The sequence below is a fragment of the Syzygium oleosum genome, unplaced genomic scaffold (assembly GCF_021117445.2).
Source record: "Syzygium oleosum isolate NSW1041296 unplaced genomic scaffold, Sole_v2.1 Sole_v2.07, whole genome shotgun sequence".
NCBI lineage: Eukaryota > Viridiplantae > Streptophyta > Magnoliopsida > Myrtales > Myrtaceae > Syzygium > Syzygium oleosum.
Window position 1 is genome coordinate 7,522,897 of NW_026607491.1, and position 221,232 is coordinate 7,744,128.

Sequence of the window (221,232 nt, forward strand, 5' to 3'; positions counted from 1 at the left end):
ATATCGCGAAACAGCGCCAGTCCCAGGAGCAGGCGAGGAGGAAGAAGATGTCGAGAGCTCAGGACGGAATTCTCAAGTACATGTTGAAAATGATGGAGGTCTGTAAGGCTCAGGGCTTTGTGTATGGAATCATCCCAGAAAAGGGAAAGCCAGTCACCGGGGCGTCAGACAATCTCAGAGAATGGTGGAAGGACAAAGTCAGGTTTGATCGAAACGGTCCGGCCGCGATAGCCAAGTACCAAGCGGATCATTCCGTTCCTGGGAAGAACGATGGATGCAACCCCATCGGGCCTACCCCACACACTCTGCAAGAGCTTCAGGACACGACCCTTGGCTCGCTTCTGTCAGCGCTCATGCAGCACTGTGACCCCCCTCAGAGGCGGTTCCCATTGGAGAAAGGCGTTCCTCCGCCATGGTGGCCTACTGGAGACGAAGACTGGTGGCCCCAGCTGGGTCTGCCGAAGGATCAAGGACCGCCGCCCTACAAGAAGCCTCATGATCTTAAGAAGGCATGGAAGGTAGGTGTTCTCACGGCGGTAATCAAGCACATGTCTCCTGATATTGCCAAGATCCGCAAGCTCGTGAGGCAGTCCAAATGCTTGCAAGACAAGATGACGGCCAAGGAAAGCGCTACTTGGCTAGCTATTATAAACCAGGAGGAGTCTTTGGCGCGAGATCTTTACCCCGATTCATGCCTCCCGCTGTCCTCATCTGGAGGGAGCGGGTCTTTGGTCATAAATGACTGTAGTGAGTATGATGTCGAAGGGGCGGAAGACGAGCCCAGCTTCGACGTACATGAGCGCAAGCCTGAGAATCTCAACCCACCGTCCCATCTGGGTCTGGAGAGAATGAGAGAGAGGATTCCGTTTGTCCAGCAATCGCCTTTCCCGATGAAGGGTGACGTTGTCACCAACTTAGATATGGTGCGGAAGAGGAAGCCGTCCAATGATTTGAACATGGTGATGGATCACAAGATTTTCACCTGTGAGTTCCTGCAGTGCCCTTACAGTGAACTGCGACTGGGGTTCCGTGACAGAACCTCAAGGGACAATCACCAGCTGAGTTGCCCTTACAGGAGCAATTCTTCAGAGTTTGGCGGGTCAAACTTTCATGTTAATGAGGTCAAGCCAGTGATTTTCCCTCAAGCTTTTGTCCAGTCCAAGCCCATGGCTTCAACAGTCAATTCAGCATCAGCCCCCTTTGATCTATCGGGGCTTGGAGTTCCTGAAGATGGGCAGAAAGTGATCTCTGATCTTATGTCGATCTACGATACCAGCATCCAAGGCAACAAGAACATGACTCCCGGGAATGATGCGGTCATAGAAGACCAGAGCCGTCCTCAGCCAAAGCTTCAACAACAAAACGAGTTCGCGGGATCATTCTTTCAGCAGCCCAGTGCTGTGCCCAATCATCACATGTTCTCTAGAGAGGACGTTCAGTTCGACCGGTTCAAGGCCATGAATCCTTCGTTCGAGGGCACCAACCACAACCACGACAACCTACAGCTCATGTTCGGGTCTCCCTTCGATTTTTCGTCTTTTGATTTCAAGGAGGAGTTACCGGGCGGAGTTATGGATGCCCTACCGAAGCAGGACGTCACGATATGGTTCCACTAATGGTTCCGATTGCTCAGCTTGTCTCGGGGGTTCGTGGGAGCTGTATATTTCTCTGAAGAGAGAACCATACTTGACCTTGGTCTCTTGTTAGATCAAAGTTAAGTTTCTTGGCCAATGTCGTTGCTAGCTTATGTGTTCTCCGGAACTTTTTAGGTTTAGATTTAGAGAAAGTTTAAGCAGGGCTTTAGATGGGGGAAATAAGATATTAGGCAAGGACCCATGGCTAGCCCTGCTTGCTGAATATATCAATATTATGTCTGAACAAGTGATTATTCTGCTAGACTGTCGTATAAATAAGTGAGGTGCGCTTTTCTTTTTTTCTTCTTCCTTTCCTTGTTTCCTCTCTCTTTTTCTTAATTTATCCTTGTGCGGCCATGGTCATGGTGGAACTGGAATCTTGAAGGTGTTATCTTGTAATTGGACACGTTGGCTTGTCGTTGTTTGAATTGGAACTGATGTCTCTTTCTGCTCCACTGTGATCCCCCCATGTGCAAAATGACCCACAAACCTGATTGGTGGATGCCCGACTGACTAACACGTTTCATCTTTCAATGGGTGGGGGGAGCTGTTCAAAGACGGCTCCTCTGCAATTCGACGGTCCAGCGTTTTGCGTCTTTTTTGTCTTTGTCGGTCACGAGTTGTCCCGAAGACTCTTTCTTGTCCTGGAGGTCTCGTTGATAAGATGGGGCTTATCTTTTCCGTGGGTCCCACTTGAGGGAAAGAAATGCAACCAAAGCAGAAAGGAAGGGAGAGAAAAATTAGGTGGGTCAAAAAGGCATCTTAATTGGATCCCCAAGGGACCTCCTTTCCTTGCATCTTCCTCTTACGAACCCTCTCCTCTTTCCCCGGGTCAGCAGATTTCGTTGCAAGAATTCGTTCCAAAACTTGTACTAAACAGACCTTGCTTTCTGATCCCATTTCTGAAAAATTACAAGGACGGCAACCGGAACAAGAACACAATGTTTCCGGGCCGAAGCCTTGAACAAGAAGACTCCACAAGATGCGAAGAACGAACCGATGCCCGCAAGCCCGCAGCGAGCTCGCGTTTTTCTCCTAAGCATACGATTCGTCGTTCTGGCGGATCACACATCGGGACTCTAAATGGTTGGGGGGGGGGGGGGGGCGGCGGCATCTAGTGCTGTGCTAAATGTCGTGTCCCTGGAGTCTCGTACATTGCACAGAGCATGGGACAAACCTTAGGGCCCGAGCTTACCCGAAATTTTCTAATCTGTCCGGGGTCCACACGCAACGCGACTCGATTCATCTGAACGTGGCTACTGAGCACAGGGCATCCCTCCCCTCCCCCCTCCCCCCCAATCCATGTGGCGAAAAGTGTTCACTTCGATTGGTTAATTCTGTTAAATCCTTCGTTACAGAGCCGGGACGGTGAATCTGCCGATTTCGAGGAGTTTTCATGGTCCTTTGTAATGCGGACAAAGAGATTGCGGTGCATGAACCCAAAAGATCGCGCCAGAAAATGTAAGCGACACGAAAGGTGGCGTCGATGGGAATTAAAGTAGGAAGGAGGGGTCGTTTCGTACGGAAATCAATTAGCGTTTTCTTAATTGTCCGTTGCGTCTTTCTGCCAAGCAAAAAGGTGCGCTCTCTCGAGGACACAGCCCCACACACACCCTCGATTTTTATCTTATTTCATCTCTCTTTTTTTTATTTAAAAAATAAAAGAAAAAGGGGGGGAGGTCAGAAAATAATTACTGCAAAATTAGTTCTTGGTAAAAGCACAGGGGGCACCGCCCAACTTTGGTCCTTTCGAGTGGAGGCGCACCTGGGGAGAGAGCTTCCGTCGATCTTTTGTCGTTTCCCCATGACATTTTTATTCGATTGTTCTATGTGAATCCTCCCTTTCTCTTGCTCTAAGGATCAATAATAGTAGGGTCTCTTTGCTTTTGCCCACTCTTTTTTAGTCTCTCTTTTCCATGAGAGATGGGGGGGGGTGGTGAAAAGGTCTTGGCATTTTGAGGGTAGGTCTAAATCCATGAAAAGTCTGCTTTTATCTCAGTTTCATCCTTTCTAAAAAGTAAAATGACGCGCGAGAAAACGAGCATAATCAAATTATGAGGCACTGTAGACTGTATGTGCATAAAATTTGTACTGCCGATTTAGATTTCTGACCGTGGGGCTAGACGATTTTTGGGGGACTGTTGCCTCACCCGTGATTGTCTCGAACATTGCTCTGAAAACCGGTCCGATTCCCGATTCTGAGTGAAGAAGCACCCGGGGACCGGACCGACTGGATCGGATTTGGAGCCGGTTTCAATGAAACTTAAAAACCCTAATTTTTCTCTTGGTATTTTTTCTCTGTACATGTCAATCTCGCTCGAACACTTCACGACTCTCCCCCCTCCCTCGTGACCTGCCCTCCTCCTCGCTCTCGCTCGTTTCTGATTCGCCTTTGCTCGCTCACCCTCGTTCATCTTTTACATATTATTTCTTGCGTTAACTTTGTGTTGGAGCTAGATGAAATCAAGTTGTGAAATTGAGATTGAAATCACACGAGCCGGAGCTATCGCGTCTCTCGGACTTTTTATCCTTTATCCACGGACTTTATTTCCAAAAAAGGAAAAAAAAAAAAACGCATGCATCGAGCCTTTTTTATTGCGAGAGAATTTTAGTAGTAAGGACCAACTAATGATCGAAGTTATATGTTCTCTCGAAGAAAATAGATTACGTATCGATAAAAAAAATCGATTCAATCGTGCTTGGCATATTGTACGTAGTTATTTCAATTCAAACTATGATAGCATAAAATTGGCTCGGATATATGGCTCTATGATTTGGGAGGAGTCGTTCCTAAATCTGCATAAGCTAATTAATTATAAGAATTTTCGCGATTTGGAAATTTCCATTAATGCGCCCAATTTTTTTTTCTTGTCATACAACTCTTTGACTTCCATGATTATCTCCCAGCTGTAACGCGCTCGATCTAACTTCATCACCAGCTTCCTCCTTTCAACAATTTAAGGCATAACGAGCTTATGATTGATCGGTCACGTAATATCTCGAATAAGATTTTTCTCCAAATTATCTTTCAATCTGATTTTAGCTCGGATCATTAACGATGCACAACATCGCGCATTCGGGACGATAGTGTATAATTATCGGACGAGATCGGTTCGAATTACGTGCACTCTAAATTAAAAGAGCTAGGATTAATGTCAACGTTTCCTTTTGGTCCAACTACGTGGGCATCTTCAACGAGGCGTTGAGTTGTCTTTGGTGCATGCACATCGTGGGGGGATTCCCCAAACCCCGTGTAAAAAAGAACTAGAATCAAGGTCAACGTTTCTCTCTTCCTCTTTCTTCTTGTTTTTCCGCTATACTATTCATTTAGGGTCCTAATTGCCCGCTTAATTTTGGAAATAAAAAAATTTAGATTCTAAAATTTCGATTGCGCATGACACGAGTACACGCCTACGCGTAAAGTTTCTTTAATTGACTGAAAAGTCGGTAATTCACTTTATTCTCGTAAAAAAGGAGGAAAAAGCGAAAGGCGTTACCACGTGAGAGGCTCCACAACGACAGTTCCTATCAATATTCTCGGAGCCAAGTACTCGAGATCCGAACCAGCTTGAACTGGTCGCTCGGCCCGCTCCGGTCGAACCCCGGCGGCTACTTCCGACAGGACATGACTAACATCAACTCTTTGCCCTTCCCTCTCCGTACAATTATCGCCCAACGATGGACAATGCTGGGCCGCAGATGGGCTCGTGTAGCAGCAAGAGCCCATATAAAATGGGCCTAAATGGGCCAAGGCCCAATTCGGCCCATGGAGAGCGCCGTATGGGTTCCCTCAACTCGTGTCGTTCGATTCCGGTCAACGACAACGCGAATTGAATACATTTTGGGACCATCCAAAACGACGCGTAGGGGGTGTCGAGGGGGGCCCCGGGGGGGCATTTACGCTGTCGTTTGTCTCGAAGCGACTTGTCGTTTCTAAGATGTGGACCTGTCGTTCATTACTTTAAATATCAATGTGTCTTTTTCCTTCCAATTTAAAATAAAATGAAAATTATTAGGTCATTGGTATTCAAGATCCTCTTCGTGTTTATCCAATCTATGGTTTATCCAAACACGAACTGGTCCCGTTGTGAATTTCGAGGGCACTAAATTCGGATGCGATCGTCGAGAAATCTTTCGACCCTCATTAAATTTGAGCATGCTGAGTGATTTCCAAGTTCATCCACATTGTGGTAATTCAACTTTAATGGGAGTGGCTCCTCATGGGTTGCGAAGAGTTCGCTCGCACGCGGAGTACACTCGATCACCATCCCGGCGGTCGGAATAGCTCGATGAGGAAATTGGTATCTTTCGAAATCATGGGACAGACTTGGATAAAGACTATTAGCCGTGTTTGGGCGTCTGAATTTTTAGTCAGGATTTGTACTTGATAGAACATAATAGGATGAGATAAGAAATCTAGGGATTTTGCTATATTCTATCAACTGTTTAGTAAATCGCATTAATAAAGATGAATACTTTCGCTTCTTATCATGTCCATTGATTGATGTGAACAGCATATCGATATAAATGAGCGAATAGAAGTGGTAACAATTTCGCGTTATTCACTGCTAAAGAAACCATAAATATACGGACGATGATAACCTCTATTAATCAATTCATAGTTATTGCATGATCTACATCTTAAACAAAAATGGAGCTTGTTATTGCAGAGCCATAAGTTCAACAATGACAAGAGATGTAAACGGGCTATAACAACATTGACATGGTAGATTAGTCAGTGAACGAAAAATTTAGTAAAAAAGAGAAAACACGATTATTCACATTTGCCATTTCGAAAAGTATAGTATTTTGATTCTTTCGTCGCTTTCGTGAAACTTCAACCGGAAACCACAAAGCTACAGAAAAAATGAGGTTCGACTATTTTGCTACCTTTGTGGACTTTTGATGTGGGACTATAGAGCTATGGAGGAGAAAGAACTTTGACTCTCTTGTTATTTTCATGGAGCTTTGACGTGAACAAAAAATTATGGAGGAGTCGTGAAGTTTCAACATGAACTAAAGATACGAAGGAGACGGAGCGAATTAGAAATATTTGTTACAAGTTTGAATTTGTTCATTTGAAATCAAGATTCTTCAATTTCATTTTTATTTACTTATTTTTTAAATTACTTTTCCTCTTCTTTTTATTTCTTTTTATTCCCTTCACCATTCATTAATAAACATTCTATTGTATAACAAACTTTAGTAATATACCTGAAATGCGTAATAAATATAGATAATGAATATATGCATACATATTTTATATTATAGAATAGGAATAAATTTAAATATATAAAAAAATATAAATAAAAAAAATTTGTCCATTTTTTGTTATTTTGATTTTGATTTTTCATATTTGAATTTAAGAAGTTTGTTATTCGAGAAAAATAGTTTTTATGCCGTGGATATAAGAAATCCTTTTCACCTTTGTCCCATCCATCTTCCCTACGAGATATTCTGGAAAGGAAAAATACTTTGAAGATTAACCTATTCCCGTGCAATAGTTAGGAATTCTTGACGTTATCCGGGTTATATCTCTCTTACATCCGAGTATATCATTTCTTGGGCAGGAACCAAACATGGGATATGATAAATTTTATCCTATCTCGACTTTTATCCTGGCTATCAAACGGTAGCCGGGTTTGGTACCGGATTTTATCTACCCATTCACCATTGGACAGGTCTAGGGGAGAGGGAGAGGGAGAGATAGGACTGGCCGTTTGCTATTCGCCTTTGATTGGGCTTGAGCCCGAGATCATTGAGCACGAAAGATGAAAAAGATCCCAAAGTTTCTGAGCCAAGCCCCTTGAAAAGGATGTTCTCCAAACTAAAAAAAGCCTACGAATCGAAGTCCTCTTTTATCTCTTCGCCTTTTGTTCCATTACAGGCCGAACAGGTTTGGAATGCTAATCTAATCTTTGTTTTCTCATGGATGTGCAGAAATCTTGTTGGGTTATATTATGATTGCATGCTAAGTTCGCTTTGGTCTTTGTTTTCCCCTCACCCCTTCAGCTCATGAGATCACCGGGAAATCCCACGTTCGGACAATCCAAGAAATTGGACCGCGTGAATCGCTTCAGTTGCTCTTACGTGCATTTTACGTTACAATCGCGAAGTAGAGAGCGAGTGAAGCCAGCTACACCTTGCAAACCCTTTTAATGACGACGTCGAGGAGCCCACGGCCCACCGGACGCCGCGGCGAGGGTGGTCGGGAGCCGGGCAACCGTCGTCCGGCTAGGGACGTTCTGACCCACTGAGCAGACTAATCCACAAAAGCAATCGCCTTCGTATGTAAATCCCAAGGCTTTGCAGCTTCGAGAAAGCACGTGCCGTTTTTGGGTGAGAGAAATTAGTGGGAAGAAGGAACAGAAGAGACACAAGAGACTTCGGAGAGAGCGAGCGAGGGACGAAACTCAGATTCAAAAAGACTCACAAACTCTGATCTGTCCTTCACGAGCTAATTTCATTATCTTAATGCACGAGGGCTCAGTAGTCAATTGCGAGCAGCAGAACCCTTCATTATATCGAAATCATTGCCATTAATCACTATTATAATCGACCAAATCACATTATTCAAGTCACCTGATGCAGGAGGTACCCGCGTCAAACGCCACGCCCCACTGTCCAACTCCACGAGTTTAAACTAAGCAAAGCTCCAAGCAGATTCCCAAAGCTGAATCTGTCCCCATTGTATCTCCCCCCCCCACCACCATCCCTGTTTCTCCATCTTTCCCTACGAATGGCCAAGAGAATGTCACGCCTTGACCCGGGAAGCGTCTTTTGGAGCTCGTATCAGTTCTGTCCCCACACTACGGACTCGAATTTGCATCGTTAATGTGATTTTTTAGCACGACTGCTCGAGCGGACAGATCGCAATCAGAATCTCGTTCGACGGGTGCTTTTCGAAGCAATCGCACAAGCGATCTAAGTATTGTAGGAGCCAACGACTCAGCTCGTGTTACGTGCAATCAATATGCCGTCTTGTCAGTGGTTCCAGCACAGGCTAGCGATCGAGATAACTACTGCCGTGTCCATCTCGTTCTCTTTTTCCCACTTGTGCTAAAGCGAAAAGAATCATACACACCACCTAACTCTCCGAAACACACTTTAATTCAGTGGTCTCACTTCGCTGTTCTTTCTCTCTCTCGCTCGATCGCTCGCTCGCAGTTCCTCGTTTTTCCACCAAGATTCTATCCAACTACTACTCCCCCAGTCCCACCCCATTTTCCCCTGCACTACCCACTTTTTGTTGCAGACAAAGAAAACATCTTGTTTTGGTTTCTTGCTTGCCCTTCCTCCGCTTCTCTGGCACTACTACTACATCGTACTGGCTCTGTGCTGCGTCAACTGTCGAAAGCTCGAGCTGGTTTCGGGCATCGACCCCTTCCTTTTGCTCCCTTTCCCCAGCCGCCCACTCATTGTCGCCATCATTGCCTCTGCATGTTCGCTTCGTAAAGGTGCCTATCCTACATTTTCCATCGACTCCCTGTTGTTGGAGATGTGGGATTGTGCGCATTTCTCTCTCTTCCGTCTCAAATGATTGTCTGCGGGTACTTTTAGATTTAGAGTTTTGGGAGAAAAGGGGTGATTTTGTATGGTGTGATCTGGGCGTTCTTGAGCTTCAAAGATTTCGGATTTTCGCCAACTTTTTCATGCTGGGTTTTTGGCAGACCTTTTGGCTTTGATTCTTTAAGGTCTTTCGCTTGGCCAGCTCGTGGCTTCTTTCCAAGTATTCTTTTCTTGCTTTTTGTCTGTATCTTCTGTAAATTCTCTCATTTTGCCGGTTGATCTTTCTTTGGTGACGCCTTTTTGCGGCTCCAAGTTCGATCCGTTGCTCAATCAGTTCCCTTTTTTGGGCCACATTTTGAGAATCTCTTGGTTCTCTCTCTCTCTCTCTCTCTCTCTGTCGATCCTCGCCTCCGAGCTGCTGGAATTTTGAGAGCTGGGGCAGAGGAGTGAGGAATGCAGATGATATGTTTGATAATTTGCCTCTTCATAGTTAATGCTCTTGCGCAGTCAGACTTAGAAGCGCTCTTGGAGCTCAAGAAAGGTTTCCAGAGAGACCGCTCAGGGCAAGTTCTTGATTCATGGGATTCCAAGTCCTTGGCCTCTGATGGTTGTCCCCAGAATTGGCACGGTGTGGCGTGTAGTGAAGGTCATGTCACATCACTTGTCCTTGACAGTGTGGGCCTGATTGGCAATTTCAGCTTTGTTGCTGTTACTGGTCTCACCATGCTTCAGAATTTGTCAGTATCTAACAACCAATTGACAGGGATTGTCTCAGAGGTTAGCTCGGGCTTAGATCAATTGAAATACTTAGATTTGCACGGTAATGGATTTTCCGGGGATGTCACGAAGCTGCTCTCTGTTTTGGGTGGCATAGAGTATGTCGATCTGAGCCATAATCAGCTCTCTGGTTCGCTTGACCTGGTGCGTGGTAATTCTAGTTTCGTTTCCTCGATTCGCTATCTGAATGTTAGCTCCAATGCTTTAGTAGGGGAGCTTTTCTCGCATGATGGGATGCCGTATTTCGACAGTTTGGAGGTGTTTGATGCCAGTAATAATAGGTTGGTGGGTAAAATACCCTCCTTCAACTTTGTAGTGTCTCTTCGGATTCTCCGGCTCGGAAACAATCAGTTGTCCAGTTCTTTACCGCAGGCGTTGTTACAGGAGAGCTCTATGATTTTGTCTGAGCTGGATCTCAGCGATAACCAGCTGAAAGGTATCTAGATCCACCAATTTAATGCACCTACTGTTTGATGCGGGTTTCTTTTGCCTTTCTCCAAATTCTCTTGCTCGGTTTCGTTCTGTCATTCAGAACCATTCTATACAGGGGATGATTAGATCTACAATGAAGCTACATTTCTTGCCACATGAAGATGACATGAAGATTCCTGAAAACATAGGAAATCGTTTATCTATTGGATTTTTACCCCCTCATAAAAGTAAAGGAATTACTAGAAGTTTTTGTGTATTAGGCAAATTAGCAAGTCTCTGTGCCTCCTTTGAGACTTAAAAAGAAATTGGAGAAACTGTTATGAATTTCTAATGCTTTCACTGTTTGTTTGGTATGTATTGTACCATAACCAACCTTTCATGATAATTTTGGAAAAGTAACTTTGCTTGGGACGCACTCTGCGTGTTTCCACGGAGTTTGAACTAGGCATGTTATTCTGAAATGACTATTTTTCCAAAAGCGCCGATATGGTTTCTATTATATTGCCATTGCTCTTCCCATGCAATAAGTATCGACAGAAAATCTCTGTTCAGGGGAGAAGTTTTCGATTAACATTACTAACTGGAACGAAGGCAAAGGCTGAATTTGCTTATTGAGATTAGCCAATGTGCTACTTGAATTTGGTTATTTTCTTTCACAATATTTTATGTGCTATACAGATTATAGTTAGCAAAATGAGATTGTCAGGTTTCTTCACAAAATGGAATCTGGTTATAGTACTTATGGTCATTCTGACGTAATTCGATCGTCTTGGCAGGCCCAGTTGGAAGTATTACCTCTGCAACTCTGAAGAAGCTTAATTTATCTTCAAACAGACTATCGGGCGCATTACCCGTCAGTGTAGGGCATTGTGCCACAATAGACTTGAGCAATAATTTGCTCTCAGGCAATGTATCACGAATACAGAGTTGGGGTAACTACGTGGAAGCCATTCAATTGAGTTCCAACTCATTGACAGGAACATTACCTATCCAAACTTCTCAATTTTTGAGACTGACTTCATTCCAGATCTCGCGCAACTTAGTTGAGGGCACTCTTCCCCAAGTGTTAGGCACGTATCCAGAACTGAAAGTAATTGATCTTAGCCTCAATCAGCTTAGTGGATCCCTTCTTCCGAGTTTGTTTAGCTCAACCAAATTGACTGATCTTAACTTATCGGGGAACAACTTCACTGGTTCAATCTCTCTTGTGGAAAATTTGGCTAATTCTTCTGTAGGTTCCACTCAGAACTTCAGCCTTTCAATTATTGATCTGTCAAATAACTCATTAAGTGGCTTTCTCCCTCGGGAAATCGACAGATTCCACAACTTAGTATATCTGGACCTTTCTCGCAACTACTTTGAAGGTGGCCTTCCTGAAGATCTGCCTGATGAACTCCAAGGATTTAATGTTTCTTACAATAATTTTTCAGGCACTGTGCCTGAAAACTTGAGAAGATTTCCTGATTCGGCATTCCATCCAGGAAACTCTTTGCTGGATTTTCCTTACTCACCAAAATCTCCAAAAGGACCTCCAGACAGGATTGAACGACCTCGGGGACATGGTATGAGAACTGCTATTAAGATTGCCCTTATTGCTGGATTGGTTGGGGGTGCTTGGATGATAGCTATTCTATGCTTCATTATCTCGCGCAGCAGAAAACGAAAGGAAGGTGAAGATTTGAAAGGAAATATCGGGAAAAGTGGTCGTTCTCTAGGCAATTCTGCAGCTAATCTTGCATCATCTCCCCAAAAGATATTGGAGCCTCCATCGTCCTCTGTCACTTTAAATCCAGATCAGCTGCCATCTGCTCAGACTGGCTTTGTGCCTCAAACAGAATCGAGTTCATCAGTCGCAAAAGTGACTAAAGATCTTAGCCATCCTGAAAGAAAAGATGAACGGGTTGCTTCTCCTATGTCTCTGTTGTCTTCTTCAAATCCATCGCCTTCTAACGACCATTATCTGCCTGAGAGCCCCAGTGTGCTTAGGGTTGGTTCTCCGGATAAGTTGGATGGCGACTTGCATCTATTTGACGGGTCCTTTATGTTCACAGCAGGAGAACTTTCGCGTGCTCCTGCAGAAGTCATGGGAAGGAGTTGTCATGGAACATCATATAAAGCTACACTCGATTCGGGCCGCGTTTTGGTTGTCAAATGGTTGAGGGAGGGAATAGCAAAAGGAAGGAAAGACTTCGCTAGGGAAGTCAAGAAACTTGGGAGCATCAAACATCCGAATCTAGTTTCTATACAGGGTTACTACTGGGGACCAAGGGAGCATGAAAAGCTGATCATATCTAACTATATTAATGCAGCAAGCTTGGACCTTTATCTTCAAGGTACCCTTTCCCATCTTTGTGCTCGACTTGAGCATAGACCTTTAATATGTGATTCAAACATTACCGTGGTCCTGTTATTATTACATATGTTCTGTGTAAAAGTATTTTAGCTCGTGATTTCTAAAGCTTAAACTGGTAAAAACTGTGGCTTAAAAAAGCAGAAGTTGAAAGTTCATTTTGGATTGATTATTGTATGATTGAGTAAACTGCAACGCTCTTTGCGTGACGCTCTACCCCTATTAAACTTAGGATCTATGTGAGAGATTAGTCAGAAAATCTTCTTGGAGGTCCTAGTGCTGTCTTACTATGTGCACTATCTTCTGCAAGTGAAAGAATTCCAAATGAAGTGTATCTCTAGAAAAAGATCGAAGATGGTCATCAGGAGTCAGACATGTCATCCACTGAAGAGCACCTAACCCATCTTGATAAATGAAGTAAATCTAGAGCACAATGATACTTCACCTGGCTAGGTTTTTGGTCCTGGACAGAGTCATAGTGGATCTGATGAGTAGAATGACTCTGTAAGTTATACAAAGGATTGGTGCTTATGCATCAAATTTTTCTATGTTTGGGCAATATATAATACATCTTTATGTAATTGGAAATCGAAATTGTTCATTGTCATTTCACTCTGGAAATTCCTATTGGCATGGATCAAGATACTACTGAAGATAATATTGGATACAATTGAATGTTACTTAGCATTGATTAAGAACACCTATGAGTCTATGACATGCGTTTCATGCTCTGTGCAACAGAGACGGACCCAAGGAAACAACCGCCCTTGTCTCTAGACACAAGGCTCCGGATCGCTGTTGATGTGGCACGGTGCTTGAACTTCCTCCATAATGAGAAGGCAATACCGCACGGCAACCTGAAGTCAACTAACGTCTTGTTAGAAGCTCCGGATTTCAATGCCCTTGTCACAGACTACAGTCTCCACAGAACAATGACGCCTGGTGGTACCACGGAGCAGGTACTAAATTCCGGCGCCCTTGGTTACCGACCACCTGAATTCGCCAGCTCGAGTAAACCGTGGCCATCGCTGAAGAGCGATGTCTATGCATTCGGGGTCATATTGCTGGAGCTTTTGACCGGAAGAAGTCCAGGGGAAATAGTTTGTGGCGACCCGGGAGTGGTCGACCTGACAGACTGGGTTAGGTTGATGGATGGAAAAGGCCGCAGCAATGAGTGCTACGACAGAAGGATTCTGGAGGCATATGACATGGAGGAGGACTTGCCTATATATCTCTATGACATGTTGCAGGTGGCTCTGAGATGCATCCTTCCAGCATCCGACAGGCCAGACATTAAGACAGTTTTCGAAGATCTTTCTTCTCTACGGCCATGATGGGCTCGCGAAGCTAATCGATAAGTTCAGTCATTTATATATCCTGTACTAACCCTCAGTCTCGTCTAATTTTGGTTCTTCTGCATAAATTCATATTTTGATCCTTGTATTCAATTCTTCACTTGAATAGGGCTAGCATTTTTAGTTCCGCGCTGAGATTTTTTCTTTTGGTATTCTTCGGAGAAATCATCAATAAAGCTGCGTCGAGATGTAAAGGGGAATGATCGCCATTCTTTTCATATTTGTGGGGATAACGACACTAATAGTGCCATAACTTCGTACGGCGCTCACTTGAGTGTCATAATTTTTTTTTTCGCTCACTTGAGTATCACAAATTTGAAAAATTGATCACTTGAGTGCTATCGGCGATTTGCCTTGCCGAAAAATCCGACGTGGATGCTAGTCGTCTTACGTGGCTTCGCCGGAGCTGACGTGGATAATTTTTTTGAATTTATTTATTTATATACTTTTTTTTGCAAACTTTTTTTTCAATGCCGATGAGGGTCACCAGCGACCCTCGCTGGTTGTGAAGGCCTCGCCCAGATTGGGCGAGGGCCGCCTTGCCCTTGGCCGCGAAGGCCCTGGGCGAGGGCCGCCTTGCCCTTGGCCGTGAAGGCCCGTCGCCAGATCTGGGTGGCTGCGGGCAAGGCGGCCTCACCAGATCTGGCGAGAGCCTTCGCCACCTCACCCGTGACCGGCGAGGACGGAATGGCCTCGTCAAGGACTTTCGCGGCTGCGAGTGAGACAGCTTCGCCAGATTTGGTAAGAGCCTTTGCCACCTCACCCGCGGTCGGCGAGGCCACGATTGCCTCGCCTAGGGCTTTCGTGGCCCTGGGCGAGGCAGCCTCGCCAGATTTGGCGAGAGCTTTCACCGCCTCGCTTGCGGCCAGCGAGGTCGCGATGGCCTCGCCAAGGACCTTCGCGGCCATACCGGCCGATGGCGAGGCGGCCCTCGCCCAGTTTGGCCGAGGGTGAGGCCTCCGGCGAGGGTCACCGATGACCCTCGCCAACCTTGAAAAACAAAAGGAAAAATAAGAAAGATAAAGAAAAATTAAAAAGATAAAGAAAAAAATTCAATAAAATAAAATAAAATAACATTAAAAAAATCCACGTCGGATGAAAAATTAATTAAAAAATCTGCGTGTGATGATTTATCGGAAATGACACTCAAATGATCCATTTTACTCCGATGTGGCACTCAAATGAGCAAAAAAAAAGTTATAACACTTAAGGGACCGAGCGCCGTACGAAAATTATGGCACTCCTAGTGTTATTATCACCGTATTTGTGACCGGCGGCTTTTTGCCTCTGAACCAATTGTTGGCAGAAACATCGGATTCGCACCCGAACAGGCCAAGCCATTACTTTTGCGCTGCTTTCCACTGGGCCATGTGTAACTCGCATTTCGTCGAAATGCGAGACGAACAAAATTGGACCTACGATCTACTGTGAATCTTTCTCTGCCGTTCCTCCTTTCTCTTTTCTTTTTGCTGCAGGAAATGTCCCACCATATTTGATCAAGTCAGTGTGCCATCTCGCTCCGGCCACCCACAAAAATTTTGCAGACCGGAGTTTTTGTCTTGGTCCATGTAGTTGACTGTGAATGCACTGTTTCTTTTGAAACCGCAAGCGGTTTGGTTTTTTCTGCATATGATTTTTGGAGGTGTCCATCTGGATTGCCTCGTCTCTTCCTGAAAAGCGGTGCGCCGGACAAGGACGTCCGATGTTTTAAATTAACCTTAACACCCAAAACAAAATACAATCAATCATCTTGTTGGCATAAAACCACCCCCATAAACATCTTCTTTTTCTTTTGCTGTTTTTTGAGAAAATTTCAACAGCACGTGACGTCGCCCGAGACATATTGACCGGCAACCATGAGCAACAACTGTTCCTGTACGTATAACAATATAGGGATAACGACACAAACAGCCCCTGAATTTTGACTCAACGTGCAATTTGATCCCTGAACTTTTAATTTGTTCGATATAGTCCTTGAATTTTAGCCTTTTAATCTGTTCAATGTGATCCCTAGACTTTTAATACATGTTCAATTTAGTCCTTAAACTATATGAAAATGTTCAATGCAGTCCCAGAACTTGAATTAATGGAAGGACTATATTGAACATTTTCAAATAGTTTAAGGACTAAATGGGAAAAGTGCCAAAAAGTCTTCAACCTTTTGCATTTGTGCCAATTTAGTCCTAAACCTTTTTTTGGTGCCAATTCAGTCCTAAACTTTTTGCATTGGTGCCAATTCAGTCCTAAACTTTTTATATTGGTGCCAATTTAGTCCTAAACCTTTTATTTTTGTACCAATTTAATCCTTTCGGCCAATTTTGGCCAGATTTTGCTGGCGTGGATGCTGGCCGGCGGCCGGTCATCGGCGCTGACGTGGACAACTTTAATAATATTTTTAATTTTTTTAATTTTTATTATTTTCTTTTTCTTTTTCCCCTCCTCTCCCTCCTTCCTAAACTTTTTATATTCGTGTCAATTCAGTCCTAAACCTTTTGTTTTTGTACCAATTCAATCCTTTCGGCCAATTTTGGCCGGATTTTGCTGACGTGGATGCCGGCCGGCGGCCGGTCACCGGCGCTGACGTGGACAACTTTAATAATATTTTTAATTTTTTTGAATTTTTATTATTTTCTTTTTCTTTTTCCCCTCCTCTCCCTCCTTCCTCGAGCCGGTCGCCGAGGCTAGAGGCTGGCAAGGTCGACCTCACTAGTGGCTGACGAGGGCGAGCCTCACCGGCGCCAGTCCGGCGACCGGCTGGAGGAAGGAGGGAGGGGAGGGGGAAAAAAAAAGAAAAAAAGAAAAAAATTCAAAAAAATAGTAAAATATTATTAAAGTTGTCAACTTTAGCAAAATTCGACCAAAATTGGTCAAAATGACTAAATTGGCACAAAAACAAAATGTTTAAGACTGAATTGGCACCAAAAAAAGGTTTAGGACTAAATTGGCACCAATGCAAAAGGTTTAGGACTAAATTGAACATGTACTAAAAGTTCAGGGATCATATTGAACAAATTAAAAGTTAATGAACCAAATTGAACATTAGGCTAAAGTTCATGGACTATATTGAACATATTAAAAGTTCGGGGATCAAATTACACGTTGGACTAAAGTTCAGGGACTACTTGTGTCATTTTCCCAACAATGCATGCATGATCAAGTACAAGTTGATTGTCATGTCCAAAGAAGAAGAAACATCAAAACCCTGGTTAAGCAAGAGCTTGTAGATGAAGGCACCGATTTCATATTGGTACGATGCTAGTGTTTTTTCTTCTTGTGGAGGATATTGTAATAGCGGGGAATAAGAAGCTCGAAGAAGCTTCACATGTTGACCGGCCTGACGGGCTCTTTAACCTAACGGCGTGAGACATTTTGCCCCACGTTTTCGTGATGACGGTGACAGTGGGAAAATGAAGACCATCTCTCCCCCCAAGAAAATTCCAACTTGGCCAGTAGAGAAAGAGAGAGAGAGAGAGAGAGAGAGAGGGAGAGAAAGGGAGGTTGATGGCTTGAACAACACTGATCTCTGTCTAAATGACCAAATTGTCCAATGTCAGAGACGACGATGGCATTCGATGTAGCCAGTAGGCAGGGGTCGTTCTGTCAATCGGACCAAGATTTCGCCTGGTTGTGGTTGAGAAAACACGGTTTAAGATAAACCCGCGAAACGAGAACGAAGAGAAAAAATGAAGAGTGACGGCATCAAGAAATGGGAACGAAGGGGGGGGGGGGGGGGAGGGGGAGGGGAGAGGTTTTCTTGTTGACTGGTTCTTGAGAAACAACCACTTGTTTTAATGGGCTGAAGAAAAAAAAAACTTGTTAATTGACACTAGACAGTGATCTGTTCTCCATTCACATTCCCATTACCTAGTCTTATCTCGGCTCTCGCATGCAGCTATAATCTCTCTCTCTCTCTCTCTCTCTCTCTCTCTCTCTCTCTCTCTCTCTCTCTCTCTCTCCATGCTCGAAGAAAAGAAGCAGTGAACACGAGCAGAGCAAACGGAGATCAGCAGATCGAGTTCTAGGTTCGCCGCGAAAAGAAGGCGGTGGCATATCCGAGGGTGTGAATCAGGTGACGTCTTGAATCCGTGTATTGCGATATGATTCGGAGCACATCAGTATCATCATCATCATCTCCTTCTTCTTCTTCTTCTTTACATATCAACTGTGTGCTTCATCTCTGCTTCTTCTTGAATCTTTCCTTATTCATAAGCCAAAGCATGACCGTGCATGCATACAAGTATATGTATTGGCTCCTGTGTCGCGTGCTTCATCATCCAAAGTTTCACCCACAAAGCATGATCCCAAGAAAAAACACACAGAAAGAAAGATCATCAGCATCTCAGCTCATCTGGGTAAAAGCAATAAGCAAATCATGTTGTTTCCCTCGGATGCTAAAAGTTCTTGATCACACGACAGCTATTCAAGCTAAGTTTACCAACTCACTCGGCAAGTATCGCGGTAATCTGCGGTCGAGCATCTCAAACAAGTGGATCATATTTAAACACTCGACGACGGAAATCTTTCGGACATTGGCTATGCTTGCCCCACCCACCACTAAAAAGTAGAATAAAGTTCCTATGAGTATATATTTAGTTGCTCGTTAGCTTTATACAGATGAACTAATTTCATGTTTCGAAACTTTTATTCGAAGAAATAATACATTTTTGCTGCATAGTGGCTTTTGATAAATCGATCTTGTAATTCGATTTTATATTCCACGCAACTTCACACGTAATACGAAAACAAGAACTCCTCTCTTATACGTGAAAACAATTCAATTTCATTCGTAATGGATTTCGGTTCTTTTGTTCGTTTTTTTTTCTTTTTTTTAATTTCAGTTAATTTTCACGCGCGCCGAGTCACTCCGGCGAAGGTCCGACTCAATGGCTGACCGAGTCCACCCTCGTGACTCCCCGCCTGAACTGCCGTCGTCCCCGACGACTGAGAAGCCTCCACGGCAGCTGCGATCGCCAACGAAGCCGACGCTCCCGTCACAAGATAAGCCCGTCCCGCCTCCGCTCACCTTCGTCGTCCAGCTCCCCAAGGACCAAATCTACCGCGTCCCGCCGCCGGAGAACGCCAAGCTCTTCGAGCGCTACACCCGCCGGGGCAAGCGCCGCGGGAGCCCCTGCTGCTGCATCTTCCTCGCCATCGTGGCCCTCGTCCTCCTCGTCGGCGCCGCCGCCGGCCTCTTCTACCTCATCCTGAGGCCAGAGCCACCGAAATACGCCATCGAGGGCGTGGCGATCAGCGGCATCGACCTGAACGCAACCTCCGCGATGTCCCCGGAGATCGGTCTCACCATCCGGGCAGTGAACCCTAACAACAAGATCGGGGTTTATTACGTGGGCGGAAGCTCCGTCAACATGTACTACAATGACGTTAGGTTGGCCGGCGGCACCGTGCCGGCGATGTACCAGTCGCCGAACAGCTACACGATGCTTAACGTGACGCTAGCGGGGAGCGACGTCGTCTTGACGAGCGATTCGCGCCGGGATTTGACGGCGGGGCAGAGCCAGGGAAGCGTGCCGTTGAGGTTGAAGGTGAAGGCGCCGGTGAAGTTCAAGGTCGGCGCCGTCAAGACGTGGAAGATCACCGTTAAGCTGTCGTGCGACGTGACGGTGGACAAGTTGACGGCGTCAGCGAAGGTTGTGCATGAGGATTGCGATTATAGAGTGAATATATTTTAATGAGAGACATAGAAAAACGGGTTAAATATTTGGTAGGCCGTAGAAGTTTGTTGAAGACTGAGTCGGTATATAAAGTTCGGTAAAAAATAATATTAAAAAAAAGGTATTTACTTTATTTATCGGGTGCGTAGGATGAAATTTATGTATACTGAGTTACATCATCGTGTGAAAATAAACGCGTCATTTAGCCAATTGTTTCATTGATATGTCTAGAGACCATGCAACGTATTTTATTTGGCCCGAGACCATATATTATACCGGAAATTGAAAGAGGGTCGTCGACTAATCGTTGAAAATGGAGCATCTATTGCGTCGTAATTTTGGAAATTTGTTTGTTGGAAGATTTCCTTGTTACGAAATTAAATCTTGTCGAGACAATTAATCTAATTGACGAGTTCAGGGACTTACACGGTTTTGATTGTGTTGATACCAAACCCCACACCTCTATTTTGAAAAAAGTTGCCATTGAACTTAGGGCAATGACATTGTGTTGTGTCCGGAGGAAACTATAAGGTTAAGTTGATCGGCAGATGGCAAGCTGCTGCACGGTTTCTAATGGAAAGCATCTGTCTCTCCGTGCGCCGATGCGACTGAAAGTCGACCATCATATCATATCGCCGCAAGCGATCCCACGGGCACTTTGACGATCCTTGTGTGATTCAACAAGAATTGTTGGGATTGGGACACGGAAATAGGACGATTTTTACGTTCCGACATGCGACTTTGATCGCCCCAGAGGAGAAGGGTTAAGCCAAACATCAGACCATCAAATTGTTTCCCCCTCGTGTGTGTGTTAGACCGAGACAAACTGTGCAATTGATGGGAAATTCTAAGTTGACCTGGTTTGATTAGATTAGGAGCAACTCAGACAGAACATCCGACATCATACGGAGTTGTTATGTCGCAAACGACGATGTGCAGTAGCTTTCAGAATCAGTTGGACATCGAGTTCGGAAAGTGGGAATGATTCAACTGAGGTAGGAATGAACTAAAACCGAGGAAAAATCTTGCTTGCATAACTCACCAAGCGACCTTGAAGTAACGACCTGCTCTTTGTTTTGATAGATTCAAAGGGCGAATTTTCGTGAGAGCAGCCTGCTTCACAATGTCGACACTGCCAAGGAAAATAGCAGCTGCAGGTGATTGCGTATGCCGTGAATGAAACAAAGAAGAAGAAGGGACAAGAAAACTTTCTTTAGGCTGTGATGCTTGCTTACCCAAATCTACGCGACGAGGCGAGAACGACCTCGAGAGCTACGTAAAGCTGATTGAAAAGAAAGCCCTGCTTTTTCCAAACAGAGAGCTATTGATCAGCGTGAGACCCTTTTTCGCGCTGTGAATCGATCGATCTTAAACAGACTCGAATATGAAATCCATGACGGGTGCAAGATTTTTCAAAGTCTCTATTTCTTAAAATGGGGTAAATGCAAGTATCCCAAGCAAATTCTGCCATTCTTGGCCAGCCGAAAGAGATCGTGCCCGTTTCAGGAAACGGCCTCCATAGATTTCTCTAGATATAGACTGCTCAAAGAAGAACTGATTCAAGACGCAAGAGCTGTGTGCATGTACACACTGACAGGCACACATGACATATATAATGCAGAAGAAAACAAACACCGACGCATTGTAACCCTTAATTATTGATCAATATTGTACAGAACCGTTCCAGTACAGTGCAACTAGATGCGCTTATATAAGCGACCATTCCTTCACTGGCTAGTGTACCTCTCTACCCCTACATAATCCATACCTACTTCCACAAGCAACTTGGAACTGATATGTACACCCACTTTGGAAAACATGCACATTGACCAAATTCATCTTTGTGCCAAATCATCACAAATGCTCGAGAAAGCTAAAGAATGAAGACTAATATATGGTTTTCTTCATCTCTGATATGGTTCCTCTTCTAGTAAATGTAAAACCCTACTCATTATCCTAAACTGTCTAAAAGATTTTCGGAATGAAATTTTACAATTTCTGAACCTATATACAAAGAATCTGTACCTGAACCTGAACCTGTCATTGGGACTTCAAGTGCTCATAGTTGACTTTTGCATCCCGGATGGCCTTCTCCAGTTCTGCGTACTTTTTCACGGACGACTCTGCATAATTATCCAACTGACAGAGAACGTCCATCAATCTTGATTGGAAACGATCAAAGTGTGAAGTCCATTCCTCCGGAGCTTCGTTGCTCAATAGTTTATCAAGAGCCGGGTCGCACGCATTGTCAGCATTTGAGGATGATGGATGCAGCCATTTTCCAATCTTTTTCTGGCTTTTTTCTTCGCGTGGTAAAAAGCTAGAAACCTCAGCTGCTAAACCCCTGATGGAATCTGTAACTTCCTTGGTATGCAAGGAATCAAGCATCTCCAACCAGACACCGCATGTTACATATATTGGGGGGCCCAAGTCCCTTATTGATGGGGGTTGTGCCCTTCTCTTTCGTTTTGAAGTCTTTTGATGAATTGAGACGCATTTATAAAGCCAGTTGTTTATTGCATGCACGTAGAATTTCTGGGCAGCAATCCACTTCATAAAACTCGAAGAGAGAGAGCCCAGCTCATTTTGGAGATAGACCGTCTTCTGCCACTGTATGGTAATCTTGGCGTTGCAGTTGTTGTATGCCACTGAGATTATGGCAAACTGAAGTCTGTGGCACTCGAACATTAATTCCCACATCCTATTTAACCTGCAAGATAAGGTCCAGAAAAGATATTGAGAAATAGATCCCAAACAGTACGAGCTGAATGCACGGTCTCATGACCAGAAAACTCAGATCTGAATCATTGGTGGGGAGGAAAAAGAATAATAGCAGGAATGAGGGTTGTGGACAGCTTGAGATCAATCTTTTTGAAGGGAGACGGTGTTCCCAAGTTCTTGTGCAAACATGTATCCACGCCCCAAAATTTTGTGACATGCAACCAAGCGACGAGAGAAAAACCAGCAGTCATAAATGGCAAGTAGGCAGAGATGACAAGTTATACCCTTCAATCAACTCTTCGAGTTGTGGTTGCAGCTCTTTGTCCCTTAATTCCTCAATGCTCTTTGAAATCGAATCAATCCTCTGAATCGCAACTCTGATTCTTGAGTGCAAATCTTTGATTTCCGCACGGGTCTTATCAATTCTAGATCTTTGTGCGTCCTTTGATTCAAGTTCTGTTAGAAGTTTGCACATCAAGTCATACTTCCTCCTAATTATCCCGCTCGCCTGACATATTTGGGCAGAAAAAAAAAAGAGTTTACATGTTCGCTCACAATTCGAGGATTGGTCAACGTGTATCATAGCACGTTGTGCATCTTCTTTTCATTTCATCGACATGATAAATTAAAGCCTTTTCGTGCCACTAGCCTCTAACACATCAGATTACTGTCATAGTCGTATTACATCAATTGCACTTCAAAACAATCACCAGTTAATCCCGTAAAAGTTCAACAATACCTTGACTTCATCATAAAGCTTTCTCTCCCATGCATATAGGCGATCCAGTGTAGAAGCATGACTGCCCGAAATCATGCAAAAATCAGAGAGATTATCACCGAGCTCCTCTATTTCATCCTTTGGATTCAGCCTCGGAGGATTCCAAGAAGAAAGGGAACGAGGAGAAGCAGTTCTGTTCCAAGTTAAATACTTTACCGCAGTTTGAGCAGACTCTAAATGACACAAGCAAACATTAGCTAAGAAGTTTGATGTGAAAGTAAAGCAATGAACACATCAGTTTTACACATATTATTGACGAAAAATCTTGCTGCTCTTTCTTGCAAGCTAAAGCATTTCCTTACTCCTCACATACAAGACGATGCCATGAAGAAAAATAATTCACATGCACACATGCTGCATGAGACTTCAGAGAGTTTCATGTAAGATTTGACAGAACTGAACCCAAGTATTTTCAGCAGTGCGTGCTTATTTATCTTTCGTGTAGCTTAGAAAAACACATACAGGGAAAACCACAGCAACTTTAAGCACTTCAGAAAACTTTCGAGCATTTAAAACACTAGAAATTTCGATTCACCCCTAATGTCTGGGGAACTTACAGAGACAACATCAGAAGACAGAGTTTTGCCTTTCATAGTAGTTGTACCAAATTTGAGCATTTTTCATGAATTTGAGAATGTGTCCGTTACATATAGGCACTGTAAGCTAATCTACCAGACATAGGAACTGAATCTGGATATTACAGAAGGAAAGGAAAGATAAAAATATGTGGCCCTCCGCACTTTTGACAGGGACGGATATTTAAGTTTCTAAAAAAAAGAAGTGTCTTTTTGTATAACACAAGCAATGTAAGTTGAGTAACGCAATTTTCTTGACGGTTGTTTCTGAACAGATGATTTGATGGACAAGCCACAACAATCAATATAAGTGAGAGACACAATCCGAATGAGGTTATCCTAAAGTACTATAAAACAAGCATGAAGGAAACATTATGATCACAATGAAGTTATCAACTAGATGGCCACATTTTTCAGAATCAACAAAGATACAACGAATTGATCACATGCACAAGTCTGCAACTCAGTCACACAGATGCCGGGGCTCACCTTGAACTTGCTGATAGTCTTCCCCACAAGAGAAACAAGCTCGAAGATACTTTAGCACAATTGGTACACCTGCCACGTTACTTCTCTGGTTAAAACCCTTGGAAATTGAATGAACAATGGTAGAAAGGACTGATCCAAAAGTATAATGCATAGAAGCTAAACAAGAACTCAAGCATAGAATTCTTCAAATGCTTAATGAAGTTTTATGATTTAAGGAATTTAGACCAATCAGCTTGTAACTAAACTGCACAAACTTCTCATACATAACTTTCGGAATACTTAATGAATCAGTCACGCTAAATAAATATCCAGCAAATAGGGTGTACCAGCACTTCGTAGCAATAAATGCATTCTCAAACCTAGATGTGAAAGCGGCAATGGACAATAAAGACACAATCTTTGATACAAAAAATTCGGGCAGAGAGAGTGAGAGAGAGAGAGGACCTTTCTCCTCTTTCCTTGGGTATGCTAGTTGAATGTTCAGTTTGTTAGCTTCTAGCATCCGTGGAACTTCTTTTCCGAACTCTGAAGCTTTTAGGAAAAGACATTCAATATCTTTGATGCTTGAAATGAAATCCTTTGGATGAAACTTAGCTCCACTAGAATCTTCTTCGAAAGATATTTCCTCTGCTTCAGCTTCCAGATCAGCCACAGGAGATGTCTTCCTCAAGGGTGATAAATCAGGGGAGTAGCCCTTTTCTTCTTTCAAGGAATTCATTCCCGAAGCTCTTGTCGGTGATAAACTAGGCTTACCCTCATCATTCACCCTGTTAGAATTCTCGGATCTGCCAACTGGAGTATCAACGGAACCCACGCTGAACTCATCTTCAGAATCCAGAGATCCTTCAGCGCTAGAAAAAGAATCCTTCTCCTCATCATATTCTGGTTCAGAAACTTCCTTTTCATCCATGAGTTTTCTTACATTATCAGAATTCTCAGATCCTTGCCTCACTCCCTTCCCTTCAAGGAATGAAAACTGATGGTCGATTGGATGGGAGTGACCAAAGTAATCCCACAACGGAGTTCCAGGAGGGACAGCAGGATTCTTCAATGGTGAGGTTTCTGGTTTTTTTGAGGAATGTGGAACATTTTCTGGAGTACAAGATGAAGTCACCGTCTGGGTAGCAGGCGGAGCAAGCGTTTCTTCAATTCTTGTAGAAGAGGAAGCAGGCGATGCAGATGGAGAAAGAGCTCCCTTACCATGGGAACGGTGTGACCCTGGGGGAGGCGAAAATGAAAATTCGAAAATGGACTTCTCAGTTAATGCAGGTGGCCTGGGTGTTGCACTAGTTGAGGTATACAAGGGAGACTCCTTTGGAGCTTCTGTTTCAAAGAACTTTGCGAGAGCTGTCCCTACGTTCCTTAATGACTGCACATATGTGACATGTGCATACACAAGGGAGCCCCAACCATCAACGGCTTGCCTAACGAACTTTTTCCTCTCCCGACAAAGCTGCAGGGCTTTATCTTCTTCCACTTTAGAGCTGGTAAGTCCCATTTTCCACGGCATTCTGCAGCTTCTTTCTAGTGAATTATACGGAAACCCTGAAATTATTCGTTCCAATTTATCAGATAAATCCAAAGTACAAGGAACATCAACTTTAGATCTTGTGAACACCATCAACTGACCTAAAAGTACAGTCATAAAAATAGATAAAAGTGTGGTGGTTAAAGGGTGCTATACTCCTCATTCGGCCAAAATACTAGACTAAGCATATTTGTTTTATATGTCGAAGTATTTGACAGGGATGGAGATTTGAGAATGGATTCTCTCGATACAATTTCATATAGCAGCCAACTGGCAACTCAAGATCTTAGATTGTTTAATAGTGGTCCCAGATAAACCTTTTCACTGACATATACACATATCTCCAGATATGATTAGCTAACAGAACAGCAGATCATCACAAAGAATCGGCATTGTAAAAGACGAGGTTCCGCTTATTTGCTTCTCCAAAATGGTAACGGACAGAAAGAACATCGAAATCGATCGAGATTGCACAAAATTACATGTTTAGTCCATGAGCTCTTCAACGAGTAGGACCAGGCAGCAGGGGAACATAGGTTCTCTGAAAATCGCAATACAATATAAACAGAAGAAATCAAGAACAAACACACAAAGAAAGCAATCAATGCTCGGCTTTCATGTCTGATTTCAAGATATATTTACCTCCATACATACATGCTGGCACTACAAGCAATGAAAAAGAAAATCTGAAGAGAGAGAATTTGCTGATAAGCAATATCCAACAGTTACGAAGTTCTTCTAACAGGGAGGAAACCAAAAGAAATGGTTTTCAAAGCTGATAATCTTTGTTTCCTCCGAACCAACGTCCTCACCTTCACGTGTTTACTTTGCCACTTAGAAATTGTAGCGATCAGTTCAAGCCGTTATGCTCGAACAGAAACGAGGTCAACCCGTCATCATCAAAAACCAAGTGAAAGACGCCGAAATTAGTTTTCGACGATTCCCATTTCTCGCGTTTCCTCGAACTCTAAACAGGGGACACTCCATCAAATCAAATTGACCCGGGAACGAAAAGTCCGACAGTATCGGAAAACAAGCCGAGAGGATTCCAGAAGCATCCGGAGCCAAGGTGGGATCGAATTCAAAACTCCGAGCTCTTCCCAAAGAAGGGAAAGAAAAAAAGAAAGGAACTCTGCGACTTATCAGAGCACAAGAGACTAGCTGGAGCACAAGGAAGCTGCCGGGTATTCAGTAAGAACCTAGCGAAATTCACAACACCAATCGAAGAGCCCCCGATCCTACGGACGAGGACGATCAATCCGGAAAAGCGCATGAGACCGAGCCGAGAAGATGGAAACAGAACAACGCGGTTCGGGCAAACAGAGACGCGCGCTCCAAACAATCACAACAACAACAAGCAACAAGCAACAGCAACAGCCGTGATAATACAGGAAACCGCACGAAAGCATACGATCACAGCACGCGCGTAGGTGGAAGCAGAAGGGTCGATCGAAACAGAAGCTTAAACGTCACCTGCAAGTCGTCGACCGGCGACGGACGCACCGGAGGAGGAGGAGGAGAAGAAGGCGCGCGGTGGAGCGTTGGCTTTGATCAGCTCGCGAACAGAGAGAGAGAGAGAGAGAGACGTGTTCGGGGTTGACGAAGAAAAAGAGAAGGAAGGGAAGAAGGAGGAGAAGGGGAGTTGTGTTGAAGAAACACACGAAGTGTCGTTATCGGAGGGAGTTTCCATGCAAGTGAGTGCGCCTATCTGGAAAAAAAAGTTGGCCAAAAAGTCCTCCACCCCCCTGTTTATTACCACCACTCTGTTTTCCCTAGCAGCAGTTAGTGTGTAGACTCGCGGATTCGCGTGTCCCTGGAAAGAGTGCGCCTTGCCTTCCATTGCTTAGCCGCCAAGTTTTAGGGCGAAAATCGTACGGGAAAATATGGAATTATTTATACCTAACAAGGCCGAATCTCTACCCTAAATAAATCGAATTTAGAGAAAAACAGTTTCTGACACTGCAATTAGCGCCGAAAAATTCGCAAGGGCTAAATGGTACGGTCTCGGGCATAAGTTCGCGAGACTAGGGAAACTATACAATGTAAAAAGCGAAGTTATGAGGTGTCAAAAACACATATTCTTTCGAAAACAGCCGGCGTTGTCACTGAGAGTTTTGTCCAATTCGGATGGTAACTTTTGCTCGTGGAGGCAAAGCCTACGAAATAGGTGTTACACATAAGACTCTGCATCGAGAGCATCCGATTCACAAGTCCGATTCGCAGGAGCAATTTCGAGCCGTAGATATCTCAGTGACGGAGCAGTCTTTCAACCATCATCACACCAGCCGGGAAGATGTTTCTCATCCTCAGCGTCACTTTATTCCGCATCTTGCGAATAGAATAATGCTTGGCTTCCTACTGGAAGCCTCTAGTGACATTATTAAAGCAAGGTCATGGATGACGAGTGCCTTTCATCGTATCAATTATTCGTCAGCTTGGGGTTCCCAAAGAGATACGATGTGCTTATTCTCGAAACACCTGAGGACCTATCCAGAACAGGAGGCATTGAGACACAGCAGGGCATAAATTGACATGCACTCATCCCACGGGCTTCCTCGCAAATTTCATCGTCTACACCTGGGACTGAAGATAAAATCCAAGAGTTTCTTGTGTCTGTGATGGACCCGAGCTTACTCCGGACATGCAAAAAGAAAAAGATGATAATGCGCACTGCATTTTGCCCAATTGAATGAAATGATATAACTCGATCACAGTCCTGACTAGCTACTTGTTGCAGCATAAATACCGAAGTTTGCACCAACCGGAAGGGCAACCAAGCAAAAATGCGCGGCATCCAAAAAGCACCACATAAACTAGGAAAATCTAGCACCAGAAATCTCAAAGCTAATTACAGTATGCTAGCCCTTCTGCCGCTCTACAAAGGGAATGATTCGCTATAAACGGATAACATCATCATCTCAGGCGGGCAGAGCTTCGAGTTGTCCTTCTAAATTCAGAACTATGAGGGGCACCTTGACTTGAAGCTGGTAATAGAGTGTCAGCATTTGTAGCTGCCCTGCTTCGAAGCTTCATTCTCTTTGGACGCGGGACTGGTTGGCTTTGGATTTGCACATCTTGTGCATCCTCTTCCTCTATTTCTTCTGCTTTGGGCAGTACCCATCTCCACTGTCGACCACAACTAGGACAAACTCGCTCAACCTGCAAGATATGATTTAATTCAGCACTGAAAATTATCTGAACCATATAGTGGTATGACGAGGAACCCATCAAGACATACCTTCTTCTGGGAAAATCGCTTATTCAGGCAATATTGATGGATTCGAACGTTACAATCATCATTAGGGCACAATTCCGCCTGTCAGACAGAGATAGAAATCAGATCCTTTAGTAATGTGTTGCAATGTCTTTTGTTTTCAGTAGAAGCATAAATACTTGATGTGCATGTGGCCCGAACTCCCATGTCTGTGATGAGTCGGATAGTTCAGTAAAATAATGCCAATGGTTATTATTGTTAACCTAGTGTACTGCTATGGAACTTCAAAGTGCTTGGCACTTCACAGGTTCGCATTTCACAGTTCAATGCACCATATGTAAACATAAACTTTCCATGCATGTTCCAACACAAACTGCAATAGGTGATGACGGCAAAAGAACTCATTGGCGAGTCACTGCTTTCCCCAAAGCAACAAAGTTGCCAATCACATTAATACAGAAGATCTGGACATGTCAAAACAAACACGAAACATATAAGCATTGTTGACCAACATCATCAAGAAAGAGAAGGAGGAAACCTTGACAGCAGCTTCGTTACATACTTCACATGAAGGGATACCATTACTGCGGAACCAACTTCTGAGGTCAAGGAAAGATCGAACGCCAAGTCCTATCTTACCATCTGGGTACAAACAAAGCCACTTGTCCCGCACAAGTTGCTCAACGGTTTTTTCTTTCTGGGATATAGAAAAATTCCTAAATGCAGCAGGGACACTAAGAGAATTGTCCTGGGACTGCGACACAGCTCCATTCAGCATCTGCAGATAAAACAGAGGCCCTCAGCATGAAATGATGAGACTATCCAGAAGTTTCAAAAATTATCAAATCTTGGATATGCAAAAATTCATTGAGAACTTGGATAGTTTCGCTATTCACTCGTATCTATGCTCTTTAATGGTTGAGAGTGAAATAAACATGTATCAAACATAAAGCAGGACTGAAACCGAGCTTTACTTTTCTCACCAGAACTTCATTGGCAATCCATAAATTATATCTTGACCAGTTTATCAATGCAAAAGTTGTGACGAAATTATCGAAAATTATTATTTTGCAAAACCATGCAAAAAACTGTCATAAGAATGCATGACATACTCTTCTCTTAACAATGGCGGCACAACAATTCATATTAGTCAGTATGTATGCAGAGGCAGAAACTTCAACCTGATTTTCCAGCCGTATATTTAGAGCATCAATATCTGATATGCAGCCTTGAGCAGTTGTGTCTTGCACTATTGCTTCTATCTGAAAACAGTGATTACCAGAAAAAAGCCGAACATCATTGAACATAAGAATCACGTCACGTTAGCATAAGAAAAGTAAACAACATTATGTTTCCCTTTGATAGAAGTGGGCAGCAATTTGAATCATAATAAAGACATGTTCAAACGGCATCCTGGATTAGACAGGCAATGCCACAGAAACACGGATATCCATCTTCTAGACAAGATTACACTATTTTACCACAGGCTCTAACTTATCTCACCATTTCTCCGAGTAAACACCCCATTCATCCGCTACTAATCAGTAATCACCCCGTTCTATAATCCTCAGCAAGTTAATTCTTTTCCGCTGCCAGCTCATCTAAGATGCTCATAATTTATAAAATTGAATCAGATTGTCAGCTTTATGCTTTCGGTGATGAACACCGTCTCTCTCGTTTTCCAATTTTTCCCTTAAACACAATTGAAGTCAGCAATGAGGTTGAAAAGAAATATACGACTATTAGAAGGTACTAAAACGGACAAGAAAACTAGTCTGTCCAAACAATGAGCGGGCACATCCCAACCGGAATATACAGGATCGTTAAAACTAACTGAAAGGGAGCGGACACGTACAATGCACTTGTAGAAAGCGATCTGCGGAACTGAGTATTTGGTCCCGAGCTGCGACTGATCGTCGGCAACGTTATTGACAAATCCATAGAACACCTGGCCGTCGTTTTGGTCCCTGCATCCGCGCAGCTCGCACTGAACGTGCGAGAGCTCCTTATTAATCTTCAGGAGATAATCGTTGAACAGCTGCTGGTGATTCGCTGCACAAAAAAAGAAAGAAAAAAAGGCATCATCAGGACGATCGGAGAACTTCCAATCCATCTCTTCCGAAATTCCAATTTCAGCCACGCCCGCCGTTCCTGACGGCGCTCCGACCAAGGGCTCGACAGAGAACGAAGACAGACACGCGGCACAGAGCCGCCGGAGCCGGAGTTACCTGCGTTCTTGCCGGTGACGCCATGGAAGACGGCGTGGAAGTCCTTCTCGCGGAGAGGGCCGCGCGAGATCAGGGCCTGGACGAGGACCTTGTGCCCGTCGGTTAGCTCCGGCATTGTCTCGGGCGAGGGATCGGGGATGAAACCCTAGGGTCGAGATTTCTTCAGGGCTTCGGGAAGCGAAAATTGCCGGGATCAGAGCATCGACGAGAAGCCGGAACCCTAACGATGGTTGGAATTCAAAGAGAGAGAGAGAGAGAGAGAGAGAGAGAGAGAGAGAGAGATTTTCTCGAGATTGGATGATGGTGGCGAGGACGAAGAGGGGGGTTGTGGCGGGAATGACTTGTATGGGGGTGTTTTTGGGTACGCGAAAGGAGTTTTGTTTTTTTTTTTTTTTTTGCTTTTTAAGTGGTGAAAATCGTGTTTGGTAATTTTCATTATTTGCTTTTTAAGTGGTGAAAATCGTGTTTGGTAATTTTCATTACCTATGAGGAAAAAATCAAGAAAAAACCCGTAAATCATATTTTCTACGTGTTAAGTGAAAACATTGGATTGATACATTTTATATATCGTTCCAAAATTGCATTTAATAATATAAGAAGGAAAAAAAAAAAACTATTAAATCGTATCCACAACTTAAGCCTCAGCTTGGGTTAGGGCTAGGGTTGGGGTTGGGTGAAAGAATCGATAATCGCCGGGACCATCTAGAACCGGATCGAACCGGCCCAGATCAGTGGTTCCCATAAGGACCAGTTCAGTATCCACTTCTAATAATTGGAATCTATGATTATCAATTTAATTTCCGAGTCCAAGTTAGAACCACCCTCCCTGATCGCCCACGTCAAAATAGTTTTTGACCAGCTCACTCTCTATCTCTATCATGGTCTCTCACTCTTTATGTAAAACTCACTCTTTTTCCTTTTCAAACGCGTGCACACGCTCCCTCCCATTCCCTGATCATGGTTTCCTCCCTCCATCTCTCTCTCTCTCTCTCTCTCTCTCTAGACGCGTGTTCGTGTCCCTCCCCTATCGCTTCCCCCTGAGCTAGCGCTATCAGGTTTATCGTCGCGCTTCCTACCATTGCTTGTCTCCGTTTTATTGGGGGACCTGAATTCAAGAAAGTTTTCGATTTGTTTCCGTGGCGGACAGAGTAAGGGATCAACCCGAAAGAGTCAACGAGAGATCTTCTAGTGCGGGATTCGTGTCCTTCAATCAACCCAAGTATCAATAGAGCGAGGCACGAGATAGTAGAACTGGGCAATCCGCGAGCTTCAACTGACATCTTTAGAAAGATTAGCAAAATAACTGATTTCATGGACCCACCCGATCCAGTTCCCGGGTGTATTCATGGAACCATTCAACAGTTCCCGGTTCTTATTTTGTGGAACCATTCCTTAGTAGGCGGTTCCCACTTCAGAGGTACGAACCGCCCACCCTGAAACTGATCACCCCTAACTCCGCGTAGTCCATCTTGCTTATTTTCTTTGCTAAAAAATAACTACCATTTTTTTAGCATATACGTGGTTGTTCGTGCCGTTCACAAATGTAGCAGCGCTCGATCTAATATACAACCGGAAGGGACAATGACACAAATAATTATTGAGCTTTGGCCTAATGTGCAATTTAGTTCTTGAACTTTTAATTTGTTCAGTATAGTCTCTGAACTTTAGTCCAATATGCAATGTCGTCCTTAAACTTCTAACTTGTTCAGTTTGGTCTTTTAAGTTTTGATGCATATTTAATCTAGTCCCTAGATGATATGAAAATTAGGAGTAAGCATGGTTACAGGGTAGAACCTAAAACTTGGGAACCGGACAGATGGGAACTTGACAATTTCAGGTTCTACGGTATGCAGGATAAGTTTCATGTTCCAAAAATTGAAGAACTTGTTTCGACAGATAGGTTCCGGGTTTAAGGTAGGTAGAACCTGGAACCTAAAAATAAGTTTTTGGGTTTTTCTTGATTTATGTCTTCGCGAAATCCTGCTGTTTTCCATGGCGTCTGACAATGAATGTATAATCTAGAACCACTAGTCTGAGTTTCCATTTTATGATCGAAACTTTTACTTTGTTAATATTTCATATTTTTCGTGTGTCTAAATATAAATTGTGATCAGTGGATTGTAGTAGCAAATGGTAGTCATTAAAGGTGATAGTTCACTGCAATCGTTCAATTAATAATATAAGTGGAACCTAGGTAGACCCTTGAGGAACCTGATCCCACGGGTAGATTTCACATGAAACCTGTACGAAGTCTGAAACCGCTCACCCCTAACGAAAATATTCAATATTGTCCTTGAACTTGAATTAATATAATGATAATACTAGACTATATGAGGATAATATCAAATATTTCGTATAGTCCTAACTTGAACACGTACTAAAAATTTAAGGACCACATTGAACAAATTAAAAACTCAGACTCGACATTGCATATTGGGCTAAAATTTATATTAAGCTAAAGTTTAGAGATTATTTGTGTAACTATCCCTAATTGTCCCACTTTTTGGAGCTTTAACTATCATCCCGAACAGCGTAAAATTACATAATCAGCACGCATATCTTAGAACTTCCTATTTCTATATAACTTTCCCATGTTATGTTATACTTAACAATTTTCTTGTCCCGGTAATCATCACATTTCAAATGCGCGCGTGCAGAGCTCGTGCCCCAAGCAGCAAGCACCGATATTGGCAAAAATGAAACTATCGAATATCGTCTACATAATACGTTAAAGCACTCAGTTGACCCCTACCCCTTTGCAAAATAAGAAGAGATCAATTAACAATTGAATTCTATCTACAATCCAATTGCACAACTCATACATTAACTAGCAGCAACTTCGCAGAGCATCAGCAATCGCATAGTCTACAATGAGCTTGTGTTACGGAAAAGAGAGAAGCAGCAACCGAGGAGCAGATTTTACCTTATTCTTCATCTGATTAGTACCGAGGTTTCAATTTTCCTCTTGGCTAAAAGCATAAGATATCAAGAAAATCGAAAAAATATATTGAAAAGAAAACACGAAGAAATGTAGGCAAAGAGGCGCAAGAACAAACTCCCCCCATCGGAGGCAGTTTATCAAGGTCAAGCTTGAACTAGACAGGCAGCTTTGCCAATGTGGAAGTGATTGAACAAAGTCTGATTGATGCCTCAGCAAATTGAAAGGTGAAGATTCAGCCATTAAAGACATTCCCGCGATGTAGATGCATGGAAGACCAAAACAACCTGCCGGCCTTACCAAAAGTTCCACACATATCTACAACATCTTTCACTCGTTGAGAATCAGAAGTCTGTTCAGGACAACTCTAGCTTAAATTCATTGCCGACAGATGTTCTCTCTTTGATTATATGAGAAGAAGAGCAATTTAGAAACACAAGCACGAGGTTCAACTCTTTATAGTATTGGAAAAAAGAATTCTGATAACAATACCAAATAAAACAACTAAAATGGGTTACAGAGTAGCTGCATCTCAGTCACTTGATAATTAAGGTTTTTCCTGTCAACAGCATAGTGCTTTTTTCACGAGGCACCCCCTTCCCGGCCCAAACCCATAAATCTAGGAACGCTAGACCAAAATCTCATGGCATCAGGATGTCGACTGCCTAAGAGTCACCAGGCATGCTCTTAATGATATCCGAATCGCCTGAAAACAATAGATATTAAGACATACATAAGTTTTTAGTAGAAGTGCAAGTAGGCGCTGTCGAACCATTAGCATCAAAAAGTTAACTAGAGAACAGTGGCAGCCCATCTCCATACCTGGGTCAATGATGCTGAGGCAGCATACCCTGAAATATTTTCCACAAGCTGTGCCCAAGTCTACATTGTCTGGTACATGAAAATGGAGACAGTTTTCAATTTTGAATCCTTTCATGGTTTCTAAGAAAAACTGAGTTCAAATGATAGCCTTCAATTCACGAATCAATCATAATTCCCAGCTCAATAAATGCCCCACCAACAAATCTAAATGTAAAGAACACTTTCTGTTTACCTTAACCAACTTATGTAAGTTCATCATCTCAAAATCCTAAATATGATCGACAGCATCAGGTCTAGTGGTTTTCTTCCAAGAATGCTATTTCTAGGAGAAGTCGCTATGTCTAGCATAAAGAAATATATTGTTTTGCCCCAACCAAAGTTGCCAAAATCCATTAACAGGGAAATTGCTCAGCCGTTAATATGGATTCGACTAGAAGAACAAATGGAATTGATTGCATGATTAATGATCAAATGGAAATATATGCATCTAAACATGCAATAAGGCAGCTATAGCATCAAACCAAATGATTAAAGCCCAAAGACTAGCTTGATCTTGTTTGACTGGACGTAATCCCCAAAAGGGAGAAAAGGAAACAGCTTAGAACATTCCAATACTTGATAAGGGGAACAAAATGGCAGACCAATCTACATTCCAATAAGCTTTCTCACACAGGCCCAGGTACAGGCTAACTTAAGCTAGCATGCCAATCCAATCGGAGAAAAAGTGAACAGCAGAGATCATCCAACAAACAGCAGATCCTCCGGGGTCGACGAACTTACTCCCATTGTAGTGGTGAACTCCAACCTTCGCCAACATCGCGTAATACTCGATCTCGGACTTGCGAAGAGGAGGGCAGTTGTTCGCAATGATGACCAGCTTACCTGGTAAAAATTCGACAGCAAGAATTGAATCAATTCGATATCAAACAAGTTCGATGACGCTAAAGCGGGAGCATTAGCCCGTCCCAGTTCACATCTAAGCCGAGATCGAACCATATCGCTTCTCTACCGCAATGCTACTGACAGAACAACTAGCGACGAGAGAAAATCGGGCAAAAGAGAACGCACCTTTGGAGTTCCTCAGGGTCTTGAGGACCGTCTTGTACCCCAGGGTGTACTTCCCGCTCTTCATGACGAGCGCGAGCCTGTTGTTGATGCTCTCATGCGTCTTCTTCTGCAAGGCGAAAATGGGCAAAAACGTCGATTCCATCAAAACTTCGTCATACGTCTAAAAGAAAACGAGAAGAACGAAGGGCGAACACGACGAGGAATGGTTCGGGGAGAGAGAGAGATTACGGTCTTCTTCGAGGCCACCATTGTTGCTCCTTCCTTGCTGGTCGCTGCCTGAAGCTGTGCAGAGACGGAGGGAGCGGCGAAGGGAGAGAGACGACAGCAAAACCCTAGAGGACGACGGAGAGGAGATCATTTTATACGGAGAAGTGATGGGCTTGGGGTTTTGGGCCGGGCCGTGCTTCGAGTGGGCTATATAAAAGTTTGTTTGCAATTAAGGGGCTTGAGTTTGTGGCGATTCCCAAATCCGGCCCTCGATCGAGCTGAAATTTGCAGTTTCCTTCCGGTTTTTTCTAATTTGGTCCCTCGAAGGCCCTATAGATGGTCACCCATTTTGGTGACTTCCTCAATTAGGTTGCTCCACCTTTCATTTCGATCACTCATTGATGCACTTTAATCGAAACCGGGTCGATCGCTTGGCGAACACTAACGTGGTGCTCGCCGTCAGTTACCGAACTCGCTCACTGTCTTCCGTAAACTACCTCCGGTATGGATGAATTTCTAATGAATCCTTTCCGAGGAAGAGATTCTATTTTTTCTTATCAATGGATTGGTCATCATATGTTTTTTTTCATGGAAATGCGATTTCTTTCTTCTTTTGAATGTAGTGTTACGTACTGAATTGATTTCAAAATCGCGTTTGAGCTAACTTGATTATTGGTTCTCGTGTGCCAAATCACCTAGAGAAGAAGATAGACTGTACAAGCCAATGCCCTTTGACCTAGAGGTGAGCAAGACGGATGGACAGAATCGGGAATCGCCTGGAAAAAAAACCCTAGCTGTTACTTTTGCCGGTTTGGTTTGGTTCCTAAGAGTGCTAGTCCAATTCCCAGTTCCAAGAGGGAATTGGACTGACCAAACCGGATCAACTGTACATGTGTATTTTCAAATTTTTTTAATTTCTTCAAAAAAATTAAGTAAATTAAAGTGAAACCCTAAGTGAGCTTTAGTCCTCCTCCCCTGAAACTTTTCAAAAGTTACATCGTCTTCGGTAGTAACACAAACAAATTTAACTCGTCTAGGAGCTATTCTCCACTAGAATAATTACTACAAAATCACAAAACTTTTGGATTGATTTCAAATAGGGAAAAAGGTATGTATCTAGTCGCAATAAACAGGAAGAACTTAATGTGAACACAAATTGTAACAGCTATTATAAATTATGTCCAATAAATGACCGGCTTCGTTGGACCGAAAACCGATCACCTCTATTTTGACAAAAAAGGAAATTGAAATTTCAACTTTTATCGCTTCTAAAGATCTCAAATGGTGACTATCTAAATTCATGACAAACCGTCCATATTTTTTGCACCTAAATCAAGATAAAAAGGTGATCCGTTTGGTTGAATCAAGAAAAGGACTCGAGACAAGCTCGTCGCCCGGTTAAAATAAGCAAACCAACTAATCATTGCATTCAGATCATGTAAGCAACTATATGCTAGTCGGCTCTCACATTTGTGTACAAATGGCAACACGGCTAAGTCGCTCGCGTTCAAATCCCTCTTCAAGAAAATTGCTGGATAGTTACAGGATGAGAGGTTGAACTCGACTCGAAACTCGACTTTTTTTTTTTTTTAACTAATCAAATTCGAAACTCTCCACCTAAAGCTAAGATCTTTCATATTCCCAAGGATCGTTCGCCAAGCTGTCTGTTTTTGGACAATCAAATCCTCGGATTGAGTCGCACATGTTAACAAAATCTCTCTCAATCGAAGACACTTCCTTATGAAGAGGTAATTAAAGGGAGAGAGAGAAAGGAGCGTGTCCGAGCGCGAGGCTACGCTCAAGCAAACATTGCCGAGAGACCAATCGAACCCAAAAGCGCCCCCAAAAACCGAACCGTGTCTCCGCACATCGTCTCCCACATCTCTCTCTGTCTCTCTCTGACACACGAACGCTCCCATCAATCCTCATCCGCTGCTTCTTCTTCTTCTTCTTCTAGGGCTTTCCACACAAACCAAAGCCCCGATCCATCATCATCCATGGCCGACGTCATGAACCCGCCGGTCGAATCCCTCGACGGCCCTCCCGAGGCCAAGGAGAAATCCTCCGACGATCCCGCCGAGTCCCCGTCGCCTCCCCCGCCGCCGCCGCCGCCGCCCCCGCCGCCCCCGCTCTCGCATCTGCAGCCACAGCCACAGCCGCAGCCGCAGCCGCAGCCGCAGCAGCAGCAGCAGCCTCCTCCTCCTCCTCCTCCTGCTGCCAGGAAGCGCGACAGGGATTCGCGCGAGAGGGAGCTGGACCGGCCCCCGAATCGCCGCGGCGGAGGCGATTACTACGATCGGAACCAGTCGTCCCCTCCCCCGCCTCCGCTCAGGGAGCGGGACAGGGGGTACAAGCGGAGAGGGAGCCCGAGCCCGCCTCCGCCTTACAGGGAGCGGAGGCGGTCCCCGTTGCCGCCGTACAAGCGGTCGAGGAGAGAGGACGGCGGCTATGAGGGTCGGAGGGGGAGCCCTAGAGGTGGATTTGGACCCGGTGATAGAAGGTGCGTGCGTTCGTGCTTGTTTCGTTACGTACACTGGAACGATTAGGAGTGATTTCTCAGTGTCTGTTTTTGAATAGCTATTTCGCCACTTGAACGAGATATGAAGTCTCTGGGATGCTAGACCCTCAATTGATTGGTTTGGTTCTTTCGCGGAGAAAGGTTTGATTTTTGGGGTCATCACGGTTTGAGGAACTGTGTTTAAGGAGGAAATCGTCCTAGAGATATTGAGACCGGTATACAAAATTGCTGTGCAAATTTTTACTGTTTCATACTTATCAGGTCTCTGAATACGGTCCACTCACTCAAATCTCACTCGCATTTGCCACATCAGATTGTAAATCATTTTTGCATACACGTTGTGGTATCCTAGCATTGCTCGTCTCTACACATTGGAAATGTAGTGGAGTACAAATAAGACGCGAAAGGAATATTTGCTCCAGGCCTCTCTGCTTTTATCTCTTTGTTCTCTTCTATTTTTGGGGAGGATTCGGGTGAGGGAACCATGAAAATATATGGCGATGGCGGACTCATTTATGTCTAGATGCGTTGTGTGTTATCAATTTCGTCCTTTTGTGGTATCAGCTTTTAGTACCAAAGAGGCATATCAGTGCAAACCTGGTGATTTTGTGTTCAAGAATCTGTACATTATTGGCATTGAAAGAGTTCTTTCATTTTATCGAGAGAGAGAGAGAGAGAGAGAGAGAGAGAGAGAGAGAGAGAGAGAGAGAGAGAGCTGAACATAGGAAGAACCTGTTAATTTTCTTGTCACGAAACAATATAACCTGCACAATAGGCTAGTCTCCCCTAACCGGTAGTATACTAGGAATTATGTTGGTACAGACATTTTCACTGAAGTGCATGTCCTGGTCCATCACTTACATCTATTCTCTCCATTCATCAGTCATGTTCATTCCTTTTGGATTGGTCAGTGCGATCAAGTATGTTATTTCTATAGTGAGTCTGTTTATTCTCTTGAATCTGACATGTTATAGGTTTGGCTATGATTATGGATATGATCGTGAGATGGGGGGCAGGTATGGTGATGAGAGGCTTCATGGTAGGTACATGGGTCGAGTTGGAGGCTACCTGGGCGGTCCACTTGGTAAGTCTTAGCTAATTAAATTTATTGGTTTCCTCTATCTGCATTATTTACGAGAAGAAGATTCTTTTGGTGATGCATCTGTAAATTTGGTTAGTGGTTTGCATTGTACAGTTTCTCGTGTTTAATTTCTTGAACATTTTATGGAAATGGCTAAGCTTCATATGATAAAGATGGATCTTTCCTTTTAGCTTCTGTTGAATTTGTCTACCTTATATGTTGAGTATGTCAGGCTTTCTTGATTTTTGCAGACTGGGAAACTGGCCGTGGTGGCTACGGTGATGCCTCTGTTACAGGAACTGCCCCAAGGTAGCTTGTTATCTTGTTAAGCGATCGTTTGAATTGAAATTTGGTTCTTACATGTCATCTTGTTGGATTCAACTAGATTCTCTAGGCTATTCAATTAAGTTTTACTTTCTCTCTAAGGAAGAGAGCCCGATGATCCCCATTATATGTATTCATATTTGTTCAATCAAGGAATAATATAGGACAAGGAGCTGGATCATTACATATAAGAATGCAAACATTTCTCTATCTTACTTGAATGCTAGATTTGAAGCATTTTGTGCATTGAGAGTCAAATTTACTGATAGATGTTCAAAGGATAGATGCAGTGTACCTCTCAAAGCCTAATACAAATATAAACACTAGAAATGGTTCGATTCATCTGAAGCAGAAGTTTGATGTATGTTCCCTGATTTCATGCAGAGAAGGAATGATGTCGTACAAGCAATTCATTCAGGAACTTGAAGATGATATATTACCGGCAGAGGCTGAGCGAAGGTATGTAATATGAAGTACTTTCACTGCTCAAGGTTTACCCTTTTCTGAGCTTATTACATCTAATGGGAAGGGTCAAGTGATGTGATCCCCATCTGTCGACTTTGTAGATATCAGGAATACAAGTCAGAGTACATTTCTACTCAGAAACGAGCGTATTTCGATGCTCATAAAGATGAAGAATGGTATATCTTGTACTTTACTTTGACAATGTTCCTTTTTGGGGGCATTCACCACTTTAATTGAACAAGCCACTGATTACAGGTTGAAAGACAAATATCATCCAACAAACTTAGTTGCGGTCATAGAAAGGTATGCTCTGGTGAAGTCTTATACTGTATGTGTATCTATGTGCTTCTTGACACTGTTCATGTTCAAGTTCAAGTTCAAGGCAGGTGTATGAGATGCTGATACCTGGCCTCCACTGGCATACTGTAAATATCATGTTACCATTTATCTACGTCCTTTTCACTTCATACTTCAGAGCGTCTACAATGCAAGATACAAACTGAAAAAAATCTAATGATGCCAAATTTGAAGAATTATTGGACAATTTATACAAATGTATACGCTCTGTACAACTTGAGAATTAGAGATAGATAGGATGAAGAAGTCGAGAACTCATCAACATATTTTGGCAGCTTGGGAATTAGACATAGCTATGACGAAAGCTTCAAGTAAATACAGAAGAAATAAACATGGTTATTAGAGAACTTTCAAAATTTAATAATGTCTCCCTCTGCTATTTTGAACTTGTAAGTGGTAATATATAGCAAAAAATCAAGAAATTAAACGTTATGCATTCCTCAATAAGAATTTTCCAGAATGCAAATTTTGGAATGGCATTTCAAGAAATTGGACAAATTTTAACAGGAAATTGGAGTTGCAATGGTTGCAATGGTGTAGAGAAACAAAAGAAAAATAAGGTCTGAAAGGCCTTTGAAAAAGCTGATGGTTTTTAAAATGTGATTTGGCATGTCCGAATCAACTTAGAAAAAGCAAGATGAATTAGGATCCACCAAAAATTATATCCATCTTATAAAGATAAAGCTAAATACTTCTCGGAGTGTCCCATTTACAGGCAATGGAGGTGGAAAAGGAGACTTAATATATGGAGAATGAGATCATGCATTTTGAAGAAAAACGACATAAATAAAATTGATTAGAAATTGTTTTCTATCTTAAGGAAGAGCCTAAATATGTATGGAAAGAAAAATCTCAGAGCTAAAGAAGATGCTGCCTTTCTTACTTCAGCTTGACATAAGGCTGAAATGAGGAGGTTTTAGACTACCTGAGAAATATATTCTGTTACTCACCTTGAATACATACCTATGTGATGCACATCTACATTAGCTTTAGAAGTTTCTCTTCAAATAGTAAATCTGAAGGCAATGGTAAGAAGCACTAGTTCATCTCTTTTCTTTAATTTATATTTGAGGGCAGTATCAAGAAAGTTGAACCTTTCAGAAGTTGGAACAGTGATGGCCAAAAAAAAAAAAAGAGAAAGAATTTCTGGAATTCTCTGCGTAGAAGTGGCTTGCCAAGATGGCCCAATTTTTGAAGACTGGACTGTGATGGAAGTATTTAGAGAAGTGATTTCGTTGACTCGTATCAATCGTGTTGACTTTTCAGTCAATAACTCTTCAGCTGGCACTCCGCCACCGGATCTTTTCCTTATTAAGCTTGCCTGTTTTGAGAATACAGAATCTCGCCTTGAAAACAATGATGCGTACTTGGAAAAGATCTGAAGAGTTGTTGATTGAAAAGTTGACATTGGATTGATTATATCCTCAGCAGAAGACCATCGGATGAAGATAAAGGCCATGTATGGGAGGGAAGTAAATGGGGAGGGGATGAAAACTTTTAAATTCCCCATTCCGTACAAAAATTTTGACAATTTACTTCATTTTCCTGAGCGACTGCCTATTTCCCCCCTCCCCCTCCTTTCCAAACGAAGCCAGAGAGATACCTGTCGCCAAAATTGACAAAAAATAATTTAATTGTAAATCATTTAGGACAAGTGGATGTTGGTCCAGTTGAGAAGAGCTAAAATATGAGAGAAAATGAGCTTACACATCACAGTATATATTGGCTAAATTGGCTGAAACACAGAAAGGAAATTGCGGAATTTTTTTTATTCCTCCTTCCCTTTTCTTGTTATTAGTTTTGACCTTTGTTTTATCAATACACTTAATGTTCCCCTCTTTGTATATATTTGATTGTGATTCGCATAGAAATAATATGTTGTCGGACGAATTTCAAACAAATCCAGAGCAAAAGTATGGGTTTAAAAACTAGTTGGTGTTGGATTAATGAGTTGTTTATCTGAGAGGTTATGGTCTGTCTCATCCTTGATCAGCCATTTATAGGGATAATGTGTTGCCAATGACTCATCAGGTAGCCATTTATTTGACATTATTTTTCGTATTCTGCTTTCAGGAGGAATGAACTTGCACGTCGGGTTGCAAAGGACTTTTTGCTTGATTTGCAGAGTGGGACATTGGACTTGTAAAATCTCACTTCTTCATTTTTTCATTCCTGAAATTTTGCCTTTTAGTTCCTTGGCGATATTGGACAATGACTGGTGTGCTATTATGCAGAGGTCCTGGCACTAATGCCTCTTCCACAAGTAAATCAGGTCAGGCAAGTGATGCAAACTCTGACGATGAACCGGATACAAGCGGTAAAAGACGACGACCTGGAAGAGGACAAACTAAAGAGGCTGATCTGTCAGCTGCTCCTAAGGCTCATCCCGTCAGTTCTGAGCCCAGAAGAGTGCAAGTTGATGTTGAACAAGCGCAGGCTCTTGTGCGCAAACTTGACTCTGAAAAAGGTATTGAGGAAAACATCTTAGGTGGAGCTGACAATGATAAAATAAACAGAGAGAAATCTCATGGCGGTTCTAGTGGCCCAGTTATTATAATACGAGGTTTAACCTCTGTCAAGGGGCTGGAAGGCATAGATTTGCTGGATACTCTTCTTACTTATCTTTGGCGTATTCATGGCTTGGATTACTATGGGATGACCGAGACAAGCGAGGCTAAGGGTCTCCGTCATGTTAGAGCAGAAGGAAAGGGTTCTGAATTGGGAAATAATGGAGCTGATTGGGAAAATAAGCTTGACTCACGCTGGCAAGAGAGGTTAAGGGGCCAAGATCCATTGGAAGTGATGACTGCTAAAGAGAAGATAGATGCAGCTGCTGTTGAAGTTTTAGATCCTTATGTCCGGAAGATAAGGGATGAAAAGTATGGGTGGAAATATGGGTGTGGAGCCAAGGGATGCACGAAACTTTTTCATGCTGCTGAATTTGTGCATAAGCACCTTAAACTCAAACATCCTGAGCTTGTGATGGAGCTCACATCGAAACTTCGTGAAGAGCTCTATTTCCAGAACTACATGAAGTAAGTGTAGTTAGATAATGAGGGGGTTTTACTTTATTTTGTGTTTCCGTAATATTATTGACAACCACATTATGGTTTGCACTCTGCAGTGATACCGATGCCCCTGGTGGAACTCCTGTCATGCAGCAAAACCTTATGGTAGGATTAAACCAGCTATTGGAAGGCTCCATATTAGTTTTATATATGATTGTTTCTCCCTTTCTCACACATATCGAATAGATGCATGTAGAACTGCATATGGGTAGATGTACAATTAATGCTGAAGTATTTCTGTAGTTATCATTATAAGCTTTTTTTCATGTTATTCTAAATATATACTAGCTGGCGGTGTAAAGTGATTTTCCAAGCAAGGAAATAAGGGAGCAGGAAATGAGAATTTGTGGTTTAGGGATTTGAAGGAGCTCCTGTAGAGTGACGTAATGAGAAAAATTGGACAAATTAGGTCCTTAATTTTTCCTTTGGAGATCGGCAATAGGGTGCTTGGGTTGCACTCTGACTCAATTTCTATACATTAAAGAACCCTAACTTCCACCTTAATTGTTTTTTTTTTTCATTTTTCTTTTAAAAATATGGAATCTAGGAGGCATGTTTATAGTTCTTAGCGATAGGACAAATATAGATGATGGGCCAACTTAGGCTCCTCTTGTTTGAAGGAAACTTGTTTGGTAATGGAGAGGGCTGGCAAGAACACGAGGCACATCAAAAACACCTCTTAATTGAAACTAATTCAAGACATCTGATGAAGATACGTGAAGATCGAGATTTAATTGTCTTTTCAAGTGACTATTTTTTTATTAAGGAAAAGAAGTCATTCACATGTAAAATGCTTATAGCATTTAGAAAAGAAGCATCTTTTGGGTCGAATATGAGACGTGCACAATGAAGAATGGATGTATTGATATATCTGTGCCATTTTGCCATTTTTGCTTGCTAATAGCTAAGCAAATTGGATGAGCATGTCAATGTTTGCTTGCAGTCATTGCTTTGGTATGAGTTACTTTGGGTAATATTTAAAAGATCAATGATTGTTGAGTAGGCTGCATCTAAAACATATTCGTGGATTCAAGAATTATCTATCCATTGGACATTGATAATTGGGAAACTTGGTCAGAGCAAAATGCTAACTGCACTTTTATGAATAGTTATTGACGTCATTTGCAATTGCTGTTGCCATTGCTATTGCCATAAACTGCTGAATTTTCATTGTGCAGAGAGACAGGCCACAGAGACGCAGGCTGGGTTTAGAAAATCGATTGAGAGATGATCGTGGCATTCGTAGAGAGCGTGACAACCGAGCCAATGGTGGTGAGAGATTTGATAGATCTGAAAATCCACAGTCAGCTGATAAAGATGGTGCGGATGGAGGGGATGGAGATGACCCCATGTATGATTCTTTTGGTGGACAAGGCATTCATGTTGCTCCTTTTGCCTCGGATATTCCTCCTCCACCAGTATTGATGCCTGTTCCTGGTGCTGGGTAGGTTGATCTTTCTGGGATTGATGCCTTGGTCTGTTGTGAAACTATGCTGTTTTAAAGCTTTTTTTTTTGGTCTCTATATCTCATAATTTCTATGTGACTGTAATTGCAGTCCTTTGGGGCCTTTTGTTCCCGCCCCTCCTGAAGTTGCAATGCAGATGTTCCGAGAGCAGGGTGCGCCTCCTCCTTTTGAAGGCGCGGGGAGAAATGGTCGACCTGGGCCGCAGTTAAGTGGTCCTGCCCCAATTATTGCATCTTTTCCAGGCTTTCGGCAGGATCCTCGACGGCTAAGAAGGTAATTTAGATGTCCACAGACATAATATTCTGTCATGTTCTTATTTAGTTCATCATGATGCTTAATGCAACTTGTTTGCTGTTGAGCTTATTGTTTCAGTTGTTCATTGGTCTGGGTATATGATGTCCTGCCTTGTTCGAATTTTGTGGTCAAAATTTGCTGTAAGGCCTGAAAATCTATCCAGCAAATATGTGAGACAATAAATTGCAAGCTTATCTATCGACTTAACGGTGTATCTGTTGAACTAATACGCCACCGGTTTGTAATTCATCACATCAAAATAGTAAAGATAAATCGTATCACACTACTTCATCAAACTTCAAGTCTTGATCCACAAGACGCCTAAATATAGGATATTGATTGACCATTGGTATCTCGAGTGGATAACTGTGCCATGAGATATGTGTGAGACTTCTATGTGCTTGGCCTGACTTATTTTCAATGTGTTTGCAGTTATCAAGACTTAGATGCACCAGAGGACGAAGTGACAGTCATAGACTATAGGAGTTTGTAGGCGACAGCACCGGCAGAGTGGTGAAGTCATAGAACAAGCCGTCTCATTAGGATTCAAGCTTTCTCCGAATGGTTTTCCCGGGTTCGCAATAATCCGATCTCATTATGACAGTCTTGTGTAAAAGGATAAGTGGGCAGGAACATTTTGCTGAATGATTGGATTTCTGCTGCGTTCAATTGCATGTATTCTAGAAATCTGAGATGTTTTTTTTTTTTTAATCGCTGTCCAGCTCCATTTAATTGAAAGAAGAAAAGGTTGATTATGGTTGTGAACTTTAAGGTTGGGAGGTCGAATGGTCATTGTCCTTTTAATTCTGACTAAGCATAAAATGCCATCTGAATACTTCATTTATTAATTTTAATCCAAGAATCAGAAGTTTTATGTACATTTTTGTTTGACGCTTTGGGTTGAATTAGTTGAATCCTCCTTTTCCGAGGCAGTAGCTTCGTGTCGATGGTCCGAACTCGATACCTCTACCTCGGGGCGAAGTTGAGCTGATTTGAAACTGACGCGATGTCGAGCTTGAGGCTGTCCCGAACGACATGCTAGCTGCTTGTAACTTGATTCGAACTCAATTGAATGTTAAATTTTTCGTTCTGTGTTCAACTTGTATAGGAAATCGAGTTATAAATGTACTTAAGCCTCGGCTCGAGCCGGGGTATATTTCCCCTCATTTGTATGTAGGTGGGTGCCACGTGAGATTGTAAAATGTTCTTGTCATTTTCTATTACTGTCAATTACTTTGGAAAAATTTGCGATCTCTTTGGTTAGGCCGGCAAAGATTTGCTCTATATACTCCCGTAGTGTAGGCCAAGTTCCAGAAATTGCACCTGAGATTTTGCTCGTAAAACAAAAATATCCCGATTTTTCAAACAATCCAAAAAAACCGACGATATTTTTCTACGGATAAAAATACCCGTCGTGTGAATTTGCTTGAATTCAAACTCCACGACGCGAAGCATGAAGCAGATGAGTTCAAACCACGATGGGCCGGAAGACCACCTCCACGCCGATTCCATGCCCCACCATTTTTCCATTTTCACCACATTCATTCTGCCATCTTCCTTTTCCATGCCACGCCATCACCTTTCCCCCTCCATCACACCACCATCCGCCACTTTCCCTCCCTTTTCCCCTTCTTGCCACGCTGACTTCTCCCCTTGCCACCCGTCCAGCCGTCACGCCAACACCGCCACACGCCACTCACCCTTGCATGCAGAAGGGGGGACAAACAACCTTCATTTTTCCTTCCAATTTCCCGACCAAACTCTCCTCCTTTTCCTCTCTTCTTCGATCATTCCGCCATCAACGCTGCTGCTTGTTCTGCACCTCGCTGCAGAATGCTTCCGATTCATGAGCCGAAAGGAGTGACCCACCCGGAGTCGGAACGCCCCAAAACAGAATCGCGCCAAGTTGACACTTAAGGCAAGTGAAGTTCTACCACCCTATACTATTCGATAACCACTTGTATGTTGAATTGGGATCACGGCGGGTGTAGTGAGTGCTAGTATGGTGGCTTGAGCCGTGAACGGGCAGTAAGGTCTGTTGGGAGTGAGCCGCGACTGAAAAAGAGGGGGACGGCAAGTTCGGTTGGTAATTAATCCGGGAGTGCGAATTAATTCGGTGTGAATGTGGAAGATGCGGTTCAAGGAGCCGTGGACGAAGTTTGGATTGAGTTGGCGGTGAGTGATTCTGAACGTGAGTGAAATGCAGAGAATGGTTGTGAAGTTCTTTGGGCGAACGGGAGAGGTCGCAGCCACGGTGGGGATAGACAGGTAGTTCGGTATTAGGGTTCGGGTCATGGACGGTTCAATGAGGCCGTGCGTTCCCAAACCGTGAGTGAGAAACGGGTAGGAATATCGTGCAAGTGTGAGTGAGATCGACTACTAGTAACGTGCGAGGTGCGAGGTGAAGATGCAAGTTATTTGCTCTGCATGATGTAGCCACGGTAAAGAGGAGCCGTGCATTTGGTGGCCGACGGAACAGTGAGTTTGACAAGTGGGTTGACGATTCATGAATGATTCAAGGAGGGTAGTAGCTAGGTTCTGCAAGTGAATGCTTGTTAATGCAAATTGTAATTGTAAAGTCTAAATGGTATGTTCAGTATATCGGTTTCTTGTCGGTTCTTATTGTGGCATTGGATAATATGTCGTTAGAGTTGTAGTCATAATACCGTGAGCTTGAATAATATTAATTGTTGTGTTCGTAGTCTGGGTAATGAATGAAAGATTACTTGTGCTAGTGATTGCTTGATTGAGATAATGGAAATGCCATCGCTCAGTAAACCGATGATACCCCGAGGAGCCTATAGGGAATGGCGGGATGCCCAGGGATCGTGTGAACTGGATGCCTAGGATGAGAATACCCTAGATGCCTCGGGAGTGTGATCAGGATGTCGTGGTCAATGGACCACGAAGCTTGCGCGGGCCAATGAAAGTACCAGCGTACACCGCAGCAAACCGAATAGCGCACCGGACCTTGCTAGACGAGAGATAGTTCCTCCTTGCGTGATTGGCAAGCGCACTGGACATTTGTCTTGGATTTGAGAATTAAAGCACTAATAAGATGACTCGTGTGTGTTCTTACATCTGGAATGATCACCTGTTGCCATTGACTTCTAGTCTTTAGATTTTATAATTCATGGTAGAGAGAGTTCTTCTGATATGTGATAGTATGTGATAGTATGGTCTTAATGCTGACTTATTACATATCTGCATGATCCAGTTCGAGTTGCTTGATGATATGTTCGTATAGTATAATGTGATAGATATTTCATTGCTGGGCTATTGCTCACTCTTGTGATTATTACAATTTTTATAGATTAATAAGTATGAGTAGTCCTTACCAAAAAAAAAAAAAAGTATGAGTAGTCCTCCACCTGCCACCCCCGTTACTCTCTTCAGTGCTCTGATGAATTCGTGGGTTGTCTTACGTCATTCACCGACCCCGACTTCCCCTTGATCCATGTGGTTCGATATGACGACGCTCGCCGGCCGCTCGCGAGGGAGAAATTTTGTTTCGTTATCAAACGAATTTCTATTTCGAAAACAGAAATTTTGTATTATTATCAAACGCGTATTTTGGCTCAGAAACTCGTTCATGGAATAGAAATGTAAAAATCAATTTCTGGCCAAAGATTGATTTCTAGAACAGAATGATTATTATTCGCGCTCGAATTATTTCTAGCTATACAAGCAATAAAATGTTTTTCAAATTCAATTGAGGTAGTGTATCTTTGATCTTCGCTTCCGCACCTACACAACACTTTTAAAGACGGGGCCACGATAACTGTTTTCAGGTAGAGCAAAACCTAAGCAGTAAGCAGCAGAGAGGTGGAAGAAGGAGAAGGAGAAGGAGAAGAAGGAAGCGTAGAGATGAAGAAGATAGCGTTGCTGCTGATGGGATGCGGCGGCGTCGGCCGGCACCTCCTCCGCCACATCGTCTCCTGCCGATCGCTTCACACCAATCAGGTCCTCGTTCTCACCTTCCTTCGCACCTGCTCTCCGAGCTGTTTGGAAATGGCGCTCCATCTTGCGCAATCTTTCGTAGCGTGGACTAGCGCCGCCTTCTGTGATTCAACGAGGTTCCGAGTCATCGCGATGCTTAAGCTTTGCACGTTTCGGTCTCTGGGTATTCCGCATTTTTCACCCGATTTCGACTGGTGAACATCTCGTGAATGTCGGGTTTTCCCGTGAAATTGTTTTGAAAATGTGAGCTTTCGTCCGAGTGGCGGATCGGAGGCGGGTCTGTTTGAGCTGTGCAATCTGAAGATGACCTTTCTGTGAGCATGTGATTTGTAATCCCGACTTTTGTGATTTGTACGAAGCTATTGGAATGAAGCGCATTTGATTTTGTCCGGAATAGTTACGGAACCTATTGGGTTGCATTTTATTTGGTTTTGGCGCTTCGAATGTAATTATCCTTATGCCCAGGGTTACGCCAATGGCAGCGTGCTATGCTGTCTGTGTAACAGTCGATTTGCTCTTTTAATTGTTGTTGAGAGGAGTCAACTTCTGGCTCATTGGAAGAAGTGGGATGGATTGGCTTGCAGGGAGTGCATCTACGGGTGGTGGGTGTGTGCGACAGTAAGTCGCTTGTTGTTGCGCCTGATGCGCACGCGTCGGAGTTGGATGATAAGTTCTTGCTGGAAGTTTGCAGGGTAAAGGGGGATGGTACTTCATTGTCGAAGCTCAGCGGCTTCGGTAATTTGATTTTTCTCCTTTTTCCGACTGATGGTGATGGGGCAGAATTCAATGCTCATGCTTATCTTATTCTCATGTCTTTATCTGATGTAGGTGCATGTCGAGTATTCGCAAATTCTGAATTGACCGCGAAAGTTTTCGACATTGCGTCTCATCTCGGTAAATCAACAGGTTCGTGAGCTGCAGCAACCGTACCTTCTGTTTTTTTTTTTTTTTGCATTACTTTTTCTTGAATTGGTGAAACAGGCTACTTTAGACTATGCATGTGTTCTGAACTTGGACCATTGATTCACATGAGATTTTTTTTGACTTCATAACGTGTGGAACAACTAAGTCACGTATATATACCAACAGGTTTGGCAGTTGTTGATTGCTCTGCTAGTTCGGAGACCACAGAGATCTTAAGTCGTGTGATTGATCTTGGATGTTGCATTGTCCTGGCAAATAAAAAGCCTCTTACTTCAACAATGGTGAGAAACTCTTTCATGTCCAATCTCTCATCATTGTCTACAAAAGATGTGAGGCTAAGAAAAAAACATGTGCATTACCTACTGTTAGTTATTCCTCAAGTAATGCTTTCTGGTCCTTATACTTCCCGTTTTGACTGCTTGCTCTGGGTCAACTGTCAGAAAATATTTTTGTTTTCTGCTATGCAGGAGTATTACGACAAACTTGTATCACAACCACGTCGGATTCGGCATGAATCAACTGTAAGTTAAGTTTTTCCCTGGATACCTACGAGCTCCTAGCAAACTAATACCGTAGACTGTCATCTGTATTTTTGTTCAGGTTGCGTTGGCTCAAGCTGAATACATCAATCCTTTTTATTTTTTGCTCCCTATTCGTATGGTTTGTGCCTTATGTAGCTGAGAGTCTGACAGTCTTGTTTATTTTGCTGACATTCTGCTACGAAAGTGCATTTCTCTGTTTCTTTTGAGCTTAAAACCCAAAGCTTTATCATCTTCTAATTAGGAAAATAATTTGTGCATGTCTCAATTTTGCAATACAATGCCGATATAATCGAAAAGTAAAGCTTCTCAACCTATTCCTAGGAACAGTGTGTGAACTTATTAAATCAGCGAAGCATCATTTGATATGGATTTGTCATTTTCTTTACTGGCCACTTCAGATTGATTGGAGGACCTCGTCTTATAGATGTGCAAGGATTTGATTTTTTCCCTTCATGTTTATTACTCTTGGCTTGACAATGCTCACTGCAGAAGGTTCATGCTTTATTCATATTTCCACCAGATGCTCTGCTTTTATTTTCACGTTCTGACCTAGATTAAACAATTTTTGCTCAGCATGCAAATTTCATAGCTTGTTGATTCTGCTTTTCAGTTGGTTATTTTCAGTGGTATCGGTTCTGTTCTGGATCTTTTGCTTCTTTGTCCTGACTTATGTATCGCTGATACAGTGCTACTAATTTACTTCACAAGGTGTAAATGTAATGAGACGTGGGCTGGATGTTATCATGTAGGTAGGGGCGGGCCTTCCCATCATAGCATCATTGAACCGCATACTGTCATCTGGAGATCCTGTGCATCGTTTAGTCGGGAGTTTGAGTGGTATCGAACACTTCAGGCATCAATTCTGCAGACACCTTTGAATATATCTTTCTGCTTCCTGTAAATATCAGCTTTGTATCTCCTAATATACATGGATGTTGCAATATAATTTGCCAGGCACATTAGGATATGTTATGAGTGAGGTCGAAGATGGAAAGCCATTGAGTCAAGTGGTGAAAACTGCAAAAAGTTTGGGTTACACTGAGCCAGGTTTTTCCTTACGTGAACCTTTCGGTTGTATTCTAGAACATTGCAGCGATCATTACATGAATGCTAAGAGATATTATCTTATGAACTTTATTTCTAATTGCAGATCCACGTGATGACCTCGGGGGCATGGATGTTGCCAGAAAGGTGTTACTTATTGATGCATTTCATGACTGTCCATTGAGCAAAATTATGATTTTCTTCTGTAGATATTATTGAAACTAAAAACAATGCGGTTGTTCTGTCCACCCCTTTCAATGGCGCGATGGCAATTTTATTGTAGAAGATGACTTAAATTTACATTATTTAGCATTTGTTGCGAAAATGTACATTTTAGACAGGAAAATATAGGTATTAACTTCAAGTTTGCTCATATTGCTGGATGGCCCTTCATTGTGGGCTCTTGATTTGCATCAATAGGAAAAAGTTGGTATTTTAGGTTTTTTTTTTTGCAGTTTTATGGGTGATACTCACTTAACATTTAACAAAGTGTGTAATTGTAAACCAACTGAGGTGGCTGCAACCCTTGGTAGTGAAATAATATTAACTGAAAAGAGGAGAGGAGTGTGATGCTGCAGTATCTAATTAAGATTTTTTTTAATGTTGGAACAGGCGTTAATATTAGCTCGACTGCTTGGAAGGCGAATCATGATGGACAGCATAAAGGTTTGTGCTCAGAGTTGTCTTCGCTCTCTTTTCTCAATGGCGTGTTAACTCATTTCGGCAGTCTATTGTTCAGTAAACATCTTGTACATAGCACCACACCCGATTCATATTTTTTGTCTTCTGCTGAGGGATGCCTACCTCTGTAGGTGGAGAGCTTGTACCCAGATGAGATGGAACCTGCTGCGATGTCTGTCGATGAATTTCTTAGCAAAGGGCTTCCTTTACTTGACAAAAGTATCTGCGAAAGAGTTGCGAAGGCTTCTATAAGCGGGAATGTGCTCCGTTATGTCTGCGTGATAGAAGGAACAAGGTATATTTACTGAATTACTTTAAGAGTCGCTAATGTGGAATATATTAGCAGATTGGTGATGCAAGCCTGGTTCTGTTTTTTTGGGAATTTTGAAACAGTTGACAAGCAGAAAAAGAGGGGCTTTCTTGTTTATCATGGCCTTCTATTTTTACCTTTGGATATGTTTATGTGAGAAGTGACCAAAGCTGATTTACTTTAGGCAAATAGAAAATGGGGATACGTAGTTGGGAAACTTTGTATACCTAAGTTGGATGTTGCTATAATCTTTAGACTTAAGTGCTTCTGTTTGCAGCTTGGTATTTATTAGGCACTCCTTGGAATCTGAGGATTATATTTTTCCTTTTGAGAGACCCAGGGTTCCTGCATGGTACACTGCCTTTGATCTTTACAGATGACATGTTCAATGCATGGACTGCTCAGCATCTGTGAAGAACCTTAATTGTACTTTGCAAAGTTCTATTTCTGACTAAAGCAAAAAAAGTAATATTGTGGGTGGAGCAAATATGATGTGAGAAACAAATTAGGAGTTCTGACTACTCATCTGCTTCTTCTCGGGAGTTATCTGAATTAGTCCCCCTTTTGTGTGGTCAAGTTCTTGGAGGGTATCTTCTTTCTAAACTAGTCAAATACCTTGCATATTTAGAATGAAATGTTGGTAACTTGGTACTTTTTTGTATTTTCAAGTTCATGCAGTCTTTCTATTGAATAACCAGTTCCTTTGGTAGGTGTGAAGTTGGAATTCAAGAGCTCCCAAGAGATTCTCCCTTGGGGAGGTTGAGAGGAAGTGATAACGTGGTAAGCTAAGCTCACTTTCAATGTTTTGTCTTCTTCTCTTAGTCTCTCTTTTGGCCTGGTGGAAGTTTTTTTCTTTTTTTGTATAAATAATGAAGGATTTCATCAAAAAGAAAACTCTGGTAGATTGGAAATTTACATACAGCATAGAGAAAGAAAAGTAAATAAAAATAAAACAATGCTAAGATTACACATAACTGGAGCGAGATGACTAAAGACGAAGGAAGAGTGTAAAGAGGTAGCAAGAGAAGCTTCAGTTCCCTCAAACAATCTATGGTGGAAGATTTACTTCATCACACAAAACAAAAGTACTTGTTGGGGAACTAGAAATAGTTATTGAAGCATTCTATGGAGTATTAGTAATGTAAGGACATAAGTATAGCGTTTAACAGGATTTGCAATTTGGCTTATTAGATGGTTTCCTAGGTCACAACTCACAAGGCTGGTTAGTTTTTTTTGGAGAAACAAAGTTGTAGTACTCTTGCTCGAATCTACAGCATGAGCTCCAATGAGAATTTTGCCCTAGCAGTATCTAATGATGAGTGTATTGAAACTTGTCAACGTTTCTGACAATGGAGCTTGTTGCATACTTATGGGAAAGAAAGAGGAAAAAAGCTCATGGTTTAAGTTCATCATATGGCGCTTTAGTGTGGAAATTTCCCTTTTTAGGAAAATAGAGCGAGTTTGTGGTTTTATGCTACAATAGAATTTAATATGCAACCCCCTTTATTTCCTTCACCGCGTAAATATCTGTTCAAGTGAACAAAATTTGTTATCGCTTGCTTTGATTCACCCTCTAGCACAATATTAATTGCAGGTGTATGTTAAGAACCATTTCTGCCAACATTAAAAATCTCCTTTTACTGTATATCTTGTCAAACTTCCATGACTGAATTCATCATTAATCATGTTGCTACTGATCATATCACCTGCGCCATCTGATCTGTAACAACCTCATGATGGTGCCATTTCAGCTGGAGGTGTACACCCGGTGCTATAATAAACAGCCTTTGGTCATTCAAGGTGCTGGAGCTGGAAATGATACAACCGCAGCCGGTGTCCTCGCTGATATTCTGGATATTCAGGATTTATTTCCTTGATAGGCAGTCTCTTCTATTTGGAAAAAGTAAATTGATTTTGAGGTGGGAAGTCCATGAACAAAAGCAGATCATTTGACCCAAATAAGCAGATGGAAGAGGCTGATAAGAGTGGGCCTTCTTTTTGCTTGATAGCGTCCTCAAAGTGGCCGAAGTATTCTGAACAGTTAGCATATAATTGTGCTTATAACATTAGGCTTGATAACCTAATTCTCTTCACGTCTACTCTCTATGATGGTGTGCTTCTGATATGAGGAAAGCGAATCATACAGGGAAGAATGTCACTGAACTGCTTAACTTGGATAAGTGAAAAGTTTATGTGGCATCCCTGGACTTCACTCTGAAGTCTGAACTGTTTTTTTTTGTATGAGTGGTCGGATAATAATGGATGTTGTTAATTGAACTAAATGTTCTACTTTGGCCTAGCTGTAGAATTTGCTACTTAATACCTGGTATTCGATGGTCGATTCTTCATATTGTTGAATTATAGGAAAGAGATCTGTTACATGCATTGAAATTAAGACATTGTCTCTTCTCAAGACGGCTGAACTGAAATCTAAAACCAGAATCCTGCACCAATTATTACCCCGCAAATGTGAAGCAAAAAGTCGACATCAAGTTTCGCCAGTCACCTGGGAACCAACAGCAGGAAAAGGAATTGCAAAAGGCAGCTTCGCTATCAAGAGCAAACGAAGAGCTCGACTCTTCAAAACTCAGCTATTTCCGTTTGATCGAAATAACAGCCGGTGGGACTTCCCTCTGGCAGAAGCGCCAACTTGACCGGACCTCTCGCCCCTTCCTCCACGGTCATCGTCCCCGTGTGCCAGTTTATGTCTGTGTTGACGTAGCCGGGATGAACACAATTTATGCACATGTGAGGGTACTTCTTGGCGAGAACTCGGGTGTAAGCATTCAAAGTGGCCTTCGAGACGCTGTACGCCGGAAGCATGATCGACCACCCATTGGCCTCGAGAGAATCCTCTCTCACATCGTGCAAGAATCTTTTTATGACCGCGTTGATCTTCTCCTCGGTCAGGGTGTCCAGGTCGTCCAGTTCGTTCCTCGTTTTCTCGCTCGGGATTCTCTGCACGGAGTGATTTTTCCATCAGACAGTTTCTCCAAAGGCGGTCGAAACTTCTAAGTTAGAAACAGAAGAGGAGGGAGTTTGAGAAAGATGCTTGCTTTACCTTGAGCTCGCTCCTGAGGGAAGAGACATTGACTATCCTTGCACCCGAAGTTGAGAGCTGTAGGAGTGGGAGGAGTGCCTCAGTCACTCTCTTGCAACCATAGTAATTTGTGTTCAAGCAGTGTTGTGCACTCTCGTAGGTGTGCTTTATCGCTCCCTGAACCAAATTGGCCACTTTGCCTGAGAGCTGCAAATCATTCAGACAAATTAGCCATATTCAATTGACTCCTGATAAGTGATAACCAATCCATGTTTATGTTGTAGCATCCCAAGGGTCCTCTACTTGAGAATATTTGGCATACAGTAGGACACCGATCTTGATACGAGACCGTGTCGCTACTGCTCATGTAGAAATACAACCTTTTCGAATGACGGGTCGAGAAGGTCGATACGTCATCTGAATGGGAAATTTTTTTGGACATCTAATCATTCTTTCATTTACAGTACTTTAGAAATGCTAGGAGTCATTTTCCTCATTAGGAAGCTTTTTCTCTTTTCCGGCTCCTTGGCAGGAGCATCGCCCGCATGAAGCCATTGTAACTGAGGGAAGCTAGTGAGTGTATCTGCTTGTTTTCGCTTCAGTTTAGGGTTGAACACCAGCTATGAGAAACTGTGTGAATTGAGGTCACTTACCCAAGAGGCAGGGTCTATGTTCAATGCCCTCAGCCCATCTTCATCAACTATGACTCCTGATGCTCCTGCATTGTTCACCTGCCCAAGCAATTACGTGAGCCTAAGTTGAGAAGCTGCTTCTACACGGACTTCCCTTTTGTCATTTACTCAACAATGCATGGCATTCCAACCAAAAAAAAAAAAAATCAAGTGACTCAAAAGGTCCGTTTTTCACTTTACAAGTGGATTTTTTTCTTGTAAGATGATGTTCAGATATCGAACTCAATTCATCACTACACGCAAATTGTCTTGTTCATATGCATCGAGACTCCGCTAACATCCAGAATTATCTTGTATAAAATGCATTATGATTCGAACATCAAATCGACTGTCTTTGAATCAAATGCTTCTCGTCAAGCTAATGAGTCCCGACAGTAGACAACTTTGTTCCTAGTAACTCTCCGACTGAACGATGAATGCACGTATTCACCATCCCTGGCTAACATTTTGGCCGGGGACGAGCTTGGGGTCATTTCGAATAAAGTTGTCCAATGTAGGGGTTCATTTTAAAAAAAAACTAAGTCCGGGGGTATTTGAGAAATTCACCCTTGAAAAAAATTGGAATTTTCCTTTTTTTTTTTTTTATAACTCTCACCAGAATATCAAGCCGTCCGAACTGGTCTCCGATGAAGTCCGCCAGCGCGTCGACGCTCCTCTGGTCCAGCACGTCGAGCTGGTGGAACACCACGTTCGTCAGCCCGTGCTCGCGGCGGAGCTTCTCCGCCGCCGCCGCCCCTCTCCCCTCGTCCCTCGCCGTCAGGACCACCGTCACCCCGCGCGACGCCAGCTGCCTCACCGTCTCCAGCCCTATCCCCTTGTTGGCTCCCGTCACCACCGCGCACCTGCCAGGGACGTGCAAATGCTTCGTTCGAGCGAAGGTTGCAGAGAAAAATGGTGATTCGGCCCGCTAGAGTGTAGCGAGAGAGGACAGGAATCTCAGTTCCGATGCACAGGAAGTTTCTACACCGTCACAGTAGCGATCCTCGACGATCGTCGCCGATCTTCTTCTCGGTTCGAAGCATGCATGATCAGGTCCGGTCAGAAATCGGTCTCGGATTCGTAAAACGAAATTCGAGTCGCGACCGACGCTCTTGTAGATGAGCTAATCGCGACTTGGAGCTTCGAAGCAGCGCGGATGCTGCGTTCGAGGATGCTTTCGATGCCAAATGCAGTGTCGAACAATCACGGCATGCAAATGAGAACCGGTTGGCTATGGAGGGCTCACCTCTGCGCCGCTTGCTCTCCGTCGGTCGCCATGTCTGCGGTGGTGGGATGGATCGTCGCCGAGCCTTCTTGGCCTGAGCTGAAGAATGAGGAATTTCAGCAAGAGGTCAGTGTGATCTACTCCGCGATCCCGCCATGCGAATTTACCTCTATATCCTTCGCCCCCCTTTTTTTTTTTGTCTATTTGAATTTCATCATGGTTCTTCATGGGAAAGTAGTGATTGATTTTGTCTTCTTCCTTTTTGCCGCATTTACATCATGCATCCACCAAGAGGTGAGATGATGGGCCTTTCGAGTATTGTAATATATCTTTGCCGATGCATGTTTTGCATTTTTTTCCGACAACCAGCTCGGTTTCCAGCCTATCTATGAATTTTCTATGGACAAGGGTGTTCACGTGTTGATTTGTTTACTGCAAACGTCAGTGAGCATCTTAGGAATACTAAAGAACTTGGCATCATCACATGTATCCTGGGGATGTTTTGCTTGCTCTGGTCTTTGGAGCTGCATAACCCATCTTATTCAGAGTTGTCAACAAAAAGCCCAAGCTTAGAAACCCTCCCTGTTCGAGGGTTGAATCGGGTTTTCGAGGTTTTTTTTTTTATATAGTTTGTTCATCTTAAGAGTAGGGGATGCAAAGTGTAGATACAAAAAGGTGGGGATGGTTTATGTTACTCTATCCTACTTATTTTCTCATCCTTCCAGCTGACCCTGACTAAGCATTCACTTGTGGATTCTGCTGTAAGTGCTATAGCATTTGGAAAACAGAGGGCACCTCCTAGCTCTAATATTCCTACGGGTTGAGGAAGTTGCAAATGTTGCGCAAATTCATCAAAACTCCTATGATTTGTGTGTTTCTTGCAGAGTACATAATATGTATCAAGCATTGTAACGTGACAACTCTTCATGAGTGAAAATGAAAATGGAAGATATGGTAAAGCGACTTGCATGATCTAAAGTTTGATGTAACCATATCACCACATGGCTCTAGCCTCATGAGGATAACCTAGGCCTTGGTACTAGCCTGTGTAGGTAGAAAAATTCAAGAAGCACGAAAAAAATTTACTCTGCTGTTAGTCAGGGCAGAAATTTCTTGATACTAATCAGAAGAAGGCACTTACCGTTGTAGGATGCTAACTGCCACAAAGATGTGAAAAAGAGAGATTTACTCTGATCAATAATATTGAAGCAGAGTGATTAATTGTGCGATAACACTATGAGGCAAGGACTTGGTTGTCCGAGGGGTTTCAGTAATTGCAGGTTTTGATTGTTGAGTTAAACTGTCTACTGTCTTTATTGTCTACTTCTCTTGGAATTATCGGAAAGCTCATGGTAGATTCCAAAATGATACGGATATACCTCCATGCCAGCTGAGTCAACGTAAGTATATGCTCAGTTCAAGCTTAGGGCATGGGCCTGTCCTTTTTTTGGATACACAGATTAATGCCTGTTTCTGGCAACTCTATAGAATTAATACTAGATGGTGTTCTCTGTTAGTTTATAGTTATAGACATGGACAACTCAGACCACCAAACTTATAAGACTATAATTTCTTCACTAATCTCTTCATTAAATGCAGAGTTGTTTATGTCTGAGTTGATACATGATTGGAATCTGGCTGCAAATGTCCTTCAAGATCTTATGTAGACATCCATCAAAAAACATCAAAGGAATTGAACAGGAACAAGAGAACTGCGCTCTTTAACAAGTACTAGCCAATTGCCATCCCCCTCCCTCTACCCCCAACAAAAAGAAAAAGAAAAAGAAAGATAACTACTCTTTTTATAGAAGAGGCATGCAAATAGTAAAAAAAAATAGATTCAGTTCTCCCTATGAAGATGACTCAACATGAACCTGGAAGAATCACGACCAAGATTCAGATTTGCTGTCAATTTCAATGGGGATTTATATTATTGATGGATTATATTTTTGCTTGTAGATTTTTTTTTTCACCAGATATTTAAGATTTTCTTCCAGTGTTCCTCTTACTTTATCTCGACCAGAAACGGAACAAATATACATATATACATGTATATAACTTATCAACACGAAAATAGTATATACATGAATATATAAAACAGGGCATTACTTCTATCATTATGTATACTGATTGATTTGTTCAAAACAGATAGTTGTGCTAAGTAATTTTATGTTTTGCTTATTAAGGGTGCGTAACAGATACAGATTGCAACTTCTTTGGTATTTAGGGTGCGAATGGTAACCATTCTACTCCAGAAATCAAATTCTTGCCAGAAATTGATTTCTGGAGGAGAAATCTGTTTGGTAAAACATGACTAATTCTGCTTCAGAAATTGATTTCTGGAACAGAAATCTGTTTTGATTTGTTGATTTTTTTTGCACCTAAAAAAATTTAAATTTTACTTAAAGTGGGTGGCCACAGGTATTATAAGCCATTCTGTAAAGTTTTGAAATTTTTGATTTTTTTAATTTTTTTTTGACACCTAAAAAAATTTAAATTTCACTTAAAGTGGGTGGCCACAGGTATTCTAAGCCATTTTGTGAAGTTTTTAATTTTTAATTTTTTTGGGCACCTCAAAAAATTTAAATTTTACTCAAAGTGGGTGGCTACAGGTATTCTAAGCCATTTTGTAAAGTTTTAAAATTATTTATTTATTTTTTATTTTTTTTGGGCACCTAAAAAAATTTAAATTTCACTCAAAGTGGGTGGCCACAGGTATTTTAAGCCATTTTGTGAAGTTTTGAAAATTTTTATTTTATTATTTTTTTTATTTTTTTTGGGCACCTCAAAAAAATTAAATTTCACTCAAAGTAGGTGGCCACAGGTATTTTAAGCCATTCTGTGAAGTTTTGAAATTTTTGATTTTTTTTGGGCACCTCAAAAAATTTAAATTTCACTCAAAGTGGATGGCCACATGTGTTTTAAGCTATTCCGTGAAGTTTTGAAATTTTTTTTTTTTTATTTTTTTAAAAAAAATTCACAGATTTTCATATTTTCCCGAAATCTGACTTTTTTTTATTTTCTGGAAATTTTTATGAATTTTTCTAGAAATTGTCAATTTTTATGCTTTTTCTGAAAAAAAAATTATGAGAAAATAGGGAGAATGCATTTCGGAATCAAGAAGTTAAAAAAAGTAGCTTCTCTTTTTCTTGCCAAAAACTCATTCCGGAATCAAAAATGCATTCCGGAATCAAGAATGCATTCTGGAATCAAGTATTTTTAACAAATGCATTTTTATTCCAGAATGCAAAAATCGCTCCAGAATGCATTCCGGAAATTTTTTAACAAACGTCATTCTATTTCGGAATGCATTCCGGAACAGAATTTTTATTCCGGAATGCATTCCATGCGCACCCTTAACCTCTGTTCACCAGAATACAACAAAACTCTCAAATCTCGCCTCAACTGACTTCCTGAGAAGATGCAGATAGTGAAAGGACCTGGATCTTCCTCCTCGGAGCTACAATCTCCAGTGTAGAGATGGGTGCTTCTGGATGAAATGAAAGCTGTTGACTACTGGCCTCCTGTCATTGGAACCATCAAGCTCTTATCAAGCTTAAGGTCATAAACTGTATACCAAAACTGGAGAAACTCTTTTTTGGGTGTGAAGATTTTGATACCTATGAGATTAATCAAGCATAGTGCCATATGCCTTACATGTAGATTCTGGTCTGCTTTAAAAATTTATATCAAGGGTTGGGTGAGTACTTTTTGTTTTATAAATAAGCATGGGACTCGTGCAGGCATGTGCACATTTCAAATATCTTTTATTATATTTGTAAAAGCTGTTGCTCTGTTCCTCTAGTTTTGTTTACCGAACCCCAGATGAGTGGGATTGAGAGATATGATCAGAAGGCCATCCGGATCACCATGTCCTTGCTGGGGCTGTCAGTATCTGAGTCCTAAAGAGAGAATTTATGGCCGTTCAAAGAAACCTATCAACAGAGAAAATTGCCGAGTCCTGTGAAATGCTTGCTCTGCTTGTGCTAGGATTTTAGAATGCTTTTGAGGTAAAATTCAGGGCTTTGATGAAGCAAGTTACAAATACAGAGCCACGTGCTGCTGTAGGCTGTAGCTATTGTGGTACTTTTTTTTTGGGGTCAAATCTACTGTGGTACTTCACTTGCGTCGTGTGTATGCATAATAAGTGCCCTGACCACTCATTAATAAGGCCCCGTAATATTCAATTTTTAGGAAAGGTTTATTTTATCAATCAAAACATTGGTTCTAGACATTGAAACTATGATTGAGGGTAGAGTGGTCACGGAATTGCCATGTTAGCAAACTTGATTAACACTCAATTCTTTCACAGAAAGCAGACAGAAACTTTTGGGCAGGTGCATAAGGAAGACCGAAGGAGCCATGTTTCCTGTGACAGCGATGGACGAACCTCAAAAGTTTATAAAGTCGCAAAACCTTTCTTGTGCAATATAAATGCTCATTTCGTGATGCCACCAGTTTGCTTGTGCAATTAAAGATTGCCAGGCTGTTGTCTATTGCTAACACTTCAACCGTGTGTATAGACAATCGAGTGTTGGTGTTTGAAGACTGGTGGGTGCGGACCAATTCCTGAATCCGTGGCTTCTGTTCATTTGGAGGATGAGCTAAAGAAATCATGGTATGATTTACTTATATTAATTGTTATATCTTTTAGCAATTTAATGACATCAGAAACCAAAACGAAAGTTAATATAAGAAAGGAACAAACTGCTTTGAGGTTTAACATGGCATGTGACTATGTGATTGTGAGCTAGCTCAGCTGACAAGTATTAAAATAGTACCGTTGATAAATGCTGATGGTTGGCGTCCTTAACTTTTCCCTAGACCTCCAAGCAAAATGCAAGATGTTGGCCACAACTTCAAAAGGGTTTTCTAAGATTCTCACACATTTCTCCATCATAACATCTTGTTTTCTATGCTATCTAACCACTCCTCTTTAACTCCTTCATAAAAGCTTCTTTGAACTTTTGGCACCGCTACCTTCACCACCACCACCTCCTCTTCCCCCTAGCATGACCGCTGCTCGGTTCGTCGCGTTCGTTGTCGCGGCCTCGCTCCTCGCGGCGTCTTGCGAGGTCTCCGGCCAGGCCCCCTCCCCGGGGCCGTCGGCCGACTGCCTCTCCACCCTGCTCAACATGTCGGACTGCTTGACGTATGTGGAGAAGGGGAGCAACGTCACCGTGCCGGACAAGGCGTGCTGCCCCGAGCTGGCGGGGATGGTGGAGAACAGCCCCGTCTGCCTCTGCGAGCTGATCGGACAGAGCAACAGTTTCGGGATCGACCTCGACATGAACCGAGCCCTCAAGCTCCCCTCGGCCTGCGACGTGGTCACTCCGCCTTTGAGCTTGTGTGCAGGTTCTTGTTGCTGCTTAACACACTCCCTTCGAGCCTCTTCTCTTTCAAGCGTTTGATTTGTGATATTTCAATGCACAATCCACCCTCTCCTAGGCAGCATGACTTCTTCACTAGTTCTTGAAATGATCCGATGATATAAATGCAAAAAAAAAACTGAAATAATAAAAAAATTATCGTAATTATTATTTATAGCTCAAGCTTTAGAAAAAAATTAAGAAAACCCATTATGAGAAATCATGAAAGTTGTCGGTTCCTAAGAAAATTTCTAATCACGAAATACGTAGGTCACGTGATCTAAAGATGCTTCTCGACTAATCACGTGATCTCCTGTGGGTTTATGATATAAATTTTTATATCCTCTGCGTAAGGTCGTTTCGTGTTTCGGAATGTGAAATTAAGTATTGTCGGAATCTCTAATCTCGTCCTCTAATTGCCTCTTTTTTTCCCTTTCTTTTCCTTTTTTTAAATTTTTTAAATTTTTGGATAAGCAAACTCTTGTGTAATTAGATTTGCTACGGATGATTTGGTCGTTGATCCTTTTTCATCTTTTGACATATCGTAGCCGTTGGCGTCCCAATTTCTAGTCAAGGACCTGCCGCACCAGGTAACATCTCCATCCCTAATTAATGTAATATTATTCATTAATTCTTTTTTACCATATAAAAGCACACATTAAAACAACGCTCGACGTGTTTTGCTTGTCTTCCCAATATTTTGCTGCGACCATCAAGAAATTTTCTGATTTCGGGCCCCGCAAATAAGACATTATGAGCACATTTGGTTAAGATAATGACCGTTTCATTTTAATTTGCTATGTGTTTAGCTATTTCATTTGTATTGGTAGTTATTGCACATCTACCGTCATGTCATACCAAATCCGTGCATGTTATATAACGCCTATTGCGACTGACGAAAAACCCTTTTGCTTTACCGAATCAAATCAAAGCGGTTTCGGAAGAACGGGCAGAAGTTAAATTTACTAAGAGACTGACTAATTGCAGGAACCCCATCAACTAAAAAGGACAGCGGAGCTTCTACCCCGCACGGTGATCTGTCGACGTTCGTCTTGGCTTTCAGTTTGAAAATAGTCGTCCTGTCGATACTCTCTTGATTTCATACCATTCAAATTTTCAATCGGTCTCTGTAATTTCTCCGTCGTCAAAACAATTACTATCTCCGACGTGAAATAAGGTCATTCGGTTCGCATTTACATTATTATTTTCTCCCTCCAAATGAATATTGCTCGATGTAGAAATAAATGTAGATCTCTTGTTGATCTGAACAGCCTTGAAATATACCTAAAGTATTCACTCGACTAGCTTCGCTACCTTTCTTGCGAATTGCACATTCCAAAAGTCGAAAAAATTGAGAGATGACATTAGCGGTTAATTCGATACCCCATATGCTAATTATCTCAATCCATCATCCCCGCGATTAATTATCATTTGCTGTGAAAATCACTCTCTAGCCAATCACATAATTCAAATAATAATATTAAAAATGAATTTACCATTTTTCGCGAAAAAAATAATCCTTCCATAGCGATTAATTTGATTTGCATGCGAGATGAAGTCAAATTGAGATCCTATTTTTTCTCCCACCAAATCTCTTCCGTACGCTCGTTGTTCTCGTTTCCGTTTTATTCCTCGTTAACATTTTCTTCACCGATCGCTCGCACTCAAACCGCGGAATTCAAATGGATCATCAGAGCACCGCCGCCGCCGCCGCGACCTCCTCCCCCGCGGCCTCGCCGACGGAGCCAGCCTCCAAAGCCCGAGCCGCCATTCTCGCCCTCTCCTCCATCGTCACCACCGTCCCCCCGTTCCTATCCTCCTCCGAGAGCCCCGCCCTCGCCCTCCTCCACGACCCCGACGTGGCGTCCCAGGTCTCCTCCCTCCTCCGCCGCCCCGACTCCGGCTCCGGCGACGACAACCTCTGCCGCTGGCTCTACGACACCTTCCACTCCGGCGACCCCGACCTCCAGCTCGTCGTCCTCCGCCACGTCCCCACCGTCGCCGGCGTCTACCTCTCGCGCGCCTCCCAGCGCAAGCCCCACGCCGGCTTCGAGTGCGTGCTCCTCGCCCTGTACGCGCACGTGACCACCGCCCGCGGTGGCCAGTCGGTGACCGTCACGATCCCGGACGTCTCCCACCCGAGCGTGTACCACGAGACGCGCGACAGCTCCGCCAAGAGCATCGCGACGGACCTGAACCTCGCCGTCGTGTCCCCGAGCCTCGAGCCGCACGGCACCGTCCGGTCGTCCCGGCGCTCGCGGATCGTCGGCATCGCGCTTGAGCTCTACCACAGCCGGATCGCGCAGATGCCGGTCGGCTCGAAGATCGATTTCTGCGAGTTCTGCGTCGTCTGGTCCGGCCTGACCGGAGATCCGTGCGAGGACGACGCCGAAGAGATCGGCGACGCGAACCGGTCGCGGATCGAAGGCCAAGGGACCGGATCGGGGCGGATCACGATGCCGTGGGAGCTCCTGCAACCGGCGCTGAGGATACTGGGGCACTGCATGCTGGGGCCGGCGCCGGCGAAGGAGAAGGAGCGGCTCGAGGCGGCGGCGGCGGCGGCTTGCCGGAGCCTGTACGCGAGGTCGCTGCACGACATCGATCCGATGGCGATACTGGCGACGGGGAGTCTCCTGAGGTTGAGGAAGATCGGGTTGGATTCGGGGCAGGAGGTGGTGGATCACACGGAAATTCCCCATCAAAACGTCATCGTTCTTTCCTCTTCGTTTGGTAATTTGTGCTCGTTGGGGAATGACAAGAAGTAAATAAAAAAAAAATCAATTCTTAGAGCAAAAAAAACAAAAAAAAAAAAAATCCACCTTTCATTTGATTCTTGAACGCTACTCTCTTTTCTAATTCATTTGCACGAGAATCGTGCATTGAACATTAAATTTCGAACCGGAAAAAGTATAGATGCTACATATTCATATTCAAAAGGGCCACGCCCGCCGGTTCTATGAGTGAAGTTTTCGCCGGTTTCGATGGGTAATTTAGCCGAGTTAAAAGTGATTTGGGGTGCGAATGAGCTCAATTCGTGCATATTCAATATCGAAGGATCATTGGGCGTTTGGTAAATTAGAACGAAAGGATTATCTACTCTAAACATTATAGAATTGAATTTATCCATACCTTGTGCGAGTTGGAGAGCTTTTATATCCCGCCCTAAGATGCCCATTCTCCTAGAGTTCCGAAGTGATCCTCATTCTCACTGGAGCCTTCTTAAGTTGAAAGAGGCAAGAATCTTTATTATTGGGAAAATTCAAAATAAAAATCCGAAGTGCCCTCATTTTCTCAAATAAGGACTTGAAGTGGAATTTGTGTCAAATAAGAACATGAAGTGCTATCTTTTTCTCAAATAAGGGCCTGAAGTGGTTATAAATTTATAATAATTTCAAATAAATACCTCATCCCACCGGCTCACCGACCGGTCAAATTTTCCCACCGATTAAGGACATTTTCGTCCAAACATAATTTTAATATAAATTTTAATATAAATTAAATTAAAATTTTTAAAAAAGTTTTTATTTTAAAGAAAAAAACACAAGGGAGGATTGGCAGCCCTCCCTTTCCTGTGGCCGCCGCCCCATCGCTGGTCAGGCGGCGGCCATGGCTGATGGGGTCGGTGCTTCAGTGAGGGCCAGTGACCCTCGTCGACCAGAATTTTTTTTTTCTGGTGATGGGGTAGCCGCCACAAGACCTGTTTAGTTCGGCTTTTGAAATGCTACTTGGGGGAATACAAATACCTTTAAGTTAAAGCTCCTTGGGGAAATGCAAGTGGCGTTTGGTAAAAAATCACTTGTAAAATTACTTTGGGCTAAGCAGTGTTTGGTAAATTTTTTTTTGCAAAAGGGCTTTGGGAATTATCTTTTTTATTTTAAAAAAAAAACCTACTTTACCCTTCGCCGGAGTCGGCTTTCCGGCGAAGGCCGATGGCCGCCGGCGAGCTAGATCTGGCGCCGGCGGCCATTGCCCAAGGTCAGGCGACCGCCGACGAGCCAGATCTGCCGCCGGTGGCCGTCGCCCGAGGCCAAGCAACCCTCGGCGAGGGTCGCATGACCTAGGCACCGCCAGCCTGGGCGGTCGTGCGACCTCAGGCGGCCGTCGCCTGGGTCGTGCGACCCCGCCGGCCCGATCTGTGCCGGCCGCCCTCGCCAACGGCCTCACGAAGAAGATGAACAGTAACAAGATGGGCAAAATCGGAATAAGCCAAAATAAGTGATGGTAGTTTGGAAACAAAAAATTTGGCTTCAGCATTTGTGGAATGCCGAAAGTCTAAAGCTGGGCCGGACCAGCTTTAGGCTTTCAGCATTCCAAATGCTAGCATTTAGCCAATGCTAGGCCAAATGCTGAATCAAACGAGGCCACAGTGGGCCGGTGGCCAAAGGCAGGGGAGGGCTAGCCCTCTCCCAGCCCTCCCCTTGTTTTTTTTTTTTTTTTTTGAGGTTTTTTTTATGGAAAAAAAAACACAAAAGGAAAGAAAGAAAGAAAAAAAAGAAAAAAGTTAAAAGATGAAAATGCCCTCGACTTCAATAAGGTTAGGCCCTTTTTTGAGACTGAGATAGCCACTTCAAACCCTTATTTGAAATTTTCCCTTTATTTTTTGGGTAGTGCGAAGGGGGAGCAGAATCACATCTGGCAATGGTTCTTCGGAACGATCACAGATTCTTGTCTCCCTCGCTTCCACTCCAGTTGACCTCTCTTCTTTCCATCCCCCGTGATAAGGTAGAGAGCAAAACCAACCTGGCAAACCATTGATACTATGCCCTTATTTATTAGAAAAGCGTGTACTTCTTGCAAGGCTTGCTGAGCTTCTTCATGTGAGAAGTAGGGGTGTGCAACCGGACCGAGTTTACTCGGAAACCAGACAGGCCCACCTGAAAAATAGGTTCGAGAACCGGTTCTCGTTTAAATTGGTCCGGGAACTGGTTCCATTTTTTGGGAACCGGTTAGAACCGGTCCGATTTCTGGTTCTAAGTGAAAACCCACCCGGATCGATTTTAAAACCGGTTTTCTATGGAGGTCCACTTGTAATTTTATATAGCCAGAATTCAAAGCATTATATCAGGAAGGATGAGGGAGGTGATCATTATTTGTGGATAGTCTAACTCAAGGGCTTGTAAGCATTATAGGGAGCAATTTCCTTTTTCTTAAAATATTTGTTCTATAACGAAGAAACTACATATCCAATTGGAATCTATGCTGTTTTATCACGTCTATTAAATTATTGGGACTAAGATAATCTGCTTTTGTATGAATACTTAAGATTGTTTGCACAATCAAACTTATAACCTTTGATTTGAGTTATAAGTTTTCCTATTTACTCCCTGGAAAGAATGAAACCAAAAAAAGGAACAAAAAAAAAAACAAGTTCTCAGGTAGACCCTGGAACCGAGCCGAAAAAACACAGTAGGTTTCAAAACAGGATTCAGGGAAAACAGGGTAGGTTTCAGGTTCAAAAAACTAGGAATCAGTTATAATAGGGTCGGTTTTAGGTTTCAGGTTTGGAACCGACCCATCCTGAAACCGATCACCCTTAGTGATAAGCATAGCAAAAGTAGTCCATCGAATGATCGCTGAAGGAGCACATCGTTCACCCGGAATTAGTTCTCACACATGCGCCGTGCACACATGCAACCGTCTTTTAGCCAATATTGTAACGCTCATTTTCTATATTAACGCCTTAAATTCATGAGAATCGTCGTGTATGAAAGAATTAGTTAATAACTCGTATAATATCAATAGTATCCCTCAATATTGAACATATATCAATCATATTGAGCAAATTAAAAGTTTAGGGGCCACATTAAATATTAGACTGAAGTTTATGAATTAAATTGAACAAATCAATAAATTTTAGGGACGAGGAGTCATTTGCATCATGATCTCAAATTTTTTTTTGTTCCCCTGCGACGAGCACCACGGGACCGACGTCTCGTTCCCGCATTCTCCAGCGTCCGATCCCCCCCAAACCATCAACGGTGGATAAGACACCTCCTGCAACCCACCCCTTGGACCGTAAAATCTCTCTCTCTCTCTCTCTGTAGAGTTTCAACGAGCCATTCCTTCCGTTTCTCCTTCTGAAACTCCTGAAACCCTAATTCATTTCCAAGTTCCGATCGCAGGGATCGTCCATTAATTATAGAGAGGTACCGCTTCTGATCAACCTCCGTCTCAACCATTAGCTCCTGATGATTTCCCTTTTGTTATGATCTTGAAGTTCAATTCATCAGTGCATTTACTTGTTCGACACTCGTTTCGTAGACCCTTTTGCAGTGGTATCTTCGTTCTTGTTCCGTCTTGGTTTGATTTTTTTCGTTGTTTTAGCTACTGGGTTTGACCTTTCTTGGGCGATCGTGTCATTTTTCTAGGGTTTGTTAGATCGGGTTTTATGGGTTCTAACAATTTGGATCGTATGATGAATCTTTCGGTATTTGTGTTTGCAGGGCGTTAAGGGTTGCTGTTTCTGTTTCTGGTTCTTGATTTTTGGGGATTTGAATTCGTCCCTTGAACTCACTTGTAGGGGTTAGAGAATTGTTTTATGGCATTTGAATGCCAAGAGGGTAGTCACATTTCTGAGAGTTCGTCGGAATTTGTTGTCGATTCTTTGGAAGAGCGCATTGATTCGAAGGAGCAGTTGGGTAATTCGGCGGAGAACTATAGTGCGGAGCACTTGGAAAGTAAAGTGTTCGACTCGGAAACAGCTGTAGAGAAAGCTGGGAAATCGGAATGCGTGTTGGAATTTAAATCCAAGAAAGGAAATACTAGCTCGTGCGATAGAAAAGAGGTGCCGTCTCATGGGGTCGTGTCGTGTTTTCCTCGGTCGTTCGCCGACCTTCCTCCGGCTTTAGTGTCTGAAATCCTCAACTGTCTTGACCCGAAAGAGTTGGGCATTGTTTCCTGCGTGTCTACGCTTTTCCAGAGGCTCGCCTCCGAGCATCATGCTTGGAAGGAATTTTACTGTGAGCGCTGGGGCCTACCAGTTGCCCTGGCATCGTTGGGCTCGGGATGTTCCGATGAAAAGTCATGGAGGGAGCTATTTGTGGAGAGGGATTTTAGGAGTAGGACATTCATGGGACGTTATAACATTGAGGTTTTGTATGGTCACACCGAAGCTGTACGGACAGTTTTCCTTTTGGCTTCTGCAAAGCTTTTATTCACAGCAGGTTATGATACAACGGTTAAAATGTGGGACTTGGAAGAAGGGTTGTCTATATCGTCGTCTAGGCCTCTTGGTTGTACGATGAGAGCAGTCGCTGCTGATACGAAACTGTTGGTTGCCGGGGGCACTGATGGCTTTATTCATGGTTGGAGGGCTATTGAGGGAATTCCACACTTGTTTGACCTGAGGGGTCATCAGAGTCAAAACAGTGAATTTCGGCTTTGGGAGCATGTAGGAGCTGTTACGTCCCTTGCTTTGGATCTTTCAAAGATTTATAGTGGTTCATGGGACATGACCGTGCTCATATGGGATCGTGCTTCGCTGAAATGCTCAAGGGTCCTGAGGCATAGTGATTGGATCTGGGGACTTGTCCCCCATGATACCACCGTCGCCACATCATCAGGTTCAGATGTTTATATTTGGGACATAAACAGTGGGACTTTGATGACTGTCATTCAGAATGCGCACATTGGTAATGCTTATTCGTTGGCTAGAAGCCATACAGGAGATTTCCTTTTCACTGGTGGGGAAGATGGAGCCATACACATGTTTGAGATCGGTCACCTCATGGAACATGATTTCACCCATGTTGCTTCTTGGATTCCTCATTCAGGGCCTGTATATGCACTTGCATTTGAGTTTCCCTGGCTTGTTTCAGCTTCTGCTGATGGACAGCTTGCACTGATTGATGTGAGAAAGTTGCTGAGAACTAAGAAAAGTACTTCTGGAAAGAAGATTTTGAAGACTGGTAGTATCGACCGGACCGAAGTAGAGCCACCTCAGAGGATGCTCCACGGGTTTTCTAGCGATCTGTTCTCAGTGGACATTGGTGCAGATCGCATTGTGTGCGGCGGAGAGGAAGGAGTTGTTAGAATTTGGAACTTCTCGCAAGCTCTGGAAATCGAACGGAGGGCCCGTACTCTTAGAGGAATCCGACTGGAAAACAGGATGCGGCGGCGTAAGCTTCAAATAGAGATGAACAGGAAGGGTGGTCGGACCGATCAATGTTCCGTCGCAGCCAACGGTGACAGGAATGGCGTGTGGCATAGCAAACGAGGGATGAGCGGCAAGCTGAAGGCATGATGAAGGACTGACGGCCCCTTCAGCTTAATTGTTTGCTTAATAGTCTGACGATTTGCCTCATAAGCTTTGAGTTTCCGTGAAAGCGGATTCTGTACAATTACTTCCATTAGTTATAGCAATCAATACTTCATCTTTGACGTCAGTTTCCCGATTCTGATTCCCTTATATTCTCTTGCCGGCACGTCGGCCTGCGATTCCCAGATCATTGTCTGATTGAAAATGGTGATTATATGTGATCTTCTTATGTGTTGGGTCTACTTGAGTTGGAGACACTGATGCTCTGTGTAGTTGAAAGTGAGTTTAAGTGGATTTATCTGTTGACGTATTATCCACGTCGATTGACAACCGATCCTAAATGCTCTTTATATTGATGTGGTCTCTTTCCACCTATCAGTTTAAGCTTTTGGTTTGGACTTTTTAACATTATCTCGTGCACGGCGAAGGTCGGCAACACGGATCTATCTCGACTTGGAGTTGAAGCCATTCTTCAAGCATTAGTCGCAAGTGAGATGAGCCTGAGTACTTATGTGGGACGAATTTATTACTTGTCAAATACCAAAATAAGGAATTTTTTTTTAATTTTTCATTGCTGTCTCTCTCGCATTACGTGTAACTAATGCATTGAATATAGAAATATTCTTTATTAAGTACGGTTAACAAGGACCCGTTAAAAAAACATTATGCCGATCGGTCGACTTTTATGCACACATGTGCTCTTGGTAAATATTTTCTTTCTTATAATGAAAATGTTCTTTTGGTGGGTAAATATTGAATTTGAAAAGACGGTTTATAAATTAGTATTTAATAAGTGTAGCAGGGGCACTTATTAATTAAGTTCTTTGTATAATATTCCCAATTTCTTGAATTGCGATTTGAGCAAAATACAAATCAAAATTCGGCTGAACGACACGACACTGTACGCGCATCCAGTGGTTTTTAAACTTGTACGTAAATAAACTTATCGATATTTGAATATTATATACGATTTTCGGAATTTGGTATAAAAAAATCTAAAAATGCTTCCTCAGGGTGATGTGAAAACCAAAAAAATTGGAAAAAGGTAAAAAAAAACCACTCGAAAAATTACTTTTTTGGGGTGGACCGTCTCAGTATTTGAAAATTAAAAGTTTCAAGAAAAGATAAAGATGAAAATTGAAGTATATTATGAAAGCTGAGCTACAACGCCAGCATGGACCATTTCCCGCGCGTCCCCATGAAGAATTCTCTCGTCTCCCCTCCCAGTTCTCCCGGCAACTCCCGGGATCCCTTCCTTCGCCTCTTCCCTTCCGCCGATCGTCGAGGAAGCAAGATGGAGCCGACCGTCTGTAACGAAGGCCTCGACGAGCCACCGAGGAGACGCAGCCGACGCCGCTCACTTCGCGCGGCGGAGAACCACCCTGAACGCGGCGAGGACGAGCCGTGGGCTCCAAGTCGAGTGATGCTGATCCTGTTCCTCGCTGTCTCGGCGGGCATGATTGGCCCGTCGAACGGATTGTCGGGGCCTCCGCCGTCGCCTTCGTCGGCGGCGACCCTGTTCGGTTCCGGAAACGGGTCGTACGTATCCGCGTTCTACGTGCTGGGCGACTCTTCGGTGGACTGCGGCGACAATTCGCTGTTCTACCCGTTTCTCCACGGGGATCTGTCTCTTCATCCGTGCAACGACGAGTCTGATAAGACCCTTGTCCCGCATTTTCTGGGTACCGCGTCGATTCTTGTGCCTCTCTCTCTCTTTCTTGCGGTTCTTGAATTTTTGCTCTCTTTCTTGGGATGCTTGTGTTGATTAGAGACTTCCTTTCTTGGTCCAATGGTGGAGATCGTTTTGTTTGTGGTCTCATCGCTCATCGCTTATGAAATTCTTGTTTGTAACGTTAAGTTTCTCTCCGTGTGCTGAGTTTTATGGGAGACGGAGCAATTTTCCTGCATTTATTCTGAAGATTGACCCCGGTATCAGTTCTACATAAGTAAATGTTCTAGAGCAGTCTTGGGGAATTCTTTTTCGGGTAGGAGATATACATTGCCCTGGTGAGTTTATGGTTGCTTATGTTTAGTCAGTTTAAGCTCGTGATTGGCGTGATGTTCTCGCCGATGCGCGAGATCTGAGATAGCTCTTAACTTTTATGAACTGTTAGGTTTTAGGCTCCCCTCTTTATCGGTTGGAGAAAACAATCTGCGACGTGGTTGATAAGCTAAACTACTAGTGGAACCGGAAGTTACTTGCCTAAACTTGTTTCGTAATCTATGTTCGTAATTGCATCTGATCTTTGGTAGCAAAAGCAGGCTGATTTGAGGTTCTTTTGGCCCGTCTGTTTGTCCTCTCTGCATTGCCAGTTTATAAGCAATCGAGGGTGCATAAAAAGCTCTGTTCGGGTTTCAACTTTTGATTTCCACACGGCTTGCTCTCAGTGAAAGAACTAATTCGTTACTTTGGCCAAGCTCTCATTGAAATATCGAGCATGACAGCAAAGTTTGGTGTTGCAGCTGAAAAAATGGGCATACAGAATACTCCGCCGTTCTATGCTCAGAATGGCTCAATTGCTAGTTTGTTGAGGGGCCTGAACTTTGGGTCAGCAGAGGCAACAATTCTGAACTTCGGTGGCCGGAAATTCCAGTCTCTAAACCAGCAGCTGCGCCAAGTACTGGAGACATTTCAGTTGGTACAGCTTCACCTAGCCGAGGAAAGTGCTCGTGAGTTCATGAAATCGTCTATAACTTACCTATCTTTTGGAAAGGATGATTACATTGAATTTTTCCTTCGCAACTCCTCTGGCATAACCCACAAATTTACTGGCCAAGAATTTGCTCATGTCCTGGTTGATCAAATGATCGATGCGGTAACGAGTCTGTATAATGCGAATGCCAGAAAGATCATATGCATGGGGATTTTGCCCTTGGGGTGCACTCCACGTATAAGATGGGAACGGGTGAATTCAACATCAAGTGGAGGCAAGAGAGATATATGCGCGGAAGAGGTCAATGAGCTTATTTTGGAGTACAATTCTATGCTTGAGGAGCGCATTTTTGACCTCAAAGCAGAACTACCTGATGCTAAGATAGTCTTCTGTGACATGTACCACGCCATTCTGGCGGTCATCACTAGCCCAGAGCGACATGGTATGGTACTTTTCAATCATTTCCTGCTTTCAACAAATTTCATGTGTTGCCAATATGGACCTCGGATATTTGAGAAGTAATGTGAGAACCAAGTTCAGTTGGTTGAAGCACTGCTGTAAAAACCATAATTCCTATAAAGGAAGTAAAAATGACAAATTGTTGTCAGACTGTCTTCTTCTGTTAAATGAAGTGAAGCTTTATTGGGTGAGAAGTTCATAAAATTCTCACAGTAAGGGAAGATATTGACATGTTCGCACCGGAGAATGAGGATACGGTTGCCTCAGAGACAATGGATTGAATAGGGTGCTGTACTCATGCTTTAGCAAAAAAGGAAAACATTTCTCATGCAAGTTAGTTTATTGACATTCACAGACACTAATCTCAATGTCAGGATAAACATACTGAAAAAAATACTTCAGCTTCGTCATTGCTTGCTGTTGACATAAAAGTACGATATTAAAAAGCAACGCCTGGACTTTTCTAAAATCAACAAACCAACCGATTTTTCGGTTTTCATGTTTTTTTTTTCATCTAGTTGATTACCGATTTGCTGTTTGGAAAAAACCGAAATGTAGTCTGATTCAAGTTTTATGACGTTGATAGAACAAAATAAAAGCATCTATACATCGTTGCCTAATTCCTTCTTGTGATGCAGGGTTTGAAGACGTAAAAACGGCATGTTGCAGGCTGGGTCAGGAGGGTATGCTTATAGGGTGCCTTTCGACTGAGATGGCTTGCAAAGCAGAATCAGCTCATGTTTGGTGGGATCTCTACAATCCAACACAGGCTGTCAATCGCTTGCTTGCCGAATCAGCCTGGTCTGGGCAAGAGTTGATGGGTATATGCCGCCCAGTCAATATCCAGAATTTGGTGTCGACCTCAGCCTCCCACTCAAATGCTGCTATGATGCAGTAACACCGTTCCCGACTTGGGTTAGTCTTAGCCAACTGGGCATGTTCTTTTCTCTGTCTGCTATGGATAAGCTGCAGAAAGGTGGCAATTTAGGTACTCTCCCATTTCTTTAAGCCGGCTACAGTTTTAAAAAATCACCTGTCAAAATATGAGGAAACAAGTGTTGCAGGGCTAGAAGATGTTTCATCCTTACTCAACCGAATCAGCCGAACGGTGCTCAGGATTCCTTCATTTTTCATGGGAGTCAATGTATGCTGCATCTCTATAAGGATAGCGGGATCCAAATGCCGGCATTAAGCCCCACAGAATGCATAACAATTTCGTACATGTTAACAGCTTCTTAATTGAACAGCAAAAGCAGTCGCCGTCTGTAATCATCCTAAGAGAGAGCGTGAGAGAGTCTTGAGAGATTTACGTTTCTGCAGTTCCTTGTAACGACACTTCCAACTCATGTTTTTGTATCTCCCACATGAAACAGAAGATTATTACACCTGAGACGAGGACATTTCCTTGTATGTTCCTTCTAGGTGACTACCCTTGTTCTGTCTCAAGTCCCTGCCTGTCAGGAGTTATAAATTTGCGATTGCGGAAGCATCTGGTCGAAGAAAAGTAACACGGAATCGTATAAGTCAGCATCCCTTTTCTAGGTAGTTCAAGATCATCCTTCTTGAAGGTGAAGGAGAGATGAGTCAAAAAACACTCCCTCTTTAGCTCCTGCGCATTCATTGCTCTATGCTGGAGTGAGTTGGGACTTTGGTCATGACAGAATTCGACATTGAGATGAGGCTCCACACATATTTGACAAACCATCAGACCTCGGAAAGCAACGAGTAGACCCCCGAATGTGTCGGTCCGCCGTCGTCTTATGTAAATCCATGAACATCAGAATAGTAGCAATGCGGGCGGTGACGAGCTCGGTGACTGAATTGAAGCGGCCGCGACTGTGGTGGACAAGCTGATGAGGAAGTTGGACAGGATCGAAATATGAAGAAACACAACCATGAGTCAACAATTGGTACTACTTGGAAGTAAAAATTCTGTGCAATTACTTAAAAAAAGGGGGACTAATTTGGAAATTTGGCGAGTTGATTAATCTCTATGTTAGTAAGTTATTAAAAAAAAGAAAAAAAATAAAAAAGCCACAAAAAAATCTCAAACTACGTCCACTATGATACATGTACCATGAACTTTTTTTATAACATTAAAAACCTCACAATATGTCCATTATGACACATTTATCATAACTTTTTTTTTGTGGTATAAAAAACCCTAAATCTTACCTATGCGACATATTTACCCTCCTCCGTTAATGTTCTGCCGGATGATTTTTTCAGTCAAAACAAAATAGTTTTTATTTCATTTAAGCCACGTGGACGCCATTTTAATACCGTTTGCTTTCCGGCGTCCATATGAGCATATTTTTAACAGTGTTCACTAATAGAATCTTAATGAAAGGTAAATTTGTTACACGGCATAAGTTTGAGAATTTCGGTATCACAGAAAAAAAAAGTTTAGAGTAATTTCGTCGTAACAAACATGGTTTGGAGGTTTTTTTTTTATTATGATTTTTCCCCAAAAAAAACATTCTCTTTTTTCTGGTTTTTTTTTAAAAGAAAAGGAGAAGAGGAGACTCCAATCGTACAGTTATTTTAATTGCACCCCCTCCCTCCAATTTAGCGAAAATTACCAAATTGGCCCCCACTCCACTCCATCCGGTCTAGAAGCAACCACAGTGCCAAAAGAACTCCACTCAAAAACCCTAGTTCCCTCTCTCTCTCTCTCTCTCTCTCTTCTTCTCCTTCTCTCTCTTCCCCTGCAAGCTCCGATCCGCGACAATGGCAGCCATGCTGGTGAGTTCCGCTCTGCTCCCTCGCGTTTCGCTCGACGGCGCTCGCCCCTCACCAATTTTCTTCTTCTGTGTTTTTGTGGAAATGCGGGTGGGAACAGCAACCTCAGATCATACTGCTCAAGGAAGGCACGGACACGTCGCAGGGCAAGGCCCAGCTGGTGAGCAACATCAACGCCTGCACGGTGGTTGCCGACGTCGTCCGCACCACCCTCGGCCCCCGCGGCATGGACAAGCTGATCCACGACGACAAGGGGAGCGTCACCATCTCCAACGACGGGGCCACCATCATGAAGCTCCTCGACATCATCCACCCCGCCGCCAAGATCCTCGTCGACATCGCCAAGTCCCAGGACTCCGAGGTGCCGATTCGTTCTGTTTTCGGATCCTTTTTTTTTTTCGGTTTGGAGATGAAAGTGTTCGTCCGTCTTTGTCTGCCGCTGTGCTTCATTATCCTCGCTCGTAAAGTCTGAGCGACCGGTCACTTCGGCCCCCTTGTACAGGGCATGATGTGTTCATGCTTCATTTCTTCGTTCGTTTTGGAACATTAGCTTGTGTGCGTTTTTGGTAACTTTCGAGTTATCTGCAATTTGATGGTGGATTCTTAAGTTTCTAGACTGGAATGAGGATGCTCTTAGTTATGTGTAGCTCATAATCCATGCCGCAGGCATTTCTGAATCTATCGGTAGTCGCCTTGTGAGTGATTACTGCTGTTTTTGAAATTCAAATTGTTCCAAAGTGTCTTGATATCTTGCAGGATTGGCTACTCACATAGTCGAGTGCACGGGGCATGTCATAGAGCTTGTATTATTGAGAGTGGCTGTAGAATCAAACGGTCCCAAAGGGAATGTTGGGGGTTATGCTTAATGCAAGATCCTTAGTATCACATGGCTATCACGCTTCAATTTTTTTTATTTTAATTAATGGATTTGCAGAGAATGGAGGGGTGCTGTTGAGTTGTCGCCTTATTTCTTCTTGTCATGACACTGTTTTTGCATTAAGATACATCCTCACTTGCTGCTTGCACAGGTTGGTGACGGAACGACTACAGTGGTTCTACTTGCGGGAGAATTTTTGAAAGAGGCTAAACCTTTCATTGAAGATGGGGTCCATCCTCAGAATTTGATTCGTAGTTATCGGACAGCATGCTCTCTTGTATGTGCGCTGAACTAATTTCCTGTTCTTCACATGATTGTGATGTCCTTCCATTTCTTACGGTGAAATTAATGAATCATAGGCAATTGAGAAGATCAAAGAACTAGCCATTAGCATAGAAGGGAAAAGTCTAGAGGAGAAGAAGAGCTTATTGGCTAAATGCGCTGCTACAACACTTTCTTCAAAACTCATTGGCGGAGAGAAGGAGTTTTTCGCTTCAATGGTCGTCGATGCTGTTATTGCAATTGGAGTTGGTGACAGACTGAGTATGATTGGAATCAAGAAGGTAGTTTGCATTTTCCTAGAAGCTTACCATGCATAATGAAAGAGAATTTGGTGTCTATTGATGTTCCCCTTTTAGACTAAGAAGAAGTACTTGCTCCCCTTCATCTCATGTCCTCTCCTCATCGTTTCCCATCTTCTGCCTACTCTGACGTACTGTCCTAGTCAATTTCTGGAATATGGCTCGTGTATTGTGCTGATGGTTAATATGTGAAAAGCAGGTTATAGCTTCCTGTTGAAAAGTGTTAGCATGAATTTCATTTCCTCTCACTTTCTTATGTTAATAAGTTATCCTGATTTTGGCTTATCTAAAACAAATGTTATACTGGTTTTGCCATTTTTCTCCCCAATGTTCACACCTTTTTTGCTGATGAAGAAGAGATTTTTATTTCCAGTTGTTTGATTTGACATTTCTCTTTGCTATGTTCCATGAGGATCTATGGGAAGCAACTTCATTTTGACCTGCCTTAATATGTTGTTTGACTTCTGGAAGATCTTCTCAATGCACTTTTGAGTCATGTTCAACAAAGTTTTACACAAGCTTGATTTGTTAGTTAGTTGGGACTGGTTACACAGAATGATGTGAACCTAAAATCGTTATTGTCCGCCTTTCCAGGTGCCAGGTGGTAGCATGAGAGATTCGTTCCTTGTTGACGGTGTTGCTTTTAAGAAGACATTTTCCTATGCAGGTTTCGAACAACAGCCAAAGAAGTTTCTGAAACCTAAATTACTTTTGTTGAACATTGAGCTGGAACTGAAATCTGAAAAGGAAAATGCTGAGATCAGGTGAGATCTTCTCTAGATTAAATTAGTCTCATGCCAAATAAACTTTTTCTTACATTTGGCACCATTCACTCTTTGCAGACTTTCCGATCCCTCGCAATATCAATCAATAGTTGATGCTGAATGGAATATTATATATGACAAACTGGATAAATGTGTTCAGAGTGGAGCAAAAGTTGTTCTTTCACGGTTAGCCATTGGCGATTTAGCTACACAGGTGCCTGCTAACTTGGCCTTAACAAAGCTATGCGATCTTTTAATAAATGTATTTTCTTGTGCACATTAGTTTTAATGTTGCTCATTGAAATCCAACAGTTTTGTTATCATACTGAGTTGTAGTTTCCATTCCAAAATGGTTATGGGGATTTTCTGCTTGTACTTTGAGAATATCATCTGTACATTCATATGTTGGTAATTTTTTGCTTATGTTCTCTCTTTTACCCTTGTTGAGCAGTATTTCGCCGACCGGGATATTTTTTGTGCTGGTCGTGTGACTGAGGAAGATCTACAAAGGGTTGCTGCTGCAACTGGTGGAACTGTACAGACATCTGTTAACAATGTGATCGATGAGGTATATGCCTTTCAGTGCTACTTCTATTTTGCATATCTATGTTGTTAGTTGAGTTCTGATGTGATTTTGTAAGGTATATGAATCCTCTTTTGTGGTTTGAGTTGATGACTAGATTTTCTTGTTCTAACCAAACTGATCTGGAGTATTTTATTCTTTTAGGTTCTCGGTACTTGTGAAATTTTTGAGGAAAGGCAAGTTGGAAATGAAAGGTTTAACATATTCAGTGGGTGCCCATTAGGTCTGACAGCAACTATCGTTCTTCGTGGTGGAGCGGATCAGGTCTGCTCTTGACCACAATATGCAGTGTCAAATAGCTTTACAAATATGGTAGATGACATTTACATAGATCTTTGGGTTTTTGCTTTGATGTCAGTTCATTGAAGAGGCTGAAAGGAGTCTACATGATGCAATCATGATTGTTAGAAGAGCTTTGAAGAACTCCACTGTTGTTGCTGGTGGTGGTGCTATAGATGTATGACCATATTCAGTGTTTCTCCTATTTAATGGTGGTCTTGCTCTTGATGATTTGATGTGTCATTCCTCCTTGTGTAGATGGAGATAAGTCGATACTTGAGGCAGCATGCACGCACAATCGCAGGGAAATCGCAGCTTTTTATCAATTCATATGCCAAGGCACTCGAGGTAAAATTGCATATATCTTGTGTTGCTCATGCTGAGATGCTTTTATGATTCATTATTTGTGTTTAAATTTTCACATGACAATGTATTCATCACCTTTTCATCGTAGAAAAAATGTGATGTTTTGAATATTCAATAGTTTTATTGAGACAATTCGCGCATGATTTATTAACTTAAGCTGTTAGGACCTTGTTCAACAAAATACTAAGCCTGTAAATATGAATTTTTGGAGCTGATTGTGGTCTTTACTAATGAAGAAATGGATAAGAAAAAAATATTTTCAGCACAATACGTGATGGTCAAAAGAGTAGATGCTAATGTTCTGGTGAAAAAATAAAGTAAATTGTTATGTTGTTGTTGGAATTAGGTGTGTGCATATACTTCCTTACTTTTGTATGTGAGAATGCATGGGTAGTTTTTCGCATGTGGTTCTTTGTTATTGTCTGAACTAATTTATCAGAGGATTTTCCAGCAAGCTAAAATGCCTGAGAGATGTTTGGATCTTATATTTCTTGAATTGATAGTCTCTAGTTTGTCATATGCTGATTTTACACTGTTGGTCAATTACTGGATGTGCTAAGAACCAGAATATCCCAATACTAAGCCAGTAAGAAATGTATAGTTGAATTTGGATTATGTTAGAGTGCAAATTTGTTCATTCTACTGACTTGAAAAGTAACTGGAACGGATTTGGTATGGTCTTACATTTCATTGCCATTGATAGATAATTAGTGCTATAAGGCATGAAGAAATTGGCATCTGTCTATGAAACTCAAAGGGCAATAGGTAATATAGAGTAAGATGTGCATTTAAAAGAAACTGGTAGCATTTTGGTTTTCTATATTTGAATGACGGCTGCAACTGTTTGATGGAACATTTGGGACCCGCTTGGTATGGCTTTAAGCCCCAGATTAGCACCTTTTGAAAAATTATGAAGATGACTCAACTATCCGTGTGTGTGTGTGTGTACCAAATAACAAAAGCAGAAGTTGTCCTAGATGCCACCTTGGTTGTGACGATCGTCCACATTTTACAGGTTATTCCTCGGCAACTCTGTGACAATGCTGGCTTTGATGCAACTGACGTGTTGAACAAATTGAGACAGAAGCATGCACTCCCATCTGGTTAGCTTCTTCTAAATATGGGTTTATATATTTCTTTTTTTGCACTTAGGTGATACTTATGTTTATCCATCAGTCTTGTAATTTACTAGAGGTACCATGCTTTCATTCCTTGAGGATATGATTATCTGGCAAAAATTATTGCAGAGGTTAAGTGAGATTTAATTCGTTACTTGCACTCATAATATTGTTCCAACAGGAGAAGGTGCACCTTATGGAGTGGATATTAACACTGGTGGAATTGCTGATTCTTTTGCCAACTTTGTCTGGGAGCCATCTGTCGTGAAGGTGCCTAGGAAAAATTAATTTTTGCAATGAGAATATGACTTGATTGCTGGATTCGACACATTTGACATTCATGATCAATGTTTACTGTGTGTATGGCAGATTAATGCGATAAATGCGGCTACTGAGGCTGCTTGCCTCGTACTAAGTGTGGATGAGACAGTAAAGAACCCTAAGGTAATGGAACTGTTCCCTTGTCTTGGTTCTTTTCCTTGCCAACAAAGTTGATTTTATGTATTCTTAGAGTTGGAGATTCATTGCATATAATTTTTTGCAGATCTCTCGATTTGGTTAGAATATTTTAAACTCTCTAAAAATTTAAGATGTTGAGGATTTAGCATAGGACCAGCATCTTGATTTGTTAATTTCTTGTGAGGTTTAATGAGGTTCGCTTCAAAAGTCTTCGGGTTGTAGTAATTCTTATGTTCAAATTGCCTTCTGCAAATATATTTGGGCTTTAGTAACTAGTTAGTTGCCACGTGGATTCTGCTCTCCAGGGACAATAAAAGCTTTGGAACTCCCACTGTTTTGGCAAACTGATTAACTTGTGGATTTGGGAGGTGATTTTTTTTCATGTCGTGCGTGATGTTGTTATTAAGGTAATAGATGACATACTCCCAGTACATCGTTGGGGGTATTCAGTTTTTAGAAATCTCTGAGTTACTGTATGCAGTCAGAGTATGTCTAGAATCTATAGGTATTATAGGTATCAACGTTTTGCAGTTCTCTCAATATGTCAACGTGAAGTTTGAACTGTATGTACGTGTGTGACTGAATAAAGTTTTGCGATATAAGTCCTGTCGTTTGCCATGGTCATGTCTCCTGACACGTCGATTTACGATGGATTAGTTTAGTGTTGGATACTCATGTCTATTGAACATCTGTCTTGAACTCTTTCAATTGGAATTTTGGCAAATGCTTACCAAGCTCACAGAGATCACCTTATTATGCTTTCGTGGCTTATGCAGACTGAATGTAGATAATATCTCTCTTTTGCTGATGGATTGAGCAATTTATGATCATGTTGACTCTCACATTTTGTTTGACATACATTATTTGGATTTTTGGATAAGGTAAGTGATAAAAGAGGAATGGTTTATTTATTTTTTCTCCTTATATCCTGCTGCAGTCTGAGAGTGCCCAAGGAGATGCTGCTGCTGGTGCCATGGGTGGCAGAGGGCGTGGAGGAGCTGCTTTCCGTGGGCGTGGACGTGGAATGAGAAGGCGATGAGCTGAGCTGCTGCTGCCCAGAACCATGGAAACAATTCTGTAGCGGTTTGGTTCTCTTTATCATCGTGCCGGTGTTCATCGCCGAGTCCTTTTCGGGGTCGTGATTTGCAACCAGCACGAGCCTGCTTAAATCTTACAGAGTGAGATGGCTTTAGATGCGATGGTCAATTTATTAATCAAATTTTTGTGTAAGATGGTGATCCTCTTCCTCTGATGATTTCTGGTTGGCAATTGAAGATATTTCATGTGGGATGAAAGATACTATTTGTGATATGAAATTTTGTCTGGGCGACCTTTTAGTTCCCTGATGCTACGGACCATGCTTACGTAACAATGCATAATACGCTTATATATTAAGTGTATTTCATCACTTAAATAGTACTCTGAAAGTGAAGACATTGTTGAAAGACCAGAGCAAAAAGCTATTTTGGTAGTAGACAAAGATGGTCATCTCATCATAGGAGTTTCATCGTTTGCCTTCTAATTATTTTGTGGGGACATAAAAAAAAAACTCTCTTTTCCATGACTCGTACGAAGAGGAACGTACGATTGTGCAGATGCATCTCGACTGCTACGGCAAAAGCCGCATATATTCTCAGGTGATGGTGGGAAAGAGCCCACGGCACTTTCAGGCGGCCGATTCGGCACTACACTCAGTTCTCAGGCTCTGGCTTCTCTTCCGGTTCTTCGGCTTCCGTAGAAGCTTCCGTGGATTGCACTTTCGAGACTAGGAACCTCGCCAGACGTGTATCCCCTATAAGAGAAAATGATATTCATGGTATGGTCAGCACAATGGCTATTCAGAGCAAGCTCTATCTATCGTAGCATTCGTGCAGTTTGTCATTTGACATTCTCGACCACGAGAAACCGGAAATCGGTGAAGAAAAATAGGAAGTAGGAAACCAAAATAGACAAACGTATATATGTTGAGAGTGAGGACAGATACCGAATATAATGCAACTTCCGGGCGATACAGCGGTCGCAACTCCAGGTCTCAATTTCCTGTTGTCGATGAACGTCCCGTTGGTGCTATCCAAGTCGGTGACCAAAAGGCTCCCTTCTTTCTTCTGGATGCGAGCATGAAGACCGGAAACTGCTCAAGTCAAGGACAAAAGGCAACATTCAGCTTTCCAGGCATGAACAGGATGGTTTTTCTAAAAGAGAATGCGACTCAATGACTCGGATGATTTAAGGACATGACTACAGATTTGCCTCTGAGGCCACCGGGAGGAAGTTGGTGACGTCTGGGATTCAATCCCGGCGACAAACAAGCAGAGTAAATATGATGCGGAGAGAACTTTATTTGAATAAATCAGGCGCGATAATTGTCCATAAATGGTGGTCATGAGCGCACGAGACGGAGAATTCCCTCTTGAGAGCAACTGGACGTTCTAATCACAGCAACATCGACGGCAGTATGTCTAAAAGAGAACACCTCGCCAAAGCTTCGAAAAAGCTTTAATGTGATTAGAAAGCGGCATCATCCTAAATTCCTAGTGACTTTTGTTGCCTACATGCCTTAACGTAGACGGTCTTGCCAGCCCCATAATCCATTCAGCACTTCTTCAGTAGTCTGATGAATTGAATTCACGGCGAAATTCTCATCAGATATTATTGCAAGACTTCTCCCCTATGGTGCAATTCTATCAAGTAAATTCCTGCTTGCTGTATAACACATGAGAGTTAGCACTCCAAACGCCGTGAACTCGAGCAGGGGACAGCAAAGTGGATTCTGCCCAACATGTATCCGTCATGACGAACTTCAGTAAGAACCGGCCAAAAATTTGCTTGCCCGGGCGCAGATAGTTGCAGCTTCCGCAGGAATGGAGCATTTGCCGATAGGACTAGTAATTAAAGCAAATTCTCAGGTTGGGAGATATGTACCTGTAGCAACTGGAATCACCATATCTGCTTTTTCTGGTAGACGACCGACAGTGACCACATTCTAGAAGTATCAAATACAATTTAGTCACCTTCATTGTACATTGTTTGTAGCGTCGGATGATTGCGCAGGATAGATAGAAAGTACTTACAGAAGCAATTTCAAAAGCACCTGGCATATCAACCTTGACGCCTGTGTGTCTTGTATCTCCATCACCTAACAGAACAAAGTAGAGAAAATAGTGAGACTGTCATCCTTAAAGTAAAAAAACCAGAAATTAGAAGATTCATCTGCATAGAACACAAGAAGTTAGCAAGAGCAACCATAAATAGAACAATTTCCCTCCCGAGGAGTTCTCACAAACACTGAGAATTCCAGAAAGTTGGCATCAAAGGCTACGAAAGAAAAAGGGTCAAATTAGGCAAAAATGACGTATGAGAATGTTCTAAACCTCTTCAAATTTTTGGTTCTTAGAGTTGTAAAATGTATATTTCTAAAAGTGAACTGGACAGTAGTACAAGAAGTCCTCATTTGTACTATGTTTTGCACATGGAAGCACCTCGGCCCTTATTCATCAGAAGCAAATTTCCTTGTCCCCCATCCTCCTCTCCTTGCAATCCTCTTTAAACACGATTTGATAATGTCATTAGCCTTCTCAAGTTTACTCCCAATTGAACGTGATTGCTGTAGTTTGGATAAGTAACAAATTTTAGTGGACTAAAATGATGTTGCAGCCACCTTCAGGTAATTGCGCGCGTGGTGTAGAATCCTTAGCTACGGGGAAATACAAGCAGTGTTCATCAGAGCAAAAAGAAGGAAAGGAAAGTGGGATAGGCCAGTATCCTTGTTTGCATTCTCTAAATTCCAGCCTAATTGATGATCAGAATGGTCTTGTTCTAACCAGATGAAGTGCTCCGGTGAATACTGAAGCACCAAAATTTGCTAAATATTCTGGCGATCAATCTTGAAAAGCCTTGGTGGCACTGAAACTTGCCAAAATTCTACCTACATCATCTTCCTCAGAAAAATCAAGAAACCCACTTTCTGAGGAGATAAGCAGATCAGTCCTAGCAAAAGGGGGGGAAAATGAATCATGAAAAAGATTATGCTTAGGCAGGAAAGTGAAGAATGAAAAGACCCAAAGAACTTAAATGGGCACTGACCAACAGGTTGAAGAAGCCATCTTTCAGCAACAGCATCAGCTGAAGAAGGCCCTTCAGCTTCAGAAGAAGCACGTACGGGCCCAAGAATTATCTGCTGGTGCTTGGCTCTTATCTTAGCTCCTCGAAGCTGTTTCGAGTAGCTACTCGAGCAATTCAGGAGCGGTGAAGTGTGAGCAGGGATTGAAGCTTTCGAGGGCAAGACCACCAGAGGCTTTGGAAGGAGCCGGGCATGGGAAAGAGACAGTGAAGTCATTTCCATTTCTGAAAAAGATCACAAAACAAATATCAGTCGAGATGGGAAGCTAGTTTTCTTCAAATGGATTGGTGAAGGATGGGCAAAAGGGAAGGACATGGATGCTGTTTTTGTGAGCACATGTGATTGGATTATGTGGCAACCATTTAATGTTCTATGGACCCAGGTTTTGATGTGGATAACATCATAACAAGACAGTTAGCCCTCTGTTGGGTCATTGCTTGTGGGATTTTCACAAGTCTCCCTCCCTTTTTTTATTAAGTGAATTGAAAGTCTTGAAATTTATCATGAAAGAGCAGTTGAGTCTCAAAACTTCAAAACGTGCAATTAAATTCTAAAACTTACCAAGAAAATACAATTGAGTCCTAAAACTTTCAAAAAGTGCAATTAAATCCTTAAACTTGTCAAGTTTGTTCAATCGAGTCCATTCGTTGATTGCACTTTTTGAAAATTTAAGAACTCGATTGCATTTTCGTGACAAGTTTTAGGAATCAATTGCACTTTCGTGACAAGTTTTAGGACTTGATTGTACTCTTTGAAAATTCTAGGACTCAAGTTTTAGGACTTGATTTTCATGATAAGTTTTAGGACTCCTAGTATACTTATCTTTTTTTTTATTTTTTATGAATTGGACCATCTTATGGGTGCTTCATGAGATTTCTCCGTTGCAAAGACAATCGCAAAAGAAAATGTCACCATCATTATTGTAAGGTGTTTGCTCAACTTCTCGTGACTAAATATTTTCAAACTAAGAAACTTTGTGGTCGCTTTACAATTGTAAGCATGCGTTATGAGACGTTCATGCAGTAATTCCAAACAATTTTTTTTTTATATCTTTCAAGAAAATTTAGCCACGATCCTTTGGTTTAATAAGTAGAAATAACAATGGTATGGGATCGAGACGAAACAAAGATGCCGCTCGATTGGGCGCCACATGTCAGTGATTGGACGACTATAGGGGACATGACGATGACGGGCGACAGGCATTTTGAGGTAAGGCAATGTAAGAGCGGCTTTGACGGGCGGCAACGAAAGGCAACGGCAATGTTGGGTTGAATACAATGGCACAGAGGTGGAAGTGGAGATAGAATGACTTGTGTTTTAGCAAAACGGCAACGTGTCTAAACATGTACATGTACCAACTATTGTATAAGATACAACAAATTCCATCCTTATCCTACTTTACATAAAAATCCGGGTGGCTAAACGTAGCCTAAAAAAGTATATTAATAAATCACCCATCTATACTCCAACCCAAAAACAAAAATCATCCATCTATAGAAGAGAAAAAAAGAAGTCAATATTCTCCTTCCACTCCTCCTTTAAGGCCACCTCGAACAACGAGTCCTCGACCAGACAGAGAGCAAGTCAAGATTCTCCTTCCACTCCTCCTTTAAGGCCACCTCGAACAACGAGTCCTCGACCAGACAGGACACATTCATTCATTGCACGTATAAGAAAAAAGGGTTCGGAGCGAAAAGAGGCTCCACTTTCCAGCTTCCCCACACCTGGAGGCTGGAATAGGTATGCCCCCACATTTCCCGTTCCTCTGCCACCAACATATTAAATAACTCGTGCGCGTGTGCTTGTGCAGAGAGAGAGAGAGAGAGAGAGAGAGAGGAAGAGACAGGGAGGATGGAGTGCACGTGTGAGGAGATGATGGAGGAGGTAAGGGAAGAGCTGCAGGGGCTCGAGAGGCGGCACCCATACCGTTTAGGGCATCTCAAGGCGGAGCTCGAGTCCTTCATCAACTGCGTGGAGTCCCAGCACTTGCTGCTTCACTGCAACAATCGCATGCCCTACCCACCATTCTCTTCCTCTTTCTCGGTCAGCACTCAAGGTTGGGTCTGCTTTGCTTTCCAATGGAACATGGTGCATGCTTTGCTTGCACCTTGTGTGCGTGTACTCTGTGTGCGTGTGTTTCAAGATGAAGCTCCAGACCACTACTATATAAGTCTGATTGGCTATTGATTGGTACGAGCAGAATCAACCTGCGGGACGAGCAAGAAGAGAGGGGCGCAAGAGATGGAGGGTACCAGAGCCGGCCCGTCGCCGAAACGGAGTGTCTTGAAGGGTACCAGAGCCGGCCCGCCGCCGGAGCGGAGTGTCTTTAAGGGTACCAGAGCTGGCCCGTCGCCTAAGCGGAGTAGGATCGACGTTGTTCTCGACAGAGCCAAAGCCTGCCTGCAGAAGATCCAAGAATTCAAGGCCAGCTTTCGCTGATGCTGCTACCTTCCCCAAGAAGGAATTTGAGAATGAATGCACTTAATGCTCTTTTTCATTTCCATTTCCATGTAGATAGTCATTCATCTACTGCCGACTTTAATACTGGCAAACTCGAACAGGATACACAGCAAAGACAGGATAATATTATTTTATTATCAAAATGCCATTTACATATCCTGTGCTGTATCATATCCCTTTGGACCTGAGCATATTTTTGAAAGGTTATATTTTGATTATTGTCTGGACCTCGAAGTCACCGGGATATAAGACACTTTCAAAGGGTATTCCCTTTTCCTGGAAAAGACAAATACGACGTTGAAATAAGGAACACATCCGTGAAGCTTGCCATCTCTGTAACGGACAAATTGCGGAGGCCCTCGTAGAAACATCGACTCCCTTCCTTTGGCGATGTTACTTCTTAATCGAATACCAAGGATTCAAGGAAAGCCCTTGGTCAAAATGCCGTCCCTATATAAACGGGCAAGTCGTGAAAGCCCTCCTAGAAACATCAATTCTCTTTCTTTGGTGAGGTTACCTCTAAACCGAATAACAAGGATCTAAGGGAAAACCCTAGTCAAAATACCATACACTAACCCTATGTCGTATCACATCCCTCATTAAATGTTGATAAAAGAGAAGGATCATCTCCGAATATGCAATAGTTTCTCATTTCAAGCTTGTATTTACATGACTCAAACTTCTCCACAGACTGCTATATTTTTCCTTTCCGAACAACAGTCAACAGTTCAGACACCAGCAAGAATTAGTCTACCGTTTTGAAATGAACAATATCTTTCAGCACTAAAACTGAATCATCATAATATACATGACAAACATTTGATCAATTGTTAATGTTTTTCTCCTACAGTTGCATTTTTTTTTTACCATTTGCACATCAACCTCTATTTACAGGAAGGAGATGGCATAGGATCAGTTCCTTTGCCTGACCCTCCTCCCGTTGCTGTCGCCGCCATCAGAGAGCTGTGCCCACACGCTGCGAGTTTTTCCACCATCAGGGCTGAAGTCCTTTTCGCAAACCGCCACTGCTTTAAGAAGCTCGGACTGCAGAGAAACGTTGTTCTCTTTAAGACACTCGAAGCCGTCTGATCGCATGACAGCTGCAGTAAGAGAGCCAGGGTGAATGTAGAAAACCCAAAACAATAGAAAATCACTCAGATATCCCACAGAACGAGGCAAAAACATCACATAACAGCATCATAGCCAGGACATGAATTAAATTTTTTCCTGGTGCCAAACTGAGGCAAAAATGAAGCCTTCCACTCATCTTCTCTTCCATCCCTGTGGTAGGATGAATTTTGTTTCTCAAACCCTTTAAGAATGATTACCAAACTAAAGCAGCAGGGAAATCCTACACAGACTAGAGGATTGTGTAAGCACAATCCCCTAACTTAAAGCCAGAACTTAAGGTGGGTTATGTCCTGCCACTACTGCGACACAAGAAAATTCAAAGGGACAGTTTCTTCTCTTCAAAGGTTTTTTTTTCCTCTTGTCAAGCATCATGTAAAATTGTTGTTCATATGAAAAACTATGTCGCCTTCAATAGCAACAAGTCCCCAAAAAATCCAACTAAAAACATGGCTTACCCAAAAAGAAATACAGAAGCAAACCCAGAAGCCCCAAACACCTGTTCCATTTATAAGTTTCTCAGATCTTCACAGAATCTCTCATCACAGAGAACAGATGTCACTCTGTAGGATCAACTAAGAAATAAGCAAGCAAACAATCAATGATTCAAATTAAAAGTGATAGTGCTACCAGACAACTTCCCATCCAAAGATGGTTCAAATTAGCCTTCCAGAATTTTCTTGAAAAGAGAATGCAGGGTAGAAACATTGTTCCTGACAAGAAGAAAAAAAGAATTATGTACCTGCAAGATTTTCAGCTGCAAACTTCAGGCAAACAGCTTTTAGTTCCTTCACTTGGTAATGATCAGCCAAGGCCAAAATTTCACAAACAGAGGTGACAGATATATCCTTGCAGAGGTGAGACCCACACACTATTCTCAGTCTATCCAAACCATATCTGTCTGCCACCGCTAACAATTTCACTAACAAAGTTTCAGACGTAGACAACGCATGACCTGAGCAAGATGTCACTGCCTTTTCATCTTCTGGCAGATTATCTGTGTAAATGAAATAAAGCAAAGCCTGTCCAGCACAAAATGAAACCTAGGTCATGAATCATGATAAATGCAGCTTTGAAGCTTAGAGAAAACAATGAAGGGCATATCTCCAATAGCGCCTTCTTCAAACAAAGTAAACAACAAACACTTATACCTTGAAGACTGCAGGTTCTAAATCATCAACAACTATCTCTCGCTTATTTTCGCCTGCTCCATCGAAAAGTTCAGATCGGAATACAGAGGATCGAGCAGCCAACACCAACTTGTGAGCATGGAACTTCTCACCCGACACATCAAAAGTAATATCTGAGCCTTCCATGTTTTCAAGTAGCATGCCAAAATGAGCTCCAATATCAGACTTTGGGACTTTGATTGCATTTAAAATCGGACGGTCTATGGATGAAACCACGACTCCTACAGTGCAGTTTATCTTCAAGCAGTCATCCTTCAGATAATCCGATGTTTCAAGAAGAGCTCGTCTGTAAAATCGCTTGTATCCCCTATGAAAAATCGCAAGCAAACAAGCAATTCATTCTCTTGCAGCTCGGAATTAATCAGACAGACAACACTATACAAAATAAAATAGAGGGCAAGAGGTCTCAATGTTCACTTCTCCACCACCTCAACCGTTCTTCAGAAGAACAAGAAAGAGAAAGAGGACATCGACAGACTTTTCTCACGGTCGAAACTTCAATTCGGTTGGTATACTCGATCTCGAGATAGCACTCAGTCTAATTGATCAATCATTAGTCGTGTTGAATCAATGGGATACAGATTCCACCACATTCCATCACACATTCGATTCTACGTTCATCCAAAGGCACAATTACAGCATTCCAATCAACAACAATCAGCAAGAAAACGACCACCTAAGCGACAAAAGACTACGAATTTAAACCATAACTATAACCACACCAAACACACACACAAAAAGAAAAAAAAATCAAAGATTCTACGAATTAAAGAAGAACGAAGGGAAAAAGAACTCACCACATGCTGCCTCTGTACTTGAGAGTGTAGGGGCCGCTCGCCAGAGACCGATCGAAATGGCTGTGCACCTTGTGCTTGCCCTTCCCGCTCTGATCCACGAGCGTGAGCTCGAACAGCGCCCTCACGTCGGCGCCGTCGCTCGCCAGCGAGATGAACACCGAGACGTAGGCCGAGTTGTCCTCCGGGTTCTTGCCGTCCGGGTAGAAGTAGATGGCCCACTGGTATCCCCCGACGGTGAAGCTGTCGCTGGCGACGTGCTTGCCGACGCCCATCCCCTTGGCCAGCGAGTAGCCCTTGATCTCGAAGCGGTGCGACCCGTTCACCGTCTCGGTCACCGACCGCGACGCCGTGGGGGGCGGCGCGATCATCGTCGGGGCCTCCCCCTCTAGCGCCATCGCCTGCAGGCGAAGCCGCAGCCCATGCGACTGGAGGGCTCGATTTCGCGGAAGAGAAAGACGAAGGCCGTGAAGATTTCGAATTGCGGAGGGGGGCGGGGGAAATTGGGGGATTAGGGCTCGAAATTTTTGGGGGGGGGGGGGGGCTCTTCGGGTCGGCGATTTCGGTTTCTGATTTTCGGTTGTTCCGCGACGAGACGTTGCGCGGAAAGGTTTTTCTGAGGCTGAGGATGACGACGACGACGGTGGACGCCGACGGAGGCGTGGCGGGGGGCGGGAGAATGATGATGAGGTCACGTGACTGGCACGTGCGGCGTTCTGGAAGGTTCGAGCTTCGGGAGGTGGTTTTAGGGAATTCGCGCCTTGGAATGAACCGAAATTCGCTCCAGTGGTTTTTCTTTTCTTTTTTTCTTTTATTTTGTTGTTGCAATATCCAATAAATACGAATTAGAGCTTTTTTTTTTGCTTAATTTTTTGAATAGCGGAAGGAGTGAATTTCCGTCTTATTTTTGCATGAGCTTAGTTCGGCTGAAATTATAGTAAAATTCGCACTGGCTGGCTATATGAATTTTCGTGCGGAATTATTAGAAATAAAGCTCAAATTAAAATAGAAGCGGAACTTCAAGATTTGAAACTCCCGACAATGTGACAAAACACAATGGTTAATTGATTTGTAACGCTGAGGAAGGCTTAAATCAAGATGTCTTAGTACAAGTCTCGAATAGAGGGGAAAAAAAGGGGGCGAATCGACGCCGATCGGATATAAACTTCATGATAAATATATCTCGGACTTGCTATTCACATGAACCACCAGATCCGATGATTAAGAACGCATATCCAGTAAAGGGTAATTGCGGATCTATCATCTTGAAGCGATCAATTGAAGTGGGTAGGACATGTCAAAATTCTGAATTCCTATTCGAAATGAAAATGAAAAACAGAAGGAGAGAGACAGAGATTACCTCAAAAGCTGAGAACTTCCGGTGTGAGCTCTTCCCTGGAAATGGTAAAAGGAAGATGCGACAGACTATTTGTAGGGCCAATTCTTTTTTTTATTATTGTTTACTTTCTTTTTTCTGCAATTAGTGTGCCAAAGAATTTAGGAAACCACCCAGAAAAAGGCAAAAAGAAAATCTCCAGAAATCCAGTATTCTCTTCACTTCATTAAATATGGATAATGGTCAATGGTCAATGGTCATTTTTGGAAAAGGAATTGCTGAGAATTGTGAAGCAAATTCTGCATTTAAAGACCATGTTACGACTGGCTATGTGTTCCTTTTAGGGTCCCATTCGATGTCTTAATACCATAAATTCATGAATAACATTGTTTAGGAAATTCGTGATTGACTATACGAGCAGTTAAGATTTCTCGACCCACTAACAAAAGATCATGTCCGGATGGAGGATCTCCGTCTTGTCGAAGGAAAATCATTTACGCCATAAGATTGCTTTCTTGACATTTCAAAGAATTTCGATTATTGATATATTTTTAGGGAAGAATTTTAAAATTAATCTCTCTTGAAGGAACGATGATTGAGATGATGGAAGCATCGGCAAATGTGAGCGGCGGAAATAGAGGTAGACATGATCGACACCCTTTGTCTTGTAGAAGATCCTCTCTTGTGGATGGTGATCCTCTCTTGTGGATGGTGATCCTCTTCCTCACTCGATGCTCTCGATGGTATCTCAATCAGGGGTTTACGGAACGGATCATCCAAATCGGGAACTGTCCGAACTAGACTGAACAGGCCGATTGGATCCGATTTCCGATTCCTAAAAGTGGAACTGGTGTCCAAGCGATTTGATTCCTGGTTCCAAAGGAAAATTGGACCAGACCGGATTGACTACATAAAAATTAGTAAAATATGAACAAACTATAAGTGAACTTCATTAACATAAATTTCTAACAAAAAAAACTTCATTGACAAAATTTAGTAAATTATAAACTAAATCTAAAGTGAACTTCATCGACCTAAATTTATTGACAAAAATTAGCAAAATGTGAACTAAACCCCAAGTGACCGGTTCCATTGGATTGGACCGGAACCGGACTGGGACTAATCGTTCCCGTCTTCGTTATGGTTCCTAGTTTCACCTTGGATTGATCCGGTTTGGGAATTGATTACCCTAATCTCAATCACTTCTCCAACATCAATGCATGTAAATAACTAAACACCGGCTAATTCTAATTTATCGATATATATATATTTTTATAAAAGTACCACGTAGCCAGAAAAGATTCGCCTCTCGTGGAACTCGACGCGACAGAAAATAACCGGGGCTCGGAAGGCGACACGAGAAGAGAGTAAAACGTAATGCACGCGGTCTAGACCTTATTCGAGGCTAAATTGGTCACTTTCGATCTACTCTCGGCTTCTAAGAAAGAAAATATGTCGACTTCACGTTCTTATTTGAATTTTTTTTTTTATTGTATAGATAATGTAGATGCTCTATCTTTTTATCCTTATAAAGAAGCCAAATTAGGATCAGAATCCTCGGTCACCTTTACGCACGCCCACTTGGCTTCCGGCTCATCAGGAAAACCCAAAAAAAAAAGAGAAAAAATGGCGGAAAACGCCGACGGCGTCGCCGGAGCCGCCAAGCCGGCCATGATATCGCCTGAGGAAGCTCTTCGGACAGTCCTCGGTGCCGCGCGGCGGCTGCCGCCGGTCACCGTGCCTCTCCACGACGCTCTCGGCAAGGTCCTCGCCGAGGACATCCGAGCTCCGGATCCTCTGCCTCCCTATCCGGCTTCGGTCAAGGTCTGAGCTCGAGTTTCGAAAGTGTGCGCGTGCGTGCGTGCGTGCTCCGTGGTGCGAACGAAATGATGCTTTTCGCTGGTGGTTTCGCGGATGTACGTGTTGGATGATCGAACGTTCGAGATGCTCGTCTTTGTTCGGCGGCTAGCGTACTTATCGTATGCGTTGTTAATAGTCGCTGTAGCTTTTGATGTTCGGATTGTTGTTTTGCTGGGAATAGGTAGTGCTCTTTAGAACTTTCAAAGCAATTGATGCTAATGTAGCAATTCGTTGGGCCGTCTGTGGTATTCTTTCTGCTAGGTCTCTGCAATCGGTTGCGTCGTGACTTGGATTTTAAGCGGGCTATGTCGCATGAATGCCTTCGTGTGGAAATGTTTTTATCATCTTGAGGATGAACAGCAGTGGGACTTTGAGGCAGTGTCTTGGAACAATCATTATTGAACTGCAATAGAAAGCTCGGGTGTAGAGTAAAGTCGTAATAGGATAGCAACTTCGGTTCCTTGCTTCTGGAGGTTCTGTGACTCTCATTCAACCAGTATTCAGTAGGTCCCCTTCAATCTTCAGTCTGGAGATTGTAATTAGCTCTTGCAATAACGATAAACAGAGCCATTTTTCCTCTAATTGGGATTAGTTGCATGGATACTTCTCTTTTGTTGCGCCCCTTAGGTATGATGTCGTCTGCTAGGTTTTCTCAAAGACTCTCATCATATATTGTGGAAATAGGATCCTGCCCTCTGCGTGCCTTTGTTTTGTAAAGAACGTCAAAGAGTAGCTATATACTTTTCGTTGAGTGAATTCGATTGCTTGCAGGATGGTTATGCCGTAGTTGCTTCAGATGGGCCTGGTGAGTATCCTGTAATTACTGAATCAAGAGCTGGAAATGATGGAGTTGGAGTTACCGTGACTCAAGGAACTGTTGCTTATGTAACAACTGGAGGTGAGTTGTTCATCTTCAACTTGCTATCGTCTATCTAATTATAGGTGTGATTTGGAGAATTTTTCTTTGGAACTCTTTCATTTGATGGTGTGAGGGATCTTAATTTTTGGCCTTTTGCTGCGATAAGATTTAAATCACATGAATATTTTAGTTTATGAAATCCGATAAACATCCCTTTATCCCAGGATCAAGAATCTGACAAAGCTTAGCCCGATTTAGTTTGTACAGCTTATTCAAGATTCTTTTTGCTGAATTTCCATTTTCAAGTCAATTACCTTTCTTTCAGGACCTATACCAGATGGAGCTGATGCAGTTGTTCAAGTTGAGGACACTGAATTAGTGAAAGGTTCCCTGACTGACCAAAAGCGAGTGAAAATATTGGTACAAACTAGCAAAGGTGTTGAGATTCGTCCAGTGGTATGATCTTTAATTTTGACATCTAGTGAAGGCATAATCTTGAATCTTTTGTTTCTTGGTTATCGAATTTCTTTTCTAAAGAATAAGCTTGAAATGTCGAAATTTTTTTTCTAAATGCCATCTCTAGGGATATGATATCGAGAGAGATTCCGTAGTACTTACAGCTGGAGAAAGGATAGGTCCTTCGGAAGTTGGTCTACTTGCTACAGTTGGAGTTACCAATGTTAAAGTACATCATACTCTCTCTCTCTCTCTCTCTCTCTCTCTCTCTCTCTCACACACACACACACACATACACACACACCCTGCGCGCTCGCACATTTATCTACTTGTGCATATTCAAAAAGTAATGGGAAGACCCAAGGTGCCATGAAATAATGGCTTCAAGCAGATTTGCTAGAGTTGGCTCGCCAGTTTCTATGATTTCACGGAGATAGGCGTGTTATCTCTGATAAATACTCGTGTTAATATTTAATGTCTCCATGTAGGTTTATCCTTACCCAACAGTTGCCGTCCTTTCTACTGGAGATGAACTTGTGGATTCGAGGACTAAGTGTCTGAATCAGGGCCAGGTATGACTTTCTGTGCTGTGGCTGATGGCTTCAGAGAATTGAATAGATGTTGTGCTTCCTACATTGGATGTTTAGATTAATCTGTACAAAGGATTGTTGAGAGGTCACTCCCTCGTCCTTGTACTGACATGTGTTTTACGCTGGATACTCTAGTCCTTTTCTCTACCATTCAATCATGTTTGTTCTATCAGTTTATTTGTGGTTTAGTTGTTCATGAGATGCACTCTTAGTGATCAAGATGCTTTTAGCTAAACAGATTCGCGATTCCAATCGAGCAACGTTATTAGCTGCTGCTATGCAACAGCAGTGCAAAGTTCTTGATCTTGGCATTGCTCGAGATGATGAAGAAGAAATTGAAAGGATCATCCAAAGTGCCTTCTCTTCTGGGATTGATATTTTGCTGACTTCTGGCGGTGTTTCCATGGGAGACAAAGACTTTGTCAAGCCTTTGCTGGAAAAGCGGGGCAAAGTATTTTTCAGTAAGGTAACTATCGGCCATGCACAAGTTTTCAGCTAAATTCCTGGGAAATTTGACTCTCCACATTACTTGCATGCATTTTAGTATTTCTAGCAAACATCGGTTTAGACTAATTTATTGAGTTTCTGCAATTCCTTTGATGGAAAGTAAATTTTTTTTTATAGCTATGTCAGTCACTTTCTTAATTGATGACAAACGAAAATAAACCTTCTATCTGGTGTTGATTACATTTTCAGGTTTGCATGAAACCTGGGAAACCGCTAACATTTGCAGAAATTACTGCAAATACTGCTGAAAGTAGGACATCAAATAGAATTCTTGCATTTGGACTACCTGGAAATCCAGTTAGCTGTATAGTCTGTTTTAATCTCTTTGTAGTTCCAGCAATACGATATCTTGCTGGATGGGCTAACCCGGATCTTCTGAGGTAGCTATTTTATAAAATTACTTGCATTTAAAAATTGGTGCACAAAAGCCTTAAATAAAATTTTCTTAATTGGTGTATTCTTCACAGAGTACAAGCACGTCTTAAGCAGTCCATAAAGACAGATCCAGTCCGGATCGAGTATCATCGTGCCATCATCAGTTGGTTGGCGAATGATGGATCCGGCACTCCTGGGTTAGTCTTTTTGCAGTCTTTATTTCCTTTTGATGAGCTCTAGTTGTTTCAAACCAAACCACGAGGGCCTAATTTCTTTGAATTGGCTGATGAAAGCCTTTCCAATATGTGTGGAAATGATTGGTAGGCAACTTACTTGTGGTTTTCAGTTTTGTCGCCGAGAGTACTGGCCATCAAGTGAGCAGCCGCCTTCTCAGCATGAAGTCTGCAAATGCATTGTTAGTGCTTCCTGCAACAGGCTCTGCCATACCTGCTGGAACCTTAGTCCCAGCTATTGCAATATCCAATTTGAGTGTTAGCAGTCCTAGCAAGAGTTCCTTATTGCCAGATTCAGTTTCTGTGGTGCAAGTAACTTCATCTCACGATACTGTTGCTAATGGACATCAAGAGGCTGCATACAGGGTTGCAATTTTGACTGTGAGTGACACTGTTGCATCAAGAGCTGGGCCTGATCGGAGGTATCATTTCAATGATTTCACTTGTTGGGGTAGAATGTTGCCTTACTGCAGCTTTTACTGCTTACCCATTGCTGAACATGCTGGGAAATGTCTTTGTTATCCTTCTGGAAGTTGTTCCTCTTTTCACAGGTTTTTATCAAATATTTTGTTTTAATCGGTAATTATAATGATTATAATTCGTCAAAAAATTCAGTAACTTGTTAGCAAATCCTCACCATACTTAAAAAATTTAAAGTTGGAATTCCGCTTTTAGGGAGTCACTTTTCTTTATTCCCTGTCGATTAATTGCGATGGATGGAGAATAGGCTTGTACATCTGTGTGTGGTGAATTAATCTGGCGTGGTAGGTCTGACACAACTTGTTACTGTTACATGGCGTTGACATATGGCTGAAATCTCTGACATGCATCTTGATACACCTCTTTAAATCATTATTTTAAAGAGGTCACTTTGCTGATGCCAGAGTAAAATGGCAGAATTGATATTGCTTCCTACCAAAGTATGACTTGGAAGTACTATACGCTTTGCAACAATTTTTTGCACCTCATTAAGGGAACTTTTCGTGCAGATTAAGGGCATAGAGTCCTATCATCAATTCTGGTGTTTTTCTTCTACTTTCTTACTATTTCAAACAGAGGTTGATAATTTTGACCTTTTTGTGTATTTTGGATTTTATTCCAATGGAGCTGTTGCTGCTTTCAAATTCTTTTACTTTGTCTTTGGTATATGCATTTATACCTTCATTTCTGTGTCTTAAGTGATGGAGGATTTGATATTTATGTTTGTCAATCGAAAGTTAGCTCCTAGTTTTGCTATTGCCACTTTCAAATTCTATTAAACATTCAGAGCTTCTAGACATAAATAAGTTGTTCAAAGAATAGAATACGATTTGCTGACACACATAATCTAGAACTAATTCAAACTTGCAGTGGTCCAAGGGCTGTTACAGTCGTTAATTCTTCGTCAGAAAGGTTAGGAGGGGCTAGAGTAGCTGCAACTGCCATGGTCCCAGATGAAGTGGCGAAAATTAAGGATATTCTGCAGAGATGGGCTGATGTCGATAAGATGGATCTGATTCTCACTCTTGGTGAGTTCACCTTGTTTCTAACCTTGAAATTACCTTCGCGTTGTTCTCACGAATTTTTGCCACTGTTGTTTGTTCTTTAAGGTGGCACTGGCTTCACTCCTAGGGATGTAACTCCTGAAGCAACAAAGGAGTTGATAGAAAAAGAAACCCCGGGTTTACTCTATGTAATGATGCAGGAAAGTTTGAAGGTAATTCCTTGCTTCTGTCTACATGCCTTGATGAGTGGCAGTTTTGTGCAGGACATCAACATGAAGTTGTCTGTCAGGGATTTAAGGGATAGTTGCAGTTGACATTTACTCCTTTTTGGCCGAGAGTTGATGTCCTACTTAGATGAATACATTTTTTTTTTGTTTATTTCACCATTTTTGTTTAGGAGATGCCTTATTCTTATTGTGTAATCACTTTATTGATTTATTTCACTATATTAATATCACGAGTAGGAAACTTAATGTACCGTATGAAGTTCACCGTCAGATCTCTGTCTGGGCGAAAGGAAGTCGATGACCAATAGGAAGGGACTCATACTAGCCTTGAGCAACTGCTGTTTAATTTAGGAGCTATCAGTAACATACATGCTTATGCTTGTGTTATTATTGGAAATATTCTGTGTCAAAATTACCTTTTTCTGTACTGAGGTGATGTCAATCTACTTAGCTTAATTTACTGAACTAGCTTGTCCTTAATTTGCTTAGGTGACACCTTTTGCCATGCTCTCCCGTGCTGCTGCTGGAATAAGAGGCTCTTCATTGGTAATGCTACAAATAGTTCCCTCCATAACTGATGACACTGTGCAACGAAATAAAATCCTAGTGGCATTACATTTATATCTGGGAAGTCGTTTGTTTGTCTACACAGTTAAAAGTTAAAACCTCTGTTACAAACCTTTACACAAACCTACTGTAAATTGATTAGAATAGCAAATTGCTCCCGCTTGGTGTTGAGCTCTAAATTGTGGGAAATTGGCAAACCAGCATTTTGACAGTTTTTGAAGCCTTAAAACTCTGACTGACTCTGGTTTTTGCACTTTTTTAAATAGCTGTGCTTCCAAAGATGAAAAGAGCAGTTTTCTGGATACAGATACAGATTTTTCTTGAAGTGTTCTATTATTTTTTTTTTTTGAACAGTAAGTGTTCTATTATTTAATTTGTTGGAAAGTTACCCTTTTTAAATTAGTTGAAGCCAAGTTGTGTTGATTTATTAGCTGTCTGAAATTGCTGCATCGGTAACTTTTCGTTTCAAGCAGTATGAATTTCCTTTAAAACATAGCAACATATATTTCACCTGATTTTTTAGTCCTAAGGATGAGCCGCAAAAAAATTTCCAATTCACCGCTATATTTTAGTTATATTAAATTAGGGATGCCCCGATTATATGTGATATAGCTCGTCTTATGTATCTCTGTTTCCATATGATATTAGTGAAAGCATTCTGATATTGTCAAACATGCAAGGGATTAGAAATACGAAGATGCTCTACTTCCTTGATTGCTGCTCATTGCAAATTGTGATGCCAAAAATGCACAGATCATTAACATGCCCGGCAATCCAAATGCTGTCGCTGAATGCATGGAGGCTTTGTTGCCCGCCCTCAAGCACGCGTTGAAGCAAATAAAGGGAGACAAGAGAGAGAAGCATCCTCGCCATGTCCCTCATGCTCAAGCGGCACCCGCGGACACTTGGGAACGTAGTTATAAGTCGGCCTCGGGCGGCGAAACGGAACGCGGCTGTTCGTGTTGACGATATTCGAGGGGAAGTGTCATTCTTGTAAATTATTACCAGTATCTGTCTCGTGTCTACTGAGAGGCAAATGGTAGCTACCTTGAGAATTGTCATGCTTATGGCCTCTGTAGCGAACAATTTCTATGATACTAGGATGGTCAGTGGTCAGGTTCTCAGTAATAAGTCGTCTAATGAACACTTGCTTATACACTGTTATATACTTCGAATAAGAGGAACAAAATCATGCGGTTGAATTGACATTGGGGTGGTGATTTGAAGTCTTTCTTGAATAAGGAGTTGAGTCCAGTCATCATATCTGATTGTGTTGCGTCACTGTGTCTTGAGACGTGCCAATTTTAGCATGCTGTCTGTCCTACTAACCCGATCAGTAAATTTTTCCTATGAAAAAGCAAGTTTAATATATATCGTAGTAGAAAGGACTTTCACATTAGTTGGTTATATATTCTTTGACAAAAAGTAAGTTTTCTCATGTCGATTATTAGCGATTTTGTCACCCGTTTAGTAACTTTTCAGAGGTAAAAGTAATTTCTTGACGGAAAAAAAGGGAAAGTAATTCTAAAACTGCTAGAAGTTGGTAGCACAATTAAACGTGGATGATTGCAAATCTGCCTTTCCCATTGACCAGAAACTTTCTTTATTAGAAAAGTGAGTTTTCTCCTATCGCAGATATGTACTTTTGTCACGGTTTCTTGTGACTCTTTTAAGTTAAAAGTAACTTTAAAACTGTCAAAAGTTGGTAATATCGAAAAGTGATTAGTGTCTTTTTTACCAACTTTTTAATGCTAAAAGTGACTTCAAACTATCATAAGTTGATAAATTTAATCGTAGTAATATTGAATCCGCACGAATGGACACATCCTACTTGAAGGTGTTGAATTAGATGATGAGGAAGTTTGCTCATTTTTTTAGATTCAAGCTTTGTTGAGAGCACTCGATAAGTGAAATTATGAATGTATCGAGTTTGGAAAAGTACATCCGTAAGATTGTGAAGGGTGCACGAAAGTCGATCTCAACACCGGCGAACTGCTATAAAAGAAAATTGTCCTAGGTTTTTGGATTAGGTAAGAGAGAGGCCTCATTTCAGATGATGCTGAATCATCTCCCGGCAGTAGCTCCTCAACATCATTGACCGACCCGAGCAGATTTTACTTGAATTCCCGCTGATCTTTGGAGTAATAATTCGCATCATCATATAACTTCTGTCAATTTTTGGATGGTTGCACTATCAAAACTCAAGGCAATTCTCACTGATTGATAGATACGTTATGTTTCGAGTGCATTGTAATGCACCTTTGTCCGATTGAGTGGCCTAACAGCGTTCCACTACCATTTCCCAATCGATGATCAATTTCCTTTTTTAATGACAATTGCAAATGCCATCATCACCAACCTCCGCCGCGCCCACCCGCTGTCCCCGACCGCCATTGTCGTCGCCTCTCCGGTCTCTTCTCGCCCCTCTCTCCCTCTCTCTCTCTCTATCTCAACACCACCCACCACCACCTAAGCACCGCCGCAGAGAGCACCACCCCCGTCTGCCACCTAAAGGCATACTCACCACGTCAAAATTCATTTCGTGGAAAGATACGGTTTTTTTCCGAATATCAAGAGTCAAGATCCATGTGTTTTCAGAAGATAAATCTATCATTGCCGTACTTGTATATATAAAATTTTGCTCCGGTGGAAATATATATGTGTCGTGTTATGATCACGTCAATTTTCAAGCGGGACTCGCACGGGCCCAATTCTCATCTTAAGCATGTCACATGTGTCAAGATCCGAGGATTCGCAGAGCCTTACTTTCCCCTCAAATGGTTTAGAAGTACATATACCTCTCTAAACAATATTTATGAGGCCACAAAAAGCAAGAAATCACCAAAACCCAAAAACAAACAACTAAATTAATTAATGTTTCCAAAAATGATAAATAATACAACTGGTCCCTGAATTTTGGCTTAATATGACTTTAAATTTATTCAGTAGGGTTTTTAAACTTTAACCCAATGTGCAAAGTTGTCTCCGAACTTTTAATTTATTCAATGCAATCCTTAGTCTTTTTGGTACATGTTCAATTTAGTTCCCAAATCGTATTATTCAATGTTATCTTTGAATTTGAATTAATAATAGAAGTAACAACATTGAATATTTTTATATAATTCAGAGATTAAATTGAATATGTACAAAAAAAATTCAGGAACTATATTGCACGTTAATCCAAAAGTCAGGAGTTATTAGCGTCATTATCAAAAAAAAAAAAAAAAAATCACCAGAGAGAAAGAAATCCAACCAGTCAACCACCACGGGCAAGAGTCGGATCCGAGCGAGAGAGGGGAGAAGACGTGCGGGGCTCGCGGTTTTATAAATAGATGGGCCAGGTCCCTCTCCACTCGCGCGCGTCCGTTCCGTCTCCTCTCCGCCTCGTCTCAGTCGACTCTCTCCATCTCCATTTCCGCCGCTCTCCCGCCGGCACTCCCCACCGCCGCAGCCTCTCCGTCCTCCGCTTCGCTCCCCGTCCGGCCCCCGTCAGGTACGCCCACGCACTTCGCTTCTCGCTCGTCCCCGGCCCCGCGCCGGCGACGGAGCCGCCGCCTGTGATTTGCTCGCTCTCTGATTGATCTGACCGGCGAGGGAGAGAGGCGAGAGGAGCGGGTCGGAACGAGTTTGTTCTCGACGCGTTTGGCCTCCGATATAGGCTTTTTAATGGGGTCCGAAGTCGCGGTGCTCGATTGACTGTTTTTTTTTCCTTCCTTTTTTTGGGGCTTTTGAGGGTTTGATGGATGAAGAGTAGCTGAAGCCTGAAGTGGTTTGATCGTTGCATTTGTGCTGGGTTCGAATGCTCCGGATGGATGAGTCTAGCCGTGGGGTCTGTGCTGGAGGTTTCGTTTCGCAAGTTTTGGTTTCTTTTGGTCGCTTTTTTTTTTTTTTTGGGAGATAGTTGTGAGCTCGTCGACGTGTTCCCAAATGAGAGGATTGAAATGGAAGTCAGGTCGACGGTCTGCTGATTCGTATTTTTAATCTCCCTCTCCGGCGCGGGACTCCCGAGTCAAGGTGTTCGCCGTAATTTCGCTGTGACTTGGCTGGCATTTTCAGTTTTGTAATTATGTAGAATAACCTCGAGTCTGTTCTTTCGTTCTATGCTGGGGGGGGATGTCGGGTTGATATGCAAGTTGATGGGAGGATAGATAGATAAATCACAGTTATACTAACATGTATGATTATGTGACGTCTCTGTATTGGGGAAGTATATCTAAGTGGTTGATTGTAGCATGGTGCATCCACCTTTTCGATTATGTTTCTTCATGGAAATGGTATCTGACGGAATGTTACGAAACAGAGCTATGGCGTCGCACATTGTTGGCTATCCTCGCATGGGGCCCAAGAGAGAGCTCAAGTTTGCGCTGGAATCTTTCTGGGATAAGAAGAGCAGTGCTGAGGAGTTGCAGAAGGTGGCAGCTGACCTGAGGGCATCGATCTGGAAGCAGATGGCTACTGCAGGAATCAAATACATTCCCAGCAATACTTTCTCTTACTATGATCAGGTGTTAGATACCACAGCTATGCTGGGTGCTGTTCCTCCCAGATATGGCTGGAATGGGGGTGAGATTGGATTTGACACCTACTTCTCCATGGCTAGGGGTAATGCCTCTGTCCCAGCTATGGAAATGACCAAGTGGTTTGACACCAACTAGTGAGTTCTCTGCTCATGTTGTGACCGTACTGCCAGTATATCCATATTCTCATGTTGCTGTGCCTGTGGAGTGGTTATAATGTTCTTGTTTTGTTATTTACAGCCACTATATCGTCCCTGAGCTAGGACCAGATGTTAAGTTCTCTTATGCATCTCATAAGGCAGTCGATGAGTTCAAGGAGGCCAAAGCTGTAAGTATACTAAATCAGCTTATCACTTTGCTGTTGTGCTCTCTTTCTCAGTTTCTCCTTGGTTTCCTGAAGCTCTTAAATTTCTCTCTGATGCAGCTTGGAGTTGATACGGTTCCAGTCCTTGTCGGCCCTGTGTCCTACTTGTTGCTTTCCAAACCTGCTAAGGGTGTTGAGAAATCCTTTTCTCTTCTCTCCCTTATTGGAAAGATTCTTCCAATCTACAAGTAGGGGGCTGAGCCTTTCTGAAATAGTTGCCTGACCTGTGGTTCATTGATAGCGAATTTTCTCAGGTCGCGTCAACTAATTTTGTCTATGCAGGGAGGTTGTTACTGAACTGAAGGCAGCGGGTGCCACCTGGATACAGTTTGATGAGCCAACTCTTGTGATGGATCTCGATTCTCACCAATTGCAAGCCTTTACTATTGCCTACTCAGAGCTAGAGTCATCCTTGTCTGGCCTGAGTATTCTTATTGAGACATACTTTGCTGAGGTGCCTGCAGAGGCGTACAAGACACTCACCTCTTTGAAAGGCATTTCAGGCTTTGGATTTGACCTAGTTCGTGGAACAAAGACCCTCGATTTGGTTAAAGGTGGATTTCCTTCTGGCAAATATCTTTTTGCTGGAGTAGTAGATGGAAGAAACATTTGGGCTAATGATCTGGATTCATCTCTCAAAACCCTGCAAGCCCTTGAAGGTGTCGTTGGAAAAGGTATGCATATATCATAGCACAGTTATAGAATTTTGCTTGAACTTGAAATCTATTTGCAAAGTGACTAACGCTTTGTATATAACCTTTGTCAGATAAGGTTGTTGTTTCAACATCCTGTTCTCTTCTTCACACTGCTGTGGACCTAGTAAATGAAACTAAATTGGATAAAGAGATCAAGTCATGGCTCGCATTTGCTGCACAAAAAGTTGTTGAAGTAAATGCCTTGGCCCAGGCATTATTTGGACTGAAGGATGAGGTAATGGCAGATGCTGAGTTTGTTTATGAGCATTTTATTTTCTTTCCAAATTGATTAAAAAAAAGGAAGGACATATACAATGTTATGTGTTTATGTGTGACTGTTTGATTGTATTTGCCTGCAATATAGGAATCAAATTTATTTCAGTTGTTATGTGATAAACTTTAAACATTCCTTCATTCCAAGCAACAAACTTTGCTGCTTGTGCTCTGGGCCCGTTTGGCTCAACTTTGGGAAGGGGCTTTGGGGGAATGCAAATACCTTCAGGTGAAAGCCTCTTGGGGAAATGCAAATGGCGTTTGTTAAAAAATTCTTTGTGAAGCTACTTTGGTCCAAGTAGTGTTTGGCTAATTTTTTTTTTGCAAAGGGCTTTGGGACCCTTTTTTATTAAAAAAAAAAAAGTTACCCTTCGCCGGAGCCGTCGAAGGGCTACGGCCGCCGGCAAGCCAGATCTAGCGCCGGCGGCCATCACCCGAGGTCGGACAACTGCCGGCGAGCCAGATCTGGCGTCGGCGGCCGTCGCCCGAGGTCAGGCGACCACTGGTGAGGGTCGCGCGACCCAGGCGGCCGTTGCCGGGGGTCGCTTGACCTCAGGCGATGAGGCCGGAGGTCGGCGACCCAGGCAACGGCCGCCTGGGGTCACGCGATCCAGGCCGACTGCGCTTGGGCGGTCGTGCGACCTTAGGCAGCCGTCGCTTGGGTCGGGTGACCTTGCCGGCCCCTCGCCGGCCCTTTGCTGTCGAGATTCGGTGTCGTCGGCTGCCCTTGCCGGCCACGCTTTCGTGAAGAAGATGAACAGTAACAAGAGGGCAAAACCGGAATATTAAAGTTTGAGTGAGGGTAGTTTGGGAAGGGAAAAAATAGTTTCAGCATTTGTGGAATGCCGAAAGCCCAAAGCTTGTCTGGACCAGCTTTGGGCTTTCGGCATTCCAAATGCTAGCATTTGGCTTTCGGAGTCCGGAAAGTTGAACCAAACGGGGCCTCTGTCCCTTTGTTTCATGATATTTAGTCTTTTGGTTTGGATAAGTTGGGCACATTATTATAAGCTCACTTTCTTTGTTGTTTTCTGAGCATCTCCAGACTGTTTTCTCTACTAATGCTGCGGCCCAAGGTTCGAGAAAGTACTCCCCAAGGGTGACAAATGAGGCTGTCCAAAAGGCTGTGAGTAATTTAACCCAACTATTACCGTCTGAGATTCTGAAAGCCCAGTGTGACAGTTCCCATTGATTCATGGAAATGTATTTCTTAGGCTGCTGCTTTAAAGGGCTCTGATCACCGCCGGGCCACAAATGTCAGTGCCAGGCTAGATGCTCAGCAGAAGAAACTGAACCTTCCAATTCTTCCCACCACCACCATCGGATCATTCCCTCAGACAATGGAGCTTAGAAAAGTACGCAGGGAATACAAGGCCAAAAAGTAAGCAATATTCTTTGGTGCCAGCTATGGTTCAGAGTGATTTTCACTTTCAGTCCTCAATTTGTCTGATTCATAAGCTGTACTTCTCTGGGAATGTTAGGATTTCTGAGGATGATTATGTCAAGGCCATCAAGGAGGAGATTAGCAAAGTTGTCAAGCTTCAGGAAGAGCTTGACATTGATGTTTTGGTACATGGAGAGCCTGAGGTGAGGTTTCGTATAATCTGGATATTCGAAGCCCATTTATGTATGAAGTACTTTTTTTTGAAAGAAGGCTTACAAGTTTCCTTGATGTTCTTTCTTGGATCTTGCTGATGCAGAGGAATGATATGGTTGAGTACTTTGGTGAGCAATTGTCTGGTTTTGCCTTCACTGTCAATGGGTGGGTACAATCTTATGGGTCACGATGTGTTAAACCACCCATTATCTATGGTGATGTCAGCCGCCCCAAGGCTATGACAGTCTTTTGGTCTTCAATGGCTCAAAGCATGACAAAACGTCCTATGAAGGGAATGCTCACTGGTCCTGTTACCATTCTGAACTGGTCTTTTGTAAGAAATGACCAACAAAGGTAAACAAAAGGAAGAGGACAGGAGAGAAGAGAAAAGAAAGGAAGCAAAATTTTTTTCAACCTGCTAATTAGTGGGCTTCTCTTGTTTCCTTTGTTGCTCAAAGATACCTGGCTCTTGCAGATCTGAAACCTGCTATCAAATTGCTCTGGCTATTAAGGATGAGGTTGAGGATCTTGAGAAAGCTGGTGTCACTGTTATTCAAATCGACGAGGCTGCTTTAAGAGAGGGTTTGCCTCTTAGGAAGTCTGAGCAGGCCTTCTATCTTGACTGGGCTGTTCACTCATTCAGGATAACTAATTGTGGTGTTAAAGATACTACCCAGGTTACTTTTCCATTCCTTTCTTGATAACCGATGATAGATCCCAAAAGGTCAATTTTAATAATCCCACTCATTCTTCCTTTCTTGTGATGAATGAGAGCTTAGGAATTAATTTCTAGTTCTTTTTTATTTGATGACTGAATTTGCCACTGCTTGGAAAAAGTTTGAAATCCATTGTAGATTTAGGAATAACTGCTGAACCGATTAGTAGATTTCTTTACAATCGAGAGCACTTTTATTGTCTGAGTGAAGAGTGTTATTATCTTGCTATCTTCTTATTAGTTATTCACTGCATGAACTAGCAGTAAGGATTTATGGAGGGAATCAAGCTTTTAGTTCCCGTCTTATGCTTTAATGGAAAAAATAGCGAGGACGGCATCCCTTTTGTTCTGAACAGCTAATCTGATATGTTTTGCAGATCCATACTCACATGTGCTATTCAAATTTCAATGACATCATCCACTCAATAATCAACATGGATGCTGATGTGATCACCATTGAGAATTCCAGATCAGATGAGAAGCTGCTCTCAGTTTTCCGTGAAGGAGTGAAATATGGCGCTGGCATTGGTCCTGGTGTCTATGACATTCATTCGCCCAGAATCCCATCCACAGAAGAAATTGCTGATAGAATTAACAAGATGCTCGCGGTCCTTGAGAGCAACATTCTTTGGGTCAACCCTGATTGTGGCCTCAAAACCCGCAAATACCCTGAAGTTAATCCTGCTCTGAGCAACATGGTTGCTGCCGCCAAGCTCCTCCGCGCCCAGCTTGCCAGTGCTAAGTGAGTTTACTAGGTAATTATCAGATGTTACTGTTCCTTGTGATGTGAAGTTTCAGTCGAAAGCTCAAATAAGTGGCCCCCCTCCCTTCCTTTTTTAGTGAGATGAATGTTCCACATTTTGGTCTTGTTTTTTCATGTCACGCAAGTTGATTATGTATACATAGTTCTTGGATGTGTACTGGTTACTCGAGCGGGTTTCTCTCCATTTCTCTATTCTCAGTGGTTTTATCGTTTTTTCTCGCACCCACCCCCTTTAAAGGAAAAAAATAATAATAAAGGGAATTTATCATATGTCAAGAGCTGAAGTTTTCCTATGGAATCATGAACTTGTTCATTTGTACCAAATTCTCTCGTTTCATGGGAAATTTGGTCAGTTGGGATGAAAAATAGAAAGAATCAGTTAAGAATTTATTATATGTAGAAATTACATTATTCACTTGTCACACTTAGTATTACATTTCATGCTGTATGAAGTGTGGAGCAACAAATTGTTTTTGCAAGCTTAAAGTTCTGGGTCAGATTTGGTTGTTCCAAGAGACCTGAGTGCATATTTCACATACAGGCCAAGCACCACAATTAGTAGAGCTGCCACCAGGGTGTTCAGCAAATATCTTGGCTTCTTCAGCTTCGCGATGGAACCCCCAGCATTTTCCATCTTCTTGCCTATGTCTGCAGTATCGCCACGCTTTTGATCCTTTTCAGTTGCTTTCTTTTCAGCCAAATCTTCTCTCTTCTTCTGCTGTAAAGCCTGTTCCGGTCTAATTTTCGCTTCATCTGCTTTCTTGCTCTCTTCTTTGACTTCCTTGGGTTTTTCCTCATCCTCTGTCGATTTCTTCGGTTTCTTCTCCTCCTCCGTTGGTTTTGCTGGCGCTTTTTCTGGTGCTTTTTCTGCTTTCGGTGGCTCCTTGGTATCCTGTTTTTGACCGGTTTTTGGGGGTTCTGCCGTAGGCGTGGGCTCAGGAGGCTTAGTAGGTTGGACTGCTGGTTTTGCCTCTTTACGGGGTTCGGCTGGAACGATAATCTTCGGAAATTTGACATGAAGAATGCCGTTGTCAAATTTTGCGCCAATCTTGTTTGAATCGTAATTGGATGAAATAGGCAATTCTTTGCGGAATCGGCTCCATTTGTTACCGCTAACTAGACGCTCTCCCATGACCCTCAAATTGCCGGCCGTTGAGATTTGAACCCTCAGTTGCTCCTTTTTGAAACCTGTTCGAGTCACCATCAGATTAGCGGGCAACTTGTGCCCAATTCATTCCATTTAAGCTGATTTTTGACTGATAAGACTATTTGCTAGCATAACGCCGACTTCCAATTAAAGGAGATAGCTAACCACTTTCAAAGATGCTAGCTAACCACTTTCAAAGAAACGATGACTAAATGCCCCGACCCGAATCTCGAATCACCTGGCAGATGGATGAGGAGCGTGTCGGAAGTGTCTTCGAGCGCCCAGTTTGTGGTTGGGTCGAAGTCTTCGTACTCGCGGCCCGCCGTTCTTGCGTCCATCCTCGGCCTTCTTGTGTTCTCCTGTGCGTGTATCGCTCCGAATTAGAGAAGATCTTGTTGTCTCGTGAGGAGGGAAAGAAGGATTGGAATTGGCGAGTTTTATAACCCAACAAGCCACAGATTGGAGGATTGCTTCCGTTGGGATTTGGTTATTCTTTGGTTTTCCCCTTGAATGATGATAGTTCGGTGTTTTAAGCCTTTTTGGTTGGCTGTCCAAGGGCTGCACGTATGCTTTGTTCATCTCCATGAATGAAGAAAAGCTAATATTCTTTGCCTCCTCTTTTTGGGCTCTTCAGGTAAATTACTGAGAACGAGATTCCCCTTCGAGAATTCCTACGTTTGCTGTGGTACCCAGGTTGGTCGTGGGCCATTTCGATCATGACTTCAATAATCATAGTTTCAGAGCAATTATTTTTCGTTTAGTACTATTAATTCTTTTGGTGTTTTCCGTCGTATCTTGTTGACGGTGCGAATCGGCTGCTCGTATAAATTCTCGCTAATGAAACAAGCCCGATTCTGACAGTGTAAAAGCTTTGCAAATGCCTTTTTTGTTTCAACATCGTGAGTATGTTTCACGGGGTAATCATAGGTTAGGATCGAGATGAATAGCTTCGTCGCGAAGCACGCGCAAAAACACTGTTCAATTCTCATTCGTCTATGATATGAATAGAAATAAGGCAAGCTCACTTAAACTGCCAAGGAATTTGGCTTTATTTTTCCTAATTATGTGTGATTATGTCGGTAAACTATAGGAAACGAAATATGGTAGGACTAAATGATGTGAGAAAAAAAATCGTGTTATTGATCAACATAACAATAATCACTAAAATGTTAGATTTTCGCACTAAATATCTCGTATGTTTCCGTAATTCCAATTGCCTAAATTGATTTATTGATGAGGATGGTGAGAACCACGGAAAGCATCGATTTATCTATTTATTGAATCAATCGGTTGATAGGATCCTTTTTATAATAATCTTTGGTCCGCTTTTAGTTCTTCTTTTATCGTTAGTCCTCTGTCTTCGTAACTTTTTTCGTATTCGCCATGACGTTATGAATTGGAATAGAACAGAATGAGCAAATAGAATGATCTAAAATAGAAAGAAATTTTTGATCTCTTTATTTTGACTCAATTATAAAGAATTTACAACAGACATAAAATAATTTACTAAACATCGTGCTAAAATCATACTTACAATAAAATAAAATTATGCTAACGACAATATAAATAAAAAGTTATAGTTATATTTTTAAAAAAATATATTATCTTGATTAAATATTAACAGTTACATGTTTGATTAAATATTCCTTGCTCGTGATTAATTAATATAAATCACGAAAATCCATATTTTATTATTCTAATTTAAAAATTAAAATTAATATTTTACCAATCGTTATGCATATTAATTAATAACAGATTTCTTTTATATTTTATTTAGAGGAAAAATTATTATGGGAAAGGAATCAGGATTTCCCCCTAGGAGGGGAATGAGGATTCCTATTGGAATGCCATTCCACTTAAAAAAAACAAAAAACCCAAGAAAACAAGGAAGGGGCTTTTTAGCTTAGCTATCTAAAAGCTTTAAGTAATCTCAATCATTTAAGAATTGCTAAACAACCTAATTTCTCAATATTTATCAAGTAAATTGACAAGAACATGTTGAAAGAGAAGCGATTGATATATGAATCTCACTTTTTAAATATCCCATATGAGTTGTCAAATCACCGATATTTAAATAAAAAGAAAATTCAGGAATATATCGAATAAATTAAAAATTCAGGATCGTATTACAAAGAGTTCTTGACATTTCTCTGTGTCATTTTCTTTAGAAGATTGCTCAATCTAGACTCTTAAGAGTAGGAACTGGTTTGAACACGTCATATGCTCAAAAAAAAAAGAAAAAAAAAAGAAAAGAAGAAGAAGGGTTCAATCAAAATAAAATTATAAATTTATAATTTACGTATTGAATTACCTCACTTGCCATCTTTATTCAATTCACTGACGGATGACACAATCACGCCATACTTTTTTTTGGTCAAACAATGATGCCGTATTCAAATGCATTCTTATATTATTATGTTTTAAATGATTTCGTATTACCATTTTCAAATATTTATCTCTTTCGACTTCTCTCACTAACTTTAATTTTGAAAAAAGAAATTCATAAATCAGATACGATCATGAGTTTTAATTTCTTAGCTTAGTATTCCACAATTGGTCAACTACATAAGTTAAATTGGTATTTATCCAGGTTAATTTTCGAATAAGTTATGTCAATTAAATGTATATTACTTAGAGTGAAATTTATTAAACTCCCCAAAATTTTAAGAAAGAAAATGAAAATTAGTTTATCTATTATCCACTCGCAATAAGCTTATAAGTACAGGCGAGAAGTACGTAGACTTTAATTCATCAGGAACATGAAAATAGTGAATAAGGAGATATGGTCTCAAGTTTTAATTTAACCGTCGTAAAGATCGAAAGAAAATGTCATTTGAAGAATTCGAAGTCGAATATGAAAATCCACCTAATCTTGAATTTATAAATAAGCTAATAGCATTCAAACTCTTCTTCTTTTCTTTTTCTCTCATACATCTATTTTAACTAAATAAAGAACTTCAACCCCAAACCGTGGACCATGTCCCTAATTTATAATAATTGATCGGTTAGATTGATCATTCAACATATTTATAACATATCTTCTACATGATTATAGCTCACTATATAACTGCTCCATCATCAACAAGCCTTTTTTTTTTTTTTAAAATTCTTCCATTGACTTGGGAAATTGACTACTTGAGAACTAATTCATTGACCTATCACCTGATAAAGATTTCAAGATGACACTGCCCGAACCAGCTCCATTGTTGACTTTGTCAATTAAGACTTGAATTTTCAACCTTGATCACTTCAGCTTATATAGATAAGATAAGATAACAATGAATTCCTCAGTTGCCTTCTTTTATTGACATGACATTTTTTTTTGCAAAAAGCCCGGACCAACTTTTCCAGCTATTATAATGGGTTTGTATCACAAAATATTTCCAACTGGTATATTCCAGTCAGATTTACCCAAAACAAATTTTTTGTATCACAAAAAATTCCAAACTATTACCCCATGCCAAATATATCATAAACTAATTTTTGATACTAAGAGGTATGACTGGTATACTCCGACCACTGTTGAAGCTACTAAGAGGTATGACTGGTATACTCCGACCACTATTACGCCCTTGGATACTAAGAGGTATGACTGGTATGCTCCGACCACTGTTGAAGATCTTCGATGCCTGTTGGAAACTGATGGGACCAGCGATGCTTCCCTCGTAAAACTAGTCAGTGGAAACACGGGGATGGGTTACTATAAGGAAGTCAAGCGATGGGAGAAGTACATTGATCTCAGGAATATTCCTGAGCTCGCCTTTGTCAAAACGGATGAAACAGGAATTGAATTTGGGACAACTGTGACAATTTCTAAAGCTATTGAAGCATTGAGGAAACTCAGCAAATGTATGTCATCCACAGAAGGTGGAATGATATTCAGAAAAGCTGCTGATCACATGGAGAAGATCGCTTCAGGCTTTATCAGGAACACAGCAAGTCTGGGAGGAAACATAGTGATGGCTCAGAGATTTCATTTCCCTTCAGATATTGCTACTGTACTTCTTGCTGTAGATTCACAGGTGACTGTAATGTCCGGACCCAAGCAAGAAAGGCTCACATAGGAGGAATTTTTGGAAAGGTCTTCGTTGGATTCCGAAAGTGTACTTTTACGTATTAAAATCCCGACTTGGCACTTGAGAAGAAGTACGGCTTCTGAAGCCACGAAAAGACTACTTTTTGAAACATATCGAGCTGCACCACGTCCTCTTGGGAACGCATTGCCCTATTTAAATGCAGCTTTCTTGGCTGAAGTTACTGTTAGTTAGGCTCTTCATGAAATTATGATAAACAATTGTCAGTTAGCTTTCGGTGCTTATGGAACTCAAGATGCTATACGAGCAAGACAGGTCGAGGGAACTTTAACTGGAAAAGTGCTGAGCCTGAGCGTCTTAAGAGAGGCAATTGAAGTAGTTAACGCTACTATTGTGGCAGACTATGGAACAAGGGATCCTACTTACAGTTCAAGCTTGGCTGTCGGCTTTGTTTTTAAGTTCCTTAGCCCACTTGTTGAGTCTAGGGCTAAAACAGACAATAATAGTTTAAATGGTTACAGGAGTGCGATTTCGGCTGGGGAACCCAATCTAACTCGGGACTGTGGGGAGTTTCAAGATAGCCAAATCTCTTCCTTGCTATCATTAGCAAGTCAGGTTGTCGAACTGAATAAAGAGTACTATCCTATTGGAGAGCAAATTAAAAAATCCGAAGCAGCCATTCAGGCTTCTGGGTCGCTCTCTCTCTCTATGGTCCCGTTTGGTTCAGCTTTGGAAAGGGGCTTTCGGCCTCAAAAACCCATTCCCAAAATGCTGAACCGTTTGGTTCAGCTTTTGGCCTAGCATTTGGAATGCCGAAAGCCCAAAGCTGATCCGGACCAGCTTTGGGCTTTCGGCATTCCACAAATACTGATCTTAAAATTTTTGTCCCCAAATTATCCTCACTTATTTTGGCTTATTCCGGTTTTGCCCCCCTTGGTACTATTCATCTTCTTTGTGAGGCGGCCGGCGAAGGAGGCTGGCGAGGGCGGCCGACACCGGATTGGGCCGGCGAGGTCGCATGACCCAGGCGACAGCCGCCTGAGGTCGTGCGACCGCTTAGGCGCCGCCGGCCTGGGTCGCGCGACTCAAGTGGCCGGCGTCGCGCGACCCAGACGACGACAGCCTGGGTCGTGCGACCCTTGCCGAGGGTCGCCTGGCCTCGGGCGACGATCCCCGACGCTAGATCTAGCTCGCCGGCGGCCGTAGGCCTTCGCTGGCTCTGGCAAAGGGTAGGGTAGGGTAGGGTAGGTCTTTTTTTTTTTAATAAAAAAGATAATTCCCAAAGCCCTTTTATAAATTTTTTTTTACCAAACACTACTTAGGTTAAAGTAGTTTTACAAATGATTTCTTACCAAACGCCACTTGCATTTCTTTAAGGAACTTTAACCTAAAGGTATTTGCATTCCCCCAAGTAGCATTTGGAAAGTTGAACCAAACGGGCCCTCTATATATATATTGGAAGTTTAAACAGCAATAATTACTAATGAGACCTTTTGCACCCTTAATTATCAGGTGGAGTTGACTAATTTAGTTATCATATTCAGTTACCAATTGGTCAATCTGTTGCAGCTGTGTAGCACCGGATATCTTTTGGTTAATCATAACACTGATTATTTGATCAACTAGCACTGGCTGGAAAGATTTCTAATATTTCTTGCAAATTACAATTGGAAGAATTATCTAATCTCTTCTTTGTCAGAGTTATTGCTGCAATGTCCTGTTAAATGATAAGCACAATCTCCTATGTAGGTGAAGCTGTGTATGTTGATGACATTCCTTCACCAGCAAATTGCCTGTATGGGGCATTTATATACAGCACCAGGCCTCTTGCATGGGTAAATGGTATCAGAACACCATCTAGTGTACCATCTACTTCTATCTTCTCAATCATTTCCTTTCAAGACATTCCAGATGGTGGACAGAATGTAGGATCAAAAACCATATTTGGTTTGGAACCTCTGTTTGCTGACGAGCTCGCTCACTGTGCCGGTCAGCCTATTGCCTTTGTGGTAATCCAGTTACATATCTAGCAATCACCTCCTTGCTTTTATCGGATATAATGGAATATGGAGTCTTGCATCAGATATAATGGAATATAGAGTCAACTTAACTTAAATTTGTTGCCATTGCTCTCTAGGTAGCCGACACACACAAACATGCTGATATGGCTGTGGACTCTGCAGTGGTTGACTATGATGTGGATAATTTAGAATCACCTATATTGTCTATAGAAGAGGCTGTTGAGAGATCTAGTTTCTTCGAGGTGCCTTCTTTCCTTTACCCCAGTGAAGTTGGGGATTTATCAAAGGGCATGGCTGAAGCTGATAACAAAATTCTTTCTGCAAAGGTACTTCAGTTCAGATATTTATTAATTGTCTTCTTCACCCGCTCCATTGTCGCTAATAGCAAGATTTTGCTTACTGTGGACTCATTTTCCGAAACAAGGTCAATTAATTGCTATATACGCGGATTGAACTGGGATCGCACTACTACTTTTACTTGGAGAACCAGACTGCACTTGCTGTACCGGATGAAGATAACTACATGGTCATCTATAGTTCGATTCAGGGCCCTGAATCTGCACACAACACAATTGCGGCGTGTCTTGGCATTCTTGGACATAATGTTTGTGTTATTACAAGAAGGGTTGGAGGAGGGTTTGGTGGAAAAGCTATAAGGGCCATGGCGGTGAGTGTATAATATGATCATCTCTAATGGTTCTTCTGAGCGGTAACATCTAAGGTTGTTGTTTTATAGTAAAAAAGGAACAGAATCATTAATATAATTATAAACAACACCGAAACAAAGGTAATTTTACATAATTGATGAGGGTCCTGGATTCAAGAGACTTCCCATACTTTTCTACCATAATTTGGAGGATGTTTTTCTCATTTTTCTTTTCCCAAGTCAAGTTAATCTATCTTCTCTTGACAATACTTCCAGCTTTCACTGATGGATGTAGTTAATTTCAAACTAAATAATCATTGCAGTCCTACAACTTGCCTTCAGCAACTAAATCTCTATGGTCAAATTCTATCAATAAATGAGGTTACATTACAAGTCCTTTTCTTTTCTTAATTTTACCTAAATTAAATAATTCTGTGGATTTATTTAATTGTAGCAGTGGAAAAATTCAGTTTACCATTGAGGTTAGAGGACAAGAGATATACATCTACAGCATAGTTTGTTCTGCAAAATATTTTTGCTGATATTGGCATTGCTGTTGGATTTTCTGGGGATCAACACACAATAAGGACTAATTTGAGTTCTGCCAAAATATCTTGCTGATTGGCATTGTTGTAATGTTTGGGTCTTCTGGTGATCAACACACAATAGGGACTAATTTCAGTTCTGCATGTTGGACATTTGTGTAGCATAATTACCTTCATTCGCTCGGTATTTCTTTTTCACTTTTCAGTACTGAAAAAGGAATCAGTATCCAAATTTATCATCGCAACCTGAAACTATGATTTGAATATAAAACATCTCTATGATGCTGATGTTTTATTGTTTGCTTCAGTATCTACTTACATTTCTTTTCTATGTTGGGTTAAAAAAGGGTGCAACTTTTAGCTTTCACTGATCGCTTTTGTAGTGCCACTTCTCTTGTCAAAAAGAAGTTTAAGAAGGGATATGCATATATGTGCAAATTTGCTAGTTGATTTCCTCCTCAATCTCCGCTGGACTATATCTTAGTATGCATTATCTACATTGGGTTACACGTTGTTAGCTCTAGGTATTCTTAGCACTGTAAGGCTTATATCTGATTTATTGTTGATGGATTTATAATGTGTTTAGGTCGCTACGGCATGTGCAGTTGCAGCTCATAAACTGCGACGCCCAGTAAGGACTTATCTCAATTGCAAGACGGATATGATTATGGCAGGAGGACGGCATCCCTTGAAAATAACTTACAGTGTTGGATTCAAGTCCAATGGCAAGATTACAGCCTTACAACTTGACACATTAATAAACGGAGGATAATCCGCTGATATAAGTCCAGTGATGCCATTGAATATGGTTGGTGCTCTAAAAAAGTAACACGACTGGGGTGCGCTATCATTTGACATAAAGGTATGCAAAACAAACCACGCATACAACCACCGCCCGCAGCGTCTGCGTTGGTTCGCGCTCTCTGCCCCTCACGAAGGGTGGGGAGTTCGAATCCCAGCGTAGTTGTTAGGGATTCTTAAGTGTGGCGCCGTGGTGGTGGGTCCTGCGCTAGCGTCACCCCAGGTTTACGTCGCCGGCCGTCGGCTGTACGGCGGTTCCCGAGCCATCAAAAAAAAAAAAAAAACAAACCATACAAGTAAGTCAGTGTTAGAATATTTAAAATATAAATCACAACTTCATCTAACAGCTTAAGTTTTTAGAACAGTTGGCAATAGTCCCACTAAATCTCACATGATATCAGAGTTGGAGATTCTGAGTTCAAATCTTTCCAGGCCCTATTTGCCTCCCCAATTAAATATTTCCAAGCCTAATACTAGGCAAAAAGATCATACTAAGCGTGAGGGGGAGTGTTATAATATTTAAAATATAAACCATATTTTCATCTAACAGCTTAAGTTTTTATAACAATTGGCAGTGGTCCACCAAATCTCACAGTCAGCAATGAGGGCTCCATGAGAGGTTCAAGGTTCATTTATTGCCGAAGCTGTGTTTGAACATGTAGCATCTGGCCTTTCCATGAATATGGATTCTGTAAGAAAAATTAATCTCCACACGCATAGCAGCCTTAGCTTGTTTTATAAGCATGCTGCAGGAGAACCCCAAGAATACACGGTACCTTCAATCTGGACTAAGCTGGCCTTGTCTTCTAATTTAGACCGAAGGATTGAGATGGCAAAAGAGTTCAACAGATGTAGCTTATGGAAGAAAAGGGGCATTTCCCGAGTTCCTATACTGCATGAAGTGTCATTGGTGAAAACCCCTGGTAAGGTGAGCATTTTGAATGATGGATCTATTGTTGTCGAAGTTGGTGGTATTTAGCTTGGCCAAGGGCCGTGGACAAAGGTAAAACAAATGGTAGCATTTGGTCTCAGTTCAGTCCGATGTGATGGAACTACAGAGCTTTTGGACAAAATACGGGCCATTCAAGCTGATACGTTGAGCCTTATTCAAGGGGGTTTTACGGTTGGGAGCACCACGTCTGAAGCAAGTTGTCAAGCTGTTACAGTTTGTTGTGATATTTTGGTTCAAAGACTCTCCACTTAAGAATAGTTTACAGGAACAAATGGGATCTGTTACATGGGAGGTGCTGGTTGGTCAGGTAACTCTATTTGCCAAGAGTTACTCTTTTGCCTCTAATCACTTAGCAGCCCAAATCCATGTACTCGCTTTTACATTCAAGTATGTGTCGATCTCCGACCAAAAAACAAAAGTATGTGTCGATAGATGTCCATTAGATGATGCTGAGTCAATCTCTCTGTTTTATGTGGTTGCTGGCGGGCGTACATGCAATTGATTAACTTATCAGCAAGTACGTATTAGACTCCTGAGTTGGACTCCATGCAATATTTGAACTATGGTGCTGCTGTGAGTGAGGCAAGTTTTCCTCTGACACACAGTATTCGCTTTTAAATTTAATGGATCATATCTTGATGTAAAACCACCTTACCTGGGCAGTGTTCCCTGTAAAGCTGTTAGATACAGTAAGTAGTGGTTCAGAATGAAACATGCTACCCTATTTGCTTGACTGTAGATTTTTCAATGTCGTCTGAATGTGACTGAAATTTTGGCGCCTCAGGTTGAGGTAGATCTTTTGACAGGAGAAACCAGAATCCTCCGGGTAGATATCATCTATGGCCGTGGAAAGAGCCTCAATCCTGCTATTGATCTTGGACAGGTTATGCTGACAGCTTAACCCCGACTGTGCACCTGGCTTTATGTTATCTTGGCTATTGGGGAATTCATTCTATCTGCTGAGATTATGAACTGCAAAATAGGGCAACATCATAGATGAGAGGAACTGAAAGGGAAGTCTAAGAAAAAAGGACAGACCTTTCTGTATTAGCCTTCGGAACATGAACTGCTATGTTGGCATAAAAGCACTTCATTAATATTTAAACCTAGCGTTAACGACTACTGTCATCATGAAAAGGTGCTTGATGCCATTTACCTGTGATTGAAGCATCTTCTATCTGCTTCTGGCTTTAAGTCTATTTCAAATATAATTAACTTGAAATGTGTTCCTCTTATCTAAATTAATAAGGCGCGATTTTTTGATATCAGTCCCTTCAACTAAAATAATATGAAAACTAAGGAATCGGCTAAAACATATTCTAAAGAAAAGGTCACAAGGATCGTTTTAATTCGAATTAACTCTTTTTGCTGACTTCTTTTTGAATCCATTATTGCAGATACAAGGTGCATTTGTTCAGGGACTTGGGTTTTTATGCTAGAGGAGTACCTGACAAATTCAGAAGGTCTGGTTGTGGCAGACGGCACATGGACATACAAAATCCCAACTTTAGACACTATACCAAAAGAATTTAATGTTGAGATCCTTAACAGCGGACATCACCAGAAACGAGTTCTCTCTTCCAAAGGTATAATTGCTTTTCTTCATCTGGCGAGATATTATGCAAAATATCGACGAGTGGTAGTGACTGTTGTCGAAAATTTCTTAAACAGTGGTGATCCGTCGTATAGGACTAGTTGGAATTTGGACTTAGACATCAAAAGGTACTGTTGGTCCTCAACAGAAACTTAGAAATTGAAGGCAGGGCAATGATCCTTCACCAGCTTAGTAGGAGGACATGCACATCAATTTGGCTCTGCATTTTTTTTCCTTTCGTTCTTTTTTGGCATGACACAGGATTGTTGCATTACACTAACCCAGCGAACCTAAATTCTCATGCAGCTTCCGGTGAGCCACCCCTACTTCTAGCCGTGTCAGTTCACCGTGCAGCAAGAGCGGCTATAAAAGAAGCCAGAAAACAGCTCCTTTCTTGGAGCGGTCATGACGAGTCTAATCCGATATTCCAGCTGGCTGTCCCCGCAACAATGCCGGTTGTGAAGGGGCTTTGTGGGCTAAATAGTGTGGAGAGTTACTTGGACTGGAGATTAGGGAAGGAGCGGAAAGTATGAGACCAACCTGACCATCTCCTTCCCTACCACATGTACCAAAAGAAGATAAGTATATTCAGTATACAGTAGATCTCTGAGATAGTACATGGTTTCTTGTAAAGGATGTAATGTAACTTTCTTCTGCCAAAGTGTCTTGTTAGGATTCAGCGCACAAACGCAACGAAATAGTGACTAAATGCGAGAAAGAGAAACCAAGGCACAAGATTTATCCTGAATCATCCTAGAGCTACATCTAGCAAAGTATTCTACTATAATTAGCATCTCTCACATCTCTATTTCAGCGCTTAATCGGAAAGTGAATGCATTACTTTCCCACTTCAACATCGTTGCTGAACAAACTTCCTTGTATCTTGCAAACCCCGTGACCAATTCATTTCACCTAAATCCTAAACTTGTCATTGACTGTCGGGTTAATTATCAGGGATTGTCTAGTTAACATTCCTAATCTTGAAACTAGTAGATAACTCGATCCGGGGAAGGCATGTGACGAAGGAAAAAAACGGCAACATCGTCCGAGAATGCACTTTGAAAAGCTGTGAATCCGAGTTCTTTAATCTGGCAATGGAAAGTGAACAATTTATTAACTAGGGCACGGTTTTAGTAGCCAAAATCATTCTCTAATAGCAAAATTACTAGGACTAATATCATAACGAAAGGCTCTCTTTATGAGCGATATATACTTTCTGCCACTAAATTACTCTTAACGTGACTTTTGTTATAGCCAAGAAACCATGGATAATTATAAATTAGATAAAAGAAGAAAAAATATATTTCGTGATCTTTTTATCTCAAAATCGATTAGTCGGTGTAATAAAATCAAAGACGACTTTTTATAGTTAACGTTCGAATGGATTTTATATTAATTGGAGTTTATTCCACAAAAGAAAGTACATGGCGAGAATGAACACATTATGAGTAAAAACAATCTTACCTATAGTTCTTCTAGTACATATATAAAGCGGAATAAAACAAAATTCTCATGCTGTTTAATAAAAAAAAAATACAGTAACATATTTACCCTAATTTTTTTTTTTGTGATGCCTGAACTTCCAAATTTGTACTCGTGTGATACACTTACCCTCCATTAAAATTCTGTCAATGAGCATCTTAAAAAATCTCTGCTGGACGACGGAAGGCAACCGGTGTTGGCATAGTGCCACTTTGCTTAAGTAAAATAAAAATGACGTCGTTTTGGTTATAATATCATGTAACGTAGTCTTGACGGATGGTAAATGTATCACACAAGTACAAGTTGGCATTTTTTGATGTCACAAACAAAAGTTTATGATAAATGTGTCGTAATGAGCATAATTTGGGGGTTTTTTTTTTATGGTTATTCCCCATATCCATGGATCCGATGGGGGTTTTTATGGGAGTATATAGCTAGATGTGATATAAATCTAAATATATGAGGGATAAATGAAGAGTATTGGAATGTGAAGGTTGTAATGGCTTTTGAGACTAATGTCAATTGAGTCACGAATTTTTTTAATTTTGTGAATATAGTCTTAAATCTTTACGAGAAATTTCAAAGTAGTTCTCCCAATCCATTGCTGCCGAAAATCACTGACGTGGCATTTAGTCATCGCTAGCCATTCTACATGGCAGAATGACGTGGACAACTTGAGGATCATCGTGTCAGTGATTTTCAGCAACAATTGGGCGAAATGACTACATTGAAATAATTCGCTCAAAGATTTGTGACCGAATTGACATCCATATAATAAGTTTTGAACTAAATCGGTAATGTTTCATTTCGAGAATCATGAATCTTCTCTCAAACTTTTTAGTTTTGTTGGAAAAAATTAAACTTTTATTTGAAAAGGAAAAAACTCATAAATTGCATTTTATCTTTAAAAAATAAGTCAAAAAACTGATATTAGGACAGACTTTCTCCTCCGATGCACATGTAATACATGTTCATGAATAAACATGCACATTAAATGCACTCAAAGTCAGCTTTAATATAATATATTTAGCTATAATGACATGATGCAAAATTTAAATAGAAATCTGAATAATTTCCTCTCTTTATTTTGCCAACTCAAACGATTAAGTGGAACGGAGTTATAAATTGCATAACGTGGCATGATTTAACATGTTATAGCCCTCATTCACTGACCAAGAGTTGGGTTGTAATAATATTAGAAGCATTGGCTATGGTTGAAGAAAATAAATCAGAAGTAGAAAGAGCAGGTGAGGATCACGTGACTCACGTGACCAGTGTTCATGAAAGGGAGATGGGTTCGACCTTAATCTGTGGAACTTCTGCAATAAAGAATGACTAGCTAATAGCTATTACCAACATGAATAATGCTAAGATCATCGCCAGATTTGGCATTTGCAGAGCTAGACTTTGAGGGCTCAGTTGACTTAGGATCCATGGACAACTCGGCTCATCGGTAGGGGAGGTGGAAAAGAATAACCAAAACGGGTTTCAAGTTGGTCTCGGAATAAGTTGCAATAAGCTTTTCTTAGTCCTGCGGAAGTGCATAAGAAACGGCCAGAAGGTGGAAGATGCTGGGATATGAGTGCGGCTACTGCAGTTTGAAGCATACTTCAGTCAGTGCATTCTTATCGTGCGTAGAGCTTACCATAAGGAGGAGAAGTGATCAGAAACATGATGTGCCTTGACAAGTAGCAAAAGATTTAATGATCATATCAGTTCCTAGCGGTAAGATTCGTAATGGGTATTGTTATAATTATTCCTAGGAAAATTGGGACATGTTTTTTTTTGGAGGGGGTCAAAGTTTGGGACATGTGAGAGAGTGAGAGAGAAGCAAACGAGAAGCCCGGGACTTCTCTATTTAAACCCTCACCTCGTGGCTTCTAGTTCACAGTGTAGAGAAAGTTCTCCCAGCTAGTAAGTTCAACACGCAATCACGTGCTTCCCATTTCATGCCTTTGTCTCTTACCTCTTATTTTGATCCACATACTTTCGCCACTTGAAATCTGGAAATGGACGCCAGTTAAACTAAGCTTGATCGTGTTCCAAAAACCTATATTAATCCAGACACTAAGCATAAGAAAACTTCTTGAATTTGTACACGCATTTTAATGAACGCAAAGTGATCACTATGAAATTTGTTGGAAGAGGGGAAAAGACCAGTCTATTTACCTTGATGAGACGTGATTGCGATCATGACCACGATCCGCCAAAAATAGAGCAAGAGAGGGTGGCGTCGAGCGAGAGGGATGGGACTTAGGCGATATGACTTAGGTGAGATTTACCTTGGTGAGAGGGTGGCGTCAGGGCGAGAGGGCGGCATCGAGGTGAGAGGGCGTGATTGAGAGTGAGCGTCGTGAGCATCAAGCGAGGCTGTGAGAGGCGTGAGAGTGAGCGACCGAGCATCATGATTGTAAGTGTGGCCGATAGATTTGCGATGCTCAATCTATCTGTTAGGGTTTGTGTCTTGTGAGCGAGAGGCCGCATTAGGGTTTGTAAACAATTTTTAGGTTTGTAAATATAAATAAATAAAAAGAACAAAAATATTTGGTCCAAGTAGTTTGGATGGGTAATTGCCCAAAACCGATTCGGTTCGGTTCGGTTCGGTTCGGTTTAGGGAGTTTTTGATTTGGGCGGTTCCTTTTGATCATTCATATCACATATACCCCTAAATCAATATTTGTGTCACAAAAAATCTAAAATCTAACCATTGGTTATCCATGCCACATTTACTTGCAAATTAATTTTCTTATTACAAAAAATCATGATTTTTTGGGCAAATATGCCACGGGCATGCCAATTTGTAGTAAATGTGGCACGGGTGTATTGGTTTGAGATTTTCTGTAACACGAAAATTAGTTTGGATAAATATGGTATGCGTGTACTATTTCGGGAATTTTTCTGATGCGAAAATGAGTTTGGGGTAAATGTAAGAGAAAAAATTATAAAAAATAAAAAATTATGTTCATTGTGACACATTTACTCTAAAATTTCTTTTGCGACATAAAATATATTTACTATAATACATTTACCTTAAACTTTCTCTTCTAACATCAAAAACTCTAAACTTGTACCCACGTGACACATTTATCATCCATAAAGATTCAGTCAGATGATTTTTTTTAACTAAAATGACATTGTTTTTGTTTCACTTTAAGTAGCGTAGGCTCTATTGTCAATATAGTTTGTTTTCCGCCATCCATGAACGTAGATTTTTAACGGTAAATGTATTCAACGTATATAAGTTCGGGATTTTTGATGTTACAAATTTTTTTTTAGGATAAATACGTTAGAATAGGCATAATTTAGATTTTTTGAAGACTTATTCGCTAAACGTGGTATAATCGTACGTGTTTCAGATTTTTTTTTTTTTTGACATTAGCTGTACTACGATTGCACTTTTTATGCCATTCGACGGTTGAGATTATCCCACTAATAAAGTAACTTTTCTTTGTTGACTAGTATCATCCGAAGATTTGACGGTCGATGGTGCATCAAGGTATTATGTTGTGCTGCAGAGCAGTGCCGCAGGAAATTGCCGTCTGGCCTGCCACGTGTCTTCGCAGCCTTTCTTGGTTCGCTGTCATTTTTCAATGTTCCGCTCGCTCACTCAAACTCATGCGCACGTCCTCCGAAAGAAAGTCAAAGAAGAGGAGACAACTTCAGCTTTGCGACCGATCTGCAGCACCTTTTGCAAGTTTCCCTTCTTATCAACGCGGGTTAAAGATAGGAAGGATTCCTAGGACGGCGCGTCATCTTTTTTGGCAGCTTCTGTGGCGGCTCGGGGTCCTGCCTTGATGAAGATAAACAAAGTCAACAAGAAACGGTGAGCACTGAAGCTTGTGGTTGCAGAGTCCGCAGTGGCCCCCCTCGCGAGATGGAGGGGAGAGAGGCCGAGCCCGCCGACGGGGTTCTCGTGTTCGCTGTCAACGGGGAGAGGTTCGAGGTCTCGGGCATCGACCCCTCCACCACTCTGCTCGAGTTCCTCCGCACTCGGACTCGGTTCAAGAGCGTCAAGCTCGGTTGCGGTGAAGGTGAGCCTCCGATTCGAGTGTCTATGCTTTCGTTTGTTCAGTGAGCTAGAGCTCGTTCGCGTGTTGGTGGGTTTTTAGTTATATTGGGAGGGCTCGTTGTTTTGCTGGTTCGGTCTGTGTTCTGAGATTGAAGTGGTTAGTGGAGACAATATGTGTTGTGTGTTCGGGTGCTTCCTCTCTAGTCTCTACTTTTGTTGCTTATTGAATTTCTCCGGATGTCATTTGGTTCCGGAGGCAAAATTTATATTGGAGCTCACAGCATCGGAGTCTTTACATGTTCTTTTTCTTTATTTTGGTATGTGGTATTGTTATGAAGAGTATTGCATCACCAAGTATGATGGACACGAGCTTTTACAATTTTGGGTTTTGCAGGTGGCTGTGGTGCTTGTGTTGTCCTCTTGTCCAGATATGATCCTGTGCTTGACCGAGTTGAGGACATCACTGCAAGTTCATGTCTCACCCTGCTATGTAGTGTAAATAGATGCTCTATTACAACTACTGAAGGGCTTGGGAACAGCAAAGACGGGTTCCACCCGATCCACCAAAGGTTCTCCGGCTTCCACGCCTCTCAGTGTGGCTTCTGCACCCCTGGGATGTGTATGTCGCTCTACGGTGCGCTGGTCAATGCCGAGAAGACGGACAGGCCTGAGCCTTCTCCAGGATTCTCCAAACTGTCCGTCTTTGAGTCTGAGAAGGCTATCGCAGGAAATCTTTGCCGCTGTACCGGGTATCGGCCTATAGCTGATGCTTGCAAAAGTTTTGCGGCTGATGTCGATTTGGAAGATTTGGGACTCAATTCTTTTTGGAGAAAGGGGGATAGTGAGGAGTTCAAGATGAGTAGGTTACCTCCGTATTGCCGCAAAGATGAGAAATGCACGTTTCCCAAGTTTCTGAAGAAAGAAATAAAGTCTTCTGCGGTCTTGGATGCTAAGAGGTATGACTGGTATACTCCGACCACTGTTGAAGATCTTCGATGCCTGTTGGAAACTGATGGCACCAGCGATGCTTCCCTTGTAAAACTAGTCAGTGGAAACACGGGGATGGGTTACTATAAGGAAGTCAAGCGATGGGAGAAGTACATTGATCTCAGGAATATTCCTGAGCTCGCCATTGTCAAAATAGATGAAACAGGAATTGAATTTGGGACAACTGTGACAATTTCTAAGGCTATTGAAGCATTGAGGGAACACAGCAAGTGTATGCCATCCACAGAGGGTGGAATGATATTCAGAAAAACTGCTGATCACATGGAGAAAATCGCTTCAGGCTTTATCAGGAACACAGCTAGTCTGGGAGGAAATTTAGTGATGGCGCAGAGATTTCATTTCCCTTCAGATATTGCTACTGTACTTCTCGCTGTAGATTCACAGGTGACTGTAATGTCCGGACCCAAGCAAGAAAGGCTTACATTGGAGGACTTTTTAGAAAGGTCTCCGTTGGATTCCAAAAGTGTACTTTTAAGTATTAAAATCCCAACTTGGCACTTGAGAAAAAGTAAGGCTTCTGAAGCCATGAAAAGACTACTTTTTGAAACATATCGAGCTGCACCGCGACCTCTTGGGAATGCATTGCCCTATTTAAATGCAGCTTTCTTGGCTGAAGTTACTGTTAGTGAGGCTCTTCATGAAATTTTCATAAACAATTGTCAGTTAGCTTTTGGTGCTTATGGGACTCAACACGCTATACGAGCAAGAAAGGTCGAGGAAACTTTAACTGGAAAAGTGCTGAGCCTGAGTGTATTAAGAGAGGCAATTGAAGTAGTTAAAGCTACTATTGTGGCAGACTATGGAACAAGGGATCCTGCTTACAGGTCAAGCTTGGCTGTTGGCTTTGTTTTTAAGTTCCTTAGCCCCCTTGTTGAGTCTAGGGCTAAAACAGTCAATAATGGTTTACATGGTTACAAGAGTGCGATTTCGGCTGGGGAACCCAATCTAACTCAGGAACACGGGGAGTTTCCACATAGCCAAATCTCTTCCTTGCTATCATCAGCAAGTCAGGTTGTCGAACTGAATAAAGATTACTATCCTGTTGGAGAGCCAATTAAAAAATCCGAAGCAGCCATTCAGGCTTCTGGTTCGTTCTTTCTCTCTCTCTCTCTCACTATATTGGAAGTTTAAACAGCAATAATTACCAACGAGAGCTTTTGCACCCTTAATTATCAGGTGGAGTTGACTCATTTAGTTTTTATATTCAGTTGCCAATTAATCAATCTTTTTCAGCAGTGTAGCACCGGATATCTTTTGGTTAATCATACCACTGATTATTTGATCAACTAGCACTGTCTGGAAAGATTTCTAATATTTCTTACAAATGGAAGAATTATCTAATCTCTTCATTCTCAGAATTATTGCTGCAATCTTCCTGTTAAAAGATAAGCACAATCTCCTATGTAGGTGAAGCTGTGTATGTTGATGATATTCCTTCACCAGCAAATTGCCTATACGGGGCATTCATATACAGCACCAGGCCTCTTGCACGGATAAAGGGTATCAGAATACCATCTAGTGTACCATCTAATTCTGTCTACTCAATCATTTCCTTTCAAGACATTCCAGATGGTGGACAGAATGTAGGATCAAGTACCATATTTGGTTTCGAACCTTTGTTTGCTGACGAGCTCGCTCACTGTGCCGGTCAGCCTATTGCCTTAGTGGTAAACCAGTTACTTATCTTGCAATCACCTCCTTGCTTTCATCAGATATAATGGAATGTGGATTCAACTAAACTTATATTTGTTGCGATTGCTCTGCAGGTAGCCGACACACAGAAACATGCTGATATGGCTGCAGACTCTGCAGTGGTTGACTATGATGTGGATAGTTTAGAAACACCCATTTTATCGTTAGAAGAGGCTGTTGAGAGATCTAGTTTCTTTGAGGTGCCTTCTTTCCTTTACCCCAGTGAAGTTGCGGATTTATCAAAGGGAATGGCTGAAGCGGATAACAAAATTCTTTCTGCAAAGGTACTTCAGTTCAGATATTTAGCCATTGTCTTCTTCACTTGTTCCATCGTTGCTATTAGCAAGATTTTCTTACAGGGGACTCATTTTTTGAAACTAGGTCAATTAATTGCTATATATGCAGATTGAACTGGGATCACAGTACTACTTTTACATGGAGAACCAGACTGCACTAGCTGTACCGGATGAAGATAACTGCATGGTCGTCTATAGTTCGAGTCAGTGCCCTGAATATGCACACAACACAATTGCAAGGTGTCTTGGCATTCTTGGACATAATGTTCGTGTTATTACGAGAAGGGTTGGAGGAGGGTTTGGTGGAAAAGCTATAAGGGCCATGCCGGTGAGTGTATAATATAATCATCTCTATTTGGTACTTCTGCATGGTAACATGTAAGGTTTATGTTTTATAGTAAAAGAGGAACAGAATCATTGCATAATTGAAGAGGGTCCTGGATTCAAGAGACTTCGCATACTTTTCTACCATAATTTGGAGGATGTTGTTCTCTTTTTTCTTCTCCCAAGTCAAGTTAATCTGTCTTCTCTTGACAATGCTCCCAGCTTTCACTTATGGGTGTAGATAATTTCAAACTAAATAACCATTGCAGTCCTAAAACTTGCCTTTAGCGATCAATTCTCTTTGGTAGAACTCTATCAATAAATGAGGTTACATTACAAGTCCTTATCTGTACTTATTTTACCTAAATTAAATAATGCCGTGGATTTATTTATTTGCAGTAGTAAAAAAATTCAGTTTACCATCGAGGTTAGAGGACAAGAGATATACATCTATGGCATGGTTTTTCTGCAAAATATTTTGTCGATATTGGCATTGCTGTTGGATTTTCTGGGGATTGACACACAAAGGACTAATTTCATTTCTGCTAAAATATCTTGCTGATTTTGGCATTGCTGTAATCTTTGGGTCTTCTGGTGATCAACACACAACGCGTACTAATTTTAGTTCTACGTGTTGGACATTTGTGTAGCATAAGTACCTTCATTTGTTTGATATTTCTTTTTCACTTTTCAGCACTAAAAAAGGAATCAGTATCCAAATTTATCATTGCAACCTGAAACTATGATTTGAGTTAGAAACATCTCTATGATGCTGATGTTTTGTTGTTTGCTTCTACAGTATCTGCTTACATTTCTTTTCCATGTCGAGTTAAAAAAAGTCCTACTTTTAGCTTTCACTGATCGCTTTTGTAGTACCACTTCTTTTATCCAAAAGAAGTTCAAGCAGGGATATACATATATGTGCAAATTTGCTAGTTGATTTCCTCCTAAATCTCTGCTGGACTATATCTTACTCTACATTAGCTACATTTGGTTACATGTTGTTAGCTCTAGGTATGGGGTCTTAGCACTGTAAGGCTTATATTTGATTTATTGTTGATGGATCTATGATGTTTTTAGGTCGCTACCGCATGTGCACTTGCAGCTCATAAACTGCGGCGCCCGGTAAGGACTTATCTCAACCGCAAAACAGATATGATTATGGCAGGAGGACGGCATCCCATGAAAATAACTTACAGTGTTGGATTCAAGTCCAATGGCAAGATTACAGCCTTACGACTTGACATATTACTAAATGGAGGATTATCTACTGATATAAGTGTAGTGATGCCACTGCATATGGTTGATGCTATTAAAAAGTACGACTGGGGTGCTCTATCATTTGATATAAAGGTATGCAAAACAAACCATACAAGTAAGTCAGCAATGAGGGCTCCAGGAGAGGTTCAAGGGACATTTATTGCCGAAGCCGTGATTGAGCATGTAGCATCTACCCTTTCCATGAATGTAGATTCTGTGAGAAACATTAATCTCCACACTCATAGCAGCCTTAGCTTGTTTTATAAGCATGCTGCGGGAGAACCCCAAGAATACACATTACATTCAATCTGGACTAAGCTGGCCTTGTCTTCTAATCTAGACCAAAGGATTGAGATGGTAAAAGAGTTCAACAGAAGTAGCTTATGGAAGAAAAGGGGCATTTCCCGAGTACCTATAGTGCATGAAGTGGCATTGAGAGCAACCCCTGGTAAGGTGAGCATTTTAAATGATGGATCTATTGTTGTTGAAGTTGGTGGAATTGAGATTGGCCAAGGGCTGTGGACAAAGGTAAAACAGATGGTAGCATTTGCGCTTAGTTCAGTCCAATGTGATGGAACTACAGAGCTCTCGGAAAAAATACGAGTCATTCAAGCTGATACGTTGAGCCTTATTCAAGGCGGTTTTACAGCTGGAAGCACCACGTCTGAAGCAAGCTGTCAAGCTGTTAGAATTTGTTGTGATATTTTGGCTCAAAGACTCTCGCCACTTAAAAATAGTTTACAGGAACAAATGGGATCTGTTACATGGGAGGTTTTGGTTGGTCAGGTAACTCTATTTGCTAATAGTTACTCTTTTACCTCTAATCACTTAGCAGCCCAAATCTGTGTACTCCCTTTTACATTCAAGTATTGTCAATCAACATGTCCATTTTATGGTGCTGAGTCAACCTCTCTGTTTTATGTGGTTACTTGCAGGCGTACAACCAATCTATTAACTTATCAGCAAGTACGTATTATGCTCCTGAGATGGACTCCATGCAATATCTGAACTACGGTGCTGCTGTGAGCGAGGCAAGTTGTCTGCTGACACGCAGTATTTTCTGTTCAATTTAATGGATCATATCTTGATGTAAAACCACCTTACCTGGGCAGTGTTTCTTGTAAAGCCGTTAGACATAATATGTAGTGTTTCAGAATGAAGCATACTACCCTATTTGCTTGACTGTAGATTTTCAATGTCGTCTGAATGTGACTGAAATTTTGGCGCCTCAGGTTGAGGTAGATCTTCTGACAGGAGAAACCAGAATCCTTCGGGTAGATATCATCTATGACTGTGGAAAGAGCCTCAATCCTGCTATTGATCTTGGACAGGTTATGCTAACAGCTTAAACCTGATAGTGCATCTGGCTTTATGTTATCTTGGCTATTGGGAAATTCATTCTACCTGCTGAGATTATGAACTGCAAAGTAGGACATCATAGATGAGAGGAACTGAAAGGGGAGTCTAAGAAAAAAGGACAGACTTAGTCTTTGGAACATGAATTGCTATATTGGCATAAAAGCACTTCATTAATATTTAAACCTATTGTTAACGCTTATTGTCATCATGAAGAGGTGCTTGATGCCATTGACCTGTGATTAAAGCATCTTCTATCTGCTTCAGGCTTTAAATCTATTTCAAATAGAATTAACATGACATGTGTTCGTCTTTATCTTAATTAATAAGGTGCAATTTTTTGATATCAGTCCCTTCAACTCAAATAATAAAAAAACCAAGGACATCAGCTAAAACATATTCTGAAGAAAAGGTCACAAGGATTGTTTTAATTCGAATTAACTCTTTTTGCTGACTCTTTTTTTGAATTCATTATTGCAGATAGAAGGTGCATTTGTTCAGGGACTTGGGTTTTTTATGCTTGAGGAGTACCTGACAAATTCAGAAGGTCTGGTGGTGGCAGACGGCACATGGACATACAAAATCCCAACTTTAGACACTATACCAAAAGAATTTAATGTTGAGATCCTTAATAGCGGGCATCACCAGAAACGAGTTCTCTCTTCCAAAGGTATAATTGCTTTTCTTCATCTAGCAAGAAGTATGCAAAATATCGACGAGTGGTAGTGACTGTGTCGAAAGTTTCGTAAACGGTGGCGATCTGTCCGCTGAGTATAGGACCGTTATCTAGTTGGACTTAGGCATGAAAAGGTACTGTTGGTCCGCAACAGAAACTTACAAAATGAAGGCAGGGCAATGATCCTTCACCAGCTTAGTTGTTGGACATGTAAATCAATTTGTTGGATTATTGCATTAGACTAACCCAGCCGAACTTGAATTCTCATGCAGCTTCCGGTGAGCCACCCTTACTTCTGGCCGTGTCGATTCACTGTGCGGCAAGAGCGGCTATAAAAGAAGCCAGAGAACAGCTCCTTTCTTGGAGCGGTCATGACGAGTCTAATCCGATATTCCAGCTGGGTGTCCCCGCAACAATGCCGGTTGTAAAGGGGCTTTGTGGGCTAAATGGTGTGGAGAGTTACTTGGACTGGAGATTGGGGAAGGAGCAGAAAGTATGAGACCAACCTGACCATCTCCTTCCCTACCACATGTACCAAAAGAAGACAGAGTATACTCGTTACACAGCATATCTCTGAGACAGTAGATGGTTTCTTCTGAAGGGTGCAACTAACTTTCATCTCCTGAAGCGATTCTTGAAGAATCCTTCACAGGGAGGATGCTCAATAGTAAGTCGCCACGTGATGGAACTCCTTTGAATATACGACGGAAGAAGAAAGTCTGGTTTCGATTCGCTGCTGCAGGAGTCGGGTAGTTGTCGAGAGATCGCACTTTGCGCATGGAAAAGTCGCCACTGTGTATACGTCTGCCGGGCGACTTTCGTTCTTCAACGGGGCATTGACCTTTCTCATTGTATTATTCGCTTCACTAGTCTCCATAGATGCAAGGAGAATGCGAGGATAAGTTTTCCAATGAAATTGATACTTTTCTTTTTGCTCAACAAAACACGTTGCACAAACATTTTGCGGTGGTTAATCGAATTGATAAGGCGATTGAGCTTTCGCGTTTCAAGAAACATAGAATTTTATGAGAGCAAAATTTCGGTGATTGTCGCCCATATATCTTTTCCGGGCGATCTTTCTTATTTTTGTTTTCTGCACGACTTTTTGCAAGGAATCTCTTGGTAAACACGAAATTGGTTCGACCAAAAAAAAAAAAACACGAAATTGGTAAATAATAGGAGGAATCAAGCTATAAAATCACGTCTCCCGTTATATGTCTTATTGCAAGGAGCTTGAGAGGCCAAAATTTGGGGAGACGATGTCTCATCGTTCAGATATCTTTTTTGGGCAATTTTTTTTTTCTTTTTCAAATGAGATTCTATCCCTTTTTAGTTTTTTAATCTAATTTGAATAAGATTTGGAGAAAAAAAAAAGTCAAATAGGAGAGAGAAAATAATTAAAAAATGCCACATCGATATTTTCCGTTTGTTAAATTGACGTGTTAACGGAAGTACTTGATTGAATCAATTTGACAATATTTAAGACTTGATTGCACTTTTTGAAAGTTTTAGGACTCAATTGCACTTTTATAACAAGTTTTAAGACTTCTATAGTGCATCGCACTTCTTGAAAATTTTATGACTCGATTACACTTTTGCGACAAGTTTTAAGGCTTCTAATGTATTTGTTCCAAAAATCTAATGGTAGAACTAAATTTTGATAATTATTCAATCAGTCTTAAACCTATTGATACGAATGTTAATTCAATCATAAACTTCTAATTGTGTGAAGGTAGTCTTGAACCCTTTTATGAAATTCCAAAGCAGTCATTCCAATCAATTGCCGTCGAAAATCGTTGACGTGGCATCCAGTCATCTCCAGCTGTCCTACATAACACAATGATGTGGACAACTCGTGGATTGCCACGTCAGCAATTTCCGGTGGCAATTGGCCGAATGGCCTAGATTAGAATTTTGCTCAAAGATTTAGGCTACATTGGTAGAATTAAAAAAGTTTAAGAATAAATTGACATCCTTACAATGGGTTTAGAGCTAAATTGGTAATGTTTCCTATCGAGAATCAAAGGATCTTTTCTTAAACATTTTAGTTTTGTTGGAAAAGTTTAAACTTTTATTTGAAAAAGGAAAAGACTCATAAATTGCGTTGGTATTTGTCTTTAAAATATAATTAAAAAAACTGATATTAGGACAAACTTTCTCCTCCGATGCATAACAATACATATGTTGTAGTATAGATTTGGATATCTATATAAAAATTAAGGATTCAAAGGTTTTTTTAATTAAATTTATCTAGGTAGAAAAGAGATATTCTCCTCCTATGCGCATGTAATACATGTTCATTAAAAAAACATGCACATTAAATGCACTCAAAGTCAGCTTTAATATAATATATTAAATTGGATTAGACTACATATTACGAGACACCATTATTAACAATTTTTTTTAAGAATATAAGACTGCGCATGGCAACCATTCTGTACCAAGGAACAGATTCTGGTCAGAAATGATTCTTTTTTATTTTGTGCCCGGGAACAATTTCTAAACATTTGAAGGCGTTTGGTAACTGCCAAAAATTTCTATTCTTAGAATAGAAAAAGAACAGAAATGTGTTTGGTAACTACACAAAATTTCTTTTTATTAATAATATTTTAATAATATTTTGAATTTTTTAATATTTTTTTCCTTGGCCATGGCCAGCGAGGGCGTCACTGCCCTCGCCGCCGGCCTCGCCGGTCGCGACGGTGAGGTCGGCCTCGCCATGGTTGGGCGAGGCTTGACCTCGCCCAGATTTGGCAAGGCCGACCTCGCCGTCGCCACCCCCCCCGCGACGGCAAGGTCGGCCTCGCCTTGGCCGGGCGAGGCTCGACCTCACCTTGGCCGGGCGAGGCTCGACCTCGCCCAGATCTGGCGAGGCCAACCTTGCCGTCGTCGTCCCTGGCGACGGCGAGGTCGACCTCGCCAGATCACGGTGAGGTCGAGCCTTGCCCGGCCAAGGCAAGGCCGACCTCACCGTCGCCACCCCCCGTGACGGCGAGGTCGGCCCCGCCATGGCCGGGCGAGGCTCGACCTCGCCCAGATCTGGTGAGGCCGACCTCACCCAGATCTGGCAAGGCCGACCTCACCCAGATCTGGCAAGGCCGACCTCACCGTCGTCGGGGGCGGCGAGGGCCGACCTGGCCGTCGCCGGGGGCGGCGAGGGCCACCCTCACCGGCCCTGGTTGGTCGTCGGTGGACGGTCGCCAGTGGCCGATGACCGGCGGCGGGCCAGCAGTGGGCCGAGAAGAAGATGAAGAACAAATAAAAAAGAAAGATGAAAATCAAGAAAAATCAGTTCCGAAAAAATTGTTCCAGATTCAAGAAGCTACTTTTTTTTGCTTCTTGATTCTGTTGCAAAACTGATTCTGGGATCAATTTTATGCAAAATTGTGCCCGGGCACAAAAATTTTAACAAACGGATTTTTGTTCCCATACTGATTCTGGGAACAAAAGAACAGAAATTTTCACTATTTGGCGCATTGCCAAATGGGCCCTAAAAATGTATAATACGCGGAGCCACTTTTCATCCGCTAATTATAATACAAGAAAAGCTACAATTGCACTATATGCACATGCATAATTACAAAACGTGCATGTGGTGATGATATGATACAATTTTATGCTATGAGAGCATCAGAACGGGCCCTTGTGAAGAGAAACAATGTCTCTTTTCTTAATGTGTTCGTAAGTGATGAATAGCAGAAAAATTAGAAGTTGTTAAAGAGACTAAGCTCACATACGTCTTTTTTTTAGTTTTTTTTTGGGTCGAAAAACTCTTTAAGTACTTTCTTCGTGCGTTGCAAATTGATTATTGCATGGCGGATTGTAATGCATCGAATGTGGATCACATATTCAAAAATCTCGTGACATGGGGACTTGGTGCGCTTAGTAAATGTGCACATGCATAGCGCTTACCAAGATGGAAGACACAAGCATATGCTAACAAGTCCTTACGGATCTGGTTCACAAGATAAAAGAATTGAAACTCGACTATGCTATAGTGGCATGATGCAAATTTCACACAGAAACCTGAATAATTTCCTTTCTTTATTTTGCCAACTTAAACGATTTAGTGGACGGAGTCATATGCACTCGGAAGCCCAATTATAAATTGCATAACGTGGCACGATTTAACATGTTGTAGCCCTCGTCTTTTGGCCAAGAGTTGCGTAATAATAATAGAAGCATTGACTATGGTTGAAGAAAATAAATCAGAAGTAGAAAGAGCATGTGAAGATCACGTGAATCTGTGGAACTTCTGCAACAAAGAATGACTAGCTATTACCGACAAAGAATAATGCCAGATCATCGCGAGATTTGGTGTTTGCAGACTCAGATTTTGCTGTCTCAGTTGACTTAGGATCCATGTGCAACTCGCCTCATCGGTACGGTAGGTGAGGGAAAGAATAACCAAAATGGGTTCCAAGTTGGCCTCATAATAAGTTTCAGCAGGCTTTTCTCGTCTTAGATTATTGCGGAAGCAAAGGCCGGCCAGAAGGATAGATGCTGGAGATTAGTGCGAGTATTGCTGTTTATAGCATGCTCTAGCGGTCAACTCTTAACGGGTGTAGAGCTTACAAATGAGGCGGAGTGATTAGAAAACTGATGTCCCTTGACCAGTAGCAAAAGTTAATGTTCTCTGTTCCCGACGGTAAGATTCGTTAGGGGTGTTGTTATTATATTCGTGGTGATTTTGGACATGTGAGAGAGCGAGGGAGAACCAAAGCAGAAGCCCAGGACTTCTCTATTTAAACCCTCAACCTTGTGGCTTCTAGTTCACAGTGTAGAGAAAGTTCACCTAGCTAGTAAGTTCAATACGCATTCACTTGCTTCACATTTCATGCCTCAGTCTCATGCCTCTTGTTTTGATCAACGTACTTTCACCACTTCACATATTTGACACTCTTCTCTCACTTTGAACGAGATTATTTCCACGCAGCGTGCATCTCAGATCATTCGCATCAGTTGTGATGATGCCTGTTTGCTCTCTCATCTTTAATGGGTCCGATAGAGAATTGTCATGCTTAACGTAGCTTTTGTGCATTCTTTTTTCTGGAATTTTCACTAGTATTGTCCCGAATTATCAGGCTAAAAGGCGATATGGTTGGCGAGATTTTGAGACGCCGCGTACCCTTTGAAGCATTGCTGCTTTTGCTATGCTTCTGGGCTGCCTCAGTCACCGGATCGGAGTACATGAAGTACAAAGATCCGAAACAGCCGGTCAATGTGAGGATCAAGGATTTGATGAAGAGGATGACGCTAGCTGAAAAGATCGGCCAGATGACTCAGATTGAGCGGACTGTTGCATCAGCTGATGTTATAAAGAACTACCTCATAGGTAAAAGTATCAGTTTTTTCTTGATCGACATTATGAAAGCTTGGGGAATGTGATGAAAACCTCTCTCGTGGCCAGTTGTTTTGTCAATGAGGCTAGGCCACATAGTGAAGTCTAGTCTTCTATTTTTCGTGCTCATTTCAAGTCTATTAGTGGAAGTTATAGCTATTCCTTATCAGCACTGAATGTGATTGGTTCAAGCAGGGAGTGTCTTGAGCGGTGGCGGAAGCGTACCGGCCACAAACGCCTCGGTCGAGACTTGGGTGGACATGGTGAACGAGTTCCAGAGGGGAGCTCTCTCAACCCGTCTCGGCATTCCGATGATTTACGGGATCGATGCTGTTCATGGCCACAACAATGTCTATAAGGCAACTGTATTCCCTCACAACGTCGGCCTTGGTGTGACCAGGTATCCACCCTTATTCCTAGCCGTGTTGTCCTAATTCTTTACGCATTCCATTATCATTTCCATAGTCTTTAACAGGAGCAAAAAAGGTGTAACTTTGTATTTGCTCCGAATAATTCACTAAGGTAGTTTAATTCCTCAGGGACCCTCAACTTGCGAAGAAGATAGGAGCCGCGACGGCTCTAGAGGTCAGAGCCACTGGAATTCCCTACGTTTTCGCTCCCTGTATAGCAGTAAGAGAAATGATGGGCACTCATTTGTAATCTCTTTTCTTGGAAGTACCTTGCCGTATGATCATTTAATATTCCTTAAAACGTGCGAGTGCCAATTTTTCTTTCTCTGTATCACTGACAATCTCTCAAGTTGATTTCCCTTTATTGTATTTTTACAGGTATGCCGAGATCCTAGATGGGGTCGGTGCTATGAAAGCTATAGCGAGGATCCTGCGATTGTCAAGGCGATGACTGAGATAATACCTGGTCTACAAGGAGATATTCCTCCCGGCTCTCGAAAGGGCGTCCCTTTCGTGGCTGGAAAGTACGTGACTTAACCGAGTCTACGCATATTGAAATTACATTTCCAATGTTCAGGAAATGGTCGTATGACTGCATAGAAGTACTCTTTCTTTGCTGTTTCAAATCGACATGATATATGGTTCAAGCATAAGCTCTTTGCAATAGTTTTGTTGCATGAGTGATCTTTTCTGTGAGAATACGAGGTATCGTAACACTGAAGTCGTAAACAGCAAGAAAAACCTTGTGCAGCAAACCACATTCCAAGTTAGCTGATAAGTAAATTTTTTCTTTGAAGGCAAAATGTCGCATCGTGTGCTAAGCACTATGTTGGAGATGGCGGCACGACCAAGGGAATTAACGAGAATAACACGGTGATTGACTTCCACGGGCTCCTTAGCATCCATATGCAGGGCTATTTCAGCGCCGTGATCAAGGGCGTCTCCACAATAATGATCTCTTACAGCAGTTGGAATGGGGTAAAGATGCACTCCAACCATGATCTAATCACGGGTTTCCTCAAGAACAAGCTCAGATTCAGGGTAAGCATCAAACACAAGTATACAGCCCAGAGAAATCTCTTTTTTGCGTGAACATTTTGTCCTTATAGCCGTGGAACTTCTTATGTTTTAGGAAAATGCTTGAGAAGCAAGTAACATATTACTTTGTATGGCTCCAGGGGTTCGTCATCTCCGATTGGCAGGGTATCGATAGGATGACCCCCGTACCAGGCAGCAACTATACGTACTCAGTGCAAACAGGAATTCTAGCTGGAATTGACATGGTAACGATCCATTTGCTCCATGATGACTGCAAATTGTTTCACAAGTTAGTGAATATATGTTCTTCCGAAGAAACCTTGAGTATCACTCCTGAATAGTATCTTCTGACAATGCCATAGATCATGGTTCCCTACAACTACACCGATTTCATTGGCAACATCACAATGCTCGTGAACAAAAATTTCATCCCCATGAGCCGTATCGATGACGCTGTGAAGAGGATCTTGCGGGTGAAATTCACCATGGGCCTGTTTGAGAACCCGATCGCCGATCTAAGCCTGTCCCATCAACTCGGTAGCCAGGTGCGGCACCCAGAGCGCAGAGTCCGAAATTCCACTAATGAACTACCAATAGATTAACCGAACTAACCATTTAATATGTTGACAGGAGCATCGGGAGTTGGCGCGCGAGGCTGTGAGGAAGTCGCTCGTGCTGTTAAAGAACGGCAAGCCTGGTTATGAACCGGTGCTTCCGCTCCCGAAGAAGGCACAAAAGATACTAGTGGCCGGGACTCATGCTCATAACTTGGGATATCAATGTGGAGGTTGGACCATCACTTGGCAAGGCACTAGTGGCAATAACAATTCAGTAGGTAAAGTGTTGAACAACTTGAACTCGACTATTTTTCACTTGGTTTAAGTTATCATTGAGGTTGATTACAGAGGTGTAGAGAGAGTAGTCGGTGTTAGAAAGGAACTTACTGCTTAGCATAACTTGCACGTAATAATTACTCACAGGAACTACAATCCTGGATGCTGTGAGAAAGACTGTCGATCAGAGCACCGAAGTTGTGTACCAAGAGGAACCAGATGTGGGATTCGTTGAGTCGCGCAAATTCTCCTATGCGATTGTCGTTGTCGGTGAGCATTCTTATGCCGAATCGTATGGCGACAGCATGAACATGACGATACCCGAGCCCGGCCCAAGCACTATCAAAAATGTGTGCGGATCTGTCAAGTGCGTCGTCGTAATCATATCAGGCCGGCCAGTCGTGATCGAGCAGTACGTGGCCCAAATGGATGCGCTTGTCGCAGCTTGGCTTCCGGGGACCGAAGGCTTGGGCATAACCGATGTGCTTTTTGGTGATTACGGATTCACCGGCAAGCTCGCACGCACTTGGTTCAGGACGGTCGACCAGCTGCCGATGAATGTGGGCGATCCGCATTATGACCCGTTATATCCATTCGGGTTCGGTCTAACGACAATCCCGGCGAATGATTCCTGAATTCTGGTTTCCCTCTCAGGGTGAAAAACAACGATCTTGTACTCTTCGAACGAAAATAAAGGAAACAAATTCAGATGCTGCAGCAAAGGTCACTATCATCGTCGCAGCAATTTTGCTTCTACATCACGATTTTTCGCCAGCTGAACTTCATTAATCGACTGTGGAACAATTGATGAAATGCAGTCACTCTTAAGACTATTCATGAATTTCAATCTCACTGTTTCTGTAAGAAGTCTTCTTATAAATGTTCAGGGCGAGGCTTAATCAGCGACGGAATGAAAGAAAAGGTTGGAAGTGGATAAGAACCAAAACCAAATGTTAGGTGGATAGCTAAAGGATTAAGGATTAATTATGAAAGAAAAATTTTAAATATTAATGAAATTTTCACGTGTGGTGAATATTTTTGTTTGCCCTTTTTTTTTGTGACAACCACCTAACCATGAGCTTATAAGCAATGCTGACAATTCAGGGCACGACTTATTTGCACAGAACGAATATGACATGAGGTAAAATACAAATTACAAAAAGAAAACCCGAATATGATGTGACAGGATATGCCTCGTGCCTCGCAACTCTATCGTCGATCAATCCGGAGAGTGGGTCGCAATATGTTGATAAAAAAAAACAAGCTAAGAATACCGTTGACTGCTATACTAAAGAGGAGTATATATATATCTACCTAAAACTACTTTAACACGATAGAGTAAGGTACGTTATTAAACGTGAAAAGGGAAAATTTCTCGGTCGTAAATTTCGCACGAAAATTTAGGACTGAATCGACATCCGTACAATAGATTTAAGGCTGATTGGACAATTTCTACAATATGAAAATGACCTTTATTTGACTTCTCACGATATTACCTTCTCTAACCACCGTATTTTACATTTTAAAATCGTCAAGTTTGCATAGTGTTTTAGACAATTTGTAAAGTTATCTATTGAAGAGTTTATCAGGCATTTATTCCGCAATGGGTTTACCAGCATGTGGTTTAGGTGCATAATTCATGCTTTATTTTTACTCACGTAAGACGATGTTCCTTAATCCTTATAATGAAAAATAAATTATAATTCCGACTGAAACTATTTTATTCAATGTTTTTGCGGAATAAGTCTCGGGCAATATTTTATTTTCTTTGTTCAATAAAGTAAGAGATTCTTGGCTCGGACAATAATTTGCAAGAAATAATCGACAGAAGGCATGTCTCCAAATTAATTTTCAATTCGGGGGACTTGTTTCATCCACAAAAGGTGAGATCAAATATAATTCTTCATGTATAGTTGTCGAGAATCATTCATACATTCAACCGTCCCAGCAATTATTAAATTACAATGTCCGATCTAGAAAATCTGGGAAGGAATAACGGGAAAAGAAAATGTCGGGGACCCTTTTATTCAGTACGCCGGACTAGTGCGGCACTGACTTGCACAGATCGTCGAAGCACATGAATCTCATGAACGGCTCACTTAATAAACGGCTCATTCGAGTTGGACTCCGGGCCCGAGGCACTTACTAATTTCCCAAGGGTTTTGGTGTTGTAGACGGATGCGCAAGTAACTAGTGAGAGCATTTCGTTAGAAATTACGTATGCTCGAAACATGCTCGAGTTTCACATGCATGGGAAAAGTTCACGTTCCACCCCAAAGAGACTTCGAAATAGACTTGACAATTCGCGCTTTCCGTCCGTTCACAAAGTTGTCATTCTTCTTTCTACGGTGTAAAGTTTCAAATTATAAAATTCTAAGGGCCCGTTTGGCAACTTGTCAAGTAGTGAAAATTTATATTCTTTTATTTCTAGAATCAATTTAGGAACAGATATCCGTTTGTTAAATTTTTTGTACCCGGGCACAAATTTGTAAAAAATTGTTCCCAGAATCAGTTTTGGAACAAAATCAAGAAGCAAAAAAAAATAACTTCTTGATTCTTGAACAATTTTTCCATTTCTGATTCTTCTTGGTTTTCTTTTTTTTCTTGGTTTTGTTGTTCTTCTTTTTCCCGGCCTGCCGCTGGCCACCAGCCACAGGCCAGGGCCGATGAGGGCAGCCCGCGGCCGCGACAGCGAGACCTTGCCCAGCCATGGCGAGGTCGACCTCACCATCGCCAGCCATGGCCAAGGAATGGAAGGAAACAAAAAAGAAAAAAAAAGGAAAAAAAGAGAAATAAATATTAAAAAATTCAAAATATTATTAATAAAAAGAAATTTTGTGTAGTTACCAAATGCATTTATGTTCTTTTTCTCTTCTAAGAATAGAAAGTTTAGGCAATTACCAGACGCCTTTAAATGCTTATAAATTGTTCCCGGGCACGAAATTAAAAAGAATCATTTCTGAGCAGAATCAGTTCTCGGACACAGAATCGTTGCCATGCGCACCCTAACTCTAACATCATTTGGCGGCAAATCGATCATGTATACAACTTTTAATAAACCTAGTACCAATTCCGTATAACATTTGTTAACGAGTATTCTCAAAATACTTGTTAAACAGCAGAAACTAAAAAAAAATCTTCGGTTCTAATTGTTCACGTATTTTCGATATTACTATTAAAAGTGATCACTCTTTGAAATGTCCCGCTCGTTTTCAATTTAACCACATTTACTGTATGACGGGATAAAAAAAAGTCAAAAAATAAACCTCCACCGCCCTTTTAAACCTATCCATGTGCGGAATTACTGTTCCTCAAAAGCAATGTCATATTTCCACTACCCTTTTGGTTTTCAACTCGCGGTAAAAAAAAAAAACACTTTATTAAAACGCGTAATTTTTTTTCGAGTTTTCTTTTCGGTTGGAATGGGAACCGTACCGAATTCGGCTGCACCGAAGGGGCCCCCACTGCTTTCGTGGGTCGGACGGAGCAGGGCGAATTCGATTGGACCGGCGGAAGACAGAGATGTTTTGTCGGCAACGGTAACATTTGAGGCCGCTCTCCTGCTGCTTTTTCCCAGGGCATCGCTTTGCGTGCCCTGCCTCGGTCAGCAGATAAAACGTCTCTTGCCTCCCTCATCCTCTTGTTTGATTAGTCACAAACGTATCAATTTACATTTTTTTAATAATTAAAATATTAATTTGAAGTAAATTTATCATAAGTGTATTATCGGTTTGAGATTTTTTATGATCAAAAAATTAATTAGGGGTAAAATTATCACAAGTGTATAAATTTAGAGTTTTTATGGTATTAACCCTAGTAATTATTGGATAAAGAATTGCAATATTTAACAGGAAAAATGGAGAATTGCAAGATGTTCATTGCTTCGAGGATGACAATATTTAAAGGTATAACACGTCTTGGGATGCGCGATTCGCACACTGATTGTGTTTTTTTTTTTGGATAATCGTGATCTAAACTATTGTGAGTACTTTGTTGGCAAAAGCCACCAACATTTAAAAATTGTCTCAAACGCTATGCAATAAATGCAAAATATGATGATTCGAGTAGGTAATACAAGGAGAAGTTAAATATTAGAAAGATTGTTCAATCAATCTTAGATCTATAGTATGAATGCCAATCTAGCATTAAACTTTTCAATTTTGTAAATTAAGTCCTAATCTTTTGTGCGAAATTTACGACTAATTGGGTAATTTTCCATTTTCACATTTTATAATATACCTTACTCTATCATCTTAAGTTTTTTCAAGGTAAATATGTCATGGTAAGTATATTTTGGTGTTTTTGATGTCACAAAAAAATAGTTCAAGATAAATGTGTCACAGTAAGTATAATCTGGGGTTTTTTGTGACCTTTTTCCCGAAGAGAAATCATAAAAAAAGAAAGAAAAAAAAGAAGCTTGTTTTCTAATAAGACAATTCGAAATGTTGTACGGGAACAATTCACAGCATTAAGACAAGACAACGAATGTAAATGGATCGACTTGAATTGGATTCCCATCCCACCGATGTGTAGGGCTTATTTCTGGATTTCAAATCGCAAGACATGCTCGAGGTCTCATGTAGATCGGTTAAGAATTTGATTTATGGGTATCCCGAAATTCTGACCAGACTGACCATCTTACTAAAAAACCTAATGTATTCTTAAATAGATAATAGACTATCCAGTCAGCTGTATTTTGTTTTATATTGATATACATGCTTATTCAACATATTATTCAGTAAAAAATTAATTAGTTCAATCTTAAGTTGTCCTATTCTTATTCAAGACGAGTTCGAGACTTCAATTTGAAAGCCCTTATCTTGGATGGTGGGTGGGTTCGGGTTGTATTTGGAACGAATTGGATTCAAATCCGGAATACGGCCGTCCTTCTCAAACCGGTCCGGCTGCTATCCTTACACATGTCTAACCTACATAACTCATCTAAAAGAAAGACAAAATCGCCCATATGCAAAATTTAGACCATCGTAAGGTACATGATTTAGCGATTTTCCCATGCATACCTTTCGCGTGAAGATTTATCCTGTCCACTCCATTCCCCTTAAAAAAAAAATGTGAGATCTTGCATTGCAAATTCTAATCATGATTGATTCTCCGACATAAGCAGCAATTAAAGGCTAAATCCCGCTTCAACGTTAGCCGCGTCCTTTGACTCTTTCTCTCTCTCTCTCTCTCTCTCTCTCTCTCTCTCTCTCTCCAACGGATAGAGATTTCAGACAGGAGGCCCCAGGCTGGTGGAGCATTTGCAGGCCGAGGAAGTTTCACATCCAGAATTTAAAAAAAGTGAAAAATGAAAGCACAGTTGATTGATATCAAAACCACTTTGGAGCATGCGGAAAATGATTGAATAATGCACAGGCCTCCCCCCTTATAAGAAGTGGCGCTTTTAATCTCCCTTTCTTGACATCCCCAAGCCATCTCTCTCCGCCATCAAGGGACGTCTCTGTCACTCCACCACGCTAAACTCAAGACAGAGAGAGGGTGGGAGACAGACGGAGAGTAGAGGGGGAGAAGAATCCCGAACCCAAGTGGAAGAAAGGTCTTTCTTTCTTGGCTGTCTCTTGCATTACCTTGAGTATGTCAATCTTCATGCATCTCTGCTTCGTTTCTCCCCGTCTACATTCCGCCTTGTTATTGTTAGTAATGGGATGCATTTTCTTTTTGTTGCTTCCAGCTACGACCCAGAAGGCCGATTGGGGTGATGAACGTCATGGGGAGGTTCTTAGTAGTACCCATCACCGTGTTCCTCCTGATATGCTGCCGGGCGGCTGCTACGGAGGCCAAGTACGTGAAGTACAGGGACGCGAGACAGCCGGTGAGTGTTCGGATCAAGGACTTGATGAGCAAGATGACACTGGCCGAGAAGATTGGCCAAATGACCCAGATCGAGCGCAGTGTTGCCACGCCCGATGTCATGAAGAAGTACTTCATTGGTAATGTGAATCGATCAGCTTGCTTTGCTTTGATCTTTTTTAGCTCCGTGTGCCCTTCGGAAAAAGTCTGCAACTTTTGAGCTCATTGAGCTTGAAAGGTTGATATTTGTTGGTGTTGATCGAGCTAGCTAAGGAATGAACACAACATGTGGTATAAAGTCATTACGAGAACTCGATCTACTAGGCTGAAACAATCAGGCAATCACTGTTTGAGAAAAGAAACAGGGACTGGTTATGTGGAAAAGTGTGGACTAGGACTTGATGTTTTTGTACGGTGATTGATTGAATCTGTCTTGCCGCAATGGGAGAGGATTATGGGTATGTAATATTTTGTGGTTTTGATGTATTTGCAGGGAGTGTGTTGAGTGGTGGAGGGAGTGTGCCGGCGCCAAAGGCCTCGCCAGAGACCTGGGTGAATGCGGTGAACGAGATCCAAAAGGGTTCTCTTTCCACCCGACTTGGGATCCCGATGATTTACGGGATCGACGCGGTTCACGGTCACAACAATGTCTACAATGCCACCATTTTCCCGCACAATGTCGGCCTCGGTGTCACCAGGCAAGATTCTCTTGACTAGTCTTAATTCGGATAAAAAGAGTGTTAATGTAATTTTTCATTCGGATTTGAACTTCTCATGTGTGATCGAGAAGCTTCATTAGTTTAGAGTGAAAAAGAATCTCATTCTTGATCCTGTCATATTGTTTTCCAGAGACCCTGTGCTACTCAAGAAGATTGGGGATGCTACGGCACTTGAAGTTAGAGCAACCGGTATTCCTTATGCTTTCGCGCCGTGCATTGCGGTAAAGTCGACAACCTTTCGAATACGAGAGAGATTCTTCTGAAGAAAAGTCTTCATTGAGGTCAAGCTGAAAGTTCTGTCGGATGCGTGACCGCTTAATCTTTTTCGCAGGTATGCCGAGATCCGAGATGGGGCCGGTGCTATGAAAGCTACAGCGAGGATCACCGGATTGTCCAGATGATGACCGAGATCATACCCGGTTTACAAGGAGACCTTCCTGCCAATTCCCCAAAGGGTGTTCCATTTGTCGCCGGAAAGTAAGAGCCTTCACGGTTAACTGATGACACTTACTTTTCCCATTCTGTTTCATTTACTTTTTGCTAGGTTGTCATGAGCTTATCCATGATATGAATTCATATCATTTTGTTGGTGCTGTTCACGTTTGTCTTATGCATATCCATGATATGAATCCACATCATTTTGTTAGTGCTGGTTCACGTTTGTCTTAGCATACATGATTGGCTCATTGATTGATGTTGACCGGATACATGTAGTATTTCAAGCCTTCGTGCGATGTCCATAACTCATCCGCAGACCAAATTGGTGACGAATATAAGCCCCATTGACATGACGACTCTTGTTTATCCCATGCGCGCACTTGCTTGCTCTTGTGAGTTAATCATGCCGTTGCGGTCGATAATTTGGCACTCCAGAAAAAGGCTTAATAGAGATCAGGTCGTGTAATTTATTATGTTTAGTGTTAAATAATCATGTTTAAAGCCTGCTTTTAGTGCTGATGCTCAGATCAGGATAAATTTTTTCATGGTCATACGTGGGAAGCACTTCAGGGTGGACCATGTTGTTCTCTAGATACAGAGCACAGCACGTTGAGTACATGAAAGTAAACAGCTATGAATTCCATCTTTATCCTGGTCAAGAGTGCTATGATTTCATGGGTTGACTTGTTGATCTCCGATCTTGACTGTCCTAAAAGTTTCTCATCGTCATTTTCGTGGTTCTGTGCTTATTAGTATGTTTATTTTTGCTCAGGAACAAGGTCGCGGCCTGTGCCAAGCACTTTGTGGGAGACGGGGGAACGACAAACGGCATAAATGAGAACAACACTGTCATTGATTACAATGGTTTGCTCAGTATTCACATGCCTGCGTACTTGGATGCCATTAAGAAGGGTGTCGCCACGGTCATGGTGTCGTATTCGAGTTGGAATGGCAAGAAGATGCACGCAAACCGTGATCTTGTCACTGGGTTCCTGAAAAACAAGCTAAAATTCAAGGTAAGGGAACGAAAAGTAGCCAGAGAATCGGATGTAATAAGTTTCTACTCATGGTGTATTTTGTTATTTGCTAATGAACAAACAGAGCTGAGAATATGAATTTTTCAGGGTTTCGTCATATCAGATTGGGAGGGCATTGACAGGATAACATCTCCTCCTCATGCTAACTACTCGTACTCTGTTCAAGCTGGAGTTGGTGCAGGAATCGATATGGTGAGTTCAACAAGGAATGTCTCTCAGACTATGGATTTTGATTATATTCTTGATTGGTTTGGCTCGAGAAGATAAAATATGTATCCGATCTTCACTGCTTTTTTTCTCGCAGGTCATGGTGCCCTACAACTTCGCTGAGTTCCTCGATGACCTGACTTATCAGGTGAAGAACAATGTAATCCCGATGAGTCGGATTGACGATGCCGTGAGGAGGATCTTGAGGGTTAAATTTGTCATGGGACTTTTTGATAACCCGCTGGCCGATAACAGCTTGGCCAACCAAGTAGGGAGCCCGGTATGTGGTTACGGATCAATCAGCTTAAATGAGCAACACGATCGATCATTCTAATTCCTAGAAAAAGTCTCTCTGGCTAAAATTAAAATCACAATGTCGAACAGGAACACAGAGAATTGGCAAGGGAAGCTGTGAGGAAATCACTGGTGCTTCTAAAGAACGGTAAATCTATGAGCAAGCCATTGATTCCGCTTCCTAAGAAAGCGCAGAAGATACTTATTGTGGGAAGTCATGCCGACAACTTGGGCTATCAATGTGGAGGTTGGACAATTGCATGGCAAGGCCTTAATGGCAACGAGCTCACAGTCGGTATGGTCTGAGCATTTCACGTTTGTCAACTTGAATGAAAAATATTTCGATAAAACTGATGGCAATTTGTCTACTTGTTGCCAGGTACCACAATCCTCAATGCAGTGAAGAGCACAGTCCATCCGGATACCCAAGTGGTCTACAACGAGAACCCCGATGCAAACTTTGTGAAGTCCAACAACTTTGCATATGCCATTGTCATCGTAGGCGAGCCATCTTATGCGGAGACATTTGGCGACAGCTTGAACTTGACCATCTCTGAGCCGGGGCCAAGCACTATCAGCAACGTGTGTGGGTCAGTCAAGTGCGTGGTGGTTGTCATCTCAGGCCGCCCCGTCGTCATTGAGCCCTATGTCTCAAAGATAGATGCCCTGGTGGCTGCTTGGCTTCCAGGGACTGAAGGCCAGGGAGTCGCTGATCTCCTGTTTGGCGACTACGGTTTCACCGGCAAGCTTGCAAGGACATGGTTCAGGAGTGTCGATCAGCTTCCGATGAACATCGGGGACCCGCATTACAACCCGCTCTATCCGTTGGGGTTTGGCCTGACGACGAAAGGCACCAAGGAGAGCAATCCTACATATTCTTGAACCGCTTTATCCGTTTGGGTTTGGCCTGACGACGAAAGGCACCAAGGAGAGCAATCCTACATATTCTTGAAAAGATTGATGTATTTGTATAATTTATCTTCTTATCATCAGGGAGGAGATTGAAATTGTATCTTAATTATTTTTCGATGATATCTTTGATTATTCAATGGTGAGATCAAAATGGGTGTTCAATGTAAACCTTTCTTGAATTGTTTGCAGCAATCGTGACGGTATTCTTGGATCTCTGCAACTACATTTACAGTTGATTTAAGTCAATCGAGCAAAAAACAGAGCAACTACTCTCGTGACTTGCTAAATCTGTTAGGTTACGTGACAAGATTCACGTAAGTGTACATCGAAACGGCAACGTATTCGGTGCGTATGATCTCAAGCTTTAACCTATCCCGTTATTGCCCCAACGTGGAATGCTTCAATTTGTCCCCATACATATCATGGTAGGAAATCAGGTGTCGGGTAATTTTCTTTATCAACAGTTTTCCGACATTTACTAATTCTTTCATAAATCTTTTTTTTTTTCATAATTTTATTAACACGAACAAAACGGATGATCGAATTGTACCATCTTAATCTCTCCACTTTTCGCTAAGTTTGTTAAATCCAATTCGACCTATCTTTAATTTGTTGCCTTATACTAGGAAAGGTATTGAATCAGAACAACTGGTGAAAGAAATCTGAGACATTAATTTACAGTTATTCAAGTCTTAAACAAGGTGCTTATCTTTATCCATCCAAGAGCATAGATGGATATGAAATCTGCTGTTTCCTAATCACAGCGCTCGAGATCATCAGCCAACTACATATCCAGATTAGGATTGCTGCCGGAAGACGTTATCCCATCCCTATCTCCGTGTCGCTGCGTATGTGCGTGTGGCTACATTTATATATATAGCAGAGGGAGAGCATTCCACAGTCAAAACAATTCAGACTTTTGGTGACGAGTTTCGCTGTCCGTCGCTGAAAGTTTGTCGCCTGTTGTCGCTTCCCTTAGTGGGGAGAGCTTGAAGCTGAAGAAGCATTGAAGGTAAATTACGAAGAGATCTGTTTTGGTTCGTTCCATTGCCTTTGCTTATGTTGAGGATTTGTTTTTGCGAGGAAGATTTAATAGTTGTTCGTGGGTTTTGTGGTAAAGTAGATTTAATGAGTAATTCATTCTTTGTGCTGGATTGTGACAATTGACTTTTTTGAATTATTTAGATCGGCGAAATCGGGATATTTTCTATCGCACTAGTAAACTTGGTTACTTTACTAATCCATCGAAATTGTTGAATTCTTTTTGGCCAATCTGTAAAATTTGCAATCGAATGCATAATGTCAATGATTTGACATCTTCTTTTGCAGGACTAGACGCTCGACTATTTTGAAGTACTTAGATCTCTCTAATTGATAAATTTACTATTATGTATATGATTTTTGCTTTGAGGATTACTTCATGTCTTCTTTCGTGATCACGATAATCTTTGAGTATTCACTCTTTCATGTGGATGATCATCATCTTCATCTTGCAGGATCATTGACATTAGCGAAACAAAGATGGCAAAGCTTTCATTCCTTTCAATGGGGATGATCCTCTTCCTGTGTTGCTGCTCGGCCACTGCTGGAACGGCGTCAGCTGATCAAGGCTACTCGAAGTACAAGGACCCTCGTCAATCCGTCAACACGCGGATAAAAGACCTCATGCAAAGAATGACCCTTCAGGAAAAGATTGGCCAGATGACGCAGGTCGACTACTCGGTGGTCACCCCCGGCACCCTGAGAAACTACTCCCTTGGCAGCTTGCTCAGCGGCGGAGGAAGCACGCCGATCCCCAAAGCGAAGGCTCGAGACTGGATGGACATGGTGAATAGATACCAAAACGAATCTCTCTCTAGTCGCCTCGGAATCCCGATTATCTACGGCATCGACGCGATCCACGGGCACAACAACGTGTATCAAGCCACTATATTCCCGCATAATGTTGGCCTCGGGGCTACGCGGTAAGCCTATTTGAGCATTCTATGCATACATTAATCAACATCTGTTGACATATGTTCTTTCTGCTCTACGTAACAGCCCATTATATTGAGCAGAGACAGTTAATTGAGAAGTTAGTATAGCTAGATCAAGTATTACCGTCAAAATCACAACAAATCACATTATGTTACAAAATGATTTGGGTGTCAATTGCAATGTTATCAACGCAATTATCTTTGTTTGATCATGTATTTCGAGTAGATTCTATATGATATCACAACAATTTCCAGTATTTAGTTATATAACTTAAAGAAAAGTCAATGTTTATCATTTCAGGGATCTGGATCTCGTGAAGAGAATTGGGGCTGCGACCGCACTCGAAGTTAGGGCGACGGGGATTAATTATGTGTTTGCACCATGCATTGCGGTGTGTATTCATTTAAATATGATAATTTCAACAAACATTCGGTTTCTGAGTGTTCTTAACATATTTATGATTCTCTTTTTCTATCTCGAAACCGTGAATTAGGTATGCAGAGATCCGAGATGGGGCAGGTGCTATGAGAGCTACAGCGAGGATCCATCTGTTGTTCAAGCCATGACGTCGATCATCCCTGGATTGCAAGGCGAAATTCCTGCTGGCGGGCGAAAGGGAGTGCCTTATCTCGGCGGAAAGTAAGCTTTTGTTTTGATTAGACTAGTTTGAGTTGGTGGTTAGTTCCTATTTGGCTTTGTTCCACCAAGAAAAGGTTTATCAATCGCCCTCTTGGTATCACATTTTGTAGAAGGTGTCATATTAGCGAATACCCTAAAGTCTTGAGTGTCCATTTTGAAATGCTGGGTAGTGTCTCCAGCAACTCTCATACTATTTTTTTTTATTTGGTCGAACTCTCATGCTATTTGACTAAGTTAAATGTTGTCATTATCTCATACTTTGGACAGTGACAAGGTTTTGGCCTGTGCAAAGCACTATGTGGGAGATGGTGGCACCACAGGGGGCATCAATGAGAACAACACGGTGACTGATTGGCATCAACTGTTGAGCATTCACATGCCCGGTTATTACAAAGCCATAATCGAGGGCGTCTCAACAATCATGGTCTCGTATTCGAGCTGGAACGGAGTGAAGATGCATGCTAACCGCTTTCTCATCACGGACTTCCTCAAGAACACCTTGAAGTTCAAGGTACATTTATTAGTCTCTCCTCGGTCATGTCATTTGTGATTGATACAGATTGTTGATTGAATTGAATCAACCGGTTCTAAATTCTTGCAGGGCTTTGTAATAACCGATTGGCAAGGAATCGATAAGATCACCACCCCGATCGGCATAAATTACACATACTCTATTCAGATGGGAATCGAAGCCGGGATTGACATGGTCAGTGGCTATGGCTACTCACCTTTTCCTTTCATGCAAAAGTATTGGATTGCCAAATTAATCTTAATGGGCAAGAGCTTTTTTTTTCCCTTTCCACTCGTAGGTCATGGTTCCCTTCAATCATACGGTGTTCATCGATACCCTGACCCAATTGGTCAATGCCAATGTGATCCCCATGAGCCGGATTGACGATGCCGTCAAGAGGATCTTGAGGGTGAAGTTCACGATGGGCCTATTTGAGAACCCTCTGGGCGATCAGAGCTATATTTCCCAGCTTGGAAGCCAGGTTAGACAATGCAAGAGCACATTACTCGGACTATTTATGACATGTACGCAAGAATTGTTTTATTCCAATTCTGTGTCAATGTAGGAGCATAGAGATTTAGCAAGGGAAGCGGTCAGAAAATCACTGGTTCTGTTGAAGAACGGGCACAATGCGGATTCCCCAGTGTTGCCGCTTGCCAAGAACGCTTCTAAAATACTGGTGGCCGGGACTCATGCCAACAATCTGGGCTATCAGTGTGGTGGTTGGACCATCACTTGGCAGGGTGGAAGTGGCAACAACCTAACCAGTGGTACATTCTCTTTCCTTTCCTCTTTAGTACACTGCATACGAAACAATTGATGTCATGTGGAGGACTAGGTCGTAGCCACCGGGAGTTATATCGAATGTATAATGTCGCGGTAACGACGTGACGTTTTCACATTTACATGTTTAATCAAAGTAGGGAGTTTCTGATGTAGTACGTTATTCATGATTTTGTGCACTTGATAATAGGGACCCCTATCCTAGGCGCGATAAGTAAGGCAGTAGACCTCGACACAGAGGTTGTCTTCAGCGAGAACCCCAATGCTGACTTCGTCAAGGCACACAACTTCTCATACGCCATTGTCGCGGTCGGGGAGCTTCCCTACGCGGAGACGGCAGGAGACAGCACAAACCTGACGGTGGTGGAGCCAGGCGAGGATATCATCTCCAACGTGTGCTCGTCGGTGAAGTGCGTGGTGATCGTGGTTTCAGGAAGGCCGGTCAAGATAGAGCCGCTCGTAGCGCATATTGACGCACTGGTGGCCGCGTGGCTGCCGGGGAGCGAGGGGGATGGGGTGGCCGACGTCTTGTTCGGGGACTACGGATTCACTGGGAAGTTGCCGATGACATGGTTCAAGACCGTGGATCAGCTTCCCATGAACGTGGGTGACCCTCACTACGATCCACTCTTCCCATTTGGTTTCGGTCTCACCACCGAGCCCCACAGGCGGACAGTGAGGGAGAAATTGAAGAGTGCAACTTCGTTATTCTAAATTTTAAGTTTTATCTTATCTCATGAACATTCAGTAGGAGATTCTGGTGGGTATTTCTTTTGCCAACCCATAATCATTTTGGATCGTGGTTCAAAATTAGGACATGGTACAATTTGAATAATCTTCACCAGGGTACTCCAAGCATTATTCTGGTTGTTTTCCATTTTGCATGATTGAACTTAATAGTGATTTTCTTATTTTTCATATGATTTTGTTGCGTATATTTCTCTTTGGAACCTTACGTTTCACCTACAAAATCCCAAAATGCGAGGGTAGAGCATGCTTCTTGTCGTGTGGCATAACATTAACAGAGTTGCATAACAGTAATGATGCTGCATGGTTTTTGGAAATAGACCGTTTCCACATGGCTAATACTATTTTCTTGCCAGAATGTGGTGGTGTTCTTACGTAATGTAACTATTCAAGTAAACAGAATTTTGCTCAAGAACTCATGAAATCTTAGGTGTTTTATGCACTGTGTTGAGATTAGAATATTTAAGAAAAGTTCATTTGCACGACCCTGGAAATTACCTCTTTTTCAAGTCAAAAGCGCAAACTTGTAACGAGTATCAAAAGAAATAATAAAATTATAAACGAGAATCCCGAAGCTAAAGCTGAAATTTCTAAATTGATATAAGAATTATCTCATCTAAGTTTTTGTTTATATCGGGTTGTATGTAATAGTATCACGACACGTAAATACGCATCTAATTTTTCATGAATTTTTTTGAATTCGGATAATGTTTTAATCTTGGCAGCCTTTTGCTTTTCACTTAATCCTAAACAAACAAGTCCTTACTAAATATGCATAGTTATTTAACCCTGCTAGGGCTTGGTTTTGGAGCAATTTTTGGAACTTACACAACAGCTTACTCTTATAAAAATTTACGAACCCCAAAAATTTTTATTATGATTTGATTTTTTTTCAGCATCAATCAGCATTTTCAAACCTAGCCTCTCGTTATTGTTAGGTCTTAGGTTTTTATGATCGTTGGTCATAAATACTATCAACTTTATCTTTTGCCACTCCGTAGGTTGTATCTACAAATTTAACTGAATGGTAGTGTTCGCAAATTTGAGGCGGCTTGTTGTATAATTCATGTGAGATAATTTATCTATTAAAAAAATACTATCGTCGGTCGTAAATACTCGACTACTTCACTGAGCCAGGTTTAGGATGTTATATCAAATATTACTGTCGTGTTTGGAAAGTAATAGAAACTTAACAATACAAGTTTGGGACAAGGCCAGTCGTTCCAAATGCGTCCCACTTCCATCCCCATCGTCTTTGTAAATTTCAAAAGCACAAACCATACTTGCCTCAATTTCATAAAAGATAGACCAATGAGAAAGAATTAAAAAAGATTATGCATAAGCTTCCAAACCTCAGCCAGAGTACTTTTGTATAACATTATTAAACCTCAGCCAGAGTACTTTTGTATAATATTTAATAATGTTATGATGAGTTTATAGTCCTTAGTACTATAGCTGAATATGTAATATATATATTTGGCGAAGAATATGTAACAGTTGGCGGTGTTGAAAAGTAAAAGAGAAGCCGAGAGATAAAAGAAAAGAAAGGCCAAGTCGTGCGTAACCAGAAAGGAGAAGAAGAAAGAAGAGAAGGAAAAAGATAAAAGAAAATTTGTTTCGGACACCCGACAAGCCAGATTAACTACCTCTTGCAAAGTCTGATAAGTATTCGAGCGTGTAGTTCATATAATCGGAGTAGTTTACAGAGTTATGCTTATATTCAAAGTTATGTGAATTTTTAACTATAAGGTTCGATTGAGGAGTTATAGAACCGTGGATATATATGTAAATGATAGTTTAGGACGTTGTGGAGTTGTGGGGTTTGACATAAATCGATTCCAAAGTGCAGTTTGATCAGAGTGAATTTTTGAAGTTTCACGCTCAAGCTCCGCGTTGCGGATAACTTTGAATATCCGTTTCTGACAAGAGTTTTGTTAGTGCGTAAAAGTTGTTTCATTAACGAATAAGCTTAGTTTAGCCTATTCATAATTGAGGTAGTGTTATACTCGATTTTGACAAAATTTCTCACTTATTTGATAGGATTTTGAATTCGTCGGTTTGAAAGTAACCTTTGTGATTTTGTTTTAGGCCTTACTAGGTGAGCGATGCTATCTTTTCTATATATTTGTAAAAGCGATACAGATTCGATATATTATGAGTTATAAAAGAGCATGTTTGTTGCATAAAATTTGGATCGAATATTTACTACTTTTCGGTTATTTGTAGATTGTTTGAAAAACGTTTTATAAAAGGTGTTTCAAAATGTTATTGGTTTATGAAATGAATTACGAAATGGGATGAGAAAAGGTCCTGTAAAATAGATATTCCTTTTAATGAATGGAGTTGAGAAACATTATATTTTTTAGGTTTGCAAAACCTTTTATTGTGAAAAAATTACGAAAAGCTCTTGACTTTTAGTATAGTTTATGGAAATATTATATGTATTGATTTGTAAAATGCTATATGAAATGCATTCTATTGAATAAATTGAATTGTGAAAGGTGATTCGATTCAGTTTATGAAACCAATTTTTGAAATGAATTATGGTTTTGATTGTGGGTTTATTGGAGAATGAGGTTTATGCTCACGTTGCTATAATTAGAACCCATTAAGGGGGGGAGGGAGTGAGTATAAACACTATTGTCAGGATGTCCTTTTGTGCCGAACTATCGGTTGATATAGGTGGTAGATCTAGCCAAGGTAAAATTGATCGCATTTGTCACTAGTGTTAAGCATAATCATAGTTAAATATTGAGCATTATTGATCAATGGAATAAACAATTGACGTTTGACTTGACTAGATTATTTAATAATATGGATCATTGATGGTTGATGTTGGAAAGAAATCATTTACTTTTAAAATGTTATGTGATTTGGGATTGACGAGTTATGATATCGGTATATAAGTATATATAGTGGGTGCTCGATTTGTTTAGAAGAGATGTGCAATAGTCACTAAACTATGGTTTCTCACCCCTTTCATTCCAAATCTATTTCGGGTCCTTCGGCTAGCAGCAAATAGGACGAGCGATATCGACGAGGAATTTTGGTAGTGGAATTGTGGGTATGAGTTGAGATAGTCTTAATACATGTCTATAATGATATTTGTTAAGCTTAGTTGAGTTGGAAGTGTATATAAACTCTTGATAGATTATAGAAACTCTGATACTGTAACTAATCGGCTCGTTTATCAGGTATATATCTATACATATACACACACAAATGGACATATATTTGTTGATAGCAAGCCATCGTTTATATTTAAGTCCAAACATTTTGCATATGCCATTGTCGTCATAGGCGAGCCACCTTATGCGGAGACATTCCGTGCGCCCGGGCCAAGCATTATCAGCAATGTGTGTGGGTGAGTCAAGTGCGTGGTGGTCATCATCTCGGGCCGCCCCGTCGTCATCGAACCCTATGTCTTGAATATAGATGCCCTGGTGGCCGCTTGGCTACCAGTGGACGAAGGCCAAGTGTCATACCCCGAAATCTACCAGGATGGGGGATGACACGGCCGTCCTTCCACCTGAAGGACGCAGCCTCAATCACCCAAAAGTCGACATGACATCGCTCTCGCTCTATGGCTGCTAATCAAAGATCCTGAAAGATTGGGAAAAGAGGGGGTGAGCAATCACAGCTCAGTAAGTAGTGCGTATCTCTTCTAAGCAGATCAAGCAACCACTATTCATGCATAAAGCAATACCAAAAACTCATATTTTCAAACCCACAATATCATATACATATCATATCAAATATGAGTTATTTTTCTTTTTCACAAAACTCGATACAAACCAGAAAACATTCATTTGATACGCCATTACAATTCAATCATCAATGGTCAGGTCCATTGATTAATCTCGTCAAATCACATGTCAATGGTCCAATCTATTGACCAATCTCAATAACTCACATATCAATGGTCTATTCCATTGATTAATCTCATCATAAAAGGGCTCGTTTGGGGTAGAGGCGCAGCTGCACTGCCATCCTCAACCCGACCCGATATTATCCTTTTTTAACCGCAGCCACACTGCCATCGCTCTCAAGGATTTGCCCTGGCACAGCAGAAACACATCGATGGTCTATCCATCGATCAATCTATTGCTCAATATCAAATCATGATCATGTATCTCGCCCCGTGATAAGGCGACCAAGATTTCCCCCTTGACAAGGTCTCCACCTACTATAAGCCAGTGGCTCAGCCCACAAGGATATCCTAGACTAGTATGCGCATACCCACAAGCCCCTCAATGGGCTCACAGCGATATTGAGCATCAAATCATCATCCTCAACAATATCTTCCACAATGCCAAATCCAGAAATCATTTCATAACCCATATCATAAATCACAATATAGTTCCAAAACCATTTCATAATCCAATTTATAATCAATCTTAGAAAATGGTTTCACAAACCAAAACGTATAATATTTCTCAACTTCGTTTGTCAAACTGAAAACATTTCACAAGACATATCTCACATCATTTCAGACTTCTTCATAAATCGATATGCACATAACGTTGTTCATAAAACTTTTCTCAATTCATTTATAACTCATTCCATAAACTAGTTCGCAACATATTTCTTAAAAGCATTCTTAAATTCCTCAAATCGTTCTCAACTATCAAAAAGGAGCAATGGCCCGATCCAGAATTTTATGCAACAAACATGCTTTAGTAATTCGTACGATACTCAAATTCTTATCATTTTCAAAACATGATTTTATAAACTCAAAGAAGAGATAGCACTACTCACCTGGAATGCCCCAAAACCAAATAACGTCGCTAAACGCCCCGATAATCTCGTAATCCCATCAATTGAACGAGAATCGACATCAAAATCAAGTAAAATACTAAGATAATTACTAAACGGCTAAACGACGCTTAAACGCTGACAAGATAACTCAAAGGCGCCGACAAATTGCTTATCCAAAGCGATTATCCAAACCGTCCTTAATGCGGAGCTTGAGCGCGAAACTTGATTGCACCATAACTTTCTCCACCGAACCCCGTTTCAAGCAAGCTTATAGTAAAAAAAATGCCCGTTCTGAGTATTACAAAAGCCCCAACTTGGCCGTCCCAAAATTGAGCCGAAAACCGATGAAAATCGGCCTAAAGCCCACTAGTCGCGCACTGTTCACCTTGTGCGGCCAACTTCAAAAATTCATATTGGGCAAACCGTAGGTCCAAATCAAGATCCGTAAAATCCCACGGCTCCACAATACCATAAACTATCAATTCTATATATATATACGCAGCTCAACGACTCAAAAATTGGACTTCACCGCTCGAATTTCCCAAAATTTCGAATTTAAACCCTAAATCAGAAAACTTCTCCGATCGGATGAACGAGGGGCGTGAGTGCTTACCAGGCGTTGCGATACGAAGTCGAATCGGCTAGGCGAGGTTCGTGCGGCACCAAACCCTCCTCCTCTTCTTCTTCTATTTTCCTCTCTCTTTCTTTTCCTTTCTCCTTTTCTCGGCCGAGCATGCTCTCGATTAAATAAGCTAAAGCTCCACTGTAGCTGCTTTTGACTTTTTGACCTTTTTTTTTTTTTCAAATATTACACCAAGGAGTCGCCGATCTCCTGTTTGGCGACTCCGGTTTCACCGGCAAGCTTGCAAGGACATGGTTCAGGAGCGTCGATCAGCTTCCGATGAACGTCGGGGACCCGCATTACGACCCGCTCTATCCGTTTGGGTTTGGCCTGACGACCAAAGGCACCAAGGAGAGCAATCCTACATATTCTTGAAAAGATTGATGTATTTGTATAATTTATCTTCCTCTCATTAGGGAGAAGATTAAATTAGTATCTTAATTATTTTTCGATTCATATATAAGATCGCACTCAATTATTCAATGGTGAGATCAAAATGGGTGTTCAACATCAACCTTTCTTCAATTGTTTGCTGCAATCATGACAGTATTCTTCTCTCTCTACAACTCCATTTACAGTTTTTTTTCTTGTCAGTCTTACTCTATCTCTCACTCACGATACACACTCAGACTTGCGCCCCACCTCTTGCAGGGTGTGGGCGTCGAAACCCACAGCTTAAACTACGCGGCCCCACCCCTACCCCCTGCGAAGGTGGGGATTCGAACTCCCCACCTCCCCCTTCTCAAGTGAGAAGGGTGGCTACTGGAGTAAACCCCCAGTGGTTAACTCCATTTACAGTTGATTTCAGTCAATTGCGCAAAAACATAAAGCAACTACTCTCACGACTTCTTAATGCTGTTAGGTTATGTGACAAGACTAACCTAAGTGTACACTGAAACGGCAACGAATTCGGTCTCAAGCTTGAACCTCTCCCGTTATTGCCCTAATGTGGAACACTTCAATTTGCCCACATGTATATCATAGTAGGAAACCGGGTGTCGGGTAATTTTCTTTATCAACAGTTTTCCGACATGTACTAATTCTTTCATAAATCTATTAACATGAACAAAAAAAATCTGTTTTTTTAATCGGATGGTCGAATTGTCCGGTCTAAATCTCTTCATATATCGCTAAGTCTGTCGACCGCTCTCTTTGCTACTTAATAAACCCAATTCAACCGTTTGTTGCCTTCTACTAGGAAAGGTATTGAATCAGAACAACTAGGGAAAATAAAAATTTTGATCTTAATTTGCAGAGATTCACGTCTTAACTGGGTGCTTATCTTTATCCATCCACGAGCATAGACGGATATCAAATCAGCTGTTTCCTTCTCGAGATAATGATATCGAATCGCAGCCGTCGAGACAAGACAACTCCATATCCAGATTAGGATTGCTGCCGGAAGACATTATCACGTAATCAACCATCCATATCTCCGTGTCGCCGTGTACGTGCGTGCGGCTATATATATGTGTGTGTGTGTGTGTGTGTAGTAGTAGTAGTAGTAGAGGGAGAGCATTCCACGGTCAAAGCAAATTCAGACTTTTGGTGACGAGTTTCGCTGTCCGTCGCTGAAAGCTGTCGCTTCTCTTAGTGGCGAGAGTTTGAAGTTGAAGAAGCATTGAAGGTAATTACAAAATGTTCTGCTTTGGTTCGTTGTATTGCCTTTGCTTATGCTGATGACTTGTTTTTGCGAGGCAGATTTATTAGTAGTTCGTGGGTTTTGTGGTGAAGTAGATTAATGAGTTATTCGTTCTTTGTGCTGGATTCGACGCTTGCCTTTTTTGGAGTACTTAGATCGGCAGAATGGGGAAATTTTCGATCGTATTAGTAAACTTGGCTACTTCACTAATCCAATGAAATTGTTGAATTTTTTTCGGCCAATCCGTAAAATTTGCAATCGAATGCATGATGTCAATGATTTGACTTACTTTTGCTGGATTAGACACACTGACTTATTGACAAATTTGCTTACTATGATTTAATGTAAGTTTAGATTTTATGAGACAATTATGTAAACAGATCAGCAAAATTGACTCTCCCGTGAGTCTAGGGAACCAAACTTGCGGGTGTTCACTCTTTCATGTGGATGATCATCATCTTCATCCTGCAGTATCATTGACATTAACGAAACAAAGATGGCAAACCTTTCATTCCTTTCGATGGGGATGATACTCTTCTTCTGTTGTTGCTCTGCCATTGCGGGAACGACGCGAGCCGATCAAGGCTATTCGAAGTACAAGGACCCCAGTCAACCCGTCAACGCACGGATAAGAGACCTCATGAAAAGAATGACCCTTCAAGAAAAGATTGGCCAGATGACGCAGGCCGAGTACTCCGTGGTCACCCCCGAAACCCTGAGAAACTACTCCCTTGGCAGCGTGCTCAGCGGCGGAGGGAGCACGCCCTTCCCCAAAGCAAAGGCTCGAGACTGGCTGAACATGGTGAATAGATACCAAAAGGGTTCTCTCTCTAGTCGCCTTGGGATCCCGTTTCTCTATGGCATTGACGCGGTCCATGGGCACAACAATGTGTATCAAGCGACTATATTCCCGCATAATGTCGGCCTCGGGGCTACGAGGTAAGCATATTTGAGCATTATATGCATATATTAATCAATATCTGTTGACATACATGCTTTCTGCTTTACGTAACAGCCCATTATATTGAGAAGAGAGAGTCATTTGAGAAGTTAGTATAGTATTACTGTCAAAATCACAACAAATCACATTATGTTACTAATTGACTAGGGTGTCCATTGCAATGCTATCAATGCAATTATCTTTGTTTGATCATCTATCTTGGGTAGATTCTATATGATATCACAACAATTTCCAGTGTTCAAGTTATATAACTTAAGGAAAAGCCACTGTTTATCTTTTCAGGGATCCTGATCTCGTGAAGAGAATTGGGGCTGCGACCGCACTCGAAGTTAGGGCGACGGGGATTAATTATGTGTTTGCGCCATCCATTGCCGTGTGTATCAATTTAAATCGGATAATTTTAACTAACATTTGGTTTCGAGTGTGCTTAACACATTAATTCTCTTTTTCAACCTCGAAACCGTGAACCAGGTATGCAGAGATCCGAGATGGGGCAGGTGCTATGAGAGCTACAGCGAGGATCCGTCCGTTGTTCAAGCCATGACGTCGATCATCCCCGGATTGCAAGGCGAAATTCCTGCCGGCGGGCGAAAGGGAGTGCCTTATCTCGGCGGAAAGTAAGCTTTTGTTTTGATTAGACTAGTTTGAGCTGGTGATTAGCTCCTATTTGGCTTTGTCCCACCCAGAAAAGGCTTATCAATCGCCCTCTTGTTTTCACATTTTGTCAGATTAGCGAATACCCTAGAGTCTGCCGACAATGTAAAATGCTTGAGTGTCCATTTTGAAATGCTGGGTAGTGTCTTGAGCAACTCTCATACTATTTGACTAATTTAAATGTTGTCATTATCTCATACTTCGGACAGTGACAAGGTTTTGGCCTGTGCAAAGCACTATGTGGGAGATGGTGGCACCACGAGGGGCATCAATGAGAACAACACAGTGATTGATTGGCATGGACTGTTGAGCATTCACATGCCCGGTTATTACAAAGCCATAATCGAGGGCGTCTCGACAATCATGGTCTCATATTCGAGCTGGAACAAAATGAAGATGCATGCTAACCGTTTTCTCGTCACAGACTTCCTCAAGAACACTTTAAAGTTCAAGGTACACTTATTAGTCTCTCATCAGTCTTGCCATTTGTGATTGATACAGACTGGATTGAATTGAACCAACTGGTTCTAAATTCTTGTAGGGCTTTGTAATATCCGATTGGCTAGGTATCGATAAGATCACCACCCCAGCCGGGGCAAATTACACATACTCTGTTGAGATGGCAATCGGAGCTGGTGTAGACATGGTCAGTGGCCATGGTATCTCCTTTTTGTTTCATGCAAAAGTATTGGATCGCCAAATTAATCTTAATGGGCAAGTACTTTTTTTTTTTCCTTTCCTTTCCTAGGTCATGGTTCCCTTCAATTATACGGTGTTCATAGATACCCTGACCCAACTGGTCAATGCCAATGTGATCCCCATGAGCCGGATTGACGATGCTGTCAAGAGGATCTTGAGAGTGAAGTTCGTGATGGGCCTATTTGAGAACCCTATGGGCGATCAGACTTATCTTTCCCACCTTGGAAGCCTGGTTAGACAATGCAAGAGCACTTTACTTATCAGAATGGACTATATATGAAGAGCACACAAGCATTGTTTTATTCCAATTCTATGTCATTGTAGGAGCATAGAGATTTAGCAAGGGAAGCAGTCAGAAAATCACTTGTCCTGTTGAAGAACGGGAACAATGCGGATCCCCCAGTGTTGCCGCTTGCCAAGAACGCCCCTAAGATACTCGTTGCCGGGACTCATGCCAACAATCTGGGGTATCAATGTGGTGGTTGGACCATCACTTGGCAGGGTGGAAGTGGCAACAATTTAACCAGTGGTACATTCTCTTTCCTTTCTTCTCTAGTACACTGCATGCGCAACAATTGATGTCATGTGGACGACTAGGACGTAGCCAAGACAGTGTCTGTATCAACGATAATATTGCCACCGTGAGTAATATCGAATGTACAATGTTGCAATAAATACATGACGTTGTCACATTTATATGTTTAATCAAAGTAGGGAGTTTCTGATGATTTTGTGCACTTAACAATAGGGACCACCATCCTAGGCGCGATCAGTAAGGCTGTGGACCTCGACACAGAGGTTGTGTTCAGCGAGAACCCCGATGCTGACTTCGTCAAGTCGCACAACTTCTCATACGCCATTGTCGCGGTCGGGGAGCTTCCCTACGCGGAGACGGCGGGAGACAGCACAAACCTGACGGTGGTGGAGCCAGGCAAGGACATCATCTCCAACGTGTGCTCGTCGGTGAAGTGCGTGGTGATCGTGGTTTCGGGAAGGCCGGTCATGATGCATCCGCTCGTGGCGCATATTGACGCGCTGGTGGCCGCGTGGCTGCCGGGGAGCGAGGGGGAAGGGGTGGCCGACGTCTTGTTCGGGGATTACGGATTCACTGGGAAGTTGCCGATGACATGGTTCAAGACCGTGGATCAGCTTCCCATGAACGTGGGTGACCCTCACTACGATCCGCTCTTCCCATTTGGTTTCGGTCTCACCACCGAGCCCACCGGCGGACAGTGAGGGAGATATTTAAGAGTGCAACTTCGTTATTCTAAATTCTAGGTTTCATCTTATTTCATGATCGGTTCAACACTAAAGATTAGGGTAGGATGTACCCTAAAGGCTGACACTGGCTTAATAAAAAAAAAATTCTAAAGACTGCAATGATGACAGAGTCTTTTTAGTGGGTATTTTTATTTGCCAACCCTTTGTCATTTTAGATCGAAAATGATTCAAAATTTTGGACATGAAACAATTTGAATAATCGTCACCAGGGTACTTCAAGTAGTATTCTGGCTGTTTTCCATTTTGCATAATTGAACTTATTAGTGTTTTTCTTGTTTGTCATATGAATTTGTTGCTTATATTAGTCATTCTTGTCGTGCGGCATAACATTAACAGAGTTGCCTACCAGTAACGATGCTACATGGTTTTTTGAAATAGACCATTTTTACTTGGTGGTTTTTGAAGGTGGAGGCTATCACTATTTCTTGCTAGAATGAAGAGGTGATCTTACGTAATGTCAATATTCAAGTAAACAGAATTTTGCTCAAGGACTCGCAAAATCTTAGGTGTTTTCTGCACGGTGTTGATATTAGTATAGTTGAGAAAAGTTCAGTGGCACGGCCCCGGAAATTCCCCCTTTTTCAAGTCAAAAGTTCAAACTTGTTATAAATATCAAAGGAAATAATGAAATTTTCGACGAGAACCCTGAAGCCAAAGCTGATATTCCTAATTTGCTATAAGAATTATGCCATCTAAGTTTTTAGTTATATTGGGTTATATGTGATCGGATCACCACGTTATTTCACACATAATTTTTCATTGAATTTTTAGAATTCGAATAATCTTTTAATCTTGGCGGCTTTTTGCTTTTCACTTAATCCCAAGCAAACAGCCCTCGGTAAATATGCATGATTATTTAACCCCGTTAGGGCTTGAAAACAGTTTTCCGAACTTACACACCGGCTTACTCTTAGTTCTATTATGATGTGATTTTTTTTTTCATAATCAATCACCTTTTCAAACCTAGCTTCTCGTTATTATTAGGTCTAAGTTTATTTCGATCGTTGGTCATGAATATTACCAACTTTATATTTTGCCACTCCGTAGGTTATATCTACAAATTTGACTAAATGGTAGCATTTACAAATTTGAGATGGCTTGTTGTATAGTTCACGTGAGATAATTTGTCTGTTAAAAAAATACTATAGGCTTAAACGAGCAACACGATCGATCTTTCCAATTCCTCAAGAAAGTCTCTCTGACTAAAATTATAATCCCAATGTTGAACAAGAACGTAGAGAATTGGCAAGGGAAGCTGTGAGAAAATCACCGGTGCTTCTAAAGAAGGGTAAATGTATGGGCAAGTCATTGATTCCGCTTCCTAAAAAAGCACGGAAGATACTTGTAGCAGAAAGTCGTGCCGACAACTTGGGCTATCAATGTGGAGGTTGGACAATTGCTGAGGTATGGTCCGAGCATTTCCCGTTGGATTAAGTTTGAATGAAGAAAATATCTCTTGGTAATTGATGGCATGCTGTCGACATGTCGGAGGTACCGCGATCCTCAACACGGTGATGAGCACGGTCCATCCAGATGCCCAAGTGGTCTACAACGAGTAACCCCGATGGGAACTTCGTGAAGTCTAATAACTTTGCATATGCCATTGTCGTCGCAGGCGAGCCGGCTTAAGCGGAGACATTCTCTATGCCCCGGCCAAGCACTATTAGCAATGTGTGCGGGTAAATCAAGTGCATGGTGGTCGTCATCTCAGGCGTCCCCGTCGTCATCGAACCCTATGTCTCGAAGACAGGAGCCCTATGTCTCGAAGACAGATGCCCTGGTGGCTGCTTGGCTTCCGGGGACCGAAGGCCGGGGATTTGCCGATCTCCTGTTTGGCAACTATGGTTTCACCAGCAAGCTTGCACGAACAAGGTTCAGGAGCGCGGATCAGCTTCCTATGAATGTCGGGGGACCCGCATTAGGACCCGCTCTATCCGTTTGGGTTTGGCCTGGCGACCAAAGGCACCAAGGACGGCGATCCTACGTATTAATTTCTTGTATCAACCTTTCTTCAATTGTTTGCTGCAATCGTGAGAGTATTCTTGTGTCTCTACAATTACATTTAGGGCCCGTTTGGCAACGTGCCAAACAGTGAAAATTTCTGTTCTTTTGTTCCCAGAAATAGTTTGGGAACAGAAATGCGTTTGGTAAACTTTTTGTTCCCGGGCACATTTTTGCAAAAATTTGTGCCGAGAAACAGTTTTGGAAGAGAAACAAGAAGTACAAAAAAGTTGCTTCTTGTTTCTCGACACAATTTTGAGAAACAGTTTTTTTCTTCTTTTTCTTTTTTTTCTTTTCTTATTTTTGTGTTGTTCTTCCCTGGGCTGGGCCGGCCGCCGGCGACGGTCCCGCCAGTGGCCGGCGAGGGCGTCACGGCCCTCGCGGCGAGGGCGAGGGCTGGACCCTCGTCGCGGGCGAGGCCGAGCCTCGCCGTCGTGACCCACGGCGAGATCCGCTTCACCGTGGGTCGCGACGGCGAGGCTCGGCCTCGCAGATCCGGGCGAGGCCGAGCCTCACCGTCTCGGGCAAGGCCGCCTCGCCCGGCGGCGAGGGCGACCCTCGCCTCCGCCGGCGGCCGGCGAGGGCCGTGACGCCCTCGCCGGCCCTGGGATGTGGCCGGTGGCCAGCCGCCGGTCGCCGACGACCGGTCATGGCCAAAGAAGAAAATGGGTAGAAAGAAAAAAAAAATTAAATAATTCAAAATATTATTAAAATATTATTTGAGAACAGAAATTTTGTGTAGTTACCAAACGCATTTCTGTTCTTTTCTACTCTAGGAATAGAAATTTTGGTCAGTTTATCAAACGCCTTCAAATACTCAGAAATTGTTTCCGGGCACAGAATCAAAAAAAATCATTTCTGTTCAGAAATAGTTCCCGGGCACAGAATGGTATTCATGCGCACCCTTAAAGTCGATTTCGATATTACCTCTCAAACTTGTGGGTAAGGTCCGGTTATAAATAGTCCAACCCAAATTGACCAATTAATCCGTTTATAACCCATTTATTCGTAATGTAAATTTCTTGACCCATATCCGATACGACCTATACGCAACACATACCCAACTTGACCCATTTTACTAAAACACTTTCATATTTAACACAATCTAGAAAAATTTATTTCTTATGATTTTTTTTAAAAATTGTATTGCTAAAGCACTTCCATGCAATACGAATCTAGAGGCCAATTTTTATAAAAAAAAAAATTAAATTGAGGCTCCATTTATTTCACGGAAAATGTGACATTTCAATGAGGCTATTTTCCAACAAAATAACAATATTTTCCAGTGTTTGTCTGAAACCTAAAAATAGCTAAAAAAATATTTTCCGTTGTTTGGTATGAAAATTTTGATTTGATTTTCCTCCATGCAGTCCTTTTAATAATTTCTATTCTTATTTTTCATTTTATTATTTTTATTATATTTTAAAAATCGAATTTTTAATATTTTCCTTTCTTTTCTTTTTTTCTTTCTTTCTTTTTCTTTTTCCTTTTTTGTCTTCTGGTCGCCGGCCACAGTCGGCCACAATTGGCAACTTGGCACAAACGAGGGGTTAATTCCAAAAAAAAGCACCAACTTTAGGTCGAGGGACAATTCTGGCCCGAACTTTTTTTTGTTCCATAAAATAACATCAACTTTAGGTCGAGGGACAATTATGGCCCAAACTTTTTTTTGTCCCATAAAAAAGCACCAACTTTAGGTCGAGGGACAATTCTGGCCCGAACCTTTTTTTTGTCTTGTAAAAAAGCACCAACTTTCATTTAAATCGCAAATTTGGCCCCCCATTGATTTTCTGTTTGAAATTACCCTTGTTTGAGAAAAAAAGTTATGGTGGTGAGCCTAGCGAATCTCTTCCATGGCGTCTGTCGAAAGGCAGTGGTCTACAGCTTCAGATTATGACAAAACGACGAAGTTTGGCCAGAAAGATTCAATTTGGAGATATTTTTTACTTGCTGGTGAAGTGAAGGAGATGAACAATTTCACCGTTATTCTTCAAGCTATGGTTTAGAGAATAAGACAATGAATAATGCTTTAAATCTAGTCAGCAAGTCACGTGGATTTATTGCTAAGGTGGAATAGTCAAGTTGGAAAATCAATGGTTTTAAGTCAATAAATGCCAGATTTGGGATTTAAGTGAAAGTTGGTGCTTTTTTACGAGACAAAAAAAAGTTCGGGCCAGAATTGTCCATCGACCTAAAGTTGGTGTTTTTTTACAGGACAAAAAAAAGTTCGGGCATAATTGTCCATCGACCTAAAGTTGATTCTTTTTTATGGAACAAAAAAAAAAGTTCGGGCCAGAATTGTCCCTCGACCTAAAGTTGGTGCTTTTTTTTTAATTAACCCCATAAACGAGGGACAAGCTCAAGGCTTGCCAAATCAGCAAGGCCTCGAGCACCCCAAATCAGCGAGGCTTGAGCCTCCCCAAATTGGCGAGCTCATCCCTTGCCTTTGGCCGGTCATCGGCCGTCCTCATGGCTGGCCACCAGCCAAGGAAGAAGGAAAAAAAATGAGAAAATAAAATAAAATTCAAAATGTAAAAATTCACTCAAGCTTGTTAAGTAACCCAGTTATAATCCATTTAAGAGCCATTAAGTTGTTAAGTAACCCATTTATGGCCCACTTAAACTTGTTTTTAAAACTTACAACACACCATTATATATGACTTGTTTTTCGTCAAATTATAGATGAGTTAATATATGGGTTCTAGAACCATTTTGCCACCTCTTATTTCATTCAATTTTGCACACAAAAAAAAAAAAAAAACAGATCAACTACTCTCGACAGCTTCTTCACAACTTCCTAATTTTGTTAGGTCATGTGCAATGGCAACGCATTCGGTGCGTATAATCTCGAGCTTGAACCTCCCATTATTGCCCAGACGCAGAACACTTAAATTTGCCCGCATACGTTATAGTAGAAAATCGGGTGTCGGGTATATCAACAATTTTCTGACATTTGCTAATTCTTTCATCAATCTATTTACACAGACAAAAAAATCCATTTTTTTTTAAAACTGAATGCTCGAATTGTCTGATCTTAATCCCTTCACTTTTCGCTAAGTCTCTGAACCACTCTCTTCACTACTCGATAAACCCAACACTACCGATCTCTAATTTGTGTTGCCCTTATACAAGGGGCGTATTGAATCAGAACGGCTAGACTTGAAGGGGGGGGAAAGAAAAATGATCTAAAATGCTGGGTTTATGAGGATGTTGATTGCAGATAAACAAGTCGTTTTTTTTTTTTTTTGTTTTTGGTCGCAACAATCAAGTCTTAAGTACGTGCTTATCTAATCCATCCAAAGTTGGCAATCTCTATCCAGTACCAAGAGCATAGATTGAAGTCAGCTCTTCCCTTCCCAAGATAATAATAATCTCAATCAATGCGTGTTAAATCACAGCCCTCGAAATCGTCAGACAACTCCATAGCCGGATTAGGATTGCTGCCGGAACACTATTACTAATCAACCATCCATATCTCTGCGTCGCTGGGTGTGTGTGTGGCTATATATAGAAGTAGGGGGAGAGCAACCACAGTCAAAACAATTCAGACTTTAATGACGAGTTTCGCTTACCGTCCCTAAAAGTTTGCCCCCTGTTGTCACTCTCTTGGTGGTGAGAGCTTGAAGTTGCAGAAGCATTGAAGGTGATTACCAAGGACCTGCTCTTGTTCATTGTATTGCCTTTGCTTATGTTGATAATTGGTTTATGTGAGACAGATATATTTGTTGTTTAAGGGTTTGCATTGGTCTCCTCTCTCAACTTTTTTGAAGCACTTAGATCGGTGGAGTCGTGAAATTATCGATCACATTAGTGAACTTGGTTACTTCACTAATTCATCGAAATTGTCGAGTTTTTTCGGCCAATCCATCAATTTAGTTGTCGAATGCATCATGTCAATGATTTAACATCTTTGTGTTGGATTAGACGCTCGTCTTTTTTTAAGCACTTAGATCTCTCGAATTGGTCCGCCCATTTGATTTAAATTTAGAACTCATGAGACAATTATGTAATTTCTTCGTTTAAACTCGGAGATTATCCTGATCATGAAAAAAGATTTGTAGTTATCCTAAAAGCAAAAAATCGTGAACAGATCAACGAACTAACTCTCCCGTAAGTCTTGGTAACAAAAACCGATAACATTAGGGCAACAAAGATGGCAAAACTTTCATTCCTTTCAATGGGGATGATGATCTTACACGAAGCAAACTTGTGGGTATTCACTCTTTCAGGTTGACAATCATCTTCATCCTGCAGGATCATCGACATTAGCGAAACAAAGATGGCAAAGCTTTCATTCCTTTCAATGGGGATGATCCTCTTCCTGTGTTGTTGCTCGGCCATCGCGGGAACGGCGCCAGCCCATCAAGGCTACTCGAAGTACAAGGACCCAAGTCAACCCATCAACGCGCGGATAAGAGACCTCATGCAAAGAATGACTCTCCAAGAAAAGATTGGCCAGATGACCCAGCTCGACCGCTCCGCCATCACCCCCGAAATCCTGAGGGACTACTCCATTGGCAGCGTGCTCAGTGGCGGAGGGAGCGTGCCGTTCCCCAATGCCAAGGCTCAAGACTGGATGGACATGGTGAATAGCTACCAAAACGGTTCTCTCTCTAGTCGTCTTGGGATCCCGATTGTCTACGGCATCGACGCGGTCCACGGGCACAATAACGTGTATCAAGCCACTATATTCCCTCACAATGTCGGTCTCGGGGCTACGAGGTAAGCATATTTGAGTATTCTATGCATATATCAATCGGCGTTTGTTGACATATGTGCTTTCTGCTTTACGTAACAGCCCATTATATTGAGGAGATATAAGTTACTGGGGAAGTTAGTATAGCTAAATCAAGTATTACTATCAAAACTACATCAGATCACATCATGTTACTAAGTGATTAGGGTGTTGATTGCAATGTTATCAACTTTGTTCCATCATCTAAGCAATATAGTTTAAGGAAAGATCGGTGGTTGTCTTTTCAGGGATCCCGATCTTGTGAAGAGGATCGGAGCTGCGACCGCACTCGAAGTCAGGGCAACGGGGATTAATTATGTGTTTGCTCCATGCATTGCCGTATGTATCGACTTAAATCTGATGATTTCAATAAACGTGCGGTTTCTGAGTGTTCTTAACACATTTGTGATTCTTTATTTCAATCTCGAAACGTGAATTAGGTATGCAGAGATCCGAGATGGGGCAGGTGTTATGAGAGCTACAGCGAGGATCCATCCATTGTTAAAGCCATGACATCGGTCATTCCCGGATTGCAAGGCGAAATTCCTACCGGCGGGCGAAAGGGAGTGCCTTATCTCGGCGGAAAGTAAGCTTCTGTTTTGATTGGACTAGTTTGAGCTGGTGATTAGTTCCTATTTGGCTTTGTTCCACGAAGAAAATGTTTGTCAATAGCCCTCTTGGTATCACAGTGACACCTTAAAGTTTTTGGATTACCAATGTGAAATGCTTGAATGTCTATTTTGAAATGCTGGGTACTGTCTTGAGAAACTCTCCTTTTATTTGATTAAGTTCATTATCTCATACTTTGGACAGTGACAAGGTTTTGGCCTGTGCAAAGCACTATGTGGGAGATGGTGGCACCACGAGGGGCATCAATGAGAACAACACAGTGATTGATTTGCATGGACTGTTGAGCATTCACATGCCCGGTTATTACAAAGCCATAATCGAGGGCGTCTCAACAATCATGGTCTCGTATTCGAGCTGGAACGGAGTGAAGATGCATGCTAACCGCTTTCTCGTCACGGACTTCCTCAAGAACACCTTGAAGTTCAAGGTACACTTAGGCCCCGTTTTGTTCGGCCTTGGAAATGGGCTTTCGGTCTCGAAAGCCCCTTCCCAAAATGCTGAACCGTTTGGTTCAGCATTCGGCCTAGCATTGGCCAAATGCTAGCATTGGCCAAATGCTAGCATTTGGAATGACGAACTTCCCAAAATGCTGAACCGTTTGGTTCAGCATTCGGCCTAGCATTGGCCAAATGCTAGCATTTGGAATGCCGAAAGCCCAAAGCTGGTCCGGACCAGCTTTGGGCTTTCGGCATTCCACAAATGTTGAACCCAAATTTTTTGTCTCCAAACTACCCTCACTTATTTTGGCTTATTCCGGTTTTGACCCTCTTGGTATTGTTCATCTTCTTCGTGAGGAGGATCGAGCCAGCGAGTGGCCGGCGAGGTCGCGCGACCCTCGCTGAGGGTCACCTGGCCTCAGGCGACGACCGCCAGCGGCAAATCTAGCTCTCCAGTGGTCGTCTGACCTCGGGCGACGGCCGTCGGCGCCAAATCTAGCTCGCCAGCGACCGTAGGCCTTCGCCGACTCCGGTGAAGGGTAGGATAGGTTTTTTTTTTTAATAAAAAAGATAATTCCCAAAGCTTTTTTGTAAAAAAAAATTGACCAAACACTACTTTGACCAAAATAGCTTTACAAATGATTTTTTACCAAACACCACTTGCATTTCTCCAAGGGACTTTAACCTAAAGGTATTTATATTCCCCCAAGTAGCATTTAAAAAGTTGAACCAAACAGGCATTTAATCTCTCCTTAGTCTTGCCATTTGTGATTGATACAGACTGGATTGAATTGAACCAACTGGTTCTAAATTCTTGTAGGGTTTTGTAATATCCGATTGGGCAGGAATCGATAAGATCACTAGCCCGGTCGGTGCAAATTACACATACTCTGTTCAGATGGGGATTGGAGCCGGGATCGACATGGTCAGTGGCTATGACTACTAACATTTTCATTTCATACAAAAGTATCCAATCGCCAAATTAATCTTAATTGACATGCACTTTTATTTTGTTTTCTTTCTACTCTTAGGTCATGGTTCCCCTCAATCATACGGTGTTCATCGATACCCTGACCCAATTGGTCAATACCAATGTGATCCCCATGAGTCGGATTGACGATGCCGTCGAGAGGATCTTGAGGGTGAAGTTCCTGATGGGCCTATTTGAGAATCCTCTGGCTGATCATACCTATCTTTCCCAGCTTGGAAGCCAGGTTAGACAAAGCAATAGCACATTACTTATCATAATGGACTATATATGAAGTGTACACAAGCCTTTGTTTCATTCCAATTTTTGTGTCATTGAAGGAGCATCGGGATTTAGCAAGGGAAGCAGTCAGAAAATCACTAGTTCTATTGAAGAACGGGCACAATGCTGATCCCCCGGTGTTGCCGCTCGTCAAGAATGCCCCTAAGATACTCGTCGCCGGGACTCATGCCAACAACTTGGGCTATCAATGTGGTGGTTGGACCATCACTTGGCAGGGTGGAAGTGGCAACAACCTCACCAGTGGTACAATCTCTCTCCTTTCTCTTTAGTATACTACATATGCAACAATCGAACCTACAATGCTGCGGTAAAGATGTGACGTTTTCACGTTTACATGTTTAATCGAAGTAGAGATTTTCTGATGAAGTTGATTTGCGATCTTGTGCACTTGACAATAGGGACCACCATCTTAGGCGCGATAAATAAGGCTGTAGATCTCGACACAGAGGTTGTCTTCAGCGAGAACCCCGATGCCGACTTCGTCCAATCGCACAACTTCTCGTACGCCATCGTTGTGGTCGGGGAGCTTCCCTACGCGGAGACGGCGGGAGACAGCACGAACCTGACGATGGCGGAGCCGGGTGAGGACGTCATCCACAACGTGTGCTCATCGGTGAAGTGCGTGGTGGTCGTGATTTCGGGAAGGCCGGTCAGGATGGAGCCGCTCGTGGCGCAAATGGACGCGCTGGTGGCCGCATGGCTGCCGGGGAGCCAGGGGGAAGGGGTGGCCGACGTCTTGTTCGGGGACTACGGATTCACTGGGAAGTTGCCGAGGACGTGGTTCAAGACCGTGGATCAGCTTCCCATGAACGTGGGCGACCCCCACTACGATCCACTCTACCCATTTGGTTTCGGTCTTACCACCGAGCCCACTGGAGGACAGTGAGGGAGACATTCAGCAGAATGTGACTTTTTCTTCTGGATTTTAGGGTTTTATCTTATTTTATGAACATTTAGTAGGAGGTTATTTTTTTGTGGGTATTCCATTTCCTAGCCCTTCGTAGTCATTTGGCCAAAGACGGTTTAAAAAACCCAGGATTTGGAACAATTCGAATAATCGTCCAAGCAGTAGTATCCTGGTTGTTTTCCATTTTGCATAATTGAAACTTACTAGTTATTTTCCTATTTGTCATATGAATCTGTTGTTTATAATTTCTCTTGGGGGCCTTACCTTTCACCTACAGAATCGCAGCATGCGAGAGTAGAGCATGATTCTTGTCGTGTGGCATAACATCAACAGATTGTGTACCAGCAATGCTACATGTCATAAATATCGAAGGATGTGAGGAAACTATCGGCAAGGACCACTGATGCCAAAGTTGAACTCTTAAATTATTGCTTGAAGGACGACACGATCGAGTTTTTAGCTTGTATCAGGTTTGTATATGAACGCATATCATGAATATGGCGAGCCTCATAAATGACAGAAATTTGATTAGTCAAATGACAAAAATACTAATTCTGTGAAAAAATGACTTATTAATCAACTATCGATGAACAATAGACTACGAAAGCCAAATGGTGTGAAAGCTCCAAGTTTCATATAATATAGCAAACCCAGCAAATAAGTTTTCTTTTTGAAGCAGTTACGGCAAATGTCATGTGTACAAAGACGCTAGCTCTACACCTCGACATTGATCCAAGTATAGCAGAAGATATGAGCATCCTACGTATCTAAAATACCAAGTTATGAATACTTTACAATGTCGACTTTGGCATCAGATTTTTTATACAGCATCCAACATCTCTTCACTTCCTGCAGATGTCAAGGTCCAAATGTCACCCTTTAACAGCTAAGAAAAATGCAAAGCTACGGCAATATTTGTGCCAAGTCCCCTTAAACTATGCAGATGCTGAAAAATTAGATAGTAACGGATGCCTTCTCACAGATCCACCGAACAAGTATGTATATAACAACGAGGACAGGTTCAAGACTGAGCAGAGTTCTAACCTTAGCCTCACTCTGCATTGTGCGACTGGTCATGCTCGATAAAATCCAATGCGTCGTCCTTGGAAACAAGATTGACACGGCTTACTCGATTTTTGTGGGTCACACCATATATCTGGTCTGCAACCTTCACAAGTTCTGGCCGGAAAGTGGTGGTTATGAACTGCGTGCTCGATGTGTCTGCCAGACGACGAATCATATCTAAAACGATGATTTAAGGATATCCTGAAAGCGGCTTGTCTCCACACAGATTACTAGTTTAAATAGCTGAGCATCAATAAATGGACACAGAAACATTTCTACTTTGCCCTGGAGGTACGACAAACTGTCGTCGGCAATCTACCAGCATTCACTTGGAAAAGAATTGCATGAGAGAAAGGCCTGAATGACAATGATCAGGCATTAGATTAAGATTTACATATGAACAAAGGACCAGGGAGTTCAGGAATGCGAAAGACCAAGTCGAGATGAAGGGAAAAAAAGGATACTCCCGACCGCTGTTCTGTACTGAGGATCCAGTGCTGCGTCTATCTCATCGAAGAGATAAAAGGGAGCAGGATCGCATCTTTGTATAGCAAAGATTAAAGCAAGGGCAACAACAGTTTTTTGACCTCCAGACAATTGCTTCATCGATTGTGTCTCCCCTTGCCCAGTAAAAGAAACCTGAAATACCACAAATCAGTCTCGGAAAGAAGATACTTCGGTTCTCGCAATCTGGAAGACATCATTAATTGGTCCCAAGGCTGGAAGCGGTTACCATTTCCAGAAGCCCAAATTCTAAGGGAAAAACACACCCTTTTATCTCTCAGTGAACCACCCTAATCTACTCATAAACTCCCTCCTCTCCAAAAAATGAAAGGGAATAGACAACAGAAAACAAACTTGCATCCCATGGTAGTACTCAGTCAAAAGCTGTTTCCTGAAAGATTTTCGTAATAGAAACAGAATATAGCACAATACTCCATGTGCCCAACAACACATAATTAAAGGGCTTGGATTTTTTTTATTTTTTATTTTTGTTCCTTCTAAGGACTCAGGATGTGTTTTGCCGTTAGAAAACAGCAGAAAGATCATTGGCTGGATAAGTTAAAAGTGCGTGCTTCACATATTAAGCCAACTCATCAGAATGGAAAATGAAATGCTACAGCAAGAAATTACATGCCTTGACTTTAACGCCAATGTATTTCTCTACCCTTCCCTCTAAATCTGCTTCACGAGGTCCATCCTCATCTTGATCATCATCAGCCTGATCACCATCCTGCAAGTTAAGGCAAAACAGGATATATGTATTAGCTTGCAGTGAAAATGAGTATTCCAGAGATGGACATCCAACCATCTCTCTAGAGAGGGTAAGCATAAACAAAAATGAAAGGCAAAGCCATAATCCCGGCTACAGCATCTATTCCCAGTTCCCACCAAAAGGGTAAAAGTCCTCTCTCAAAATAATAACCAACAAAGGGACAGGTGGAAAATAACTTGTTTGGCAATAAACTATGGAGGCCTGATCACCAGAAATATGAGTTGCACTATTAAATGTCATGACAACTTGTAGAAGGGATATTAGTTTTCAGAAAAATAAAAGACCTTTTTCTTCATCATAACCAGATGTCCATGACCGCCTTGTACCAGTTCAGAGAATACTTCTCGAAAATGCCTTGCAACACCTTTGAACGTACGTTCAATTGACTCATCCTTCCTTTGATCTAAAACTGATATTAGTTCGCTAATTTTCTGCAATTAGAGAAGGAATATAATCAGGAATTAATCCAACTTTAGCTCACATAAAAGCTTGTTACAGATAAATATTTGTCAAAATGATACCTCATCACCAGCATCTAGTTCTCTTTGCCTTTTCTCGAGTTCCTCCCTTTGCTCTGTGAAGTTCACGTACTGATCAAGTGCTTTCTTGTTTACATGACTGAACTGTTGGAGCTGCTCGTTGCATCTGTGAAGCATCTTTTGCAACTCTTTGATGCTCCTCCGTCTATACCTATAATCTCAAACACATAAAATGAGGTCTGATGAGCTTCAATAGTGGAAGCCAAATTAAAATTCAGTAGCAAAGGGAACATACGTCTCAAAAGCATCAGAAGATAATGGGCCCAAGTTCCGTATCTTTTTTGAGTACTCATCCTGTTTAGCTATAAGAGCATTCCTCCGGCTAAAGAGTTGTTCAAGTTCTTTAGTTTCATCCTGAAGTGTTTTCTCATAGTTGTCCTCCAAAGCCTGCATTCGAGCAATCATTTGAGAAGAAACCCAAGAGTAGAATACCAAAATTTAGTCCAAACTGAAAAAATTAAATAGTACCTTCAACTTCGCCATCTCGTCTTTCATCTTTTTGATTTGTTTATTTGTTTCCTCTATACTTCTATTAATTCCTGACAATTTTTGTTTCAGTCAAAAGCATGAACAAAATCTAAAGCTTCAAAACAACAATATTCCCATCAATCCAAAATTTCCACCTTCTAATCGCTGGGTTGCATCAATGACCAATGATTCAGCATCTTTTAGCTCCTGCCACTTTGATTCCGCTTCATTTTCATGCAAATCAGTCTCTGATGAGGATATAATAGCCTCATACTCTTGCTTCCGCCTCTTGAGATTAGTTGCAAGGTTAGTCTCAAGCTCTGCTTTTCTTGTTTCCGTCTGCAAACAAACAAAAGTGATGACCAATATGCACAAAAACAGAAACACTGTACTCTGGCAAGGTTCTCATTGCCAACCTCAATGCGATCTGTTTTGCAAGCAATAAGCTGCTCCTTTTCGAATTTTATCTTAGGATTCAGTTCTGACAGATATTTTTTTTCCTCAGGTGACAGATGGTCAATTAACTCCGTGCGCATTTCATCTCGCTTCGTCGCCATGCTGGCTTTGAGCTGATCGATCTGAGTTCTGACATCCACAAGCGATTTCATCTGCAAACAATTTGCATCGCATAAGCAAGAAGGCAGGAGAAAATGAGGGAGGGGGGAATGTAAAAGCTTCCATTAGAAACAGCCTTTGAATAGGCCAATAAAGCCCGATAAGTGATGTGACATAGTCAAGAACATTTATACCTTGTTTTCAGTAGCTTTCGTATTTAGCATTTTCTGCTTTTTAGCATTGGAGATATCTAGCTTAAGCTGTTCCAACTCTGATTTAACATGCACCAGCTCAGCATCAACTTTTTGCTGCTCAGAGACAAGTTCTGTTATTTCCTGGTCTTTCTGTGAGAAAAGTTAAGTGAAAACAACCCACAAAATTTGGCCAAGACTAAAATGAGACAAAAGAAAGCAGCTCGGTGTCCACAGATATTTTCTCATAGAAAAGTATAGGCCCACCCACAAGCCAAGAAATTTAAAAGAAAATCACGATTGGCCAAAAAATTTGCGACCATCAGTTAAGAAAGTTGAGACGAAAATTGCATCGTAGCAGGCTAGTGGATCCCTCTGTCACCTCTATAGGCCCAATAATCACTTAAAAGACCAAAAAGTGGAATCTGCTTGGCATTAAAAAAATGTACATTTGCCTACCCAGCATGGTCACCGAAGGCATGCTAAACCCACTCAGGAACCATGTTTCCCTAGTGTGAGCTCCACCTGAAACCTGGGTTTTATAATCTCTACATAACAACTATATCTGGGGACCTTTAATACTTGAAACAATGGATCCCTTAGTGGCAGGTTTAAAGCATGCAATTTTCTAGAAATTAGGTTGAACCTATTTCTGACCCGACTGACCAGGTCCAATTTCACTTATTCAAGCAGGTCATCACCACTGGAATCCAATTTTTGACCAGTCACACTTCAATAAATATAATAGAGACCAGTTCTTGGTGCATTCAGGTGAACTGGCAAGTCCAGTCCACTTTGAAAAACACTGTCAAATATGTATTTGACAAGATAAGCAGTAGTCGAACCACCTCTGGAATAAAGAACCAAAGGGACGACTGTTTTGTAAGCAAAAAGGATATTTTGCAATTCCTCCTTAATATTCTTCAGCTCCTCTTCCTTCATGTTGATAGATTTTGTATTTTGCCTGATTATATTCATAAACTTCAACCTTGAGCGCCTATAGTCGTAGAATCCCCCCGTCATACCACCTTTCTTACTAACTTGATCACCTGCCACAAAATTAAAAGTGAGTCCCATGTATAGGCGTCAAAAGAAAAGGATGCCATGAACCAGTCAATTACATTTTTACTAACCTTCCAAAGTTATACAATCCAGACCATCATTACGAGCTACCCTTGTAGCCACATCCAAATCTCGGCAAATCACTGTTCTAGCGAAAACCTAAGCAAATAGGAGATTGCCTTAATATAAGTTGGATTTCCATCCAATTTCATGCAGTAAGCCAGACAATAGGATAAAGGGTGTGAAGTGCACCTACCAACTGGTACCTATGAAGTGTACCTAAGACATGTACCCACTACCCACCACTTCCCTCATGGAAGTCTGTTCTTTGTTAGCCAGTACTTACCAGTACTTACTTACTATTACAATTAATTTTAATAAGAAATTGCATTGTGCTCACGAACATGGTGTATAACACCAACGACTTGACATATCTCATCCTTTAATATCTAAGATGAAATAAAACAAAACTTACGCCCTTTTCCCAATCAAGTGCCTCTCGCCTCACATCCTACAAAACCAGTATCCTTTGGATCCTGCCAATACAATCTCTCAAAAGTTCGACTATCATACATATCTAACTCTGAGAAAGGCAGAACAGCAGTGCTCTAGCTTCTAGCACAAAAAAAACAGTGAGAAAGGCTAACCTGGGCAAATGCAGGAGTGTAATTTGGTAAGAACTTCAGTTTCTTTAATAGAGGAATCACATCTGAACTTTGTGGATAATTTACATTTGGGGGCTTAACCCTGTTCAGAGGTATGAAAGTGACTCGTCCGCCTTTCAGTGAGTTAAGGTGTCTAATAATCCGGGTAGAAATCTCATCATTCTCAACCACCACATGAAATAAACTGTTTTAATGAACAGAATCAGTCATCTCAGGAAAATCAAGAAATACAATCAATAAAATCAAGTGAAAACATGAAAATTACAAAACAATATCCACTTACCTGTTTCCTGCAGTAACTTCCACTGCAGTATAGAACTTCTCATCACAATCAAGCAACTCAATGATGGGACCATAAACCCCAGACATCTGGTACTCTCGGCAGATTTTTCTGACAGAATTAAGCCCTCTCCTCACATCCTGAAAATATGCAGACAATTTATCATATGATACAGTTTATGAACTGCTTTTACAGTCAAATCCATGCTTTTTTTCCCTTTATATGGCTTGACATCCCCAATTTTCTGATAAAATGATAAGTACACTCATGTCTATGGCCTCTAAAATAAATTTGAATGTGACACAATCAAGTTATATATTGCTAAGGTGAAATTTCCTCTTATGCAATTTGCTAAGATTTTTCCCTAACCCATTTAGTTCATATCCCTAGGTTAGCAAATCAAAAGAGTCCTATATCTACACAACTACTGCCTTCCGAGCAACAATGGATTACGACCTACTCTACTCTCTTCTTGGAAAGTTATTAAGGCCTCATGAAAGATTTGCTCTGGCATTGATTAAAAACTAGCTACTTAAAGATATATCGTGCCCGACCTCACCGCCTGCCCACCAAAATGCTTGTAAAGGGCCAAAGAAAAGAAAAAATAGAAAAAACATACAACAAACTGCTTCATTCCGAGTGGACAAACCTATTTCTATTTCAAGGATTATGCAGCAACTTGGAGAAACTTGGTTCTTGACCTCGAAATTTTATTTTAGGCACTGCACTTGGCAAACTCAAGTGAAAAGGCAGTTTTTTAAAACATTTACAAATTATCTAACGACTTGTCTTGTAACCGAGCTATTTTGTTTTTTAGCTCCTTTTGTATAGGGATATTTACACAATCAGTCCCTGATCTTTGTCCTAATGTGCAATTTCATCCTTGAACTATTAATTTGTTCAATGTCATCCCTAAACTTCAACACGATATATAATGTTGTCCTTGAACTTTTAATTTATTCAATGTGATTTTTGAACTTTTGATAAATGTTCAACCTAGTCCCTAGACTATATAAAAATATCCAAGGTTAACCTTCCATTAATTCAAGTAAACGGAATTTGCTGATTTAGCTTCCGATCCAGTAAGTTTGAACATTGGACAAAAAAATAATGTTACACGTGGATTATCCACATAAGATATTCAATTCAAATCAGGATATAATAATCAACGTCATCAAATAACATGAATAATCATTTTTTTCAAATAGAACAAATTAAACAGATTAAAAGTATGATTATATTCTATTTTGAGTTTAATATCTTATGTGGATAATCCACGTGTAACATGTTGTTTTGTCCCCCATTCAAACATACTAGTTTGAAAGCCAAATCAACAAATTCTGTCAACTTGAATGAATGGAAGAAGAACATTGAACAATTTCAGATAATCAAGGGACTAAATTGAACATGTAACAAAAGTTCAACGACCACATTGAAACAATTAAAAGTTTAGAGATGACATTGCACATTGGGCTAAAGTTCGGGGACCACATTGAACAAATTCAAGGATGATATCGCACATCGAACCAAAGTTTATAAGCTATTTGGGTCATTTTCCCTTTTGTATATGGGTTTGCACCCCTTGGTGCCCTATAGTACTATTTTCTTTCACGTATCCAAAAAAGAAAAAAAGAAGAGGCCAGTACGTTATTCATAAAGATGCAAGTACTTGAATAAGTAATTCAAACGTAGCCCATGGTAGTTCGCATTTAATATTTTTATGGAAAAATTACGCAATCAACCATAATTGCACAATTACTGGACTTTTAACCCTTCAAGTCAATAGGTCAATTCAGTTAGTTTAAATCCATTTGAAGTCAATCAAGTTAAGAAAACTAGTCGATTCATGTGCCGTGGGTTTTCTTTTTTTATGACGTGGAATTACATGGATAAAAGCTGAGCCAATGAAATGGCCCATCAAAATTACACATGTTTCACATAAAAGTTCTGCATCAAATCAACCCCAAAAAAAATAAGTGCCATCATACTGATCCAGACTAAATTTGAAATATATATTTAAGTACAAGGATTCTTTATATAATATTTACACATTCTATTAGCATTGAGACGAAAAGGATTACTCACACCAGGTGTTGCATGATCAAGGTTCTTCTCTGCCTTATCGACCTCTGCTTTCCACCTATCGATCTGAGTTGAAAGTTCGCTTTCCTTGTCCCACAATGATCTGTCAACATAGATTATTTGAAAGAAACCAAAGACATGTCCAGCATTTTCAAAAGAAGTTATAGAAACCTACTTCCGCTCATCCTGTAGCTTATTCCTTTGTGCCTTATAATCCCTTAGCCTTCCACTTGTCTCAGGAATGAGGGATTCCAACTTTGCAATCTCAGTTTTACGGTTCTCAATGTACACATCTTGCTCACTTGACTCAGCTTTAAGCTGATCAATTTCCTTTTGAAGCTTTTGCTCCTATAATCATAAACAAAGAAAACCAACAATAATAAAATATTGTGGCAGCAATATAGACTTTTTGGACAGACAAGCCATGCGAAAGTGAATCACCACTGAAATCATAAGGCAATGTATGGTAACAGATGAAAGAAGCCAACTTGTAGAATGATTGATCTGCCCTATGCTTTTATTATTATGTAGACTACATACAACTATCTAAAACAGAGTTCCTCCTCAAGATCGTGAAAGTACCAAAAAACAGGTAAGAGGAACAATTTCAATGTTCCCCCAGGAACAAACATTAAGAACTTCAAACAGCATTCAGATTGTCTCAATAGATATAAAGTCCAACAAAGACCTTTTTTGGCCAGTACTGAAGCCGATGAGTGCCTCAGATACTAGGATCCTCTCGTGCTACTCCTCTTTCTTAGTCTAAGAAAAAAGGAAAAATAGTGTACTGACTTATAAGCTAATAAATTAAACTACAAATAAAGAGAACATCCAATAAGGAAGGGCATGTAAAGGCTTCTTGGATAGCTATTGAATTTCAGTCCTCCTCATAGCATAATTCTAAGGCATTCTTCAGTTTGATTTGGGTTGAAACTGGTACTGGTTAAACAGGACATTTGGGCATCAAAAGGACTGTATTATAGTGATAACAGGAAAACAAGAAAGTTGTCAGCTTCCATCAGTCCTGCAATGTCCTTAATAATTTTGAGGAAGATAAAACTAAGAGCACCAAAAAATTAGGGGTCTGGCATTGTCAATTGGAAAAAACAAATTAGATGGGTAAATTTGAATTATTTCACCTGCAGAGAAACCATTTTCTCATACTCTTTCTTTGATGGATCAGTGAGACCTCATTTTTCTGGTAAATGATTACTAGGATTTTGCACGTACTATACACATGCTCAAAGCTGAAAGCATATGTATAAAGAAAAGTTATTGGATTGGGAGTTACTTCGAGTAGGTAGTTATTTTGGAAGTGGCTGAAGTGGTAATCTTCCCTGTTTGAAAAGGCTCTTCGAAAGGGATAAAACATATAGTAATTTACATTGATATACTAATTTGTTAAACTTTTTTTATTTTATGCATGGGTAAACTTTTAAGGAATGAGAAGTGAGACAACACAGTATTTTCCAATTAAGATATCAAGTGCATTGGGAACTGGCACTCCTTTATACACTTATACAAAATAATATCAATCAGGCATGACACATTAGATGCATCTATCAAAGAGATAACCGTAAGCGGAATATAACACAAGTGTTCTAACCTGAGTTGAATTAATAGAAAGAACTCGTTCAAGATCATCAATTTCCTTTTGAAGCCATTTATCCCGAGCAGCTTTACTTGAAAATTGGGTGGCCCGACCTTGCTTCTGATATAGCATGCTAAGCTTTTTCTCCAGCTCCATAATTCTACATCATGAGGAACTTTATTAGTACAAGAGAGTTCTTAGAAGAAGACGGCCAAAAGGCAAGTAATAACAAAATCACCATTACTGATTTAGCAGAATTAAAGTACAGAAAACTAAATGAATACATGCACAGTTGGTCCTATAAGCTTCATTAAAAATGGAGAAGGCAAAACTTAGCAGGAGGAAACAAAAAGCTGAATGCAAGGGAGACAGACGGAATCACAAGCACTGGTACGATAACTCGAAACTAGCCCACAGAAAATGAAAAACAACTAAATGGTTCTGCATAGTTTAAAAGGTCAACAAACTTTTATCGTGTAAAGGGTTCTCATGACAGAATTCCATCCCTATGACAACAAGAAAACTCGAAGAGGAGTTCAGTCTAGTAGAAGTCAAGTCACAATCAATTTACCAAGAGAAAAGATTAGACTGACAATAGTGGAAGCAGTTTACTACCGAATGTGACAAAAGCATATGGATTATGAATTTGATGATTTATCCACAAAACATGCATGCGCTGTATTACCCTTTAGTTATATTCTGTTCCTCATCAACTTGAGTATTATACAGAGGAGTAATAGCAGTGAGCTCCTTGGTTGAGTCCTCAATTTCTTTCTGTAAAATCTCAAGCTGTTTCGCTGCTCCCTCCTGCAAGAAAAAGAATTCAAAGCATGTCCTTTCCATAATATCCAAAATTGAGTAGGAGATCTTGTAAATAATCACAGATATACCTTGGCTCTGATTATCCCTGAAATTTTTTCTTGCAAGTCCTTGACATCAAGCTCAAGCTCTGTCTGCTTTTTCACAGCTTCTGTTCTTCTCTGTTCTGCTGCTTCTCTTTCCTTACTTAAGCCATGAACTGCTTTAGTTAATTCTTTCAATTTTTCATCCAACTCTTTGGACTTCTCACGAGCATCGAGAGAGCTGTTGTAGCTCTTAATTGACGTGTCAGAAACTTTTGACCGAGCCTCCTCTATCTAAATGAGGCAAAATAACCACTCAGACATCAATTGCCTCCTGATCAATTGTTTGAGCCCTAATATAACTATATTTATATTTACATAATCATTCTGTATGAACAATAAATCAACTGAATATGAGGAAATGTAGCCACCCTGATCACACTTATAATATTGACATAGGGTCGCACAATTAAGATCTTGGCACAATAGTTAGTAGCACCATGCAATTATCAGCGCACTTGATAACATAGAAAAAAATTGAGGTGGGAGAAGATAGACAAACAAACTAGATTCATGACTGACAAATAACGTGGAAAAATAACAACACGTGTATGGCTGATGACTACTTTCTAGATAAACTTGAGCATTAAATAACGCAAAATCAAACCATTCAAATCAAGGCAAATACATTTTTCCATAGATGCACAATTGCAGGCACATTCTAAAGGGGGTGATACACATTATTTTAAGTAAAATATTCAATCTCTAGATGGTTTAGTGGCTTTGATATGGCAATTGACAAGCACTAATTCCAAAAGATGACTCAACAGAAGCAAAGATCACTAGCTTTGCCACAAATCCACGTCCCATCCAAGTTAGTCCTCAAGTAGCAGCACCAACCAAGCAACATCGCATCCTATTCTGCATCTCCTAAAATATATATTGTCACCCACATATTTACTGCCAGCAGCCCCTTCAATCAATAGTATTATCAGTTTCAGTGGTCAATCCGCGCAATCTTAAATATTGGTATTTGGGTACACTATACAATTGACGTTGAATTGCTCTTATCCCAACTATTTCTGTTTCACCATATCAAAAGCAGGAAGAAAACATCACAACTGCTACCATTATAAATCTAGTTTCTCCATTTCCATATCATGCATGTCTATTCTTACGAAGAGGGAAAAGCTTTGATACTAACCTAAGCCCCCGTCTGATGTCTCCTTGACTTCATTAATGGATTTTTAAGTTTTTCAAGCATATGTCATATGAAACGATGTTGATAATTTTCCCAAGCTCCCCACAGAAGCATGACAGGAGTTAGAATCTGTTGATTTTTTATTTCAGCAACCCCAATTGTTACCTCATCCTCAATGTTATGCCAGTATCAATGAAGATGATGCCCTTTTCCATATGAAGGGTATTATCATACCAAAGATGTAATCTTAAGAGATGGAAGCAGGGGAATCGGACCCACCCAAACCATAATGGCATGTAAACGGGTTTCACATGTTGAAAAGTTCGATAGCTTTGGGGTCAATTGCAGAAAACCTTATGGATTTGGGACAGGTTTGGGATATTATAGTTGGCAACTTCAATACTGAACCCGATATGTATAATTACTACAATGCCTTTATTTCCTATATAGTCCTTAGGTTATTTAAGTCATGTTTTGATAGACTTTTAGTTTTCACTTTTTGCTTAATCTAAATTGTGACGGACGCATGATGAATTTTTTAACCTGAACTTTCACAACATATAACTGTTGACACGTAAATTCACATATAATTATTTATTGATTTTTTAGAATTCGGATGATGTTGTAATCTTGTCGGCTTTTTGCTTTTCATTTAATCCTAAACAAACAGGCCCTTAGCAAATATGCATTGTTATTAAACGCTGCTAGGATTTGGAACGGTTTTTGGAACTTACACACAACAGCTTACTCTAATAAAAATTTATGAATCCCAAAAAGTTCTATAATGATCTGATTTTTTTCAGCATCAATCACCATTTCAAACCTAGCTACTCGCTATTGTTAGGTCTTAGATTTTTATGATCGTTGGTCATAAATATTGTTGACTTTATATTTTGCCGCTCCGTAGGTTGTATTTACCAGTTTGACTAAATGGTAGTGTTCGCAAATTTGAGGTGGCTCATTGTTTAGTTCATGTGAGATAATTTATCCGTTATAAAAATACTATCATTGGTCATAATAGCCGACAACTTCACTGAGCCAGGTATGGGATGTTACATCAAATCTCACTACCGGGTTTGGAAAGTAAAAGAAAATCAACAACTTTGGGACAAGGCCAGTCATTCCAAACCCGTCTCACTTCCATCCCTATCATCTTAGTAAATTTCAAAAGCACAGACCATATTGGCCTCAAGTTCATAAAAGATAGACCAATGACAAAGAATTAAAACAGATTATGCATAAGCTTACGAAGCTCAGCCGGAAAACTTTATATAATATCTAATCATGTTATGATGAGATTATAGTCCTAAGTATACTATAGCTGATTAACTGATAAGATAAGGTAATATAAGCAGATGCAATTCTTATTGGTCTATGCACCACCTCGGCTAACTTCTGTCTAGCATCTTGAAGCTCTTTATCATAAATTGTGTATTCCAAGGATTTACGCTGCTTGTCAAGCTGTTGATATTTTCTCAATTCCTCTTTCTCCTCATCCAGTTCCTTTAGTCTCTCATCCAAATACTGAACAACTTGGATAATCTGCTTCCTCTTATTACCTACTCAGAAGAAAGCAATAAGATCGACACATAATAAATAGCCCATGCATGAAGGATACGCTTGGATGACTTACCAGTTTCCTGCATGATTTTCTTACTCTCACGACGTCTCTCCTCATAAACTCTAGTACCACCGATCTCTTTCAACAAGTCCAGCCGCTCAGAGTCTTTCATCAAAGTCAATGACGCTATCTATAACCACACGAAAGGAAGAAAGAAGATAGCAAACAATACAGAAAAAGAATTCAAGAGAATTTTCGAGAAACTTAGAGAATTATGAGGGCATACCTTTCCTTGTTGCACCACATAATAAGGATTAGAGCGAGAAAACCCAGCACTTTCCAGTAAATTCATAACTTCAGTTTTCCTGCAATCGACATAGCTTGAAAATTCAGTTGCACAAGTCTGAAGATAAGGTTTAAGACATGAATGCACTTGGGCTACACATTCCCCGACAATGAGCAACACTCACGTGATGTGCTTTCCATCCAAATAATACTCATCCTTCTTCAGACCGACAGTTCTACGCAAGCGCACTTCCTCCTTATCAACCTATCATGGAGGGTGCACCAAAACTAAGATGGATTGATAGAGATAATAACAATTTTTTTCTCAAATATCATATCAAAATGCAAGGCCCGGAAGAAGATTGCGACGGACGTCTTAGAGAGATTGTCATGATGAATAGTTCTGTCTCTACAATAGTAATGCCAACAATCGACACAAATATGTTCTCTTCAGCTGGTAAAACACTAAATTTAAGCACTTCAGAAGCCATCAAGGCAGAAAGCACAGAGTATTCTCAATAAAATTTACTGTTACAACATCGTAAAAAGGAAAGAAAGACCATTCAATTTTCACCCAAATCAAGAAAGCTTAATGCAAATAGGAGTGTTACCGGAATGCGGTTGTCAGAGTTATCAAAGACAATCTCCACAAAAGCCGATAAAACTTGGTGTCCTGCACCTTCCTGTTAATTCCAGCCAGTATCATTACAGCACGTATATAATAACACCTCACGACAAAAAACACGCTGAATATATGGTGAAACGTACATGGAGAAGGGCATGTCTATCTTCACTGCGCAGGTTCTGAAAAATATCACTCAACACAAATCTTATTGCTGCATCACATCCAAAGAGTACAGGTTCCTTATCATTTTCACAACTAGCCAGTAAATATAAAAGAAAACATAACAACAATCAACCTCTTTTCACTTACCATGAAAAAAGTTTGATTTGCCAGATCCATTAGCACCAACTGCAGATCAATTTGGCAGGAGATAAAAAAAAAAAAAATGGGTAACTCTATTCTTGAAGTAAATAAGATAACTGCTATACCAACAAACCAACAATATTTAACAGGGGATGACATGAACTAGATATGCCCATAGAAGATAGTAAGCTGTGATTATGGTGCATATAGATCAATCATCGTAGCACAGCTCATCCTGAATATAGACACTGTCAAAGTACAGTATAAGTTGAAAACCAAGGCTCCTTTTCCAGTATTTTGAAACGTGGATCAAAATTTAGTCAATTAAGATGGGCTTCTCTAGTTGCAGAAAACCATAAAGGGTATGGATTGATTTTGTAAATGTGGAGAACTGTGAATAGATATTATATAAACGTAAGGGAAAACCCTAAACTCAAAGTTTAGTGATCATGTGACATATGGACCGCTAGACATGACCTGACATAGGGGCATGCCTAACACTTGAAAACATCACGAAAAATCAGTATAAGAGAAAATGACAAGAAAGGAGGATCGCTCATACCAACACAGTTAACTTTTGGACTGAAAGTCGATGTAGCAACTTGTTCTCTGTAGCTCTTGAACCCTTCAATTACAACCTGAACCAATGTTCAAATGACAAACGTATAACGCAACTAGAAGGTAGGAAATTATCACGGTAAGCACCGAACAAGGCAGGTTTCGAAAAACAATAGCTCATCCCAGCCAAGAGTACCTGCTTGATGTACATCTTGCAATTATCAAACCAGCACGCCTCTGCGAATTGAAGGCAGAATCATCTCAGCCGCGATCATATTAGAAACCAAAGCTCGGAATACGCTTGCAACATTAAACAATCTCATCACGACCTAAAGGATCAGAGCTCCAACAATTCCACAACGGTCTAGGTCCTCATACAGATCAAGCAGTATAAAAAGAGAAACTATCTCGGCAGTTTCTTGCATTCCGCTCGGGCGCGAAAAGCGTACGCCCCTAAGAAACGACGGGATCATTCTCGCCGGGCGAAACTATCCCATGGAGAGTCCGGGAACACTCAAACCCGAGCTCGCTCGCTCGCTCGAAACCCTAGAAACCTAAACCGCGAGGGGAGACAACCCCACCCGCGCGATCCAGCTCCGAAGGAAACCAAGCGAACGAAAGGGAGCGAGAAGCCAGCACCCCAAAAATTCTAGGGTTCCGGCGAGGAGGAAGACGAGCCAACCTCCGCAGCTCAGGAGATACCTAGCAGCAAGTCAGCATAAGCAGAAGCAGCAGCAGCAGCAGCAGCAGCTAGAAGGAGGAGCTAGCCCAAAAAAAAAGGGCCAAAAAGGAAAACCCTCGGAACTCTACTTCGCGAGCCGGCGAGGGTCGCTGCCGGAGGAAAAATGGAGGACTTACAGTCAAACGGTGGTGGGCGGGGGGAGGGGGGGGGCGAAGTCGCCGGAGCTTGCCGGAGGAAGACGGGGAGAGCCGCCACGGTCACCGATCAGCCATGGGAGGAGCTCGAGGGAGGGGAGGGGAGGGGAGGTGAGGGATTCGGAAAATGGGCGCGAAGGGAACGGAAATCTCGCGCTTTTCAAAGGAGAGGAGGGATCTGCTGCTGAATTGCTGCCATCAACTGCTTCGAGCTCTTGACTCTTGAGTGTGTGTGTGCGGTGGGGACTCGGGTCGGGTTTTTTTTAGCTCCAGCTTCTCTCCCGAATCGCGCGGCTCGTGTCGTGTAAGAACGAAGCGCCCAGCCCATTTCTTGGTCTTTTATTTTTACGTGGATAAGAGCAGCGAAAGTAACTGAAAGTCACTGAAATTATCGCGAAAATTGCAATCGAGTTCTAAAACTTTCAAAATATACAATCAAGTCCCGAAACTCGTTATGAAAATGCAATTGAGTCCGAAAACTTTCAAAAAATACAATCAAATCCTAAAACTTGTCAGATTGCTCCAACCAAGTCATTCCCTGCGAAAATCTGTGATTTCTTGCTGTCGATGATGACCTGGCTTTGCCGGAGCATCCGCGTGCTTACCGACTTCCCGAGACACGTGGCATCACCGCATTTCTCATCATATGCAAATTTTATTTGGCCACCGCGACATTGTCACGAGAGCGTAAGCAAATTGTCATTCGTGCCATTAGGAATGACGCCGTTTTGGGAAATCTATCTGACGGTTTGAAAAATAGTGACTAAAAAGGTCGAGCGGCATAGGAATTGAGTCCTCCCGTTAGGATTAGCTCGCGCTCTATCAATTCTCCCTTTCCCTTAATGATGATCTCAATCTAGTCGTCTTCATTCATCTTTTATGATTAACACACTAGTCGATTTCGATTCTATCTATAATCTTTATTGAATCTAGAATTCGCATACCCTTTTTACTAGGTTACCCTTAATATGATTCGTCGTGTTTCTCATTTTTCTCGAGGCGATAAGAAAGGGGAAAATTATCCAATATTCAACTAGCCACCTTTGATTAGATTTAGATTTAAGATCAGTGCAGAAGAAGTGAAACTGGGCACGTGCGGACATGAAATAGGACAGAAAATTTCCCCCGACCAAGCACGCATATGGATATATTTCGATTCATGACGCACGTGAAAACGTTCTAAATTGCAATTAGATCCTTACTCGACTTGATGGGTTTCTTAATCATGGTCCGATATAACATGAATCATCAAATCAACGGCAAGAGCTATTGAGCAAGTTCCCTCTTTCGGATCGAGGAAACAGTTTTCAGAGATCTTTAAGGGTCGGTACGCACGGCGCCTAGTATTAATCATTCACGGTTACTCGAAGGATGATTGATTATTCTCTTGAGCAAGCCACATTGAAGTCTCTTGTGCATCAATTTGAGAAACATGGGATCAAATCTAGTATCGCTTGAAGACCGGGACACCAGTCAGAAACTTCTTCCAAGAGCGACACCCAAGAAATAGTGTTGAAGCGTACCAAAATCCCTACGAATATACATAAATTTTTTGCGGAATCATGCTATCGATAAATCCCGGTTTAAGTCAATCGTCGAGCTTCAACGGCTTGAAGTACTTGCCATCGATGAGGTAAGTCCCGATCGCAAGACGAACTGCCCATACGTCTTTCGGTTTCCTCGATACGATTCTGCATTCAACGATCAAATTCGAAAGAAAACCGAATCAATCACACAAAGGGCATGGTAAGACGGACTGTTTAGTTTCAGAAAACATTAAAAAAAACACTTTCCATATATAAAAACGAAATTCTTTTTCCCATCAAAATCAGAAAACAGGTGATATTCTTTTTCCCAATGTTCTTCATCTGAAGTAGGAATGGAAAACATGTGAAGTTGTCTGCAAAGAGTGTACGAATTATTTGCCAAGCACGTTTTCAGGACGGTCTGAACGAAACAAACGTACCTGCCCACATCCCCGGGCTTGACCAAGCCCGAATTAACCCGTAGGCACGGAATAGACGCCGCGGTCTTGACCATCGTAGGAGCCTCGGTCACGATAACCGGAGAGCCCACCTCTAGCTTCGATCTTGCCCCCGACAATGAACCGTCGGCTTCGCATTTTACGATGACGCTCGAACAATTTAGCCGGCCGGGACCGGTACGGGGCGTCGAGCACGGAAACGAAGGAGTCGAGGAAAGAGAGAACGCCATGGACGAAGTGACACAGAGGATCTCAAAGTTGGGAGTTGAAAGTTCTGTGATAAAAGAGCGAGTGGATAATGCTTTTGTGGATCGGAAGTCACGTGGGACTCGGGCTCTTGGCATGTTTTGCTCCCTTTGTCTTTAGCCCGGTGAACAGCTAACGCAAATGAAATCGAAATTTCTCGCACATAGTCAGGAGGGAACGGAGTAATTTCGTGAAAAATCTAGGAAATTTGACAGAAAACCTTACTCATCTTTAACGATGGACCAGCTCTAAGTAACTTGTAAGTAAAACATTGTCAATAAAATGCGCATCTATGATTACGATGCTAGCGGTCAGCTTGCACGGTCGGTTTTTTACGCCTCTTTGTGTCGCAAGCTCGAACGCCTCTTTGTGTTGGAAGCTCAAACGACCCAAGATTTGTTTCATTTGAAAATGCCTGCAATTAGCAAGACACATTCACTTTCCTTAATTTCAATGCACATTCACTTCGTCTTTACTTCAATTACTTCTCAAGCTTCAGCTGGGCATTTGCAATCTCGACCAAAATAAGCGAAAGCAATCAAACATGTTCCGCTTACAACGGTATCCTTCAAGCCAGAATATTCATATGAAGACCGCCGAATCTCGATCGAAAGTGAGAATCCATGGGATTACATGGATAAAATTTCTCAGACAAACTAAGAACCATTTTCAATGTACTGCATAGGATGAAGATAGCAACGTAGTGTTACACTCAATGAATGCGCTAATCCGCTAATCCGGAGACAAGTCATGTTTGGTACATTGCAATGGAGGAAACTATTCTTTAGTGGTGCCGATGAAATAAAGAGCTGGAATGGAAAACACTTAAGCTAAGATATCGTGATGAAATTGACTATCATGCTGCCCATCCAAATAACATGATGATGGCAAGTCCATAGATTGGTCTTGGGGGAGAGAATTACAAATATGAACATGTTGTGAGAAAATAGAAGGGGGGAAATTGCAAAAAAAGGAAGTACTTTGGGTTTTTGGGTAAATAAGCAACAACAGAAAGGGAATTACCAGACCTTTACAACCTATACAAAATTCCATTTTGGTATAAAAACTCATTTCACTGTTTTCAGCCAAAAAAAATTGCTTTTGCCCTCTACACTACAGGCGCCTTTACCTGTGTCTGTATTAACACTATTTCTTTGTGTATGTGAGATACGGATCTTGAGCAATCGTCAGGACATCCGGTCTCTCTGCCTGATCATATGTTAGACAGCGACGAATCAATTCCTGCAAAGAATCAAAGTTGCGCAGAGAATCGTTAACGAGCTTCTGCACATTATTCCTACATTTTTAAGTAACAAGTTTATCATATATATTGTTTGCAGCGGTGTTAGGATTACACCGAAAGTTGTAGCAGCTGAATAGTTACAGGAAGTTATCTACATAAGATTCACGATAAATGAGGAAAATCTAAACAAAACGAACAGTATAAAAAAATAAAACTTTATGTAGCTTTGATCTGACACCACCGTCTATGTAGCTATTATCTAAAAGTTAAATCTCCAATATAAGTTCTATTCTTCTCTGCATGCTGAGGGAACCAAAATATTCTGGAAGCAGATGCTAAGTAACTTGACCCATGTATGTTAATTAAAAGGGGAAGGTATCCCAAACCACATAGGAAATAATGGAATGACAATAATTGATATCACTTTATGGAGATTAAAATTTGTCACTAATATGCAACTGTTGAATAACAGGAGAAAAAATTAATGCCCAAAAGCTCATTATTTGCCATCAATGTGGGAATAACAACACACGAGACAGAATAATATACCTTTGCCTCATTTGAGACAGCAGGTCTTGAAGGGAATTCAACCTTTCGAGCTTTAATGATCGTATCTTCACGCAGGATTCTTTCCTGGGTCTGGTCATGCCCAAAAGGACGTCTCCCAAAGAGCATCTGGTAAAATAGAACACCGGCTGACCATACATCAACCTGTTGAGGAAATAAACTGATTCTCAGGAGGAGGTAACCCAGTGAAACATAGCACGAATTTATTTTTTGATGTCGAATTTATTTTTCAATTCACATATTCCACTGCATCAGATGTCGGATGGATATTGTGTGCTAGCAAAGAAGATCAGCTTAATTACTTGACCAAAGTTATCAGCTGAAAATATATACATCCAAGACAAAGCAACCCTGGTTAAGAACGGATCAATAAGGAACCCGATACAAAAAGCCACTAACCTTCGATGATATTAAGGGTGTCTTGCTCAGCTCAAAGCATTCCGGAGGCAAGTACCTGAAATCTCGAAAGAAATTAAGTATTATATGTCTGCCTCAACACCTACAGAATAAACTTAAAGCATGGAACTGTTACGTAAGTAGCAAAAGTACATCAGCCAAAAGTAAAGACGTGAACATCAAACAGAGTTCTGTGACAACCAAAATATAAGAGACGAGGACATTGGAAGCGCAAGGTATTGCAGTATTGCGCTAGTACGAAAAATTTTTAACGAGAAAAAAGCTCTCTGCGGCATAGTCATTGAACATCGGTACATATCACAAAGTAAGAAAGTATGACACATCCTTAAAAAATAAGAAACGTTTGCACAAGATAACAAAATTATAATCTTCCAGTTTCCATGCCTCAAAAGTGAGTTCCTTTCTTCCCCTACCGCATATGGTCAGTTTTGTCAGAGAGATTTTCTAATTTCAAGCCCAGGTTAAAATAACAAAAATACAAATAACCCCATCTTCATCTTTTAAGTCCTCAACGATGATAAACACATGCCAGGGACACACAAAAAGAGAACACAACTTAAATTGCACAACTCACCAATAAGTCCCAGCTCCCTGGGATGTAAGTTCCATCCCCTGAGATCCCACATCATCTTCAACTATCTTACTGAGACCAAAATCAGTCACTTTTGCAACACCAAATTCATCAAAGAGAACATTTCCAGGCTTCAGATCATAATGGATGATCTTCTGTGCTCTCCTATTCAAATAAACAAGACCTTGAAATATTTGCACTATGATGATTCTAGCTTCTTTCTCAGGCAATAGCGGCGTTGCTTTCAGGACAGCATCAAGATCTTTACCTGGACAAAAAAGGAAAATATTTAGGGAATTGCACAAAGACACTTCAGATGCCTTTTGTATGTCAAATACAGAATGTCTCAGCTGCCAAACTGCACAAAAAACGACCAATTGATAGATGTACATACCGCTACAATATTCCAACACAGTGCAAAATGTATTGTGGTCAATCTCGAAAATATCCCAAAGCCGAACAATATGGTGATGCACCAGGGTTTTGTGAATATTATATTCGCGGATTGCATGACGTATATAACTTTGTTTCTTTTCTTCACTCCACTGAGCATTCAGCCCGTGCAGCTTGCATGCAACATACTTATGGTCTACCAAATCATATGCCTGCTGGAAATTTCTTCAGAGTTCAGATCACTGAAAAGGGTATTTTCTTACACAAGCCAAAATAGACAAAACCAAATTGTCATCAGCTCTCTTTCTGAGAAAAAGGAAGCCCATGACTAGAATTAGTACAACAGAGAGTTTAACGTTAAATTTGTCCAACACAAAGATCTGACCTTGTAAACCTCACTGAATCCACCTTTGCCAAGAAGGTTCAAAAGGGCATATCGATGATTGAGGATCTGAAAACTATTAAAACGAGAACCATCCTCATCTCTAATGCGTTTCATTTCTCTTATGAGCCTTCCCTTCTCAAATTCATACCGATCTCTCTCACGTAGGACAGTTTCTTCCTCCTGGAACCAACTCACCAATCAGTCAAGAAAAACACTTATGAATGTCAAGTTTAATAAGCTTGCAGAACCAAAAAACTGATAAAAATGTATCGGAAACAGGATAAACAGAATAACTTACTCGTTTAATGCTGGCTAGACGAGATTTATATATCTCATCCTGCAGAAGAAAATCTTCTTCTGGAACTCCATTTTCACCATCGGGTCCATCACCTTTGTCTTAGAGGTTACAAATCATCAGTGCCTTATTCATCTCTTGATGCATGGTAAATAATCAATGTGCCAGATACAGGCACACTCCCAAGCATGGGCATAAGCTCAAATTCGATGGTAGAGTAAAAGAAACCATGACAAAAATAAAGGGGACGTCAAACAATTGTGCATACGAATGGCCTCAAAGCAACAAAGGTCCAAAGGTTTCAAAACTGCAGAAAGGCCAGTAATTATAAGAATTTATCTTCACAAAGAAATCTGAGAGGTAAACTTGTTTTTGCAGACAATGAAACAGCTTTTAGAGCAACAAAAGTCAGAACTTGTCAAAACTTTATAAAGGCCACAAGCTTAAAGCATTAGCCTGGCTAAGCAACTTAAGAAATAACCCCATTTTTGCCAACCATTATAAAATATAAAAGTAAAATATCTTAAGAGCTATGATTTTAGTCATGGGGTATGCCTTGTATTGAGACTCACCCCGTATACAAAGACCTACATGCGACATTTCCAGATCATACTTTACAAACATGCCAAAGCCACACAGATGCAGCAAAGGATAATCATGTTTAGCAACAGAAGCTCACCAGCTTGTTTTTTCTTTAAGGATTTTCGCTGCCGCTCGATGGCTTCCCTAGTTTCCAATAGTTGTTTCTACAGAACCAAATGCACACAACACTAAAAGATCAGAAAGAAGAACAAGGAAATATCAACAAATTCCAGGTAAAATTTTCTGTCATAATTGATGAAAAACATTGAAGGATTAGGACACAACTTCCACTTGCAGGGTGACAGAAGCTTTTATAGAGAAATGCAGTCACGTCTAAGATGATCATGGTGAGTAATGGGAACTGAGCGCTACGGATTTAAACTCCAAACATCTTCTAAATCAATTTTCTAAGTTTGTGTCCGCAATAACTCAGGCTGTGACACAAGTGTTAACTGTCTTCCTAACATTTTACATGCCATTCAAACAGGTTACATGAGTAGACTTTAATCCGTTATATGAAGCCAAAAAGGGTGTTAGAATGTTTCACTAGAAGCAGGCATAAAATTCTCTTTTACTAGCACATAGTATTTCTACTCGTATAAGTATTTCAAAGCTTTATAGTTTTTTAGCTAAGTTAGTGAATTTAGATAGAGATGAAAGGGCTAAAATGGCTAAATTTGGCACGCGCTTCTATCCTAACTTCTTTCTACTCTTGAACAACATAAGTATTATGCTGCATTGTCATGCGGCATTCACTACTGGATCATTTATAGTGAACTCACAGTGACAATTACAAAAGTTTCAGTTTTTTAAATTGCTTGTTCACCAAGCACTCAACAAGTACAAGAAAACCATGTTTTCCTTTTCAAGATTCATGTGGAATGGAGACAACTAATCGAGATAGAATGAGAAACAAGGAAAAGAGAAGGAAACAGCCACCAAAATGAGTGCAAATACACAAGAGGCTTCGACAAGACGGGATAAGAAGATCCATAAGAAAGAAACTCTACATACAAGATGAGCATTCAAATCTTTCAATGCTTGTCCATCCTCCCACGTTTCAGATATAAGAGTTCCAGCTCTGAAACAAATAAACGGCAATGGAAATTCAAAAACGAACAATAACCAAATGATATGGCAAAAAGCTGAGTATTCTCAAATTCTGAATCTGGAAAACCACGGAAAAATAAGGCAATTAACCAGCAGCATAGTTTTTATTAGGTTGTCAAAAGAGATTAGAGGTTAATCAACCCATCAAATAGCAATTTAGGCTTGCTTTCTCATATTGAACTTCATCATCGGAAGATCTGTGATATGAATATTGTTATTGTTCACTTAGGACATTTCTTAAGCCATGATTAATGGAATTTGAGATGTGAATAAGTTTCACGTTTTTCAAAAACTGATGCTGAGTTAATACTGCACTTGACTCATTTTCAGTATCTGGAAATCATATAGTTGGATAAACCAACGCCCTGAGAGTACTTATTAGTAAGACCTCTCTTCGAATCTGCTTTCTTCAGCGATCTAGCTAGTGGAATGAAAGAGAATGTGCATTCGGCTTAAGATAGTCATGTGCAAAACAAGTCCATCGTTCTGAACTTAAACAGTCTGGTGTGTGACTAGCCCCCGTGCTATACAATTGGATTCTAAGCAAAAGGAGAGAAAGGAACCAAAAAAAACAGGAGATTGTGTTCCACCATTCCTTTTTGTCATCTTCAATGGTCTGGTATTTGATGATCTAGACGTGAATTAAAACATCTTGACTTTTCCATAAGCTTTTTCATCCTTTGCTAACATCTTTCAGGCTCTAAAAACAAGTTTGATAGGAAATATCATTTATAAGCACCTAAACAAAAGGATATACCTTGTTACACCAACATTGCCAAGTCTCAAAGAATCCTGCCGTACTTTTAGTCTTGCTTCTTGTCGTTCAGCTTTTGAAACAGATATCAACAGGTCAGCTATTATTTTAGTTCTCTGCATAGAAGGGTAGTAAAACCAGTTAAATAGTAGTCAACATGTTATGATTTGTACGAGAAGAATCCAATAACAAAGCAGTCGTCCCAAAGAAAAAGAAAAATGGAAACTGCATCCCTCAAACCATTTAAATAATAATATAAGAACTACAGGCGATTTGCAAAGTACCTCAAAACTGAAATGCTTTGTACAATCATTTCTTATCAATTTTGAGATGTCAAACACAGCTCAATTGCCTAAATCTTATTTTTGCATAGAACTTCAAACCTGATTTCTCAAACACAGACACATCAAGTCCTTGATCAAATTCAGGCAAAACGCATACCTTTGGCTTCATTTGTTGCTCATGGTCTTTAAGGTCCTTTAGTTCCTGTCCAAATTGAAATCAACAACAAAAGAAAGGAGTAAAAATTATTTAAAAAATGATGGTGGGTTCAGAGGTGGTGAGAAATTGGATGAGGTATTTCAACTGCTTTCATGCTTCCACCAAGTGGCTATCCTCTTTCCTGCAGTCCCTTAAAGATCTAAATGCCACACCTTTTCTAATTGGCGACAGAGGTTCTGATTTTCAGATGACTCTTTTCGTGATTTACGTAAATCCTCCTCCAATGCTGCCACCTTTGCTCGTAAAGACAAAACCTCCTCCTGCTAAAAATTTGCATATAGAGATTCAAACAATATGATCTATCAAATTGAAGTATTATATAGTGTTCCATATCCTCTAAGGATATGCAAGGAACAGTGACACTTGCAGAGTAGTCTACATCTCAATATAACTCACACATCACATTAAAAGAAAAGAGCATACCTCTGAAGAGTAGTGACCGTCATTTTGTAATTGCTCTTTTGGCCTAGTATCCTGCAGATGAAGATAAATGACTAGTTACTATTTCCTTTTCTGAATGTAACAAAACAATTAACTAGTTAAACAGCACAAAACACAAGTTTGCTCACAGATAAGTTCAGTGCAAAACCTACAAAAGATAGAATATTTAGCACAGCAAGCGGCATCAGCTCGTTCAAATCCTCATAGACAATACTATCAGCCTACTGACGACGGAATATCATAGAGTCCGCCATGAAACAAAAACAAATCTCTGTTCATAAATCTCCAGAAAGCGCAACACCAACACTTAGTCGGAGCTGAGCCCCGATATTCATAATGTCAATCTCTTCAAGAATTCTTCTAAAAGAAATAATTAATACTAGCAACCATCAGATTCTTCCCTTAATTTCAAATGTAAAGATTGAGTGAAGAGGAGATTGCAGCAGGTTCCATCAGACAATCTACTCACCTTCATGTTATGATGAATATTTTCTCAGATAGATAGTATTTTCTAATGCTCACTGTCCACTTATCTCAACGTTCTCCTTTAAAACCCGCACAAGATTTCTCTTACACCTCGATAGACTCAATTTGACCATAACGGAAAGGCCACAACTCATATTTAAGTCTAAGAATATGCAATTAAAGCAGATGAGTGAGTACGCAATTAATACCATCGAGAAAATGGGCATTTTTTTGCACTACTGACCTGTCATGCTACTTTCACAAGCACTTCCCCAAAAAAAGGTATTTATTTGCTATGAGATCATTTAAAATGCGTTAAAGAAAAAATTGCCAGTCTCTGAATGATCACCGCAGTCCTTTCAAAGCTTAAAACAATCAGAAAAATGAAGAAAGACAACAGTATGAACTAAAGTCATATTTTTAAAAAGAACCACTAATTAAAACATATCCAAACGAAGCCCCGTCACCATCAACACATGCAACACTATGTCCTATTCACCATCCACATGACATTAAGATTGACTTTTCTTTGCTAATAGGTGTAATCAACACCCTTTTATCTGATATTCAATGACATCACTGAAGTTTTGTTTTTGCTCATCTGGGTTCCTAAACTTTTTTATGGAAATTGTTCAACCTAACCTTCATGCCGTTAACATCAACAGAAGTAGCTAACATGGAAAAAACATGCTCTATCATAGACATTCACATAACGAAAACACATTTACGCACATCTCCATTTAAAGCTAAGTGCGATCCACATCATGACATTGGTTTAATAACTGTGGAGTTGACACTCTACATTTGTCTCCTTTTTCTTATCAGCAGGTTGAACTTGAATGTAAATAATCATCATAAGTTGCTCAATTGTTTATTCTTACAGAGGCAGTTCGCATGCACCGAAACTTAGCAAGTGTGCAACAACAATCATGTGATATATGCCCATGAGAAAATACCCACTTCAATGAATACGAGTTCATGCTTTATGCATTCCATGGAAATGCTAGAGAGTACTAATTCCAAGGTACATGACAATAAGAGGTTGAAACAATACCTTATGATACGAGTTCTCAAGCTGTCCATTAAGTGGTGAAATCGTTGATGCAGAGATTTGTGATCTCGTTTGATCATTAGCTCTGGACCCACGGCCCCTTCCAGATTGTGACCTACCACGACCATGTTTTTTCCGACTGACATCAAAATTAACCTTTGTTTCCAGGGTTTCCGCTATCTTTGCCAAACCATCAACTGCCTGAGTCATAATTACCAAGCCATTAGCTTTCTTTGTCCACAAATAGGTCCCGTAAAAGTGATTTGCTTTTTGGTGAGTGGAACCATCGTAACAACATAAAAGAAAAAAAGGAAAGAAAACAGAACGTTTACATGAAGGAAAGGGAGTAAAAGCAGAACAATGTGACTTCAGTTTTGATAGAGATTTACATTCAATATTCAATAGTCATTCAATGGACAAGGCCTTACCTCAACAGGTTCTGAAAAAGTTAAACTATCATCCGCATGAACCTTTTGCCGCTTCTGAGTGTTAGCTTGTATAAGAAACTCCCCTGCAATCTGACATGAGAAGGAAATTGAAAGATGTCATTGAGTAAAACCAAATGGCAATTCTATATTGAGGCTCACAAATCACTTAAAAATTGAATCGCAGGCCCAACCCACTAAAAAAGACGAGATAGCACTAGCACTCCCATGACTGTCGTTTCATAGAAAACTATCAACATGCTTTGAAAGTCCATGCAGAATTTCTCGAAATGAAAAACAAGCACGTGAGACACCCTAACAAAATGTTGTGGCAGACAAGCATGCACTAGCAATACAAGCAGACACATCAACATCAGTAACCGTTACATTAGCCCGTGCCAAGATAAATACTGAACAACGTGTTGGCATTAACCTCCGCTATACATTGTTCCGTGTCAAAGGAATACCATCTTCAACAGAAAGAATAGTTGATTATACCTCAAAAAACCATACTAACCTTTCCACAGGGCATACCTGGGTACCATTATAGAGGAGTACGGTATTGCGCGCTTCTCCTCAGAGATCCATAGTAACCCAACTTATAGTTAATTACTAACGAACAAAATCAATTTTCCTTTTTACAGAGCGATGATTTACAAATCCAGAGTCTTAAATTAGTTTATCTATTTGATCGAGTTTCACATTCGCTCAAACAATAGAATGTGAAAATAAATGACCAAACAAAAAAAAATCCTGCAGAATAATTATAACTGGAAAACTGCAAAACCGCCTTATCGAAGAGCCTCAAGAATAGTCGCAAGTGATCATACGTTTCGCAGTGTTTCCGTAAATTAGACCTTTGTTAAGGCCAAAGAATACAGACAATAACCAAGCAAGAGACTGTCCCCATTTCATTTCACCATATTCTTATAAACACGTGTCCGAATCAACATTAGCGAATGTTCTTCGTACGAGCGTAACGCATCGATCGATGATTATTGACAAGTAACTCAACTAAAACGAGTATGATCTCCAACTCATTTTCCACAAAATGACAACTGCAACTACCTAAGAGCTCAGTGATAAGCACAAGCAACCTTCAAAAGGAAAGACGGATCTCATTTCAACGGGATAATTTGCAATTCTGAGCAACACTATCATTCATTTAGCAGAAAAGGCAAGATCATCAAAGCCATTGCCGGTCTTGCTCTCCTAAACAGCAGGGAAATGAAGTAAAAAGGAGCTCACATCGTCGTCGGAGTCGCTGGAACTCGACTGCCCGGCCAAATCGCTCGCGAATTTCGAAGCCGAAGAAACCGAGGACCGAGCTTGCGCCGGCTGCTGCTGCTGCTGCTGCTGCTGCTGGGGCAAGCCCGAAGTGACGGCCGAGGAGGCCTTGCCGACCAAGCGAGCCTCGAGCTTCGCGAACTTGGTGGACTGGTCCGATTGGTTGGACGAGTTGGAAGAGAGGTGCAACAGCATGTCGTCCGACATTGCGCCGGACAAGCGTCGAGAATTTCTTCACAGGAGGAACCTCACTCGCCGCACCTGACCGAGCGCGGTCCGATCACGGAGCATTTCGCGTCAAAAGACAAGCGCACCGCTTTCCTGACCGAGCTTGACTCACGATCGGATCCAAAACCCTAGAATGGCGGTGCCGCCGGCGGCCGCGGCCTCTCTTGACTGGCCTTCTGGGCGGCGTCTGAGGTCAAGGCGCGATTGCATGGCCCCAAGGAAGGGGGGGGGGGTGGGGGTGGGGGAAGATGGTCCCAGCAAATTCACAGGGGTAGAGAGAGAGAGAATTAGGGTTTTGGGTTGTCTTCTGGAGATTTTGGTTTGTTGGAGGAGGCAGGAGAATTGTGGAGGATGGGAGTACAAATCAAATCAGATAAATTCAGAGAGAGACAGAGATGGGTTTTGCAGTTGTTCTAGATATATAAATATATGGTGCAAAAGTGTACTTTCAGGTAAAAAGGGAACATAGGATTCAAAATCTGTCCTGGGATACTCTCGGTCATATGAGAGTGGAGAGGGAGAGGGGAATTTGAGGGGGGATTATGTCATTTTGAGCATGGAAAAACCATAGGGTGATGAAGTGCTTATATACATCTGGCATGGGAGCTTTGGCACATGTGAATTCGGGGAATTCGACGGGTCTTGCGAGTTTAGGCTCGGCCTTACTCGAAAAACTGGCTCGTGCCGTGTCGGGCTCGCGTGCGACGGATGTATGTAATGAATGACATTCCTTTCTGTGCTGTATCTGAATCTGATGACACCCAGAAACAGTAGCTTAAGCTCTTTACTGCCTTGCCATATTGTGTCCGCAGATTTGTGTTGTTGGATGTTGAAATGCCCCATCGAACCCATTTTGCCATTTTGCATTGGAGTCCATGTCTGAACTGAGAATTGGAGAACCGTAGAATGAATGCTCTATCAAATTGACAATGGTTACTGAGGAAGACAAACAGCACGAGGATTGGTTTTTCTCTTTTGGTAAATGAAAAATGGGGTCGAGGTTCAGAGTTACCGATGAGACTGACCACGTCGTCGATTAAATTAACATCTATTCTTGAGGATTTGCCTATTTTATCGACAATTAGAGGATATGGCAAATCCTGGAGAACAAGCCATCAGAACCTCTGTCCTACCTGAAGCTTTTCACAAAACAAGAGAGAGACTACGTTCTCGATTCTATCTTTCCAGGCACTATCATGCCCCCACGGAATTAAGCGAAGACCCGCGAAAATGTCCTCCGATGCCCAAATGGGAGATCCACCTTCGCCAGTTATATCTTCCGTAACCATATATCATTTGTCCAACATCAACAACTATGCAGAGATCGCAAACAAGGGAAAAACTTCCATTAGGGCAAAACAATTGTCACTCACTGGGATGAAATTGCCGCATAGCCAATTTCCCGCGCAGGTACTCGACCCTTGTTTTGTTTCCTTTTCGCCTTTTCCATTCACAACAAAACCATTTTGAAGATTTATCTACACATGCCGATCATTTCAGAAACCCGAGGACTACTATAGATAAAAACTACTGGAGAAAGAGATCGGATACAAAACTGGTAGCCTGAGTAAATGGTGGTTCTTAATTCCGGCAGAATGGAGAAAATCGAATTATAATTATTTGAAGGAGTGAACTTGAGAAAAATAACTATAAAGAAAGAGTCGAAGAAATTCTTCGTTTGTGATGTACAACATTGAGGACACCTAGACGAAAGGTTGCTTCCCCGACATTCTCCTGCACAAAAAGGTCAAAAGAAAGATATCGTCAATTTTGATCCAGCAGACAGTTCACAAGAATTGAGCAACAAATCTCAAAAAATGAGCACTGACCTCGTAATTTATACTTTGCGAGATACAAGAATGTAGAAGCTGGCCCCATTAAGAAATTAGTTCTGAGTAAGTTTCTCATTCCATCTGCTTCCGGATGCTTACTCATATATGTAAAAGAAGCTTCCTACCACCAATCATAGTTTCTCCTAGTCCCATCATATCTGGAATTCCCAAACCTCGAAGCAGAAAATCTCTGCCCTGTTCCTTGTGATCTGGAGTTTCCATAGGGGCCATACTGCGCCGAGGATCTCTGCCCTGATCCTTGTGATCTGGAGCTGCCATAGGAGTCATATTGCACCATATGTGACTTATTTGAAGATTTGGAGCCAGATATGTGACCCTTATGTGATGGCATTGCAGGAGATCTTGGGCTTTTTGGGAACTTGCTGGCCGGACTGTCTCCTGGATCCTCTGTGATCCAGCCACCCCTACGTTTCGATTGGGGAGGTGTTCTAAGGCCCCTATCTTCATGCTTGAATCTTTTCTTTTTCCCAGAATTTTGGTTAATGTTAGGTGCAGAGTTGAAGCCCATGTAGTCATCATCTTCTCTATGAAATCTCATAGTCGCCGTTGAGAGCTCATGGTTCCTCTTGCGTACCTGCAGGTCAACTTCATTAGAATCGACATTCACGAGTAATAAAGCACTCCTCAAAGGGCTTCACTTAAATAGTGAAATAGTTATTCACCCATTTGATATAACCCAATACCTTGGTTGAATTGTTACACTCCCGCGCAAAGTGTCCATCTTTGCCACATTTGTAGCATGAACTAGGTGCTGCTTCATCTGTGGTTGAATTCTTACATTCCCGGGCAAAGTGACCTTCTTCACCACATTTGTAGCACGAACTAGGTGTAACTTCACCCTTGGTTGAATTCTTACACTCCCGGGCAAAGTGGCCTTCCTGACCACATTTATAGCATGAGCTAGGCGTTGATTCACCCATGGTATCACCGCGAACATTTGAGCAGGCCTGTTCCAATGAAATAAGAAAAACCTGCTCAGCAAGTGGACAGCAACCCAGTAATACTATGCAAAGGGACATTTCTAAAAGAAACGTTCCTGTTTCAGGTGATATTTTTGAAGTGTACTTCCTAAAAGTAAAGAGAATAGCGTAGTGCCCTACCCAATTTGTCCAAGGACTTACATATGCTTGATAAGGAAAGGCTCCATTTCAAAATAATGATTACCCATAAGCCAGCACATAAATAGTTACAATTTTCATATACAGTTACTTTTTTTTTTTATGAAAGATAGAGAATAAGTGTGGGAAGGGGCAGCTAGCACCGGCAACCCTCTGGGTGCTCCTTAAGAGTTCCACACGCGTGATCGCAATACAAAATTTGACCTACAACTACAACTTATTTTCAGCGAGCCCGTCACCGCCGCACCACCAAACGTAAGTAGAAGCAAAGCCAGAGAGAACCCTACACCTAGCACCCAAGCCAAACCTTTGCTTCAGACAAATTAGGATTGCTTGAAATAGAGGGGCGACCAATGCATTCGAACTTCTGAGGAAGGGGGGTTCTAAGCCACTTGAGAATGCCTGACCCACATGTGAGAAAGCCTGACCGACTTGGCCAACCACCTCGGTGGTTATTGGTTATTTATGGGGCAGTTTATAACAAAATACTTATAAAAGTGATAAAATAAAAAATGTCAGCAGATGCATTATTTGATCTTCAACACTCAAAAAGTATTTCTACCAGATCCACACTTACTATCGAGTTAATATTACGTTCATAATTTCTTAGATCAACATGATGCACCCTTGATTGATTGTGTTATATGAAACACCATGCTAAAAAATACAAACAGGATTCTCGACCTTGCATTTTAGAGTCTCAATGGCATCACAACAAAAATTTTCCAAATGACAGCCTTTTTGACAGCTATTCTTGCAAAGATGCTATACAATTTCACTGGCACTCCCTAGCTCAACAAAATATCAAGTTCTGCTAAATCTGCACTTAACATTTCTGGGCCTAATGGCGTTACACAGGGCTATCAAATCAAAGATCATTTCAGTAAGAACACAGAAGTCACAATTAGATTTTGGCTAACCAGAAAAATGCATCCAACATCTCAACAGTTCGCAAATCACACAACACAACAAAAGTTTGATTGCGATGGCTTATAGAAGTGGGGATCATATGAGAACATCACAAACATGGCATGTCAGCATGTATAGCAGAAACAGAAGCAAAGAGTCACAAGGATAGTAAGACTTACTAAACCAGTATGACCGAGACGACCACATTTGTAACAGGAAACTTCACAAGGATCAGTATTAATAGAATCCACACAGCATAAATGGCCAAACTCCTTGCAGATGTAACACTGAATCTCCTGTTTAAGTGAATTAAACATGAAAAAGCAACTTAAAGAACCAATTAAAACTCTCAAAAACCATGTATATGTGCAAAAGATTCTGTGCGAGATAAAACAAAAACTCTGGCATCATTTAGAGAGAGACCTTAAGATCATTAGCAGAATAGCTATTCCCACAAGAGAACATATCGTGCCCTGAATGTCCACATCTCAAGCATATTTTAGTATTTTGAAAGCCAGCCCTCTGCTTCTCTGGACAATCCTTTGCGCGATGACCACTTTTTTTGCAAGTAAAGCAATCTTGTGCCTACCAAAAAAGACAATTGCCAAATGATTCATACACAAGACAAAAATAAAAACACTTTCAGATTAGAGATGCGGAGTATTAAGATAAAGACAGGTGCTGACGCATGATAAATTGCGAGTCATATGCAAATAGAACAACTTAATCAAAATTATTTATCACAGTAAATCTAGTTTAAGATACTAACATACTTCCAAATACATAAAATAGCGCAATGTTATGAAAAAGAATAAATATAATAGACTACAGTTTGTGTAAGATTTACTTGACATTATAATCTAAAACAAATCAGAAAACAGAACATATAATCGTAGGGAGAAATTCATATTAACACAAACCTTTGTGCATTGTTTAGCATTGTGTTCTAAACTCCCACACACGAAGCATGGTCTCCTTCGCTTTTGGGATGTACAATTAACTGCTGTGTGACCTTCGGCACCACAGTTGAAGCAAGTTCCCCAGCTACTGTCCGGAGGGTCAAAGTACCTCGGGCCGCGCTGATGGAAAACATATAAGACAGATAATTAGAGAACCTCCATACGGAACTCGTGTCGCATTAAAACATCAGTCCAAGAGCAAATATTTGGACTCACGAGAAGTTTTCGCAGGACGATATTATCTGCTATCTCAGCCTTCTTTGGATCCACTGATTCCAGAACCTCTGTCACGTTAACAACCTCCTCCTTCTCTTCCTCATCTACCTCAATAACCTGGTAAAGAAAATAAAAAGTCCACCATACTCACTACTCTGTGCACAGTATCCCCTTATGCGTTCATGGCATTGAGGCACAGATACTGTAAATTTCAATAAATACCAAGTAGATAAATTGCTGGGATATTCCATAAATCTGTCACATTTAAACTTTCGCAAACCAGCTTAACGAGAAAGACTGAAAGTACGGAACAATTAAAGAGCTTTCTCTGGATTGACAGAACTTCTCAATGCCCCGACAACTCCCTATTAGAAGCTAGTACCAAGCAGGAACTAAAAAAAACGAAAAAACAGAACTCACAGTTGTCTCTCGGCCGTTGCTCTTCTTCTTCTTCCGCTCCTTCTTCCGCACCTTCTCCTCCCTGATCACATCGTTCTTCTGCAATACGACGACGCTGCCACCAGCTTGATCGTCGTCTTCCTCCGACGCGATGACGCTCGGCGGAGTGGAAGCGAGCTTCGCGGCGCGCGCCGAGAGCGCTTTCTCGACGATTCTCAGGCTCAGATCTTCGTTCGCTTCCTCCTCGTCGTCGTCGCTGCTGCCGAGCGGCGCCGCCGACTTCGACTCGTGTTCTCCGTCGTCTCCTTCGTCGAGCTTCGCCGCCGGCTTCTCTCTCCTCCCCATGTTTCCGGCGCACGATCAGGAAGCCCCAATCTTGACCTAAGCCTAGTGGAGAGAGAGAGAGAAAGCGCCGGTGATGGCGACTGTGAAAGAGCAAGAATTGCAAAATTAGGGTTTTGGCGCTCGGTGGCAGAGCGCCGATGGTTTTCGTTTATTTTTAATGCAGAATTGTAAATTATAGTTTTCACCCCCAAAACTTTTAAGTTATTCGACCTGGCCCCTATTGTATATACACTCCGACCAAAAAAAATTGTACATACCCCCATGGTTTTAACAAGGTGCTTTTTGTCTGACCAAAAAACAGAACAAGGTGCTTTTTGTGCCTTGCATCAATTGACATAATGAAGTCACTAGACAAATCAAATCGTATGTTCTTACTTATTGTGATTTTCACATATACAAAATGAGATCAATTGAGTATAAATAATGACAAAGAAAACTTCTCTTTAAAATCATTTTAAGGAGGTGGGTTGGTTGGAGTGCTTGAAAGCCGACTCAAACATCACTTGAAAAGGAACAAATCCCCCTTCTTTGACCCCATATGACTTTGATATAACTGTGTCTATCGTATTGTGAAATGTTGCAATTTATATGTACAACACCCTAAAATCAGGAAAAGCCGCTTTCTAAAAATTGTTATAAGTGGACTTAAAATTGTTGTGACAAGCGAAGTGTCTATCAAACACTTTTAAAAGCCGAGGCGCCCTTTTTCGTGGTTGAAGATGCGGCACGACAATTTTACCTATAAGTCTCCGGTGGTTATTATAGCAAAACAAGTTAAAAAAATGTTATCAAATTTCAATTGCCCCAAGGAACGCACGAGAGAAAAATATTGAGATCTTTTAAGCTCCGTTCGTTTAGCGAAAAATATTCTCCTTTTGGAAAATATTCTCCCGGAAGTCATTTTCCTGGAAAATATTTTCCCGGAACATAATTTTCCGGTGTTCGGCGATCAATATGAAAAAGTTTCGGAAAATATTTGTTGCCAGATCCGGCGAGGGCCACCCTCGCCTGACGCCGGATCTGGCGAGGCTGCCCTCGCCCGACTCAGGCGAGGGCTGCCCTCGCCCGACGCCGGCAACTGCAGCCCTTGCCCGACGCTGGCGACTGCAGCCCTCGCCCGACGCCAGCGAAGGCAGACCTCGCCGGCTTCCCTCCTCTATGGCCGACGGAGGGAAGAGAGAAGAAAAAAAAAGGAAAAAAAACATAAAAAGGAAAAAGACGAAAATGTCCATGGGCCAAAGTATTGTGGGGTAAATGTATCACAAGTAGCATAGTTTGGGATTTTTCGTGTCACAAAAAAAAATTCAGACTAAATTTGTCACAAATGGGTAAATTTGTCGCAAGTGACGTAGCTAGAGGATTTTTGTGGTATTTTCCCTATTTAAAAATGCTAAATTGTTGAGATGATTTTTCTCCTTTTTTCTTCTTTTTGCGTTTCCTTCATTTTCCTTCCGGTTCTATAATCATCATAACACGAATACCCCGCCGTTCAGTTCATCTTCCTCGCCGTTACACCACCAAACCTTCGCCTTTACAGTGCCTTCGCCGTCTCCATCGAAGCCACACCCTCTCTTTCTCTATGACCGTCTGATCAAACATATACAGGTCGTCTCCCTCGAGCGACCTCGTATTGGTGGAAAGCATCCTTTTAGGTCGAGAGAGAGACATTAGAAGCTTGTGATCTAGACTTTAGAATGTGATTGGATTACGTGAACCTCAACCATTATCGTCGCACAAACCGACGTGTCATTCTATCAAAAGAGATATATATTAAATATGTCAATCTATACCTTAAATTGGACAGGTTCTATCCTTAAGACACTGATTAAGCCAATGTACTGGGAAAATATAAAGACAATTTTCAACACGTTTCGATGTCTTTCTACATTGAAATTACTGTGCTATACTTATTTTCGATGTTTCAGAACATAAACTCATCATATGCCCTTACCAAAAAAAAATTTACCTTACCAAAAAAAAACTCATCATATGCCGTCGACCCAATTAGTACCTTAGTAAATGAAACAGTAATTCACCACCACCTCATAGGAAAGAGCACCATCTCCATAAAATCCGATTGTAGAATTAATGCATGCATGGACTGTAACAGATACTTTGCAGCTTGCTGAGTGCTTTCACATCCATCACAACTCAAGTATGAATAATGTTCAACACAAGCTTCATTTTCGGGAGTTCTTTATATCCTTATAAGAAAAGAAAATCCATAAGAAATTATCATAGTTAGAACGAAAATCAGCATCAGGGGGCCATGGCAACCAGACCTCAGACCACAGTAACAAGTCTACAAGGAGATAGACAACATAAACACAGATGATATATGGTATGCCTGATGATGGAACTGGGCTTTTTTGACAGGTATATAACGATGGAGAAAGAAATTTGATATTACAACCTGTACACTGTCCAATGGAGAACCAGATATGCGCACACATGCTCTTCGAATTTCTCTGGCTTGAACCAACTGATGTTTGTAAAGCAGGTCTGATAGCAGAAGTATATGTCTGAAAGAGAAGATGCATGGAGCATGAAGGAGTGTACCGTCGACGCATATCATCGAAAAGATTTTGCAACATTTACTCTGTAACTTCATACCAAGAATGAGTTCCAAAAGTTGACTAAAGGTGGTCTCATATGAAGACAGTTTGTTCAGTTCTGATATGGACAAGCAATCCAGAGAAACCGAGAGGCCTGTTTGGCAGCAAAGTTTCTGCTGCTGGCAAAATCTTTGATCGACAATTCTCACACCGGTTGCTTCAGAAATGTAAAACAGACTCCAGAATTGTACAGCACAGATACATCAAGAAAATTTTGCAACTATAAGAGAAACATATATGCCAAGCCTAATGCAATCAAATGCAACACTCAAAGATATAGCCCTTAGATAAACATCAAGATGTAAGAACTATGTGGGTGCACTACAATGTTTAATTAGTGATACATATGCTTCCAAGCTGTCATATTAACAAAATTATATCCATAAAATAAGAAATCATTGACTGCTCTCTTTTGCAATGCTCATCATCAATGACCACAGATCCGAAAAGCCAGAGGAAAGACGTGGCTCAGAACATAAAAGAGTGGAGATTTTTGCTTGTTGAGACGAACGAGTCAAAATTGAAAACCGTCCGTGAACTTGGGCAAAATATGAGAAATTTGGGGACAATGTACTTGTAAGCCCATGAGAGTAGTAGCTAGAGATATATTTTTAAACTTTCTTAGTCCCCCATCCCATATATTTCAAAATTCCAAAAGAATCATTCAACAAAGTTTGACGAGCAACTTTTGCTACGAACCCCAACTTACATTGTTCAACATTTTGGAGCTTCATGAATGTCACATCAAAACACAAGATAGATTTAGTCCTCTGGGTGCTCTCATGTGGGCACCAGATGTGAGGATAAAAAAATAATAAAAACAGTAATCAGGAGTCCATGCATCTTTTATCAAGCACAGATTATGGAAGTGCCCAAAAAATGAACTGCACATGCATTTACTCGCTTCAAACATATCTTAGAAACATTTCCAGGAGGGGGGGAAAAGCCATATGGGAGACGTATGCGTCTAAGCACAATAAGTGAAACTCAGACTTCCATTTCAGAGCAGGGGAGCAAGAGATTAAGCACTTCACTAGATTGATATAAGAAAATAGACAGTTTCGAGGCACTTTGTCAGGAATTAACAGTAGTCAACAAATGCAACCATCATCATGTTTAAGCTATGAAGGGGTGGTGTTCGAAAAAAATGAATTGCATTTAGGAGGCGAAATGGTATTAGACTTTACAAACTTCATTCATTTACCAGCTCTCCCTCACGGCAGATTCTCATGGGCCAAAAGAAGAGTGACAGAGAAGAATGTCCTGGTAAAATCTTTTTAATAAATAAGGGAACTGAAACAAGAGAAAAAATAAAATGTCTAATTACACCTTATAGACGTCTAGAATATCCAGAACCCCCACACTTCTTGCAGAAAATCAATCCTACAAAGCACAATACACGAGGCATTAGAAGGAAAATACAGACATAAGAGCAACGGCAATATAGTTAAAATAAGACCTTTCTCAGGCTACAGCCTAGCTAAAAGGTCTACCGGTAAATTTGGCCTATGGCATATGCAAAAGCGTGATTTTTTTTATTTATTTTGAATCAACACATATATGTTTAGTGCTTACAAAGAAGCATGTGCTTATGTAGAATCCAGAAGGCATAGACACAATTTGACTTAATTTCTTTTCTTCGGTCAGAAGACATCATTAAGTTGGAAAGGACTTAGATAATCATCGAAAAAAAAAAGGACTGATGAAATCATTCATCGTATCACCGTTTAGAGCAGGCATATAAGATGTCAATCAGCTCAAACAACATGCTCAGACACGCATATGATCTCGACTAAGAATGCTTTAGTTATAACGATACCTGCTCCCTTGCATACTTTGCAGTCAACCCAGCCTGTTTCCTGCTTCATCTTTCCATCCTCGCAGAAAACACATTTTGTGCCACCTGCACATATCAGCTAACATAGATCATTTCAACCCTTTTTCCTCCACAACTCAACAAACTAAAGCTTCTTCGTAGCTTCCCGATATATACAACGCCTAAAACCTCAAATTTACACAGGTATAACCAAGCACCAAATAGCAGAAAGAAGATCATTGCCTCCCCTGCCATTTGCTTTAGGTATGTCGAGGCGCCATTTCGGTACTTCTCAACCATATCGCAGACACACGTCCATAGGGCAAGTGCAAAGCAATGGAATCGAAAGTGTCGACCATTTCCTAATCTGTAGATACTAGTGCTTTCAACATCAGGCATTACCGGGGGGAAAAAAAGCAATAGAAGGTTTGATTAACTTAGGAAATCAATGAATCTCCTGCAAACCAGGCACATATAGAGAGAGAGAGAGAGAGAGTACCATTGCCAGCGCATCGGTCGCAAGGCACAGGATCGCCCTGCAACATCATCGTCATCATCAAAACGGTTTCAACGCAATCCATTAAAACCCCAACGCGCTCCAAAAATCAACCACGACAGGCCACGCCACGCCACCTTACCTTGAGACCGAGGAACAGAGAGAGAGCAATGGCGGCCAGCACACTCGCGGTGGCGAGCACGGTCTGCGTGTCCAGCGTCCGGTCGAACCCGCCGAACAGCAGGAGAGGGTGGACGAGCAGGTCGCCCGCCGAGTGGAGCGGCCTGAGCTCGGAGCGGCAGGAGCCGATGAGCGCGGGGACCAGCGGCGAGTGCTGGTGGAGGTTGCGCACCGCGGCGTCGCAGCAGGCGCAGAGGGACGGCGGCGCGTGGCCCGGCGAGGAGGGCGAAGGGAGGGAGAGGGAGGAGAGAGAGTGGAGGGAGTGGGAATGGAGCGCGGTCGCAGCGGCCATGGATAGGAGGGAGGGAGGAAACTTGTGGAGGAGCTCGCGGAGGTTCGTTTTCTTCTCTTCCTTTTTTTTTTTTGGGGTTTTTTTTTTCGTTTTCTTCTTTTTTTTCAGCTTTTTATTTCTTTTCTCGCGGAATATAGCGAGTTTTTCCTTGAATGCATATACCATGCTGCCCCTGTTATTTTCGTGGGAAGATTGAGAGAAAATGGATAAAGGAATTTAAAAAGCTAATTAGCTCCTTTTGGAAAATTACAAAATTTGGTCAAGATTCCTCAATGAAATAATCCTATTCTAAAAGCTAAATATTTTGGGGCTAATGATTGTGTGCTACATTCCAAGCTTGTCAGTCTCGATCTCGATTTCGAATTGCCATTTTATCACGTGTGTAATGAGTTTCGATAATTATATCCTAGAAACGTGCCGTATCGATAGTTTCATACTTAAGACTTTTGCTGTCAGATTGGCCTTTTTTGTTAACGGAATGTTGCAGAGTAAAACATGCTTAATTTCTTACCATGTTAGTTTAGACTTTCAAAATTAAGAAGTCAACAAAAAATGAAAAGCAATGTTACATAACAAAAACTTGTTTGTGACTGGGGAATTTGCATGGTGTGCTATCTTCAGAGATAAATGATTCCATAACACCGAGTGTGGTAATCCAGCACAAATGATTCTCCCCTCATGTTATCGCTTGTTCGCTTCAAATAAGACCGTCGAAGAATCTACAATCCACCATCCATACGAATGAATAGTTTTAAAGTATCCTAATTTTGTCCATTACATTCCATCACTTACATTTTCTAGTCTGTATCTATAAATAATTAGTTGGGAATGAATTATCAGTGTCGACTAAATCTGTCAAAATGGGTTATGGACCCATTATTGACCCATATTTGATAGGCCCATCATTATATAAGTTATTTATATTAAGTAAATGGGTCATAAATTAGTTTATAATAGTAAAACCTAAAATAATATAGATGTTAAATGGGTTCATAGCTTACTTATACCGAACACACCTCTATAACTCTCTTTGGCCCTCATTCGATCTTACGCTAGCTCACTTTGCGCTCTCGTATTAATTCGAGTATGAATTTTTCTATATTGGGTTAAGTATAGAAATATGAGTTGAATTGGATATGAATTATTATATCTGAATTGCATGGAAATTGGTCATTTCGAGTAGAACTAGTTTCGACCCAACCCGACCCGATCAGACCAACATGTTTGATGAGTCTCGGGTCAACAATGCCACAAAGGGTTATGATTGGTCGTAACTACAAACATGTTTTCTATGTTTTGATTTGGATTAATATCACGAAAAATCTCAAACTGGTACACATTAGTCAAATTTACTCAAAACTAGCTTTTTAACCATAAACAATCCCAAATTGGTACTCCCGTGACAAATTTACCTTTCATTAATTTCGATTAAATTTTACTGTCAAATTACTGAGCTGGATGACACGTGGCGGATATAACAGTTTGGGCCGTATCGAGGATTTCATACTTAAGACTTTTGCTATCAAATTGGCCTTTTTCTTTAACGGAATGTTGCACAGTAAAACATGCTCAATTTCTTACCATGATAGTTTAGACTTTCAAAATTAAGAAGTCAACAAAAAAATGAAAAGCAATGTTACATAACAAAAGCGTGTTTGTGACTGGGGAATTTGCATGATGTGATATCTTCAGAGATAAGTGATTCCATAACATCGAGTGTTGTGATCCAGCACAAATGATTCTCCCCCCATGTCGTCGCTTATTCGCTTCAAATAAGACCGTTGAAGAATCTACAATCCACCATCCATACGAATGAATAGTTTTAAAGTATCCTAATTTTGTCTATTACATTCCATCACTTACATTTCTAGTCAGTATCTATAAATAATTAGCTGCGAATGAATTATCAGTGTCGACTAAATCTGTCAAAATGGGTTATGAACCCATTATTGACCCATATTTGGTGGGCCCATTATTATATAAATAATTTATATTAAGTAAATGGGTCATAAATTAGTTTAGAATAGTAAAACCTAAAATAATATAGATGTTAAATGGATTCACAGCTTACTTATACCTAACCCACCTCTATGACTCTCTTTGGCCCTCATTCGATCTGACGCTAGCTCACTTTGCGCTTTCGTGTTAGTTCGAGTATGAGTTTTTCTATATTGGGTTAAGTATGGAAATATGAATTGAATTGGATATGAATTATTATATTTGTATTGCATGTAAATTGATCATTTCGAGTAGAACCAGTTTCGACCCAACCCGACCCGATCAGACCAACCTGTTTGATGAGTCTCGGGTCAACAATGCCACAAAGGGTTATGATTGGACGCAACTACAAACATGTTTTCTATGTTTTGATTTGGATTAATACCACGAAAAACCTTAAACTGGTACACATGAGTCAAATTTACTCAAAACTAATTTTTTAACCATAAACAATCCCAAATTGGTACTTCCGTGATAAATTTACCCTCCATTAATTTCAGTTAAATTTTACTGTCAAATTGCTAAGTTGGATGACACATGGCCAATGTAACAGTTTGGGCCGTATCGAGGATTTCATACTTAAGACTTTTGCTGTCAGATTGGCCTTTTTCGTTAACGGAATGTTGCACAGTAAAACATGCTCAATTTCTTACCATGATAATTTAAACTTTTTTTTTTTTGGGTGTGAATGTAAGTATTATAAACCAGATGAAGTACAGCAGCTTAGGGGCATCCCCCAGCAATACAAAAAAGAGCTAATGATTCAAAAAGATGGAGGTAGGAAGTCTCCATATAGTAGCTAATACAACATTTGTCTGGGAAGGTCTAATTTTTTGGTAGAGCGAAGCTCTACCTCTGACATTTTTACGAACCTTAGCCAAAATAATATGAAAGTCAGTTGACTTGTTTTGAAACCGTCTGCTGTTGCGCTCCATCCAAATGCAATATATGGTTGCTAGAAAGGACAACTTGAGAAGTCTTGCTGCCAAGTCTTTGCCTTTTGTTGCCCTAATCATCCATTGGAGTTCTTCATTCCATCCTCCTAAAAGGCGCCTGATCCCATGTTGTGCTAGGATACAACGCCATATGTTGTTTGTCCATTCACACTCGAAGAATAAATGTGTTCGTCTTCAATACCAGCCCTACAAAAATTACACTGAATATCAACTAAAGGTATCCATTGTGCGACGATTCTTGCTGTAGGTAGTCTATCTCTCGCAAACTAGCCAACCAATAAAATTGTGTTTGCTAATGCCATGGTCCAAATTAGGTTATACCACTCCACAATTGGTCTCACATGTCCGAGTTCATCATATATATCTTGGCAAATGTATTTTGGGCTCGGTATAATCGATGTTAGAACGGGTCGTAGTTTGAGGAGACATCTCCAGCTCCAAGCCATACTGCCCTTGATGTCGAGCTGCATAATTGGGGTGCCTCTGCATTTGGTGTTGTGGACCCAAGTACTCCAAAGGGAGGAGGATGGAAGATTGATAAGATTCCACAGCATGCGACCTAGCAATACTTTGTTCCATAAGTTCAAATTAGGCAATCCTAATCCACCTTCCCTTTTAGGTGAGCATACTACTTGCCATGCAACCTTGTGCGAGCCATGATTTGCTGAATTACCAGCCCATAAGAATTGTCTAATCCTCTTCTCAACCTCGTATATAGTGTGCTTTGGAAGTAGGAACATTTGCATCCAATAGGTGAATATGGAGATGAGGACTGATTTGGCTAACTGTAGACGTCCTGCATAACTGATATGCTTCATGCCCCAATTTTCAATTTTCTTGAAGATCTTATCAGTAAGACTCTTACAGTCTGTGTGGGTAAGTCTTCTGGTAACAAGGGGGATACCCAAGTATCTGATGGGGAGGGTACCTGTAGAAAAAGGCGTGTGGTCCAGTATAAGTTGCTTCTCATCCTCATTCAACCCAGAGAAAAAGATTTGACATTTGTCCGGGTTGAAACGCAATCCTGTGAGAGTTGCAAATTCGTTTAGGGCGTCTACAAGGCAAAGGACGGAATCTACATCTCCATGGGAAAATAATAACAAGTCGTCTGCGAAGCATACGTGTGTGATTCGTTGCGTTTTGCAACGCCAGTGATACTTGAAAGAAGAAGCAGCAACTTTCGCACGGACAATTCTGTTAAAGATTTCCATAACCATTGCAAAAAGGTATGGAGAAAGTGGATCTCCTTGTTGCAACCCATTCGTACTCTTGAAATAGCCAACCTGCTCTCCATTGAAGTTCACTGAAAATGTCGGCGTAGTAATGCATTCAGCTATCAGAGCAAGCCAGTCATGAGGAGTATTTATAGCTTTGAGAACCCCGAGGACTGCATCCCATTTTACCATGTCAAAGGCTTTCATGAGGTCAATCTTTATTGCCACTCGTTTACCATTTCCTCCCTTGTGGTAGTTGTGTAGAAGGTCTTGGCATAGCAGTATATTCTCCGAGATCTGTCGTCCGCTGATGAAAGCAGTTTGGTTGAGGCCGACAATCTTCGGAAGCATGCAACTAATCCGTTCTGCAAGAAGCTTAGATATGATCTTGTATATGACATTGCAGCAAGAAATGGGTCTGAATTCCTTGAGGAAAGATGGATTCTGAACCTTCGGTACGAGTGTAATCAACGTGGAATTTATAGACTTCAGCATTCTTTTTGACGAGAAGAATTCCATGATAGCTTCCTCAATGTCTTTCCCTATGATGTGCCAAGTGCTTTTGTAGAATAGACTATTAAAGCCATCTGGACCCGGAGCTTTAAAGTCGCTGAAACCTTTTAAGACTCTGAGGATTTCTGATCTCTGAAGTACAGGAAAGGTAACAAGAGTATTGATATCTTCATGAAATAAAGAAACATATCTCTCATATGGAATGCTAGTAAGACTGGGATTTCCAAGGAGATGCTGATAATACGTTATAATTGCATTCTTGAGAGCACCCTCCTCGGTAATAGTAGAGCCATCCTCGAGTTTGATATGATTGATCCTGTTTTGGGCACTCCTCCGCATCATGGAGGCAAAGAAAACCTTACTA

General features: G+C 41.5%; 31 protein-coding genes, 1 long non-coding RNA gene and 2 pseudogenes across 45 annotated transcripts in view; 22 read left to right on the forward strand and 12 right to left on the reverse strand.

The window, feature by feature from the left end:
- The window catches only part of LOC115674203 (protein ETHYLENE INSENSITIVE 3), a 3,113-nt gene extending 1,220 nt beyond the window's left edge, over positions 1 to 1,893 (forward strand). Inside the window, exon 2 of the mRNA XM_030596551.2 lies at positions 1 to 1,893. This exon is cut by the window's left edge and continues 356 nt beyond it. Within this exon, the coding sequence (XP_030452411.1) occupies positions 1 to 1,616 (1,616 nt within the window). The 3' untranslated portion in view covers positions 1,617 to 1,893.
- Positions 1,894 to 8,789: 6,896 nt separating this feature from the next.
- On the forward strand, positions 8,790 to 14,251 carry LOC115675512 (probable inactive receptor kinase At5g10020). The gene is made up of 3 exons (XM_030598219.2): positions 8,790 to 10,356; positions 11,129 to 12,685; positions 13,444 to 14,251. Exons 1-3 carry the CDS (start codon positions 9,597 to 9,599, stop codon positions 14,034 to 14,036), a joined length of 2,910 nt encoding a protein of 969 aa, XP_030454079.1. The 5' UTR covers positions 8,790 to 9,596; the 3' UTR covers positions 14,037 to 14,251.
- A 4,660-nt stretch (positions 14,252 to 18,911) lies between these two features.
- On the forward strand, positions 18,912 to 19,939 carry LOC115677310 (NDR1/HIN1-like protein 13). Its single transcript, XM_030600446.2, has one exon. It carries the CDS (start codon positions 18,941 to 18,943, stop codon positions 19,745 to 19,747), a length of 807 nt encoding a protein of 268 aa, XP_030456306.1. The 5' UTR covers positions 18,912 to 18,940; the 3' UTR covers positions 19,748 to 19,939.
- Positions 19,940 to 21,057: 1,118 nt separating this feature from the next.
- LOC115676251 (protein ALTERED PHOSPHATE STARVATION RESPONSE 1) lies at positions 21,058 to 27,525 on the reverse strand. 3 transcript variants are annotated; one of them, XM_056313310.1, is made up of 7 exons: positions 27,294 to 27,525; positions 24,737 to 25,837; positions 24,293 to 24,361; positions 23,190 to 23,401; positions 22,735 to 22,958; positions 21,755 to 22,439; positions 21,058 to 21,268 (listed from the first exon to the last, which is right to left on the reverse strand). In XM_056313310.1, exons 1-6 carry the CDS (start codon positions 27,508 to 27,510, stop codon positions 21,770 to 21,772), a joined length of 2,493 nt encoding a protein of 830 aa, XP_056169285.1. In that variant the 5' UTR covers positions 27,511 to 27,525; the 3' UTR covers positions 21,058 to 21,268; positions 21,755 to 21,769. The 3 variants fall into 3 exon arrangements, with proteins under 3 accessions (XP_056169285.1, XP_030454991.1, XP_056169286.1); XM_030599131.2 differs by lacking the exon at positions 21,058 to 21,268 and having other exon boundaries at positions 21,346 to 22,439; XM_056313311.1 differs by lacking the exons at positions 21,058 to 21,268; positions 27,294 to 27,525 and adding an exon at positions 26,303 to 26,371 and having other exon boundaries at positions 21,346 to 22,439.
- A 970-nt stretch (positions 27,526 to 28,495) lies between these two features.
- Positions 28,496 to 31,550, reverse strand: LOC115678444 (uncharacterized). Its single transcript, XM_030601853.2, has 6 exons — positions 31,263 to 31,550; positions 30,890 to 31,086; positions 30,216 to 30,296; positions 29,573 to 29,812; positions 29,059 to 29,136; positions 28,496 to 28,979 (listed from the first exon to the last, which is right to left on the reverse strand). Exons 1-6 carry the CDS (start codon positions 31,375 to 31,377, stop codon positions 28,734 to 28,736), a joined length of 957 nt encoding a protein of 318 aa, XP_030457713.1. The 5' UTR covers positions 31,378 to 31,550; the 3' UTR covers positions 28,496 to 28,733.
- Positions 31,551 to 34,626: 3,076 nt separating this feature from the next.
- LOC115677794 (60S ribosomal protein L30-like) lies at positions 34,627 to 36,458 on the reverse strand. The gene is made up of 5 exons (XM_030601014.2): positions 36,319 to 36,458; positions 36,091 to 36,196; positions 35,803 to 35,904; positions 35,023 to 35,091; positions 34,627 to 34,906 (listed from the first exon to the last, which is right to left on the reverse strand). Exons 1-5 carry the CDS (start codon positions 36,337 to 36,339, stop codon positions 34,866 to 34,868), a joined length of 339 nt encoding a protein of 112 aa, XP_030456874.1. The 5' UTR covers positions 36,340 to 36,458; the 3' UTR covers positions 34,627 to 34,865.
- A 1,641-nt stretch (positions 36,459 to 38,099) lies between these two features.
- On the forward strand, positions 38,100 to 46,641 carry LOC115674232 (serrate RNA effector molecule). The gene is made up of 12 exons (XM_030596579.2): positions 38,100 to 38,797; positions 39,790 to 39,899; positions 40,148 to 40,205; positions 40,605 to 40,679; positions 40,787 to 40,861; positions 40,941 to 40,988; positions 43,116 to 43,184; positions 43,277 to 44,077; positions 44,167 to 44,215; positions 45,289 to 45,554; positions 45,667 to 45,849; positions 46,303 to 46,641. Exons 1-12 carry the CDS (start codon positions 38,295 to 38,297, stop codon positions 46,361 to 46,363), a joined length of 2,298 nt encoding a protein of 765 aa, XP_030452439.1. The 5' UTR covers positions 38,100 to 38,294; the 3' UTR covers positions 46,364 to 46,641.
- A 3,015-nt stretch (positions 46,642 to 49,656) lies between these two features.
- Positions 49,657 to 55,424, forward strand: LOC115674295 (uncharacterized). The gene is made up of 12 exons (XM_030596653.2): positions 49,657 to 49,833; positions 50,415 to 50,565; positions 50,659 to 50,736; positions 50,920 to 51,035; positions 51,222 to 51,275; positions 52,046 to 52,133; positions 52,251 to 52,343; positions 52,447 to 52,487; positions 52,953 to 53,006; positions 53,153 to 53,316; positions 54,042 to 54,111; positions 55,083 to 55,424. The coding sequence occupies exons 1-12, from the start codon at positions 49,738 to 49,740 to the stop codon at positions 55,206 to 55,208; spliced, it is 1,131 nt and encodes a 376-aa protein (XP_030452513.1). The 5' UTR covers positions 49,657 to 49,737; the 3' UTR covers positions 55,209 to 55,424.
- Positions 55,425 to 55,755: 331 nt separating this feature from the next.
- On the reverse strand, positions 55,756 to 58,436 carry LOC115674323 (short-chain dehydrogenase/reductase 2b-like). Its single transcript, XM_030596686.2, has 5 exons — positions 58,289 to 58,436; positions 57,659 to 57,905; positions 57,025 to 57,102; positions 56,393 to 56,578; positions 55,756 to 56,289 (listed from the first exon to the last, which is right to left on the reverse strand). Exons 1-5 carry the CDS (start codon positions 58,318 to 58,320, stop codon positions 55,912 to 55,914), a joined length of 921 nt encoding a protein of 306 aa, XP_030452546.1. The 5' UTR covers positions 58,321 to 58,436; the 3' UTR covers positions 55,756 to 55,911.
- Positions 58,259 to 62,030, forward strand: LOC130138629 (uncharacterized). Its single transcript, XR_008816986.1, has 2 exons — positions 58,259 to 58,393; positions 61,689 to 62,030. It is a non-coding gene; the product is annotated as an uncharacterized LOC130138629 (long non-coding RNA).
- A 1,019-nt stretch (positions 62,031 to 63,049) lies between these two features.
- On the forward strand, positions 63,050 to 64,834 carry LOC115674340 (non-specific lipid transfer protein GPI-anchored 2). Its single transcript, XM_030596704.2, has 3 exons — positions 63,050 to 63,622; positions 64,185 to 64,226; positions 64,624 to 64,834. The coding sequence occupies exons 1-3, from the start codon at positions 63,280 to 63,282 to the stop codon at positions 64,731 to 64,733; spliced, it is 495 nt and encodes a 164-aa protein (XP_030452564.1). The 5' UTR covers positions 63,050 to 63,279; the 3' UTR covers positions 64,734 to 64,834.
- Positions 64,835 to 65,096: 262 nt separating this feature from the next.
- On the forward strand, positions 65,097 to 66,469 carry LOC115674315 (uncharacterized). The gene has a single exon (XM_030596676.2). The coding sequence runs from the start codon at positions 65,319 to 65,321 to the stop codon at positions 66,399 to 66,401; it is 1,083 nt and encodes a 360-aa protein (XP_030452536.1). The 5' UTR covers positions 65,097 to 65,318; the 3' UTR covers positions 66,402 to 66,469.
- Positions 66,470 to 69,652: 3,183 nt separating this feature from the next.
- Positions 69,653 to 72,135, forward strand: LOC115674253 (F-box/WD-40 repeat-containing protein At5g21040). 2 transcript variants are annotated; one of them, XM_030596600.2, is made up of 2 exons: positions 69,653 to 69,782; positions 70,080 to 72,135. In XM_030596600.2, the coding sequence occupies exon 2, from the start codon at positions 70,175 to 70,177 to the stop codon at positions 71,876 to 71,878; it is 1,704 nt and encodes a 567-aa protein (XP_030452460.1). In that variant the 5' UTR covers positions 69,653 to 69,782; positions 70,080 to 70,174; the 3' UTR covers positions 71,879 to 72,135. The 2 variants fall into 2 exon arrangements, with proteins under 2 accessions (XP_030452460.1, XP_056169230.1); XM_056313255.1 differs by having other exon boundaries at positions 70,157 to 72,135.
- Positions 72,136 to 72,990: 855 nt separating this feature from the next.
- On the forward strand, positions 72,991 to 76,396 carry LOC115674286 (GDSL esterase/lipase At5g37690-like). The gene is made up of 3 exons (XM_030596641.2): positions 72,991 to 73,575; positions 74,357 to 74,989; positions 75,645 to 76,396. Exons 1-3 carry the CDS (start codon positions 73,068 to 73,070, stop codon positions 75,902 to 75,904), a joined length of 1,401 nt encoding a protein of 466 aa, XP_030452501.2. The 5' UTR covers positions 72,991 to 73,067; the 3' UTR covers positions 75,905 to 76,396.
- A 1,210-nt stretch (positions 76,397 to 77,606) lies between these two features.
- On the forward strand, positions 77,607 to 84,116 carry LOC115674267 (T-complex protein 1 subunit eta). The gene is made up of 14 exons (XM_030596618.2): positions 77,607 to 77,751; positions 77,849 to 78,109; positions 78,777 to 78,902; positions 78,985 to 79,188; positions 79,801 to 79,970; positions 80,049 to 80,184; positions 80,422 to 80,538; positions 80,698 to 80,817; positions 80,912 to 81,010; positions 81,091 to 81,180; positions 82,214 to 82,301; positions 82,498 to 82,586; positions 82,686 to 82,760; positions 83,713 to 84,116. The coding sequence occupies exons 1-14, from the start codon at positions 77,737 to 77,739 to the stop codon at positions 83,812 to 83,814; spliced, it is 1,692 nt and encodes a 563-aa protein (XP_030452478.1). The 5' UTR covers positions 77,607 to 77,736; the 3' UTR covers positions 83,815 to 84,116.
- Positions 84,117 to 84,159: 43 nt separating this feature from the next.
- LOC115674331 (uncharacterized) lies at positions 84,160 to 87,235 on the reverse strand. 2 transcript variants are annotated; one of them, XM_056313139.1, is made up of 5 exons: positions 86,859 to 87,235; positions 85,847 to 85,902; positions 85,698 to 85,758; positions 84,760 to 84,906; positions 84,160 to 84,567 (listed from the first exon to the last, which is right to left on the reverse strand). In XM_056313139.1, exons 1-5 carry the CDS (start codon positions 87,115 to 87,117, stop codon positions 84,467 to 84,469), a joined length of 624 nt encoding a protein of 207 aa, XP_056169114.1. In that variant the 5' UTR covers positions 87,118 to 87,235; the 3' UTR covers positions 84,160 to 84,466. The 2 variants fall into 2 exon arrangements, with proteins under 2 accessions (XP_056169114.1, XP_030452557.1); XM_030596697.2 differs by having other exon boundaries at positions 85,847 to 85,911; positions 86,859 to 87,233.
- Positions 87,236 to 88,616: 1,381 nt separating this feature from the next.
- Positions 88,617 to 89,578, forward strand: LOC115674348 (uncharacterized). The gene is made up of 2 exons (XM_030596717.2): positions 88,617 to 88,951; positions 89,096 to 89,578. The coding sequence occupies exons 1-2, from the start codon at positions 88,747 to 88,749 to the stop codon at positions 89,332 to 89,334; spliced, it is 444 nt and encodes a 147-aa protein (XP_030452577.1). The 5' UTR covers positions 88,617 to 88,746; the 3' UTR covers positions 89,335 to 89,578.
- Positions 89,579 to 89,981: 403 nt separating this feature from the next.
- LOC115674277 (BTB/POZ and MATH domain-containing protein 4) lies at positions 89,982 to 93,135 on the reverse strand. Its single transcript, XM_030596629.2, has 4 exons — positions 92,471 to 93,135; positions 91,635 to 91,980; positions 91,226 to 91,505; positions 89,982 to 90,455 (listed from the first exon to the last, which is right to left on the reverse strand). Exons 1-4 carry the CDS (start codon positions 92,863 to 92,865, stop codon positions 90,268 to 90,270), a joined length of 1,209 nt encoding a protein of 402 aa, XP_030452489.2. The 5' UTR covers positions 92,866 to 93,135; the 3' UTR covers positions 89,982 to 90,267.
- Positions 93,136 to 95,348: 2,213 nt separating this feature from the next.
- Positions 95,349 to 102,150, forward strand: LOC115674244 (molybdopterin biosynthesis protein CNX1). 2 transcript variants are annotated; one of them, XM_030596588.2, is made up of 13 exons: positions 95,349 to 95,627; positions 96,435 to 96,561; positions 96,848 to 96,978; positions 97,106 to 97,207; positions 97,467 to 97,550; positions 97,807 to 98,034; positions 98,265 to 98,455; positions 98,543 to 98,647; positions 98,797 to 99,105; positions 100,034 to 100,191; positions 100,273 to 100,379; positions 100,884 to 100,940; positions 101,715 to 102,150. In XM_030596588.2, exons 1-13 carry the CDS (start codon positions 95,430 to 95,432, stop codon positions 101,925 to 101,927), a joined length of 2,010 nt encoding a protein of 669 aa, XP_030452448.1. In that variant the 5' UTR covers positions 95,349 to 95,429; the 3' UTR covers positions 101,928 to 102,150. The 2 variants fall into 2 exon arrangements, with proteins under 2 accessions (XP_030452448.1, XP_056169371.1); XM_056313396.1 differs by lacking the exon at positions 95,349 to 95,627 and adding an exon at positions 95,675 to 95,719.
- A 2,113-nt stretch (positions 102,151 to 104,263) lies between these two features.
- On the forward strand, positions 104,264 to 110,046 carry LOC115674221 (5-methyltetrahydropteroyltriglutamate--homocysteine methyltransferase). The gene is made up of 12 exons (XM_030596569.2): positions 104,264 to 104,454; positions 105,262 to 105,615; positions 105,719 to 105,806; positions 105,903 to 106,030; positions 106,125 to 106,516; positions 106,609 to 106,772; positions 107,853 to 107,933; positions 108,022 to 108,188; positions 108,289 to 108,394; positions 108,508 to 108,758; positions 108,880 to 109,081; positions 109,497 to 110,046. Exons 1-12 carry the CDS (start codon positions 104,294 to 104,296, stop codon positions 109,863 to 109,865), a joined length of 2,463 nt encoding a protein of 820 aa, XP_030452429.1. The 5' UTR covers positions 104,264 to 104,293; the 3' UTR covers positions 109,866 to 110,046.
- A 211-nt stretch (positions 110,047 to 110,257) lies between these two features.
- Positions 110,258 to 111,533, reverse strand: LOC130138603 (inactive protein RESTRICTED TEV MOVEMENT 2). Its single transcript, XM_056313077.1, has 2 exons — positions 111,268 to 111,533; positions 110,258 to 111,070 (listed from the first exon to the last, which is right to left on the reverse strand). Exons 1-2 carry the CDS (start codon positions 111,365 to 111,367, stop codon positions 110,364 to 110,366), a joined length of 807 nt encoding a protein of 268 aa, XP_056169052.1. The 5' UTR covers positions 111,368 to 111,533; the 3' UTR covers positions 110,258 to 110,363.
- A 2,855-nt stretch (positions 111,534 to 114,388) lies between these two features.
- LOC115678508 (abscisic-aldehyde oxidase-like) lies at positions 114,389 to 122,199 on the forward strand (annotated as a pseudogene).
- Positions 122,200 to 126,728: 4,529 nt separating this feature from the next.
- LOC115674212 (abscisic-aldehyde oxidase-like) lies at positions 126,729 to 134,669 on the forward strand. The gene is made up of 10 exons (XM_030596562.2): positions 126,729 to 127,135; positions 127,508 to 129,208; positions 129,529 to 129,788; positions 129,888 to 130,097; positions 130,219 to 130,437; positions 131,514 to 132,479; positions 132,629 to 132,724; positions 132,926 to 133,024; positions 133,530 to 133,719; positions 133,998 to 134,669. The coding sequence occupies exons 1-10, from the start codon at positions 126,979 to 126,981 to the stop codon at positions 134,222 to 134,224; spliced, it is 4,125 nt and encodes a 1,374-aa protein (XP_030452422.1). The 5' UTR covers positions 126,729 to 126,978; the 3' UTR covers positions 134,225 to 134,669.
- Positions 134,670 to 138,201: 3,532 nt separating this feature from the next.
- On the forward strand, positions 138,202 to 142,069 carry LOC115676128 (uncharacterized). Of its 2 annotated transcripts, none has more exons than XM_056313269.1 (10): positions 138,202 to 138,373; positions 138,810 to 139,060; positions 139,262 to 139,466; positions 139,606 to 139,696; positions 139,855 to 140,000; positions 140,274 to 140,517; positions 140,655 to 140,759; positions 140,877 to 141,059; positions 141,145 to 141,349; positions 141,495 to 142,069. In XM_056313269.1, the coding sequence occupies exons 2-10, from the start codon at positions 138,823 to 138,825 to the stop codon at positions 141,980 to 141,982; spliced, it is 1,905 nt and encodes a 634-aa protein (XP_056169244.1). In that variant the 5' UTR covers positions 138,202 to 138,373; positions 138,810 to 138,822; the 3' UTR covers positions 141,983 to 142,069. The 2 variants fall into 2 exon arrangements, with proteins under 2 accessions (XP_056169244.1, XP_030454866.1); XM_030599006.2 differs by lacking the exon at positions 138,202 to 138,373 and adding an exon at positions 138,406 to 138,527.
- A 4,549-nt stretch (positions 142,070 to 146,618) lies between these two features.
- LOC115675792 (uncharacterized) lies at positions 146,619 to 150,736 on the forward strand. The gene is made up of 10 exons (XM_056313270.1): positions 146,619 to 146,904; positions 147,040 to 147,298; positions 147,652 to 147,856; positions 148,008 to 148,098; positions 148,209 to 148,354; positions 149,088 to 149,331; positions 149,440 to 149,544; positions 149,657 to 149,839; positions 149,944 to 150,148; positions 150,233 to 150,736. The coding sequence occupies exons 2-10, from the start codon at positions 147,067 to 147,069 to the stop codon at positions 150,733 to 150,735; spliced, it is 1,914 nt and encodes a 637-aa protein (XP_056169245.1). The 5' UTR covers positions 146,619 to 146,904; positions 147,040 to 147,066; the 3' UTR covers position 150,736.
- Positions 150,737 to 152,251: 1,515 nt separating this feature from the next.
- LOC115675813 (uncharacterized) lies at positions 152,252 to 161,255 on the forward strand. 2 transcript variants are annotated; one of them, XM_056312968.1, is made up of 10 exons: positions 152,252 to 152,729; positions 153,043 to 153,133; positions 153,236 to 153,381; positions 153,649 to 153,892; positions 153,983 to 154,087; positions 154,191 to 154,373; positions 154,458 to 154,662; positions 154,866 to 155,232; position 155,369; positions 161,043 to 161,255. In XM_056312968.1, the coding sequence occupies exons 1-10, from the start codon at positions 152,287 to 152,289 to the stop codon at positions 161,175 to 161,177; spliced, it is 1,920 nt and encodes a 639-aa protein (XP_056168943.1). In that variant the 5' UTR covers positions 152,252 to 152,286; the 3' UTR covers positions 161,178 to 161,255. The 2 variants fall into 2 exon arrangements, with proteins under 2 accessions (XP_056168943.1, XP_030454458.1); XM_030598598.2 differs by lacking the exon at positions 161,043 to 161,255 and having other exon boundaries at positions 154,866 to 155,593.
- A 1,097-nt stretch (positions 161,256 to 162,352) lies between these two features.
- Positions 162,353 to 166,138, forward strand: LOC115676563 (uncharacterized). The gene is made up of 9 exons (XM_056312971.1): positions 162,353 to 162,429; positions 162,916 to 163,383; positions 163,688 to 163,778; positions 163,877 to 164,022; positions 164,269 to 164,512; positions 164,601 to 164,705; positions 164,808 to 164,990; positions 165,083 to 165,287; positions 165,507 to 166,138. Exons 2-9 carry the CDS (start codon positions 162,941 to 162,943, stop codon positions 165,992 to 165,994), a joined length of 1,905 nt encoding a protein of 634 aa, XP_056168946.1. The 5' UTR covers positions 162,353 to 162,429; positions 162,916 to 162,940; the 3' UTR covers positions 165,995 to 166,138.
- Positions 166,139 to 166,393: 255 nt separating this feature from the next.
- On the forward strand, positions 166,394 to 168,030 carry LOC130138640 (uncharacterized; annotated as a pseudogene).
- A 3,520-nt stretch (positions 168,031 to 171,550) lies between these two features.
- On the forward strand, positions 171,551 to 176,237 carry LOC115674842 (uncharacterized). Of its 3 annotated transcripts, XM_056312969.1 has the most exons (9): positions 171,551 to 171,683; positions 172,295 to 172,762; positions 173,024 to 173,114; positions 173,216 to 173,361; positions 173,589 to 173,832; positions 174,663 to 174,767; positions 174,874 to 175,056; positions 175,151 to 175,355; positions 175,511 to 176,237. In XM_056312969.1, the coding sequence occupies exons 2-9, from the start codon at positions 172,320 to 172,322 to the stop codon at positions 175,996 to 175,998; spliced, it is 1,905 nt and encodes a 634-aa protein (XP_056168944.1). In that variant the 5' UTR covers positions 171,551 to 171,683; positions 172,295 to 172,319; the 3' UTR covers positions 175,999 to 176,237. The 3 variants fall into 3 exon arrangements, with proteins under 3 accessions (XP_056168944.1, XP_030453219.1, XP_056168945.1); XM_030597359.2 differs by lacking the exon at positions 171,551 to 171,683 and having other exon boundaries at positions 172,193 to 172,762; XM_056312970.1 differs by lacking the exons at positions 171,551 to 171,683; positions 174,663 to 174,767 and having other exon boundaries at positions 172,193 to 172,762.
- Positions 176,238 to 176,698: 461 nt separating this feature from the next.
- LOC115674833 (structural maintenance of chromosomes protein 3) lies at positions 176,699 to 191,405 on the reverse strand. The gene is made up of 29 exons (XM_056312967.1): positions 191,365 to 191,405; positions 191,173 to 191,248; positions 190,617 to 190,655; positions 190,451 to 190,518; positions 190,294 to 190,365; positions 189,868 to 189,947; positions 189,684 to 189,762; positions 189,470 to 189,587; positions 189,220 to 189,395; positions 186,684 to 186,929; positions 186,479 to 186,600; positions 185,809 to 185,953; positions 184,378 to 184,550; positions 184,206 to 184,305; positions 182,124 to 182,260; positions 181,823 to 182,024; positions 181,247 to 181,334; positions 181,012 to 181,162; positions 180,117 to 180,267; positions 179,784 to 179,975; positions 179,523 to 179,706; positions 179,368 to 179,438; positions 179,135 to 179,286; positions 178,882 to 179,050; positions 178,645 to 178,791; positions 178,223 to 178,318; positions 177,549 to 177,723; positions 177,064 to 177,261; positions 176,699 to 176,868 (listed from the first exon to the last, which is right to left on the reverse strand). The coding sequence occupies exons 1-28, from the start codon at positions 191,377 to 191,379 to the stop codon at positions 177,071 to 177,073; spliced, it is 3,615 nt and encodes a 1,204-aa protein (XP_056168942.1). The 5' UTR covers positions 191,380 to 191,405; the 3' UTR covers positions 176,699 to 176,868; positions 177,064 to 177,070.
- Positions 191,406 to 193,404: 1,999 nt separating this feature from the next.
- On the reverse strand, positions 193,405 to 194,387 carry LOC115674851 (protein CHLORORESPIRATORY REDUCTION 42, chloroplastic). Its single transcript, XM_030597371.2, has 2 exons — positions 194,011 to 194,387; positions 193,405 to 193,735 (listed from the first exon to the last, which is right to left on the reverse strand). Exons 1-2 carry the CDS (start codon positions 194,370 to 194,372, stop codon positions 193,633 to 193,635), a joined length of 465 nt encoding a protein of 154 aa, XP_030453231.1. The 5' UTR covers positions 194,373 to 194,387; the 3' UTR covers positions 193,405 to 193,632.
- Positions 194,388 to 195,235: 848 nt separating this feature from the next.
- On the reverse strand, positions 195,236 to 205,548 carry LOC115675763 (serine/threonine-protein kinase TOUSLED). Of its 4 annotated transcripts, none has more exons than XM_030598541.2 (16): positions 204,723 to 205,548; positions 203,478 to 203,567; positions 203,053 to 203,250; positions 201,516 to 201,566; positions 201,245 to 201,352; positions 201,033 to 201,077; positions 200,595 to 200,707; positions 199,742 to 199,808; positions 198,825 to 198,891; positions 198,149 to 198,246; positions 197,851 to 198,030; positions 197,467 to 197,680; positions 197,076 to 197,340; positions 196,484 to 196,538; positions 196,067 to 196,228; positions 195,236 to 195,516 (listed from the first exon to the last, which is right to left on the reverse strand). In XM_030598541.2, exons 1-16 carry the CDS (start codon positions 204,966 to 204,968, stop codon positions 195,421 to 195,423), a joined length of 2,055 nt encoding a protein of 684 aa, XP_030454401.1. In that variant the 5' UTR covers positions 204,969 to 205,548; the 3' UTR covers positions 195,236 to 195,420. The 4 variants fall into 4 exon arrangements, with proteins under 4 accessions (XP_030454401.1, XP_030454409.1, XP_030454395.1 ...); XM_030598549.2 differs by having other exon boundaries at positions 197,467 to 197,677; positions 204,723 to 205,547; XM_030598535.2 differs by having other exon boundaries at positions 197,467 to 197,677; positions 201,245 to 201,355; positions 204,723 to 205,547.
- Positions 205,549 to 206,553: 1,005 nt separating this feature from the next.
- LOC115676854 (uncharacterized) lies at positions 206,554 to 210,925 on the reverse strand. Its single transcript, XM_030599865.2, has 8 exons — positions 210,465 to 210,925; positions 210,045 to 210,161; positions 209,790 to 209,948; positions 209,293 to 209,454; positions 209,049 to 209,165; positions 207,526 to 207,789; positions 206,819 to 207,416; positions 206,554 to 206,723 (listed from the first exon to the last, which is right to left on the reverse strand). The coding sequence occupies exons 1-7, from the start codon at positions 210,786 to 210,788 to the stop codon at positions 206,943 to 206,945; spliced, it is 1,617 nt and encodes a 538-aa protein (XP_030455725.1). The 5' UTR covers positions 210,789 to 210,925; the 3' UTR covers positions 206,554 to 206,723; positions 206,819 to 206,942.
- A 3,610-nt stretch (positions 210,926 to 214,535) lies between these two features.
- LOC115673396 (protein disulfide-isomerase LQY1, chloroplastic) lies at positions 214,536 to 216,258 on the reverse strand. Of its 2 annotated transcripts, XM_030595566.2 has the most exons (5): positions 215,858 to 216,258; positions 215,719 to 215,755; positions 215,223 to 215,306; positions 214,733 to 214,786; positions 214,536 to 214,666 (listed from the first exon to the last, which is right to left on the reverse strand). In XM_030595566.2, the coding sequence occupies exons 1-4, from the start codon at positions 216,185 to 216,187 to the stop codon at positions 214,734 to 214,736; spliced, it is 504 nt and encodes a 167-aa protein (XP_030451426.1). In that variant the 5' UTR covers positions 216,188 to 216,258; the 3' UTR covers positions 214,536 to 214,666; position 214,733. The 2 variants fall into 2 exon arrangements, with proteins under 2 accessions (XP_030451426.1, XP_030451414.1); XM_030595554.2 differs by having other exon boundaries at positions 214,536 to 214,786; positions 215,858 to 216,257.
- Between the last annotated feature and the right edge of the window lie 4,974 nt (positions 216,259 to 221,232).

Excerpts from the sequence above, each read along its gene's own strand:
- LOC115674221 (XM_030596569.2), top strand. The coding sequence starts at position 104,294 with ATGGGCCAGGTCCCTCTCCACTCGCGCGCGTCCGTTCCGTCTCCTCTC. Across the intron at positions 104,455-105,261 it reads CCCCGTCCGGCCCCCGTCAG|AGCTATGGCGTCGCACATTG; the intron begins GTACGCCCACGC and ends GTTACGAAACAG. Across the intron at positions 107,934-108,021 it reads ATGAGGCTGTCCAAAAGGCT|GCTGCTGCTTTAAAGGGCTC; the intron begins GTGAGTAATTTA and ends TGTATTTCTTAG.
- LOC115674323 (XM_030596686.2), bottom strand. The coding sequence starts at position 58,320 with ATGGCGACCGACGGAGAGCAAGCGGCGCAGAG. Across the intron at positions 57,906-58,288 it reads GGAGAGCAAGCGGCGCAGAG|GTGCGCGGTGGTGACGGGAG; the intron begins GTGAGCCCTCCA and ends CGTCCCTGGCAG. Across the intron at positions 56,579-57,024 it reads ACATAGACCCTGCCTCTTGG|CTCTCAGGCAAAGTGGCCAA; the intron begins GTAAGTGACCTC and ends AATGATTTGCAG.
- LOC115674295 (XM_030596653.2), top strand. The coding sequence starts at position 49,738 with ATGAAGAAGATAGCGTTGCTGCTGATGGGATGCGGCGGCGTCGGCCGG. Across the intron at positions 51,036-51,221 it reads AGCCTCTTACTTCAACAATG|GAGTATTACGACAAACTTGT; the intron begins GTGAGAAACTCT and ends TCTGCTATGCAG. Across the intron at positions 52,134-52,250 it reads TTTAGTCGGGAGTTTGAGTG|GCACATTAGGATATGTTATG; the intron begins GTATCGAACACT and ends ATAATTTGCCAG.
- LOC115674348 (XM_030596717.2), top strand. The coding sequence starts at position 88,747 with ATGGAGTGCACGTGTGAGGAGATGATGGAGGAGGTAAGGGAAGAGCTG. Across the intron at positions 88,952-89,095 it reads TTTCTCGGTCAGCACTCAAG|AATCAACCTGCGGGACGAGC; the intron begins GTTGGGTCTGCT and ends TGGTACGAGCAG.
- LOC115677310 (XM_030600446.2), top strand. The coding sequence starts at position 18,941 with ATGGCTGACCGAGTCCACCCTCGTGACTCCCCGCCTGAACTGCCGTCG.
- LOC115674842 (XM_056312969.1), top strand. The coding sequence starts at position 172,320 with ATGGCAAAGCTTTCATTCCTTTCAATGGGGATGATCCTCTTCCTGTGT. Across the intron at positions 173,833-174,662 it reads AGAACACCTTGAAGTTCAAG|GGTTTTGTAATATCCGATTG; the intron begins GTACACTTAGGC and ends AAATTCTTGTAG. Across the intron at positions 174,768-174,873 it reads TTGGAGCCGGGATCGACATG|GTCATGGTTCCCCTCAATCA; the intron begins GTCAGTGGCTAT and ends TTCTACTCTTAG.
- LOC115676251 (XM_056313310.1), bottom strand. The coding sequence starts at position 27,510 with ATGGAAACTCCCTCCGATAACGACACTTCGTGTGTTTCTTCAACACAA. Across the intron at positions 24,362-24,736 it reads CCCAAGGAAAGAGGAGAAAG|GTGTACCAATTGTGCTAAAG; the intron begins GTCCTCTCTCTC and ends GTAACGTGGCAG. Across the intron at positions 23,402-24,292 it reads AGACTATCAGCAAGTTCAAG|AGTCTGCTCAAACTGCGGTA; the intron begins GTGAGCCCCGGC and ends TGTGTCATTTAG.
- LOC115675512 (XM_030598219.2), top strand. The coding sequence starts at position 9,597 with ATGCAGATGATATGTTTGATAATTTGCCTCTTCATAGTTAATGCTCTT. Across the intron at positions 10,357-11,128 it reads CAGCGATAACCAGCTGAAAG|GCCCAGTTGGAAGTATTACC; the intron begins GTATCTAGATCC and ends TCGTCTTGGCAG. Across the intron at positions 12,686-13,443 it reads CTTGGACCTTTATCTTCAAG|AGACGGACCCAAGGAAACAA; the intron begins GTACCCTTTCCC and ends TCTGTGCAACAG.
- LOC115674267 (XM_030596618.2), top strand. Across the intron at positions 78,110-78,776 it reads CCAAGTCCCAGGACTCCGAG|GTTGGTGACGGAACGACTAC; the intron begins GTGCCGATTCGT and ends CTGCTTGCACAG. Across the intron at positions 82,761-83,712 it reads AGACAGTAAAGAACCCTAAG|TCTGAGAGTGCCCAAGGAGA; the intron begins GTAATGGAACTG and ends ATCCTGCTGCAG.
- LOC115674286 (XM_030596641.2), top strand. The coding sequence starts at position 73,068 with ATGGACCATTTCCCGCGCGTCCCCATGAAGAATTCTCTCGTCTCCCCT. Across the intron at positions 73,576-74,356 it reads CCTTGTCCCGCATTTTCTGG|CTGAAAAAATGGGCATACAG; the intron begins GTACCGCGTCGA and ends TTGGTGTTGCAG. Across the intron at positions 74,990-75,644 it reads CACTAGCCCAGAGCGACATG|GGTTTGAAGACGTAAAAACG; the intron begins GTATGGTACTTT and ends CTTGTGATGCAG.
- LOC115674277 (XM_030596629.2), bottom strand. The coding sequence starts at position 92,865 with ATGGCGCTAGAGGGGGAGGCCCCGACGATGATCGCGCCGCCCCCCACG. Across the intron at positions 91,506-91,634 it reads TAGAACCTGCAGTCTTCAAG|GCTTTGCTTTATTTCATTTA; the intron begins GTATAAGTGTTT and ends TGTGCTGGACAG. Across the intron at positions 90,456-91,225 it reads TGCAGCTGAAAATCTTGCAG|CTGTCATGCGATCAGACGGC; the intron begins GTACATAATTCT and ends CTCTTACTGCAG.
- LOC130138603 (XM_056313077.1), bottom strand. The coding sequence starts at position 111,367 with ATGGACGCAAGAACGGCGGGCCGCGAGTACGAAGACTTCGACCCAACC. Across the intron at positions 111,071-111,267 it reads GCTCCTCATCCATCTGCCAG|GTTTCAAAAAGGAGCAACTG; the intron begins GTGATTCGAGAT and ends TGACTCGAACAG.
- LOC115674232 (XM_030596579.2), top strand. The coding sequence starts at position 38,295 with ATGGCCGACGTCATGAACCCGCCGGTCGAATCCCTCGACGGCCCTCCC. Across the intron at positions 44,078-44,166 it reads TATTTCCAGAACTACATGAA|TGATACCGATGCCCCTGGTG; the intron begins GTAAGTGTAGTT and ends TGCACTCTGCAG. Across the intron at positions 45,555-45,666 it reads ATGCCTGTTCCTGGTGCTGG|TCCTTTGGGGCCTTTTGTTC; the intron begins GTAGGTTGATCT and ends CTGTAATTGCAG.
- LOC115675763 (XM_030598528.2), bottom strand. The coding sequence starts at position 204,968 with ATGTCGGACGACATGCTGTTGCACCTCTCTTCCAACTCGTCCAACCAA. Across the intron at positions 203,251-203,477 it reads CTTTTTCAGAACCTGTTGAG|GCAGTTGATGGTTTGGCAAA; the intron begins GTAAGGCCTTGT and ends ATTATGACTCAG. Across the intron at positions 198,892-199,741 it reads AAGATTTGAATGCTCATCTT|AAACAACTATTGGAAACTAG; the intron begins GTATGTAGAGTT and ends TTGGTTCTGTAG.
- LOC115676854 (XM_030599865.2), bottom strand. The coding sequence starts at position 210,788 with ATGGGGAGGAGAGAGAAGCCGGCGGCGAAGCTCGACGAAGGAGACGAC. Across the intron at positions 210,162-210,464 it reads GCAACGGCCGAGAGACAACT|GTTATTGAGGTAGATGAGGA; the intron begins GTGAGTTCTGTT and ends TTTCTTTACCAG. Across the intron at positions 209,455-209,789 it reads ATGCTAAACAATGCACAAAG|GCACAAGATTGCTTTACTTG; the intron begins GTTTGTGTTAAT and ends CTTTTTTGGTAG.
- LOC115674253 (XM_030596600.2), top strand. The coding sequence starts at position 70,175 with ATGGCATTTGAATGCCAAGAGGGTAGTCACATTTCTGAGAGTTCGTCG.
- LOC115674315 (XM_030596676.2), top strand. The coding sequence starts at position 65,319 with ATGGATCATCAGAGCACCGCCGCCGCCGCCGCGACCTCCTCCCCCGCG.
- LOC115674244 (XM_030596588.2), top strand. The coding sequence starts at position 95,430 with ATGGCGGAAAACGCCGACGGCGTCGCCGGAGCCGCCAAGCCGGCCATG. Across the intron at positions 96,562-96,847 it reads TGCTTATGTAACAACTGGAG|GACCTATACCAGATGGAGCT; the intron begins GTGAGTTGTTCA and ends CCTTTCTTTCAG. Across the intron at positions 100,380-100,883 it reads TGATGCAGGAAAGTTTGAAG|GTGACACCTTTTGCCATGCT; the intron begins GTAATTCCTTGC and ends TAATTTGCTTAG.
- LOC115674340 (XM_030596704.2), top strand. The coding sequence starts at position 63,280 with ATGACCGCTGCTCGGTTCGTCGCGTTCGTTGTCGCGGCCTCGCTCCTC. Across the intron at positions 63,623-64,184 it reads GCCTTTGAGCTTGTGTGCAG|CCGTTGGCGTCCCAATTTCT; the intron begins GTTCTTGTTGCT and ends GACATATCGTAG. Across the intron at positions 64,227-64,623 it reads TCAAGGACCTGCCGCACCAG|GAACCCCATCAACTAAAAAG; the intron begins GTAACATCTCCA and ends GACTAATTGCAG.
- LOC115674851 (XM_030597371.2), bottom strand. The coding sequence starts at position 194,372 with ATGCCAAGAGCCCGAGTCCCACGTGACTTCCGATCCACAAAAGCATTA. Across the intron at positions 193,736-194,010 it reads AAGCCCGGGGATGTGGGCAG|AATCGTATCGAGGAAACCGA; the intron begins GTACGTTTGTTT and ends CGTTGAATGCAG.
- LOC115673396 (XM_030595566.2), bottom strand. The coding sequence starts at position 216,187 with ATGGCCGCTGCGACCGCGCTCCATTCCCACTCCCTCCACTCTCTCTCC. Across the intron at positions 215,307-215,718 it reads CGACCGATGCGCTGGCAATG|GTGGCACAAAATGTGTTTTC; the intron begins GTACTCTCTCTC and ends TGATATGTGCAG. Across the intron at positions 214,787-215,222 it reads CAAAGTATGCAAGGGAGCAG|GATTGATTTTCTGCAAGAAG; the intron begins GTATCGTTATAA and ends TGTGCTTTGTAG.
- LOC115675813 (XM_030598598.2), top strand. The coding sequence starts at position 152,287 with ATGGCAAAGCTTTCATTCCTTTCAATGGGGATGATCCTCTTCCTGTGT. Across the intron at positions 152,730-153,042 it reads GTTGGCCTCGGGGCTACGCG|GGATCTGGATCTCGTGAAGA; the intron begins GTAAGCCTATTT and ends TTATCATTTCAG. Across the intron at positions 153,893-153,982 it reads AGAACACCTTGAAGTTCAAG|GGCTTTGTAATAACCGATTG; the intron begins GTACATTTATTA and ends AAATTCTTGCAG.
- LOC115677794 (XM_030601014.2), bottom strand. The coding sequence starts at position 36,339 with ATGGTGGCCTCGAAGAAGACC. Across the intron at positions 36,197-36,318 it reads TGGTGGCCTCGAAGAAGACC|AAGAAGACGCATGAGAGCAT; the intron begins GTAATCTCTCTC and ends TTCGCCTTGCAG. Across the intron at positions 35,092-35,802 it reads AGTTCACCACTACAATGGGA|ACAATGTAGACTTGGGCACA; the intron begins GTAAGTTCGTCG and ends TTCATGTACCAG.
- LOC115674212 (XM_030596562.2), top strand. The coding sequence starts at position 126,979 with ATGGAGGGGAGAGAGGCCGAGCCCGCCGACGGGGTTCTCGTGTTCGCT. Across the intron at positions 129,789-129,887 it reads GTCAGCCTATTGCCTTAGTG|GTAGCCGACACACAGAAACA; the intron begins GTAAACCAGTTA and ends ATTGCTCTGCAG. Across the intron at positions 132,725-132,925 it reads ACGGTGCTGCTGTGAGCGAG|GTTGAGGTAGATCTTCTGAC; the intron begins GCAAGTTGTCTG and ends TTGGCGCCTCAG.
- LOC115676563 (XM_056312971.1), top strand. The coding sequence starts at position 162,941 with ATGGCAAACCTTTCATTCCTTTCGATGGGGATGATACTCTTCTTCTGT. Across the intron at positions 164,513-164,600 it reads AGAACACTTTAAAGTTCAAG|GGCTTTGTAATATCCGATTG; the intron begins GTACACTTATTA and ends AAATTCTTGTAG. Across the intron at positions 164,991-165,082 it reads TTTCCCACCTTGGAAGCCTG|GAGCATAGAGATTTAGCAAG; the intron begins GTTAGACAATGC and ends ATGTCATTGTAG.
- LOC115678444 (XM_030601853.2), bottom strand. The coding sequence starts at position 31,377 with ATGCCGGAGCTAACCGACGGGCACAAGGTCCTCGTCCAGGCCCTGATC. Across the intron at positions 30,297-30,889 it reads TCGCTTTCTACAAGTGCATT|ATAGAAGCAATAGTGCAAGA; the intron begins GTACGTGTCCGC and ends CACTGTTTTCAG. Across the intron at positions 28,980-29,058 it reads AGCGATTTTCCCAGAAGAAG|GTTGAGCGAGTTTGTCCTAG; the intron begins GTATGTCTTGAT and ends CATATCTTGCAG.
- LOC115676128 (XM_056313269.1), top strand. The coding sequence starts at position 138,823 with ATGGTTGGCGAGATTTTGAGACGCCGCGTACCCTTTGAAGCATTGCTG. Across the intron at positions 139,061-139,261 it reads TATAAAGAACTACCTCATAG|GGAGTGTCTTGAGCGGTGGC; the intron begins GTAAAAGTATCA and ends TGGTTCAAGCAG. Across the intron at positions 141,350-141,494 it reads TGGCAATAACAATTCAGTAG|GAACTACAATCCTGGATGCT; the intron begins GTAAAGTGTTGA and ends AATTACTCACAG.
- LOC115675792 (XM_056313270.1), top strand. The coding sequence starts at position 147,067 with ATGAACGTCATGGGGAGGTTCTTAGTAGTACCCATCACCGTGTTCCTC. Across the intron at positions 148,355-149,087 it reads GTTCCATTTGTCGCCGGAAA|GAACAAGGTCGCGGCCTGTG; the intron begins GTAAGAGCCTTC and ends ATTTTTGCTCAG. Across the intron at positions 149,545-149,656 it reads TTGGTGCAGGAATCGATATG|GTCATGGTGCCCTACAACTT; the intron begins GTGAGTTCAACA and ends TTTTTCTCGCAG.
- LOC115674331 (XM_030596697.2), bottom strand. The coding sequence starts at position 87,117 with ATGGAAATGACTTCACTGTCTCTTTCCCATGCCCGGCTCCTTCCAAAG. Across the intron at positions 85,759-85,846 it reads GTGCTTTTGAAATTGCTTCT|AATGTGGTCACTGTCGGTCG; the intron begins GTAAGTACTTTC and ends TGATACTTCTAG. Across the intron at positions 84,907-85,697 it reads GGTGATTCCAGTTGCTACAG|TTTCCGGTCTTCATGCTCGC; the intron begins GTACATATCTCC and ends TGACTTGAGCAG.
- LOC115674833 (XM_056312967.1), bottom strand. Across the intron at positions 181,335-181,822 it reads ACACTCCTGCATTTGCCCAG|GTTTTCGCTAGAACAGTGAT; the intron begins GTTAGCCTTTCT and ends CTATTTGCTTAG. Across the intron at positions 181,163-181,246 it reads GGATTGTATAACTTTGGAAG|GTGATCAAGTTAGTAAGAAA; the intron begins GTTAGTAAAAAT and ends ATTTTGTGGCAG.